A 288,358-nucleotide genomic window follows, 5' to 3' on the forward strand; every position below is an offset into this window, starting at 1 on the left:
TTGAAAGTAATAAATGAGACTACTCATACATATAAACCACAGAAATCAGATTGAAATGTATTTGCACTCAATAGCACACTTCTTTATGCACTTATCTTGCATGTAATGCATTTAAATATTCCTTATGAATTTTAGAATAACTTACGCACATAGAGATGCTTTCCATTTACATAACATTCCTAGAAGAAAGAGCATCCCCGTGGCATTTAGAATTAAAATATAAGAGTTATCATTCTTTAAAAATTAAATGGGTTCTTGAACATGAACTTAAGCCAGACTTGAAAACATGTAGTAACTCAACATGTTGGACAGGCATTTCAGGTCTGGTAAGCCTTGAGGAACGGGAAAAGAGGAAGTAGAATAGTCTCCTTCATTCAGAGATAACAGCTGCCCTCCAACTCATAACTCAGACAACTCTGTACTTTGAAGAGAAGAAATGATAAGAAAAATGAGATTTTTTGCAAGTTTATCTCTCTCAGAATTTCTTTACCATAAATATCTTCCTTTCTCCATCTAGCTCTCAGCTCTATATGAAAATTTCCCAAGGTACCTAACTCAAACCCCCTTTTATTCTCATAGAATAGTGATATTTACCATAATTTCAGGAAATTGGAGGCCACATGTTCTTACATTAACCCTAAACCTCACTCTGGTAAACCCTTCCATTTCTTTGAGGTTTATTATACTTTTTTTGTGTTCATATTGTTTTTTAATTAGATTATAAATAACAATATTCCTTGCAGGTATTTTTTAATTGGGGAAAAAGAAACTAATGGAGATAAAGAAAGAAGAAACTGTAACTCAGAAGTTTTCAGAACTCAAATACTAGCAATACTCCACAGGCCCCACCCCAAAACTAAGCAGAACTGAAATGACTAAAGAAAAGCCTTAACAAAGTTCAGCAAATATTTAGCTTATTTTAGACTAGGGCAATAGATTCCTAACTAATCATTTTGCCTCCATCTCTCTGTCCTTTCAACTCTCCACATAACTGCTCAAATGATTTTACAATCTAACCTATATTAGGCACTCAATAATCTGTTGTTCATAAGAATTTAGTAAGCATGTGTTTTCTGCAATGAAAAGCAGTGATTTAAACAACTATATCAATGTTATGCTGTAATTGAAAAGGCATGATTTGAGCAATTTAAAGATTAAGAAATTCAGCAGAAAAGGTATTGTTTTAACACATGCCAGTATAACAAAACTCTTTACAAAACTGACAATAATTGCAAACTACAGCAACTGTTCATTGCTCTCTTGCAACTGCAGCAAAATAATAATTTCATCTGTAGTTTTCTATGTACAATCTGATTATTCCTTGGTTCTTGGAATAATATTCGTCATAGAAACTAAAATTTATAAAATACTACATAGAGATTTAATCAGCTAATCCACAAGCTGTTCTCCGTGCTCTCTACATCTTGTACATCAAGATAGATAAAATACAACAGAAACCTACCAGGTTGTATTTTTTCATGAGAACCTGCTTTTGTTAACAGTGACACATTACGTGCCCGTGGACAACATCCTTTTCAAACCATCCACGGCCCAAGGAGGAATCAGCTGTAATGTTCAAGTTTAGAAGAGCTGAAAGTCCCTTATGTGAGGTGGGATGAAAGAAACCACAGGGGTCAGTGGAAACACTTAGACAAATGCTGGGCTCTGCACTAGCGCTGGGCTGCAGGGGTACAAGGCGGAAGTGGGTAGCTGGAACCTGGAGACTAAAAGAGACAGTCAGGGCTGGAGCAATAGAACAGGGGGTAGGGCATTTGCCTTGCAACGGATAACGTATCCAGGTTCAACCCCCAGCATCCCATCTGGTCCTCCAGCACTGCAAAGAGGAGTGATTCCTGATTGCAGAGCCAGGAGTAACCCCTGACAATTGCTGGGTGTGACTCCAAAAAAGCAAAAAACAAACAAACAAACAAAAAAAGACAGTCTTTTAAACATCACAAATCTAAGCCAGAGCGCTGCACACTCTCCTCACTTTCTGCTCTTCCTTCTGCACCTGACCAGATCGTGGCGTGAGGGGCCAAAGGCAGGCCAGAGAAGGAAGAACGGACCCAGACACTTACTTTCTCGGCAAACTTTCGAAACTTCATAGAGGGACCCAAGAGATGGTTACCAGGCTTAGGGAGCGTGTTTTACGTGACCTATTCCCAGCATCATGTGCTCCCTGAGCACTGATGTGACCCCGGAGAATTACTAGGTGGCTCTGGTAGTCTCTGGTGCCATAAAGCTCAAATTGGAGAATTTTCTTTGATACCCATTTGTTGACTGAAAATAACCAACAATCCTCAGGAGGGTTTGTTGTACTACTGAGTAGTACTGGGTACTACTTGGACTACTCTGAGTACTACTTGGGAGCCTCCCCTCTACCCCAAATCAAATCAAACTTCCTTAGTATCTACGTTGTCAGTATGGCCTTGCCAAACATATGCAACCTTGACAAATGAGAGATATCAAGTGCATTTTAAAAACAGCTGAATAATGTCTACTGATACTCCTCAGGCAAGGTGTTGAAATTCTATCAATGTTAATGCTCTTTATAGAAGGCAGAAAATTAGCATGGGAAGAAAAGGAAGAGCAATTTAAACTTGACTATCTAAAACTTTACCCATTTTGGCCAAATATATATATATATAATCATTTATATTATACATTACTCAATTACTCACATAATTTGTTCTCTTTTAACTAATAGAAGATATTTGTTTCAAAGATAACCTGCTTAATTATATATCTTAGAGATCCAGGAAATTTTTTTACATACTTTTACAGCTGATCCTCTAGCAGTATTATGACTTCCTTTAGTAGTACTAAGAGCCAAACCATAGCCCAGCTTGGGTTATCAACTAATTCCAGTCATGATATAAAGCAAGGAAAAGCTCGTGCCAGACCCTTTATAGCTCTTAAGTCATAGGACTCAGTATGCAGTGAACTGCCACCAGGAGGATCAGATGGGCAAGAGGTGTGCTATCTTTAGCAAATGTATCCTGATCACTAAGAGCACATTCCATTTTTGCACTTGAACTAATTCTTGATTGTAGCATAAAACTGGTAACAAACTGACCTACCCTGAAACACCAGTGATTAATGCTGTGATGTATTAGTACCACATATTTGCATTTCCAGTAATAATTCAGGACACCTATGACTGAGTTGACAAATTTTCTGTCTTAGCATAAAAAGTTTTCTCTTGCATTGTTAGATAGGCAGTAGCAGTCATTCACAAATTCCAGTTCCATCCAACTGCCAGAGTTCCTGAAAAATATGTTATTCTGCAAAGATACAATTAAGTTTTTAAATTGTGTTTAAAAAGTCGCGATTCAGCAGTGGTCCTAATACTATAATTAAAGCAGAGTCAAGGCACTATGAGCGGTGCATTTAAAGGATTAATTTACTTTAAAGAGATGCTCTCTTTGATCCCAGTGAATATTTGCCTCACTTCCGGATAAAGCTTCATATTTAGATTTAAAAGTGTGAGCATATGCAGAATTATAGTTCATGGTTCAGGGTCTTATAGAATATGAATAGCTTCAGGGATTTCATTTCTCCTTAAGGGACTCATCTTTAGGATCAGAGAACACCTGGCTATTTCTGTCTCCTCAATTCAGATTACTGGTGATTAGAAGGAGAGGTGTTATATTATGTCCTATAATCAACACATCAGCATGGTGATGTGAAAAATGGCCAACTGATATGCTTTCCCTTCACCCCTGTGTGCTCTCCAACCTTCAGACAGTTTGACACTAGTATACAGAGATGACCACTAACCCAATCACTGCAGTGTCAACAATGGTCATGGTAAATAAGTACAAAAATTAAGAGAACGTGAGGGTACTTCTAATGGTTACAACTTTCTATAATAAAGAAGTAGAGCTAACAATATCACTTGCCTCTCTTCTATTATAAACATAAATCTGAGACACTTTGCCCAATACATAGATGAGGCAGCAAGATTAAGGGAGGCAGAATAGCGATAGCATAAGGAGGAGGCCAATTTGAGACCAAGTCCGTCTAGTTTTAAAGCTCCTATCCTTGTAACTCTTCTATAAACCTTAGCAATGACTTTCAAGTCCTCTAGCTATGATTGTATTTTTCTCCATGGAGATTTCCCCATTACCTTGTACACAAAACCCCACAGCTTATCCCTGACTCTTCTCCTGCCCTCTGTTCCTTCTAAAATATGACTCAGAATAATCTCCCTGAAACAGCAAGGCATGAGATTATTGAAGCAGAAGTATTATTATGTCATTAGGGACACTGACCTCTGGGCTGAGATCAGTAGAGCACAGCCTGGAAAACAAAAATACTTTGTAGGTCGGAGTGGTTTTTTGTTTGTTTCTTTCTTTTTTAAAGATCAGTTTTAAATGTTAGAAAGTTTAATCATACAGGTGTTCTAAGAAATTTTCTAGCCAATTTTACTTTATTTCCCTCAGTTAAAAATTTATTAAAGTAGGGGCTTGAGCAATAGCACAGCAGGTAGGGTGTTGGCCTTGCACGCGGTCAACACAGGTTCGATTTCCAGCATTCCATATGGTCCCCAGGGCTAATTCCTGAGTGCAGAGCCAGGGGTAACCCCTGTGCATCACCAGGTGTGACCCAAAAAGCCAAAACAAATTATTAAAGTAACGTTCCATTATATGATTTTTGTAAGTTTCAAATATATGTCATTATAAGGTCATTCTAGGCTACCCGAAATTCACCACTTCAATTCTATGCCCATTATCACTGTTCAAAATTGACCCCCTTTCCCTGATAGCCATAGCCTTCTTCCTTGCTTTCTGGCAATCATGCACTCAGACTTCGAGTCTAAAAGTTTGCTTCTGCTTTATTTAGTTTATCGCTCCTTTACGGTGCTCTGTTGTCACATATGGCTTGGGGAGGGCAATAAGGAGTTAACGAGGTCAGGTTTCTCCTTTCCAAGGCTCACTGTGGCACTTGTGCCTTAGATCCCATCACTTCCAAATTCCTCACGAAACCTGTTACCGCATGTTTTACCTTCATCTCTAGAATCTTCTGTTTCGTCTTCATTCCACTTTTATTTATTTTTCCTTCCTTCAAACTTCACCAAAAAACGTTTAGCTGGTGCTGTCCCCTCTAGCTACTACTGCATTTCTCTTCATTTCATTGTTGAGCTTTTTAAACAAGTGATCAGTGAGTTGCATTTTTCTTTCATGCAGCCTCTCTCAAAGCCTCTGAGTCTAGCTTCCACCCCAGATCCTTTCATGGATATTCCATGGTTTTCTCTTAGCCAAAAAGTACACTGAACTTTCTTCACTCTGGGTATCTCTGTGGCATGATCTATTTTCTGCTCACTTCTTGAAATGCTGTCTTTATTCTTGCATCATTTTTTGATCTTTTATTATGTTAAGTAGCTTCATTACATATATTTCCTTTGCGTTTTTATTTTTTTCTTCTCTTTGAGAGTCTCTAAGTAGAAATGACCAAATAAATTTATGAATATTTTAAGCAGTTTTTTTGAGATATAACTCTTAAATAATAAATTCAGCATATTTACAGTGAGCAACTTGATGTTTTGATATATTTATATAAATATATATCATGTATAGGTATTTATACATATCACCCCATACAATAGATAATAACTATATTTTATACTTCCAAAAAGTTCTTATCATTACTCTGGACTCATTCCTCATGTCCTCTAACTCATCTGGCTTTATCCTTAACTAATTCGGCTTCTGACAGTATAATAGTTTAGCTTTTATATTCTAGAATTTTTATAAACAGAATTAATGATAATTGATTGTAATATGGGGGGTTGTATTGTTTTCAGTCAGCATATTTTGAATTTCTTTGCCTGTATCAAAAGTTTTCTATTTGTTTTGGGGCCACACCCGTGGTGTTCAGAACTTACTCCTGGCTCTGTGCTCAGGGATCCCTCTTTTGGGACTCAGGAGCCCACACATGGTGCTAGAAATTGAACCTTGCTTGGCTTCATGCAATATAAGCACCTTATCCACTATGCTATCTCTCTGACCTTGATAATAGTTTACTCATTTTTATTGTTCAGTTTTGTTTTATTGTATAAGTATACTAAAATATGCCCATTTATTTCACTTCTTTTTTTGATATTTGGATTATTTCCAGCTTGGTCATTTTACATAGAAAACATCTATGAACAATTGTGTGCATTATTTTCTCTAAACATATGTTTTCATTTTCATATGAGCAGAATCTTATGATAGTACATTTACCCTTGAAATAAACTAGTAACTGCTTTCTAAAATAATACACAATTTCTATTCCCATGAACACTGTAGAAGAGTTTAAGTTGCCCTAAATCCTGCCTAATATTTGCTAAGGTCACTACTTTAAGTATAATTATTCAGTAGATGTTCAGTAATAGTATTTCATTACAGTTTTAATTTGCATTTTTCTAATAACTAACATTTGTTGAGGTTCTTTTCATCTGATTACTATTGGCATATCTTCTTCGAAGTGTCTTTTCCAACATTTAGCCAATTTCTAAAATTTATGTTGTTTTCTTATATTTAGCTTGGAGCTTCTTTATTCTGGATATAAGCACTTCATCAGAGAAATTATTTTCAAGGTTTTCTTCCTAATATATAACTATTATTTAATTTTAGGAAGTCCTATCAATATTTTTTCTTTGATAGATCATCATGTTGTGGGTATTGTATCTAAATTGTTTGCCTAAACTGAGTTCACAAAATTTTTGTTCTGTCCTTAAAAATTTTAAAGTTTTACAATGTATCTAGTCAAAGTAGATAGAGTATTAACTAGAACTCATCTGCCTCACAGGAATTGGGAGGGGTGGGAGGTGGGGTTCTATTGGGGTTCACAGTTAAAAATAAGTATTGGTAAAGGGAAATGTGTTTGATACTTACATGACTGAGACCTAAACCCGAAAGCTCTGTAACTTTTCCCACAGTGATTCAATAAAGAAATAAACTATTAAAAAAAATAAAATAAAAAAAAATTTTGAGAGAAATTAAAAAAAAATTTTAAAGTTTTATATTATTTATGTTTGTAGTTTTTTAATTATATTCTATATATTTATATATAACACATAAAAAGATAATGTACACATAATAAATATGTGTATATATCATTTGTGATGAGGTATGAATCAGTATTTGATGAGATGTGATGATACATTATTTTCTGAAAATGCTATCTTCTTTCCATTTAATGGCCCATTAAACTATGTCAAAATTAGTGTCCATTTACATATGGTTTTCTTCCTATTTCATGTCATTGGTTTAGTTACTTATAATACCAATACCACTATATCTTCATTGGTAGTCATCTTGAAATCAGGTAGTTTTGTTCTTCTTACCGTTCTTTCTGAAATTCTTCATTGTGGCTACTGTGGTATGTGTATATATATATATATCACGCATCACGACCATCCTGTTATTCGTCAATTGCCTCGAGCAGGCCCTAGTAACGTCTCCTTCATCCTAGCCCTGAGATAGACTCTTTCAGGGTTAGGAGAATGAGACCCATCATTGTTACTGGTATTTGGCATATTGGGTACGCCATGGGGAGTTTGCCAGACTCTGCCATGTGGGCAGGTTACATTCGGTAGCCTGCCAGTTTGTCCAAAGTAGAAATGAGATAAGAAGATGTCGTGCAGCCGCAAATGCGGCCATGCACTACCAGGAGCTGGTTTTTATAGTCTCTGAGTCTTGGCCATTGATGGGATTACACGGCGCCAGGGGGCCAGTTGGTGGGTGTGACCCCCATCTACTGGAATTTGGAGGATCTGGGTGGAGGATGCTCGGCCCCAATCCGAGTAGGCTTGGAGATCTCGGCCCCGGAACCCGCGTGGCTTTGTTCCTCTGCCAGTACCTTCATGTGTGCGGAGAGTGGTCTCAGCATGGTGGTGGCTGGTCCTGGAGGTCTTCGGCTGCTTCACTTAGAGACATTATCTCTTTAATCTCTGAACTTTTCAGAACTTTTATTCTGACAATCTATTAGCTTCCATGCTTGATTTATCCTGCAAACCCAGAAAATGTTTTCTCTGTAGCTCACACTTCAAAATTTGACTTTCTCTGTCATTATGCCTTTAATTCAATAAATCATCATGAGTTGACCATTTGTTTTAATTCAGATTATACTGTGTACATGTTTTCTCTTCTACATTCTTATTGTTTCACTAGTATCACATTCCTAAACCTTAATGATAGTCTGAAAATAGAACTATTTCCATACCACAAGTCATTTTTTTCACAGATTTTTCTTTCTAAAGACAACATATTTTCAAGTTAAATCAGAGCTAAAAGTTTGCAGTTCTACTTTCAATTTACTGTCATTCACCATGGTTAATTTATCGAGGTCTGGCTGTATTTATATTTTATTTTTATTGCTTTTTACTCTTTATACATAAAATTAATTTTTAAGCACTTTCTCAGTAGAAGGAAATTTTGATTTATTTAAAGATGTGTAGAAAGGCTATCATATCCAGGAAACATCAGAGAATCCAATCCTCATTCTTACTATACTATTTACACTATTACTTTATTTTAACATGTTCCTTGTCCTGGAGTTATAACAAGACCTATTACCTGTTAAGAAACAAAAACAATGTGCAGGGAGGATGCTATAAATGTCTGAGACCAAAAGCAAACTACTTTGTGTGCTAGTTTTCTGCAGCTAAAAGAAAAAAAAAGGATAAATTCCAGGAATAAAGGAGACTTTTTTTTTTTAAATGACAGTTCTTATGGGCCCCTTCCTTTAACCAAAAGCTCAGCTAGTACATTTAGGAAGATAATTCAGCAGACTGGAGTTGAAGATAGTTCCACTGGTTAGATGGTCCACCAGGTTGCAAAGCATGCATACTTCACATGCAGGAGGCCATAGTTTCATCCCCAACATCCCATGGTAGTCTGAGCACTGTGTTAGAAATAGATGCTACGCAACAGAAGGCATGTCCCCAAAATAAAATACAAAAGTTCAGCAAGTATAATTAATTTACTAAATGACTAATTACTCTTTATACTGCCCAGATCAATTTGAAAGGAACATTAATTGCTCAGTGTCATTAAAACAAGTTTTAAGAGTTATTTCTCGGGGCTGGAGCAATAGCACAGCGGGTAGGGCGTTTGCCTTGCACGCGACCGACCCGGGTTCGATTCCCAGCATCCCATATGGTCCCCTGAGCACCGTCAGGGATAATTCCTGAGCGCAGAGCCAGGAGTAACCCCTGTGCATTGCCGGGTGTGACCCAAAAAGCCAAAAAAAAAAAAAAGAGTTATTTCTCATATATTATAGAAAAATATGACCTCACATTTTTTAAAAGCATATTATCATTTAAGAAATGTAATATTTAAAAATATCTTAATAATAAAAATTATTTTAAAAAATTTATGGGTACAAAGTAACATTAACTAGAAAATAAATCTTTTGGTTTTCAAGAATATAGCATTCTTAACATGGAATCTCTGCTCTTATAAAAATGCCAGAGGGAAGATCACTTATTCTCTAAGTGCAGGTTTTTATTTTTTTATTTCCCTTTAATACCTAAAAAAATAAGTTTTCATGATAACTTTATGATACATATTTAAAAGCAGAATTTAGTACTGTTCTCCAATATTGACACAGTTTAACAACTGACTTCAAAGTATCAGTAAGACTCCTTACTTGCAGGAATAAAACCCTATATAATTCTAGGTTAAAGCCTTTTTAAGAAAATGGAAGATCTTAATAAGAACAGAATATCAACTATTAAATTTATCTATAAATGTTCAAAAAATCAAAATTAAGGATAAATATACAGCAGGTTGTATATGAGGTAAATTTTTTTGGAAAAGCTCCTATATTTTCAAGAATACCCAGGTTCTGATAGATGAGATTTTATAGGGTATAAATAGAAGATAGTATTTACCACTCAGGCATCCTTTGCAGTCTCACAAAATGCAACTCTACTTGTTCCAAAGTATCAGAGAATCTGTTTCTAATATTCTCATAAATGAAGTAATAGGATCTAATTTTTCTTTTTTCCTTGATATATAGAGAATGATGGTTAAAGAAAATAGTGCCCCATTTAACCTCACATAGAAAGCTAGCCCAACCACTGTCTGACGACTCAAGTTCTATATTGCATTAACTTTCACCTGCTCAGGAAAGAACAGGAAAGTGCAATCCTTTGTTTGGATGAAAACACAAGAATTCAGGTGAGCCAAACCAAACAGCTTAGCCAAGAAGATGATTCAGCTTATTAGGGCTTGGGAAAGCAAATGAGGGAAAAAGGAAAGTTAAAATACAAAACAAAACAAACAAAAAAAGACAAGAAAAAAAATGAAAGCAAAATAATGAAACCCTGCTATTTCTCAGGAAGCCCAAACCCCCCACCCCTCAAAAAAATCAACTGGAAAGTTTAATTTTTAAAAAAAACAGATATGTGATGATGTAGGGTAAGATGAGTGAAAAGATCGCAAAAGACTTGGAAATAAAGCAAATGACATGGAATGTGATTTCCGATCATTTTAGAAACAGCACTTGAACAGACTAAAAGAAAAGACATGAGTGAATGAATTTGTCCATTTAAGTGTATTTTCCCCCCAGTCCTTACTGTTCATCTGAAAACAAGAAGTAGAGCAGGTCAGGAAAGGGGTTATGGTTAACATTGCAAGATGAAAGATAAGAAGCCAGGCAGTTAGAAGCCAAAGCATTTTATCTAGAAGAGCAGGTCTGGCCTTGTTTCCATCTTGATAAGAATTAGATTGGAGAGCTTGTTTGTCTGTAGACTAGGATGGGGTGGAGGGGCAAAAAAAAAAAAAAATGGGACGGGGGAAGCGGGGGCTTAGTTATGGAGCTGTGGCAAACCACTAATGTAGCGATAAGCCCCTCTTTTGTGTTACAGTTCTACCTGAACTTTGAAAATGTTAGACTTGTCTATTTAGATAGCATGACTGTGTTTCTTTCAAATGTGTGGATGTAAATACCCAGAAAGTTTAGATGGCCTGAGCAGGATGATTATATTAGTCTAAATAACTTACTGGTTAGGACTGTGACTCAAAACCTATTTTAATTTTGCTCCTCTTTAAATGGTATTTTTATCTTTTTTCTGAGCATAGGTATAAAATTTACTGAGTTTCTTTTTCTAAGTTGTGTTTTCATGTCCCTCATGTCCTGTTTGAAGAAAGCGACAAATACAGAAGTCTCCTCTTTTTTTTTTTTTTTTTTTTTTTTTGCTTTTTGGGTCACACCCGGCGATGCACAGGGCTTACTCCTGGTTCATGCACTCAGGAATTACTCCTGGCGGTGCTCGGGGGACCATATGGGATGCTTGGAATCAAACCTGGGTCGGCCGCGTGCAAGGCAAATGCCCTACCTGCTGTGCTATTGCTCCAGCACCTCTCTCTCTCTCTCTCTTTCTCTCTCTCTCTCTTTCTCTCTCTCTCTCTTTCTCTCCTTCCTTCCTTCCTTCCTTCCTTCCTTCCTTCCTCTCTCTCTCTCTTTCTTTCTTTCTTTCTTTCTTTCTTTCTTTCTTTCTTTCTTTCTTTCTTTCTTTCTTGTTGATGGGCTATGTTTGTTGGTGTTCAAGGCATACTCCAATCTCAGTACTCAGCAATCACTGCTGGTGGGGCTTGGGGGATCACATGTGGTACCAGGAATGTAACCTGGGTAAGCCATTTGCAAGGCAAGCACCCTACCCACCCATTATATCACTCACACTCAGGAGTTTCCATTTTTATACTGTTCTAATTTGATATAACTGTTTTGGAAATATTGACTAAATAACTTAAACTGTCAAAGCTATAAAATGATCATGGTTTATTCTGATAAGAGCCATGACTACAAAATTAGGTTTTCCTGGGACTGAATTCAATCTTAAATTTAGTATTTCAGTCAATGAATGAAATAAGGAATCATGAATTTAAGAAAAATGGTATTTTAAATTCTTTTAAAAATAGACCTTTAAAATGTTATTTTAGTGGTCAATTAAAATAATTTTAAGTGTGGCAGGTATATATGCTCCTCACACATTAATTTTGAGTTTACTTATTATAAAAGATGATTTGGACAAGAGAAAGCATTATGGGAGAGTATAAACTTGTTAGGGCTTATGATCTATATTAATTGTGAAGTAAAGCAGAAATCTCAAAAGCAAGATACTAGAATTGTTTTGTATAATAACAGCTGAAATGGAAGATGTTTAAGTAGTGTACTCTTACTTCTCTTGACTACTTCACAGAGTGTCTGGACCTTAAGGTGTAATTTTTCTGCAGTCCAAAGTCAGCCATGGAAGACAATTTATTGGGGACATTGCCCTGACTAAGAAGAATGGTGTATATCTGTACCAAGACAGCTCTAGAATGTACCATGTTTAATTTTTTTTTCTTTAACAGCTTACAGGGGTAGGGCATTTGCCTTGCATGCAGCCAACATAGCCAACCCAAGTTCAATTCCTCCGCCCCTCTCGGAGAGCCCGGCAAGCTACCGAGAGTATCTCGCCCCCACGGCAGAGCCTGGCAAGCTCCCTGTGATGTATTCAATATGCCAAACACAGTAACAACAAAGTCTCCAATGGAGATGTTACTGGGCCCGCTCGAGCAAATCGATGATCAACGGGAGGGCCTTTACCCTTACCTTGGCACTCAGTAGCATTGTGCTGGTACTGAAAATCTATGAAACTTGAATAAATTTTAAAGATAAAAACAATAGTGATTATGGCAGTTTTCATTTTCAGGAAGCCTTCCATATGGCAGGACTCTATAGAATTTTATAGATACTATTTTTCTCTGGTAATAAATATTATCTAGCTATTAGAACCTTACTGCCTTTTACAGACAAGTTTTACCAAAGAATAATTATCACTTGCTATTCAATATCCTGACCTCCAGAACTATTTTCATATTTTATAATAAAAAGAATACTTCTATTGGATGTGTAAATAGAATTGTAAAGATTAAAGAATTAAATAAAATATTCATATTCTACTCATCCAGACATAAACACTTTATAGCTTCTGGAAAATGATCATGCATGGCCAATACATATTCACCCGGGTTTATGAAAAAAAATGGAATAATTCTACTTGATTTATAATAACCTTTCTCTAACAATAACTCATTAACTGGGGGTGAGAGAGACACTGGTAGCACTTTTCTTGGCTCTCTGCCAAGGGATCACTCCTTGTGGTGCTCAGAGGTCTATATGCCAGAGATCAAAGTGGATTGGATACATGCACAACAATCATTTTGCCTGCTGTACTCTCTACTGCCCGGTAATTCATTAATCTTTTCATAACGATAAAGAAGTATATACATCTCCATTGTTAAATGTAATCAAAAGGTACTACTTGCTTCAGTGAATCTTACCATTGAAGAGTTTTTACATGTATGCATATATATTTACACATATTTATTTAATATGAGGCCACACTTAACATTTTTCCAAGCCACAGAGGCACACCTGACAGTACCAGGTACTGCCAAGATCTCCCTGGCCATATCTGGAGGCAATGAAGTACCAGGGACCCATCTGATGGTCTTGCACATGTTATGCAAGTGCCTCTACCACTTGAGCTATGCCCCAGCCACTATTTTCATTATTTTTGTCATATGGTAATAAATGTTGTACCTACTCAATCCTAATAAATTGGTATAATGATAATTAATAGTAATCCCTTGACTTTTATTGTCAATGTTTATTATTGATGATAATCCCCTTAATATTTTACAGATAAGAAAAGTCCCTGAGGGCTGGGGAGCTAGTACAGGGGTTACAGCACAGGCCTTGCATGCATCTGACCCTGGGTCCATGCCAGCACCACATGCTCACCTGCCCTGTGGAGCCCTTGAGGTCTCTAGGCATTGCCAGGTGTGACCTTAGAGGCTTGGACACCTCAGCACCTGAGAAGAACCGCAACCACAGACCCAGCATGGAGGCAAAGTGGAGACTGTCAGTGGGGGCAATCTGAGCATCTTGGAAGACTCCCCCCCACCTCCAACCTCCTTCCTCCTCGACACAAGTAAGAGACAACCTGAGGCACAGAAAGAATACGGAACTTGCCAAGAACATAGAACTGGTGAGTGGCAGATTCAACTTGGGTTGTCCAGCCCTACAAGGAGTACGTTTAACCGCAGTGATAAGGAGGCTGGAACAGAAACAATGTTGAGTGAATATTCTCATTTCTTCTTTTCTCTTAGAAAAATCCCCAGGCTGAATATGCTAACTTTTGAAATATATTAGCATCTTCAAAAGGTTGATACTTCATCCTTCCCCCAGCCCAAATCTACATTCCCAAACGTATACTATATTGCATATTTTGATTTAAAATTCAGTTTTGTGTTGCTTTAACTTGTATTTTCTCATTTAAAATCCTTTTACTCTAATGGACTTTTTTCTCCCCAGTCACTTTCCTTGAGCATTCCACAGTGTTTGGTCATCTCTGATCACTCCCTTCTCAGGCAATCCTCTCCTGCTTTCTGTGATGCTTCCTTGGGCTACTCCCCTCTTACTTGTGTTCACATTCCTTCTCTGCTTCCTTCCCTGATACTTTTCTCTGACCTCTTCTTTGTTTTTGTGTCCTTTAGAGCCCCACTTATTTCTCTTCTGACATTACAATAATCCTTGGGAAATATCATCCATTCCTGTGACTTAAGCAGTAATAATGTAAATGCTGATGTTTCACCAACCTTCCTCTCTGCCTAGACATCTCCACATCTCTTGTAAATTCTAGACTTAGAGACATAAGTTCTTTCAAACACCTTAACCAGAGACATTCTCCAGACTTTTCTGGGGGCCACACCTGGCAATGCTCAGCGCTTACTCCTTGCTCTGCACTCTTGGTAGAGTTTAGGGGACAAGATGGGATGATCCTGGGTCCTCTGCATGCAAGGAAAATGTCCTCTCTGCTGTACTATATCTTCAGCATTTGTTCTCCAGACTTTAAAAAACTGAAGGGAGTGATCATGTTTACAACAGAATTTTATATTATCTGCCTAAAACTGCTCTTCACATTCTATTTGTCAGTTGACTTTGTGTGACCATCATACAGTGAAAGTATGAGATTTATTATAAAGTTGGAATACAGACTAGGATTAATACTCAAGAAAGGAGACAGAGACAGAGAAAGAGAGAGAGAGAAGAGAGAGAGCGGGCTACAGGACTTGTCATAGAGACAGCCTGTGGGTGGTGAAAAGGAAACTGGGGACATTGGTGGTGGTGGGAAATGTACATCAGTGGAAGGATGGGTGTTGGAACATTGTATGACTGAAGCCAGATCATGAGATCACAGCTTTATAACTGTGTGACTCAATTAAAAAATATTTTTTAAATAAAAAATCATTAAAGAATACTGCTACTTAGGGGCTAGAGCGATAGCACAGTGGGTAAGGCGTTTGCCTTGCACGCGGCCAACATGGCTGACCCGGGTTCGATTCCTCCGCCCCTCTCAGAGAGCCCGGCAAGCTACCGAGAGTATCTCGCCTGCACATTAAAGCCTGGCGAGCTCCCCATGACGCATTCAATACGCCAAAAACAGTAACAACAAGTCTCACAATTTGTTGTGAGACATTACTAGTGCCCACTCGAGCAAATCGATGAATAAAGGGAGGACTGTGCTACAGTGCTACTTAGCGGATAATGCCTTAGCTTCCATATTTAAGGATTCTGAATACCATTCTAATTTGGTAACTTCACTGTAATATCTCTCCTCTCTTTGCCATTCTCACAGATAATGGATAATTATGATCCAGTCATCTCCGCATCAGTAGTTATAATTTGCTCTGACTTATTGGCCCTCATTTTTTTAAATCATAGTTAAGATAATAGGTGCTTAATAATGTTCAAATTTCTAGTATTGATGTACAAAGTTGCTGCACACCCTCTAGTCCAAAGTTCCTTCTTTCAAATGTTCCCCAGCAACACATAGACCAAATAATGTTCACCTTTGTGATTCTGTGATTTGCTCCCTCAGGCATAGCATTAAGTACAATTCAAGAAGCTTAACTGTAACTCCACTCCTTATTTTCCCATGTCTCTAAAAATATGTACTAGGATAAAAGTAAGAGTGACATTATTAAAGAGGTACCTTGAATCTGTTCCAATTTATTTTTAAGTGTTGTGCAAATTGGGGTACTATATTTTTAGTAGCAAATTGCTTGCAGCATATCTATATGCCAACAAAACCTTGGTTGAGAGCTTTGTGTTAACTAGCTTTCTTTACCAAGTCCATCACCCCACACTAATCCCATCCTCCCACTATTGTCATTTTAAAATGAGGTTGTTTTTATTGTAGGGACTTTCACTAGGGAATAAATTTAACCCCTTATAGCCTGAATACAAGACTCTCCAGAAGCTTCTTAAATTCTGTATGTCTTTCTCTTTCTATATTTCATCTTGCATGACTCTTGGAACTCAGGAAAATGATGGTATTTCCACAAGCACCCTCACTGGAGTCAGCTAGACAATTCCTCAACTGTGTTCTTCATCCTGGGTACCTAGGACCTATAAGCTGCTGAATTCACTGAATAATTTTAGAGGAGCAATAATAGACACCTCAAATAATCCCTTTCTTCCCATAGATATTCATATGTATTTTGATATTCTGCCCTAGGACTCTTTCTTACACAATTTTCTTCTTGTTTATACATTTTCTTTATATTCTAACATTCTCCTTGGCAATTTACCTCTACATTTTATGGTTTCAATTATCATCTATCTGATGTAGGGAGGTAGAAAGGGAAGGCCCCCCTCCCTAGGCAATGGCAAAAGTCAGCCCTGTAGAAAATAGAAAAAACTGGATCTAAGGCCTGATAAGACCCTCACCTATCTTCAGTAACAGACCCAGAAAAGCTCCTGCAGAAACAAAAGTACAGGAAGGAATTTCAAAGAAGACCATCATCTTTCCCAACCCCCCTGGTAAACTCCTTAGCAAGGGGTCCACCTGGGGATAGGTTGGAGAAACCCTATAAAGGAACCTTGAACAAAGGAAGGGCGCACATATGCTGCCTGAGCCCATGTGCTGCTTGTGCCCACGTGGCAGAGCACATGTGGTGCCCGACCACATGTGTCTCCCGCATCTCCCCTCTTGAGATGTGTACGTTCATGCTTTCATGTCTAATGCTAGAATGTGTGTAGGGGCTCTCTCCGACCTTGGAGAAGCCTGTGTTCTCTCTTGAGTACATTACTCTCCCCCTCCCTCCCTCTCCACAACTTAAAAATCCTCCAAATAAAATCTATTTATTTCACTGTTTGTCTACTCCTGAAATTCCTTTCTGCAAGGCGAGACAAGGACCCAGTAATCCTGGGTCCCAGATGGCAGAGGCGGTTGGGGAGAAAGTGACCGTCTTTCTCCTCCCCACTTCACATAAGTCACCCATGGGGCCCACCAACATCATGTCTACAGATGTGAACCAATCCTTTATTCTAAGCCCTACCTCCTTCCTGAAATTTAGATATTTAACTGCTTATATAGGAGTTTGTCTCGTGATTGTCTTAACATTAAGATCAACACATTTGTTTAGAAATGACATCATCATCCCTCAACCAACCTCCTTCTCATGAAAATAAATTGTACACATCCCTAAATGGCACCAAATCCCCTGTATTTTAATGACAGAAATCAAGGAGACTCTATATGACCACCGACACTCTTGTTAACCAATACATTTCACCCAGCTATCACATCTTAAATACACACAATATCTCTAAGGTCCAATATCTGTCTCCAAATAGATCACTACCAAGATGGTAACACTTGATTAACATTCTTTTTTTTCAATGTGTTCTTCACCAAACCCATCTTTTATACACACAACAAATTATTTTTTTTTCCACAGTCGAAATATGATATTATAACTCCCCCCTCCCCTTACTCCCCAATTAAAAACACTGCAAGAAGAAATGCATCCTTAACTATAAGACTTTCTGAAACCTGGATCTGGCCTCACCTGTGTGGTAGTGTATGAAAACCTGACTTGGCAAGTAGTGTTTCTTGGTAGTGTTTCTTTTAGTCTGTTTTACCTGTGTAAGATGCTTTACTTTTCTTAGTCCCTTCTTTTTTCATGAAGGCTTAATCACACTTTAGCATTTCTAATCCCTAGGAGATTTCTTCCAACTTATTGTTTTTAATATCTCAGTATTTTCCATATCAGTAGTTACACTTCTTTACTAGAAATTATCAAACAAAATGGTTTTAATGAAAGTAGGTTCAAATCAAAGAACAGGAAAAATATTATAAGCATTCATTAATCATTCATTTGAGCCTAATACTTTTATTCTTATTTATTTTATTTTATTTTATTGTGCCTAATATTTTTAAATGCAAGTCATTCACCAATTTGTAAATGGTTGGATTGTGGTTTTTAATTTGAGGATAAGTTCATAATTGAAGACACATTCAGTATTTTTTTACTATGACACACTGTATTTTATGCGTAAATTTTAGTTTCACTGTTTCTTAAAAAGTAAAATAAGGAATGATAGTTTAAAATGGAGTGAAAAACATACTTTCAAAACAATTTGCATATAGAATTTTCTGGATTATTAAATACTGTTTTGTACATATTTTCTAGTTGTCATGTCCTTTCCCAATTTTGATAGAAAAGTTTGCAATGATTCTTTTTCACTGAATTTTTCCAAAAGCCAATAACATTAGAAGAAATAAAAACAGCTTAAACTTTTCATTTTATGTTATTTCATTGAGTTATGTAAGCAATGTTTAATTATATTACATGGTTATAATAATACATCAACTGTCATAAATAGTTTGGGCATAAACACAACTGATTCTTGGTAAGCATGCAACACAGCCAATGAGGGGAAAAGTGTGTAGGATTATTGGAGCACTGCCTAGTTGCTGTGGACTTTCATAAGTTTTGAATATTAATCAATTTACTTTGTAAAGAAAATAGATAATATCGGTTAATTTACCAAGTCGGGTAAATGGAGATGTGTTATGGGCATTTTGTTGACATAGCTGTTTTTTTGGTGTCCCCTCTCCCCCCACACACACAGATGTTGACTGGATTTCTGTGAAGTTAGGAGAAGCTTGCATGTCTTAGAGGGCACTATCTCTAGTTGTTTTTTTTCTAAATTTTTATTATTGAATCACCGTGAGGTACAGTTACAGATTGAACAAACTTTTATGCTTGTGTTTCAGTCATACAATGCTCAGTACTCATCCCTCCACCAGTGCCCATTCTCCACCACCAATGATCCTAGTATCCATCCCATCCCCTCTGCCCTCTGTGGCAGGGCATTGCCTTTTGTTCTCTCTCTCCTTTTGGACGTTGTGGTTTGCAATAGAGGTATTGAGTGGCCATCGTGTTTGATCTATAGTCTACTTTCAGCACACACCCCCCATCTCGAGCAGGTCCTTCAACCACACTTTACTTGATGTTTCCTTCTCTATCTGAGCTGACTTTTCCCCCAGCATGTGAGGCTGGCTTGCAAGCCATGAAGTAAACCTCCTGGTACTTATCTCCACTATTCTTGGGTATTAGTCTCCAATTCTGTTACTTTATATTCCACAAATGAGTGCAATCTTTCTATGTCTGTCTCTCTCTTTCTGACTCATTTCACTTAGCATGATACTTTCCATGTTGATCTGCTTATATGAAAAGTTTATGACTTCATCTTTTCTAACAGTTGCATAGTATTCCATTGTGTAGATGTACCAAAGTTTCTTTACCCAGTCATCTCTTCTCGGGAACTCGGTTTTTTTTTCCAGATTCTGGCTATTGTAAATAGGAAGGCACTATCTCTACCGTGCTTCACTACTGTGTTCTAGACAGGTGAAATAATTGGCAAAGAAACAAATCATATGTAGAAGACTTACCCTCCATACTCTGTTCTTATTCTAGGTAAGTGTAACTTACTTAGTACAAACTGACTTTCCTAATTTTGCAATCTTCAAAATAAGACATACAGTCTCCTAGTTCTCCCTCTTGATTTGTTTCTAGTTTATGACCATTAAAAATTATGACCATTGTTTCTGACTTGTTTCTGACCATTTAAAAGTATTCTAATATTTGATTTGAATTATTTTCTCCATTACACATATCAATGGCAGAAAATTGTCTTTATTATGTATGTTCATGTAATACCATCTGCTATTTGTCAAAAAAACCTATTAAATACACAAAAGAACACATAGAAATAAAATAGTAAATGCCATATAAACCATATAATGTTTTTATATGGCATTTGTACAAGGTGTACAATATTGCTCCAGCTCCACCATATAATATTCTTTTTTGTCACCTCAGAGGTATTAACTGAAACCAGAAAATTAAATTTAAGTTATATCACAGAGCAAATCACTGTCACTGTCACCATCCTCCCGTCGTTCATAGATTTGCTAGAGCAGGCCCAGTAACGTCTCCATTGTGTGTTTGGCACATCGAATACATCACGGGTAGCTTGCCAGGCTCTGCCGTGTGGGCTAGATACTCTCAGTAGCTTGCCGGGCTCTCCAAGAGGGGCAAAGGAATTGAACTCGGGTTGGCCATGTTGGCTGCGTGCAAGGCAAACGCCCTACCCGCTGTGCTATCGCTCCCCCAACAGAGCAAATAATGGAGAGATAGCACATCTGTAGGGCGTTTGCCTTACAAGCGGCCAACATGGCTGACCGGAGTTTGATTCCTCCGCCCCTCTCGGAGAGCCTGGCAAGCTACCGAGACTATCTTGCTCACACGGCAGAGCCTGGCAAGCTCCCTGTGACATATTCGATATGCCAGACACAGTAACAACAAAGTCTCCAATGGAGACGTTACTGGGCCCACACGAGCAAATCGATGAACAACGGGAGGACTGTGACTGTGACTGTTGAGTCTAAAACTAAGGCATTCTTTCAATTCCATTATCTCTCCTTCAATTACCTAGTAAGATAAAATTTCTACTAGGAAGGGAACTAAGCCTACTCAATTCTTTTTACTTGCAAGCTATTTGAGAATATGAATGTTTTCCCAACATATTCACAGGCAAACAGCAGGGAGGAAGGGACGATGAAAAATGCTTAGAAATGAGGATATAAACATAAGCAGAAAGGAAGAGTATGTGGTCTGAATGAGAGGATTGTGGAGACAGAGGTGGGAAAGAGATAATATAAAGAAAGCCATACACGAGAATATAGATTTACCCTATGGCATTACTTATCTCATGGAATGAGAACATTTGTATAAATTATCATGTCATTGTTCTCTAAGGGGTATAATGTTATTTCCCATATGAGGTCTGAGAAGGCTTCCTGGAATAGATTGATTCCATGTGGTAACTTGAATGAGAAGGGCAAATTACAGCTTAGTGTTAGAAAATAGAGGTCTACACTCCAAGATGGAAGGCTAGGGTAGTGAAGGAACTGAGACAAATTTTTAAAAAACAAGAAGATCACTGACATGGATAGAGTAAATTGAAGGCAGAACCATTGCAATATTATAGTGAACAGTTGATAATCTCCACAGATTCAGGGGAAAAAAAGTCAGACTATGGTTTTTAAAATTACTTTCCTGGACCTCCAACACTCTACCACTGACCCTTGCCTTTATCTTCAAATTTGTCTATATCACACTGACCCAATTCTTTACTTCTCTAGATACCCTATTGTAAGCCTGATCTCTTGGTTCTCCAAGTGACTTCTTATTTTAATAAAATTCAGAGCTAAAATAAATTATCTAGTTTTCTAAACACTTCTACTCTGATTTTCCCTCAGTATATTTAATGAAAAAGAGACTGAAATTTTTGTATTTCACAACAAATTAGTTCTTTTTCATATAATCATATTAAAACACATTAAAGATATACTCTTATCATTCTAACCAATGGACACTTTTAACTTTATTTCACAAAGAAATATGTCACTATAGCAACTTATTTTGATACCACTGTCTCTGTTATACATCTATTATTTTACTATTTATAACTATTTCAATCCACAGCTTAGAAGGATCAGTGGTCTCTCACTTTCCAACTATCTTTAATCACTTTATCATAAACATACTTCCCCTAATATCAAATGGGCTTTTTCATACTGTAGCACCGTAGCACTGTCCTCCCGTTCATCAATTTGCTCTAGCAGGCCCAGTAACGTCTCCATTGTGACACTTGTTACTGTGTTTGGCATATTGAATACATCACGGGTAGCTTGTCAGGCTTTGCCGTGCGGGCAAAATACTCTCGGTAGTTTGCCGGGCTCTTCTAGAGGGGCGGAGGAATTGAACCCAGCTCTACCAGGCTGGCGGCTTGCAAGGCAAATGCTATGCTATTGTTCCAGTTTTTTCACAAAAATTTATAAAACAAAATCTCTAGAAATATGAAAAATCATATAGCACAGTAGGTAAGGCTTATGTGAGGCTAATATAAAATATATTTTATTAATATATTATATTTTATAAACAATATTTTATATTATTTCATACATAAGACTTGTATGAGGCCAACCTGGTTTGATTCCTGGCATCCCATATTGTCCTCCAAGCACTGCCAGGAGTAATTTCTGAGTACAAAGCCAGGAGTAACTCCTAAGCATTGTCAGGTATGGTTCAAAGGCAAAATAAATAAATAAATATCATTTCAGTATACTTTATCTTCAGATTTGAATCACTGCTCATACCATAAATTGAGGGAATGCATTAATTCTTTTTTTTTCTTTTGTTGCTCTGTCTAGAAAACTAAGTTGATAATGGTATCTACAAAATGATTGTTTTGAGGATAAAAATGAATAACATAGAAATTACTATAGTGACTTACACAAAATAAAGACTTAACAAAAGGTAACTGTGGTTATTATTATAAGAGAAGAATCTATATGTCTAATTAACTATTATGGTAGGTCATGGATAGCCTATTAAGCCCTTGAAATGTGACTAGCCTTAATTGATACTATAAATATCAATTATGTTTCAGAGACTGGAAAACAAGAAAACTGAAAGGTCTCATGAGCAAGTGTTTTTAATTCTTTTTTTGTGTGGGGAAGGGGAACACCCTGCAATCCTAAGAGGCTACTTTCATCCCTGTGCTTAGGGATTGTTCCTGGCAGTGTTCGGGGTAATGTATGATGCCTTAAATTACAAGACAAGATCCCTATCCACTATTCTATTTCTCCAGTTCAACTTTTAAATTTTTAATGTGAATAACAGAATTCATTTAAATTTAATATATAGGTTGTCTTTGTACCATATATGACATGTTTGTTGCATAGCTATAGAAAATGAATAATCAATTTATGAAGGGTTAACTCATGGCTCTGTGCTCAGGGATAACTCCCAGTAGTGCTGGAGGACCATATGTGGGCCCTGGAAAAGAATTAGAATTTGGCAGCAGGCAGTTGAAGTGCCTTACCCATGTAATATCTCTCCACCCTTATCTCTATAAATTTTGATGCTGTTTAATAACCTTTTACTCAAGATCAGATGATAACAGATGGCACATTCCAATGCTTCTCTTATATTGGCCTCCATACCATTTTATTGTGATGTAATAAATACCATGCTTTATTCTAAAGTGATTTCCTTGTCAATATAAGCACATACCTACCTATTTTACACGTCACACACCGCATTTATAAAAATAATAATAAAATAGGGGACAGAGGGAGAACACAGAGGATACGGTGTTTGCCTTGCATGTGGTCAACCTGGGTTCAATCCCTGGTGTCACCTGTGGTTACCCAAGCACCACCAGGAGCATTTCTTGAGTGCAGAGTAAGTCCTGAGCATGACAAAAACAAAAACAAAATATTACTCTTCTATATATGATGACAAGGAAAAAATACTCAAGTATGCATAAGACAAGAGATAGATAGATAGATAGATAGATAGATAGATAGATAGATAGATAGATAGATAGAGACAGGACCTGGTCTCTTTCCTAGCTGAGGTGTTTGGGGATTTATTCACTGCCCAACAATGCTCTGTGCCTAAGCAGGGTTTCATATATGTTTCTGCTTAATTTCTCTTTCTTAGACAAGTTAATATTCAAAATGACTGCAAATTGAGTTTTGTTTTCCTTAAAAATCTCCCTGAAGCATGATTTTATCCTAACATTATGTGGACTTTCTGAACACTTTCCAACAAAATTTTCAAAATTCTTCTGAAATACAAACTTTTATACGAGGCTTTCACTATTCTCCCAATATCCCACCACTGAGTCTCTATGTTATTTATTCTTTTTCTAGTTGCGTTTCTACAAGTCCTGTTCCTTCTACTAATGTGCACATTCTTGATCGAAACCTTCATAGACTCTAATTTCATAAACTTGACACTAACATTTTTAAAAAATTTTATTTTGTTAAAACATCATAATTCACTGTTATTCATAGTTCAGTTTTAGACATACAATGTTCTACCACCAACCGCACCACCAATGTTAACTTCCCTCCAGCAGTGCTCCCAAATTCCCTAGTCTATCCCTATTCCAGTTGCTAACTATTTTTTACTGTAACAATAGTACATATAGAAATTTTTATTTGCATTCAGTATGCATATATGGATATTCATTCATATACAAAATCCTGCACACATACACCCACTTTGTGGATAGTGACTTGGTTTTTCTAATTTCTTGCTATTCATATTTATTTGGATGCATTAAAAATATTTTATACTCAGTAGGTTCAGTATGTTTCTTTTCTTTCTACCTCTCAAATATGTCTCTTACCCTGTGATTCTGATGCTAATAAATGGCACTACCATGCACCTACAATTGTGACTCAGAAACTACAATATCATCCTTCATTATCCTTTTTCAACTGTCCACATTCTATTAATAGCATAGCATATTCTATCATTTAGATATCTTAGAAAGCTAACAACCATTCTCCAATTTAAAATCATTCCGATAGTGCAAGCCAACTTTTCTAGTATTTACTGTAATGGCTTCCATATACATCCTAGCATTCTTCCAATCTCATCTCATAATGAAACTCATGTAATACTGTCAATAAAATCATGTAATTCTCCACTTGGAGGGGAGCGTGTTGAGCTTTCTTCCCCGCCCCAACCAGGGCTTCGGCAGCCCAAGACCTCCAGGACCAGCCACCACCATGCTGAGACCACTCTCCGCACACCTGAAGGTACTGGCAGAGGAACAAAGGCAAGTGGGTCCCGGGGCTAAGATCTCCAAGGCTACTGGGATCGGGGCTGAGCGTCCTCCACCCAGATCCTCCAAATTCCAGTAGGCGGGGGTCACACCCACCAACTGGCCCCCTGGCGCCATGTAATCCCATCAACGGCCAAGACTCAGAGACTATAAAACCCAGCTCCCGGAACCGTGCAGCCGCATTTGCGGCCCCGCGACATTTTTTTATGACATCTTATTATCCCATTCCTACTTTGGACATACTGGCAGGCTACCGAATGTAACCTGCCCACACTGCAGAATCTGGCAAACTCCCTGTAGCGTACCCAATATGTCAAATACCAGTAACAATGATGGCTCTCATTCTCCTAAAGAGCCTTGAATATAGCACTTTCTTAAAAATCTCAGGGCTAGGATGAAGGAGACGTTACTGGGGCCTGCTCGAGGCAATCAACGAATAACAGGATGGTCGTGATTCATGAATTCTCCAGTAGAATGTTCACTAGTCTTGTTTATCTTTTATATAAATCAAAAACTTCCAGGACTCTGAAACATAAGGTGCTAATAATTTACTCTACTACTCTGTTCAATTTCATCTCTTGCTGTGGTCTTTTTCTTATTTTATCTTATAGGTTAATAAGACAAAATTATTTCTGAAGGTAACTATTTGAACTGTTTCTCTTCTGTCACTGTCCCTCTCTAATTTCCATTTGGCCTCTTAGCTTGTGTATATCTCTTGGCTTTCTCCTTCCATTTTTCTTCATCTCCCTTTCCCTTTTCTTCCTCACTCCCTTTCCCCATCACATCCATTTTCCCCCATCCATTTTTCCCTCTACAGGACTCTACAGATATCTTCCTGATTCTTAGAACCTACTTTGTGTTTTCTCTCCATTATAGCTTCTTAAGTTGAACTCTATTTAGTCCTTTCGAATTCTGCTTTGAGATAATTTCTTTATGACTGTACATCTGCACTCCAATGCTAAATTATGTTTCTCTTATATTGGCCTCCATACCATTTTATTTATATGTATATATATAGTAATAAATATCATGCTTTATTCTAAAGTTATTTTCTTGAGTACTTTGACTAATTTTTCTCAATATTATCACCTAATCACATAGGAAATACAGTGGAAATACTGAGCAAATAAATGGATACTCTATGATATTTAGTAAAGTATAATGTGATAGTTATTTTCAATTTATTTTTCAACTGTAATAGGCAGTTGAATATTTTCAATTTTGGATTATTATTTATACTAAATACTGTAACAAGAACCATTTATGCATAAAGGAAGAGACCGGATCTAAAGGAGGGGGAAAGAACTTACATTCTCAACAAACTTTACAAGTGAACTCAAATTTAATGTTGGAAACAAAATTATCTGCACATTCTATCCCCTTAACATCTTACCCTAAGGACTAATTCTGTAGATAAAATTTCTTCGTGTTCGTAAAGAAACCTTGTCAACAATCTGGGATAATTAATATTCACTGTACTAGCATTCTAGAATTAAAATGTTAATATATTTCTTCATATTTGTTTTTATTGCTTCTAGTACAATTTTCCAAGTATACATTTTAGGGGTTTAAAAAAAAACAAAAATCTTCAACTGATAATAAGCTCTTCCCTTCACCCTCACTGAATCAAGTTTAAATTTAGACTAAAAATGTTTATGTTCTTTCATAATTTTATATCATGAATTCCTGGACTCATATTACTCAGAAAAACAAGTGATATTTTTCACCACTAGAGCCATATATTGATTTGCTTTACTTATAGTAAAACATCAAAAGGCCTTGCTATGTCATGAATTAGATATTACTACATAAAAATAAGGCCTTCTTGCACATAGTGATAAATGGGGTGGGATAACTAATTTACTCTTGCTGTCATTTAGATGGCCAATGATGTAGTTGTCCTTGTTTCTCCAAATTAGTTTTATTATGGAGTTCTGCCATAATAATCTGGACAAATAGGGTGGATTCCGATCTTAGAGAACAAAACAAATTTAGAAGCTAAAACTTGTTTCTCTTCCCAAACTACTGCTTTTGTTATTTACACTGTCTCAAGAGAGTGAAAATAAGTCTTACTTAAAAACAAAGTACAAAGAGGCTTTATTTCTGAGAAATACAAGGATTATTTATAACTCAGACTTCAGAGAACTAAAGAACACATGGAAGATAAATAGAAAATATAAAGTCTACAGATTTCAAATGTAACAGCAAGTGAATAAATTATACATCTTGGACCTTAACCCGATGTTGATGTATTATAGGTGACAACCAGTGTTCAACAGCAGGCTGAAAGAATGCTACATAGACATGTGATGCTTGAATAGTCTAGGTGATCAAAAATACCTAGCATTGTCAAATGGTACTTATAAACCACGATCTGGTGACTAATAATTGCAATTGGATCATAAATTGGAAATGTGGTTTGAAAGTTGATATTATTGTGAGACATACCTTCACAGGAAGGAAAACATACCAACAACCATGTTAATAATTTCTGAGAGATCTAAGTCATTTCCTACTTCTTTGAAAAGTGGATAACTGTTTTCTGTTTGCGAAGTCAGATAAGAAATGATTAGTCTACCAACATTGTAATTTATTGTAACACACTCCTAGGAAAGCAATTATGTCATGAAACTAGTCTATACTGGTGGAAAGATAATGTTAGTAAATTTTTATATAGGTTCAAATTCACCATACCATAGAAAACACTTGAGTATTAAATTTTTCATAGATTAGAAACTATGAACCAGGTGTGAGTTCAATCCCTGGCACTACATATGGTCTCTTGAACATTTTTAGGAGTGATTCCTGAGGACAGAGCCAGGAATAAGACCTGAGTACCAGCGGATGGGCCAGAAAACTTTCCTCACTTTCTGTCCTCCAAAAAAATGAACCTATGGACATGAATACGTTTCTCTAAGAAGAATTCAAAGTATTTTAGCATAGTGAACATTTTTAAAGTTGAGAGATATATTGAACATGGTTCTAGAGTCTCAATAAAATGTTCAATAAAAGTTTTTTTAAAAAAAACAGATTAAAAAATAAATGCATAGGATATGTTTTCAGCATATCTGAACAACTAGTTCTTTATTCTTTTAGTTTTTATTAAAAATAGAAATAATATAGTGGATTTAACAGCACAAAAATTATCTTCATTTTAAAAGAATTAGACTGTGACCCACTTCAAATCTCAAAAATCCAAGAAAGCTATTGAATTCTTAGCGAATTGAGTGCTGTTGTCCCTTTACCCAGATCTGAAGAAAGGGTTTTTTTTTTGTTCCCATACTCATTATGCAATGAATGATCACCTCCTTCACTATAATCCAGACTTGTCAAAACATCAAAGAAAAAAGCAGAAGATGCTGGGCTTATACTTGTTGCTTAGAAAAGGTATCAGTGTTATGGTATAGCCAATCTGCCCTTGGATTGGATGACTAAAATGTAGTTTGGCTAAGAGTTTGGAAAATCATGAGTCATTTGCTGTCCCAGTGTTTTTCCCTTGAGTGTTGTCAAATGATAGTAATATATGCATGTTATAATCTGATGCAAATAAACAGTGAAGGGATGGGATAGCGAAGGGAGGAGAGACAAGGAATAGACTGAAAGCCAAAATACCAGGTTACATACTTACATTGTGGAAGGAAGGCAAGGAGAACCTGATGACAGAAGGAATTACAGCCACCATCACTGGAGACTGGGGAAACTTATCAAAGTCATGGAATTCCAAATGGTTGTACATGAATCATTCCTGAGGGTAGACAACATGAGGTTGGATTTTATTATGGTTATATCACTCCAGAGCAGATAGAACCAGAACATGGGGTGAGACTTGCAAGTGTCCCTATGATGCTTAATTAATAGCAGTAAAAAGATATGCTAGTTAGAAAACCTATATGTAAAGGTTTATAGTATCAAAGGAAGAAACACAATGTCCAGATTAATCACTAAATTTGGGAGATATAATAAAGGATGACTGATTCTAATACTAAGATTTGTTAAAATATCAGTACTTATTTTTCATTACTAATAAATTTGTATTACTCATAACAAGACAGCTCAAGATAGAAAGGAATCAGAAAATGAGGCATAAGACTGAAAATTGTAATTTGTCATAGGGAAAATATGTGTATGGTTATAGTGATAGAGTGGTATAGAACAAGCAAAGAGTTCCACCAATCAAAAAGAAAATTTGAAAGTAATCAATAGCATATGCTTATGTAAATCAAGTATAAATGAAAATTTTAGACGTACAATTTAGAATTCATCCATCTTTCAAAGCTTAGGTATAACATATTTGGGATGACTTTCGCCCTATTTAATGCCATATTTCTCAGATTTCTTGACCATGTCAAACCACATTTGGCATCATTCTATTTAACCACTATGTTAATTGCAATATTATTTAAAAGGTATCTGCTGAGAACCAGTTTTTGATCCTCCATTACTATGTAATATTTTGTTTTAGCTATTATGACAAATACTACAGACTGGAGAGCTTTGAACAACAGAAGTCATTTTTTTTTCTCATAGTCGAAGAGACTAGAAGTCCAAGATCAGGGTACCATTAAGGCTATGTTCTCTGAAGGCCTCTTCCCAGTCATAGCTGGCATCTTCTCTTTGTATCCTCATTTGGTGAAAGAGACTAAGGAGTTGTGTTAGTCTTTTAATAAGGGTGATAATCCCATTCATAAAGGGTCTAATCACTTTAGATCTAAGACTAATCCATTTAAATTTAAGGTATATGAAGAAGGGGAAGCCTAAATATTCAGACAATGGATTTACGTCTATATCTTTCAAATACCAAGTAGAATTCTTTAGAAAACAAAACACCAAACTAAGTCTATGAAGTTTTAGTTTTTCACTTATTTGGGATATGTATGAACAAAATCACAACCAAAGTGAATATTTCCTTTATTTTTTTATTCCATCCTTGTCTATTTTTTCTTGCTAAACTAAATCATCTACATTTCTTCCCAATTTTATTATAATCATTTGTGTTCACACCAACATTTCCTCTCTCTCCTACTATTTTAATCCATAACTTGTCCCATTTACCATCTGTTCCTCTTGACCCCGTTATAATTCTGGTTTACTAATCTTCAGGTCTCTTTCGTATGAGTAATACAACCAGAATATGGATGAGTTTTAACTATGTCACCCCTTTTAGCAAGTACTTCACAAATTAGCACAACTGTCAGTGGTTCTAATTTATTCTCCAAATTCTCACGAAAAATATAGGTTTTCCGATTTTTTTTTGACAAGGAAACAGGTTCTGATTATGATTTTGTTGTGTTGGCTTTGATTTATAGAGAAATTTCTTGCACTTTGGATACCTAGGGACATTTTACTATTAAGATAGGCATCTACTATTTCTTTCTGTTTGTATTAGTATTATAATTGTTTGCAGTCCTCCTGAGAAAGTGAATTTATTGTGATCTTATGGACTCTTTATATATGTTATACAAGCAAATGTTCTTTTGTTGCTAGAAAATTAAGGACTAAATTGAAATTAATGCTTTGTAGGCATAAAATCCTTACATATGTATTTTGTATTGTTTTCCTAGTCATCAGACTGTTTGATATGCTGCATGGTCGTATACTTTATTCTTTGTTTATATATCTAATCTTAATTTTTGACATTATTGTCATAAATTATAATGAGGATATATTAATGCTGTTGCATTATTTCTGAAAAAAAGTGTAGCATATGATCTGATATGATTTTTTTCTTAATTACATAGGTAAAAATATGATGCAATTAAAGCCTGGGGAAAAAAAGAAGATAGGCATCTACTTTTTCAGCTCTAATGGTCAATGTCCCTCTCTGTATCCCAACTTTAAAGGTTGAAGCCTAGAGATGGAAACTTCTTTGACATTCACAACAGCTATGTTGCCCACCTCTTTGGGAGGTTCAGTGATAGAGCCTGAATCAAAGCAATCCTGGCAAGGTAGGAGGGACCTGTAGTGCTACATCTGAGAGTGCTTCGGAGGTCACGTGGTCTAGGAAACGGATCTGGATTGAGCATGTGACATAGCCTCAATAGGACAGCCCCGATTTTCAGTCAAGATTTTATAACCACCAGAAATGATTCAAATTCTGTCTTTAACGTTAAAATGTAACTTACTGCTTGTTTTAATTTATCTTCCCAAGAAGGTAGATACAGCTGATCTGATCCCAATCTCTATGGACTGAGGTAAAATGAAAACATTAATGGACATGGTGTTAGTCATAGACTTATCAAAGCTCCATGGAACCCAACAAACCACAGCCCCATTCCTTACATCCTTTTAACATTTTGCTCTTCATAGAACATTGAAAAGTATTGCTCTGCTAATGTTCCATGTGGCCAGGCCCAGTTCATTTAAGTTTCTCTGTCTTCCAACTCAAAACCAATATAGGCAGTATTTGTGTTTACCCTTTTGTGAGATTTGTCCTGTGCTGGACAAAATTTCAAGTTAGAAGCAGCTGGCTGCATCCGAGATATAATCTCCAATTAAAAGCATTACGAAGGAAAAATTTTTTAAAAAAGCTGATGTTTAATTTTCTCAGAATATTTTTATTTTCTTAAATCTGATTCTATTTTACCCATTTTTACATGGATAGTGATTTAGAATAGTGATTTAGAAATCCAAATCACTTTTTCACCTACTTCTACTAACTCTTAGGTTAATTTATCTAAGCTCCTCTTTCATGTATTATGCCAGACCAGAGAAAAGCAACAACTTAAATTTTACTAGTTATTTTCTTTGTTGGTACCTCTAGTTAGAGAAATACAAAATATAATGGGAACTTTAAGTATTTCTATTGCCAAAACATGAGATTCATTTTTAAGGGCACATCTGAGAACTCTCTAAAAGCATGAGGTAGAGTTGCTAAAATAGTAGATAAACATCTTTGCTAAGTGCCCCCTACCCTAAATACAGCCATTTGACTGTAAGCATATTGATAAAAGTTTTTCAACCATAACATGATTTTAAGTATTATTTCTGATACTTCTCAAGAGAAGAATCAAGAACACATAACATATTCTAGACATATTTTACTGTTTCAATATTTTGTATCATTCTGATATGTAGTTATATTTTTGAGAAGTTAATTTTTTGGGGTGCCAGGGATTGAACTCATGGTCTCAGATATGTGAGGTTTTTGCCTACTTCTGAGTTAATCTCAAACCTTGTAGATACTACTGATCGGTATAAATGCTATTTTAAAATGTATTTTAAAATTGTTAACATCAATATTGTAGCAAGGTGTATTTGATAAACATTTAAGAATTTTTTGAATTAAAATGATGTCACTGTCACTGTCCTCCCGTTGTTCATCAATTTGCTTGAGCAGGCCCAGTAACATTATGAGACTTGTTACTGTGTTTGGCATATCGAATATGTCACAGGTAGCTTGTTAGGCTTTGCTGTGCGGGCGAGATAACTCTCGGTAGCTTGCTGGGCTCTCCAAGAGGGGCGGAGGAATCAAACTGGGGTCGGCCTGGTTGGCCGCGTGCAAGGCAAACACCCTACCCACTGTGCTATCGCTCCAGCCCTTAAAATGATGAAAAAATTAAAATGTTACTGGAACCTTTTTTTCTTTATTCTAGGTGGCATTCTAAATTAAAAATATTGGATAAGCAATAATTATCCATGAAATTCTATAAATACCAGTGAGAAAAAGTTTAGGTATCTCAAAGATAATGGGAAACTTGGCAGGGGGTGTTTGCAATGCTCCTTGATATTTCTAGCTATGAATATATTGGTAATAGAATGAACTCTTAAAGCACAAACTGCAGTTATAATACCTGAGAAGTTTTGAATTTACATAGTACTAGTACAACATGAGCAGGTCAGAAAACCAGCTTTGACCAGCGTGACTGAACAATCTCTCTAATTTACTTTTTAATTTTGGTTGGCTAAGAAATTCTTGTCCTAACTTTGTTAACTAAGGTCTTCCTTTGATGGGAGAAGGCTCTGACAAATGTACCTGTTAGATTTGATTGAAAGGGAAATAAGGCACGTGAAAATGAAGCACAACCGAATGTCATTGTTAGTACGCCAGGAATTTTTTTCCCCTCTGGCCTGGTGCACGACATACATACATGATAAGAGCTGCTCTCACACTCAGCTCTGGGCCACACAATGAGACAAGTATCCACAAAGGCAGTAACGGGAATGATTTTGATGCTACTCTAAAATTCAGTCTTCTGTGTTTGGAAGATGTGTTTGTGTGAAGAATTCTCACCAGAAAGTTTTTATAGGAAACTCTTTATGTCAGAAGTTTATTTTATTGGTAAAATATTAAATAATATACAGAATTAAAAACTGCACTTACACTTCTGAGAAGAAATAAATCTTGGACAAATTATATGCTTGTTCCTGAGATTCCCTAAATTTATTCCAGTAGCTGTGCACTCAGACAGTACAAACCTTTATAATATAATCCTTTTCACAAAGTATTACAAAGTTTCTGCAGCTTCTTTAGTTGTACACACATACATACACTCACACATGCATATACAACACTCATACACATATACACAGTACCCGCATACGTGTACAGACCAAGTATGCGTGTGTATTAAAAACAAAGAAAATACAAGTCCCACATTTTATTCTGCAGTGATAAAACTATTTAGTGGAGGTCTCAAGATCGGTGCAAATATACATGTGTGTATACAGATACACACATGTATATGTGACTTTTCATACAGCTGCAAGACTGCTTCAGTATTTCCATAGTAAACCTCATATTCTGAGGTATTATATTTGAGCTTTAAAAAAACTACATTACACTGAGCAAACCTAACATACAAGGTCTGGAACTTTAATTTTACATATATATTTATATATATATTTCATTTTTAAACAATAGTTTTTATTTCCCCAAATTATTAGATTGAAAAAAATGAGGTTTACTGGTTTGACCTTTTTTTTTTCTTTTGCTTCTAAAACTCAAAATATTCTAGAAACTGTCAAGCAATTAGTTTTAAAGTAGTCTAATTACCTTTGGTATTGTTAAAGAAATTAAATCTAAAATGACCAAGACACATACTGTACAAATGCAGCAACTGCCTTGAAAAGAAATGCCAAAGAAATGTTATATTTTAACAAAATATGTATTTACATTACAGCAGTTTTACTACAGAAACACAGGTATAAAAAAGAAAAAGAAAACCAGCATACTACATATAAATATGTTTGGTAAGAAAAATATTTTTTACTTAAATTTGCATGAAAAAGGAGTGCTCCAAATATTAAAAAACAAAACATTTTCTCTAATAGGTGATAGTTAAGTGTTTAAAATTGAACTAAGTGCTTTGCTTTTATTTTAAAGTTAATTTCCAAAGGACAAAAAGAAAATTTAAACAAATACTAAGCTCCTAATATAAAACACTGGGTAAGGATCCAAGAAGAAACTTCAGTCTTCAAAATTATTTCAACTTTAGGACACATTCCTCAGCCAAATGATTACACTTTTGACTATGGAGTGTTTTTGTCTTTGCTTCTTTTGTCTTTTAACTAACATGTCATGATTCTGAAGGGTTTCTGTTTGTCCTCAACCAAAGAAAGAATAGAATAGAAAAGAAAAAAAAACCCATAGTTTTTAAGACTTTAGGAAAGTATTGCACTTGTACAGAACAAAAAAATTCTTAAAACAATACAGTAGAAGCGATTATTCTGAGAATGCAAATAACACATGGTCTAAAAGGTCCAACTGGTAGAGAAAAAACAGATCTTAAGAGAGGCCCTTCAAACCTGGAATATTATTATAATAAAATTAAAGCATTTTCTCCCAACTGGGAAACAGTTAAGACTTTTTGCTTTAGATTTCAAATATCTTTTTTTTAATATTTGCAAACATCTATGTTTTCTTCACAAAATGCATCTTATGAGGAAACCAAATCAGAATACAAAATCCAACAACAAAGGAATGAAAATGGATTATATTAGGGATTATATAATCTCTATATAGTTATATTTTAGGTATCCAATAATTGAAAAAGTAATGCAGGGTTATAGGCCTTACTATTTTTTAACCCAACTACTTTTTAAGAAATATATAAAACTACACTTGAATATAAAAAATATCAGCAGACTATACAACCAACAAAAATCACACACAAATTAAGACTTAAGAGCCCATTGGAATAGAAATAAGAGTTGACCTAATTTTCAAACTGAGTAGGGGGATAGACAAGCAGAGACCTCCAGAGACAGGGGTGGAAGGGACAAGGAAAGGAGAACAGAGATGGAGAAGAGTTGACAAAATTTAAGAAGAGAGAACAAAATGCACACAACAGGAAGTGATTTATGTTTAAAATCGGAGAACGCTTGACAAACAAAATATTTTATCACAGTTTCAGAAATTGACCTACCAAAATAACACACACACATACAGACAACCCAAAATACCCCCCAAATCCATCCCATGTTACAGTGTATTCATTAAAAAATCCATTTCCAGTAAATTAAATAAGTAGTATCCTGATTAAGTGCATAGTAGGCGATTCAGTGACCTCCATTTGTTCAAGAAACGTTTCTTACTGTGTGTCACTTGAGGTAATTTGAAAGGCCCAATTGCTGCAAACTGGCTTATCTGTACCTACATGAAGTCATATACTATACTTTATGTGGCTTAGCAGAGGGCCTCTATATTTTATATTTTATTCACAATAAAAAGGACATCTTAGAAAACTTGCCATTCATGTACCACTCTGTATGCATTAAGATTAATTCACAACAAATCTATACAAAAAATATACAAATGCAATGTTATAAGGAAAAAAAGAGCCACAAACGGAATTAGGAACTTATTTCTAAGAGTGCATGTGGAAAGTATCCACAAACTTACACTACAAGCAATGAAAAACTAAAAAGATAAAAAAAAAAGTAACATAAAGACCATATGAAAATTCCAAAATTTTAAGTTTATGCCATAAATGTAAAAATATTAAAAGTATAATTATTTGGCCTAGCAATATACTATGATAAGAAGAAACACTAACATATCACAGCTTCTTGGTCATATGACATTTGCTTTGTATAACAAGCAGCTCATTTTTTTCTTAAAAGCTGTCATAGTCTAACATGTCCATAGCAAGTAGTATACAACCATAGTTTAGGAAACCATTGGAGATTATTCTTTGAAGAGTAGCAATGTGATATGACGGTTCAGTTTGTTTTGTTCAAGGATAATGAATTACATGCTCCTTTACAACATTTCATCAGACATGAACTAATTTGAAGAGAGGTTCAAAGACTAGCACATCACTAGTCTCTAGATAAAATTATAGAATACTGTAGGTTACTGACCCCAAATTCCTCTGACAAAGCCTTGTATGATATCAGAACTTATCTCTCCAAAAAGCAAAGCAAGAAACACATAACACAATTCACAGCTACACTATCACCTACCTCACATTGTACCTGCCTAATCTTATAATGGTATTCAAAAATTCTATCAAACCAAGAAGATATAAAAATCAGCTTCAAAGATTCCTTTTACTTTAAACAGCTGTGCTGAAAATCTTGATGCTGGGAATTCCTCTAAAAGTCTTGAGGATGAATGATATAGTACTCATATTTAAGTGGTTTTTAAAAAATACATAACAAAAGTATTGCAGAGCTACAATAGCTAAGCAACACTTTCTCAATGCATTTTTAAAAGGCACCAATACAAAGAAAGTTTTTAAGTATTAAATACATTAAATTCAGTACCTTAAGAGACCAGTTTCTGTAATATTTTAATTATTTTGCAGAAACTGGAGGTTTAAAAATACTTTAAAGATAATTTCCATGTATACAAACTTCAGACTTCACCCCACTTTTGTTTTTTTTGAGATTTGGAGAATTTCGTTTTAGAATAACATTCAACAGATAGCACTAAAATAACATACGAAATATAACTAAAGGTAACCATATTGTAAAAATCCCTTTTTTAAAATAAATGAATGCTCAAAGTTTATAAAAAATAACTTATCCATCATCTCTTATAATCTTAGTTTGCCTTAAAACTAAGGGGCATGCAGGGACTCATTTTGATTTTTATTTTTTTGGTCTACATTTTTTGCAGTCTTTTTTGTTCTTTTTCTATTTTAAGGAATCATTTTGGAGCTAGAATTAAAGAACAAGGGAAAGTAAGTAAAACATAATTTTCAGCTAAATGTCTTCACCAATGTAAATGTCGCAAATGTTTATAAAATATGGATTGTATAGTTTCTTTTAGATGCATACAATTGAGAAACAGAAACCATAAGTGAAATATTCTTGCCTTTCTCCATTTGTGAACAAGAAAGTGTATCAGTTTTATATCTTCCTGTTAAAAAGCAATTTGTGTTTCTTTCAGTTTAGCTGCTACATCAAAACAGTCTAAAGTCCTTTTTTGAAAAAAAATTTTTTTTTGTTTGTTCTGGAAGGTAGATAGTAAAGATCCAAGACTAACAGTAACAACTAGTCCTAAGCAGTAACCTCTTTAATATATTTTAATACAATCTGGTAAAATAAACCTAATAAGTTTCTTAGGTATAATCATCCAAACGCTCTATAATGTCTTGCACATCTTTTCACTCTATCTTTTCAGGAATTTTCATTAAAAGTGTGTGTACACACACATACAGTATGATGCATACATACAACTCTTTGTATGTATGTAGGAGAGATACTCCCTACATCATAGCCAAGTCTAAATCCTAGTCTCTCTTCTCATTTTGTTTCTCCAGAAAATTCTCAGCAGCATGCTTCAACAACTCAAAGTCTTTTCCAATCTGAGCATTGATCACTTGCACTTGAAAAAAAAAACAATTAGAATGGCATTTTAAAAGTTATTTACCACTAAGTAGTTGCAGCACAACTTTCCCCAGAGGAGATGGGCATAAAATTCTGGGGGAAAACATTAGGGCAAAACAATATGAACATGAAATATTTCTGAATTTTTGCCAAACTGGAAAATACCCTTTTCATGTCCCTCAAACACTCTCTGTAACAGGAAATCTCACCTAAGTTGGGCATACAATTGTTAAATAAATTTGATTTATTTGGTGCTTAATCCTTGTATTTATTTTTAGGTGCTACTGGCTTGCGTATTTCCTTCTGTGAAGAAAAGGAATGCAAATATAGCCTTCCAGTGTTCCCAGAAATCACTATGTCCACAAAAATTCTTTCTAACCTAAACATTTGAACTAATCTAGTCCCTGCCACATTTTAAACTATTTTACCTTTATGTTCTTCATATCATGAAGTCGAGAAAGCAAAAATATATATCTTTATAACATATACTCTCAGCAATAATAAATCCTTCAATAAAACATATTCCTCAAAAGCTGAAATCAGAAAAGGACAGTGTACTAGTACTGTCTTTATAGGGCCACAATTTTAGATAAACCTAAATTAATTTTCATCCAGAGAATTTATGTATATTCTCGCCCGCACGGCAGAGCCTGGCAAGCTACCCGTGACGTACTCAATGTGCCAAACACAGTAACAACAGGTCTCATGATGGAGACGTTACTGGGCCCGCTCAAGCAAATCGCTGATCAACGGGAGGGCCTTTACCTTTACCTATTGTTCACATGCTGGAGGAAAAAAATCCAGAGAATGAAGGAAGCTCACAGATGATGCCCAAAGAAATTCTATACACAGTCAAAGTAATGAACATATTGACTGCTATCCAAATGTTTCCTTAATTTGAAGTAAAACACAAAATCACTAATTTTAAATTATATACCTTCTTCCAAAAGAAAAAAAAAAGAGTTCCAATTCCTTATGAATATTTAGGGTAGGTTGGCCAGGGCGTCTCAAAGACATGCTTTACCTTTGAACATTTGTATGTTTACAATGTATTAAAGCAAGCAGAAAAAAAAAGTACAATTTAAAACCTTTTATGCATCTTTTTTGGATACACTCTCTTAGACTTAAAGGAACAGTTTGGACTCCCCTCAAATTACGAAAGAAGCTAAAGGAAGCTGAGTTATCTAGCTTTAGATGTTAGTGCTTAGATATAGGCTACCTAAATAAGCAGCTAGAAAACCAGACAGTGAGTAAAGAGGCTTGCTTTTCCATCCACAGTTCCCTAATCTGGTTTTTTCTCAAATCACTCTGTGAAAAAACAAAGTTTCGGCATCCTATCCAATAAGTGTTTTTAGAGCAGTTATCAGTTAGTTACTGCTTAATAGAATCTTAATATTTATAAATGGCTAATAGATAATTCAATCATTGTCAGGCTTGTCCTCTGAAAAACAGACAGCACTTTCTGCTTCCAAATTGTGCCCCATCCTCCATCATATATGGACTCGCTGCCATCTAGTTCTCTGTTGGATTGCAAAAAAAAAAAAAAACCCAAAACAAAACAAAACAAAAAAAAAAACAAGAACAAATGAAAAACATAGAATCCCCACATAAATGAAATTAAGACCTGAACACAAAATATGGCAACATACATATGGGTTAAAAGAAGAAAAATGTGCTAAGGGTTTGAGATTAATTTTTGGATTTACAAAATGCTGAATGTTGCTGAGATGTAAAAAGAAAGTAAAGGATCTGGTCACTTTTGCTTGGAGGTTCTGTCACAGTCTAGACTCAAAGAAGGGTCAAAGCAAACCTTATGTTTTGTTTATCTAATAGCCCAATGTACAAATTATAAAAAAAAGTTCCTTTTTCCTTATACCAACATTGGTAAATTTATTATTTAAGAAATACTAGAATAAATAACTCTAGTACTTCCATAATCTCATGGAATTCAAATTACCACACTTTCGGGAGAAATTAGCGACTGCTCCAAGGAGATTTTGAAAGAAATGCCCTATAATAAGATTTTTAAGACCTTCCACTGGAAGAGTAAAAGGTGAATGGACTATGGACAGAACATTGGGTGGTCTCAATTTGAAAACACCTGTGAAAAGAGAAATACCAGACAAAGAATTTCTAAGTGGGTTTTTCCCCCTACTGTTAGCCTAATTATATTTTTTTCTGATGAATGGTTAACACTGATTAATGCTGATAAAGTGACAATTGCAAGCATACTTTTAGACGGAACAAATATGTATACTATGCTGCCATCCACATTACAACTTCAAAAGAAAACTTCCCAATTTATGAAAAGTAGAGGTACCTTCTGGAAACTATTAACTGTTTCTTAGCCACTTTTAGACCATATGTTATTCAGAAAACTAGATAAAAATACTATTCATTAAAGGTGTTAAAAGTAAGGCTGCCAGGGTGTCTATAAAATGCCAGTCATCAAAATTATGGAAAAACAGTGCTTAAGTTTAGAAAAATAAGAATTAGAGGACCTCAGATGTATTGTAGGTGCCCTTAACTACCTGTAGTTTAAAAGTTTGCTCTATAGTACAGTGTACAACATATTATAAATTCCAGAGGGGAAGTAAACATAGAACCCACAACAACAACTCATCCGTGGAGTTGTCAATAAAAACAACAATGTGTTTGTGTTCAATGATCTCTAAAGGGAAAGAAAATTCTACATTTTGAAACAAATTCTTCTTTGAAGAGTAAAGTTACTTATACCATTTTATACTGTGAAAGTTCTACCCAGAAAACTTCCTCCCTTAAATCATCCTGAATATCAGTGGCAAATCAGAATCTCTTAGGTGAATCTATATGAATCAAGTGATTCTCCCTGCCCCCCCACCCCCAAAGCATAATACGCCTTGCATCTATGCATGGCAGAACTGCTCTTGAATTCTCACAATATTAACAAGCCAAGTTATCAAGACACACTATCCCTTGTCCCTTCTCTCTTCAGTTTCTTCCTTACTGTGATTAGGCAGAGCAAATGACACTGCGTCCACAACATAATAATTAATGACAGTAATAATATTAAAAAATAAAGATATGCCAACATTGGAGGGAAGGTGGGATTTGTAAGTGCAGTATTTCTTCATGTGCAGTTCTTTACTTCATAGGGGTCCCCTTTGGAATGGAAAGGCCTAATGGAATGTGTGCTCCCCTCGAACAATATGTGATGAAAACTCGTAACGGTCCTGGCTTCTGTAGCCACAGATGTTGCATTCCAGTGGGTCCCGGTAGCCATGACAACCCATGTGAATGGTGTACATGACATGGTCTAGGAAAAGGACTCGGCAGTGCTCACACTTGAAGGCCCTTATCTGTTCTCCTTCTCCATTGAAGACCTTGTAGATGTCCTTCAGAGAGCCCTTAGGGGCCTTGGTGGTATCCAAAGCCTTGACGTCCTCCTTCATGTAAGCTGGGCTTTGCTTCCTCTTGGGATTTAAGGCAGGGTTTCCTTGGTAGGACTGGTGGTCATCATGGCTGCTTTCGGAGTCAGTAGAATCGAGGCAGCTATTGCTGGGAGAGGCCTCTCTTTCCTGGGGTCGACTCTTTGGTCTGATGAGAGAGATAGGGCCATCCATGTTGTTTTCATGACTATCAGCGGTTTCCCTGCTAATGGGTCTTTCTATCCTATTTGGATGATAGACCTGAGAATAAGCTGAGCTTATAACTGGGGCCACCTCAGCGATTGTGCTTGGCGGGTGCTGCATCAGAGGATGAAGGGCCTCAGCTCCAAGGTAGGTGATTGCATTGTTGATGGCTTGGTCCATCATATGAGACTGCATCAGCTCAGCCTCCTTCTCATACGTTAAGTTCATATCAAAGTGAATGTCTGGGTAGCTGAATCGCATGAGCTTTTCCCCTTAAAGAAAGAGAGGAAAAAGAGTGAAAAGGAGAAAAAAAATTACAACAAAATTAGGGACTGAGTTAAAAACATTAAGAGTATGAAGTTAATTGGTCGCCTCCATTTCCATTATGATTTACTTTATTCCTTAGATCAAATATGTGTGCTTGACAATTCTGCTTAGACTCACAAATACTCTTCATCCACAAAGAGGATTAGTCATACAAATTTCACAAGCACTTGTTCTAAAGCTATTAAGAAAACACTTCTGACCTGAAAGTTATGATCAAGTGTCTTATCTTATTTTCATTCTATTAAAATTTCCATATATCTAGATTCAGTGACTATAAAGGAAAGAAAAAATAATGTAAAAATGTGTCAGAGATGATGCTTATTTTTGAAAATTTAAGTATTACTGACAAAGCTACCTGACCATAAATGTGAAAATGATCTGGTTATAATGTGTCATTTCATTCTGCTAAATTAGTTTGGTTGATTTAGCGGCAATCTTATAAAAATGTTATAGAGCTAGAATTTATCATTGTGGACGAGTAAAAAAGTCACTATTGTTATGAATTGTACTACATAAATGAGTAGCATATTATATATTATTATTAAAGCACCATGAAAAGTTATATTGCATGATAAATTGAATGAAATTTAGGGTTCTTTGGCTGATGTTAAAGAATGATAGAGTTAAATATCCAAATCTGAGAGTCAACAATGAAATCACAATACCCAACCTTTTATATCCAAACCTAAAAGTTGACTGTGAAGATGACAGTCTGGGGCTGTGGTGGGTGGGTAGAAGAAGAAAACCAGGAACACCAGTGAAGGGAAGTTGACACTGGTGTCGGGATCCATGATGGAACACTGTATGGCGAAAATCCAACTAGGAATAAACTTGTTTTTAAAATTTGTTTTAAATGGAATCACCATGAAATACACAGTTGCGGAGTTGTTCATGATTGGGTATCAGTCATAAAATGCTTCAATAGCCATCCCTTCACCAGAGTACATTTTCCATCACCAACGTCTCCAGTCAATGTCTCCTTCCCACCATTCCCCACCCCTGCCCCACTCTGCCTCTATGGCAGACACCTCTCTCTCTCTCTCTCTCTCTCTCTCTCTCTCTCTCTCTCTCTCTCTCTCTCTCTCTCTCTCTCCCCTCCACTCTTCTGTGTATTATGGTTTGCAATGTAGGGTATTGAGAGGTTATCGTGTATAGTCCTTTACCTAATTTCAGCACTTAGTTCTTATCCAGAGTGACCACTTTAAATTGTCATTGTCATAGTGATTCCTTCTTTATCCTAATGAATACATTTATAACTCAAGGTGTTTTAATAAAATAAAATTTAGGGAGGAAAAATAAAATAAAAATACAAAAAAGTGGAGTTCATGCCCAATTCAATCAGCTAATCAGTGGCTGAATAGATAGCAGTACTCCTACATAAAAACAACAACAACAACAAAAAAAAAAAAACAAGTCATTTCTGAAAGTACTCGCTTACAAACTTGGGAAATGTTACATACCAGTTTTAATTCTTGAAACAGTATTATTTTCACAGCACCCTTTTTATTCAGACATGTGTGCAACACTGATGGTATATACATCCCAGTATAGTTTATATATCTGCTTAATGAGCAAATGTTTGTAAATTTCCTTTTATGCTTATTTCATCAAATTGTATTTTATTTCTGTATTTTATTTCAATACAATAATGCATATAGGGGTTGGTGAGAGAGTACAGTGGACAAGGCACTTACTTTGAAAGTGGCTGACCCAGGTTTGATCCCTGGCACCCCGAGACCGCCAGGAGTGATAACTAAGCACAGAGCCAGAAGTAAGACCTAAGCACTGTTGGGTGTGGCAAAAAATCAATTCATCTATACTTTAAAAATAAAATGGTGGGATTGGAGCCATAGTACAGCGGGTAGGGCATTTGCCTTGCACGGGCCCAACCCGGGTTCAATTCCCAGCATCTCATATAGTCCCCTGAGCACTGCCAGGAGTAATTGTTGAGTGCATGAGCCAGGAGTAATCCTTGTACATTGCAGGGTATGACCCCAAAAGCATACTGTTAAACAAATACTGTCCTCCTGTTCTTCATCGATTTGCTCGAGCGGGCCCAGTAACGTCTCCATTTTTGAGACTAGTTGTTACTGTGTTTAACATATTAAATACGTCACGGGAAGCTTGCCAGGCTTTGCCATGCAGTACTCTTGGTAGCTTGCTGGGCTCTCAAAGAGGGGTGGAGGAATTGAACCCGGCTCGACTGGGCTGGCCGTGCACAAGGCAAACGCCCTACCGCTGTGCTATCACTCCAGCTCCGACCCAGAAAGCAAAATAAATAATAAATTAATTAATAAAATGGTGCCCAGAGAGAAAGAAAGAGAGAGAGAGAGAGAAAGAGAGAGAGAGAGAGAGAGAGAGAGAGAGAGAGAGAGAGAGAGAGAGAGAGAGAAGTGCCTGCCAAAGAGATGGGGGTTGGGGGTGGGGATGACGGGAGGGAAGCTGGGGACACTGGTGCTGGGAAATGTACACTGGTGGAGGGATAGATGCTGGAACACTGTATGACTGAAATACAATCATGAATAGCTTTGTAATGCGCTAAATAAATAAATAAATAAATAAAGATGATAGTTTATCTCACTATGCTTGGGTATTTGGCAAACGGCTATTGTTTGGGTAAGTAAACTAGTACTGGGTTCTGTGTCCAGTAGATCACAGTGGCAGAATAAAAAATTGGGATTCAAGAAAAAGAACTCAAGTAAAAAAAAAAATGATGCCCCAAACAGGAAATGTAATTTTAATCTCTCTCCTCCACATATGCCTGCACTGAATTGAAAATTTTAAAACAGAGCTCCACAGAGCCTGAGAGACAGCATGACCATTAGAGGTTAATGTGCTCAACGTGCACACTGCCAACCCCAGTTCTACCCTCCAGTACCTTATATAGTTCCCTAGGCACTTCCAGGAGCACAGAGCCAGGAGTAATTCTTGAGCACCTCTTGGGAGCAGTTCAAAAGCAAACAAAGACTACCCCCAAAACAAACAAAAACTACCCTCAAAGCAATGTGTTTTTCTTCCAGTAAATAGTTGCTTTGAAAGTTAAATCTTATATATAAATTCTTCTACAAAAATTATGTAGCCTTTTCACAAATGCTTAATATGTTGCCTTGGGTACATGCCCAACATACACTGTTGCTAGGAAATACTGGTTTACCAGACTGAATTCTATAAAAGCACTCTCAAGCAACTACTATTATTTCAGATTTGAAGAAAGGGTCACAATGTGACATCAGAGTATTTACTAGAACCATTAAAATAGGAGAAAAAGGTCATGAGAAATCTTGTCATAGTGTCTGGTTAGAGATATTGTAACATCAAGATTTTGAAAGCTGTACTAGAGAAAGTTAATCTATTTTCAAAAAAAACAAGCATAAAAGGTGAGTAAAGACTTCTTGAAAAAAGAGGTAAGAATATGAGAGCAAATTTTTGCCACTTAAAGAAAAGTGGGTTTGTGTCAGAGTGACAGTACAGCAGGTAGGGTGTTTGCCTTGCACAAGATCAACCTGTGTTTGATTCCCAGCATCTCATATGGGAGCAAAAGTAATTCCTTAGTGCAAAGCCAGAAGTAACCTCTGAGAATCACTGGGTGTGGCCCCAAAATAAACACATGACAAAACAAAACAAAACAAAACAAACAAAAATGGTAAAGCTGGTTCAGAACTGCTAGCATGAAAGCTCAGAGGCAAGTAGTCCTAGCTTGCTTGAGGGATTACTTAGCATGGAAATAGATGAGAAAGACAGTCAGAAAATACAACGCACACTGAACTGAATTTTACCTGGAGAGCATTAAGTATTAAAGGACAAGCAAGGAAATACATTGAATAGGTATTTATTTCGCAGGGCAATTTAGGATGTTGATACTGCAGAAATCATGGCATCCTAAATTTATAAAGTCAGTGGAACTGGAAAAAAAATCAATGAAATGGAGACAAATTTGGAAAATCATTTCTGACGTTGGTGATTACCCAGAGAATGAGAAAGAGAAATTAAGCATGATGCCTAGGTTTCTGGTCTGGGAAACAGATGGGAGTAAGATGATGAATTTAAGGTTTGCGAAGGCCACAAATAAAAACCTACTTTAAGTACTGACATAGTACTTAACTTCAGAAGTAACATCTGGGCTTGCTAATGTAGATACTTAGAGTCATCAGTTGTTATTTTGAAGCCATGCAAGATATCAATCTGGCAATAATAGGTCGAAAATAAACAAGAGAAGAGAAGAGAAAAACAATATCAGTATGACCAATATTGGCAATTATTACCAAGAATACTAATATTATGCCTGCCCCTAGACGAAGACAGGTGGGATTCTTGCATTGGACTCCATATTTAATGTGCTGTGAGTGTTGTTGCTCAGTAGTGAGAAATGCATAGGGTGAAAGGAATGTGTCAATCTGGAATGTACCCCCTACACTCAGATGCCCAGTCCCTCAGAATCCTTTGCTGCTCAAATGGTTCAGAGATTGTACCCAGGGTCAGCAAAATCCTCCTTAGAAAGTCTATCCTCCGGAATGCTGAACATTCTGATGATACATTTAGGTGTAAGAAATGACCAGAATGAAATGGCTATTGGGACGGGAAGGGTGCTAGTGGTGCTAAGGACCTACTCCTAGTTCTGTGCTCAGGGGACCATATGCAGTACCTGGAACTGAACCAGGGTCAGCCATGTGCTAGGCAAGTACCTCAATACTATGCCTTTGGCTTGAAACATTGTTCTATATATGCTACATGAGTGGTACAATGTGAGGAGAGCTTGTGGAAGATGAGATGGTCTCTCTATATGTGTGAGAATCATTTCAGCACCCGGAGCGATAGCACAGCGGGTACGGCGTTTGCCTGGCACACAGCCAACTGGGGTTCGATTCCTCCATCCCTCTCAGAGAGCCCTGCAAGCTACCGAGGGTATCCGCCTGCATGGCAGAGCCTGGCAAGCTCCCTGTGATATGCCAAAAACAGTAATAAGTCTCACAAGGGAGACGTTACTGGTGCCCGCTTGAGTAAATCGATGAACAAAGGGAGGACAGTGCTACAGTGCTACAACACTAGACGAGGGGATGAGAGCGGGGTGGGGCTGTAGAGCAGGGTTCGTTATGGCTATGACAGTGCTGCTGGGTCTGGTGCACTACTTTGAGGAACCAGTTTATTTAAACTCAGTTTTCCACGTTAGGAGGGCAGAACAGAACAATTTTGCAGCTTGATATGCAGTGCTAAAATATCTAAGCCTATGAGTCAAGACACCGATTGTGATTTTTTGTTCCATTTGCCCAGCTGTTAAGGGTAAAGTCTTTACGACTCGAGAAAGCGTAGAGAAGCTGAAAAACACCATCGCCAACAACAAATAAACAAAGAGTGAAGAAATGCCACGGTGACCAGAAAAATCACATTTCAGAAGAAATCAACTATTCACCGATGGCAAATGCTCTCTGCTAATTGTGACAGATAGTCTAAAAAGGGGCCCCTGAGTTTGATATTATGGAAACCGGTGATTTTATTGAGTGCAATTCCAGTGAATTCCAGGGAAGAAAGCCAGAGTCCATGAACTGAGAGATGAGTTCATAAAAATTCGGGAAAGTAATCATACAGAACTCTTTAATAATAGCATCTTTGAAGAGGAGAATGTAAGTAGTAGGTGAAAGTAGAGAGACAAGAGAATATATTGAAATGATGATAAATGTTTATTACATTAAACACTGAAAGAAAAGTGCCAATACTGGGAGTTGTAAAAAAAAAGTCAATAGTGGGAGACGTAAAAAAAAAAATCAGAAACTGGAAAATAAAAATGTAACATAATTGAGGCTTAGGAAGAGGAGTACTTCAGAGAAATTAACCTTAATTAGAAAGGTATTTTCTTTCTGACTGAAAAAAGCAGAAAAAGAGGAGTGAAATTTTGTGTATGCCCATAACCCACCAAACTAAAAATATTGTATTGAAATCACTTATACTGCCCTTCTCTCTTCTCTAAATCTCCATATAATATAATCAAGGGATAAAATAGCATGTTTGCTATAGTGAACAAAGGTTGAAAAGGTCATGATGGTGCTTAAGAGAGGTTAATCAGCAATGATTTAAAAGAGGGCCTCTAAACATATGGACAATTAATATCAGAGTTCTTTTATTTTTTTTACAGAGTGATACCAATTTAAAAAGTTTTAGGATTTTCTTCCAAATTATAGCAGCAGTAATATGGATTTGCAAAAGATAAGTTGAGTCATCTAGTTTACTGTTTTCACCAGGAAAAATGATAGAAAGATAGCAAGGCACAGGAGTTATGGAAAATGGCATGAGAGTGGTAAAAGTGATAAACCATAGTCTAATCTGGATAATAAAAAATAGAAGCACAAAAATACATATGCAGGAAGATCAGAGATCACTGACTTGGAGGAAATGTAAAGTCAAAAAACACTATTTAGCTAAGAAACAAACTTGAAATGAGTTCTCTACATGTGGATGATACCACTTTGTTTCAAGAGGTATCACAGAAGCAATTATTGCAGTGACGGTTAAATATTATGACGAGGACAGAATCCAAATAAAGAAAGAAAAAATTCTTAAAAAAAGTCTTATGCCATTAATATAGAAACAGAAGACACTTCAGAGATTTCTGTAGTTTCTAGGGAATGAAATCAGATCAAATTGAGAGTAACATAATTTTTATAGAAAAACTAGAAAATCAAAAGCAGAACAAAATCTAAAAAAAAATAACGAATTACACATTTTCCTAGAGCCTTCAATACAAAGGCATTTTCTTAATATATATAAACTTAGGTTTTACAAACAGTTGTACTTTCATTTTAAAAAGTTACTTATGGAAAGAAAGATACAAAAAATAAAAGTTGCCTAGGATTCAAGACAGGCATTTGAGAGTACTGTCAGGGAGCTTTATGGTATTCTAGTATAAACTCATCAAAGTTAAACTTTGCATTCTTTCAATAAGAACTGTCAATAAATTTCTCCATACTATTTTTAAGTTATAGTTCAGTAATTTGTCAATCCTTTTTTTTTTTTTACCTAAAGTGAAGATAAGTCTCTTAGTGTTTTCTGGAGTAAAAGAATTTCACTAACTTTATCTCCCTAAAATGAAGAAATTTTTCTACCAAACACCACTCAACCTATGTTAGGAAGTTACACAATGCTCTTTAACACTAAATTGTGAGAATCTGTTTGAATTTTTTGCTTCTTCTACATTTTAACCTTGCAAAGTCTAGTACGACTTGATATACTGCATATTTAATTTAACTTAATCTGTATATGCAACCTCTAATTTTCACATGTTCTTTTAAAAAGCATGCTTATGTACTCGTAAAGAGACAAAATGTAGCTTACAGTTTATCAAATGATGCCTGGATTGATACATTGAGCATATCAAAGAATATCTAAGGACTTGAAATTTAATGTAAAAAATATACACATATCATTTTTTAGTCTTCCCAGTTGAAAATAATAGAATTAATGATACAAGGTTCAAAATATGAACTATAGATACAAATATGAAAACTCATTGTTGTGGCATTATTTTTCTGATATATAGTTTCAAAAATATTCTCTTCATTCTAGATCAAACAGTAAGACAATATAATGTAAAGAAAACAGTTTTATGACCTGGAACTAATATGAAACTAAAAACAGAGCATTAAATTAACCAACAGGCTACATAGTTTCTCTTTAATATTATTACTATTTTTTGTTTTTTTTTTTTGTGCCACACCTGGTAATGTTCAGGACTTACTCCTGGCTCTGTGCTCAGGGAGAATTTTTGGTGCACAGGACCTTATCTGTGCCAGAAATTAAAGATACAGTTGCCATATGCAAAGCAAGTGCCTAACCTCTGTACTATCTAGCTGTCCTTTTATTATTTGATATAAATGGAAAATTTATTTATTTACTGTGTTTGGGGCCACAAATGACATTTTAAAGCTAAAAACTGGCTCTGTTCTCAGGGATGACTCCTGGCTGGGTTCAGGGGACAATATTTGATGCTGGGGATCAAACCCAGGTAAGCCCTGTGGAAGGTAGTGAGTGCCCTATCTCCTGTACTATCTCTCAGGCCCCTGGAAATTTTAGTTTAAAATGCTATTTCACTTTCAATATAATTTCTGATAGCAACTTACTATTATCAGAACTATTTTTTCTTAGGTCTTTACATTCATTCCTAAGGGCATGTGTGTGCTTGTGTGTTCAGTACGATATGCATGGAGTAGCAGAAATAACGGAGGAAAGAACTGAGCAAAGATTAAAGATATTTACTTCATGAACAGAAATACATCATAGATCCTTAATTCACAGGAATATGTTTTAACCCATTCGGATCACCTTTAAAAAAAAAAAATAAAAGCATTTGCGATGCTTACCCACAAACTTTTGTGGAGTGGAGCTTTTACGTTTTCCCATATTCCCTGTGAGCTTCTCTATGACAGCAGGTCTCTCAAAAGGCACCAGAGAAATATTGTTGTCCATAATAGGCTCTTGTTCCTTACAATCTTCCAGAGGAGGTACTATATAAAATCATAAAAAAATGCAGTGTGATAATTTCCTCAACAATTACAAGGCATAAAGCTGGATTTGCCATCTTCTATATATTTTCCAAATGTTTCCTACTGTACTTGAATAGAAGTAGAAAAAAATAAACTCCAGCATGCAAGTACACTCAAATTTTACACAAACAACTTGTTCTTATTCAAGGTTCTCTAAAATCAATGATATGAACTGTTGCCACTATTTGTGGCAAATACGTTCATCTTGTTTCTCATCTTATTCCCCGGAAAGTGTTTTTAACATTGATTAAAATCAATACTACTTTAGGATTGCACTATTCTCAAGGCTTTTGGAGTTTGTTTCTCTAAAACAATTTAACTAAGGTACCTTATTTTGAAAGAAAGCTTAAAGAGATACTCAGAATAACCACAATAAACTTGACCAGTCATTTTTCCATTCATGTGTTTTTCCTGTAATCTATTTTCTATCTGAGAAACCAAGTGAATTGTTAGTCTATTGGTAGTAGCTAAGTGCCTGCACCAGGCAGTCTTCAAGAAGGAGATCCAATTCTAAACATATAAACGGTTCTGGATTTATAATAGTTTAAAAAGAGCTCTCAAGCAGAAGAATCAAGTTCCAAAAATTTCTTTCAAAGAATCAAGTTCCAAAATGATATTTCTGCTCACTAAACTACTGTTTCAGTTAATTTTAATGTTAACTCTCCATTGCTACTCTCTACTCTACTTATCCCATTTGAATAAATTGTGGTAAGTCAATATATTTAATATATTAAAACATGTAACAATATACTGATATGAATTAACTCAGGAATTCACATTAAATAATGGTTTTCATGTATAGACAAAAAAAACCTTTAACATGGGTTTTCTTTTCTTTTCTTTTTTTTTTTGGTGGGGTTGAAGGGGTTTTGGGTCACACCCAGCTGTGCTCAGCATTTACTCCTGGCTCTGTGCTTGAGAATCGCTCCTGGTTGGGTTTGGAGGACCACATGTGTGTGCGGGGCTTGAACCTGGTCAACCTCATGTAAAACAAGCACCTTACCAGCAGGACTGTCTCTAACAATTCTTTTTGAATAAAAATAATAAAAATATTGTCAAAGGACATTTAACTAAAGTCCTGAGAATAAAATCAACTGATCCAAAGAACTGTTCATAGGAAAGATAAGAATCTTGTACTTATATGGTTTGGTTTTTTCCTATTGCACTGATACTAGTTGTTTGGACTCCCAAAGCTTTTATAACTTAAGAAATTTTCACTTGTTCAGCATATGCTATATTCATTCTTTTCTTTTCACTTGTAATGCATTGTTCCACTATATGAATTATAATGAGTTCTCATTTATAAGGCTTGATACTAAAATATAGTGAGAATGCAAGAGATACAGGTCAAAAATCTAGCTTATCTCTCATGTGACCTATTTAATAATACAGGCTGCTGATTTGGGGGAAAAAACTGACATCAGAAAGAATTAGTTTGAGGCTGGAGCAATTGTACAGCAGGTAGGGTGTTTGCCCTGCACATGGGCAACCAGGGTTCAATCCCCGGCATCCCATATGGTCCACCAAGCACCGCCAGGAGTAATTCCTGAGTGCAGAGTGAGGAGTAACCCCTGAGCATTTCCGGGTGTAACCCAAAAAGAAAAAAATTAAAAAAGAAGTAGTCTTCCAAATTTGGACATGTTTAAAGGAACTTAACCATCAGTCTAAATTTTCGGTTAACCTGGTGTAATCACACTAAACTTGATTACATAAAAACTAAGCTTTATAATTAATCTAGTAGTAGATGAAATAAACAATGGTTTACTTGTTTATTGAGTTTTGGGCAAACTGTGATTCTCATGTCCTCCTTTATCAACACCAAGAATTTTATTTATTTTTAAATTTATTTATTTATTTACTTTGATTTTTGCGTCACACCTGGTGATGCACAGGGGTGTGCTCATGCACTCAGGAATTACTCCTGACGATGCTCAGGGGACCATATGGGAGGCTGGGATTTGAACCCTGGTTGGCCACGTGCAAGGCAAACGCCCTACCCGCTGTGCTATAGATCCAGCCCTCAACACCAAGAATTTTAAAATAACTTAAAAAGTAGAGAAAGAATAATCACAGAATCAAAATAAAGCAGGATTAGAATGGCATGGATAATACGGTAATAAATATGTTACAAAGTCTAGATTATTGTGAAAATAATAAGTCTTCTTTTGTTTGGAAAATTCATAAGTATGTTATTAAAATAATTCTATAACTAAAAGCAGTTCATTAATGGACTAAAACTGAAAATATGTCATGAAACCAAAATCCAAAATGAAAGAAAATTAAAACATTACGTGTTGTAAACTTTGCTAAAACCCAGCAAAATGGTTTAATAGGGTTTGTCCCACAAATGAATATACTAATTAGTTTTGAAATGAACAGATGAAAACTTGGCAGTTTTGCTCTAAATCTCACCTTGAATTTTCATATCTGTACATGATACACTCAAAGCGAAACCTGGGTGTGGGAACTGTCCTTTACCACATCCACTTCAATACGGATGATTTGTCCTAAGTTCAATGAAGCTCATGTGAACTAAAAACAATGACTTTAGCGGAGCTCTGATATAACTTCTACTTTACAACATCTCTACACATTGAATATTGATCTTGTTTCTACGCTATCGGCAACAACAACGGACTTAAACTATGTGACTTAAGTGCTAGTATTGCTTTAATACTTTGTATTTAATAATTCATTGAATCATTTCAACAACCTCAGATGTATAGGAACAACAGTTACCATCTCCATTTTACACACGGGAACATAAAGATGTTATGATTTATCTTTAGGTAGCAGGGAATGTATGAGTTGAACCTAGAAGATCTGGCTAGAGAACCCAGACACTTCTGCACTACGTAATTATAATTAGAGCTTTGACATTTGATAAGCATGTATGATTCTTGTTTGTTTGTTTTGGGGACACATCTGGCAGTGCTCAGGGTTTACTCCTGCCTCTGCACTCAGGGATCATTCCTGATCGGCTTGGGGGCCCATATGGGATGCTGGGGATTGAACCCTGGTTGGTCATATTCAAGGCAAGCATCTTACCTGGTCTACTCCTATGATGTATTTTTAAGGCCTGTAAGTGGGATAATTATCCAAAACATTTTTTTATCGATTCCATAAATTAAATTTTTTTTATAGATCAAGTGATGGGCATCAAAATATTATGGGACAGATATATTGGCTGAATCACAAGACAAGTTTTCTAGCTGACATAATTCAGTAATCATACAGTATAATATTTAGATTAGGAATACTCAGATTAGAAATGCATTTAAATACCAAAACTGGTATACGAAATATCAATATAACCAACTTCAACAACACAGCAAATGCCGTAATCATAATCAAACATCTCCCTTCAACTTATATGTGAATTTACAAACAGGTAGAACGTATAATTTACCCACAATGCTTCAGCATTTCACTGCATTGCTAAATCATAAAGACAGAAACCTAAGAGTGCTCCCAACATAGCTATTTTTACCAAACAATCCACTTAAAATTTAATTCCAGGACTGTGTGAGGGGCTTATATTAGGTTACAGGTCTGCTCCTCTTGTCGTGAATGGATAGGACTAGACTGACAATCTGGCTATGGCTTTATTCAGTAGGAGCTGCGTCTCTCAGAGAAAATGGAAGTTCTGTTATCCAAAGGGGCAAAATAGGTAGAAAAAAGAGAAAATGACAATAGTTTCTTATTTTGTCAAGTTCTTTCCTTGTGGCAGAAGCTATTATTTTTTGTAGTTATTTTAGTTTCTTGGCTATATTGTACAATGTTGATACTTGCTTTGTTTGAAATCTTCCTTCTTTCTGTATTCCTTCCTTCCATATAACCTTATGAAATATATACAAATGACAAAAAACCCAACCAATTAACAAAAAACCCCTATAAACTCTACAGTCATGACTCCTGCATCTTATTTCCTATCCATTTTTTTTTTAGTTTGGTATCTATATATAGTCTCGTTTCCTTTGACTGCCTCTTGCAGTCATGAAGATGTGCTCAAAACAAATATTTATTTTTCTATCCAAATTCTCTTCTATTTAAGAGTATAACGAATCACACTACCACCAGCTTGGTCCTTCATTCTAGATTTCAGAGGCAAAACTTTGCTTAAAACAAGAGGCTCTTCATGAGCTGTTAATAATCTAGTTCTTCAGCCTTACTACCTTCTGGTTTTGCTTACCCTTATTCACGAATTCTGATTATACAGAGCTGCTGGTAGGTCCATGCTCTTTTAAGACTTTTATTCACTTGCATCTGCTGTTTTTTCAGAATGAAATTCCCATCACTTATTTATCTGTGCCCCCATAATGAATCATTCAATGTGCTTAAACTTGTAGTATTAGCCAATTCCTTGCAATACTTAGAATCTCTGGGTAGGGACTGGATTTTATTTGCCTTTGTCTCGAATACCTGTTATGGTATGAGACAAATATAATATTCAACGGATGTTTACTGAATTCCTTAGTGAAGGGAAAGCTATCATCCAAAGTCAAGAAGTTGATGAAACTTGCTAGAAAGTTTACAGGTTCCCAATTATTTCTTCATACTTAAAATACAGAATGCCATTTGCCTCATAGTTCAAAGCATACAATTATTTATTATCATAAAATTATATCTAATATATAATAAGCATAAAATTATATATATTTGCTTTAAACTTGGTTACCCTTTTGATTCATACTATCATTTTTTGTCTTCAGACAAGTGGGGAAAAGCTAATTATATACTCAAAGATTTTTCTTCAAGCTGAAGATACTTAAAAAATGGGCATAAAGATAACTTTCAAATAATATAATCTGCCATAAATCCCAAATAATTATCTTTAATTCCAAAACTACATGAATTTACTGTTTTTACACGAACCTCAAACAATTTCTCTCACTTTTAAATGTGTCCTCAGTGCTTCATGCTGTTTTCCTTGTCCTATTACCACCTTTCATATTCATCTTTTCTTTCCCTCATCCCTCCATTCCTCATGCCCCAGTCAGGTGTCTATTCAATATTAAACATAGGTGTCATTCTCTTCTTTGGAAGACATAACTTTGATTAAGTTAATAACATTCAAACCCATGAGCATGAACTGCATTCTATTTGCATCAAAACCTATAATTTCAGTTTCATTTTCTACTGCTTCTTGTAACTCCCTTTTCATGCCCTTCTGTATTCCAAGCATAGCATATAGGAATTTCGCTGGAATGTGGTCACTTCAAATCTGACCAATATAGGCAGTTCTTCTTGTCCTCAAACACTATACGCTTGAAGCTTTCCTTGGCTTCTTCTGACAGAGGTCAGTTCTGCAACTGTGCTAGTAAAGAACTGTGTGTACACACTAGAGGACTTGGTCACGGTCACGGTCCTCCCACTGTTCATCGATTTGCTCGAGTGGGCCCAGTAACATCTCCACTGGAGACTTTGTTGTTACTGTGTTTGGCATATCGAATACATCATGGGTAGCTTGCCAGGCTTGATTAATTTCAATTACCTTATGTAGCACCTACTAGTCTACAAATGTAAGAGCAAAAGTGTTCATTTATTTTATATCCATGTCTTATGGAAAATTCCATAAGACATTAGTACCTATCAATGTTATCATAAATGTTTCTTACCAATTACCAGGGGATGGCCCCAATTACTGCAGAGGCGGCCTCAGTTCCCCTTCACCTTCACCCCGACTGCCCGCCTGCCTATCTCAAACATTGGACCAGAAAATAAAAACATTTGCCCACTGGCCTGAGTATATATGGGAAGGGTCCCTGGTTTCTATGAGCACTATTGGGAGGTTTCTTCCCCCAACCTCCCACAAATGTTTCCTGAATGAAGGAAAAGGATGTCTCTGACTTCAGATATTTCCTCACTGGACACCTAACATGGGGAAAAGCACGCTTTGGGAAAGGGAGGCTATGAAATATAACTGTGTCTTATGTGACAACAGAAGAGTAATCAAGTTTATGTGGCTAATGTCAAATACAATGTTAGTCATTCCCACACCTGCCACTTGAAAAGAACAGAAAAAGATTACCTAAGAGATACATGTAAGAGAGGGAAAGGGATAGATATGAATTTCACTGGGGCTCCGTTTAAAAGGAGACATTGCTTGTAAATGAGACAAGGTTATCGACAAATTCTAGCAGCATCTTATTCACACTTTATGGCATTTACAAATTCCGACCTCAGAGAGTGAATTCTCCATCAAGCATGTTAACAAGAGGAAAAAGAGAATAGGATAATCTCAAGTTATCATCACTATATATCTAGGAAGAGTATACAGTGATAGACTTAAATTGCATTAGTATAAATGTAGGATTTATATTAGTATAAATTTAGTATTTAAGTTTTAGATTAGTATAAATTTATATGAAATCATACCAAATATTTAGACTATTTGGGAACATAAATTATATAAAAAACCTACAGTTTCACTCAGTCCTATTTTTCCCAGCACCAGAACATCTTTCCCCACTTCTCTACTTTTTAACCAACCTCAGAACCCTATCTAACGGTCTTTTCCTTTTGAGGTCTAATTAGGGGTTTTAATGCTACATCTCCATTTATTTATAAGTTTCTTTCTGCCACAATTACTTACTTCTTATTTTCCAATACATAATCTATAACTAGTCAAAGTTCCGAAAGGTAAGTAAATGTTCAAATAATTATTTATGTAATCCTCATTCCCTCATAACAACAGTCTTTTAGGAAAGACTTTCTTATTCAGGGCTATATGCAGGAGAATGTTTAATAAACAACTACGAATGGGACAATGAATTATTTAATAGCCCAATTTAAAGTCAAAACTACAATGAACAAAACATTTTAAGCAAATCTAGTACGTGATGGTATAATATGTATTGGGAAGGTGGGGACAACAATCCGAGGTTAAGGCACCTTAATTTGTCACCAGTTAAGTCTCCAGAACTTTATGTTCTCCTGACTCCAGAACAGTTTGGTGTAGCCTGAGAAGTTCCTGAAAACCAAAGTGGCCTTGAAGATACCCAGCTTGTAGTGACACTGCACTCTCAGGCCATGTCACTTAACCATCTGGCCCCATTGGCATAGAATCTCTGGGAGAGGTCCAGTGATGGAGGCCCAATTCCCCAAGAATTTGTCTTTGGAAAGCTTTGGAATACCCCCAAATTTTCAACAGCTCCTTAATTTCAAAGCACCTCTAAAACCACAACTTAAACAGAAACAGAATCCGGGGTAGGCAAATGGAACCTCAAATGGAACCACTAGAAAAACTCAAGTTAATGCTTGTAACTAATATAAATTTATAGAGATTGAAACCTTCACAATTTCATAATGCTTAATAACCTTAAATGTAATGTGAAAAATACTCTGTACACATCCTATCACATTTAACTCTCTCATCAAGTGACATACTCAGACACAACAGTCAGTCGACCTCTGTGATCTGGGTCTTATGCTACCCTCATAAATCCAGGGAATGGAAGCGTGCCATATCAAATTGTCTGAGACTTAAACACAGACAAGTTTTAAAAAGATGTCAGTATGGATATAAAAATAAATGAACTCAATGATTAAGGGACTTACATTTGCTTCTTTAGTTTGTTTAAACTAGCTTCAATTTTTTAAAATGCTTTAATTATTCAGGATAACAAAATAATTTTTTAAATTAAAAGCATTGATGACTTTCGGCCGGTACCGCCAGGGCCCAGTAAATTGCCAAAATGACCAACACAAAGGGAAAATGGAAGGGCACCCGCAATATGTTCTCCTGACCTTTCAGAAAACATGGAGTTGTTCCTTTGGCCACATATATGCGTATATACAAGAAAAGTGATATCGCAGACATAAAGGGAATGGGCATTGTCCAAAAAGGAATGCCCCACAAATGTTATCATGGCAAAACTGGAAGAGTCTACACTGTTACCCAGCATGCCGTTGGCATTGTTGTTAACAAACAAGTCAAGGGCAAGATTCTTGCCAAGAGAATTCACGTCCACATTGAGCATATTAAGCACTCTAAAAGTCGCGACAGCTTCCTGAAATGGGTGAAGGATAATGATCAAAAAAAGAAGGAAGTCAAAAAGAAAGGAACTTGGGTTGAACTGAAGTGCCAGTCTGCTCCACCCAGAGAAGCACACTTTGTAGGAACCAAGGGAAAGGAGCCTGAGCTGCTGGAGCCCATTCCCTATGAATTCATGGCATGAGAAGTGTTTGTTTAAAAATAAAGAGAGTCCTGGACTATCTGAAAAAAAAGCATTCATAAGTAACAATTATCACTAGTTTTAAAATAATGTACATTATTTATTTTAAAAAGAGAACAAATAATCCTTGAATCACTAAGTGCACATCTTTACTTTGGAGGTGACTATAGTATACAACTATACCATTTAATATTGATCAACTGATTTTAAGTAAAACACATAAGTGCAGTAGTAAAATTTTTCATTACGTACATATTTTTCATTATGTACATAATGTTTAATAAAATAAATCAAAATACAGTAAGTAGGAAAAGTCCGGCGTTACAAATCTACAGAACTGAAATTTATAAGCTTCTTTCATTAAAACTGATTTACTAACAATTTTTAGTAATAGAGAATTATTAATTGATCAGCCTTAGTGACTACCTTTCTGCTCCTGTATCTTATGATATCAGAATGTTTTACTTGAGGGCCTTTTTTTTCTTTTGGTGGATGAAAGTGGTGTCTAATTTTGGTTTTGTTGGCTGCCTTGCCTAGGCTGTGTCCAACTACAAAACTGACTGGAAAAATTTCCACTTATATCATAATTGCTTGCATAAGAAGATGTAGATAGATACAATGATAGATAGTTAATTCTTTTAAAACTATAGATTTATGTAAGAAGATTTCTCTGATGCAGCAAGTGAAAAAAGAGCCAATAGTCCCTTTGGCACTTTCAAGGTTGGTTCCTATTCGTATGTTAATTCAAACACAAAACAGAAAACTTGGTGGCCTATGATGAAAATTCCAGCACTCTTTTGTAAAATATTGCGAAGTTCTACTCATTACATATGTTTAAGAAGATAGTCCCTCAGAAAGTTAATACGATGGAAAATTATTGCAAACAAAAGATGTGATCTTCAAACTGAAGGGTGGACAGAACTTAAGCGGAGAGAGAGGGCCAGGCAGCAGGGGGTGGAAATGGATCTTGTGAATGCCTTGTTACCCACCATGGTGACTCATGACTTGCCCCGCAGCCTCCATGCTGACATTCTGGAGATAGTTGTGGCAGCGTTCCTTGTGCTCCTCCAATGAACTGCGCTGCTTGTAGCTTCGTCCACAGTAGTTGCACTTGTGAGGTTTACCCACTGCGAAGAGAGCTAAGATTAGTGTGCTGTCAGTCTCTCCTCCAGCGCAAAATTCACAGCTATCTTTTTGGCGGTCTGGGGAAAAGCACTTACACTTAAACTTCTTTTTTGTTTCCACACTCACATTGAGGCAAGAAAAAGATAACGGATTTTTAAAATTTTTTTTTAACCAGACAGAAAGAATAAGACAGCAGATCGTACCTAGGGCAACAGGGGAAAGACTCAATCGTATTCATGCTCTGGCTGGAGATGAGATGGAGTGTTAGATGACCAGTTCTTGAGCTTTCACACTAACATTTACGCTTACATAATTCTCTCGGCTTTGACTCATTTAAAAGACAAATCAGGAGTGTCCTAGATACAGGATGACAATTATTTTTGAAATTTATTTTGGCGGTAGCGGTGGGGGAGGCGGGGACAGGGAATTTTTACGGAACAAAACCAAAGAGCAACAACTCACACGGTCATTGTTTAATGAGAAGAAATTATTCATGGGTACCCAGAAGATGGGAACAAGAATTTGAGAGATGAGAACAAGTTCAGATAAAAGAGTTTCTCATTTCTTTCCACCTCGGTAATAGCTGTTCACACATGCAAAATTTTGCACAGCAGAGAAGGGCATTCTCTCCTATCAGCACTGTTCTTGTATTACTGAGAATCAACCAAGTAGGTGCTGGGAATCAGGAGAATTAACAATAACCACTAAAGCCCAAGTGTACTTCGTTATAAAACGACGGTAATATTTTCCAACACAGTTTATAGTCAGGAAATGAATTATTTCCTAAGAGCTAGACATATTTCCTAAGAGCCAACTATATCTCAGTTAGACCTGGCAGGAAACTGTGATGCTCAAAGAAGATTTTTTCAATTAGAATAAAATTTGCTTATGAAGAAAAGGAAAGAAAAACCATTATGGCAAGAGGTGTGTTTTAGTTTAGGACTATTAACAATGGATATAACGTAGAGCACTCTGATATTTGGTTTTGAATGGAAAGGAAAATCATACAGGACAGGTGATGGTCTGTGAGAAAGTCTTCGGCAGGGAAGCACAGTGCGTCTCACCCAAGTCCCTGCCAATCATTGTGTTTTACTCTGATAGTATGCAGACTACCTTTTCACGCTGCCAAGGATAGCACACCAAATTCTGGTCACTTTATAATTCCATGCCCTGACACATCATAAGGGGGACTAGAAAAAATCTCTCCTAAGGCAAGGCTAACTTGTGCACAAGTATCATTTTTATTTATTGTTTTTAAAATGTCATACTTGATTTGAAGTGTATACTGTAGTACTGTCCTCCCATTGTTCATTGGTTTGCTCAAGCAGACACCAGTAACATCTCCATTGTGAGAATTGGTGTTACTATTTTTGGCATATTGAATATGCCATGGGAGCTTGCCAGGCTCTGCCCTGCGGGCAGGCTACTACTGATAGCTTGCTGGGCTCTCTGAGAGGGACAGAGGAATTGAACTGGGTCAGTTGCGTGCAAGGCAAACGCCCTACCCGCTGTGCTATCGCTCCAGCCCAATTTAGTACATAAACTAAAACTAGTTATTTCATAATCGCATTTTTAAATAAAGCATTTTCAAAAACAAAAGCTCTGCTCTCTGTGGCAGAATTAGTCATCTCTAAAAATATTAGGCAAAGAAGCATTTTTTAGAAGGAAGAATTTCTGGGAAGTAGCAACCAGGTAGCTGTGCATTCTGTGAAGAATTGATATCACTGTGAGAGCATTAAAAACAAAAAATAGCGCTGGCAGGGGGTGTATAGGGATTAAGGGGCTTGCTTTGCATGTGGCTAACCAGGGTTCAATCTCCAGCACTGCTCATGGAGTGACCCCTGAGCCGAGTCAGGACCACAAAGAACTGCTAAATATGGCCCACCTCACACCCCCCTCCACACCCCTAAAAAGTATGGAAAAGGCTTTTCATTTAAAATCTTTAGCCTAAATAATATAAATATATAAATGTAATTGCTTTCAAGGCATGAAGCTATGTTATACAAGCCTTTGTTTGTTTTCATCATTGCTCAATTTTGCATTTGTTAGTGCTGTTTCTTTAAATAACGTTGCAATGAACAAGACTTTAGTCAATTAACAGCTGACAAGTGCAGAGATTTTAGTTAGTTTACCACCATAAAATAATTGTCCATTCCCTGTCTTTGCCTTTCTTAGACCTGTCGCAATCTGTTCTATGATAGCAATGTTATACTGTGAATATATCCTATACTTTCTCCCAATTTTTAAAACTTCAGTTAAGTAGGAAAAGACAGCTTTCATTTTACTTCTTTCAAAACTCATTTTTACTATCCCGATTTTAAGTTTAACATATCAGCTTTATTTCACCTTCTCTCATTTTAAAATCTGTTACTCTTTTTTTCTTAATCCAACTTTGTTCTCATTAAATTCAACAGAAATTTGAGTAGAAGTGAACTTCCAGTTACTCAAATCTCTATCTGCATCGTCGTTAAGCCCTCCTATCTAGAAAATGTTCAAATTGTGCCTGGAATAACAGCTCGTATTTGAAAATTCCTATTCAATGACATCTTTTTAAAAGAATCTTGGTGTATCCAAGGACAAGTAATGCAGCAACAGCCCATCATTTCACTACATTACTTTTGAGAATAGGACTGCATTTATTCATCACATTCTATGTATTTCTCTCCATTCAAACGATGAGTTTTCTTCTCACTACAGAAACCCAGTTTTTATTTAATTTTGAGTTGACAGTTCTTATGGGATTTATTAAATACAGATACTCAGTATGATTCTGCTGAGTAATTACACCTCAAATTCATATTTTAAATGCTTGTTAAATTTGAATTCAACATGTTTGAAATCATCTTCCTCAAAACTTCACTGTTCTTTTGCACTAGAGTTATAAAGCAGCTTTTTTGTTGGCCCCTGCATCTTTCCCTCATTAAAATAACTGCTAAATTCTATATATTATTTTTCCTTTTCATATCTACAATTGGTCCACTAGTTCAAGTATTTATCATCAGTAGATTTGGCTGACGTATGAACTTCAAATAGGTGTTCTACCTACTGACTACTCACTTCTCTCTTCAATAACCAATGGTTCCTCTTCTAACAATGTCATCCCTTGATCTTTGGCTCAATCAACATCCAAGAAAATCTGGCCGCCCCAAATTCATCTCATTTTTATGCAAGGATTCCACTGAACTTATTGAACTGTGCTTCTACCCTCTGAATTGACAGAATTATGTGAAATTCTACCTCGTTGTACTTCCAACCTTTTAAACTTTTTTCTCATACATTTTAATTCTCTGCATTCTTGCCTATAACTAAAAAAATATTTAAATTGGTAAAATGAGTATAAATTTTAAGAAAATACTTATTCTTTGATGTGAAATTATATCCCTAAAGTTATAGCTTTGTAAACCAATGTTATTAAAATAAAAATGAAAAATCAATAGGCAAGTGTCTTCAAAATTTAAAAAAAAAAAAGGTCTGGTTGTAGTTCACTTTTACAAAGGTTTTAAAAACTATCTCCAAAATATCTGTTTTCTCTCTACCCTTTTCCTTAATTTTGGGGGTGGGGGGCTCCTCCCAAATAGTGCTCTTAGTTCTGGAGGCCATTTCCAGTGATCCCTAGACCATCAGAAGTTTAATGTGTGGGCCCTGTGATACAAGAGATTACCCAGGTCACCCTGCTGGAACTCAGGAGTTATACAAGGCAAATCCCTGGGACCATGTGATGAGGTACCAGGGGTCTAAATAGGCCCAGCCAGATGCAAGGCAGGCATTTTAACCCTAGTACTATATCTCAGAATTATTTTTTTTTTTATATTGGCCTCTGTGTTGGAAGACTTCCTTAGAAGTCTGATGCCTGCATATTTCTTCATATTTACCAGTGAGGCATTAAAAATCCTGACTGGTGATTGGGAAAACATAGGTGAGGCTTCCTAACCACTGATGAACCACTGACCAGGTAATGAGCCAATCTTTGATTGCACATACCCAATTATTAGTATACATATCTTTTCTTTGGGACCTCTGAATTCCCTTAGAGATGATGTCTCCAATTTTCAGTCCCATGGGGAATATGAAACTGGTTATTAGTATTTGGGAAGTAAAACAAGGGATCAGCCAGCCATATAAATGTTCAATCCAGACATTTACATAATCTTTCCCACTTTCTTTGTTTTCATATACCTCTATTTTTCTTAGAGACCCTAAGCTAGACTCCCCCTGCACACTCCCCCCAACCAATTCAATTTCCCCAAGAACTAATTTATTCTCCTCTATGGGAAGATTAGTTGGTTGGTTCTAGTGGGAAAATGGCATTGTGGTCTCATTTCGTATGCAGATTTTGTAATTAATTTGTATTCAGTGCAGAGCTTCATCCCTGCTCCCAACAGTACTGTTTCCTCTAAATCCAGAGGCTTTTCAGAACCCTGGTACCAATTAGCTTGGTGCTTGTCCTTTTTTCCCCTTTATTGTGTCCAAAGGTTATAGTCCTTGGTTTTAGTCTGTTACCACCCTGCCCTCTATCTGTTTTCCATCTTTCTCTTGTCTGCTATTCTACCCTTTCCCAGTGATGTCCTGGGTGTATACATCTATAAATGTCTACTGTGACTTCAGTGAAGTTTTAAAGAGCAGAGACAGAGGTAGTTTTAAATTTCACTATGTTTAAGCAGAAATGGTTTTGAGAGGATGTACTGTCATTTTAGATTTTAATAAACAGGAGCATGAGAGGTTCGGATAGTTGAAGTACAAGAATTTATGTAATTCCACGTTTGTAAGACAATGGAATTTATGGAAATGGAAAATTCCTTATCTTTCTTTTTCTGCTTATGTCCATTATCATGAATATAATGATACTTATAATCAAACATATTTTGGTTTAACCACTTGAAATAGCTCTCAGTGTGAACTGTACTCTGTCCATATTAAAACTGGGACAATTGCAAGATGCACCAATTCTTGGGCACCCAGGATTTCAACCAGCTTCCCAAATCACTGCCTACACTGTGAATTTGAAAAACAATTATTCTGTAGATAATCCTGTATAATCATATTGTCTTAAATAACATTAAAGTTTCTCTTTTAAGGTTAAAATACTTTTTAAACAAAATAATATATATTATGAAAACTATTTGCTCGATGGGCTGATGGGCTGGAGCGATAGCACAGTTGGTAGGGCGTTTGCCTTGCACGCAGCCAACATGGACGACCCGAGTTCGATTCCTCTGCCCCTCTGGAGAGCCTGGCAAGCTAGCGAGAGTATCTCGCCTGCACGGCAGAGCCTGGCAAGCTCCCCGTGACGTATTCGATATGCCAGACACAGTAACAACAAAGTCTCCAATGGAGACGTTACTGGGCCCGCTCGAGCAAATCGATGAACAACGGGAGGGCCTTTACCTTTTACCTTATCAAAACTAAAAATTAACTTTGCTTTATAAAAATTTGTGGGGGGGTTTATAATTGAAAATCTCCAAGACAAAACACATCTATTGCTTTAGTTATAAGACAAAAACAATTTATTTTACTATAGGTATTTGTTGATCAGATACAATTTCAGCTAAACTTTGAATGGATTCTATTTTCACCTTACCACACAGGTCTGATTTCTAAAATTTAAAAGTTACATTAGCAGACTTTTTATTTTTAGATTGCAAGTTGTACTGTTGCTATCTTTGTTTAAAAGGTTATAAGGTGTTATTTCACATTAGGAAAAAAACGCCATGGAAATTAATCATCTCCAATAGCAAAAGATAAATGGTATGTCAGGATGTTGATTGAGGGAATCTATCTTTCCAACTTTCACATTAAGTGCCAAATGAAATATGTTGTTAGAATATACAGAACAAAGCTATTCAAACTGTAAGAACTCAACAAAGACAGGGCAATGGAAACAGTAATTTTAGTTTTAAAGTCATAAATTTCTTGATTTGTTAAAGACTTGTCTCATTCATGGAACTGTTTTATATTGCCACTTCTCGTCAACCATTTTTCCTCAAAATATCTGTTGCCTATGAATTATAATACATGCAGATTATTATTTTTTGACATCAGCCTTATTGAGGGATGGTGAAAATTAAGAAGTCTGGAAGTATACAAAGTCATATAATTAAGATATAGAACATGTCCATTACCCAAAAATATACCTTCTAGTTCCTTATGTTCTCTAAATTCCTTCCTTAGACTCAACCCATAGCAACTACTAATGTGCTTTTTTCTGCTACTACAGTTTACCTTTTTTCATATCTCCTCTAAGTAGAATAAGGCAGTAGGTTGCTTTTTGTATCAGTTTTTATTTTAAAACTTAGAACATGGTTTTGAGGTTCAGATATGCTATTGCATATGTTGGTGGCTTATAATGTTTTATTGTTGAACAGTATTTCATTGTATGACTATATTGCAGTTCATCTATTTATCCACTATTATCCATTAGTTAAGTTGCTTTTAATTTATGGTGACTAGAAATAAATATACAAACATATGCAGACAAGTCACTGTATAGATGTCTTCATTTTTCTTGGGTAAGTATCTATAAGAGGAATTGCCGGGTCATACAATTAAGTATTTATGGGGTTAACTTTGTAAGAACTGCCTTATTGTTTTAAAAAAAAAGTCATCACTGTTAATTTCTACTAACAATGTATTACTTAATATTTGCTCTAAATTCATGACAACAGAGTTTTTTTAAAAATTTTACCCATACTAGCAAGTATGTCGTGATATGTCTAGATGTTTTTGTGTGACCCCATGTCTAATGAGATAAAACTTTTCACATGCCTAGATTTTATTTAAAGTATTATTTGGCAAAGTATGTGATTTGGAGATGACTGCTGGACTAGAGCCATTACCGACTGGATTCCACAGAATGTCAAAAGATCGTGTGGCTGCCCACCTACGAGATGGTCTGACTTCTTCATCAAGACCCCGAAGGATTGTTTTGAGGCTCTTAGTGTTCCTGGAGCGAGCAGATGCCATTGGGCAACACTAGCACACAATAGGGATGAACGGAGATGTTACTGGCGCCCATTCGAGCAAATCGATGAGTAACGGGATGTCAAGTGATCAAGTGAAAGTATGCCTTTCATTCTTCACTTTGTTTCTGGAGGGGTAATACCATTGGTGCACAGGGCTTAGTCCAGGCTTAGTGCTTAAGGTTACTCTTGGTGATTCTTTGGGACAAGATGGTATCAGGAATTGAACTTGGGTCTCCTGCATGTCAAGCATGATGAGCTCAGTCTGTTGAGCTATATCTCCAATCCCAAATTCTTTCACCTATGTTTTTACTGTGTTTATTGAGTTACAAGGGTTATTTACATATCCTTAGTTAGGTTTTTCAATAAATAAATATACTGCTTTGAGTTCATGACATGTCTTTTCAAGATTTTTATCATTGAGTGTGATTTAAGATCAAAGTTTAGTTTTGATGAAGTACAATCTATCAATATTCTATTTTGTGCTTTGGTGTGTACGTGTGTACATTTTCTGTTTAAGAGATCTTGTGTGGTGCCTGAGATTGAATTTGATGGAGTTTTAGGCATTGAGATATAAGCTCTACCACTGAGCTGCATGCAGGAGATGTGGAGATCTTGGATTAACCAACTATACCGACACTTTTCTTCTTTTCTTCATCTAGAAGTTGTATTTTTAGCTCTTATAGTAAAGCTTGTGATTCATTTCAATTTAATTTTATATATGGTATAAATTAAATCCTATGCCATCTGATTCTTCTAGGATAATTGTAGAAAATATTATTCTTTCATCCTTAAATTATCATAATACTTTTGCTGAAAATCAACTGATATATGTTTGTGGGTCTATTTCTGAAATCTCTATTGCATTCTGTCAATTTTGTTTTCAATCCCTAAAAAAGTATAGCTGTATTGATGGTAGGGTTACTTTTCAGATCAGTAGTATGAGTCTATAAGTTATCCCAATGTTTTTTTAAAATTATTTTAACATCTTTTGTATTTTTAAATATTTTCAAATCATTCTGTCAATGTCTATAAAAAATAGGATTTTGACTAGACTTGCATTTTAGGTATGGTATCAATTTTAGACCTAACATTTGAATAAAAATTCATATTTTAAACCATGTTCACCTTGTATCTCTCAATTCTGGACATTTTCAATTTCTTCTGGAAGTTTCTTACACATTAATACTTTAAGGATGACTTAAGGACTTTTGCATCTATGTCTGTGAAGGATGTAATTATATAGTTTTATTGTAGTATTTTGGGTTTGTTTAGGATAATATGAACTCTTAAAATTTACTTAGACATATTTCTACTCCTTCTTCTCTCTGGAAGAATTTACTCCCTAGATTCTTTAATTCTTAAATGTTAAACAGAATTTATAAGTGAAGTCATCTGGAATGCTCTTGTAGGAAGGTTTTTAACTGTAATTTCTGTTCTTGGAATAAAATAAGCTTACCTAGTATTCTTGAGTGAACTTCAGTACTTGTTCTGTTTCAAGGAATTTACTTCATGTTCTTGAACTTACTAACACAAACTTATTTATTTCTCTGTTACTATTCCCAAGGATACAGAATGTCCTATTTTCATGTATAATGGCAGAAACTTGAGTAATCTTTGACAGAGATTTATCCAATTTGTTGATATTTTCACAGAATTACCTTTAATTTCATTGATTTTTCTCTTACTTTTGTTTACTCTTTCATCAACATCTACCTCTACCACTATTATTTTCATAGCTCACAAACTATATTTTATTTTTTTTATGATTTTTTTTATAAATAAAGCTTAATTGGTTTGAGAATTTTTTTCTCTTCTAATATAAGGCACTAAATGTTAACATTTCTCTTCAAGTGTCATACTTATGTTGATGTTTTCTTTTGCATTTTAACACATGAAAATGTATTTATAATAGCTGTTTTTATCAACCTTGCTTGCATACTCTTCCATGTATTCATACCTGGGTCTGTTTCTATTGATTAGTTTTCCTACAAATAATGGGTTAATATTTTCCATTTTCCTTACATACCTGTAATATTTTAATGGGATTCTGTAGCATTAACTTTATAGCAGTTGGGTTCTATATTTAGTACATTTCTTTCAGTGTGGTTAACTTGCTCTGACAAAACTGTTACATTACTTGTAAGCACGGTAATCTTTTTGATGTTTACATTTATGCTGTAAGGCAGATACAGAGCATGCTTTTATCCAGAGGTCAATTAAGCAGTAGCACTAAGTTAATATTATTTGGAGGACTTTGCCTGCATATTACCAAGCCCTTTCACACCAGCAGGTGAGAATGAACTTCTAGCCTTTCAGGAGCTCCAGACACTGGCATTCTGCATTTTGGTCTTTTCTTCCCAGATCCTAGGTTTCCCCAGATGCACAAGTAGATCACTATTTAGTCAAAGAGCCAAGGGCCCCCCTCTGTAGAAGTTAAGAGCCTGCTCCCTGCAGCTTCCTCTTCTCTGCTACCCTTGTACTCTCTAAGCATGCAGGTCTTCTGGATTCTGATCTCTATCTCTTCAATTCACAAGACTGCCTGGCTCTGTTTGGGTTTGCTGTCCCAAGCTGTGGCCTGGAAACTGCCTCCAGGAAGTAAACTGGGGTAATTGGTAATCGCAGGACTCACACCATTGTTTCACTTCTCTCAGGGATCACAGTCCTTCAGTGCCTGTTGTTCAAAGTCTAACTGGTACTTAGTGTTTAAATCTCATTTTTCAGGTATTCCAATAGTTCCAGGCAGGAATGTGAATGTGGATTCCTAAGACGTCCTTGTGGGTCAAGGAAAGTTCTGTTTTTGATTAGATTAGATGTCCAGAAAGCAACTCTAGCTTTGTTTTACTGTCATTGTAATTCTGGCAACTGAAATAAAGTTTCTTATAAATACAATTCCAAGAAGTGTTAAAATCCTAGGAATTCTAAGACACAGAAGACAGCAAGGTCAGTGTCCCAGCTATCTTAATAGTTAACATAGTTTCTTCTTGGATATACTGTCCCTCAGGGAAATCCTACATTAACAAAGGAAGCATTATCAGTATAATCCTCAGAGATAAAGATACAGGTTACTATCCTGAGCACTGCATTGCAACTTTGAAACAGTAAAAAAATATATAAGATGACGTAACAATGAAATATTGTAAGATACTACTGATCAATTAAAAACAAAAAGAGGAAACCCTGCAATTTGCAATAACATGAATGAACACAGAGGGTAAAATACCTAAAGGGATAATTGTAAAATAAGCACTGAATGATTTCATTCATGCTACATAGAGGAAACAAACTGATGGACTACTTAAAAACAAATTTAAATTTAGATTTGTTTTTAAAAAAGCAAATTGGATAATATTTACAATTATTCCATTAGAAGAATCACTAGAATTTATTATTTGCTCTGTCTTTTAAAGAAATTAGAAACAAGAAACACTAGCTCCTACAGTCTTAAGAATTGCGTATACCTACCCCAAAAGAGGAGGAAATCAATTAGCCATAAAGAATTTTGAAGTAGGAATGTTTACCACAAATTCATAGGTTGTTATGAAGATACATAGCACAACCAAGTCCCGCTCACTTATACTTTCTTGAAATATGTCACTTCAAGAGTTATCCTAGTGAAACCTATAAAACAAATTACAATGCACTAATATATGTGGTTAATGTTTAATTTTTATAAAGATGTATGTAAGATTCTACATATAGTAATATGCAAAGAAGCACATCTATATACAGAAAATATATTTGCCATTTGTCATGACACATACAAAATCGTCAAAAGAGCATAATGCATACAGTACATTCATTTTCCTCCCTAAAATATTTTCACATTCCTATACTTACAATGTTAAAAAATAGGAACATGATCCCTAATTTTACCTGGCATTTGCTTAAGCAATTGCAAATTAATCTGAACAAAGATGAACACTGAAATATGGTGAAATTAATATTTTTCTGGCATTAGTACTGTTAAGCTATAGTTTGAATCAGTGCTTTATTTTTGTATGAACCCTCAAGGCAAAAAAATGTTAATGAGCTCGATCTCTATTGCTAAACTGTTTCATAAAAAATGGATTTTCCAATTCATATTCAAACTACTATGAGAGTCATCTTATCACACTCTCAACAAGTACTCTCATTAAAACAATAAATTCTCCACTAATGTGCTAGCTAAACCAGTGATCCTCAAACTGTAGTAAGGCACACTGGAGTCTCTGATACAGATAAAGTTATTTGATCAAAAGCAATTTTAAGTACAGGGTAGTCAAGATTTTGAGGAAAATAACATCTCCCTTGCGTCTGATGCAAACTACCGACTCACAACTTTAATACATGACATCACATTCCTTTCAATGACATCAGATCTCTATGAAGCTAGGTTTTAGCTGTTTCTGTCACATAAAACAAGCACTATGTGAAAACTACAATGGAACAGGAAATGATAATGGCAGTGTTCTAATATAATTCTCAAGTTTGGGAAGTTGTTCATTACCTAACAAGATGTGCAATTCCACTATGCAGTGGTGCTGGAATGGAATAAAAACCTTATTTTGTCTTTTAATATCTATCTACCATCTACCATTTTCCCCCCAATGACTATCAAGTTATTAAAAGAAAAATACTTAAAGAGTTTGGAATTGTGTATAACTGAGTACTTTTAGGCCTAAATTGAAGTACTAAGGAAAAATCACCATGATACCGGGCACTGTGCAACAAGAGAGTGTGGGAACCTCTATGTTGTGCAATACAATATAATTCATATTTCTTATTATATATTTAATATATAATACACCCACGACCTGGCCCCTGGCGCCGTGTAATCCCATCAACGGCCAAGACTCAGAGACTATAAAATCCAGCTCCCGGACGAGAACAGTGCAGTCTTCTGCCCCCGCACCTGGCTGTTCCTCACCGAGGCCCCTTGGAGGGGAGCGGGTTGAGCTTTCCTCCCCACCCCGACCAGGGCTCCAGCAGCCGAAGACCTCCAGGACCAGCCACCACCATGCTGAGACCACTCTCTGCACACCTGAAGGTACTGGCAGAGGGACAAAGCCACGCGGGTTCCAGGGCTGAGATCTTCAAGCCTACTCGGACTGGAGTCGAGCATCTTCCACCCAGATCCTCCAAATCCCAGTAGGCGGGGGTCACACCCACCACCTGGCCCCTGGCGCCGTGTAATCCCATCAACGGCCAAGACTCAGAGACTATAAAATCCTGCTCCTGGAACTGCGCGGCCACATTCGCGGCCGCGCGACGTCTTATCAAGACATCTTTTTATGACATCTTATTATCTCATTCCTACTTTGGACAAACTTGCAGGCTATCGAATGTAGCCTGCCCACAGGGCAGAGTCTGGCAAACTCCCCGTGGCGTACCAAATATGCCAAATACCAGTAACAATGATGGGTCTCATTCTCCTAAAGAGCCTTGAATATAATCTCAGGGCTAGGATGAAAGAGACGTTACTGGGGCCTGCTCGAGGCAATCGACGAATAACAGGATGATGAAATGAAATGAAATGAAAATTATAAATACATAATACTTATACATTTCAAGTTATTGCCATAATGAAATTGAAAATTTATCAAAAAAGCACACATTTCTACATCTGTATGTGAAATTTCTCCATTTCTGCAGCTGTTTTCAGACTTAATTCTGGCTCTGCATTCAGGGATCACTCCTGAACGTGCTCACAGAACTACATGCAGTTCTGTGGATAGAACCTGGGTCAAGTGCATGCAAGCCAAGTGCCTCTGAGGCTGTACTATCTCAACGAGTCCTGTATACCATCCTTTCAAAAGGATCTATTCAATATATTTACTTATGATTTATATTATTATTATTTTTATAATCACTTGATTCATCTTTTAATCTAATAACGACAATAATCCTTTGACTTATCAAGCTATCTGTGCAATTATGATTGTTGGTATTTAACTACTTTAATCCTTGGGTGTTTAAACTATAACTTTTTTCTCCATGGTTTATTTTACTTTCTAAGTTTTAAAATTCTACTGGATGTTTTTTGGAGGGGAATGCACTGGGCCACACCCAATAGCAATCAGTGGCTCTGTGCTCAGGAGTGAATGCTGGTTGTGCTCAGGGTACAATGCGTGGTCCCAAGGACTGAATCAGAGTTAATGGGATGCAAATCTTAATATCTATACTATTACTCCAGGGACTGGATACGGAACTTCTGAGAACATCTTTTTTTTTTTAACCTGTCTTTAGAAGTCTTAATGATTAGACTTTTTGATAAAAATGTCTATTTTTAATGGGAAAAGAGTATTTTAAATGGGAAAAGAGTATTTTAGAAAGGAAATACCTACCTGAAAACTGAGATATTCTTTCAAGAAAATTTGTGATACTAGGTCACTTGTACTATAATTAGATTTCTGCCCAAAATTATGAAAGTAAAATAAACTCTCTGTAGGAAGAGTTTATTAATGGTAACCAAAGAGAAAAGATTAAATGTTAAAACAAGTCTATAAATTAGAAAATCTAGGTGAATTTCATAAAAATTGCAATGCACATGATCATTAGCAATAAAGAAACTTTATGATATTTAAATTTAATAGTAAAACAAGCAAACATAACCTGATTTACACAATATTTCCCCGAATTATTTTAAATACAGAATTATTTACAACTGCTAATTTCCTATTTTTTTCCCGTAGATATGTTTGAGAAACACTGCATTGCATCAAGAAAATAGGCACCAACTGCCAGTACTATGGCACTTTTCTGTACTTTGATAGGATTTTCCAAGAATGAGAAAGGTTATAAAATCTTCTTAACATTCATTTCACAGATATTTATTGGAAACAATTATGAAGCATAGATTTTGAGCAAGGCAGACAATATCTCCCTAAATTCATCAACCAACATTACTTAACCATTCAAGCCATTTAATTTATAATATTGATTTTTAAATTAAATCAAAATAACTAAAAGAATGCAAAAATAGTTCTATATGATAACAGTACTATTTGATAATAATATGTCAGAGTGTATGGAGGTGGGACTTTTTCTTTTTCTTCTTTTTTTTTTTTGGCTTTTTGGGTCACACCCAGTGATGCATACGGGCACAGGGGTTACTCTTGACTCTGCACTCAGGAATTACTCCTGGCAGTGCTTGTGGACCATATGGGATGCTGGGAATCAAACCTGGGTTGGCCACGTGCAAGGCAAATGCCTTACCTTATTGCTCCAGTCCTAGGTAGGATTTTTCAATGAAAAATACCAGATACATATTTCTTTAGCTCATGACAGGCACAACTTAAGAAAAAGAAAATTCTCTTTTTTAAATTTGATACACACAAGATTATGAAATAGGTACTTTAATAATCTCATTTATGTTATAGAAAATTTCACTAAGGGCTGGAGCAGTGGATAGAACACTTTGCCATGCACAAAAACAACCTGTGTGATCCCTGGCACCACATATGGATCCAATTCCCCCCAGGAGTGATGTCTGTATACAGAGACAGAGCCAGAAAAATGCCCCAAGCACTGCTGGGTGTGGCTACAACACACACACACACACACACACACACACACACACACACACACACATACACACACACACCCCTACCGAAATTTTGAAAAATGTTCAAGTATACAAATCAGAAATAATTGAATTTTCTACTACACTGATTACTTTTTCGAAAAGGAAAATTCTTATGTAATATTATTTTAATGGGCTGGAGTGATAGCACAGTGGTAGGGTGTTTGCCTTGCGCGCAGCCAGTCAGGCCGAGCAGGGTTCGATTCCTCCACTCCTCTCAAGAGAGCCTGGCAAGCTACTGAGAGTATCTCACCCGCATGGCAAAGCCTGGCAGGCTCCCCATGATGTATTCAATATGCCAAACACAGTAACAACAAGTCTCAAAAATGGAGACGTTACTGGGCCCGCTCAAGCAAATCGATGAACAATGGGAGGACAGTGACAGTGACAATATTATTTTAATAAGAATGTAAATGGCTAGCATCTACTTTATTATCATTTTAAGTAACAAGATTTTACCAGATTTATATAGTTAAAGGCCATACATAAGGAACTAAACAATACATACTTTGTGAAATATTTTGTTAGTGTATTGTGTTACTCAGCCTGTTTATCATATAAAATGTCCAATGTTTTTATTTCTTTAATTTTTTATAAAATAATATATATGCTAGATGTCAGAGTTCTTTCATTAACAGCATGTTTTGATTGCTTAAACTAGAGATTTTTATCAGATGTTTAAAGTATGACATATACTATCATCCTAACAGACATACTATTAAAAAGCCATTGAACTCAGAGGTACACCTGCTTCTTTCTTTGTTCATATTACATATTACTTTAAAAAAAGTGGGCTGAGAGAGAGAGAGAGAGTACAGTGGGTAAGGTACCTGTCTTGCATGAGGCCAACCAGGGTTCAATCCTGGGCATCCATATAGTCCCTCAAGCACTTTCAGGAGTGTTTCCTAAGTGCAGAGTCAGGAGTAACCCCTGATCATCACTGAGTGTGACCAAAAGAAATGTGACCAAACCAAAAGAAATACAAAAAGTAACTGACTGAGCAATGACTATCAGAAAAGAAGCCAAAGCAATAAAAGATAAAATTTTGGAGTTCAATGTTACATGGATAGAACTGGAGTGCTCACTGAAGTCAGTAAAAGGAAGGGGACAAAATCATAATGATCTTTCTCATATACAGGACAAAAGAAATACAGTAAAAAGACAAGAAATGGCCAATGGCAAGACATCCTGACATTTGAACTACAGAGCTTGGTTTATGAAGGAGTGGAAGTAAGAGACCTTGAGGCATTGGAAGGAGACACTCACACTCTGTTGGTGAGTGTGATGCTGGAATACCACATGAATGATAACATACTAATAGAGTATGGGATGACATACTAATACCATATTAATAGAGTATGGTATACCATACTCTATTGACAGTACTGAAATCAGGGTACATCAGTAAAATTTTGCAAAAGAGAACATCAAAATGATTTTGCTCGGAAATAGCCCAGATGTAAAAAATGCTAACAATTTTTTAAGGAGCTACAGAAATCATAAATTATGTAAAAAGTGATGTTTCAACTAAAAGATAATAAAGTAGAAATCTAAGACAAAAAGATGTTATTTCAGTTTTGCTCAGTTTCGTTATTAAAATATGCAAAAACATTGATATTAAGGAATAAATAGTAAATTTATTTTTATATATAAAAATATGGGCTGGAGCGATAGCACAGCGGTAGGGCGTTTGCCTTGCACGCAGCCAACATGGCCGACCCGAGTTCGATTCCTCCGCCCCTCTCAGAGAGCCCAGCAAGCTACCGAGAGTATCTCGCCCGCACGGCAGAGCCTGGCAAACTCCCCGTGACGTATTCGATATGCCAGACACAGTAACAACAAAGTCTTCAATGGAGACGTTACTGGGCCTGCTCGAGCAAATCGATGATCAACGGGAGGGCCTTTACTTTACTTACTTTACTAAATAGTAAATAGAAAGTCAGTAAGATATTTTTAGGCAGAGAAAATATAGAAAATGGAGAACTGAATCAAATAAACTTTCACTTTATTAAAAATCACTTCTTTTCTCAAAGTATTTTTTTTGTTGTTGTTGGCTTTTTCTTTTTTTTTTTTTTGTCTTTTTACTTTTTTGGGGTCACACCTGGCAATGCTTACAAGTTACTTCTCACTTTGCACTCAAGAACTTATTCCTGGCAGTGCTAGTGGATCATATGGGAAGCCAGGGATCAAACCCATGCCAGCCGCATGCAAGGCACACACCCTATCCATTAAACTATTTCTCCAGCCCCTTAAAGTATTTTCTTATCTGATTTACAATATTATATCAACTGAAATAAGTTAAGCCAGGCTTTGAATATTATAATACAAGTGAATTAGAAAATGAATATATCAAGGACATTCATTTGAATATATTCACATTTTTCAGGCATTCACATGTTAAGTATGAATATATATACATTACCTAAGATATACACTCATACACATACCTGTAATATAGCTTCATATTTTGTTTTCAACTACATTAATAATTCTTCAAACTGTGTGAACACTCATCTGAATGAGTATGTAGTTGTACCTACTCAAAACTTTATTTTTATTAGCACTAGAATACATATTTTTCAGAACAAGATATTTTTCTTGGCTGTTGTATTTCAAGTGTCTGACACACAGATACTCAAGAAACAAGTATACATGAATAAATAACATTTAATTATAAGAAGATTTTAAGGCTCCTTCACATGGTACTTAGAACTTTCACAAGGAGAAGCCATTATCCACGTCTACTTGTCCATTACCCAAGAGAGAGTGAAAGAGTCTTTTTTGAGCTATATCTAATTTCATAAGAAAAATATTTAAGTGTACATAAGTTTTATGGTCTATAAACTCTAAAATATGTATCAGATGATCCTAGGAATGAGGACAAGTCAGAACTCTTTAGAACAAGCACATCCTACCATAAGGTCCTCTTTATTCAATTAATAAGTCTTTTTCTATTACTATTATGTAGCAAGTGCCCTTCAGAGAGCTGGGGATACATTAAGACAGAAGAAGTCCATGAGCTTGCAGAACTTACATTTGAGAGGAAGGTTATGGGTATTCTCTACATGAATAAGCCCAAGAAAACAAAAATATTCTGATTCAAACTTAACAAAACTTGAAGATAGAGACAGCAAAAAGAATAGTAACTAAGAGGATGTGTTAGGTAAAGTGATTATGGAAGGACACCATCTCCAAGGAGATGGCATTTAAGCAAATATTCGAAAGATAATGAGCCAGCCATGCCAAGAACTGGGGACAGAAGTTGAGGAAGAGACTAGCATAATCATCAGAGAAAAATTACAATGGTTGGAAAAAAGAAAGAATCCTGGGGTGACAAAGCACACATAATGGGCAGAGTGATACAGTCAGACAGAAGAGGTAGGATGAACTTCCACTGACCACGGCAATTAGTTTGATTTTTCTTATAAGAGCAAAAGAAAGCTACGGAAGGATTTTACCCTGACAAATGATATGAATGAAATTGGGTTTTAAAAATAATGTTCCATCTGCTACATGGAAAATAGATTGGGAATGAGGAGTATAGTGATTAAGAACAGGGGTTCTGCCATTAGGCACTGAGGACTTTATACTCAGCCTTTTCATGTGGTTATTATAATGGTAAGATTTTTTTTTACTTATCTAGAAAATAATTTTCAATAAGTAGTTTCATAGGGATAATTTTTTAATAGACTGGCTTCCTTTTAAATTGATTTTATATGCTGTTGTCTTCATATTCTATGTCTCTGTTCTTATATGTTCATTAAAGACCATTTTGTTAATGGATATAATTCTTCGATTTTACTATATAAGTCACCAGTTTGTTTTTGTGCATGTGTTTGTGTTAAAAATCTAAGCCAGGCCAAGAGAGAGATAATAAAGAAGGTATTGTGCTTGATTTGAATGCAGCTGAACCTGGTTAAATTCTTAGTACCATATATTGTCTCTTTTTGGTCACTATCAGTAGGAATCCCTAAGCACTGATTCAGGAGTAGTCACTCAACATGATTGGGTGTGGCCTAAACTCATTTCCTCAAATAATAAAATCTAAAGGAAAAAAGTAAAATAAGACTCACCTTGCTTAAATATTTAAATAAAGGCCAGGCATAATAGTTTATTATTTATTTATTTACTTATTTTTGCTTTTTGGGTCACACTTGGTGATGCTCAGGGGTCACTCCTGACTCTGCACTCAGGAATCATTACTGACAGTGCTCAGGGGACCATATGGGATGCTGGGAATTGAACTTGGGTCGGCCACTGCAAGGCAAACGCCCTGCTCGCTGTGCTATTGCTCCAGTCCCCTGGACATAATATTTTAAACTGAAGACTATTTTAAATGTTTTTCTTTTTAAAATAATTACTTCACATTTATTTTTCTTCTAGTTTAAGCAACGTGGTTACAATGTCAACATGTTTTATTTTGATGTGAAATGCGCATCAAACAAACCACAAAGAAGCAAAGTGACAAGACATTCTAATCTTTGACTTTCCTTTACTGTAAAATGGTGCTTGTCATGAAAGAAAGTCCCATAAATAGGAATAACTTTAAGTTTTATAATAAATTTACACTTACCATCCACTAGACAATACACATAGCCAACACTGAATTCCACTAATCTGAAGAAAAGTAACTTTCTAGTTAATGTAAGACTATTCCCCTGAAAGCTTCAATGGATTCATTCATTCATCCAATACAGTATAAGGATAGAGCTACACAGAGAACTATATAAAAGATCTCTTTTGAAATACTTAATTTATGATATTTCTTCTTTATTATGTCTACTGTCATCATATTTATGTACAATTACATAAATATGAATACATTTGGAGAGATAACTTACTATGACTTGGAACATTTTCATTATATTCTAAATTTATTTCCTATGTTTATCATGACTGATAGCGGATTTTATTTCCCTCCTATGATTTTCTGTGATTCAGAAGTTTTCATACAAAATCTGGCAAGATAGCACAAGCTCTGGATGAACAGGTTTCTTTGACTCACAGATACTGGATCAAGAAAGAAAAATAAGAGGAAAGGGTGAAGATTAATTTACACACATACATCTCAAAACAAACGACAAAAAGAAGTGTGATGTGCCCTTCTGGACACTGAGTGAGTAAGACATTGGCACAGAGCCCTTTGACTTGTGCCATGGAGTTCGGAACATGCCAAGTTTGCAGACTCAGCAACGTGGAAGGGAAAGGTGAAACAACCACAAGTTCAGGCTGTCCAAACCAACATCTACATAGGCTGAAAACTCCTGATAGCGAACTTGGAAAGTGTGCAGCAAACTGCAAAGAAGGTGAAAGGAGTTCATAATTATTGGTTTTAAAACACCTGAGTACAAGAGTGAGAAAGAAGTTTCTACCACTAAAGTAATCTAATAAATGTCTCTGCAACCAAATTAAGAGCTATGTCAAGTGTATTCATTACGGAAGGAAGACTTCTCTTACAGAATTCCTCCTAGAAATGAGTTACTGAAATTTAAAGAAGCAGTAGTTACTGTTCTTTGTAAAATATGAGATTGCATATATGCTCAAATAATTTTAATTTCTCTGATAAATGACATATAAGGCAGGAAAATAATAATACTTTGTTTGGCATTAGGAAGGTCTGTTCTATTACGTAAAAGTCATATGCAATGTCCTACCAAAGGGCTGACTGAAAGTGATTTTCCTCCATCCTGTTTAAATTTTAATGGGAAGAGCCTTAAATCCTTGGTGAAGGAGAAGGGAATCAAGATTCTAAACCTGTTTCTCTTCTTTTTAACACATCCTAGAGCATGCAGAGAGGTATCAGGGGCAAGAGTATCAGTTGATGGGTGAAATTAGCAAGGCACAGTTATGCAAATCATGACTACAACTGACACTGCTTGTGTAATTAGCAGTGTAATCCACCTTTATCAACAACCTCCAGGAAGAAAAGGAGGGGTAGAGGGTGGGGAAAGTTCACACGTGGGAGATCACTCAAAAAATGGGCCAGGTGCCAGCTCTACAATCAGGTAAAAACAGTTCTTTCTCATGGGAAGCCTGCAGGACAAATACTACACTTGACGTACCATCACTGTTATGAATGAGATGCACTAGATTCAGTTTCTGCCCCAACATAATTTAACCCTATCAATCATTACATAAGGCTCTGCTTAATTTTTAAAAAATATTTCATTATTATTCTCTTTGGTTTGGGGGCCATATTTGGTGGTGCTCAGGGCTTACTCCTGACTCTGTGCTCAGGGATCACACTTGGCCACCTGGCAGTGCTCAGAGGACCATGTGGGGTAACAGGGATCAAGCCTGGGCTAGCCACAAGCTAGGTAAAGCACCTCTCCTCCTGTACTATCAGAATGGCCTATGGATTAGTTTTTAAAAATGGATCTCTCTGATAAATGTGATAGAAAATATAGTAGAAAATTCAAATATGGTGATCTGTTTTTGAAATAATGTTACTATGCAAGTAACTGGTTCTACATTTTGGCCAAGAACCTAAATTGTACATTTAAAACAAAAAAAAAACTAAATTCATTTCACAAAATAGGCAGTGCTACTGATATCCAAAGGTCTATAACCAGAAGCAATTCCATGTTGTACAAATCATTTTGTATTTTAATAAAGAGATGTACTTGTCTGTATATCTATATATACCTATATATGTATATTTATGTATTTTTTTTTCTGTCAGTCATCACAGAAATCAAGTTTGATATTGAAAATAGTGTATAGTAGAATAGAAAATAACGAATACATTTTAGGACATATACATTCAATTTAAAATATTTTTAGCTCAATCAATTAATTTCTAATCAATCAATCACTGTCAATGTCACTGTCTTCCCGTTGTTCATCGATTTGCTCGAGCGAGCACAGTAACGTCTTCACTGTGAGACTTGGTGTAGTGTGTTTGGCGTATCGAATACGCCACAGGTAGCTTGCCAGGCTTTGCCATGGGGGCGAGATACTCTCTGTAGTTTGCTGGGCTCTCCGAGAGGGATGGAGGAATTGAACCCAGGTCAGTCGGGTTGGTTGCGTGCAAGGCAAACGCCCTACTGCTGTGCTATCAATCAATAGTAAAGTAAAGTAAAAGTAAAGGCCCTCCCGTTGTTCGTCGATTTGCTCGAGCGGGCCCAGTAACGTCTCCATTGGAGACTTTGTTGTTACTGTGTCTGGCATATCGAATACTCTCGGTAGCTTGCCGGGCTCTCCATAATTTAAAGAAATAATATAGTGTGCTAATGAATTCTTCAGAATAAAAATATATACTTGAGGACATACTACTCTCATTCAAGTTACCTATCATATATGAGAAAACAAAAACTGGAAACTTTCACATTTTTTTTAAAATACTGGTCAGAGGTTATATCTAATCCAAACCAGTTATTCTGTTTAATTTTAGTTCACTCTTCTTCAAAATGTTTCAAATTAATCTCTTCTTAGTAGATTCTCAAAATAATCAATATAATTTTATTTCATGGGTAATTTTTCAAAATGAGTATTTTTTCAAAATGAGCATAATTGAATAAAAAATTAAATAAGGCCAAAATTAAAAGGCAGATTTTTAAGTGTATTTCTAGCAATTTGAGTATTTGGGGGAGGGGTCCTCTTGAGTATCATTTGGGGAACAGTATGACACAAGTGATCAAATAATCCAGTACTTTCTGCTATCTCTCTAGGACAAGCAGTATATTTTGACATATGTTTCTAAAAATCAGTATTAAGAACTAATAATAAACTTTAATTTTTCTGAATTTTTTAATGGATAAAATATAGTCCTTGAAATTACACAGTCTGAAAAATAAAAAAGACAGTCCTTACATAAAAGATCTAAAAATGTACAATGAGGAGGAAGTTGTTGTCTTAACAGATGGATATTTATATGGTACATCTGGTCCAGTTCCTTTTTATAGGACAAAATAGCTTTAAACTGACAATTAGACATAAAGAACAAACTTCTTAAGCTGAAAATTGTCAAACATAGAATAAGTTATAAAGTAGTGTTGTAAAAATCAACATTCCTAAGGTGTTTGGAAATAAATAAGAGATCTGCTTAGAATAACGTGGGCTACTAACCCTAAGTTAAAAAAATTATTTTGATACTGGAAGTTTCCTTCAATACCTATGAATCCAGAGTCATGTGATAAATCACATAATATAATTTTACAAAGTATTTAACATTAGGTGATTTATAAAATTAAGAATTATAGTAAATACCAGTTTAACTGAAAGATTTTGTATGGAATTTCATACCTGGTACTGAAAATGAATTATATTTTTAAAATAAGATAAATAAAGTGAAAAAATTACACTGATAAGTCAACCAATGATATTTACTTCACTTACATTTCTTTGAACAATACATGAGAGCTGCTGTAATATTCTCATAATCAGACTAATATTTAAGAAAGTTTTTATTTGAATATGTGACATTGAACAAATTTCCTTGGGACATTAAGGTTTTTTTAGAGCGTTTGCCTTGTGCACAACCGGCTGAGCCGGGTTTGATTCCTCCGCCCCTCTCGGAGAGCCCGGCAAGCTGCTGAGAGTATCTCATCCGGCAAGCTCCCTGTGACGTATTCAACATACCAACCACAGTAACAAGAAGTCTCATGATGGAGACGGAGACGTTACTGGGCCTGTTTGAGCAAATCGATGAATTTGGAGGATCGTGACCGTGAAATTTTCTGAATAGTCTCCATTTTTAAGTGATAATTATCAACATTTTCTGATAAAACTTTGAGTTCAGTATAATTCCACGGTTGGACATGGAATTTTTAGATATGGCATAAAAACATTAGAGAATGTGTGAGAAGCATGTTGATTTTTTTTCTCTAAGATTTACAATACCTTATGTAAGTTTCATATAATAAAAGACTTGCCCATTCTGTCCTAAATATTTAATGTGTTATAAGAGAGACATTTATAAAATAGCTTTTCTTTTCTCTTTTTTGTTAGTTGTTTAATAGTAATTTAATGATTGAGTGGCTCTTCAAGATGAGGACCCAGGTGTGTACATATCTGTCAAGGTTCATAGCACTCAGGGCTTGACCCTCAGACAAATGCGATGTGGCCACATGCTCTCCTCGAACTTGTAGACATGAGGCACAATGGTGGTCCACAAGCTTGTTCCTGGCGCATCCCACAAGTCTGAGCAACCCAGTCCTGCAATTCATAAACCAGTAGTTTATGATGGGTCCTCTCAGAGCAAAGGAATCCACATGCTTTTCCTAGGCACCCATGCACAGGCAAAGGTGTTAAGAGTAGTTTATTTTCTAACTAGCCTAAATGTTTGACTGTGATCTTCATCTGATTATCCTGTTCACAACATATTCTCATTTTTTATTTCTCTCCCTTTCCTCTTTATTTCCTCTATAATATATATAAGTTTCACATAAAAAACCTGTGTACTTCTGCTGTTGTTATTCTCATTTTGTGCTGAGATGAGGCAAAAGAAGAAAAAGGGTTATAATTGCTAGATATGCTTCAATTTATTCAACTTATTGCCATAAAGTAAAGCATTTCTAACAAAATACCAGCATCAAGACACATGGATTGGCTCTAAGTTATCCATGAGATGAAAAGTACTTTTAAAATGATTGCTATACAACCAAAATTTAGTTTGCATGATTTTTCTCACTGCCATAATCAACTGAAAAAGGGTTTAGAATTCTTTCATTATTTTATTAAGTTTAATAAAATATATGATTTTAATAAAATCTTGTTACCAAGATACTACATATTAGTATGATACTATTCTAGAGGTAATGAAATCATTCTGTTCAAAAATTCTTAGAAACAAAGCTTTTTTTTTAGCTTTTTCAACAGCAAATGATGGCAAATACTACCAAAATAATATTATTTATTGCTCTGTAAGAGGCTCTCATTGTTAGTTATTTTTAAATTTAACCTTTTTTCTTTTCTTTTTTCTATGTGGGTCACACTCAGTAGTGCTCAGGGTTTACTCCTGGCTTGCTCTGCACACTCAGGAACCACTCAGGGGACCATATAGAATGTCGGGAATGGAACCTGGGTAGGTCGTGTGCAAGGCAAATGCCCTACCCATGTACTATCACTCTGGCCCCTAATTGAACATAGGTTTAAGTTAAAAAAAAAAACTAAGACTAATCACAATCCAAAATATTCATTCAAATAAAGGTTTTCCCACATATTTTTTTTCTCTCAGTGCAAAACATTACTCATATATTAATTAGCAAACTTTTTTTACCACTTCTACTGGTCTTCAGCAAAAATTAAAAAAAAATTTTTTTCCATAAATTTTTATTTAAATTGAATGGTTTAAGCAAAGAAACTATGTCTTGGACAAGAAGGGGGAGAAGCAGAAACAGAGTTCTTAGGTTAGCAGACAATAACACAGAACTAATAGCAGGAAAGGAGACTGCTCAGAGCCCTGTAGTCCATGCTTTGCATGCAAGAGCCCTGGGTTCTGTATCGGGAACTGCATGGTCCTATAAGCATGGCCAGCTCTGACCCTTCCAAATAGAACCAAACCAAACCACAGAAAATCAGAACTAATATCAGGGACTGCAAATCAGATGACAACTTTAACTAAGGCCTATTAGGTGTCATTGTATTTTACAAGTTAAAACAAAGACTGGAGAACTAATTTAATTAGCAAATTAAATTCATGAGTTAGTTAAGGGTGGTTTGAGCATTACTCTTATTCTTCAAAGTTTGGTTATAGTATCTAATCAGAAGCAAAGTACAAGTAGAAGACAACACATTGTATTTAGCACAAAGAGATATGAAGGTCAAGTTAAGTGGCCTGATAAAGTCAACAAGTTATATTCTTAAAACTATTCCAAGAGACAGATATGCCTTAATGTATTGACTTCCAAGTAGAAGACCTTTCTTTGAGTTAATGCCCACAAAACATTCAGAAACTGAAGTGAAGTTAATGAGCATTGAAAATTATTCTAGCCAAATGTATGCCAGTTTTACTTATAATCATAATAATGCAAAGTATTCAGACACATAAACTAATAAAAGTAAATGCCAAGATAAATTTGTTTTTATAAAAATAATTTGAACACCTTAGAAAAGAAGATGCGTTGACTTTTAAAACAGTACTGAAGAACTGGGCAATGATAATTATATTAATTTTTTCTGACAAGGATATAGTATATCAAATAAGTTTGAAATTTCTGGTACAATATTCCAGCATCATCTGTGACTATCTGTGGCTATTTATGATGACAACAATGTTTTGGAAAAACATTGCCATATCAGCAATGAAATGACGGTAATCTGTACAATGCAAATGATATGTGGTCACTAAAGTAGAAGGTCACTATCACTGTCCTCCCATTGTTCATTGATTTGCTCGAGTGGGCCCAGTAATGTCTCCATTGTGAGAGTTGTTGTTACTGTGTTTGGCATATTGAATATGTCACAGGTAGCTTGCCAGTCTTTGCTGTGCGGGAGAGATACTCTCGGTAGCTTGCAGGGCTCTCTGAGAGGGGTGGAGGAATTGAACCCGGCTCAGCCAAGCTGGCTGTGCGCAAGGCAAACGGCCTCTCACTGTGCAACCAAAGTCAATATATAGAAACATTAACTATGAAGATCCCCTTACAAGATAATAAAAAATATATATATTCACTGATGGACAGAATATTTTGTTTGTTTTTGATCCACACCCAGTGGTACTCAGGACTTAGTCCAGGCTCTTACTCCAAGTATCACTCCTGGTGGACTATCAAATTTGTCTTTTTAAAGAAATCTATTGATGGTTTTAGGTGATTATTTACTGTGTCTTTATTGGAATATATTAATATAGGTTCTGACAACAGGTGTGGGGATCTCACTTAATTTCCTTTTAAAATATCTTATCAACAAAGATAATCAGAACTATTTTACCTTCACATATAGCAACAGCATACCTTCTCTATCTTACCTTAAGGCTAGGTCAATTTCCTCATGTCATCCTTAAGAAAAATCTTGTTCATCTTGATTTTTCACAAAACATCAAACTGGGACATTACTTTCTTGGCAATACTGATTGGACTTGGTGAGCAGGAAGTAATAAACACCTAAGATGTATCAGTTAGATACATTCTAGAACAGTGTTTCTCAACCTTTGTCCAACTGTGGCCCCCTGCTGATTTTTCTTACTTACTATAGCACCTCTGTCATAACTACCGGCCCCCTAGTCATATGCCATGAACCCCCATTTATACAATTTTCACCTGTAGCCCCTTTAGAAAATCCTAGGATCAAGCAGGAAGCCACATGGCATCAGCTGATAAATGCTGTTCTAGAGAATAGAGGACAATTTTAATGTAAAGTTCAGAGACTTACATCACTGGTGAAATGTTATGTGTCCAGAGTTCTGGGTCAGTTGAAATAGATTTTCAATAGAAAATGATACTTTTCTGCACCTTACAAAGTTCAGTATAATGTTGATGGGTGCATTAAATGTGGTTCTCTCTTTGGATTTTGGAGCAAGACATACCATATTTATATACACTGTTTTGATACACACATTGGGTAATCAAAGACAATGCCATTGTTGAGATAGGATGGGAGTAAAAAAAGAGTTTGAACATCATTTCTGATTCTTCTGAAAGTCACTATGTTTAAATGGAAGAGACAATCTGTACAGCAGTGCTTTTGGAAATGCCAGTAGAAGACAGAGGACAAATGGAATCTGTCAATAGAAGTACCAGGGTGCATATACTTTTGAGTAAAGACATGATTTTCTACTACATACTATTCTTGCTTAGAAAATATAGTTTCTACATTGCTACTGTATCATAGTGAAGTCTGAGCACTGGGGTATGGATCTTAAGATGAGTATCTGGGACCAAGAGATAGTAGATGGGTTGATTCACACACAGCTGACTATAAAGTTCTGTGATCACCTCCAGGAGTAATCCTGAACCCAGAATAAGGTGTCCTGATTACTGCCAGTTATGGCCCCCCCTCAAAAAAAATGTACTTGCTGTTATGTGATTCAGTGTGTAATAAAGTGAAGATTTGCTTAATAACATTTAATTGTTGAATTTAACTAGAATCATGCAGGTCTGGAAACACAACAATACCTGATGAACAAATATTTCAGGCATCACTGTTACCTGCTATTAATGCTCATGAGCTCTCTGTCAGTCTACATTATGGATCTTAGTAATGAAGTGGGCTGGAGCGATAGCACAGTGGTAGGGCATTTGCCTTGCGCGCAGCCGGCCTGGCCGAGCCAGGTTCGATTCCTCTGCCCCTCTCAGAAAGCCTGCCAAGCTACCAAGAGTATCTTGCCAGCACGACAAAGCCTGGCAAGCTACCCATGACATATTCAATATGCCAAACACAGCAACAACAAATCTCACGATGGAGACGTTACTGGGCCTGCTGGAACAAATTGATGAACAATGGGAGGACAGTGACAGTGACAGTAACCAAGCAAGAAACTATATGGACCTAATATGTAAATAGTTTGTACGGTATATGGTACCAGCTCTAACTAATGTGTTACAGATCTGCTGAGGGGTACTAAAATTGCAATTGTGAAAAGATATCTCTCCCTCAAAACCAAGATTCTCAGACTGTAAACTTTGCACGGAAGTAAAGAAAGTTGAGGCAATGTTACAGGGCTCAACCATATGGTCAATGGCGTAGAAAAACATTCCTTGGAGTTAGAGAGGTTGTAGAACAGCAGGTAAGGCACTTGCCTTACAAACAGCCAGCCCTGTTTTGATCCTCAGCACTACATATAGAGTGCCCTGTGTCCTACCAGGCGTGATCCGTGGGTGCAGAGCCAGGAATAAACCCAGAGCACCGCCAGGTATGGCCCCAAACAAATTAACAAATGAAAAAAGAACATGACAGAAAGACAGGCAGCAGAAGTCTTGGGGAAAGTTAAGTGGATATACCTTTCAGAATTGTTATAAAATATAAGAATGTGAAACCCTATGTGAATCCTTCTACAGGGCATCCACTGTCACCTTGTGAAAAAGATTCTTGGTAGTCGAGACAAGATGGTAACTCAAGCAAATCAAATCAGCTATTTTACTCTATTTTTATCAATGTCTCATTTTTTTTTTTGGCCACTCCAAGTTGTGCCCAGGGCCTACTCCTGCCTCAACTCTCAGGAATCACTCTCAGAAGTACCTTTGTGTTGCTCAGGATTCAATCAGGATTGGCTTTGTACAAGGAAAACACCTGACAGTTCTACTATCTCTCCAATCCCAAATGCCTCATTCTTTTTATTTACTTAATTTTATTGGAAATTTTTTTTGGGGGGGATCATGGTTTAGTGCTCAAGGTTTATTCCTTGTTCTGTACTGATGGCTCACTGTTGGCGGAGATCAGTGTACAATAAGTGTACACGGATTGACTATCTGTAAGACAATATAAACTGTACTATTTCTCCATCCCCCAAATCTCATTCTACATCTAACTACCCTGGTCCTCCCTGGATGCTGAAGGAGTGGAGGTGGGGACTTACAAAGTGACAAAGGAAGTCGGGATAGAGCATATGGATTCAACAACACAGACTTAACACCTATATGATTTACCTAACATCGCCGCCAAGTTGGCAATTTTTCAATGCTGAGCCCCTGATGTGGAAACAAGGAAGAACAATCAGGTGGATAATTTATAGTGGGCTCCTGCCAAATTAAAGGCAGTAGTAACTGATCCAACAGGAGTCAATAGATAACTAAAATATAGAAGCCCTCCCCCAAATAATTTCCAAAGATCTGAAAGAATGTCTGACCCTGTATCAGAGTGCTCCTTACAACATTAACCTCATCCAAGAAACTATGACAAAGGAAATAAGACAATGGGCCCATATCTCTTTCACAGGCGATGCTTCAGGCTCCTTTAGGCAAAACCAGCTGCTAAATGAAGTGATGAAATACCACCAATGGAAACATTTATGCATGTTTGTCAGTGGGGACAAGTGTAGGTAGTCTACAGGATGTGATATAGCCTAAAGTCAACTGCCCTGTAGACATCAAGGAGGTGGCCATGCCAAATAAACAGAATTTGTAAGAATTAAGGTCCTTTATCTTGTTACACGTGCAAAAAAAGTGGGTGGGGGTATCAGGGAAGATGAAATTGGTAGCAGATGAAGAAAACTATGCTGATCAACTTGAGACCAGTTAGAGAAGCATACATTTTAATGGCTATGTTTCATTTTCTATCCCTTAACAAGAACAGTAGTAATGGCTAGTATTTTAAATTGCGAAAAGACTTGAATAAAAGGAGGGAACTGATATTATCCTTTTGATATCCAGTGCTCCTTTCCCTCCTCCCACTCCCCATAGTTTTCTTCCCTATTTCATTAAGCTGTCTTTGGTTAGCCAGTTTGAGTACGCTATTTAAATACATGTGAAATTCAGGATACTACACCAAATGGTGTAATATATAGGGGACCACATCTGTTTTTTTTTTTTCCTTCTTGAGGCTTAAAGTAACAATATGTTTATTTAAAAAAAAACAGTTTTAAGGAACAGTTTTGTCCAATACACACAATTTGTGTAGTTACACATAGCCATGAAAATGATGTTAAGTGTCTGACCTGACCAAATTAGGAGAGGCCAACTATGAGGAAACCTTTTTCCCTTTATTTGGCTCAATAGCTAGGAACTCTGAACGGTTCATGATCAATATGCATTTTGAAACCTCACTGCAGCTTTCCAGCTCAAACTAAAAACAAACAAACAAACAAAAAAACCCCAAAAAACTAGGAGTTTTGACTTCTTAGATATCACCACAGTGACTGATCATTTAAAAGAGTTCCAGATGTATCACCAAACCCTGAACTTTCAAAGAGCATTTTAGAAGTAGTCCAGGTAAAGTAACTAACACTACATCATGATATTAAAAGCAACAGTGCTGTGTAAAAAATAAAATGGAATATATTTAAAGTTATATTTTTGCCTCAAAACCACATAACAGATAAGTTCAAGGAAATTTTGTTTTAGATAACCCTTATTCCACCCAATAATCCTTTAGCAAAGCAGAGTACATAGCTAGCTGAAGAAAAAATCTCGAGTCTTAATAAGTTTTGAAAAAGAATACCTTTTAAAATGAAACAATAAAGGTAAAGGTAAAGGCCCTCCCGTTGATCGTCGATTTGCTCGAGCGGGCCCAGTAACGTCTCCATTGGAGACTTTGTTGTTACTGTGTCTGGCATATCGAATACTCTCGGTAGCTTGCCGGGCTCTCCGAGAGGGGCGGAGGAATCGAACTCGGGTCGGCCATGTTGGCCGCTTGTAAGGCGAACGCCCTACCCGCTGTGCTATCGCTCCAGCCCAAAATGAAACAATACCACTTGAAAATAATAATTTTCACAGCAAAATTTCACCTTCAAATATAAAGTGTCATATTTTGTAATAAGTGAATTACTGTGGCTAGTGGCCAGTGAGGAAAATAAAAATATACACTTGAAGATTTTATTTTAATGTTTTAATTGATTTCATTTTTCTGTAACTTCACAGAATTTTAGAATTAATATCTAAAATAGTCTTACATATTTTAAAAACTAAGTACAGCATAAGGATTAAAAATAAAAATGTAAAATAACAAAGATAATACAAGACTAATCTCACAATCCACAGCACTAATACAATTTGTCCATGTTGATGAATATCTCACTTCCATCACATCTTCATATTAAAATTAAATTTTAATATGCCATTATGGACAGAAGGAGCATATAAAACTTGGTTGAGAGTATTCTATATTAATTTTCTACCTTTAATGTCTTGGTTATGGCAATTTATGCTAAAGTGAAATGAAATTCATTCAGAGATTTCTAATCATATTTTTCTTTTATGTACTATATCCTAGAACTGAAAAAAAAATTATTCCAGATTTTTAACACTATTCAGAGGGAGAGATGTTCCAGATACCATCAATAACCATAGTTTAAGTTTTCTTTTTTTTAAAGACAAGTTAGAATGAAATATAAAATATTCTTATAGTCACGTTTCCAATAAAAAATATTTTCAAGTTTAAAAATGCAAAACTTAACTTTCTATTAAAGTCCCACTCTGGATACCATATTAATCCCCCCCCCCCAAAAAAAATAACAGTTTTCATCTATTTTATGGTAAACATGTGTGATATTTTCCTAGTTTTTCAATTACCCTCAATTAATCAATAATTACTATATCAATAACAACATTTTAAAAAGTTCCATAACAGCTGTTTTCATAACTGTAAAGGCTTTAAATACAAGATTATTGAGCTGACAGGCTTTTTGCCAAATGTGTAAGTCTAAAACAGAAGGACCATATGCACTCTGCAAGATTTATCAGTTATTCAACACACACAAATAAAAACATTGTCTAGCTCCTTCCTAGCTATGTACCGAAACTGTAAGTTACTTTGGGTTATTCTATTGCAGTCTCTTGAGTTTCTCACATTTTCTTCTTCTTTAGAGTTTTGGGGACACTTACCAGAATGGGTCCTGAGATGTCCTGTGAGGGCGTCCCTTCTTCTACAGGCATAGCTACAGAAAGGGCATTTGAACGGCTTCTCTCCAGAGTGTAACTTTATGTGTCTCAGAAGGTTGCCCTTCTGAGTAAAAGAAGCTCCACACTGATTACAGTGGAAGGGACGCTCACCTGCAGAAAGAAAAAGAAGTGGGAGATATCAGGTAGGTCACGAGTTAGTGACCAATTGCTATTTGTAAGTTAACTAAAATCAGATCTCTGTGCTGGGGAGAACTGCCTGCAAAATGTATAAGTATTTCAAAGCTTATCTACTTAGATTTGTCTTATGGTACTGAAGCTTCAAGCAAGTTAAGTGTCATTCTCCCACTATCACATAAATGCTAACGAATTCCTGTCTTTGATTCAAATAACAAAAATATTCTTGTCTTTTGGTGGGACAACTAGTTGTCCTGTTGCTGACAACTTTTCAGGTCATTCCTCATAATGATATTACTAATCTGGTATTAATAGTTTCGATTTGCAAATGAAGAAGAAATTGAAATTCAAACACTAAAGTATCTAATTATAGTTACATGGCTAATGAGTACTCTAGCTAATAATTTTAATCTTGGTCAATTTAACTATAAAACCATGAACTCTTCATTGTACTCTGCTATTACTTTATAAACCACATAGATCTTGAGTTGCAAGAGAATTTTTAGCCTAACTCTCTCATTTAGCTGATAATTTATCAGGAGGTCAAGGAAGTTCAATGAACAAAGCAGGTTACAAAGCTCATCACCACAAAACCTCCAAATAGAGTTCAGGTATTCCAATTATACTTCTCCCTAATAGTAAAACCTTTGGGAAAATATTCTATAACATCATTAAAAATTCAAAGAAAATTATTCATCCTGATTTTCCCCATACAGTCTCTTTTTTGTTGTGAAAGAAACCATTTGTTTAATAAGAATCCTTTTTTCCTATTACTAATGTTAACACTCAGTGTTTAAGCGAAAATTAAAGGTTCAGTCCATTGTCTTGGACTGCCCATCAGCAAAGAGTAGAACACAAAAACATACTTAATGAAGCAGTAAAACAGATAAGGTGGATCAAATTGATAAGATCATAAAATCACAGGAAAATAGAATTACTTTAAGTTTGCCTATCTGTCAAGATAGAAAAAAATGTTTTAAGGATATAGTTCAAACATATTATATTAAATCTCAAAGTTCAGAATACAAATAAAATTAGCAAAAACTCTTTAACTTAAACTAAATACATTTTTGTATTTGAGGTTAGATGATAGCTATAATTTTAATTTTTGAAATATTTATAGTGAGTTACCATGTCGCAGCTATGTAAAACATTTATAGTAATCGTCAACAATGAACAATATTTATTTTGTCTTTTTTTTTTTTTTTTTTTTTTTTTGCTTTTTGGGTCACACCCAACAATGCACAGGGGTTATTCCTGGCTCTGCACTCAGGAATTACTCCTGGCGGCACTCAGAGGATCACATGGGGCGCTGGGAATTGAACCCGGGTAAGTTGCGTGCAAGGCAAACACGCTATCCACTGTGCTACTGCTCCAGTCCCTTATTTTGTCTTTAATACAATATAATTCCTTTTTATTAAATTAAGGAAAACCAGAAATTATGGAGAAGATAAATCTCTGGTTACTTTCTAGCAGTTGTCACTGCACATTTAATCAACATATTAAAAAAAATTTAAAGAAATTTAACAGTTGATAAACATATGTATGACGAGATTTACAGCATTTGCTCATGTGGAAATTTTGCCTTAAGAAATCTGGAAATCTTAGGATTTAAGTCTATCTAAAAAAAACCTTATACTGATGTATTAGCTTGAAAAAAGTATCCATGATGTTAAACTTACCAAAAATTTTAATTCAGAGACCTTAGATTGATGCATTTAGTAAAATGGACAAAATATATCCATGATAAGCAAAACCTAAAACTGGAATATTTTACCAAAAAGATATTATATGACATTTTATAAAAAAAATCAAAATTTGGGGAAAAAAAGTCTGGCAATCCTCTAATTTTACACACACACACAATTAGTGCTCTAAAGTTGTGTTGTTTTTTTTTTTTTTGCCAAGAGAGCATGAATCTACTTCTTTTAAAATCAGCATTTTCAAAAATCCATCCCTGACAGAAAATTAAAATTGAGAGTAAAGAAACACGAACTTAACATTTTAGACAGAAGGGAAATAATATAAAAACATCTTTCATTCCTAATATTTTACTTTCAAAATTCCAAATCAGGGCACAGGAACTTTAAAGTGAATTAAATTAGTCTGCTAAAAAGAAACATATGAAATCATGTTTGCCTTTGGAAAATACTCCAGATCATGCTTAGATTCTCTGAGCCTCCTACAATCTTTGACTGAAATATTTAAAACTCTCAAATTTAGCATGCCAAATTTGTCATTCAAAATAAAGTTATTATAATGAAGAAAAAAACAGTAACAATGGCTTCGTTCCCCCCTCCCCCATTTCCTCTAACTGAATTTTACAAGAATAATGGCAGAACAAGTTAGTTTTTACATTGATGTCTGCAGCACCATAGCACTGTCCTCCTATTGTTCATCAATTTGCTCGAGCAGGCACCAGTAAAGTCTCCGTTGTGAGACTTGTTACTGTTTTTGGCATATTGAATATGCCACGGGGAGCTTGCATTTACATTGGCTAAACACCTTATTTTTCCATATTGAAATATTTTAATATAAGAATTACTTCTAGGGCTAGAGAGATAGCACAGCAAGCAGATAGTGTGTTTGCCTTGCACAGGGTTGACATGGGTTCAATCTCCAGAATCCCATAGGGTGATTGAAAGCAACATTAGGAGTGATTCCTGATTTATAGTAATAAATCAGAGCCAGGAATAACTTCTGAGCATTGCTGGGTGTGTGATCCCAAGCCCTCCCTCACCAAAAAAAAAAAAAAAAAAAAAAAAAAGGAACGCTAATTCTGAATTTAGATGATCATCCTTAAAGAGAGGAGAAATGACAAAGACTCTAGTTACATAAAGAAATTATTTATGTGTTGCTAAGAGAATCAAAGTCTTGGTATGGAGGTCATGCATATATTCCTATGGAAGTAAATACAGACATGATAAAGCTGAGTTGCCATACTTCCTTTTGTTTTTATTTATTTATTTATTTGGTTTCATTGGGCCACACCAAGAGGTGCTCAGAGCTTACTCTTGACTGAGCTCATAAATCTACTCCTGATGGTGTTCAGGGGACCATATGCAATGCCAGAGACATAACTTAGGTTTGCTGCATGCATGCAATGCAGCACCTTATCCCTGTACTAGCTCCTGATTAGATGGAAAAGTGGCAAAAATAACATATGTTGATTTTAATCAGATGAGGCTTTCAGAAATACTGACACAGATCTTTAGGCTATTTTTGTTTGTTTGTTTTTACATTTGTCTAATATGGCTCATGGTTTTCCTTATCTGGGTCTTAAATATGCAGAACTCTTTTTGTCTTGTTTATATTCAGTGATAATTCTTTGATAATCCTCTGAGTTTTTTGGATGTGATCCACATGAAATTAGTTGTAATTACAATGAAAATTCTCAAATAACAGACACTTGTGGGACAAAAGAATAAACTGAATTTAACTTATGAGATATTTTAAAAGTGTTAATTATTATATTCTAGGAACAATAATGTAAGAGTCATAAACAAATATGATTAATAATGAATCAAAAATGAACTGATTTTTTTTAAAAGCCATCCTGTCAAATGTCAACAATCATTTTATCAAATGTTGAGGGATTTTTCTTAGCCAAGGAATTAAGGCTACACATGTAAAATCATCTGACAATTAAATGAAAGGGTCAGCTAACTCCCCATATTGTCTATGTAACTCGAAATGATTTTTTAAATCATTTTATTTTTCATTAATGGGTATAATACACTCATATTTTTAGAGTTTATTTAGACCTTATCTAGAAGAATATGTTAATCATGTTTGTCAGATTGAAATACAGGTAACTTTCAGAGAAACCTCATACCTGTATTAAAAATGTATTAAAAAATGCTAACAACTTCAATAAAGCAATGGAATTATTAAAAGTGAGTAGATTACTGTACCTGTGATAACTAATTGTGTGAGCAGGAGGGCCCACCTAAGTCTATATAGAAGAGTAATTAATATTTACTCATGCTATCCTTCATTTCCATTTCATGGTTTTTTTCTCTTAAAACAATCTACTGAACTTGTTGAGGGCCATTTGAGTTATTCACTGGATCAAGGTGAATCTTACCATACAATAACTGTATTTCAATACTTTCTATAGTTCAGTGAAACACATTTTTAATCTATTCTTAAATACTTAGTTGAAATCAAGTATCTATGCATCAGTTTGATTTGTTATATCAAAGGCAGAAAGTGTTTCAATGTTCGACAGACCAGCTGTCTAACTATGAAAAAATCTAAGATATTTGAAGACAGGGTCCTGGAGCAAGAGAATGACTCCATAAAACTGCTCTGTCCATAATATGGCATGCAAAACTATAAGTTACAAAGGTGACAGTATTCTACCCAAAGAGGAGAAAAATAAAGGATATCCTATATTTATAAATTTTACATCAATTCGTGCTTATACATGAGTTGATTTATTATTCCTATTTATTTTCTTCTCTTTGTATTCCCAGTGAAGAATGCCTGGAGTGTCCGATGACAATATTACCCGATGATCTACTAAAGCAGCAACACCAAAGAAATAACACCAAACCATTAATAAGACACTGGAATTGGCACTTTAGTAATTTAGAAAGAGAATGGAGAAGTGAATTAGATCTGATACTCCATGTCATTTTTAAGTTACATATAAGATCACTTTATTCCTGAATCTTCTCAATTGTTTCTTCTTTTTACTTGCCCTTTTCCTTTCCTACTGGGACAGATGGAAATTTGTGTAAAAGGGCCATTTTTTGCACTCTCTGCCTTGTTTTAGTCTAGAGATAACCACCATGGTGGTGTGTATGCCACACAGCAGATGCGAGATTCACCTTCTCCCAATGGACTCACACAGTGTCCAATGCATATATCTTCCTGTAAACCTGGAATACTTTCCTGATTGAGTGGCATTTGGAGTGGCTTTATACAACCCAAGTTCATCATCCTTTTGATGAGCATGGATCATTTGCTGTGCTTCTATCTTAGCTCTGTGGAAAGAGGGGAAAGCATAATCTTTCTGCAAATATACGGAGGTATACTGAAATGCCTTTCATGTTCTTGTTCTGGATAGAGGTCACAAAGGGAACGAACTTCCCGTTGGCCAGGACTACATCAGTGACAGACACAAAAAGGAAGAGTCACGTCATTTCAACGAATTGGTTGGTTGTGTATCTCTTTTCACTATTAATTTGATTTTAGATATTCTAAGAGTAAAAAAAAAAACATATGTCTCTCAGAGGTTTTATAAGGATTTGAAACAGTGACTCCTTTTATGCTAACTATATAAATATCTGATTCTAAAACAAAGACAGTGGTTCATGGCATTAAGGAGTAAACATTTGGTTAATGAGTAGGTTATGACTACATTTCTTTGTCTATCTAATTTAACAAACAAACACCAATAGACTTTGCATCTAATATAGGACTGAAGAGTAGTTGAGTATATCATGACCCACCCAGATAGGCAGAAATTTTGGGTTATTAGAAAGAAATGAAATTAGCTAACTTAAAGAATTACTCTATGGCTCTGAATATATTAATAAAATATCCTTGAAAGATGAAGAAAGTATAATGATTTTCATATTACAGTACTAATTCATCAATTAAAAAAAGTACCTTAATGTTTGTTTAATCCATTGCCTTTCTTTTAATGATCAAATTAATCCCATAGTTATAGGATTTGTGGAACTCTGTATAAGCACATAGATATATGTAATATATCAATTTTAAAAATCAAAACAGTCCTACTCTACCTATAGTAGTCAATCAACTATGGAGTAGGCATGTACTTATTGTGCTTACATAGCCACAATTCTCATGAAATTCATTGCAGGCTACAGTGACATATAAATTAATATATATATTTTTTTCAAGAGAGCAAAATTAGGTTCTTTGAACTCTTTTAATGTAAAACACAAAAAAGGTTTATTAAGACTTTTATGAAACTGTACTTAGTATATGTTTCTGTCTTAAGACAAATTATTTGCTATTCAATTGAAAGACACTAAACTAATTTTTCTATCTGTTGTTAGATGGGAGAAGTTATACATCTAAGTATTATCTTTCTAAATATAGTAACTCTGGTATAATGAAGACACTATAACTCTGTTACTCTCCTGTTAGACCTTAAAGTTTTATTAGCCTAGAAGAAAAGTAGACTATTTTTAGTCTTTTCCTTTTATTTTCTTATTAAATGTAATAGCAAGGTTGATTTAAACCTTTCCATGAAATATTTTTTAATTACTGAAAGATATCACAATAATAAATAAAGGAACTGCCAAAACTTGGTGCTCAAAACTCAAAGAAACTCAAAACTAAACAAAAAGCAAACCTAACTGATTATTTTGTGATAATAAAAGTTCTACAGCTGATGATTTTAACTGGGAATACTAATTTTATTTATCTATATATTTGGGAGGGGATCTCTTGGAGGGTCAATCCTGGGGATTCTAGGCCAATCAGGGTGCTACTTGGGAAACCATGGCTAAAAGCAAGGCATATGACTTCCCTATTATCTCTCTGGCCCAAGAATATTTGTGCTAATTTGCAATTTCTGACTATGATTTAAAAATACTAAGCTTTAGAGTCATAAAATGGTATAGTTATTTTACCAGGGCTGGATATATCAGGAAAAAACTTAGGGACACTGGGAAACCTTGGCTGTAAATCTCACAGTGCAGGGATATGTAAGGGATAATGGACAATTCACTTGGTTGTTTGGGGTGTTAGTTTCTTCCTGTGTAAATGAAAGATCTGGGATTAAAAAGACTTTAATAAAGCACATGTCACTCATGTTTTAAAACATCGATACTTATTAAATTGGATTACCTAGAAATCAGTCTTTAAAATCAACTCAATTACTGTGATTTATTTTTTCAAAAGAGTAAATTTTAAAACTTATAAATTAATGATATCATTAACTTGGCTATATAGTAGTACTTTGAAATACAGTTCAAGCTATCTGCATCTTTAAATCAATTTTCATATAAGCTGAAACTTTTCCATAATACTCAATGATATGCTTCTCTTACCGCAATCTCATTGCTGGTTTATACATTTTGCTCTTCAATTTTGCTGAAGGATTTGAAAAGATTTCAATAAGGCCCTCTGCTCACTGGATTGGCCTTTTAAATTACTTAACTGTCTTAAAGTATATATTAAATCAATCTGAGGTCTCTATCTTCAGCCTATTCCACAGTTACATAATCCTACCCGCAGATCTACCACCTTTACTATGTTCCACCCTGTAAATCTCCTTGCAGGATTTATCATAAAAAAAAATTACAGTAAGATGGTAACATCCTTGGACTAGGTAAAGTATCTGCTTACTGCTGCGACCCAAAGTCAGCAATGATTGATTTGGAAATTGTATTCCACAAAGTTAACCAGATAAGGTTAAAATGATCCACCCCTATATAAATGCATGAGGACCATTTTATTATATAAACTCTGAGCTAGTAAACTATATTTCCTGCCCGTGGGTATGGTAAAGTATGTATAGAAATACAAAAAGATTAAGTTACACAATGAAATTCTCCTCTACCTTTTGAACCCTTATCATATTATTGCTATATTAAGAACTGTGGAAACTGAATCCCAAACTTCTTTTCTGATATGCTATTCAGATTTGAAGGCAGGAAGTCAAGACCCAGGCTACTCTCTGCTTTTCAGCAATCCAATACTAGCAGAATTCTGAAAAGGTAGTTTCACCATTGCCACCCCTGAATAAAAAGGAAAGAGAATAGATGTCAGGTAATATCAACATCAGATGTCACAGGCAGTCATCAGGTTATTCTTTCAGCTGCTTACCAGTGTGACTCCTTTTATGTACCATAAGCACATTGGGCCCAATGCAAACCATGCCACAGACGTCACATTTCAGTTTACCATTCGGAAGCCGGATTCCTCCCTCGCCTTGAAGCTCCTGGACTTTCCTGTTGTCGGCCACCTCGCTGCTCTCAATTAGGGGTTCTTCTAGGCTGCTCCCCTCATCATGGCCCCTGATATCGTCTTCACGGCTCAGGGGTTTCCTGTCACACTCTTCATCACTCTGCATTTCTAGTTTTACTGAATTTGCTGCAATTAAAAAGAAGAAAAATTCAAATGAGTGTTGTCCCCTCCACCTCCTCTGTACACATGGACGTCCAATGAACATGGTTGCAAATAATAGTTTTGAGTTATAATATGCTCCATTACAGTGCTACTATATACTGTGCTTCACCTATTACATTTGAGTGTGTGAAGCTTCAGCATTAAAGCTAGATGGCTCCGATTATTCCGGGCACAGATAATGATACTTTACTTTTACGTGTGCTTATTCAATTTAGCTACATATATTTAAAGCAAATATTTCAGTAATTCTGGTGTCAACTTTTTAGTTAATTGCTGAGTCTATTGAGCCTGAATTAGTATTATGTAAAAAGGGAAGATTCTACTTGAATTTAAATAAGGAGGTGACGTGCCTGATAAGTAGACTTCACTTCCTTCAAATTTGATGTCATCAAGCATGTCACCTCCCTATTTAAACATACACATATATGTGTATATACATATTTATATATAGTACTATCATATCAGAGTACTTATATAAACCTGCTTCTTAAATGACCAGGAGAAATAACTTGGGATCTTGGTATAGTGGCACACTACCAAGGCAAAAAGCTCTAAAGTCAGAATGAACACTTAAAATAATTTAAAAACTAAACAGAAATAAACAAAAGCACACAAAAGCCCCACATCATATGCTGTCAGGCTATTTAATTTTTTTTTGTATATAAAAAATCTCTGGAACATATTAGTCTGCAAATCAAAAATATTTTAAAATGAATGTATGTACTCCAAAATGCAGTGAATGATAAGAACATGCTTGATGATGGTAATGAAGTATAATGCCTGTTGTTTAGTGTTTTAAACATCCTGTGGAAGAGCTGATATCTGTTAGCACAGTCTTCATTCTGAATTCCTTAGAGAGTCTTTTCCCAAAGTAGGAGGGAAATTTAAGTGAACACCAGGTTTTTTTTTCCAGTGGTCTTCAAAATCTTTTAAAGAAATCCCATCTATGTTACTGAACAGAAATCATTTGGTTCTACTTGAATAGAACAAACACTTGAATAAAAGAAAGTAAGTTAATTTTACTGAGATTTCTTTCTGAGAGAAATTATACCTTCCGTGATTTGCCACTAATACATTCACCCATGTATATTAATTATCCTATCAGAATGGCTCACACCCTATTCCTCTCCTTGAAACCCCTTGTTAAGTGAAGCAGGCTGGTAGAATGGGATCATTGGATTTAGTTGGGAAATGACAGCCCTAATATGGGTTTTGACATTTACCAGAAATATAATCTTGAACTAATTGCTTAACCTCTGAATTGGCTATTTTTCAACTGCTGAGTTGAAATGAATTCAAATCAAAGCTTCAGCAGAATAATTTAGTTATTAAGGATGGGGATCCTGTAAGCAGAAATTCCAGATTTGATTAACAGCTCTGACCCTCTCTTTAAACAGCATCACCAAAAAACATTCAACACCAATCTCACCATCAGTGTAACTTAAATTTATTTAATGTAATAAAATTGTGTATCTTTTCTACTTTTAATTGTTGAGGTATTTTAGAACTATGAAAATTCTTTGCCAATTCTTCTAGTATAACCAGTATTTCTCACTGAATTTAAGTGTTTTAGAAATTTAAGAAATTATCCATTAGGGATCACTGGCATTATTCGGTAAATTTATATGTGTGTGTGTGTGCATATATAATATGTGTGCATATGTATAATATATATAATGCATTCAATTTTACATGCATTGTGTGGATATATAAGGGTAAACAATATAAAAACAAAAATCCCACTCTAATTCTTAACCCATTTCATTAAAATTTTGTTAAAATATTTTTAACCTAGTAAAAAAATGGCAGTAAAGAAGCTTCCGAATTCTAACTGTTAAATAAAATATTTTACTTACTTAAAAAATATAAAATACTTGCATAATTTATTTTTCACTCTTTAAATGTTTCTTCATATTATAGATCATCTAATGATTTGATCTATTAGTAGTTAAATCCAAACCTTTACTAAGCTAGACTCTAAACTATAGCTTATATTCTACAATAGAGATACTATTTGCAGCAAAATATATATTATAGCGCTCAATCATTGTATAATATATTCAAAACATGTTTGTTATGATCTCCGAAAATAAGTTTTTATATTAATTATTTAGAAGACATTCCATAAGTAAAATAATTTCTATGAAGAGGAGGAAAACTTGCAGTATGAGTGAAATTAAATTCCATTATTATAATTCTCAATGTCAAGAATTATTTTCAAGTTTATTTCATGATATGAGGAGTATAAAATTCAGGTACATTTCTGGAAATTTACAGCATAACATACTTAATATAAGTAACAACTAAACACAATGTTTATGGACAGTTCTATAGCACAGTAAAAGAACGTGTGCTTTTCAATGCCAAGTACCCCCCAAATAAATCAACTTAAAACATATTATCTGCACTGCTTTATTTTTTGGAGGGGTGTGGTAATACCCAGCGATCATCAGGGGTTACTCCTGGCTCTTGCTCAGGAATTACTCCTAGCAGTATTTGACGGACCATATGGGATATCGGGGAATGAACCCAGGTTAGCATCGTGCAAGGCAAATGTCCTATCTGTTGTACTATCTCTCCAGCTCCTGAACAAGCTATTAATAATAAGAATGGCACTGAAAATTGACTTTTATGTGTTATTCAATTCATAGTCAAAAAATAATATCAGTATGTGAATAATTTTAATTGACAAAATAAAGATATTTTGCATTTCTATTTTCCCCCTAAATTATATGATTTAAAACATTAATGTTCAATAAAACCCAATTGTTCACTGTTATAATGATATTTTTTTGTATATTGGGAAGTGAAGAATTTACATATATGCTAATTTTATATTAAGGATGATAATATTGACTGAAAAATTTTATGATCAAATAAAATTCCATGATCCAATTTTACATAGAAAAGATATTGAATATATTTCAGAATATAAAGTTCCACATACATATTTCCAAAAAGTATTGCTTTTATAATGGGAGACATTTTAATGCATTTAAATTTCACCCTAATTTTATAATTTCAACAAAAATCTTTCCTTTCTTTGAGGTCCACTAAGATTGCTAGGGGCTCCTTCAGTTCAGTGCTCAGGGTGGGTCTTAGAGGTGCTCAGGGATCATGTACTGTAAAGTAATAAACCTGGGCTTCATGCAAACCATGTGCTCCAATCCTTTGACTATTGTCTTCTGCCAGCAAAATACTATTGTTCAGCATGATTGCCACTCAATGCCTTTTTTGCAAACCACAGCACCCAAAAGGAGAGAGAGAACAAAAGGGAATGCCCTGCCACAGAGGCAGGGGGGGATGAGGGATCCCTGGTGGTGGAAAATGGGTACTGGTGGAAGGATGGGTACTTGATCATTATATAATTGAAACCCAAGCACAAAAATCTGTTAAGTCTACAACTGTACCTCATGGCGTTTCACTAATAAAAAAAAAAACTATTGTTCACCATTAGAATATAGCTACAGATGCTATATTCACATACATATTTAATCACCTCAATTTAAAATGACTATACCAATATGAATTAAAGAGATGACAGAAAAAAAGAGATTATGACAGAAGTTGTTATTATAAGTGATCCCAGGCAAAATAATTATCAATTATAAACACTTATACTAGGTAAACAAAGCCTTTGCAATTATCATTGTTTCAAGATACAAAGCAGAACAGGAAGAAAATTACACTAGACTTGCAAACCACACACCCAAGTTGAGAGAAAATATTTTTTGTGAAGGTATTAAAATAAATTTTAACTCATTACAAGCCATGAGAATTTCATTTGCAAGTATTATATTTTAAAATAAAAGTTATCATTTAAAACCTTAAGTTGTTTAAAAATAAAAGGGAAGATAAAATGAATTGTGATATTACAAATACTTAGGAGACCTCAAACTTATAAAACTTTTCTACCCCCAGAAGTAAGAAACAAGACCAAAATCGACTTTGCCTTGAAAAATCACTGGGCCAGCAAATATTTATTATATACCTATAGCTTGGAAAATACTTTATTAACATGTAGGCTTAAGTCTAAAAACTGAAGGTATTATTAACTTAATTAAGAAACTCATGCTAACAGGTTAGTACATATTTAAAACTATCATTGGAAAGACTTCACTAATAAGAGTTCAGAATATATTTTACTAAAATATAAATTTGATTTCTATAATGAATTTACTTACTTACATAAAAAGTATGCGTAAAAAGGATCTCCCTTAGAAATTGAATACTATTTTTACTCTAACAGTTTGTGAAGTTCTTTGCCTATGCAAGGTAAAGGTAAAGGTAAAGGCCCTCCCGTTGATCGTCGATTTGCTCGAGCGGGCCCAGTAACGTCTCCATTGGAGACTTTGTTGTTACTGTGTCTGGCATATCAAATACTCTCGGTAGCTTGCCCGGCTCTCCGAGAGGGGCGGAGGAATCGAACTCGGGTCGGCCATGTTGGCCGCTTGTAAGGCGAACGCCCTACCCGCTGTGCTATCTCTCCAGCCTATGCAAGATACTATATAATTTGTGATTTCTGGAAAACACACACTTCATATACTCTAATAATATAAAATTCTCAGTTTTTAAAATTTTTGTAGGGAAAGGTCATTTTTGCATGCACAAAGAAATATTTAATTTTCATTTACCAAATTCAAGAAATAAATTCTACCTACACTCTTAAAATTTGTTTTTTATAGATAACCCTAACATTTTGAACACTAAATTTTGGCAATATCATAGTAAAACTAACAAAAGAACCTCAAATACAATCGTTAGATTTGTGTTTGTTTGTTTTGGGGGCGATGTGTGGCAGTGCTCAGGGCTTACTTCAGGCTCTGTGTTCAGGGATTACTCTGGTGGTGCTCAGGGAACCATGTGGGGTGCTGGGAATTGAACCCGGGTTGACAGATTGCAAGGCAAGCTCCCTGGTTGCTATACCATCTCTCTGGATAGCATTTAAATATCTTTAATATATAAACTAAACGTCCTATAAAACAAACGAGCACTGTCTTCCCATTGTTCATCAATTTGCTAGAGCAGGACCAGGAACATCTCCATTGTGAGACTTATTGTTACTGTGTTTAGCAGATCGAATACGTCACAGGTAGCTTGCCAGGCTTTGCCATGAGGACGAGATACTCTGGGTAGCTTGCCGGGGTCTCTTGAGAGGGGTAGAGGAATCGAACCCGGCTCAGCCGAGCTGGCTGCGAGCAAGGCAAACGCCCTACCGCTGTGCTGTCGCTCCAGCCCAAACTTCCTCTAAAATAGAACATTATTACATATAACATACACATACATGAATATATTAAGTAAGTAAGTAAAGTAAAGTAAAGGCCCTCCCGTTGATCATCGATTTGCTCGAGCGGGCCCAGTAACGTCTCCATTGGAGACTTTGTTGTTACTGTGTCTGGCATATCGAATACTCTCGGTAGCTTGCCGGGCTCTCCGAGAGGGGCAGAGGAATCGAACTCGGGTCGGCCATGTTGGCTGCATGCAAGGTAGATGCCCTACCCGCTGTGCTATTCCAGAAAATAATTAGAAAGTATTAATGATACATTTTTCAGATTTAAAATGAGAAAATAAAAAGTATTTGTTGATCTTCTAGATATAAAACAGATCTTCTAGATTAATTAATAACAGATTAATAATTTAGATTCTGAGCAATGTTTTAAAAACTTTACTATTTAAAGGAAACAAATGCTATGGAGTTAAATATTGCAGTGTGTTTATGCAAAAATAGTAAAATGCCATTCTTCAACTTAACAAACTGTGTTAGGTGGATGGAAATCTGTGAGGTGTGAGGTGTAAGTAGAGTTTTCTATGGTTGCTTTTGTTGTGTTACAATCCAAGAGAACTCTTAGAGGGTATTATAACTTAAAAGCATCAATTTCTCAAGTCTAGGACAAATACCTGAATTGGTGTTACAGACACTAACTGAATCAATATGTCTATCTAATAATTTGCTGGAAGTTTCTTCAGAGCTCATATTACTCTCATTAAAAGTTACAAAATAGAAACAAACGTGATTAAATCCATGTTAACAGCCTAGCAGCTGTTTAAATAATGTGTTAGAAAAACAAGCTGCCTTCAAAACTCTGTTGTGAGGCACAATTACATACCGAGAAAACTTACACAGTCTAAACAAAGTAAAATTATCACAACAGCTATTATTTTAAGGTATTTATAACATATTTTTAAATTTCCTCAATAAAATGTGCTTAAATATAAAAACTTTTTTGTTGTTGTTTGTTTCTGTTTCATTTGCTGTTTCCTGCTTCTATGAATGGTGAATGGGTACAACTTGAACCACAGAACTTCCACAACATTATTCAAGCTGTCATTTATAAGTGCTTGGACATGTCCAGACACTAGTGCCACTGAAATGCAGAGTGGAGCTATTTCTGAGTATACTAAAGCTGATATACTAAAGCTATCCATCATACTACCTCTAGACTCACTCCTCTCTCTTATATGCATTTCTTCTTATTAGTGGCAGGAGCGAGTGCCCATCAATGCTCGGGGCTTACTCCTGGCAAAAGGCACTCCTGAACTCCTGGTAATGTAGTGGGATCATACAGCATGCCAGGAATCGAACCCGGGTCGTGCCAGGAATCAAACCCGGGTCAGCAGTATGCAAGAAAAGTGACCCACCTACTACCTTATCTGTCCAGACACAGATCATACATTTATTGAAGAGTCTAGAGTAACTATACAAAAACTGCTAACTTTGAAAAAAAATCTCATATAATAGCCTTGTAGAAAGTTACTCTGTTCCTAAACGCAAAAAACAGGGATTTCACTTTTCATTCTGCCACTAACAGTGGGGTCTAAGGACACATTTATTTGGACTGAGTCAAGTTTATTATCTGAAATATGAAAAGAGAATACTTGATGTTCTTGAGAAGAGTGGAATAGATAAATTACTTTCTTTATACTAAGGATTTAGGATAATAATAATAATAATGATAATAATAATAATAGGGAAATTTGCTGTATTTTCCTTACAGTTTAAATGTATGTAGTTTTCCCCATTTGTACTAAGAAGAGGGGGTCACTATAGCAAAGAAACAGACATGACTATTAATAACTTTCCCCAAGGATACTAAATTAGTTAATGTGAGTTTACTATCAACTCACTATCTGGTATTAGCCACAGTTAAGTGTTTTGTGAAATATAGTTGCTTTCTGATTTAACAAGTTACTAATATTCATATTACATTTAGGTCAAAACTCAAATTTAGACAAGTAGATTATATAAAACTATACTCAATCAACTGAAGTGAGTATGAGTGCACAATAGTCAAAAAAGATAGATACTTTTAGTTTCTATAAGCTGAGCTACCAAATTAATATTTTCCATTAAGCCTGGCTTGTATTCACTCACTTGTAATAAGCACCTACTAATTTTAAATTCTTCACAGATCCTACAGCAGAAGTCCTTGACACTTTAAGTAGTTCCAGAAGAATCTGTCACTAGTCAATCCTCTCCCCACCTCCTCTTTTGTCTATATCCCTCATCATGGGTTAATTTCTCATGGGTGGGTAACAACAACCATTTGGAGAATAAGTCAATATTATCAATTTTAATCTCTCTACCAACAGTTCATGGAAGATGGCATTGTGTGCCTTCCTTTGTGGTCAAGTTGTGACAATCTTATGTCAACTACTGGTATAAAAATAACCATACTATGAGCAGCTCATGCAACATTTCATTCAGATTTAAAGAGATCGCACAGGAAAATAAAGATAAAAGCAGTGTCCTAAGCCCATTTGAAAAGGAAAGGATGGAAAGTCACCCAATTCCAGGATGGTGTCCCACCTTGCACGAGATCTTATATATATGCCCATTTTCAAAGCACACCCCTTTTTTTTGCCCCACCAGTGGCACTATTGTTGCCGAAAGATGAACTTAACAATTTTTTGGCAGACAACTAGTTCATGAGAAATTGACAATGTGGAGAAAATAAGCCAAGTTTAAATAAAAGTGCCACAGGCAAACAAGAGACTCTCCTTTGACCCATTCTTTAAATAATGTTTTCACTTGCCAAGTGTTAAGGTAAAAGGTAAAGGCCCTCCCGTTGATCGTCGATTTGCTCGAGCGGGCCCAGTAACGTCTCCATTGGAGACTTTGTTGTTACTGTGTCTGGCATATCGAATACTCTCGGTAGCTTGCCGGGCTCTCCGAGAGGGGCGGAGGAATCGAACTCGGGTCGGCCATGTTGGCCGCTTGTAAGGCGAACGCCCTACCGCTGTGCTATCGCTCCAGCCCAAGTGTTAAAGATTTAATATCTGCCATGTCTTGCACATCTAAGTCCTTTTTTGTATTTTCACAGGAAACACAGAACTCAATATTCCCCATGACCTCTCACCTGGAACAATTTCAACAGCTTTATAACTGGCCTCTTCAGTCTTTTGCTGCACGCTAGTCTCCCAATTCATCCTATATTCAGTTCTTAAATTAATCTTTCTAAAGCAGGGCTCATATTACTCTGCTAAAACATCTTCAGTGACTGCCTTCTGCCTACAAATTAAATACTAAGGCACTGCAGTGAATTTCAGAGTAACCACAGGAAAGTTTCATTACATTCCTTGGATATTAGTCCCTTAGTTATTCACAACATTTCCAATCAAACCATTCTTATTCTTCCTGGCACCCACCCCATATATTTCTACTTAGTCCCCTGTCCTGTCAACATGCAATATTATTTTCTGGAATTCTTACCCTATTTGCATCAATATTAGCATACTCTAAAGTTCACTTATCTGCTACCTTTTCTTTAAAGAAGTGTTTCCTCAACACAGATACACATTATAATAATTTTATTAGTCTGTCTTAACTTCACACTACCTAGAGTGTAAGTATAGTGTAAGGTTCCTGAAAGGAAATGCCATATTTACTCAATGTTGTAAAATCATCCTACCCAATGAACCTCTTTTGAATATCACTGCTGATTTACCTGTTTATGCTTTTATTTTTATTTTTTTCTTTTTAAACAATAGAGACAAGACTTAGGTTGAACACAGCTGACAAATACAGCAATACCAGGCTTTCAACACAAAACATCAAAATCACCATAATGTTAAAGAACCACTTAGGAAAGCAAAGATTTTAGGCACATTATTTCTGTTATTTAATCACACTATTCAATTTAATCTTAAGTACATAATATCATTTGTATTTTACAAATGAAGAACCTGAAGCACAAAATGGGCAAAGTAATATGTTCAAGTCACACATGTACTCATAGTCACATCTGAAGAGGAACCCAGGACAGATAGCTGGATACTTGTTCATTTCTCTGCGCAACCAAAAGCAAAGTGATCACTAGCTACCAAGAAAGAAAGGAAGGAAGGAAGGAAGGAAGGAAGGAAGGAAGGAAGGAAGGAAGGAAGGAAGGAAGGAAGGAAGGAAGGAAGACAGAGGATGCCATCATCTTAACGAATAAGATCTGATTCAATGTGTGCCATCTGACATGCTTCTTAAAACTGCCGGTCTAACACAGGTGTAGTTCTCTGCCAGCTTTGAGTACAGAGAAATTTGTCTGCAAGCCTGTTCTGGAAGAAGACCAGCTCACACTGCCAGATTTTCTGAGCATGGATTTTATTTCATATAAGAGCAATCTACTTTGAACTGGTGTTTGGCAACCATCTGCTTAACATAACTGTGGGAGGCTTGTGAAGCAAATTACATTGTGAAATTATCTTTTTAATAAGGGGAGTAGAGCAATTTTAGCCCAACTTCTGTATAAAGCAAAATCATTACTATAAAATCCAACCTAGTGGGCGTATTCCCAAAGGGACCCACACGTTGGGTTGCCAGAGGTCACTAAGGACGCCTAAACCAGGTCAGAAGGCAGTGCAGCAGGCGTGCTAGAGAAAAAGAGATAAGAAATGGAGCAGGGTTTCTATTACCGGACAACAGCGACGGAGGGAGGAAGCAGAGCCATGCAGCGCACTTGGGGCAGCTTTATTGAGTCTGAGGTGAAGTGCCCTAGGAAGCAAGGCTTTGCGAAACCAGACTACAAATATTCCTGACCTACAACGTCTTTGTTATAGGACTGACATGAGGCCACCTAGGTTCTTTCCCTTGAACTCTTCCATAAACAGCCTCAGGGGTTGAGTGAAATAAATAAGCACTTGTTATCATGCCCCTAGATGTATAAATGGTTAATTCAAAATTTGGAACCCACGAAACATACCAAATAGTAACAAAGAAGAGGAGGTTTCCAGTGAAGTTTAAGAAAAGTGAATCGGGGTAAACATCTAAGAAATGGTAACAGATGAATGTCAGATACTGATTTTTGCATGATAAAGCAACTGCAAACCTTTTTTTTTCTAACAACACGCAAAACTTGTGTTCTACCCTAAGAATAGATACTTCAGAATCATGTAAGTTATGTTTTAAAAAAAAATTAAACCCATGATGTCTAATAAAAATTAAAAAAAATTAAAGCAATGGAAAAGGCAATAGGTGAAAAAATGGATGTATGAATGAATATAAAAATAGTAACTGATTCCTGCTGCACAAAGTGGTAAAAATACCCTCCACACAAATAGCATTAGATTAGGAAAACTCTAAGTATTTAGAGAAGAAGTGTACTCTGTTAAAAGCATGAGATCTAGATTCAGTATTCTGGTGTGTAAGGTTAAGTTTTTCATTTGTTAGATATGTGACCTTAAAGAACCCTCTGTGTAGCTGAATTTTCTCATCCATAAAGTAAAAAAATAGCTCTACCTGCCTTTCAGGATGGTTCTGAAAATTAAATACAATTATATACATGACACCCTTAGAGCTATTTTACTTTTGATTTGTCAATCAAAAAAGAAAGTATATCATGAAATTCAGAACATCTAACAAATATAACTTTAGAGGTATGTTTACTACATCCAAGTACTGGGAAGATACAGAAGGTTTCGTGAATGAAGTGGCACCTAAGATGGTACTTACAGGTTGGCTAAGCTTTATATAATAGAGAAACTAGATAGTCCTTAAGATTGGAGTAGCATGAAGTATCCCCCCATCCCGTACCCCTCAAAAACGGCAGGAGTAAATGTTGGCTTTGAGTCATTGCATTTTAGATGGTATTCACATATTCAAAGAGTAACACAGAAAATACTCTAAAATCCAAGGCACGCTAAAATGAAATAAGACATAAGAGAATTAACACTTGTAGGACAGGGATTTCAAAGGCAAGTACTTTGTTCTATTAACAGGTTTATAGTGTAAGCACCATTGTATGAAGGAGGATACTCCAAAGAATTTATTCATTCATCCTAAAGTTCTCACTTGGAATGACAGCACAGTGGGTAGGGCGTTTGCCTTGCATGTGGCCAACCCGGGTTCGATTTCCAGCATCCCCTATGGTCCCCTGAGCACTGCCAGGAGTAATTCCTGAGTGCAGAACCAGGAGTAACCCCTGTGTATCGCCGGGTGTGACGCAAAAAGCAAAAAAAATTAAATAAATAAAAATACTAAAAAAATTAAAGTTCTGACTTAGTCCCTGCTTCTTCCCTGGAAGCTCAGTGCAGTAGAAAGTAATACACAAATGGATCGTGCTTTAACGCAACTATGTTGTATATTATGAATTATTCTCTAAGCTTCCTAAAAACTCAATTTTAAATACCTATGCATATTTATTTTTTGTTTTGTATACTGTGTCAGAAATATGATTCATAAGCCCTCCCTGCAGAGCATGCTACTACTATAAAATCTCAATGAAAAATGTAGTACATAAAAAAAAAAAACAAAAATACTCAGTAAGAATACTACTTCAAAAGATAGCTTCTTCTGAGTTGTAATTTCTTAAAGCAAGCCTTCTATTTTTGAACTTTATTTGGTAAATAAAGTTTCTTTCTTCATTTCTAGAATACTCCTAGCCATCTCTCTAAAACACATAACTAAACTCTACAAAACTCTACAGCATAGTTCTATATATCATAGAAAGCACATTCAGCTTTCTATGATATGTAAAATGCAGTTAAGGAGTGAATAAATATTTTATCAAAACTTATAAAGGTATGTCATTACACATAACAGATATCAAAGTGTTCTTTATTTAATTTTTTCTTTTAAAATACACAAATACTTGAATTTTTCTTATAAGATCAAAAGCAAACTTAAAATTGTGTATAAACTGAGCTTTATGCATATTTTCATTAACAATGATATGATGCTAGTATTTCATTGAAGGCTACATTATAAAAGTCTTAGCTTCCTTATCTATGAGATAAAAATAAAGCTAACTATATAAACAGTTAAAATAATTAATTCCTACTAGCATGAGTCCAAAGCCCAGAAGTCCTTTTAGCCTTTGTTATATGTGATCAAAGGATATAATCCAAACTAATGTAAAGAAAAATTTATATAAACAATAACAATAGTTTTCTACTTTAGTATCAAAATATAGATTTCTTTGCATACTAAAAAGATTAATGTCAAGGAGTTTAACTCCTGTGTTTTCATCTAAGGGTTCACAGTTCCATTTCTTAAATTTAAGCCACTAATTCATTCAGAGTTGATTTATTTTACATATAGTTTCAGGTAGCTACACAATTTCATTTATTTATGTGGCTGTACAGTTTTTCTGTGGCATTAACTGAAAAAAGGGTGTCTATCTTCTATTGTGTATTCTTGATTCCTTTGTTATAAGTTAATTGAAAATATAGAAAAGGGTTCATTTCTAAACTCTCTAATTTGTTCCATTCATGCCTATTTTTATGCCAAATACTATACTCTTACTATCGCTTTGTAATACAGTTTGAAACTAGTATGTATTATGAACCTAGTATGTGTTATTTCTGAAATATTTGTTTGGCTACTTAGTGTAGTTCACTAATTTTAGGATTGCTTCTCTATTTTATGGATAAAAGGTCATCAGAATACAAATTATTAAATTTAGTCCAAGAACACTGAATTTTTTATTTTTGTCTTCTTCATTATTTTATGGTTTTCAGTGTTTAGATCTTTCACCTTTGTGGTTAAACTGATACCTTTGTATTGTACTCCATTTAATACAATGCAAATATATTATTTTTTAGGTTCTCTTCCTGCTAGTTCAATGTTAATGTATAAAAACAACACATTTTATGTACTGATTTATATCTTACGACTATTGATATACGTATTATTTATTCTAATATGATTTTGTAGAGTTTTTAAAATATAGTTTTATTTCCAAATATGATATAATTTTATATCTTCCTTTGTATTTCATGATTTTAATTTTTTTCATGAAAAAATCACGGTAGCACTGTAGCACTGTCCTCCTGTTGTTCATCAATTTGCTCGATGGGCACCAGTAATATCTCCATTGTAAGACTCGTTGTTACTCTTTTTCGTATATCAAATACACCACAGGGAGCTTGCCAGGCTCAGTAGCTTGCCAGGCTCTCTGAGAGGGACAGAGGAATTGAACCCAGGTAGTCCGCATGCAAGGTTGTGCTATCGCTTTTTATTTCTCGAAAAATCATTAAGCTATGAAAATAACCGTGAACAGATAAAGAATAGATAAAATACACACACACACACACACACACACATACACACATACACACACATACACGATAATATTATGACTCTCCCAAAAGAAGGAAATTCTGTTTGTAACATGAGTGGATCTTGAAATCATTTTGATGATTAAAAAAGTCATAAAAAAAACAAATACTCAAGGATATCACATATATATGAGGAAGCTAAAATTTTTTTTTCACAGAAACAGAGTAGGAAAGTAGTTGTCGGGGGCTTGAGAGTTTGGGTAACTGAAGAGGACAGAAAACTTAATCTTTAAGATAAATATGATCTAACAGTCTGAGGATCTAATGTGTAACTTAGTGACTTTAGAGAATAGCATCATACTGTGTAATTTAAGTTTGCTAAGAGAGCAAATTCAACAACAACAAAAAAATATTCACATACACACACATTAAGTACAGAGGTGATGAGTGTGTTAACTAGATGGAAAAGAATCCTTTCACAATTTAAGATATTTCTTACTTTAAAATATCTTACTATTTTGTTAACTATACTTCAATAATGCTGAAAATACAGGAAGAATTTAGACTAATAAACAAGTGGACTTATTTATACAAAAATCATCCTATATAGCAGGTTCAAATAAGAATCAAAATTTTAGATGACGCATTAAAACCCTCTTATGAATGCTTGAAAAATAAACCTCGCAATCTTGCATTTATATCCTAATGTCGTTCTCAAGTTATAAATAGGTAAGAGAGTGTTTAAATGTGCATGAACATTTACACATACACATAGCATATATGCTGGGAACCAAGAGGGGTACCTAAGTCAGGTGTCATTAATGAAGCAAAATGAAGCAGTGCATGCTAGCGACTTGAGCAAAAATCAGTGCAGAACGAACAATGTGCCATTCTCCTGTGTTTTATTTCTTTTTAGGAGGATATTGGCTGGCTTGGGACGGGGCGGGGGAGTGGGGTGAAGGGGGGCAGGAAACAAAGAAGCATCTGCAAACCTTCAAAACAAATAAAACTGCTACAACGTTCACAAGAAAGAAATCATGACGTTCTTGACTCAAATGATTTTATGAAGACACTTCTGAATTTTTCTCTTTTTCTATTTTGTCCTGGCCAGGATGTGAACCCTGCCATTATGTATGGCTTGCGGCTGTTTGCAAGTTTCCTCCCCATCTGGGACTAAGAGGCAAATTGCAGGTTTCCAGGGAGGGGGAATGCTGTTAGGGTAGGGACTGCCTCAGCGCTTCACATGGTCCGTGCCAAGCCTGCTGATACCAGCCACCTTGCTCCCTGCAACCAGCTGGACACCAAGTTTTGTATTTTAGCTTATTGGGGTGGGGGTGGGGTGGGGAGGTGGGTCTGGGGGCGGGGGAGGGAACGACAGACAAACTAGGCTTGCATTTCATACACCAAGACGGTCATTCTTTGCTTAGACAGCACAAACACATGAAAAGTTATTCTACTTCTTTTCTGCCTCAAAATGAGTGGCATTCCTTCTGGTCCCAAGAAAGCCCCAAATTGACATTCTGTCACATCCAAACGCCCAAAACTCACTGTCCTCTTCCATGATCTTGGGTGCTGCCTTTATTCAAGGCAGCACACACTTGCTAAAAGCACCTAATTCCATGGAAGCTGTCAGCAATTACTGCAATGAACTTTAAATCTTCTTCCTCTAACTACTGCAGAATTCTAGAAATAATGACACAACTTCTCTCTGCTTGAAAATGTCAAGCTGACCACTCAGAAGTCCCAGCTTGGTGTCTCGAGGAAAGTCCAAATGATCAAACATTTTCTAAAGCCCTCCATTTTATCTCCAGTTGCACTACTACACTGCCTAACACCTTCACAGTGTAGCAACACCTTCTGGACAAGCTGAAGCTAAAACAAACCACTAAAGCTGTCACCTGAACAGAGTTAACAATGTGTGCCAGGCAAGAGGGAGATCTTTTTTTTCCCTCTCTCTCTTTCCTCGATCTGACAGTATCATTTGAATTAATTTCATTTTCTTCCTCATAGTATTTCTAAGCAGTTTAAATCCGTTGCATGGCTAATTTACTTAATGGCAAGGTAACCTTTAATTGTGCAATAATGTTGAAAAATATACAGATTCAGTACACACCGGTATTTTTATGTATATCTGGATTAAATTTATTTTTAAAATCCTTGGTTCGACTTTCACACTTAGATTTAAAGAAGTCTCAAAATTGGAACTTTCTTAAATTCATGAAGGCTGAAACTCTAAGATAACACCCAAACCACAGATTTACAAGGTTAACAGGAAACCAATAAAATCTTCATATAGTTTTTAAATAGCCTAGACAGCACATGGCATACTGTTAATGATGCTCAATTATGGAACAGAAAAATGTACTTTTATGAAAGAGGCATAGAAATAAGTAAGACTTAAATGGCATACCTTTAAAAGGCCTTCAAATAGTGTTTAAATGACATATAACAAAGGAAATTAGTTTTTCCAGAGAGAAACTTCATTTTTTTAAAACATAGTAACAAAAGAGTTGAACATCTCTTGAAAATGCTTACATTTAATAAGTGTGTTTGAGAAAGCAGTGTTGTACCCCAAGATCTGAAAATTCACTGGCTTTCGTGATGAGACAACCCCTTCACATAATCCCTTTCACACAAAAATATAAATTAAATAAGAAAATTTAGGGCTGTAGAAATAGTAGGGGATAGCGTGCTTGCCTTGCATGTGGCTAGCCTGGGTTCAATCCCTGGCTCCCTATATGGTCCCTGAGCCCTGCACAGTGCCAGAAGGAAGTCTGAGCACAGATGTGTGTGGCCTCCAAACAAATTATAATAAAAAATAAAAAGAAAAGAAATTAAAGAGAAAATCCATTCATTCAGCATTGACATATTCATGAAGTAAAGATCATACGTAAGTACTTGAAATATGAGGGCAAACAGTCAAATATGCCTTGTTTGACTAAAGATGGAGACCATCCCAACAATGTTAAATGTTAGCAGTTCTTTGAATGACGAATATCTGTCTGTCTGTCTGTCTGTCTGTCTATCTATCTATCTATCTATCTATCTATCTATCTATCAGTCTGTCTGTCTGTCTGTCTTATATATACATAGTTTGAGAGGAAGAAGAAAGGAAGAAAGAGCAAATGATGATGTCCAGGGCTCTTGAAACTGTATTACTAAAAAAGAAAATTAAAAATCTTAAAGGTTACATAAAGGGCTGATGGGATCACAGGAATCCATTCTTCATGTGAATCTGACAGAAATGGCTAGCAATGGAAGGAATAAATGAAAAACAGATGCAAGAACTAATATTTGGTGAAGGCTCGTTTAGTTTAGAGTTCTTATACCTCAGTCAGGTACTTCCTAGACCAATATTTCTGGTACGTATTAGTTACCAAAAAATTATGAATTGTTGTTGTTACTGTGTTTGGCATATCGAATATGTCACGGGCAGCTTGCCAGGCTTTGCCATGCAGGCGAGATACTCTTGGTAGCTTGCCAGGCTCTCCGAGAGGGGCAGAGGAATCGAACCCAGCTCGGCCAGGCTGGATGCACGCAAGGCAAATGCCCTACCACTGTGCTATCGTTCCAGCCCTAGCTTACATAATAACACTGAATTATACTATGCCGATAACAGTAGCTGTCATATACTCTCACACTGTATATTAATGACTACAACAGAAACCAAGTATGGTGGAGTCAAGAACTCATATTCTACCAATTGCAGACTTGATTTATTTTATAAATAGTGCCATTTCAAGATATTCCTATTTTATTAAGTATCTCAAATACTTATTTGTAATTTATCTCAGAATCACTGTCATGCCATTGTTCATCGATTTCCTCGAGCAGGCACCAGTAACGTCTCTTTCGTCCTACCCCTGAGATTTTAGAAAGTGCACATTCGAGACTCTTTCAGAATATTAAAGAACAAGTAAAGACATAACAATATTTAATCAAATACAAATCACTAACATGCAACTAATGGAAGGTCATCTTAATAAACACGTATGTGCAGAGTATTTTCAGAGAAAAATAGCTAAATACAACCAAACAGTGGCAAGAACAGGTCTTTTCTACCTGGTTCTAAGAGAGAGCAAAAGCTAAATGTTCATTCATACCACAAATGCTTGGGGTACACCATTTTTGGTATCACTGTATCATTCATAGTATCTCATTGGCAAGAAAAAAACATACAGTGTTTGTCTTCTTATTTTACTCCTAACTTTGGCATAACGTCTTGGACATAAAAATCCTGAAAACATAAAAAATCTATTGTGCAGAGGGAAAAGTTAAGTAACAAGGCAAAAATTGTCTAGGAAGGTTCAGAGTGTGTATTACCATACCTGGAACAAAAGATTTGAAGCCCTCCAATACTGAGCCTTATCAGAAATAATTTCATGTCAGTACTGTTGTGAAATTTTGCTTTTCGTGTATGAACAATTAACAAAGTATTGGTATTCACTGCTAAAAGTATACATGTAAATCTCAGCAAGAAGTTGTCACTAAACAGATTATCTCCAGCACAAGCATGAACAAAACTATCTAGTTGCCCTTTGTCATCAGGAAAGTAGTTCCACAATGAGAGCAAATACTTTTTCAAAACTTCACTGAAACATAAGTGGAAAAAGCTGAGTGAAAATCTAATATAAAATCTCTCCAACCCATTATGTTCACCATCATTAGATAGGTTGCTCTGACAGGTGGTCAGAAAAGCAATAGCTTGGTCAAAATTTGAATGTGCTGCTAATAGTCACAAGCTTTCACTATGCTGCCATATTATTGGTCTTAATGAAATTCACTTGTCAGTTCCACTTTGAAAGAGAGGGTTCTAGCCTTGCATGACAAGGGAAAAATTAAAATATCTTTTCTTTTCCTAATCTAATCAGCTGACGATGATGAAGAAGAAAGCAAGCAAGCAAAAACTTCTGTCACTAATTGACCAGAAAGCATTAGTTTTCAGATTCCTTTTCTAGGCAATTTTTCCCCGTTTTACCAGAATTCTCAAATATCATGTCAGCGGTTTCTGTTCTTTATACTCTGTCTTCGGGATGCATATCATAGTAAAGTAGCCAAAACTACAATCCATTTTCCTTACAATGGTTAAGCAATAATACAGTAGAGTGTTCAGAATTTATTTCCACTTCAGTTGCAAATTTTATTATCATTATCATATATTGGGTAGTGAGCACATTCTGTATGTAGAACATCACCAAGCAGCTAATTCAAAAATAGGGAAGGCAGAGGCACGTGTCTAAAGAAGTTGGTTAAATTATAAACTTCTGGAAGTCTTGGTAAACCTCAACATTTGTGAATTAAGGCTGATAGAGGGTCATGTTTATTACTTGTTTTTTATCCTATGTATACGTTGATTTTCAAAAGTATGTTACATATATTAGACTTTAAGCTTTTGCTGAGAAATATTAAAAATAGCACATTAAAAATTAAGGATGGCTTAGAATATATGAAAATTCAACTGGACACACAAATTCAGTAAGGGATAGAGTAACAAAACACATTCTATTGAGGCCTGAATTTGTTTTATGCTATAAATTTTATTCTACTTAACACTATATTCTCAAAATAATGTTTTGCATTTTATTCATTTATTAATTTGAAACCTATTAGAAAAACAAATATTAGAATATTGAGCATGCAGTACAAATACAATACTTTCCTAGGTGTAACAGAGCAAAAAATGTAAAGTAATAAACTCATTTCCTTAAAATCTAAACAATATCTAAAATTCCTAAACAATAACACGTCGTAAGTCCTTATTCTTCATTATTTAGGAGGAAAAGTCAACAGAAAATCTTTTCTTTGAGAAGCATCACAAATAAAAATGGATAGAAGAAACTAATGTGGTTGATGTTGTAGGAAGAAATTATTTACAAAAACTAACTACAAAATTAGAAGATGCCTAGGCTCTACTGCTGCTTAATGATGAGTTTTAGTGAGTAAAAATGGAAGTGAAATTACATCTATTTGTCAATGAGTAAGAAGAAAACAAAAAATCGCATGTACCACAGAAGAACTTTTTCAAAAGTTTAATGAAAACATTTCTAGGGAAGTATTATAGAAATTTTGCCTCATAAGCACACGCAAAAAAATAGTCAACCAATTAATTATTCAACGCCTGATGGCAATTGATATACTGCATGTAAAGTCTTGAAGGAAGTACTTCTTATACCTTGAGAAAAGAAGATGGGGGGAATCTACATATGCATTTTATTTGGTCTTTGGGCCACAACCAGCAGTGCTCAGGACTTATTCCTCATTCTGTGTTCAGGGACAACTACTGGCAAGGTTTGGGGGTCCATATATGATGGCAGGGATTCAACTTGGGTTGGTCGTGAGCAATGCAAGCATCCTACCTGGTGTACTATCACTCTTGTCCACAAACTTGTTACTTAACAACACACAGCTCATACGAAGGATATATAATCTGTATCAATGAAGTGAAACAACATTTCATGTCTAATGACTCAGAAGTCCAATAAATTTACATTGAATGCAAATTAATATAATTCAAAATGACATAAAGAAATTTTTATGAAACAAAATCTAGACATTGGGAAAAGGTGAATACCAATCTAATTGGAATTATATAAATGTCATAAAGGATATGTGGAATGAATTTTACTCATAATAGAGATTTTGCGCTATAATTCAGTATTGACTAAGTTGTGCTAGAGTAAAAGCATAGCAAATTTTATAATATTTATATCAAATATTCCAATTAGGAAAAAACTCTCTCTTTAAATATTGTGTTAAATTTCACTGTTCAAGTTTTGAGTATGTTAAGACATTGATATAGAATACTATTACAATTAATTCAAAGTCTCACTAAAGGTAAACCTGACTTACCCAGGCTAGAGAGATAGACAATGGAGACTGATAATAAAAAGCAACTTATTTTACTCGAAATTTTTGTGATTTAATTTTTGAAGTATGACTAAACATCTCTAGGAAACAATTCTAAAATAGCTTGCAAATTCATTGCTTTAAATTCATGGCTAAGAAACACAATGATACCTGTTTATTAAAATTTATTATAGACAATTTCATCTAAGAGAAATGCTAAAGTGCTACTGACTTACTTTATTCAGTTAATGTCTACTTTTTTCCTATAGGCTAAATCATGCCTTGTCATTATTTGAATATGCTTATTTGCATGCATTAATAGTAAATATAAAGAAGTAAATCTCACTGGGAAAAAATTTTTAAAATTATGACATGGTGATTGAAAGAATTAGATATGCTGTCTTTATGTTCATCAGCAAAGTAATAATTTTAATACTTAAAATTTTCATAGCAACAAAAATATTTAATATTAACCCAAAACAGGTAAAAGAACAAGAATGTTAAGTTTGCACTCAATAAGATAAATATACAGATACACACAGATATACCTATGCACATATGCTCTCTGTGAATTGAAATGTAGATGTTACAATTAATTTCATGAGAATTATTTTAAAAGTGACTCCTAGTTTCTCTTTTGAGAATTGTACTACAAACTAGTCTAGATGTCACTTAAATACATATTTATCCAATCTCTTTTGAGTATTGTACTACAAACACTGCATCTGTGGGATAATATAAAAACTGTCTTTAAAATTAAGTTACAGACAGTGGTGGATATATATTGGCACTCTGGCAACTGGAATGGTTGGCAGCATTATATACCTAAATCATACAAACAAACTCCTCAAAAACCAATCTCACATCAATAATAGAATTCATTAAAAGAAAACTTGTATCCTCAATTGAAAAAATCTAAACTTTCATTAATTCAATATATCAACATCATAAGCATTATCTACTTTCAGCACTCTTTTTAAATCATTCTCTCTTGGATAAAAAATTCAGATACAATATTTTCATGTGACTTCTAACTTGGTATAATTCAAGCTCTGATACACAGACTGAAAAATATGGATAGACTTATTATCTTTCTTTACCTTGAATAAAAATTTCCAGGGAAAACGGGCATAAAATATTCACACGAATGTACCAAGAATACACCAAGCATTGAGCTTTATCTACTCAAGTGAACGGTACAGCAAGAACAGAGCAGATGTGAAATAACAGATTTTTAAAACAAAAGGTCACTCATGATCAGGGAAATACAAAACAAAAGAATAATAAGGTATCACTTTACCTCAATAATAATGGGTTTCATCAAAAATGGCAGAAACTACCTGAGCTACCAAGGATGTAGAGAAAAGGGAATCTTCAGTCATGTTGGTGGACTGAAAACTGATTTAGCTCCTAGATAAAACAGTTTGGAGACTTCTCAAGAAAATGGAAAACAAAACTATCATCAGATGCAGTAATTCTATTCCTTGATATCTATGCCAAGAGCACAAAAACACTGATTCAAAAAAGACATTTGTAAAACTACATGCACTGAAGTGCTATTTACAAGAAGCAAGATTTGGAAATAACCCAGGCACTCAAAATCATCTGAGAGCATAAGGAAATTGGGGTATATATCCACAATACTCAGCTACCAGGAACGATAAAGTCCTTCATCTGGAGAGAAGAAAGATCCTGGTGAAAGTTATATTAACCATGTTAATCACATTAGATTAGCCATGTTAACCAAAGTAACTCAAAAAGAGAAATACAGATGCTAGATGATCTTATTCATATGTGGTACATAAAGAGACAAAGGGCTGGAGCGATAGCACAGCGGTAGGGCGTTTGCCTTGCACGCAGCCAACATGGCCGACCCGAGTTCGATTCCTCCGCCCCTCTTGGAGAGCCTGGCAAGCTACCGAGAGTATCTCGCCCGCACGGCAGAGCTTGGCAAGGCCCCCGTGACGTATTCGATATGCCAGACACAGTAACAACAAAATCTCCAATGGAGACGTTACTGGGCCCGCTCGAGCAAATCGACGAACAACTGGAAGGCCTTTACCTTTACCTTTTTTAAAGAGACAAAACAAGTGAATCTACAATATTTAAAGGAAACAAAGTCTGAGACTTTGACAAGAGCACTGGGCTTAACCAGGAGCAGGAAATGGGTGGCAGGAGGTGGAGAGGAAAGGTGGGAGTGCATGAGAAGTGGCGGAGGGTATTGGCACTTGTTATGAAGGATGTGGCACAGTGACACTGTATGCCTAAAGTATAAGTACTACCTCTGCTACAACATACAGCTTCAACAAAACAAACATTAAACTGAAAAATAAAAACCTACACTGACTAAAATTTTTTTTAAGATTATTTACCATTTGTAAAAAGCAATTTTTTCCAACTACTTTTTACATTTGAAATCGTGTAAAATTAGAATTTGGTGTTCATAAACAAATGAAAACTTAAGTTTCCTAAAACTCCACTATAAAGCTTAAAATTTTTTCATGAATGTAGTGATCACACAGACTGTCAAATAACATTACACTTATCTGAAAAAGATTGATTCCATTTGCTTCAATACATTAAAATAGGAAAGGATTTCTAGTATGTAAAGACATCTATAAATTAATAATGATAAAAATGAAAACAATATAAAAGATTTGTATATGTCACAACTTTTGAAGGCAAGCTGTGTAACAGACACTATTAACATGAGAATTAAATATGATAAGTTCATAACATAATTATATTGACATTACTATATGTTTACCTAATAAGCACATGTTCTTTTCCTTTATCTAAATGATGATTGATGAACAGTGCTTTTTAAATCTAAAGACAAATGCATTCTTTAACTTTGATTCTATAGTAGTTTTTAACTGAATATTTAATATATAAATAAAAAAATGAGATACTTTTGGTTATCTTTATACAATACTATGAGATAAATGGTTATTTTAAATTGTATGAAAATCTTTATCTGTTTTATTATAAATTGTAAAAAAACTCAGAGATGTCCTACTTCTATATCCAAATTCTGATTTCTCATTTTTAAAAAAGCATATTTACTTAGACTATAAAGAGGCATATAAGTAAAGTAAAAACAATTTCAAGAAAAATTATTACTTTACATTAAGAGAAACTGGTACAAATTTTAAAAGAATTGTGGAATATCTTTATATGGGTGCTTAAGAATTGCAGACATATCTCTTAAATGTATAAAATTCATCAAAACTGTACAAAAGAAAGTTACTTACTTTATGAACTTTTGAACAATTCTCTACCTACAGAATTCCAATGGAAAATTAGAATTCTTTGTAATGATCATGTAGATTGTTTGGACAGCTAGTAAGGTTGAAGATTCTTAGCTTAGATTTTAGTTGATTTTATTTTGTTATGTTTTTCATTTCTCTGTTTTACATCAAAATACTGTATTTTCTTCATTTGAGTAGTGAGGTCAGTTAACAAATTTTCCATTTCAGTGAAACAAAGTGATGGGCTACCTTGATTTTTATGAATGCATTTATTTATATATTGGTTTGGGGGCCACACCCTGCAGTACTCAGGGCTTACTCCCAGTTTGTAATCCTGGTGGTTCTTGAGAGACCATATGTAGTGCAAGGGGTCCATCACATCTGCTGCACACAAGGCAAGCACCACTGTTCATGCCCTAGCTCAAGCCCTAGCTGCCTTACTTTGACCATTAAGTTCTCAATCAGGTGCTTCATAAGTATGGACTAGATGGACAACCCACACCGCAAAATGGAACTGATACAATTTATTCTTCTCTCCATGCCAAAATCACAGGCAAACTATATCCTCTAAGTTTTTCTGTTTCCAGATCTATGAAGGATGGTATTCATGTGGCACTAATATCTAATAGAGCAGATTGATCTAAAAGATTGATATACTACTCAATCTCTGTGAAACTGATTCTACTGGGAGAAAAAATGAAACTTCAAGTACTGCATTTATTGATTTCCTTAATCTTGAGTCTCCATCCAGAAATGACCAACATCAAATTCTTGTATATTACAGTGTTGATGCTCAAATTGTCCTAGTATTCTAGAATATTGGACAGAAAATGTTTGCAATTACAAAGAAACGGTGTCAAGTGTGAATAAATTGAAAGTCTGTGGCCTCCTAACATTGCTTTGCAACTACATTCATTTTTCCCACAAAGTCAGCATCCACAAGGATTTAAATTATTGCCGTATGTCATTTCACCTTCCATTTATACAACTAATTTTTTCCTTAAAAAAAATCTGATGGCAAACCTCTAGCAAAAAAATCTTGAGTAACATTTAAAAACATTAAAACTACATACAGGAATTCCACTACTATAACTTACAAAAAAAGTTTAAAGTTACTAATTAAAAACACTTTTAAGAAAAACAAGATAAACATTAAGTTTGAGCTTTAATGGAGCCATAGCACAGCGGCAGGGCATTTGCCTCACATGCGGCTGACACGGGTTCTTCTGTCGCCCCTCTCCGAGAGCCCAGCAAGCTACTGAGAGTATCTCACCCGCACGGCAGAGCCTGGCAAGCTACCCGTGACGTATTCGATATGCCAAACACAGTAACAACAAGTCTCACAATGGAGATGTTACTGGGCCCACTTGAGCAAATCGATGAACAACGGGAGGACAGTGCTACAGTGTAATGTTACATATTTCTCATAAACAGATATCTCACAATTTATTATATATACATATTTCTCATAAAAGATATTTCCATACACACTTTATATATTTTTTAATGTATCTACTCTAGGTTGGTATGGTAACAGAAAAGGGAAAATCTTTTTCGCTTACCTAGCTTTTAAAAATACTGTTTTAATAAACTCCCAAAGAAATTGGAGATCTTCTTTAAAATAATTTGTGAGGGAAAAGTGGTTTTTGTTATTGCTAGAGAAAAAAATAAATGTGAATCAATAAATATTGAATTTGCATGAGGAATAGAGAATGGTTCATTAAACATCTAATTTTGGTACTCAATTCTTAGTAAGAGATGAAAAAAAAGTGAGATAACATTTCTATTGATCAATTAATCAATTCAAAAATAATAATTATTAAAATGTAGCAAGTTTAATCAAAAGAAGCCCTGGAAGTGATGGAATATAAAATATGATAAAAAATACAACCTTTAACAATGAATTTAAAAATAGACATTTTTAATATGAAGAAAATATGTTTTAAATGTGTAGGGCTGGAGCAATAGCACAGGGGGTAGGGGATTTGCCTTGCACGTGGCTGACCCAGGTTTGAATCCCAGCATCCCATATGGTCCCCTGAGCACCGCTCAAGTAATTCCTGAGTGCAGAGCCAGGAGTAACCCCTGAGCATTGCCAGGTGTGACCCAAAAAGCAAAAAAAAAAAAAAAAATTTAATATGTAACATATCAAAGCCAACCCTTTGATTAGATAGATCATAAACACCACCGTAAAGAAATTAAAGGAGCAAATCCTCATTAAAAAAAAAAAACAGGGCAACTTGGAGCGGAGTGGGTTGAGTTTCCCTCCCCACCCAACAGAGCCCTGGCAGTTGAAAACTTCAGAAAACTCAATTGCCGCTATGCTCATAGTTGCTCTCCACAGACTCAGATGAGCCTTCTCAGCAGGAAAACCCAGGCATGAGGGACCTGTAACTGAAATCTCCATGCTTGCTCGGAGCAGGAATGGACCACCTTTCCCATCTCCCTAGTTTACCAGTAGCTTGGCAGTCACACTCATAAACTGGTCCTGGCTCCATATAATCTCATAACGGCCATGATCCAGAGACTCAGAAATAAAATTCCCAAAAGAGTGCAACACAGGTCTCACCCATGAGTGAATCTGCTCTATAATCGTATCGTAAATTTTAGAATTCCTTTCATACTCTACACCACTGATGTACCAAGATTTGGGATTGGGGTGGAAACATTTGAAATACAGTGGTGGGAAGGTGCAATGGTGGTAGAATTGGTATTTGAATATTAAATGTAATGAATTGTTGTGAACAACTTTATAAAAATAAAATTAAAAAATAGACATGGATAAAAATATAAGTTTATGTGTAAAATAAGTGTAAAATTAAATGTTTGAAAAACATTTTCATGTGTTTCTTAAAAACAGTAAATTTTCTAAGACTAATGAATAGATTTTTTAAACTACATTTATTTATAAGCTTACGTGACAAATTTACAATGAAGTATCTAGATTAATCAAAGGAAGAAAAGAAATTGATGTAATTTAATCAATCTGTGATATCAAATATATCTATAACTCAAAATCTAAAATTAATCCTAATAATGCCTAAACATATTGGAAAAGACCACTTAGTAAATTCTCTCTACAGTGCACTTAATAAGGGATGGCAAGTTTGGCACATTATTGACACATTTTTAAATAAATTCTAATGATTAAAATTTCCTTTACTTTATTATTATTTTTAAATTATAATCTACAAAACATGATTATGATGTTTATGTATTATTGTTATATATTATCTATTATATATTGTTATATAAAATTATGTATTAATGTTTATGGTATTGATATACTACACTCTTACAAGACCAAAATACCCTCCTCCACCTCTGTTCAATACTAAGTCACCTGTCTGGTCTGATTTTTCTTTCCTACTCTGTCCTCCCAAACACACACACACACACACACACACACACACACTACTTAGCGATTCATTTTGTAGTCCAATATCAAGGGTTTGTCACTGTCCAAACTATTTCCCTTTAAATCCTTTTTGACAAATTAATGAAGGAAACTAAAGGGTTAAGGGAAGAAGGATAAAAAAACTTTTCCAAAAAGAATTTTTTAGTGTTTTGATACTTTGAGAAAAAAAAATTTATCTGATAAAGTGATTGAGACTTTTTATTAGTCAACATTAAGTTAGGCAGTATGATAAGTCAGAGGTTAGTCAGATATATTAGTCAGAAGCATTGTCCGTGAAAGTCGAGAAGAGCAGACTTAACAGGTCTGGAGAGAGCACACGCAGTAGGTCAGGAAAACTCTCAGTAATATAGAGAGCTGGTCAGAGGTTAGCCTGGCAATCAACTTAGTGACACATAGCCCCAAGTACAATTACATTAGGATAAAAACACAGGAGGGAAGTATAAAAGAAGAGATGGTGTCAGATCAAGGTTGAGTGGGATATGGAATCACTCTCAAAGATTATGAATAAACTACATCTTGAAACATTGAGAAGGTTCGAAAATAAAGCTGGCTGGGAAGAAATCCAAGCAACTACACAACTACAGGTAAAGATGAAAAACTGACGCGTGTTTTTGTGTTTCCTGAGTTCCTGGAAACAGATCACTGGATAAAGAGACTGGTACATCTACATAATGGAATACTACGCAGCCACCAGGAAAAATGAATCATGAAATCTGCTTATAAATGGATGGACATGGAGAGTATCACACTGAGTGAAATGAGACAATAGGAGAGGGACAATCATAGACTGACGGCACTCATTTGAGGAACATTAAAAAAAAAATAGTATGAGACTAATACCCAAGGAATGCAGAAACAAGGACCAGAAGAACTGGTCCACAGTTGGAAGCTTTCCACAACTAGAGGGGGCCAGTCAGGACAGAGAAGGGACCACTAAGACAATGATTATTGGAAATGATCACTCTGGACAAGAACTGAATGCACAGAGTGGGTAAAGGGATAAATATGACAACCTTTCAGAACCTGTATTGCAAACTATAATGCCCAGAAAGCAGGGGAGGGGGGTTGTAGGAAGGGAGAGAGAGAGACAAGAGACAGAGACAGAGGTTAGTTGGTGGGGGGGGGGGGGGTCGGAGGGAGGTGAACTGAGGACATGAGTGATGGGAAATGTACACTGGTGAAGGGAGGCGTGTTCAAACATTATATGATTGAAACTCAAACATGAACAACTTTGTAACTTTGTATCTAATGGTGATTCAATAAAAGGGAAAAAAACCAATAAAATCTGTTAAGTAGGAAAATTCATAAACAAAAACCCAAACCAAAACAAACGAAAAACTGGAGTACAAACAGAAGCGGGGAGAAAGTGGGATTTATTAGCAAGACACTGAAAACTCTGGGAGAAAAACCTCAAAACTTAAGTCTTCTGAGGAGCTAAGAGTATCAGGATCAGACCAGACTACCATACAATATAATTCCCTACTCAACTAGGCACTATACAACCACTAATGTCCTCTCTACTTAGCTCTGAATCTACAAGGATATTTTGTTATTAAGGTCAGTGTTGGGCTGGAGCAATAGCACAGCAGGTAGGGTGTTTGCCCTGCATGCGGCCAACCCGGGTTTGATTTCTCCACCACTCTTGGAGAGCCCAGCAAGCTACAAAGAGTATCCTGCCCGCATGGCAAAGCCTGGCAAGCTACCTGTGACGTACTCGATATGCCAAAAAACAGTAGCAACATTCTCACAATGGAGATGTTACTGGTGCCTGCTTGAGCAAATCGATGAACAATGGAAGGACAGTGCTACAGTGCTAAGGTCAGTGTTCAGGCTGCAAAGGCAGGAGGATAATTGAATATATTTTAATGAGAACTAAACTTCAGCCCTAAAAAAGGGGCTAAAAGAACTAGAGTACAAGATGATCAGGTCAAAGAAAAATAAATCTGACTATACATGACTCAATCACTTGTATCATTTGTCATCCTGTTATTCATCGATTTGCTGGAGCAGGTGCCAGTAATGTCTCCATTCGTCCATGTAGCGTGCTAGTGTAGCCCAACGGCATCTCATCTGCTTGCTCCAGGAACATGAAGAGCCTCAAACCGTTTGTTCAGGGTTTTGACGAAGAAAATGACTCAATATTATAATAAATAGAAGATCGGAGGAAACATCCAATGGGAATTCATTTTGTTCTTCTCAACACTGAGCAATGATTGTTGAAACAATTTACCTTTAAATTTAGCAACAAGAAATATAAAATAAAGGCTGTTTTATAAAAAATATCTTTGGGAGCTGGAGCAATGGTATAGTGAGTAAAGCACTTGTCTTACATGAAGCTGACTTGGGTTCGATCCCCAACATCCCATATGGTCCTCCGAGCTTCTTGCCAGGAGTGATTCCTGAGTGCAGAGCCTGGAGTAACAACTGAGCATTGCCAGGTATGGTTCTCAAGTACTCTCTCATCTCTCTCTCTTTCTCGCTCTCTCTCTCTCTATATATATATATTCTTATACTAACAGACGTATATACTGAAGCTGGAGCAATAGTACGGTGTGAAAGGCACTTGCCTTGAATTTGCCAACTTGGGTTTGACCCCTGGCACCCCATGTGGTACCCCAAGCCCACCAGAAATGATTCTTGATTGGAAAGCCTGATGTAAGCCCTGGGCAATGTAAGGTGTGGCTCCCAAACAAAAAATATCTTTTATTAACTTTGGGGAATAATAAAAATAATAAAGAATGAATTTAAACTCCAGTCATAGGGGGGCCAGAGAGGTAGCACAACAGGCTGGAGTGCATACTTGCCATGCCAGAGGTCCAAGTTCAATTTCTGGTAATGCATGGTCCCCTGAGCATCGCTAAGAGCAATCCTGAGCGCTAAGCCAGGAGTTGCCCCCGAGCGCTACCTAGTGTGACCAAGAAAAGATATATGACCTACTGCTGGGAGAAGTCCCCACAACAGTATTTTTCAAAATAAAAAAAGAAAAGAGACAAAGAAGAAGAAGAAAAAGAATCTCAGAACCAAATTAAGGAAATAAAACACCTTACCTAAATATATAAACAAATAAAAGAATCAGATAAGTGTCTTATTTACCAATGCATCATTTTCACTAGATTATTCTGAGCTGTTACATCTATGAAATAAGTGATGTGATTTATATTAATATTAACAATAAAAGGAAAAGCCCATTATGATCAATATCAGTGGTAGCAGTGAAACAAATAATGAATTTTAACACTCTAAAACATTTGTATGTAAGTATTTTTGTCAATATATGGGAAATCAAAAGAAACTTTTGACACCTGATCTTACCAATTTTGAAGAGACTGAACAACTTTCAAAATTTGATGAGTAAAGGGGCCAGAGAGACAGTATAGTGGTTAGAGTGTTTGCTTTTATGAAGTTGACCCAGGTTAAAACCTCAGCATTACATATGGTCATCCAAGCCCCACCAGCATTAATCCATGAGCACAAAGTCAGAAGTAATCCCTTAGCACTACCAGATGTGGCCCAAATACAAAGCAAACCAAACCAAACCAAAATTTGATGAGTTATATGATTAAAAAAAAAAACTGCTGTCAACTATACCAATAGCAAAAGGGTACAAATTTTAGAGACAATAGTTTTAGATATTTTTCAGCTAAATTGAGTTAATTTAGGTAGTGATCAGAAAATTATCATATTATATCCATAAAAACTGAAGAAATTTTCACTACCTTTGGTTTGCTAATTTTTTTTATTCTTTTCAATCTTAAATCTTTGCAAAATGCAACTTCGAAGAAGCTTTGCTTGCAGTTATTAACAATCCATTTTAAGTTCCAGAAAATAATTCTATATTTACCTTCAGATCTATGCTTATATGATGGTGATTTTATACCTTTGATACAACTCATTAATTTGCAAGCCATCAGTTAAAATGAAGCATGGTGTGAAAAATTATTAATGACAAGGGCATAAAAACCAAGAAATATTTAAACTAAGCAATAAAAACACTCAGATTTTTATAATGTTGAAGGTTAAGTAACCTGAAAAAGTTCTAAGTTCTAAAAGAACAAAGTTTGAAGTAAGTTACATCTTCGTATAAATACCCAAGTGAACACTCGTCTCTGACTACTTAGTCAAGCAGTTCTGTTCAAGGGAAAACCTGCTGTGGAATTAGGGGGCTCCTAATTTCAAACCCCCAAACTGCTGCTTACCAGCTAAGTTGCAAAAGGTAAGTCTGTTGGCCAGTCTCCCTCTCCTCCAATGTTTATAGGGTTTTAAAGTAATGAAATAAAAATAATATTACCAGCGACACTTTAAAGTATATGAAATCACCTAGCTCATGGTGGTACTCAATAAATTTTTGTTCTGTTCTTTCTCCTCTCCACATGAGTCTCCTAAATTATAGCTGGTTCATACTATATTAGTTTAGTTTCTGGAGTTAATGTCAGAGTCATCATGTCTAATACAAAGGCACCTGAGGAAAGTCATGATGGTCATCTAACTTAAAGTCCTTTGATGAAAGATACACTGCTTATGTCAGTCAGCCCATGTGATACTAAATCTGAGGAGAATATTTAGTATGTGGATAGGCAATTAATGCTGCATGTATCAGGGAACAATGAACAAATGTGCAAATGGCATAATTCCTGCTCCATATGAAAAATTAAGAGGCTCAAAATCTTAACAGAGTTTTATTACTTAGAAAAAAAATTACTCAGCGATTTAATATTTTCCAATTTGTTACCAAATTCCAAGAGCTTATTGAGAAATGTGCTATTTGAATCCTTTTTAGATGTGTATAATTTTTCTAAACTATCATGACTTCTTCAATCTGAAAAATATATCAATAAAACTAACCTCTGTTGAAATTTCCTTTTGCAACTTTTGCAATTCTTCTCTATTTTCCCACCAAACAGTGGTCTAATAGTCTTTGCTCATGTAATGTCCCTTTTCCTTTGATGCCTTTGATTGTCCTCATTTTCCTGCTTTCATCATTCCAGGTCCAATTTTATTTCCCGAGAGAATATCCCTTTCTGACCAATTTTGGCAAAATTAATGACAGCTATCAGAGTGGTGTACCTACACTTCAAATACAAGGGGAATGATATAATTTAACTTTTTCTTTTATTATATTGTATACTTTGACCTGAGGAAAATCTTATGCATCTCTGTATTCTAGACACTTAACTAGACACTGGCACATAAAATATTCAGAAAATGTTTATTGGACCAAATTGAATCCTTTCCCAAGTCATCATTCTCATTTATAAGAAAAACACTTAGTGGTTGTGTTTGAAGCAATATTTGCCAGCACTTTTAAAATAAAAAGATGAGCTTTCATTAAAAGGTGCTAAAAGAACAAATAAATATTTTCCAGATAATGTGTTAAGATTCTGTATCAAAACTCAAGAAGAATGAGTTTTATACACATTTCATGTTAACTCACAGGATTAGCAAGTAAGATAAATTGTTATCTTCGAAGATGTTAAAGACATGTATATGAACTTATAAAAATCAGATATTAACATATTTCCATGTGACTAGTTAAATGGGTTTCTAAAGGAAAATCTCATTTAAACCTTCATTCATTCCACGCTGGTTTCAAAGCTATTTTTGAAGCTCATTTACAAAAGCTAGCAAAACCAGTGTTTATTCCTCAACCCCTGGGAGTCAGCATGCTGGTTTCACTGTGGTGTAATGAAAGAATGAGAGAGTGGATATCTATTCAGCAGAGGTGTTGCAGCATTAATGATAGGGAAACTGACCTGAGAAAAACATCCGAAACCCAAAACATAATCTGTAGAATGAAGAAGAATTGGTGGTGGGCAAGCCTTCCCTCCATACAGTGCAATCTCAAAATCATCATATCCTGATTCACAGCCTCTCTCCGTTTTTCTATGTATACAGAATAGCAGATCTCTGTTCTCAATTATCCTTAAGGAGGTTACAGCCTTGCTAATGATAGGTGTCAAGATCTCCAAAAGAGATGGACTTCACTCACTGGAAAATGCTGAGACTTTCCGGGATCACTCTGGCCAAGTTCTTAAACTTGAGAACATGGTGATTAAAAGTTAGCAAGTGACTCTGTAGTGGGGAGATGTGGCACATAGAGTAATTACTAACCCCAAATGCAGACGACACTAAATATTAAGTTCACTAAGTTCCAGAATTCAAAATTTCTTAATATAGAAATCATCACCCTGCAAAGAGAAGGCATTACTTGGGCTTAGAAAGGTAGGACTTTTTTTTACCCAAATATGATCTTAATGATTAATATTCTTCAATATACTGTACTACTTAGTATATCAACATAATACTAAAAGAAACTGTTGGGACAGGCAGTCTGCCAGGTATGAACTGGGGGTAGGGCTGTTAATGCAACCTGCAACCTGAAGGCATTGCCAAGGTTCCTAAACCCACCACAAGGATGAGAAATAGGGAAACTGCCCAGAAACAAAGCACCCTGAGGTGTGGCATCACAAGTCTAAGAATACCGAACACACACACACACACACACACACACACACACACACACACACACACACACACCACAGATTCTTACAGTTAATGCTTTTTGGTGTGCAGAGGGGCTGACTGCTCTACTTGGCCTTTGGTTCTCAAGAGACAAGACTACCTACCTAAAATGAAGTCTCCCCACCCAGGAGGCAATGGCACAGTAAGTATTAGAAGAACAGCAACTACTGGAAAAATTTAGGGAACACTTGATAATGGGAACACAGGAAATTAGTCAGGTAAACAGCCACAGAGCATTTGGTTATGCTACCCACTTGTTGGGCCAGCCCTCTCCAAACATCAGCAGAAGTTTCCAATTTTCCTCTCCCTACTTTTCCTAAGTAAAATCTGCCTGCCTGGGGTCTTCTGCAGGAACCCTCCTCTCTCAGGGAGACAGGGATGGAGACAACACAAAGCAGTCACAACTCCTGGTAGCATAAGCATGTCGAATTCAAGGAAAGAATCCCTGGAATGTTGCAACTGTTTAAATAGTTTCTGTCCTGCAAATACCTGCATCCACAAAGAAAAAAAAAAGCTGGAAGAAAACTGCAAAGTTTACTCATTGACCAACACAAAATTCCCTGGAAATATAATTTTTATGATACATAATAATTGGCATGAGTACCGTTCAGAAAAAAATAAAAAAATAAAATCAACTAGCTCTCCATTACTATGTGAAAGAATGTGAGTTGCAGCAGCAATAGGGCAGAACTCATCCCTGGAATGGTCTGATGTGTGTTCAGGTGAGCTACGGGGGTATGGCTGCTTTTTTTTTACACAAAAATACTAACCACAGTGGGGGCAGCTCGCGCATCTTTCGTAACAGTATAGGTGCTGGGAGATTTCAGAACTTCCTTTGTAGGGATACAGGGACTAAACTCTCAGAGAATCAGCCTCCACCCCTGCCCCGTATACAATGAGGCACCAGTCCAGCAGCAAGGAATTTTAGGAATGGGGAAAGGAATGGCATATTCCCTAGAGAGGTTAGCCTGGAATGGAGGTGGAGGGAGGAGGAAAAGAAAGTACTCTTCACATCCCTGTCTGTCAACTATTATTAACTATTATGCTGATGGAATGGAATCTAACCTTATTCTAGCCATGCTTGGCTTTCTTCCAGGTTCAACAAGATTGTCAGAGAAGAGACTGTGTTTTTATTAAGTGATCTAGCCTTTGCTCCTTAAAGATCTCCTCTGTGAACACAGTAGCAAGATCCCAACATATTACACCCCGGTCTACATTTACAGTGTTCTGAAAAAAAAAAAAAGAACACAACACAAAGCCAACAATTTCCATTACAACACTGGTACACCTAGAGAAATCTTAGGTTTTAAAACAAAGAGGAAAGAAGTCAAATCAATGGAAAACCTGAGTAAATTAAAGATCTAGATATAAGATGAATGCAAAGATAAAACCTAATTCATTCAGCTGGGTATATGTGTGATCTACCTATTCTATTGTTGCACTTTTACTCATTATTTCTGTGGCAATTTTGATTTGCATAAATGTACGGTAGATTTTATTTGACAGCACATACTCATTCACAACACTAATCATATTTAAAAACAAAAAAAACCATATGGGTCAACTAATACAATTCAAAATAATGATTTCTAACACTTTGTAGTTCTATAAGGAGCCCAAATACAACTCCTTAAAGTGAGAAAAAAAATTATAATTTAATCATTGATAGGTAAAATATTTTTGTTTTTAATTTATAATCATTAACATTCTCAAATATTTTAAATACTATTTGTCATCAAAAACTAATTCCAATCCATTAGAACCCTCTGATTCAGTAAAAACCTCCATTTGCCCATCTGATGGCAATGAATTTTAATCTTTTCCTTTTAGAAACCGCTCTTCACCTCAAACCCTAAACTCATGCTCTCTGCATTCTTCCCCACATCAGTAAATGGCATCACTATTCACTGGGCTGATTTGGCCAAAAGTTAACAGATTCCTGACACCTCTTTTTTTCCCCTCGCATGCCACTTCTAATTTATCAGCGAGTCGAATCATCAGTAAGTCAATTCTACTTACAGAAAAAGTCTGACTACTTCTTACCATTTTACTGCACTAACTTTAGCTGGATGTATTACAATCTTTCAAGCAGATCACCCTCACATAATCTTCCTTCAGAGCACTTTGCTTGGGCAAAAGTTCCTCTGGATTGCACTCCACAGTGTATTTAGAGTTAACTTTTCAAAATACATTATCACCCCTAATGTTATTTTCATTCAAAGCACTAAACACACCAGACTCTCTGATTATGAAATACATCAACTATGCAACGTTTTACAATCACAAGAATTATCATAATACATATTATTCAGCCTGGCCAAGCCAGGTTTGATTCCTCCGCCCCTCTTGGAGAGCCTGGCAAGCTACCAAGAGTATTCAATATGCCAAAACACAGTAACAAGAAGTCTCACAATGGAGACGTTACTGGGCCCGCTCGAACAAATCGATATTATTCAGCAATTATAATGCCTTATCCTACGGAACATTTTTGGTGGCATTTATATGGCCCTAAAATCAATCGCCACACTAAAGCCCTAATTTTACATATAACCATCCATGTATTTGACAACTATGATTCTATAAAAAGGAAAGTTAGTGGAAACTGCACCTGGAGTAACAGGTATAGCGGAGAAAGTTTAGCTTGCTCACCATGGAATTCCTTGCTGAGGTTAAGTACTTATAGTAAAGGATTATGGAGCAAGACATGATGAAATTAATTCATGTAAAATCAAGCTTTACAAAAGAGATTATGGCTAGACACCAGCCAAGATGCATCTCCTGGTGTTTGGTCCATAAGAAGAATTTAAGGGCAAGATGACAAGATATGCTAGAATTACTGAGAGAGTTCCCACACACACGCACATACACACAAAAATTTCAAAAGTCAGTTCTTTCCAACTTGATTTGTGCTCTGACTTTTTCTTTCTAGGTAATAACACGAAAGGGTCTTTGTCAGTGAATTTCTAGAGCTGAGGATGTGGACATTTGAGAGCTAGATGAGGAACTGCAGGCTGTATGTGGTCATCACAGCAGAAACATTTCCAGATATGTGAGATGATGGCTGACGCTAGAAGAACCAGAAACAACAAAGAAGGCCAACTTCCATGAATCAAGCCAGTGGTACCAGTATCAGGGAACCCAAGCTCCCTTTTACCTACTCTCCCCAATTAGACAGAAGGTAGATGCTGATGAGTTACATGATCATAAATGAAGTCCAATTTTTTCTTTTTATTCATTTGGTGCCAGAGCACACCCCATAGTACTCAAATATCTCCTGTCTGCAGTCCGTGGGCTCTAAGGCAAGCATCTTAGCTGATGTACTCTCTCATTCTGATCCCTAGTTTCTTTATTCTAAACTTCCAAATAAAAACTAAAAAAGGTCTTTTATGTCACTAGCTTTACTTTTATTGGGTTCTCTGCCTATACACAGAACCCAACAAAGCAGTTTTTATACCACATTGCGTTTTCACTGAGAATTAAATTTCAAAAATGAGAGCTTCTTAACAACTGGAGATGTAGTTAGTTAAGATGAATGACCAATGTAGTTAATTTTAAAAATGGGAGATGTGAATACAAATAAACAGAGAAAATATTTTGTTGGGGAGGAAGAAGTTCACTAAGTAGCGTTCAGGTGGCCCTAAGGTCATACCCAGTAATATTTTAGCCAAGCAGGCAGGTGGTTCAATGTGCGGGTCCTAGGATGAAATACTAGTTGGGCTCTGCGATACCTATGATTACCCTGAAGGTCACCAAGTTCTACTACCACATGGGTACTTAGTAGTACTTGGTGGGCCGTAAAAGTCAAACCCTGCAACAGGTTTACTCAGGGCTATACTCAATGGGACTGGAAGATGATGTGGTATTGTGAAAACCAGGATTGGTGGCTTGCTTACCCTAGTATTAGCATTCCAGCCTGAAAATGGTACTTGAAGGTGAAGGCAAAGGTGAAGGTTACTTTATTTGCATGACAAGAAATACCAAGAGTGGCCAGCAAACCACCCCACAGAAAGCTGAAAGGCATTAAAGAGATTCTCTTTCTCAACTTTCAGAGGAAACCAACACTATCTCAGAACTGTAGTTTCCAGATCTATGAAACAATTTTTTATTGCTGGCATCATTAGAATATGGAACCTTGTTACAGCAATCTCAGGAAATTAATACAATCTCAGATGAAATAAACTCTGCAACCTCAGAGATTCAGAAATGATCAAGAAACTATTGAGGCACTGGTAGAGGGATGAGTCCTAGAACATTGTATAAATGAAAGGTAATCACGAAAGTGTGTAAGTCCGTAAAGTTTGTAACAGTGTTTCATTAAAAAAATTTTTTAAAAAATAAACTATTGGAATAACCTTCTTTGAAATACTACAGAAAAGATGTCGGAACACCAGAAATGGGTTAATATCCTTAATTTTACAACCAGAAAGGTGAACATCTAAAACAAGAGTGCAAGTAACCTATTTAAAGTAGTAATCAAATGTTTGCATAATAACTTTTTAAAAGTAACAATAACGACTTCACTGAGAAAAATATTTTTACTATTGATTCCACATGGTTCTGGTGGTTCTGAAGCTTTCTATATGCAAAGCATGTTCTCCAGTCCTCTGAATGATTCCCCCAGCCAAATCAGGAAATCAGGGTTAAGGAAAGACATACGAAACCTCAAGATTAGATTTATGAAAGACTATAGGATCAGCATATTACTTTGGGAAAGACAGTAAATCTTAAAAGAAAAACTAGTTTACCTTTCTGTACCACTATCACTTTAGCTCTAATATTCTATTTTGTTGCGGGTTTCCTCATGTCTACTAGTTGCCCAGTTTGTTCCCTTGCATTTTCCAATCCATTTTCTGAAAAACAAGTTAAGTCATCTTTTATGAATGTAACCATAATGACCTGCTCTAGCATTTTAAGATACAATTATGGTCATATTTAAGATTTTCCTGAAATTGTAACTATCTAGAGTACTCTCTTGCTTTGGAAGCACAGTCTACAGATCAATCTACAAGAAGCAGTGGTACACTGAACATCTATTTCAGAACCTACTGGTCTTTTATCAACCATCCATGATGGTCTCATCTATCTTTAATTCCTAGTACCATCCTCAATTCCTGTCAAACCAGTGGTTCTTGATGGCCCCATTTTTACTTGGTGCACTAAGTCATATAAATTCTATGGCTTTCTTACCATCATTAACAGCTGTTTTATTCTCAAACTGCTATACCGACATCTGCCCTCATTTGTAGCATAGCTTCATGAGCACAAAAGTTCTAAGTACTAGTACTGAACTTTGGTTCTGTAGGAGTAATTTTTATGAGAATAGAGATATCCCTGTGTTCTCCATTACAGAGTATAAGTTAAATAAACATTAGAAAATATTTCATTAAATAATAAAAACAATAATAACCATACATGTACACAATAAGACCACTATCTTTAAGTCTTATCAAAATATTCTCAATGTACAGGAAAGATTTGGTAGAAAGAATTATTAAGAAAGAAACATCAATTATACAAATTCCAACTTCCTAGTTATGGGAGTAATACTTTATAACTTTATAAAATGCCATTCACTTACTTGTAAATATATATGAAATAAATATATAAACAAAAATATACCATATTATAATATATATTATAATGAAATATATGCATCTATATTGCTATAATATGGTTTCTAAGACAAAAGTTATCATCTGAGAAGTTAGCAAAAGTTTCAAGAATTATATGAGATAGAAGTCACTTTGAACTTAGAAGAAATATTTCAGTTAGAATGGCATAAGAACACATGGAAATGAAAAAGGGAGTAATAAAGTGGGAAAAGAGAACATTTTATGTGAGAATATCAATCTAACTTTAGGACAAGCATACAGTAACAGGTTAAGCAGAACTGGTAATATTAGTGGATAAAAGTTTTAAGTAAATTCTAATTTCTTTCTCAGTCTGAAAAGTGAAGAAATTACTGAGGTTCAGCTGTTTTTCTAAGAGATGAATGTCTTATGAATGCTTTTAAGACCAAAGTAGCCATGTACATAGGGTAAGAAGCTATTAATCTAGCATAATAATTATGCAGCTTTAAGAAGAACAGGAGTGATATTCTACATATGTAAAAATTACAGAAATTGGTATGCTTTCAGAGATGCTCTATTTTTCACATGCAACAGTTAGAAAATTTGATTAAATATCAAAAACTGAGATACTAAACTTTGTTTTCTCTACTAAATACACATAAAGAGACTGATAAAATACCTTCTAATATGATTTATTATGCTAATGAATACAATTGTGGAATCATTTTAGCTATTCAACTAAGTTCTAAAAATATGAATAGATGCAGAGAATCAGGCTTGATGTAAACTGATACAATATTTTTTAAATGTTCCAGTAATGAATAACCACATCTAAGAATTAACAAAAAATATGTTAGAATGACCAAATACATGTGAAAAATTTGAACTGCACAATTTGTATAATATCAATTTTCTTTCACAGAACTTTTTTGTTTTCTACTATGTTTACTTTCGCTGGCATACAATGTTTAATTTTCAGGGTTAATTCCTGATTTAATTTTAATTTACAATGAGTTACTTAGGTGACTTTTAGGGTCAATTATATCCATGAGATTCCATTACTTAATCAAGTATAATTAATTTTAATTAATAAGATCTAAGTTATGATTTTTTTCATGTAGAGTAGAAAGAGTTATTCTTATAAGCTATTGCATTACAGAACCTGGCACATAGCAAAAGAGAGATTTATTGAACATTACTTTAATTTTACTCACTCCTCTCCTTTCCACCTTTCTTTTTTTATCATTACACTATATATCACATACCCTTCTACCAGCATACATTATAGTCAATCATTCTGAACCTTGTTCAATTGTGATTCAGAATTAAGAAAGGTTAAAGAAACAGTACAGATATCTAAACCACATCCTAAAAAATTTGAATATACTGGTCTGGTGTGGAGTATTTAACCACCCCATACAATTATGATGTGTAGTCAGGTATGGGTTCCACTAGTCAACTATATGTCAAAGAGAAATAAGTTACAGAGGAAAAAATAAGTTATAGAATTTACAAAGGAATCTGGTGAATAAGCTAGAACTAGAATCCAAGTCTCCATTTTCCTAGAAATAGTGAAAAATTCATTATAAGAAACTCTTACTCTAGAATTAAATAGGATTTGAATGTCTATTATTGAATAACCTGGACACACTTAAACAATTGAAGAGTACAACATACTTTATATTGAGTCTTACACAAAATGCTCCTAAGTCAACAAAAACACCATGACTAGTTTCTCAAATAGTCTTTCCATCATGATACTTAATTTCTAAAATAATAATTACACCTTATTTCAAAAAAGGTGAAATATCAGCCTAACTTTAAAAACAGTGATGAAATTTCCCATAAAAAAATCACATTAATTCTCCTATTCTACACAAAATGAACAGGCAGCAGCAAAATGTATGAACAGAATTACTGCCGTAGGTGATGGGCAAAGTCTCCACAGCAAAGCTCTCTCGCTCTGTCCTGGTTAAAACCTGTTTGTCTGGGGATTGGCGCAGCTTCTCCAGTTCCAGCTTTCCAGCCTTCCAAGGTGCTGACGTGACCTCAGTTGTCTCTTTGCTGGAGCTGGATCCAACTAACAAAATCCAACACATGCAGGCACTTGTTTCTCCATTTTCTAGTGCCTTCAAGGGCAGCAGAGAACCAGGAATCAATCACCTTCTGGCATTTCCCTTCACAGTTTTTTATCTTCAATCTCTAAAGAATGTCCAAAGGTTATCAGGCAATGCTGATATTGATGTGTCAAAGTAGATCAATCACTGGTGATAATAATTCATAGTAAAGAGAACAAAGGACAAGCCCAACTAAAAAATTAGCTAGCTGAAACTCAAAGAAGCAAAGCATCTCAAATCATTTTAAAGAAATAAAACATCTAGTTGACTCATTAAGTTCTACTCATCTACTGGTGAAGAGCCAAAAGTACATTTAGTTGGTGACGCTAAATGAGGCAAGTGGCCTTTCTCCACTCCCTTCCCTCTTTTTTATTTACAAAGATGAAGAAAAATACATTTACTGAACAGCTTGATGGAGAAAACTATCTTAAATATTAATTTGTTATATGCAAATATATGAAGTGCTCTTCAGAGTTGAGTAACCATGCCCACAAGAAGAGCAGGTTGTCATTTAAAATTCACATCTCATTTCCTTTGGGGGAAGAAGCACTTTATCTTAGGAACACTACGAACTATAACTTGAACATATTAACCTTAAAATTCTGAATTTATCATTAATTGACAATTACAGACTCTGAGTCAAAATCAATATGCACAATGAAGCATTATTTTACTCCAATTTACCAACTTGGTAAATTGGTAAACACTTTTTCCATCTATTACTTCTAAGTAGTTCCTGACTTTAGAACACTGACACTGTCATTGTCACTGACCTGTTGTTTATCGATTTGCTCAAGCGTCCCAGTAACGTTTCCATTGTGACACTTGTTACTGTGTTTGGCATTTTGAATATGTCATGGGTAGCGTGCCAGGCTTTGCCGTGTGGGCAAGATACTCTCAGTAGCACCGACATAAAAATATTAAAGAATAACATAATCTTTTTTCTTTTATTAAAAAAAGAAAGTCCTAAAATTTCTGGAATTTAAAGCTAGAAAATGCCATCTCCTAAGCTACTTTTAACTTCTTTTAACATCTCTGTCCTCATCCTCTGCTAAAGAAACACATAAAACTACATAATTCTGTGAGCTGTACAGAAATCTCTGAGTTATGCTTCTGTCTTGTGTACAATATTTAAGTTAAATGATACCAACTCCATTGATGACTCTGATGATTTAAACTGGTACATATCAAATAGCCTGTGAAGAAGGAATACAATTACATCCTAATTTTTTCCAATTTGCATGATATGGGCTGGAGCAATAGCACAGTGGGTAGGACGTAACAAAAATGAGACTTGAAATATAATTCCCCAACTTTTGATAGTCTCCAAATTTTTAGAAAAGTTTTACTCAACTTTGACATGTCTTTCATAGTCAGCTACTAGTGAACACATCTCTGTACACAGAACATTAAATAGAACAGTTTTGGAAATTGTATGAGAAATGAAAACTCCTTCCATGAACTCAGTTAAAATTCAATATCAATAGAAACAATACAATAGGCAGTATAGACCCATTCACACAACTACTACCTTAGAAAGCTATTGAACAAGAGTACTAGATTTCAACTTAATATTAGGTTCAACTTAATAATAGGAATCAATACAGAATAGTAACTTTTCAGAATAGTAACTGAAGAAACAATAGAAATCGACCAACAAAACCAATATCATGGGGTCGTATTAGAGTTGCTTATATAAACCTAACTATATGCTAAAATATATTAATCTAACTATATCTTAGAATAACTATTTTTAAAAACTTTAAGAGAATTTGTAGCTATTTCAGGTACTATTGCTTGTTTGTTCGGGGGCCACACTCAGCAATGCTCAGGGGTTACTACTCCTGGCTTTGCACTCAGGAATTAATTCTGGCAGTGCCCGACACACCATATGGGATGCTGAGAATTAAACCCAGTTCAGCCACATGCAAAGCAACTGTACTATCCTCTTACGATCTCTCCAACCCTAACAAGAAGGGTTTTGTGTTTTTTTTAATAAAACAATCCTTATCTGTACAAATTTAAAGACACATACTAGCAACATGAAACCAATAGAATAGATATTTTATTTTCGTAGATTATATGTTTATTATTTATGCATCTCCTTTTAGGGCTGCAACACAAGCTGTCACGAGTTTTAGCACGTATGCAAATAACAATATTGGCACTACCTACAGAGAAGAAAGAAAACAGTAAGAGAAAAAGCATTTCTGTGTTTATAATCCAAAAGCCTGACTTATAGGTAAATCTCTCTCAATCTTTCAGCTTGCCTTAAAAATATCTCAAAAGCTATGAAATGTTTTCACTGGGAATTTAAAATACTGTTTAGCTATACTGCAAAGCATAATGCCCAAAAGGTGAGAAAAAGAAGAAAAGCGCCTGCCATAAAGGCAGACTGGGGAGAGAGGTAAAACGAGGAAAACTGGAGACATTGGTGGTGGGAAATGCACACTGGTGAAGGGATGGGTGTTGGAACACTGTATGATCAAAACCCAATCATGAACAAATTTGTAACTATGTATCTCATGGTGGTTTAATAAAATTTAAAAAATCAATAAAATACTTTTTAGTGGTTGAAACTGGACAGGAAGGTAAGAGGTACTGTCAATCCAGCATTACTTATAACTTTCAGAATTATTCTTTCTTTCACATGTCAAACAAAAGTTTCCATACTTAATGTATTCTGGAAAAAGCACCAGAGTTACAATGGAATTGACTCCAGCAAGCCTACGAATGCCCTAAAAATGCCGAAGAATGACTCCAATATGCCTTGACTTCAGTATGCCTAACAATGGCCTAAGAAAAGGATTTTAGGTCAATTTTCTTCACAGTGTGATAGACATTACCTCTTATGAAGTAGATTATGAGACTGAAAAAACAAATTAATTTCAAATGGAAAAATACTTTTCCATAAATCCAAATTAAATTTATATTTAGCTCCTATAGGCAATAACTAAAAAAAAGTTGAATATCTACAAATAAAAATAAAGCATTCTGAACCCCACATATAACACCACAATGAGCACCAAATGAATAAAGTAGTGGTTTTCATTTGTTTCTTCATCCCATCACTCCTGAAATTATACCATGTTTTAGTTCAATCTATTAACAATAGTGTATCCATTGCAATAAATCAGTAGCATAATTCTACTCCACATTCTCACCTAAAGTGAGTTAAAGAAACTTAACAATATATTCACATGTTACCTGTGTCTAAAAAGACCAGAATTAATATAATTCTTTCTCTACCAAATAAATATGCCTTTTCAGATCACTGATTAATATCCAATGACTAATATTCAAAACTAGTCATTAAAAAACCAGTATCACTATGCAAATCAACTAAAAGTGGTTGCCAGCCTCTAGATCTCAACATCTTGCATGTGTATACACATATGTATACATATGTGTATACATATATACACATATATATGTATGTAAAATATTTACCTTTTTGGTAAAAGTTTAAGAGAGACATATTAATACACATTTTAACAATATAAATTTTAATTTATTATTTATATTTTAACTGAAATTTGTGAGTGGTATCCTTCACATAAGAAATATTTATAATACCATAAATAATTGATGGTTTTCTGCACCCAAGAAAGCCAAGGTGTGGTACTGTTAACAGTTGTCAAGGTATCTGTTTGCCCAACTTTCATCCAGTCAGAGCAAAGTTAATAAACTCTTGAAGCAGATAGAGAAAATGGGAAAGGACAGAAGTACAATTAGTATGCATAGGGCAACACAATACTGACCATTAATTGCAGTATAAAGGAAAACAAACCAGTGGATTTCACAACGTACTAAAGCAAACCTGGAAAATTACTTTTGTACCTTTTCTCTCTTCTGACATACAAGAAAACTATATTTTTTCAAAAGAAAAATGACATCAATATCTAAGAATTTCAGTAACTGTATCAGAAACTAATAGAGAGCATTTTTAAAAAGCCCACAGCGTAAAGTAAAATGAAACTTAAGGAGACCGTGATAATTAATGATGCTATACCTTAACTTATTATGATTTAACTTACAATGAAATATCTACTCTATCAAACTCCCAGTTATACCTGATAAAGACTCTGTGAGGAGTTTCCTATGTACTGATCTGATACTCTACAATAGTATAAGTGACGGCATCAAGATGAACACCCATATGAACACAGGACAGCTGAAAGAATCTTTTTGACTCTAAAATACTATTGGATAGTCAGTAATGAAAATATAAGGTAAGATGGTTCAGCGGCAAGGGAAAGTTGGAGGCTCAAGTCTATATAAAACAAGTCACAATAAACCAACAGTAAGGAACTGAGCAACTATGATGTTCAAAATAATACAAAGGGGTTTAAACACACAACTTATCTAATTCAAACAATCTAGACAACTCTAAGTACTGTTATTTCCCTGTGTTTATAGCTATATCACCTGATGATCAGAGACACTGCTTCACAGAGGGTCATCTTTTGAGTAAGAAATGAGAGATTCTGATGGTTTATGGGACGCTGATCTGTCCTCGTCACTGCCTGCCACAACACATGGATTTCATCCCAGGACTAATGTCTGTAAAGCGGACGAACAACTTACTTAGTTCTTACTTCTATGAAAATTAACAGAAGACTAACAAAAAATATTTCATGCATCATGTATAAAAGAGAACCTGATTTATCAAAAGTAAAAATTAAAAATAAAAACCTGAATTTTAGAAAGGAACTTAATAAATGTACATACATTAAATGAAAAATGAATTCACAACTACAAGATGACAAAGGATAGTCTTTTCTAAAGGCAAGGATAAAAAAAAAAATCTGTAATTTCTTTTTTTCTTCTCCCTACCTCCATTCCTTGAAAATAAAGCATATTCTGACAGTAAAATTATACCCTAACCGTCAATAGTGTCTATTTTATAAACTTTGGATAATAGAAATTAAGAATATAGTATAATATCTAAATACAATTTAAGCTATTTTCAGGTGCATATAGACTTTTAAAAGATATTAATGTAATATATTTAAAAGCAATGCTAATTATACTATATATAGTATATATGGTGCATACCTATTTTCTAATAGAATTAATTACGCTTTGTTTCCTTTATTTTAATACACATACATCTCAGATTCTGTTTGCAATATACATAAAATGGAAAGAGAAAATGAGACTTAACCATTCCTTGCCCAGAATTACTGCAACGAAGCAGGGAGGGAAAATGCAGTAAAGATAAAACAGGACCAGTTAATTTGTACTAGGGCATCTACCACACAAGAGTTTTAGATTCGGTTTAGTTGAGGTTTGACGCTTATTGTAATCTGTCTACCACTAGGTCCAAGGAATAAAACACCAAGAGTTAAAACTCAAATTCAACAGTAAACCACAGGGCAGAGACAGGGCTTTCTCAGCCCCATTCCTTAACAAACTTCTTGCCAGTCCTGTCTGCACCATCCCCAATCCTATGTTTCTCTGGCCTTGAGCCAAGAGTATCATTTTACTGAGTGAAGAAAAAGAGTTTCATTCTTCCAATCTTGTACTACTTTCACCCCGACCTTGTAATCTTGTTTTTCCACATTTTCTAACTACTCAAACAAAATCTTTTCCCCTGAAACGTTCATAAAGGAAAAGGGGTGTGTGTGTGTGTGTGGGGGGGGGGGGGGGGGAGAAAGGCAAGGAGGCATTCTCTTTATAGACGGGACTCTTAGTACCCTGCACTGTTTTAAAGTGACCAGGATTAGCACAGAAGCAGGGAGGGCTGCTTGCACCCAATGAATTCAGGGAAGGATCCATTGTTCCACCTTGCTATGGTCTTGTGGCAGGAACCTTAACTAGAACAAGCTTGCCCTGCATTTTCCTCTGCATTTAGATGCCAACTTTGATAAGGTCACACCTTAAGAGATCCACAGAGCAAGCCACACAGAGATAGCAATAGAGCCTTCAGCCATTCCCATACTGGATAAGCGAGTAAAAAAGAAGAGGAAATCAGAACTTGACTTCAAGCAGGTTTATGCAGCTAACCTATTTGCAACTAGAGCTATCTGTTAGGTCCCTCACACTAGGGACCTAAGTGGAAAACGAACAACAAAAGTAAAGGAGATTCCGTGCTCTTCCCCTCTCTGTTTCTATCCCAAGATTTTCTCAAGAGGAGCTCACTGGCTTCCCTTACTGGTCTCCTTCGAGAAATACCCCCAAAGAATTCCTTCATTTCAAGGTTTCTTTCTATCACAGTGACTCCCTTAAAAGCCAATTCCTGACCCCTTTTTCCCCTGAACCTCCCCAAAGAGTTGACTCCTCTCCTTCAGCAAAGCTCTCCCATGAGCTACCCATAGAAACCAACTCCCCAGACTGTCTTCCCTCCCAATCATTCCCCAAAGATCCAATCCTCTTCTCCCCTGCTGTTTTCCCTTCCAACTGCTCCCAAAAGAACCTGACATCACTATTAGTAAAAATACACAAGAGGTTTGGGAAGGAGCAGGGAGAATACCGCTGTAGCACAGGAAAACACCATGTGTACACTTATTTATACACAAGATGAAGGAATGATATTTTCATTCCTGAACTGTTTTTTTTTCTCATCTGAAACTTTTGTTTATGAACAATTCACCGTCCTGCCACTGGGATGGTGAATTTTATTAAATTTTTACCAAATCACTTGATACAATTATTTTATCTAAAGCATATAAGGAAGCACACACCATGTATACATTCTTTGCCATCTTTCATTCTTAAAAGCTTTAAAGCTGAACAAATCCTGAAAGTAGTTATTATTTCTTATTTGGCAAGTCTATCTTCCTTATATTTATTTCAAGAAAAAAGTTGATGATTATAAGGGCTTCTGAGTTTGAGCTCATTATGTATACATGTACATATAAGTGTGTTTTCCTAACAAAAACAATTTACAAAAAATTCAAATTTTTCTGTAATATGAAGTTGCAATTCAAATCTAAAGAATGAATGTAAAGATTATTTTTATTATCAAAAACTGCAAACAAAAATTCTAAAAAAATATTTATTCAGTCCCAGTTACTGACAGACTTGTACCATGTTCAAAATTTGTATAGTGATAATGTTTAGTTTAAACAAGCATTTCTATCAGAAAAAAAAACTTACACAAATGTTTGCATTAAGATTTAAATATTCTGAAACCATTTTTTTTTTCATTTACTTTTGTAGCTGCTGTGTTGGCTGGGGTAAAGTACTGGGCATATGATGCGGGAACTGGGATCTCATACTAATGGCAACTCACTTAAACCCTATCCCAAACAATGAAACATCACTAGGGCAAAATATAAATGCATAATTTGCTAAAGAATATATTTTTCTATCTATAGGTTATCACCATAAATATACTAATAAGGGGACTAGAGAGATAGTGAAGTGAATAAGGTGCTTGTCATGCAGGTGATAGACCCATAAGGTTCCCCAGGACAAGCCAGGACTGATCCTTGAGCACAGAATCAGGAGTAAACCCTGAGCACTACCGGGTATAGCCTAAACACCAAAATTCATGCACACACAAACATATATCTTAATATAATTTTATATGTCACACAATAAATTTATATTTATACATTATATGATATATTAACAAACACATATTTGATCTACTTATATAACTATTATGCTACAAAAATTCATATACATATGTATATATATATACACACTGATAAGAATTAAGTGATGTTATATTCCCTTCTAAAAAGTTGAGTTTGCCTCAATGTTGCTTTTTAGTTAAACTGTTAATCCTCAGAAGCCTGGGAAACAGCCCAAGTGGTAGAATACAAGTCTTTCATCTGCAAAGCCTGAGATAGATCGTAGCAGCCTACTGCCTCCCCAGCACCATAGAGCACCAAAGAGCTGCCAAAGAGGAGCTTTTGAAGGAGGAAATTATTTGAACCTCAGATAAATTATTATGTTTAAACGTATTGCATAAATGCATTTTTCCTTTTTTTCCTTTAGAACTCAAAATTGTAATTGCAGATCATAGAAGTATCTTCAAATGTTTCTGTCACTACAAAAACAGTAGCTAGCTATAGTCATCCGTAGTGAGAATCTAAGTACAACTTAAGAGATATAAATTGTGGTTTCAAATCAGTGCTGCTACAAATATAATATTTCATGTACCAAATTTTCAAAGTTAATTTCATTAACGCATAGCAAGCTATCTATAGCTAGGTAGCTAGAACGATTAATAAATATTCACAAGCAAATATCTTTCTCAATAATATTAAGAAAGGGAAAGAAACACAAATTACACAAATATACTTCTACATTCCTTAAAGAACAATTGTAAAAAATCTTAGCCATTTCTTGACAATATTTTAAAGAATGTTCAATAGCAGCTGGAATACAGTATAGCACAATACATGCTAGTTATAGCTCTAGACAGTGATAGGTTCACTAAGTTTTCAGTGTCTGTTTTCATATCCCTTAAGAAAGGGGATTGAATGACCTCAAAAGTCGTGCGTGATTAAATGAAGTAAAAAACAAAACCCATAAGGTATGATCCTAAATTATGCAAAAGAGAAAGACCACAAAACAACAGAAATTAAATTTTCAGAAGGAAGTAATAAATGCAAATATGAGAAAAAAATGATTCAAATTACAAACTAGAAGTTCACAACGAATCCTTCTCAGTATTTAAATAATTATTCCCCAAACTATTCACAATGGGTATTATGTCTGGTGAAAACTGGAATATTAACAATTGGCAAGGAATGAAACAATGAATACTACATAAAACATAGATTTACCTCATTGCAAAGCAGGGAATTTGCTTTCAATTGATTAACTATGGCAGTACATAAAACATTGCTTTTTCACTGCGTCTATTATTTACAGTGCACAAAGTAACTTCATTTACACCAGCACACTGTGTCATGCTTATCATCCCCAGTGGTCTGGGGTCTTTACTTGGTCACCATATGCATAGTCACATGCATGGAAAGACTTAAAGAGATCACCTTTTAAAAATCCCTTAGAGTAGCCCACAATTTCCGAGAGTTGAGCTCCATGCTGAGCTACTGAACTGATGTGACCTGAGATCTGATCCCACAGCAAGAAGCCATCAGGCTACAGTGGTAGTGTTACTTTACCAAAATAAACCCCTCCTCAAGACAAAAACGTGCCAAGGAAGCTTCCAGGTGCCAAGTTCTACTCTTCTGGAATAAGATTCCCGTAGAGAAGTTAATATAGCCTTGAAGTGCCTCTCTTGAGAAGGAAGTTCGTATACTTAGGTTCAACTCAATCTATTTAAAATCTACATCTAAAAATACACTCTATGTATAAAACATTAATACATGCTCAATGAGGAAAATAGAACAAAAATAAAATTTCCAACACTTAATGGTCACTAATATTTGATGTATGCTCTTTCTATATTTGCTTTATGAAGTATGCATACACTGGTATATAATAGATTTTCTTTATAGATTTGAAAATCTAATATGCACATCATTCTACATCAGTATTTTGAAAAGTCCCTTTAGGGCCCATAGTTTTAAGAGCTGCATATCTATCCATATAGATGTATCGTTTCAACCATTAAAATGTTTTAAATCATTTAAATCTCATTGATAAATCTTCACATTGGTATTTTTGAGGGAGAGCACCATACTAACTGTGCTCAGGAATTACTCCTGGATCACTCCTGGCAGTGCTCAAGGGAACATATGTGGTGCTGGGGATCAAACCTGGGTTAGTCGCATGAAAGGCAAGTACCTTATCTGCCATACTATTTCTCTAACCCTAATAATTCTCCATATTAAATATTCAATTAAGATTATTAAAAAAGTGATTTTAACAGCTGAACCCATTACACTCTCAGCAAACATAAAATGCACACGCAAAAATTTACAGTTGTAAAAAAAATCTTAATACATCCTCCATCACTTTATTCAAACAAATCAAACATTACAGGCAGTGATAATTTGTATTACTGACTTGTTCACATACACCTTCAAATTTTAAGGCTTCATTTCATGTTTAATGTAACAACAGGAATAATTAATTGTTGTATTAAGTATATGTTATGTTTAGTGCTTTTCCCTCAGGAGCTGCAGGGATGGTTGGATGACTGATCTATCTGCCCCAGAAATATGGCCTGAGTTTTATTCCTCATTGTCCTCCATTTATGCAAAACTGGTGATTCTGGTGCTTGCAAGCCCCAGCTCCACAGCAGAGAGTATATGTCTGGGTTAGTGAAGTCAGATGGGTATAAGTACTACAACTCATGTGAGTAAACTGAGGCAAACTGCACATTCAAAACCCTTGGCAAGGACTACACACCCAACCCACCATGAGCCTCCCATCTGCTTTGAATTCTACAACCAGAACATGTACCAACACCACAACTGAAGAGTGTGACTCCTGGTGAGTACACTGGCTCATTAAGAATCACACCAAGGGGTTGGAGCAATAGAAAAGAGGGTAGGGTGTTTGCCTTGCACGCGGCTGACCCGGGCTTGATTCCCAGCATCCCATACAGTCCCCCCTGAGCAAGTCCAGGAGTAATTCCTGAGTGCATGAGCCAGGAGTAACTCCTGTGTATCACCAGGTGTGACCCAAAAAGCAAAAAAAAAAAAAAAAAAAAAAAATCACATCAAATCACAACCAAGTAGTTCTGTGTGCAAGCTCCATCAACTCAATACAACAATGAAAACAAGGATGGAAGAAGGGGGAGAAGACCCTGAATCTAGGTTGATCATAATCCTAATCAGGAAAATCAGGTATCTTTTCAACTAGCTAAAAAACTAACTTTCTATAAGGTCAAATTCATATCGCAAATATAAAGGATCCAACCAAAACTTAAGATGTAATTCATGGACCTCATATTAAACAAGTTTCATGCTCTCATTTATAAAGATGTAGTGTAACTGTATATTTGCTAATTGTAGTTCAACACTGATGAAATAACAAATCCCACCATTACCACTATCACTCTTTTTATGTTATAGCATGACAATTTGACAATGTGAGATTTCAAGGAGACCACAATATTTTAGTCACTACCAAAACTATACACAGAGATATTTAAAAACCATTGTAGTTTTCAGAGTTGCATGTTGTATGAAAATGTCTGAAAATTTTAAGATGAATTCTAGCCCTAATACGTTCATTCTGTAACTTTTTTATATGTGTCACTTATATTTTTGGAGTAATAATCACTGATTAGCAATGAAGTATAACAAACCAAGATACACGACACACTAAATTTATCAAATATGTACAATAAATAAAATAATCATCACATGATCTGATCCTGAGGAACTTGAAACAAAAACTGAGTGTGGGAATAGATAGTACTGAACAATGACTAACCCTTGGCATTGGAGTAGAAAACTAATAAACAAACAGCGGGGAAAGGAAGTGCGGAAAAGGATAATGGGAGGGGGTCACAGGAACTTTGGGGATAGAAGAGTGTATAGCAATTTGTACATCAATACCACAAACTTTACAACTATTTTTAACTACCTAAGCTATGATAAAAATAATTAAAATTTTGAGATGCTGACATTTTTAATACTATTCCATAAGGGAAAAAAAATACATCTTCAGAGAAATAACAGTGACTAGTTTGGTTCGTTTATTATAATTAATGCTTATCTTCCCTTCTCTTTTTTACATAAATACATCTGCAGAGTGCAAAAACATTTCCAGCTACATAGCAAAAAGATGCACTCTAGTAAAAGCATACAGTGCAAATGGAGAGATATCCCAGTGGATTGGAGTGTATGCTTTGTTATCATAAGACTCAGGTTCTGTTTCTGGAACCAGATGGTACCCTGAGCACTGCCCAGAGTGAACCCTGCCAGAGTACAGAGCTGGGAGTAGCTATTGAGCACCACTGAATATTGCCCTCATCCCCAGATAAAAAAAAAAAAACAAAGAAAATATAAGTATGCGGTAAAATATCTTTCTCGCATCTGGTTCCCTATCTGCTAAGCTCTTCACACTACCTACTGACCTCCAAAACCAGTAACCCTATAACTTTTTTAATATTTTAATGTAAGTGTTAGGTATTTTTCTCTCTTTTACTCAAATAGCCCTTCCCTTATCCCCTGCCTTTCTATATAAAAAAATCTTTATAAATTCATAGTTTTTCTTATTTTTGCATACTTGCATAAGATTCAATTATTGATATACCTAATCAGCATTCTATTCATCTGAAAATTGTTTCCCATGGAGCGATAGCACAGCGGTAGGGCGTTTGCCTTGCACGCAGCCAACATGGCCCACCCAAGTTCGATTCCTCCGCCTCTCTCGGAGAGCCCAGCAAAGCTACCGAGAGTATCTCGCTCGCACGGCAGAGCCTGGCAAGCTCCCCGTGACGTATTCGATATGCCAGACACAGTAACATCAAAGTCTCCAATGGAGACGTTACTGGGCCCGCTCGAGCAAATCGATGAACAACAGGAGGGCCTTTACCTTTACCTTACCATTATTTTTTAAATACAAAGCTGTAGGGACCAGAAAGATAGCATAGGACTTTGGAAAGAGAAATAGTACAGTGGATAGGGCACTTGCTCTACATGTGGCTGGCCCTGGTTCAATCCCATACAGATCCCTGAATCCACCAAGAGTGATCCCTAAGTGCAGAGCAGGAGTAAGCCCTGAGCACTGCTAGGTGTGGTCCACCCCAAACTGATAGTACTGGGGTTAAGGCTACTCCCTTGGACACTGCTGATCTAGTTTGATCCATAGCACTGCATATGATCCCCAAATACAGTCAGGAGTAGTCCTTGAGCATCACCAGATGTGCTCCAACTCCTTCCCACCACTGCCTCTCAGATGCCGCCCCCCCAAAAAAAAAACTAATGCTGAAGGTAGAAGAGGTTTCATGCACAAGTTTTGTATGCTGGATGATCAAATATTATGTCTGTTATTAAATGGTTCCTCCCCAACACTGCTGGTAGTTTTAGAATTAATCATGAATCTTCTTAGTGTAATGTGATATGTATGTATATATATATATATATATATATATATATAAAATTCCTACTATTGAATCATTCTTAAATTTTTAAAATAAGCCCCACTCATTGACAATATATTGCTGTTTCAATCAAATCTAGATGATCAATGGACATTTTAAGATTGGGTACTTATTTTGGACTATATTACGTATTTGCTTTAAGACTCGAAGTTTGGGGGAGGGAGGAATAATACAGTAGGTAATACACATTCCTTGAAAAAGGCCAACCTGGGTTTGATCCCTGGCACCACATATGGTCCCCCAAGTACAGCCAGGAGTGATCCTGAATGCAAAGCCAGAAAAAATAAATAAATAAAACCCTGAGCACCACTGGGTGCAACCAAAAAAGAAAAGAAAGAAATGAAGAGTCTACATCTTAAACTAATGAAAAACTGCCAACTTTAAAGATCTGGAGGCTTCAGAGTTTAGTTATAGACTAGATAAAAATGAATTTATGTTGCTGGGCTCTTAACAGAGCCCATTAGTTGAAAACTGTGACACAACCACTTGCAGTACAATTCCACAGAGATTAACTGCATACAAATCTTACAGCTGACACTTTGTGTAGGTATTTTTACATAATAATACATTAGTTCAAGTTAGTACAGATTTACTAATTACTAATATTTGCAAGTCATTGAGCAATCTACAGTGCAGTTCACAGACTTGCAAAAGTTTATTGACTGATTCAAAATTTGAAAAAACAAAAAGACATTGTTATGACTCATACATGGGTAAATGAACTTTTAAGGCTTTTATTTGTACTCAAGTTATCATCTGTAAAATAAAGAAACATAGGGTTTCTGCTTCATAGGGTTTATGAAGGTTAAATTAGTGCTGACAAGTTATTAGCATATTTTAATAACATATTTAACTGGCATAATAAAATATTTCTCTATTATTTATTTTTAATAAAATATTTCTTTTGGTCCAACTACCATTGCAAAAAATAAAACAAAACAGCATAATACCATCCTTAAAATAAAACCCAAGCACAAAAATTTGTAAGTCTACAACTGTATCTCATGGTGTCTCACTAATAAAAATAAACAAATAAGCATTAAAAATGTAAATTTTCTGAGCTCCAGATAAAATACAAGGGATAAAGACGTGCTCTGCATGCAGCAGCCCTGGTTCAATCTCCAGTACCACATATGATCATCTGAGCACTGTAAGGAGTGATCCCTGAACAAAGAGCCAGAAATAAGTTCTGTGCACTGGCAGGAGTAGTCTGAAAACCAAATAAATCACACACACACACACACACACACACATATGTATGTATATATATATATATATATATATGCATATAAGCATTTCTTACAAGCTACTAAAAATAACTATATATATACACACATATATATGTGTGTGTGTATGTATATATATACACACACACACATATATATGTCCAGTATATATATACTGGACTGGAGCCATAGCACAGCGGGTAGGGCGTTTTCCTTGCATGTGGCCCACCCGGGTTCGATTCCTCCACCCCTCTCAGAGAACCCAGCAAGCTACCGAGAGTATCCGGCCACACAGCAGAGCCTGGCAAGCTCCCTGTGGTGTATTCAATATGCCCAAAACAGTAACAAGTCTCACAATTGAGATGATTCTGGTGCCCACTTGTGCAAATCAATGAACAACTGGACAGTGCTACAGTGCATATATACACTATATATACATAAATGTGTGTATATGTATTTCCTACCAGCTATTAAAAATAATTATAAGCACACCAATACTATCTAAGCATCTGATTGCATTTTTTCTTCCAAGATCTTAAAGATGATAAAAAAGTATTTTCTGAACTATATAAATATGAAGGTTTCCCTTTTATTCTTCCTGTATATAGTGAGGCACATGGGTACTCTTAAGGTTTTATGAAGCCAATAAGCATGCTAAAAAATTAAAATTTATCAGCATAGTATAAGGAAGTCATCATATATTATCATTCTTAATTACATATTTTTTCACAATTCCACAGTACAAAAATATATCTGGTATATGTAGTCTTATGCTCCAGATTTTCAAATCTGTGAATTTGCTAAAGAAACACTGTTACGTTTCTTATAGCTATTTATGAAAATCTTCTGACTTACTGCCTATCTTAGTTCTTCCTTCTTCTAGAAGGAGTACTGAGAGAGGTAACAACATATTCAATACAATTACATGTATATCATAAGAATATACCTGGGCTGCAGTGATAGCACCGTGAGTAGGATGTTTGCCTTGCATGCAGCCGACCCGGGTTCAATTCCTCCGCCCCTCTCGGAGAGCCCGGCAAGCTACTTAAGAGTATCCCGCCCACATGGCACAGCCTGGCAAGCCCCCCGTGGCATATTCGATATGCCAAAAACAGTAACAACAAGTTTCACAATGGAGATGTTACTGGTGCCTGCTCAAGTAAATCGATGAACAATGGGAGGACAGTGCTACAGTGCTACAGTGCATATCATAAGAAGCCAAGTTCCTGGAATCCCTGAGTTCTGTATCTTTTACCCAGAACCCTGAACAGAACAGTTGGTAGCACTAATAGAGTTGCTATGAGCAAATATCCTCTGAGGCGCTAGAAAGAAAATTCCTTCTCCACGTTCACTGGAGAATGCTTAGCAAATTAAGAGTGGAATAAAAATAGGTATGGGTATGAAAGGATATCCAGTGATCATTCTCACAATAATAAAATATTAGCTTTTCTTTTTGCTTTGCTTTTTGGGTCACACCCGGCGATGCACAGGGGTTACTCCTGCTCTGCTCCCAGGAACTACTCCTGGCAGTGCTCAGGGGGCCATATGGGATGCTGGGAATAGAACCCGGGTGGGCCGCGTGCAAGGCAAATGCCCTACCTGCTGTGCTATTGGTCCAGCCCCAGCAATTTTCTTTTTCCACAGGACTAATGTCATTCCATGTGAGCTCTCAGTATACCTTTAGCATGAGTCTACATGACATACGCACACCTACAGCATGGGTCTATCATGGCACCACTCAAACAGTCAGCAATGGCAGGAACGAGAAACCTAATATTTATTGAATTTAGGTATACAAACATTTAAAATTTAGCTGAGGATTCTTCACCAAACCTGTGTTTTCCTTTAAACACCTACTTCCTCTCTCTCTCTCTATCTCTCTCCCCCTCCTCCTCTCATGTCTTTCTAAGTTTTTTTTTCAATAAAAACTATTGTGCTTCACCAAAATAAATAAATGAATTAATTCAGTTTAACTGGGAAAAGGGTAATCGTATTTCCTCATTAATGCCAAGTATTCCAGAGCCTCCCCAAAGTGAACTTTGGAACTAATGAAGTATGACTACTTATTAAAATTAATCTCAGTGCCTCATAAACTTGCTGGAATCTATCACTAGACTATCAAATCTACCAAATATCGAATAGTATTTATATTTAGGCTTTGCCTGGCAAAAATGCTCAATTAATTTCTACTATATCTGAAGGAATTCCTAACTATGCATAGGTCTGATTCTCCAAATTCACGTTTGAAGTCAGTTTTTGTTTTTCTATTCATTCTCACTCTCTTGTCTTCCTTGTCGCCACACCCACATTGTTTCAAATTGTGCCCAACTCACATATGGTACATTTTTTAATCTAATCGTCATAGAAGGATAAAGTACCAGTTTCCTTTAGTTTTGGCATGTTCCTACAACTGACAGGGTTATATTGCTAAAACTGGAAACTATTTAGCAAGGACAGACAGCACACACAAATTTACATAAATAAAGATAAGTGAATCATTACACATTTATTACGAGAATGGCACATGCTAGTAGGCTGGCAGAACACCTAGCTTCCCCTGAACCTGAGCCATCACCCCCTTGTTACCTATCTCTAACTGGTACCAACTTTAAAGATCTATTCAAGCCTTGTTTCCTACCTTTTAATACCTTTGTGACTAGCCCTAACATTAATACTCAATTCTAAATTTTAGAATTTGGTTAAATTATTAAATTTTGTCAATGTATTTTCAATGCTCATATTTGTTAACAAGACAAAAATATTTCTTAAAAAATATGTAAGAAATTAATGTTTAAAAATAAATTAAATTAAAATTAAAAATATTTAAGAAATTAAAATATTTCTTAAAAAAACTTCTTTAGAGAAACTAAAATTTTAAAAACTTATCTAAAATAAAAATATGTATGTATCAGTGTCTGTGTTCATGTTCATGTGTATAGTGTTGGGACAGAGAGTCATTTATGATACTGTGATAAAGTACTCTGCTGCTGATATCTTAATAAATCTTAATCTAAAAAAGTCTAAAAGAATAGTTATTTAAAATAGTAAGAATGACATTTTTGCCTTCCATGTTTTACCCACTGATTTTGTGAGGTGTGAAAAAACAATAATAATCAGCACTCATATATTAACTATGAGATGTATGACAATGTTGCCATCAAAGTATATTCCTCTGCAAAATAAAAGTGATAAAATGATTATATGAGATTCCTATAAAGGTAAAAATAGCAATCCTTTCACAGTATCTGATGAATAGGACTTTCATTAAAACATAACCTCTTAACAAAAGACATTAACTTATTCAAGAGAGAAAGAACAGTAAAATAAAATCAAATGCATATTAACTCTTAAAGGTTGCAAAAATACATTTTTAAGAAGGCAATATTACAAATACCTAAGAAATTCTGGGACAAAGTAGCTGTGAAAAAGCTAGGTAAGGAATAACATGTAGCAATTCATATTTCTTGTGGCTATATTGGACTGAATCTCTTGTTATTTACTCAGTATTCAGTAAGATTATTGATCTTTTAATTTTTTTTCCGAGACACCTGATAAAGATAACTAGATTTCAAGTAATTTTAAATGGGGGAGGTGGTAACTCCAAAACTGTATGCGGGAGATTCAAGTGCCCCAACAGCCTCAGCCAGTGGCTCAAAGCAAGGACAAGAGGATACTGTGGTTCCCGGCCTTGTATTGCTGGTGATACTCTGGCCACACTAGTGTGCTGGACTCTTTAGAGCTGCACACTGCGATGCTCAAGGAACCATAGAGTTCTGAGAACTGAACTCCGGTAGGGCACATGTTTGTGCCATAATTGCTGTACTGGCTCCCTGGCCCCAAATAATATATTTTATGTATGATATATGTTTCGGGCTTTGGGGGTGGGGGGGGGAGAGGAGGAAGGGGCTCACTCCAGCATTGCTCAGGACTTACTCCTCACTCTGTGCTCAGGGATCATACCCAGTGGTGCTCAGGGAACCATACGGGTGCCAGGATTTGATCCTATGTCGTTCAAAATGTAAGGCAAGAGCCCTGCTGGTTGCATTAGCTCTCTGGCCCTTGGATTTTAATCCTGGCTAATTTGAATTAGAGGAAGGGGAACAGTAGCTGGAAAGGAAAATAAGACCCGTAGCTCCTTTTTTGAATAAACATGTCATTCTATTAGTTCCACAGAAACCTACAGGCTTGCAAAACAGTAAAGAATCAAACCTTAGATGAAGTGTTCCCTTCTGTTTCTCTCTCACCCTGGGAAAATGCCTTTTCATAGCGAGGTCTCTCCGTGCGACAGCAGAGACAGCTCAGGAATGGGTACAGGTTCGTGAGATAATGGAAGCTCGCCTGGCTAACCAGGCAGCCTGCCCATCAACTTCAGATCCACATATCTCCCGAGACTGGTGTTCACACCCTGAAACCAAGCCGTCACTCTCATCTCTAGTCTTCAAAATAAATTAAAGGGACAGGTGACTCCAACTATGTGGACCTCAACAAATATGTCCATTTGCTACCATGAAATAGATACAACTGGAACTAAGCCAAGACTGAGCCACCGAAAACTACAGGTAATAGAAATGTCACATGACAAATGTCAGTACACCAAAAGAATCTAATTTTTTGGATGGCACAATGTTTAGATTTCATTTTACTTTCAAACATGTTCTGGACATAACTCTTTCAGAATCACATTGCTCGGGTATATATTAGCAAAATACTAGTTGTGCAACACCAGATCTGTCTTACTTTGTTAGAGTGGGTACACAAACACAAGATAACTCACTTACAAACAGCAAAGCACTGGCTGAATCTCATTTAATATGAAATAATAATGGGTGTACTTTATTGACTTTCTGTTAGGAGATTTATAGAAGAAACAGATCTTAAGCTCTCCCTTGGCTATAAGAGCACAAAAATTATGAACTATCAGAAGGTTCATTAGCACGAAATAAAATACTCCACAGTTGTCAAAAATCATAGTGCATATGTGTGCTTAGTAAGATGGAAAATATTCATAATGTGTAATATTAAGGGGAAATAATCATAAACAGTGTTTAACCTGTGATCCCAAATAGCCCAATGCTTATATGGACATAGAAAATAACACAGATAGAGCTAAATGCAAAGCACTTAGTACAGTGCCTTGCCTGATATATAGTAAATAGTATAAAACAATGTCTGCTGTTACTTTGTATAGTAATAGTTCTCTATTATGAGGTTTCAAAACCTTTGTCATATGATACCTTATGTATTTCTAATTAATATGCATTGTTTCTATCAAATTGCTTAATAAAATATATATCATTAAATATTATTTTATATCATTTCCACACATAATAATCACAATCCAGGACCACTGACCATATTATACATATGTACTCACATTAACTGCTGCACCTAATAATTTTTACTCAATGGCATTTGGGATAAAATTTAATGGGAAAGAAATCTTAAAGGTATACAGGAAAAACAGAAAAAAACATCAAGATTTGATTTTTGACTTCTTGTGAATCCCTTAGCACCTCTGGGAGAGACCCCAAGCACAGAGTCAAAAGTAGCAGCCCAGAACACGACTGGAATGCCCCATTCAAAAAAAATTTTTTTTAAAAAGTATAAATTTTAGACATCTGAGTGACTGTGTGTAGCACTGTAACACTGTCCTCCCATTGTTCATCTATTTGCGCCAGGGGGCACTAGTCACGCCTCACAACAAATTGTGAGACTTGTTGTTACTGTTTTTTGGCACATTGAATATGTCCGGGGGAGCTTGCCAGGCTTTGCCATGTAGGCAAGATACTCTCCGTAGCTTGCCGGGCTCTCCGAGAAGGGCAGAGGAATCGAACTCAGGTCGGCTGTGTGCAAGGCAAACGCCCTACCGCTGTGCCATCGCTGTGTGTAGTATTAAAAAATAAATTCACTTAGTTAAAACTCTTGATCCAAATAAATAATCTAATAGTTTAGTGAGCCTTTGTCATTTAACATTGCTTCTCAAATCAGAATGCCACAGAAGTTTCAAACATTCACCTAACACTGTTCAATAACAGCAACTTCCATTTCTACAGTCACCTCTCAAACTTAGCTAATAGCTTTAAAATCTTTGCCTCTTATTCTGCTTTATAAGAGAAGTGTTCTTCACAATCTTTAGGGCAGAGAGAGGTACAGCAGAGAGCTTCAATAGCTTATTCATGGCTACCCATCATACAACGGAGTCAGGATTAGAAATCTAGGCCCCCGCTGCTAACCATTGGTTATACATCAGTGACTTCAGGCAAAAATGGAACTGGTGATTGCCCAATAGTCAAGAACCCTGGCCAGCTAAGGCTAAGGTCTCTAACAATTATTCTCACTCTAACCTTTTGCAAAGCTCAACCAAGTCCCAACTCTAAGATCACAGTCACTCTAATTGCATTTATCAACACTTAAAAATTCTAATAGTTAGAACTCTCTTCCACTCCTAACTGTACAAAGAAGCAAAAATTCAGCCCTAAAGTTCTTTGTGATTTTAAATACCCTGCCACATGAATGATTCATTTGCATAATACCATTATCCACCACATGTCACATTTATCTTTTGATTGGTTATTTTGAAATTTAACCATTTACCAAGGTTTCAAATGAAAAATTATTGCAAAGGAAAACTGAACTTACCTTTCTTCCTTTTAGAGTCCAGTTAATGCATACCTGCTGTTAACTAGATTCTAAAAGGGGAGGGGGAAATTTTAATTACATAATAATTAGGACCATAATCAAGATATAAAATAAATACACATCCTTCATTTTAAAGAGAAATTATAGACATATGTGTAGGCTATCCCTAATATATTAAAAATGTCTTTGCTTCCTCCCTAGGACAAATGAATTATATAGCACACTTTACATACTTTTGAAAAAATATTTTATCCTTACACCTGTGGCCTTTTAATCTGTATGGATACTTAGAAACCATAGTTTTATGGGAGCTTCATCAAACAGTTAAAATTCTGTTTCATGGCAGAGGGTGAAAAGAGTAAAGTGTTCAATGAGCACACCTTCTCCATATTACTCATGACCATGCATTATTTATCTATAAAAGGGTTAGGAAGAGTTCTCCAGTCTGAGATTATCACTTGTGCATTCATTCGATGTGCAAAGACACTTGTAAATGTGTTCTGTATGAGTAAAATTATGATTTCCTTGTATTAAAGTTAAAGCACACACTGGCAACTCCAGCATACTAAAAACGGTAGTTTCAAAATCCATGAATAGCTCAAGCTCTTATATGGATTTATAAATGCCATCCAAGACCTTTGCCCTTCTTTCTAAATTATTTTTCCCAGGGTCAAAGACTTGTCAAAACGTTGCTTCCAAATCCTAATATTCCTAACACTTTTAACCACAATGTTCATTAAAGTAGTGATTTCCTGTTCAAATGAGAATTTTAAAAAATGCAGTCATTCCTTAAAGCTGAAAAAAGTCACATTACTGTAATCAATTTTGTAAGAAAACAGCAATTACAATTTAAAAAAAACAAATATCCATAACCCAAACTTCTCAGAGGGCCCAAGCTCATCTTCCATGAACTTGTGAGTAAAATTCTCATTATTAGAAACTTATAACAATGACAAAAGACTGAATTTCTAGCAAAATTTCTATTAAAGAACTTATGCTAACCTAACATTGCAATTATCTAACAGACTGTCACTCTACAACCTCAACACTGACTCTCTTAAATTGTTCTTATTATAACAGGGCAGAAATTGAGAAGAGTCTCTTCTGCACATAGGTTTTGATATTTTATGGGGGTTGCCTCCTAAGTGCTGCTTGGGGTGCCACTGAGATCACATCCAGGGATGCTGGTGTACCAGCTGGTGCCAGGGATCAGCGCCACCTGGTCTACCAGGTGTGAATCTATTGTCAGGCCCATCAAGACATCTGTCTTAACACCTCTACTATTTCTTGGGCTCTCAGGTTTTGATTTGGGTGAGGAGTGATTGTAGAGACATACCAGAATCTTGAAGAGAAGGCAGGACAGAACGGGACAGATAAACAGCCAAAAAATTACCACACGGGAAGTGGATTTTAAAGAGAGTGCTTAGAAAGAAGAAAGAATAGCACGAGGGGTTCAAAGATGATTTAGAGACTTCACTAAAGCTGGCCTTATCTGCATAACCTCTGTTGGGACAGTGGTAATATGCCCCTTCCTGCGTGCGTTCTTAGTACTCATCCCACCACAACCTTTTATTTTTTTTTTTTTAATGAATTAGGTCAGCTCAGCAGAGGGCAAATGACTGAGCTGAAGCAAATTTCCCTAGGTTTAGCCAGAAGAAGTTTCATTAGAAGTCAAAAGCCATGAGCCAGCACAAACAGGACAGATGAAAGTGTGGGAGAGAAGAAATACGAGAAGGACAAAGAAGAAAGGGTGTACCACTGTTATTATTCTGTTACAGATGACACATATCAGGAAGTTCATAGGAATTTTGCTTATTAATACTCCAGCCTAGTATACAGATATCTATCTTGGCCAGCTCTATATTACAAGAATTAACAGAAGCCAGGCCTAAATAATAGGCAAAGCGATGAGTGTAAGATACCAGTACACATCTGGGATGGACTTCCCCACTGCATGTGGATCCCTATTGCATCCTGTTCACACAGGGACAACTGAGATCTGACCCAAATTGGCCTTTCCTACTTGATCTTTTGATCTCTCTTTCTCTCTCCCTCCCTCTCTCTCTGGTCTCTCTCTCTTTCCTCCCCTCAACTCTCTCTTCTTCTTCTCTCCTTTCTTTCTCCCTCTCTCCACCTCTCCTCCCAACCCCCTCTCTCTCCTCTCCCCAGCCTCAGCTCAATGAATCATCTCCATCTCACTTTGGAGTCCCCACTCCCAACCACTTCCTGAAAACCCATTCACTCTCCCTTAGCTATGTGTCCATGTGTCCATAAAACAGTAAGGAGGGCGGAGTCGACTCTGGATCTCAAGGTCTAAAATGAGAAACACAGGGGCCAGAGTGATAGTACAGTGGGTAAGGTGCTTCTCGTGCACGCAGTTGGCCCTGGTCCTATATCCAGCACCCCAGATGGTCTCCTGAGTCCTGCCAGGAGTGATCCCTGAAGGTGTACCCAGCAGCAAGTCCTGAGCAACACTGATATGGCTACAGGAATATGCATATACCTTTATTATTTATATATGTGTATTTAGGGCTGGAGTGATAGCACAGCGGTAGGGCGTTTGCCTTGCACGCAGCCAACATGGCCGACCCGAGTTCGATTCCTCCGCCCCTCTCGGGGAGCCCAGCAAGCTACCGAGAGTATCTCGCCCGCACGGCAGAGTCTGGCAAGCTACCCGTGATGTATTCGATATGCCAAACACAGTAACAACAAAGTCTCCAATGGAGACATTACTGGGCCCGCTCGAGCAAATTGATGAACAACAGGAGGACCGTGACCGTGACCATATGTGTATTTACAGGGAAAATAGTGTTAGGATCGGAGAGAGTACAGAGTGAAGGTGGTTAGAAGTTGTGGGTCTTTCCATGAGTGGGGGAGGAAGACTAGAGATGTATTAAATATTACATAGTTTTATTGCTGTATGCAAAGAGTATTTAGTCTTTTTTTTTCCTACCTGATTCAATGCTTTTGCACTTATCTGGGTCCCCTGAGCACAGAACCAAGGCATCATTGCCCCAAAGCATTGTTGGGTGTGGCCCAAAAGCCTCCAAAATTTTCAACTGATACTTCATTTTTTAAGAAGTTTACTTATGAACTCTTTTTGCTAAATTTCATTCTTTTTATAGGAAGAATGCACTCACTCTTCTTCTCTCTGGTACACAGTATTTTTTCCATAAGTCAATCAATAGGACATTCCATAGGATCTATGTCAGCCCTTCCATGCTTTCAGAATCTATCTCCAGGGGCTGAAATGATAGAACAGCGGGTGGGGTGTTTGCCTTGCACACTGCCGACCCAGGTTCCATTCCCAGCATCCCATATGGTCCCCTGAGCTACCGCTAAAAATAATTCCTGGGTGTGGAACCAGTAGTAACCCCTGTGCCTTGCCAGGTATGTATGACCCAGAAAGCCAAAAAGCCAAAAAAAAAAAAAAAAAAAAAAAAAAAAAAGAATCTATCTCCAATTATTCTCTAGTCAGTTCTCTCACTCTTTTTTCTAGCCTATTTCTACAGACTCCTGGAGAAATATGAGGTCAACCAGGTAAGTGTTTGCACAAGTGCATTTAAGATGTGCATCTTCTCTTTCCTTTTGGCTCTAGCTCCTGGGGATACGGCTCCCTATCTCGGGCAAATCTGGACCTGGGTGCCACTCTGATACCATTAGCTGTATGCTTTCATTCAATAGCAACTTGGTGTGCAAGCTGGAACCCCCATGACAGTATTTAGCAGATCATATAGATTATTTCTGGGACGTCAACAGTATTGTTTCTAACATTAATAAAGATGCTTAGAAATGAAAGGACACTAGTGAAATATTTGTATTTACTCTTGGACTGCAAACTCTGGCAAACTGGCAGCAACATGATTTGACTTCTTATCCAGAGGTCTTTGATAGTCACAGCATTATTTTGAAACGGTCATTAACATACTTTTGTACAGAAAACTAAGCAGAGTGATATCTATTACCATTCTTTAGAGTTCCTTCTCAGTTCGGTTAGAACCGAGGGCTAATCAGCTGTTGAAATCTAAACTGATTATTTCTGAAGTGTCAACAGATGCACAAGCTGCCTAGCTGAAATAGGAACATGTGCCTATTTTTTGTAAACGGGCTGAGAGAATACAACTGAGAGAAATGGAGAGAGAAAATGCCAGTCTCATAAAAAATAGTGTGAGGGGTCAGAGTCGCAGGACTGTGGGTAGGAAGCTTGCCTCGCATGCAGCTGACCCAGTTTAGATTCCCAGCACCCATATGGTCCAGGAGTAAACCCCGGAGCAAACAAACAAAACAGTGTGAAAATCTGCACATGATCTTATAAAATGTTCCAAATAAAATAATCTGGAAGTTTAAGAAAAGGGGAAAAGACTAAATGCATACAGCATTAAAACCACATAACCACTAAAACGTAACATCTTACATTTGTAGTGTGCTTTTTGTTTTTGTATTTTGTGTGGAAGGAGCAATTTACTTCCATATTTTCCTCACTTCGTGACATACAGTAAAACACAGCTTGGGTGTATTTTTATACCATCATTAAAAAGCAAGGAACTCATTATTTAGTATTTGATGGAGCATGCCATAATTCCCTCACTCCTTGGAGCAGCCCTTGCCTCCTTTCCCAATGCAGTCCCTTTTCATTACCTGCATAGACACAATTTTATAGTATAGACTAAATTTGACTGCCCATCAGGATGCCGGAGACTCAGGTTCCTTCCTTAAAGGCTCTGTGATTCAGTACACCTACGCTGAGGTATGAGACGCATCTTACAAGCATCCCAGATAGGATTATCAATCAAGTCTGGGAAGGAGTACTTTATGACATGCTTATTTTAACAATAAGTTGGCTGTAAAGATTATTCTTTCCCCGAGAAGTTTATAATCCCCCTTGCCATAGGGGAAAAGACTATGGTATTATGTGAACTTGCTGAAGGACCCTAACCAAATTTGCTGTGATATAATTAAATGGACTATGACAGCTTTAACTGTATATTTAATCATTTTCAGCTGGTAACTCCCTAATTAGATCATACTCCAAACTATAGCAAAGGCATATGGGACAAAAATCTAGCTTAGCTTGTCAGGAGAGATTTGCACACTGCTTCCGTACAGTTAGGTTTTGCCCGAGGTAACCTAGAACACTGGAATCGCTCTATGCTAGGGTCAGCTCCTCCCCCAAATGTTCACACAAAGAGAAAGTCAGCTAATTTCCCTGTTAAATGTGAGTGAGTCACCGTCCTAACGATTTAGATTGTGAAGCTGCACATACTGAAATATATGCTTCCCAGCACAATTCCAGATCCAATTACAATAGTAAATCCAATAAAGGCACAGTAAAACTGCCACTCAGGCAAGGGAGAAATATGAAGTCATAAGGCAATTCAAATATTGCTAATGCCCTCAGAGGAACAAACGCAGATGCCAAGACAGCCTCTGTCTGGGGACTACACACTATCTTCTTCACCTAGGAATATTTCCTAAGAAATTTCAGCTGGAAATTTTAGGTAAATTTCCACATCCCAGATAAAATGAATCCCTGACAGGTGATCTCATTTCCTTTAAATGGGTTTTGCAACGTCTCTCGATATAACTCTTCAATTTTGAGTCCCATTTTGAGGTCTCCAAGCACCAAGTTTTAGGGTAACATAGTAGTACTAAAACATCCATGTTCAAAGTCAGAACTGTGCACGCCACTTGAAATGTTAACATAACCAATGGGTTTCATGCTTCAAAATGAACAATTTTGGACAAAAATAAAATTTTAGTTAAAATTTGGATACTTTTAAATTATTTACAGGGAAGAGTGTTAAAATAATTTGACAAGATGCCAAATATTGAAAATAAAATCAGAGATTTTGTTTTCTTTTGCTCTGTGTTTCTGTTCTTTTTCATTGTTGATTTGTTGTTGTTTTGTTGTTTGTTTTAGAGCCACACCCAGTAGTGCTGAGGACTTAACTCCTGGCTCTGTGCTCAGGGACCACTTCCACCTCAAGGATAGAACCCAAGTAGGCCATGGTGTGCAAGGAAAATGCTGTACCCCTTGTACTCACTCTGGCCCATGAGTTTCTGTTCTTTGACCATATATAGATAGCGGATTTGTAGCAAATCTGAGCAAAGCTGGAAACATGCAGAACATATCTGCTGAGCCTTATACAGATGTCATTACTTCTCAAAAAAAAAAAAAAAGAAAAACAAGGACTGTCTTTGAAATAAATTCATAATTTGTGCAACGTTAATTATTATTGCAATAATTAATGTAGTATTCTAAAAACCTATATTTAAGAAGCAAAATCTACAAGTACTGCTAGGGAATAAGGTACCTCAAATGCCTGCTAAATATTTAGTCTTTTGCTTAGTAAAAAAGGAATCAATATTAGAAACCACTTTCTAAGAACCAGTGCGAATCAACAATACTTTAATGAATCCCTTTTTTCAGCACTACAAGAAATCAAGCAAAGTTTCAAAGACCACCTGTCATGCGTGGTGCCAAGGTTATTTCTGCTTTTTTTAAGGAAGTCATTCTAAATGACCTCTGAGGTCACTCCCAAGTGTTATTTTCAGCTATAAGATAAATAGTTGTGTATACGCACGTGCGCGTGCGCGCACACACACACACACACACACACACACACACACATACACACAGATACACAGATACACAGAGTTGACATCCCAGGAGATAATTTTGGAGGCCTGATGTCATAAATCAGACTAAATGTGATTTTATAAACAAAAAGCAAAATTTTGTTTTTTGTTTTCTTTTTGGGTCACACTTAGCAATCTCGGGGGTTACTCCTGGCTCTGCACTCAGAAATTACTCCTGGCAATGAGGGGGACCATATGGGATGCTGGGAATCGAACTTGGGTTGGGTGCGTGCAAGACACACGCTTTACCTGCTGTACTATCGCTCCAGCCCCACAAAAAGCAAAATATTAACCACCATTCTTGGAAAGAGAGAAAGTGAGAGAGGTACAAGCTTTTTTTCTGCTTTGTAATTCTCTTTGAGACAAAGAACAAGCCCAGGTCCTTGGGGACCTCTAATATTCTTCATTTCTGGCCCCAATCTCATTCTTTTTGAGGCAGTGCTGGAATGCTGGTGCCTCCAGACCTTCAAAGCACATGGTCTACTACTGAGTTATACAACCCATTCCCAGCAATCACATTTTTAAGATAGTATGAAAGTTACAAACTACACAGCACATTTGAGTGCATAACTGCTCATGTAAAACACGTATGTCATAAAAGAAAACTTCTGTGCTCTCAAGATTATTTGAGTCTCCCATTTGAGAAAATTACAGGGTGAGAGGAAACCAAAAGTTTTCCTGACAGAAGAGTTCAAGAAAACAAACCAAGTGAGTATGGACTTTAGCTTTTCTCAAGAACAGGTTTCTCTGAGATTCGAGACAATTCAACCTGCTTATCAAACATCAGGTTCAAAGATCCACCAGGCTTAAAATAAAAAATGCAAAAGAGAAGCGATATGCAGGCTTCTCCCTTAGTCCCTTAAATATAAGGGATACTTTATATCTCACTTCACCTTAAATGGAAGCAGGCAAGTATGTCTTAAGGACAACTTTATGGCTCTTATGTATTATTTGCTTGATATTCTACTTTTTAGACACTCTTTCCTTCTAAAATGATTGTCATTACAAAATAAATGGATCACGAGAGTTTATGATTTAATAATTAAAAATTTTGTAATCTCCAAACTTTTTGGAAGTACTATTCTAAATACCTTGGGATGGGCTGATTATGTTATTTTCCAAAACAAAACCAAAATAGTGACGTAAAAGAAGATAGAGGAATAAAAGTAATATCCCTCTCATAGTATTTTTATTGCTGTTGTTTTGGGTTTGTTTTGGGGTCATACCTAGCGGTGTTTAGGGTTTACCTCCTAGCTTTGTGGTCAGGGATCACTTCTGGCAGGGCTGAAGTATATGAGATGCTGGGAATTGAACTCAAGTCATCATGTGCAAGGAAAGAACCCTACCTACTATACTATCTCTCCAGCCATTATGGTATTTAACATTTGTAATCTTTTGCATAAATTCAAATTATTTGTATCCTCTCCTCAAAATTTGCTTCAAAACCCAAAACCCCAAAACACACAACTTGTTTCTCCTACTGTCCTCCCGTTGTTCATCGATTTGCTCAAGCAGGCCCAGTAACGTCTCCATCGTGAGACTTGTTACCATGTTTGGCATATCGAATATGACACGGGTAGTTTGTCAGGCTCTGCTGTGCGGGCGAAATACTCTCGGTAGATTGCCGGGCTCTCCAAGAGGAGCAGAGGAATTGAACTCAGGCGTGGACCGCATGCAAAGCAAACACCCTACCCACTGTGTTATCGCTCTAGCCCGTTTCTCCTACATCTTAGTAAATTTTGTTACATTTTCATTTTCTGAATGCTGAAGCAGAATTATTCTTCAGGGACAAATATTAAACAGAAATATTCCCACTAAAAGCATACAAAGTAGTGTTTTGGTGGCTACAATTTTAAAACAACAAATATCCTTCCTTACTCTTTGCCCCTATCAGATTTATTGATAAAACTGAGTGTTGCTAATGGTGACAAAACTAGGACTCAGAAATGACTCGAGGGTACAGGTAACCTTTTCAAAGGGCAATCTAACCACATGCTAGCCACTGAATGTCTCTTCACTGCACAGACATAACACAGCAAATCTAAAACCAAGTCAGGCTAAGGATGTATCCAAGGTAAACAGACGGCAAGGACTATACTGTCTATACAACAACAAAAACCTAGGAACAAACGACACGCTCCACAATAAAATCACAGTGTAGCCTCAGTGGCTGATGGAATTACAAGCCACCAAAAAACAAAGTATTGAGAAGAGAAAGGAAATTTCTAAGTGGAAAATCCTGATGGATGTCAGCACACAAAGGAAACCCTGGTGGTGTTAAATCTGGCGATAATACGACTGGTAGGATCTGCATGCGGCTGATCTGAGTTCAAACCACAACAGATGGTCCCCTGAGCACCACCAGGAGTGATCCTTGAGCACACAGCTAGGAGGAAGCCCAGAGCAATGCCGGGTGTTGGCTCCCACCAAAAATAAACCAATGAAAAAGCAGATATATAGATGGGTTAGCGTCCAACCTAGCAGAATTATCACCATATAGAACATGACAGAATATACTAAAAAATTTAAAAAAAACAAATAAGAAAGAATAAGAAGAATAAGAAAGAAATCGTTGATAGCAGAAATCAAACACTTGAGATGACCAGAGCAGCTGCACTTTCATTATTTATGTCACGACTCTCTCCACTTTTTAAACTTTATCCTCTCTTCCTATATCACTGTTATTTAGCATCTTTATTTAGACTATTCTTCAGGCCTAAACATGGCAGAGTTTTGCAACACTGGCCACATCCCCCGGGGATGTAACACACTACCCACACGCCCAGCCCTCCTCAGCGCTCTCCTGCCACAAGGCCAAAGCTCCAGCTGGGAAGTGATGTGATGGCTGGTTTCAGAGCCGACATTTCCCTGAGCACTTTGCTTCTTCCTTCACATCCTTAGGTATCTATGCTGACTCCTGTGTCTTTCTCTAAACTACACACTGTTCCCACAGCAGTCAACGTTGTCTCGGTCTCTGCGTCCTCCACTCGCACCTAGCTTAGGAGGTTAACAATAACAAGTGCTGTACTTGCTTTTGGAAAAAAAAAAATGTTTTAAAGAAAATGCCAACCACTATCCTCCTCGTGTCATTTTGGGAATAAATCATCTCTAGATTTCAAACTGGAGGGGCGGGGGAGGGGGAAGGGATAAGGAAGCATTTTTATTTATTTATTTATTATTTATTTATTTTGTCCGTTGACCATGCCTCAGGTCTTATTCCTGAGGGTACTGAGGGGGAACCATATGAAGTGCCAGTGTCAGGAACTGAAGCAGAGTCGGCCCTGAGCACGGAAAGTACCTGATCTCTTATATATCTCCCCAGCCCAAGACTGAGGTATTTTAAACTTACTGTTGCCTAGTTGCAACTATGCAACTAAGTGGGAAAAAAAAAACTTGAAAAAAAAGGGCAGAAATATTAAAAGTGGTCTAAATAAAATTTTAATGTTAATAAAACCCATTGTCTTTCATTAGGTATGACAGGGGCAAGGAAACACAGGAAAAGAAAAAAGGTAGATGATAGAAGTGAAAATGACATAATATTCCCCGCATTTCCAATAGTGTCAGCTACAATTAAAAAAGAAAAGCAAAGCCTTTGGTTTCAGCTCTGTGTACACATTTATAACTGTGACTAGGAACTACACATCAGAATGGAATGATTATTGATTTCTTAATGGATTACTGCTGCACAAATTTACACTCACCAAAATATCATCAATCTTTGGGTAATAATTATAAACCTATCACAGTATATACAGGATTCTGACTGAACTGAAACTTACGGCTATCTGCCGGGAAATGACCAATTTTCGACTGCTCCAGCTCCAACCGCAATCTAGAATGGTGAGCGACTACTTACATCAAATGCTATTATAGGACTTAGTTTCTAACAGCCACAGAATGCACAATCAGTAAATTGCTATTAGAGAGATAAACAATCAAGTCCTGGTGGACTTTTTCTAATTATTCATTAGCTATGAAAACTGTAAATAAAATGCTCATAAGACCTTGTCAAAGACCTATCATTCCTGGCAGGTTGTGGAGAAGGGGGTCAAGAGCAAGCAGTACATTAGCTGAAGTCATGCTGTTCTGACTTTCTATCATAAATTCAACCTCTCCCCAAGCCTGTCTCAGAAGCACCAAACCACTAAAGAGGTTAGGTCTCCTAAAACCAGAAGGTGTTCTCAGTGGTAATGGTTCTCGGTATTTTACTAAACAACAAGTGGACCACCATTGCAATTAAGATATTACTTACCATAAAGGAAACCCCATTATGTCAGTTTTACCTAAGAGTCTTTAATCACTGGGTAATGATGTTCTCCAGTATTAATCAATTAAGTCTGTAATTCTTATATTCTGCATCTGGAGGGCTTCGATAACACTACTTTCTTCCACACAGTTAATCCCATTCTGATTAACTTATTGATCTATTTTATGTGCATATAATAGCAAAGTGAAGATAGTTATTCCTACTCCACAAAGTAATTTGCAGTCAATGGTAAACTTTTCATTTTCTCTTTAGATATTAATCTGTCATCATAATTTTTAATTAGATACATCAATTTTCTTTTCTGGAAAATTGTAAGACATATTTTCCATTCAATTAAATAACTTAAATTGTCTATCTATATATATAATAATTATATCTATATATATTTTATAACTATTATAGTTATGTCTATATAACTATAAAATAATATACATATTGCCAAAGCATCATAGGAATTAAATTGGTGGGATTTTATTGTTTTGTAAGCTATTGCTTTCTATATTTACTAAGACATTACTAAATTACCATGAAAATAAGTCATGATAAAATACTATTAAGATAATGTAAAATCAAAGAGAAAAGCTAAATAAAATTGTATTAGAACACATATTTAGGAAAAGTTGACTACTAAAGAGTTGTGAAATAGTGGGATATGCAGATAATACACTTGTTTTCTGTTTATTTAATGGAAAACAATATTCCAAGTATTACACAATCAAGTTAAAGATAAATGTAAAAGGTAAAGGTAAAGGCCCTCCCGTTGATCGTCGATTTGCTCGAGCGGGCCCAGTAACATCTCCATTGGAGACTTTGTTGTTACTGTGTCTGGCATATCGAATACTCTCGGTAGCTTACCGGGCTCTCCGAGAGGGGCGGAGGAATCGAACTCGGGTCGGCCATGTTGGCCGCTTGTAAGGAGAACGCCCTACCTGCTGTGCTATCGCTCCAGTACATTTCTAAATGTACTCTAGAAAAAACAAGGGATAACAGATAAAATTGATTGATATTAATTACATTTCAGGTAATGTCTTAGGAACCACATTACCAAGTACAAAATCACATGAAAATATTTAAAATCTAAAATCTACAAAGAGGATCAGTTTTGGCCCAGAAAACGAGCTCAGTGCTTATGCAGTTATTGCATTTATTTCATAAAACTTTACAATGGGCATTTATTTATATCTGAGGGAACTTAAACATAAAATCCAAGGAATACAAGCAACACGCAGAGTCATTAGTGGTTGAAAAACAACCAACTATAATCAAAAACCTAAGTTTAAACCATAACATAAGAAAAGTAAAGATCTGAACTTAAATCTGTATAATTTGAATGTCCTCTTCTGAGCCGGATCCAAAACACAAAAGCAGATCCCTTGAGCAGTCACCTACCCAGTATTCCCTGAAAATGTATCGAATGAATGAAAAGGAAGGGAAGAAACATCAGGCCAAGAACATAAAGACAAGATACAAAGTAATTGTTCTACTACCCTTTCTGAAGTGACACTGACAACACTGACAATACAGCATTAGAACACTGTAGCACTATCCTCCCATTGTTCATGGATATGCTCCAGCGGGCCCACTAACACTCTCCATTGTTAGACTTGTTGTTACTGTGTTTGGCATATGGGATACATCATGGGGAGCTTGCCAGGCTTTGCCAGCATCCAGATACTCTCAGTAGCTTGCCCGGGCTCTCGGAGAAGGGTGGAGAAATTGAACCCGGCTCAGCCAGGCTGGCTACACACAAGGCAAACATCCTACCGCTGCGCTATCGCTCCAATGATTATCCATCCTCTACAGATATCTGAAGTATACACTTTGGGATAGATATTACAGTTATAAAATACTACTTTCAATGCAGGTGCATGCAAATACAAGCAGAGAATTCTATGTACAGTTGGGAAGTCAGCAACTGAGCTCACATATACCATCTTTTAATACATTGTTGACCATATTCCGGACATAATGTAGGTGTCAGAGTTATGTCAGTGACCAAGACAAGTCTCTCAAGTGCGTTTTAGAAAATGAGAAAAAAAAATTTTGTTATCTAATTTTAGATACTAGTAAACAGAATAAAGAAAATAAAATAGGGTAATGTCAAAGAATGTCTGAGACGGATTTGTTTACCCAGGGTACTCAGAAGAGCCTCTCCAAGGAGGCAACAGTTAAGTTGAGATAAGAAAAGAAGGAGGCATTCATGCAAAGTTATGAAGGAAGAATGTTCCAAACAGAAGGAACAGTAAGTACAAAGACACTCAGATGGGCATGGAATTGCCATGTTGAAAGAAAGGAAACATGGAAGGTATTTGGAGACGTCAATGAATAAGAATAATGATGGAAGGGCAAGTCAGAGATGGAGACAGGAGCCACATATTTTAGGATCCTGTAGACTTTGTAAAGTTCCAGTTTCACCAAAAAGTTGCTGTACTTAAAACAATGGACTCGTACTTTGATGCACATTTTAGGAAGTCAAGGTCTGCCTATTGGACAGATTTGAAAAAAAAAAACTCAGAGGAGAAAGAATGGAGACAGAAAGATCTCTCTATCAGAACTTACTCTAACAGAATAAGTTGTAAGTTTTTGCAATGTTTAGGCTCTAGGTGCCAAAAAATAATGGTAGATCAAACTAAAGTTATAGAGTTGAACATGATGAGACATGTAAATTTGGGGTATATCTTAAAAGTGGAGTAAATGGTTTTAGATGGACTAAATTTTGGAGTGAGAGAAAGAAACAACAGCAACAGGTACCAAGAGCCATCATGTTTCATCCATAGCCTACTTTCAGCATGCATCTCCCATCCCAAGCAAGCCCTCCAACCATCATTTACTTAGTGGTCCCTTCTCCATCCCAGCTGTATTGCAAACCATAACACCCAAAAGGAGAGAGAGTAAGAGGGAATGTGCTTGCAACAGAGGTGGGATGAGAGACGGAGTGGAGGATAGGATGGGGGTGGCGGGAGGGATACTGAGAACATTAGTGGTGGAGAATGGGCATTGGATCATTGTATGGCTGAAATGTAATCATGAAAGTGTAAATCTGTAACTGCATCTCATGGTGATTCATTAAAATAAAAAATATCAAGAAAGAAGGAAAGAAAGAAAGAAAGAAAGAAAGAAAGAAAGAAAGAAAGAAAGAAAGAAAGAGAAAGAAAGAAAGAAAAGCAAAATACACTTGAAAGCAAAAGTATTAGAGGTATCTGGAAATTTAAACCAAATGAAGAGAAAAGGCATGCAGATGGAGACATAAGTGCTACTGAAAGATGAAGGTGAAGAGCAGTTGTTTTCTCTTCACTGAATAATTTCAGCCACCCATTATGACACTTGGGGAAACCACAACCTTCTCTATGTCTTTCTGGTAGATGGGTGCAGTAGTTACATTTCACATAACTAGGAAAAGATTCTAACTTTCTGGTTTCAACTAACTGGATCCTTTCCTCAAATTTTCCTTGAAAATAAAAAATACACATAAAAATGCCGCTGTCACTGTCACTGTCCTCCCATTGTTCATCGATTTGCTCGAGCGGGCCCAGTAACGTCTCCATTGGAGACTTTGTTGTTACTGTGTTTGGCATATCGAATACATCACGTAAAAATGTGAACTGAAAAATAAATATTATTACCCAGCCCATGGTATATTACAGATAGAAAAGTGAAGACGCTGAATGCAAAGCATGAATGTAGTTTAGAAGAAAATAAAATGCCTAATTAGAAATATGATTAATAAGAATTAATCACCCTGGCACAAGTTCCTGAAATTATATTAAAAATGTGAAAGACCTATGTTTCCACAGTTGAAAAGCAAGCACTTTGCTGGGGTCCTGAAGTTCCCCACCATCCTGAGCCACCCAAGTATGTAACAATACACTTTTACTGATTAGAAACAATCTTGCTAGCATCTTTTTTTTTAAGTGCTTTAGAGCAATTTAATTCTAACCACTTACACAATAAAGAAAAAAAGGTGAAAGTAAATTACAGATTGATTACAAGAGCAGGTTCTCTTCAGCATGAAAATTCAGGTTACCAGTTATCATTAAATTGCTGCTCTACAGATACAAGCATTGTCCGTCCAGTTAGGATAAAGTATACTACCTGCTTGCATCTGCTGGTGAAACTTTATGGGTTTAATTTACAATACCTTATGCAAAGGGAACTACCATTTATGAGTTGCCAAATGAAAGACAATTTTGCTGTAACGTTTTTTTTAAAAGGAAGACCAGAGACATAGAAACATAAATATATTACTTCTTAAAGAGATGACCTATTGCCCTGTAAACAATGAAGACTTGGTATTTTCCAATCTATTATATATACTTGTTTCTTGAAATTATGGGAATCGGGGCTGGAGCGATAGCACAGCGCGTAGGGCATTTGCCTTGCATGCGGCTGACCTAGGTTCGATTCCCAGCAACCCTATAGTCCCCCGCCCACCCATCCTGAGCAATGCAGAGCCAGGAGTAACCCCTGAGCATTGCCGGGTGTGACCAAAAAAGAAAAAAAAAAGAAAAAGAAATTATAGGAATCGTTTGCTCAGTGGCCAGGGAGGCATGCCTTAAACACACAAGGATCCTATTTGATCTGTAGCACTGCAGGCCCTCGGGTGCTCTAACACTATCGGAGTTGCCTCATCATCCCCAAGCATCCCCAGATACGAAAAGAGACAGCATCAATACTTTCTGTTGAACCATCCGGTCTAGTTGTTTGAGTAGACAGACAACCAGGAGTCTGTGCACACCAGACTCCCAAAGCAGTCCTTGGTAGCACCCTCTACCCACACATGTACAAATCTGCTATCTAAAATTATTTATACATGTTCAAACAATATTTAAAGATACGTTTCAACTAGTACCTTGGGGTAAAAGTCTCATAAAGGCTGAATGTTTGATTCTAGATGTGGCAAACTGAGGCATGGCCTCACCATCAAGCACGAACTGAATTATATACCAGTTTGAAGGACCATTTTCATGAGAAGCCATTTAATTCATCAGTGTTACATGATCTTTGAGATTAAGATTAAGCTATTGTATAAGAGTTGACTGAAATTAGTAACAGTATTAACATCCCATTATGTGTGTCAGTGGCCAATGGCCAATTCAGAGTTTGTGAGATCTTGAAATGTTCAGGTCAGAAAACTTATTAGAATACACTAATAGTAGAATAATCACTTTTAAAGTAGCAATTTTCTCAGCAACACCTTTTACCGACAAATTGCCAAAATATCTTAGGACACATGTAAACCTTCTTAACTGATTAAATCCTACACATCTTTAAACTCTTCTGTAAAATCTACTCTTATATTCTAGCGAGATAGTACCCTGTTTGATGAATTTCATGAAGCCACAAAGCTATTCATTAAGCAGGACCCTTCTTGAATGAATGTGGGAAAGGAAGTACCTATGTTCACACCAACTTCATACCATCAATTTTGTTTTGGTTTGGTTAGGTTGCTTTGGGTTTGGAAACTCCAACTGAGCGGTACTCAGAACTTACTCCTGGCTCTAAACTCATGGATCACACCTGGTGGTATTCAGCAAATCTTTTATGGTGCCACAGATCAAACCCAGGTGAGGTCTGTGCAAGATGTCTCCTGTCCCTAGACCATTTATTTTGTAAGCTCCTTGTGAATCAAAAAACTAGATAGGTGACTTGATCTCTACACACAGTACTAAAGTGACCAAAACTATAAGGTTAATCTATGTAGTAATTTATAGGACTGAGATATGCTGCTAATATGGATGGTTAGATAACTGACACATACTAATGAATAGTATGCTTAAAATTAATAGGCACTTTCTAAATTAGGCAACTACTCTATATAAAGCAATGTGCTGATGATTAGTTCCCGTGTGGAAGAGAAACTAATCCTATTTGGGGGTGTTTCTGAAATACACAAAACACTGTGATAGAAGCTCGACTGTTTATTTCATGAATTCTCACAACAGCCTCAAGAGACAAGCAGTAACATTCCCGGGTTTTACAAAAGACATAGTGAAGACTAATAAACAGCACGGATGGGACGGAAAGCTAAGTCCGTCCAGCTCTAAAGCCTAGCCTCAGATTACAGGGCTCTACCTCCTACCCTCAGATTACAACATTATATTCCTGGCACTTGAGAAGACACCAGGAAAGAAGGTGGCCAGGAAAAGATGTGCACCAGTACTGGTAAATCAGATAGGAAATCATAAAGGCCGACACAAGTGTCTGAAAAAGGAACTACTCCCAGATTAAAAAGATCACTTGGTTTTCAGAATTCATTCACTGCACTGTGACAGCGTTAAGAATAGTAACTCTGACCCAAGGAGAGTTAAACTACAGACATAACAAAAGCAAAGTAAGATTTTGTAAATGATCCCATTTGGACTTAAAAATTTGGCACTTTTACGGACAGGACCTCTCTGAGTAATCTGTTTACATGCCCTCTATTATAAAATTTTCTAGCCAGAAACTCCACTTTTCTTCTTCGTTCTTCCATAGTTAAAAAGAAAGCAAAAGAACATTACTAGGACAATGCTGAGAAACAATACTGAGAGTTCTGGATCGTCAAGAGAGAAGTGAGAGAAATGTGTTAAATCGTTAAACGCACAGGAGTAAGGAAATGCACGGTATTCTAGAAGTGTACTGGGAATTCACACACCAACACAACTAGTAAACCAGGGAAACAAGACCATGCTAAAAGTTCACCCTAGGTAAAGGCAGGGATGGAGTGCAGTCAAGTCTGGCCACCAAATTCTCTCCTGAACTACCATCTGCAAATGAAATGAGTTCTTACTGCACAATTCCATTTCAATTATGTGTCACAAACAGAGCAGGTTTGTTTGTGATTCACTTTAATTAGGTAATTTTAGTTTCATTTCTTTAGTAATTGATTTGAATACAACAGAATTAATAATTGCCTCATATCTGCAAACACATTTCTTTTCAAACAAGGACTTTTAATCTATCTCACGAACACTGATAAAGGAAGAATCTGAATCCCCAGCTACCCATATCCCCAGGTATTTTCTATTTTAGGGCAACAATGCAGCATTAATGGTTGTTGCTTAGAAAGCAGCTAAAAGCATGGCCTTAAAAAACTACTTTATACATGATTGTGGAAACTTTATTATTTTATTCCGTACTTTTTCCTCTTTATTTTTAATATTTTTCCCTAACAATAAAATACTAACATTCTGGTTAACCTAAATACATGCCAAACACCATTCTAGAGACTTTATATATTAATTCTTCTCAGTGTTCTGATCAGGCAACTCTTAATATTCTAGTTTACACACTGAAGCACCAGAAAATGAAATAACTACTTAGAGCCACACATTATATCATAGCTCACTTTTCTTACACTAAGAGGGAGGGAAAGGGGAGATTTTTTATGATTCTGTGATTTTAAAAATCATACATAGTTTTAGCAACAAAATATTTATAGAGTGCCAATATGAATAGATTCCTCCAAGACTGTGTAAATAAATACTAAGCTCAAGTTTTAATGAACGCATTGTATGTTAGATGTGAAAACATTTCAATTAGTACAAAGTATCTTACAAATTAAATGTTACTTCTATTAAACATATAAATGTTTTTTCTTAAACAAATATATACCATGACCCTCTTCATATGATTTATGGACTTCACAAACATTTCCTTCAGCAATAATACATGTGCAAACTTCACCTCATGTCAGATAAATTTCTAGTGTAATACTAACACAAGGTTAATTTTGGAAGTGTTCAGTGGGTAAAAGAACTTGGGGATTCTAAATCTCTAGCTGCGCTATAATCTCAAGAAAGATTTTTGAAACATTTATTCCTTGTCATCTTTATAAGTTCAAAGGAAACTGGAAAAAACAACACATCAAAGAATAAAATCTAAATGTAAAAGTCTATCTCATCTGCTCACTACCAGGCTTCTTCTTCATTGTCAGAAGAGAGGAGAAAGAGAAAGCAAGAAAAGAGAGAAATGGGGTTAGAGGGCAGGGGAGGAGAGGATTCTTGTTCTTACTGTTTGGACCAGGTTTATGAACTCCTTAACTTCCCATTGCCTTTTCCCTTGAAGTGAAGTAAAAAACCAGTTGAGAGGCATGACGAAATCGATTGCATCAGTGACATTTGAAGAATACAACCAGTAAGGCTATCTCTCACATGCAATATAAGTTACAAATCAATTTTGCAAGATATAAAAGCTATAAATTAGTCCAAGGTGGCCATCACTGCCACAACTAGATTCTGGCAGTAAACAATCTAGTGTAAGAACTAAGTACTACCCATGCTCCAACTGCTTCATTTCAACCATCTTCCTAGGCTGAAATCTTTAGAAGCAGAGGTAACTAATTCCACTAACAATCTACTCCATTCTACTAACTAGATTTCAGACATCTGAAGAATTATGATTCTTTCAATTAAATCTCATTATCTATCATTTATTTTCTGCAAGAAGCCAATTTAGCTTTCCTTCCAATTCCTCATAATTCAAGCACATAGCTTATGATTAACTTACAAATTCAGATTTTTCTTTGTTTATACTTTCTGAAAGAAAAAAATGAAAGAAAGATTTTCTTTTCATTTGCCCCAGTAGATATTCTCTCAAGTAGACTTACTCGTTACTGATTTCAGTGATTGTTCCTCTTTACTGTATTCATACTTACATTTTCTCTTTCTTGAACTAACTCTTCTATGTACTGAACATACCTCTATTTTTTCCTATCATCTGCTTTAAGATACCAATAGCAGTCTTGCTAAAAAATAGTTTATTGTTAAAATAGTATCATAACCTCAGTAGCATGTTTACACACATATTACTTTATAGCATGTTATGCTATGAGTAAATGTCACTCATAAAAAATCAGAGGATAAAATTTTTGAAACATCACTATTAAAAAAGTAAATTTTCCATGCCAAATATAAAATAGTATTCAATAGATTTGCATACATATTTATATATAATACCCCTCTACTACTATCAATGATAATAGTACATTTCACAAGTCTATAATATTGAAGTTTCAACTTGAAAGCTATATAATCAAAGTGATTATCAGCTCTTGCAAGTCCGTATTTATTTCTTCCACAAAACAGTTGAATGAATTATTTTTTTTATTATGTAAGTGAACATTTTAGTATACAATTAAAATACTCTATAGGAATTTAGGGGGGAAAAAACAAAATATTCTCGCATACTTTAACAGTTTAATGCTTCCTTCTCATCCTTATTTCATTTTCACACACAAATATGAGCACTCACACAAATGATTATATCATATAAAAATATAACTGTACTTTCATGTACAGTTATATGAAATCAGATTGCATGGTTACATGAAATCACTTGTATAAATCAGTTACCTACAGTTTCTCTTATTTTCTAAAAAAAAAATTCTTTCAAATTTGTTACTGGTTATTGTATTTAAACTGTAAGATCAACTAGAACTACTCAAATTTATTCCAAAAACGATGTAAAAAAATTTTATGAGAGAGTACAGCAGGTAAGGTATTTGCCTGGCACAAGGCTGATGTGGGTTTAATCTGACATACCCCATATTGTCCCCCAGCACAGAGCCAGGAGCAAAAAATAGTTTATTGTTAAAATAGTATAGCTCTGAATATAGCTGGGGATAGCCCAAAACTAAATAATAATAAATTTATTTTAAGGGCTGGAGCGATAGCACAGCGGTAGGGTGTTTGCCTTGCACGCAGCCAACATGGCCGACCTGAGTTCGATTCCTCCGCCCCTCTCGGAGAGCCCGGCAAGCTACCGAGAGTATCTCGCCCGCACGGCAGAGCCTGGCAAGCTCCCCGTGACGTATTCGATATGCCAGACACAGTAACAGCAAAGTCTCCAATGGAGACATTACTGGGCCCGCTCGAGCAAATCGATGAACAACGGGAGGGCCTTTACCTTTACCTTATTGGGGATCAGCGGCTGCTTTTTGTTTCCAAAAAAAAAAACTGAATTCAAAAATTGTCACTAGGTTATTTTTTTGTCATAGTTTAGATAGATGTTGGTATATAATTCATTAAAAAAGCAGTATCATGGAAATTATGACATTTTTTCTATTTCTTAAGTTATATACAAAATAAAATCTATAACTTTAAAATATTTTGTAGACATTCATCAGTGGATATAATACAATTCATTCTATATCTTAGAATTGGTGTTTTTAAAGTGTTTATTATTATAAAGTAGCACCTACAAATAATTATGTGCTGCTTACTTATTTTCAGTACCTAAGAGTCTTAAACAGAACAATTCCAAACTAAAGATGCTATACATACATATTCTAAGCAACCATTTTATAGAAATAAATATACTTATTTTAGCGAGAAATTACACTAATATACTTAGCCCTTTCAGTACAAAAAAAGCGTAATGAAAATCAACTAACCAATATCAGATCAACAACAAAAGTATTAACATGATATGATTTAAAAGTTCATAAGAAATATGAATGAAATATACTCCATAAATATGAATTATTATTAAAATGTATGTGCTTGAGATACTAAAATCAAAACGAAGTCTCATGTAAATGACCATAACAGAAAATGGTTTATATAGTTGTAAAAGTGACCAGAATTTCTTAGGTATCTAATGGAAACAGCAAAGTATTATCCTAGCTCTTCAAAATATGACCAAGCCCTGCATACTGATGTCTTGGTAAAAAGTAGATAGAGTTGATATAATCAAGTGACAGAGAACTACAGCTTCCATAATAATAAGAGAGCAATGACAAAAATGTCAAAGGTGTAGACACCCAGAATGTTAATTTATTAGAACGTGACTTTACGCTGATTAATTATATGCTCCTCAAAATATCTGGAGTGCATAAGAAAAGTTAATTGAAGCATTCCATTTAGTACATGCTACTAAAATCAGTTTTAAATAAGCAATAGAGAACAGGTTTAGAAATTACAAGTATATGGAATTCAATCTATAAACGTTAAAAGTCATATATGAAGATATTAGTAATGAGTATAGTGACTATAAAATAATTATGGTACATGTATTAACTTATTTTCCACTGAACATGACTTCATAGAATAAAAAATTTGAGTTGTTTAGAATCTTAAGAGATCTTTTGTGAGCCAATCTAAAGATAGTAAAAATTCTTTTTGAGGTAAAAGATGATTGAAAGAAATACATAACTAGAGAAAATATTCACAAATAAATTAGGATTTCAGAACAAGATCAATATCTATATAAAACAGGCCAAAATCACACTGCTTTAGAAATCTGTATATGCAAAATACTTATCACAAGTATTTCCTTAATTCAACAAATAACCCTGGGCTCCTGAAATGTCCCAGTTGAAAATCGTATGCAGGGAATGAAGAACTAGATAAAGTATGTACATTTTCATGGAAAATTCACATCTGAATATCTTTAAGTTTCTTGATAATTGATATGCAGTGCTAAAATAAAGTTACATGCTTTATAAATATTCTTCAATCCAAAATCAGTAATAGAGTTCTCCTAATTTACTGATGTAAAATACTATTATTGTCTAGAAAATAAACTACTTTAGAAAATTTAGGCTTTAATTATTTCATGAAACTGGTAGGGTATTTTTTTCCTCCTGACCTATATACTTAAGGCTTTCCTGGATCCCTTAGCTAACTTGAGGTGCCTTTCTTAGGTAGTAGTACAATACTCCATCTTTATCAAAAATATATATTAAGAACTCCTTTTATGGCTTTGCTTTGGTACCACACACAACTCAAAAGTTATTCCTGGCTCTGTGCTCAGGGACGACTCCTGGTGATGCCCAGGGACCTGTATGAGGTGCCAGGGATAAAGACAGGGTCAGCCTTATGCAAGATAAACACTCTACCTGCTGTACTATCTCTCTGATCAGATATTAAGACCTCTTGCACTGCTGATTGCATTATCCATCAACATATCAGTGAATGGCAATTTGAGTTTATTGTAATAATAGGAAATTCTGGACAAGCATTAACAAATTGCTTTCATTGAGTTAAGCTATAAAAGCAGTATTTTTTAAATTGGGTTACTAATACTATATAACAATGCTAGTTAACAATACTATATAAATTCAAGAATATAGCTTCACATCTGTATACGCATATAGGACTCCCCACAGTTAGAAAAGGAATGATCCCAGATCTATGGATAAGAACCACCAACACAGTTCCAGTGGCATCCCTCTATCAAAAAGAATCCTTTACCTTTTCCTTTATTTACCCCCTCACAGCCACAGGAGTTGAATCTAGGAATTAGCTGTGTTGGATTTTGCTGCTCACTGAACTCAGTTATTTACATCCCACAATAGTAAAACTGTCTAGTGACTATCATTTATTCCTTTACTGATTTCACTTAGTATAATCACTTCAAGTTCCATCCATTTTGACCCAAGAGGCAGAATCAACATTTAACAAATTTAAAGAAGATATATAAATTACACTAGAGAAAAATGAAGTGATCCTAGGCCAGCAAGAATTGTTTTTATATTGATTTATAAGTATTAATATAAGCTAATGACTGAAGGCCAGGAAATATACCGCAAAGGGCTAATTCTCTGCATGTGGGAACCCTGGATTTGTTCCCTGCATCACATGTTTCCCTCAGTACCACCAAGAGAAATCCAATAAGTAGCCTCTAAACACTGTGGAACGTTGCCCAGATCTCTCCATACATTTATGTTTAAAAACAAACAAACAAAAAAAACCCTTAAAGACCGAATCTGAGAAATTTAATGAAGAAACTAGAAAAAACAATCAGAAATATTTGGGTTACAACCTGTCCTAGGTTATCTAAGCTATGCCCAAGTGTGGAAGAAGGATTTAGACAAAAGTCTTCAACTATAATGATACAAATGACTGTGTTATATATACTATAATATGTACTTGGCTCTCTTGGTCTGATCCATTCATATTGATTATATAATTATCCCCCTTTGTTCAGATCCCTTACTTACTACTGATTACCCACATACGGTAATTCATAAAAATTAAGAATTTTGTGAGCTGCTCTTGATCTGATCAAGAGTGAGCCAGGGGCTGGAGAGAGAGTAGAGCGGGTAATTGTGCATAGTCAACCTGGGTTCAATCACTGGCACCACATAATGGTGCCCTGAGCCCACCAGAAGTGACCCATGAGCAGAAAGCCAGGAATAAAGCATGACCCCCGAAAACCAGCTACGAAAATGGGGGCAGGAAGGAAGATCCTACATTAGTTGGCTGAGAACTGAGATTCATTTGTATCCAGGTATACATATAACTTGGCATTCTAATTTTAAGTATCATTTTTTTAAACCTGCTTACGTTTAGTCAATCCTGAGGTAGAGATCTACCTAAGAGTGCTGTCTAGCATGCTTCAGAATTGGAAGGCTGAGACGCAAATCTTGCATTATAAACAATTTCTTAAGGAAATACCACCTGGTGGAAACCTATCTAAGAAAACGATTTTATCATTATGCACTTTTAAATTTTTATACCTCTGAAGAATTCAAAGGCATCAAAACAAAGGATAAAATTCATTAATCTATAGGTAATATAAATCATAACTGTAGAGTATTTAAATGCAAGAAAATTAACAATATCTCAAAAACTACGAATCCATTTATAACCTGAACGTTAATATCCTTCTTTATAGAAAGCCTTAACATACTTTTTGGTGCCCGAACACCAGCAGTATATCAACCAAAGTAAGTGCTTAATAAATGTTTGTTAGATCAATGACTGAAAGATGAAAAATATCTCTCTAGGGAGTTCTGAATCTCTACACAGAAGAAATTTCAGATGAAGCATTTCCATCATTATCACTTATTTTGAATGCTTTTATTCCCCTAGTAATAAGAAGTCACATTTTAAAGATGGTGTTCTACAGAAAACATCTTGAAGCAATAAATATGGTAATTAAAATATATTCTATGCATTTATCACTAAGTACTTATACCCAATGGAGCCATATAATAAACTTTAATTTTAAAATTATATATCAGAACAATTTCAAAAACAATATGCATGTATGTGCATATATGTATATTTATATACATATATACTACTCATATATTTTAAATATACATATGTATTTATAAAGAGAAATATTTCAGGATAAAGGAAAATCACTACAGTACAGGCACATATACCAAACATTAGCTGTTGCATTATAAAATACTTGTAACCATAAAAGTTATGACTTATACCAAAAAATTTTAAGAAAGAAGCTTAGCGTATTTTATTAAAAATCAGTGAGTCAATCACATTAATAAATCTAACTTCGGAGACTAGCATAAAAGGACTCCATTAAAGCAAGAATAGTTCATTAAAATGCGTTATCATACATTTCAATATAGAATTTTCCTGTAATGGAGCAACAGGGGAAATTGATCGACTGTGAGAATTACTTAAGGAAGAACTTTTTAAGAGATACTAACCTATTGTCAAAGTAATACTGGGGCAAAGTAACCAAACCACAGGCTACATATTAGATTTCACTAATGAGGAAAATTCACACTTTAGTCTCATCTATTCATCTACTTATTCTTACCCTCACACAAATTCCAAAAATGTTTCAAACTCTAGAAGCCAAAATTAAATTAAACTAAATCTTTTCCTGGAAATATGCATCAGTATTTATTATTTTTCTTGGTGGAACCTCCGCCATTTACACAATAATTCAGTGACCCTCTCCTTAACCCTGCAGTCCAAATCTTGCTTATTAAAACCCTTACCTATTCTTCTAATCTTTTTCTTTCTTTGTCTTCCCATTCTCACTAGTCTCAGAATTCTTAACCTTTGCTAAAGCCTCTAAAAAATCATTCTGACTCTGGACTGGTCCTTGTCCAGCATCTTTTTCCAGAGTGATTTATGTCAATCAAAATAGTGGGCATCTACATTGTCAAACTCTTGGCCACTTTGAAAATGAAGTCTAAATTTCCTCTTCTAAAAAGGCATTCCATCGGCTTGCCCTGATTAATTCTCCAGAGTAATCACAAGCCTCAAATTCCTAGACTTCAAATTTATAGAAGAAATATCAATCTACTTATATTTCCCAGAACACAGCATGTTATTTTTTCAGTTCCCATTTTTAATTCATTTACTGAAAAAGCCTCCACTTGTCTACAAAGTTTTATTTATTTAATAAGTCTCAGTTCAAGAAGTCTCTCTCTAAGAAATCTCCCTGAACTCCTACCACTCTTCATTGCTTGTAAAAATCAGAAGAGCAAGCATATTAGTATATTGTCCTGTTTAGGTGTTTCTTTAAGAGATGAGGTGTGAGCTCTGAACGAGATAGTGTACTGTTCATTTTGAATTCATCTTACAATTTTCTAGCATAGAAGTAGCCTGGATATATGAGGCTGAAGCGATAGCACAGCAGGTAGGGCACTGCCTTGCACACAGCCAACCCGGGTTTGATCCCCAGCATCCCATATGGTCCCCTAAGCACTGCCAGGAATAATTCCTGAGTGCAGAGTCAGGAGTGCGAGAATCTCCAGTGCATCGCCAGGTGTAACCCAAAAAGCAAAAAAAAAAAAAAAAAAAAGAAGCCTAGAAATATTAGCTGAATCAATCACTTAGGATGATAAAGATAAGAAAAACAGAATTAGTAATTATATTTTATACTTCTTTCAAATTTTTAAAAATCTTTGTACCCTCAAAATGCACATCTGGTATCAATCAGACCTTCAATTTAATTAGGTATCATCAAATGAAAATGTATGGTACTAATAAAAGTAAAAATTTATATAAGATTTTTATATAAAATTTTAGATATCAGCATTTGAAGAACAATTAATTCAAGAAATAGATAGGGTGTCCAACTAAGAGGATTTTTGGAGCAAACAAATAGCTCAAAATACCAATGTGCATGCTTCACTTTGCATGCTGGAAGTCTGGGTTCAATCTCAGCAGCAAAATCCTGGAGCACTACCAGAGAGTAACCCCACAATTACTAAGCCAGGAAGCCCCTGCCCTCAGCAACCTTCAATATGTTCAAGAGGCAAAAGTAAAAAAATAAAATAAATTACATATTTTTTAATTTTTTTTTTTTTTGCTTTTTGGGTCACACCCAGCGATGCTTAGGGGTTACTCCTGGTTCATGTACTCAGGAATTACTCCTGGCAGTGCTCGGGGGGACCATATGGAATGCTGGGAATCGAACCTGGGTTGGCCATGTTGGCTGCGTGCAAGGCAAACGCTCTACCTGCTGTGCTATCACTCCAGCCCCATTTTTTAAATTCTTAATGACCAATATCTTAGGAACACCAATAATATGCAATAAATTTCCTGATGCACAGCCAAAACCATAAGAAACCACTCAAGAAAAAAAATTCTAACATATGGATAGGTCAACCCAACTTCTTTCTTAACCAAAATCTTACAGAATCTTTGAATAAAAATCAGATTTCTATTTATTTAGATACTACCCTAAATCATTTTTTTAAAATCCAGTATCTGTTCCATCAGTATATGTAGTAAAAAGAGAACAAGAAAATTCTAAATTTTAAACATATCTGGATTAGAACAAAAACCTTTTCTTAAAAATGAGTCATGGGTAGACATAGTGACTTGACTACACTGAGCGAAAGCAACAATGCTTATTTACTGGATACTAGCATGTGCCAGGAACTGTGCTAAGCATTTTTGCATATATTGCCCCATTTGAACCTCACAACTGTCCACTGAGGTAGGAATTACTAACCCTATTCTACAGATAAGCTCAGAGACATGAAGTAACATGCTTAAGGGCACATAGCAAGTTAGTGGCAAACCAAGTATTCTAACATAGGCCTCTATAACTTAGAGTCCATATACAGGCACTTACAATCTATTGCTTCTAAGTCTTCATTTTATTGAGTATATTATGAAATGGAACATCCAACAGCTTCACAGGGTTGTTTAGAACCCGTGAAATAAAAAATATAGATGCATCTGGCATCGTGCTGGATAGCTTATGAATCTTCAACAAATAATGCCCCTTTCTTCTCTCCCTCCAGTGGTGATCACATTAATAGTAAGTGAAATGATTCCACCATAATCTTCCACCTATCTCAAAGCAGAGAGTTTCTGTCTTGATTAATTCACAAAAGGAAATCACTACCAGATCAGCAGATATATTTGATATATACGGATATTTGGGGCAGGGGAGGGAAGCAAAGGAAAGCAACCTGATTTTAGGAGTACGATCCTGCCAAACTACTGATGAGAGCACAGATCCAAATATTACGATCTTACTATACTCTCAAAATTAGGAAAGAAGAGCACTGGACACAGCATTTTCATTTTATTACAGCTGGAAAGAAGACTCACAGAACCTAACCAAACATTAGACGTAAAAAAAATGCACTTTAATGTCTTGTTTGCTTGTTTGGGGAACACACCGGCTGTGCTCAAGGCTTACTCGTGGCTTTGCACTTAGGGATGACTCCAGCCAGCTCAGGGGAGCTATATGTGGTATCAAGGATCGAACCCAGATCTTTTACATGCAAGCACCTTACTAGTTGTATGATAGCCACAGCTCTAAAAATGTATTTCCAGTAAGAATAACCAATTTAGCAGAGGCAATAAAGATAACACTTCTAGAGTAAATTGTTTTGTTTCTCAGAACAGACCTTTGTCCTTATTATGAATTAACCTAAAAAGAGAAATTAGATGCAAGGAAAAAAATAAAGCATTTTTGCTGTGAATTCCTGACACGTTCACCTTCCCTTTCGCTCCATATATTTTGTTCCAACATTATCATAATACTTTGATAGTTATAAAGAAATCAAATCAACCATTATTTTTCCTTTTAAATTTCCTACCAAGTATAAGCTAAACATAAGGTATGTTGGATATATACACAAATGAAAGTGCTATAAATCAAAAGAGTGTTTTTATATCAAACCCATCTGGTGTTAGATAAGGGTGTGTCTCATGGAAAACCAACCAAGGATGACTGCCAGGCTAAGCTATAGATGACAACTTGACAACACAAAAAGCTGGAGAGTCCCATAATAAGCGATATTTTAAAAACTGCATGAAGGTATCAGTCTAACAAGATTCTCTGATATCACTCCACCCTGACAGCAGCCCTTTCTAAATCTGAAATACTCTTGAGTGGGTCAGGACTGGATATGGATATGGAAGTTATCCTAAGATAATGACATTAAAAAGTTCCATCAGTTAGGTGATCTAACTAATCCACAAGGTAATAACACAGTTTTATTCTCCAATCATGACAATTTCATCCTTCTTCTAAGGGACTTAAGGGGCTAACTGATTTCTTCAGAGCTTCACTTCCACACAGGAAAAATGTAAATCATAACATACTTCATCTTTACTGGGTTCTAAAATTGGAAACAGGCTAAGGGAAAAAAATGAATGTGAAGCACTCTGAAAGGAATAAACTAGATTCCCTGACCTGATTATTGGTCAGAGTCTTGTAAAACTAGAATTACTACTTCTTCCAATTCCATACATGCCACCTGGCTATCAAACTGACTGATAAATAGAACTGACTATGAAAGTTATCCATGTAAAGGTTTAAAAGTAATAGAAACGAAACTTATATCACAATAGTCAAATTTAGAGATCTTCAGAGAAAGACACTTGTGTGTGTGTGTGTGTGTGTGTGTGTGTGTGTGTGTGTGTGTGTTTATTAAAAGCATTTTGAAAACAAAATAGAAAAGTCAAATTAACTACCATTTTGGGGATTCAAAATGTTTTCAAAACATCAGCAGCTATAGCCCTGTTAAAAACTGAGGCTGAAGCCACTAAACAAGAAGTGGAAATGAGCTAACCCAGAAACAGATGAAATCACAAAGTAAGTCACATCGATGGGCCGAAATACAATATGGATTATTTTTATATTGTTCTGTCTGAGTTGTCTGTCTCAGATTCTTAACTTCCAGATTCTATTTTTAAAATCACTTAACACTGTGTATTTCCAGTAGCCATCAAGAAATATACTGTCATTCCTGACACCGAAGATTGTCAGCAGACTCAATATGTACACTAATGATCTCAGGCAACAATGCCCATCTTCTTATCAAAGAGATCCTTATTACAGAAGAAAAAAAGGTCTAAAACTTTCCAAGAAAATTCATTTGAACACATCATAATCATTATAAAATGGTAAGATCATGAATACTTCTTTCTTCTTTTAAAGATTATCTTACATGCTCAATTGTAAAACCAAAAGTTGTCAGGCATTATAACATTTTCAATTCTCTCCTAAATCATCAATGTATCCTTTCAGCACTGTCAGACAACGATAGCAGGAGTCATTATTTTTTATAGGATAGCTGGCAGCATCTTGTACAGATACCCTTCATCTTAGAATAGTTATCAAATGAACTAAACAAATGACTAGGACCTTAGATTGAAACTGACCACTTTCCAATAGCCAAAAAAAAAAAAAAAAAATGGGTTAACACATCTTCATTGCCTCTACGTTGGTTATCTTAGATAAATCTTCATTGCCTCTGTGTTGGTTATCTTAGATAAATCAACAACCTTCACTGGTATTTTCTAGCCTTTTTAAAAATAACTTTACTTCCCTTACACACAAATTCCTGTCCTCTCCGTATTACTTTTGAACACAAACTTATTCTATCAAAGGTTTTCACATCAACTTTTAGGTTCAACACTTTTTATCAAAATTGCAGCTCTGTCTTTGGAAGCTACTCCTCTTCAGGAGTACATCTGAAGATATAAAATAATGTAGAAAATAAGGTATTTCCACTGAGAAGGCCAACAATAAATGTAAAGGGATTTGGGAAAACCAGTCATTTCTGAGCCAAATGACTTGACACATCTCTCTCTCTCTCTCTCTCTCTCTCTCTCTCTCTCTCTCTCTCTCTCTCTCTCTCACACACACACACACACACATGCACGCACACACACACGCACACACACAAAGAAATTATTCCAAGTCACAGAAAATATCTGAGCAACATCTTCTAGGTGTCCAGTATTGGCTTTGACTATCTGAAATGCTGGTCTTCTCCTAGATCTAACAAGAGGAAAAATGGGTATCTTCTGCATCTAACACCTAAGTGGGTAACCTAGATACTGTAAATAGAGGCTACATAAAGGATGCAAAAGACAGCCCTGAAGTAAGAGCCAAAATATTTAACCTGAAATTCTTTGAAAAAGAATATACAAATATGCACAGCTTAACGAAAACTTTACCAACACGGAATTGTCATTGGCTAGTAAATTGAAAAAAAAGTGACACTTATACTAAACATAATTTATTTGCTATTGCGTAGGGACAACAAAAAACTCAACTGTTTTTGCAAACTTCTTACTTGTCTACATTGATCATGATTTCTTTCTGAAAATTTTATTTAGAATAAATGGGTGGCTATCTTTTTGCAACAGCAAGTACTTGTAAAACCAAACCAAATTTACTGAAAAAGGGAATCAAGGAATCAATTTAACAGCATTTTCTTGCTATTTTAGTGGTAGTTAAGGAATGATAGTAAAGTCTATGATTAGCTGCAGTTATTTACTCCATATTGTCAATTTTCTAAAGCCAATAGTTAAAACAGTATTATTCTAGCTCCACTCTCTGAATTTATAAGAAAATTATCAGAGTAATAAAAATTCAGTTTACCACGGAACCAGAAACATTAAAGTGTAAAATCTCATGTTTCTTATATAGTAGTAGCAGCATAACTTTTATCAAGTCTGTCGCCAAGTAGAAAAAAACAAAAAAAGCAATAAAATCCATTATAAAAGATTAGCACTATACTTTCATATATATCCACTATTTTTTCTCTAAATGATGAAAAAATTTCAAAGAAAGCTTCTTAAAATAAATCTTCCTAAGTGCTTCCCATTAATACAAAAGGAAAAAGAAAAACCTTTCAGATAAGTGAATTTATACTGGTCAATAAAAAAATTTAAGTAGCTAGAATCACTTGTTAATGAATTGCAAAATATGTTCAATACTTTTATAAACCTGTGCTTATAATTTAAATAAGTCTTCACTAGAAAGAAAGCTAGTAAGTTTATAATAACCCTAAGTTTTGCAGAACTAGAGAAGCAAAGTAGAAAAGAAAATGTGCTCTCTACATATATCAACTCAAGACCATGTTCATAACTCAGTAGATGATTCAGCTTTTGGTGTTTTCAGTTATCTAAAAATTTTTAAAAAGAAAGAAATGGTTTTCCTTTACCTATCACCCCAACAGAAAACTTTTAAATTAAATCACATGTACACAAATGTCATTTCCATATAAAAAAGAGTACATACCAAAACTACAAGGTGAACACAAGATTCCAAGTTATGTTTTAGGTAAGAATGAGTTTGGACGCTGAGTCTAAAACTGACAATATAATTATAAGGAATGAAATGATATTGTTAATAAAGTATTTTGTCTTCTTTAGTGACTATAATTAAACTGTTCTTTCTTTTCACAAAAAAAAAACATTCTTAACTATGTCAACAAATGACCCTTTATCATATCACAAATAGAAACAACTGTCTATTTCCACAAATGCAAAACATCCCTCCACGTTGATATACTTTCTAAAACAGAATACTTTTATTTTGCTAAAGAAAGAACAATAAAATGAGGTTCACAAATTTTCAATGATACTTTCCCCTCCAATGCCTTGGTAGTGAAAATTTGACAAGTCAAAAATAAATAAATAAATAAATAAATAAACAAGCAAGCAAGAAAAACTACAATCCAACCACTGCTGAGTTAGCTTTGAAACCAGGCAATATTAATTTTTAAAATTGGGCTTTTTTTTCATTGAAAATCCTTTAGAAGTGATGCGTTTCCATAAATAAATATATATATTTGTGAAATAAATATATATATATATATCCAACGATATCTACCCAACAACATAACTAGTCATAAACCTGGCAAGTAAAAACGATAACCAGCAAAGCCTCACATTTCTTACCTGAAACAGGTAAGCACCAGCTCCCAAATGCCACCTTGGGATAGTTCAGACTAGTGAGCAGGCTCATGCTTTATGGTACTAGAATGAACAGGAATAAAATCTGTGGCGTTCTTTCTTTAGCAAAATCTATAGCAGCAGCTACACCACAATGCAAGAGGACCCCACAGACCTAACAAATTCAAGTCGGTCACTAGAGATATTGGTGGGGGAGTGCGGGGGGGGGGGGGGGGGGAGAGTAACAATGAAGACTTACTGCTTGTCATGTGACTCGGTGAGACATGCTGTCCATTGGGTGTGCTTGAGGTAAGGTCAATGGCCACACTGGCGTGCTCCCTTTCAGGTGAAAGCTCATTGTCACCTGCTTTCACAAAATAAAATCTTTTGGTTCTCTGCTCATTGTCACATGAAATCTAATTACCAACTTTGCTTCCTACATGCAGTGACATGCAGTGTTGAAATTTTAATGTAATACATTTTCCCTTAAAGGAAATGATAAGGAAATATCATTTAGAAATAGATAGTAATTGAATGAAATGAAGAAAAGACACAAAGCAGTCCAGGTAATAAAAAAAAATAATAATTACAAAGTTTCATTATTGCAATAATCTTAACTGTAAAATAAAAGGAACTGTCTCAAAAGAGTCTTTTTGTTGAAGAAGTAAGTTTTCTCTAGCAGTTAAGCATATAGTATCTATAACCAGCATTCTCCAAAGGGCTTATTATCATAAATTGGAGATTTAAAGGAGAACCGGCTACAAAAGTCAACTTACAAAACTAATTCTTTCACAAAAGTGTTCAAAATATACAGTTACAGAGTGCTAAGTATTTAGCAAACACCATTAAGTCACGTAACTTTACCTATGCTCAACTTTAAAGTAAATCTTTAAAAAAAAATTAGTAGGAAAGTGTTGATTTGTTAAGCTATAATTGAATTAAAAATCCTTCATCTAGTGCTCAGGATATAAGTTATAGACAGCTAGATTCTTATTTCACTTTTGTGCTGTCACTTACTTAAAAACATATAAAGGTAAAATTGTGAACAAACAGAAATTAAAACAATTCTCAATTAAACCTTATATCTCAGATCTTAACACAGAGTTCTTCTGTAATTTTATTACCAAGAACAAATGAAGGAAGAAAAAAAAATACTTACATGTTATATAGCCATCAATAGCCTCTGTTTCCATAGTCAAAGTGCAGTGCTGCAATATAAAAGATTGTACACCCTTAGCCCAAAGATTCTTTTAAGTATCTGACATTAAATGCTTAACTTATTTGAAGCTCCAAGCAGTTAGCCCATGTTGCTGCTGCTGCAAACTTGTGCCCAAGAAACATACTATGGTGTACTGTATGTGCTCATTTGCAAGTCACTGAACTCTTTCTGCAAATGATCTGATTCCTCCTGGAGATAGGATAGGAAAGATAAGTGTGCTGTGAGATGGGCTGTAGCAAGATAGGAATGAGTCTCTTCATCAGAATTTACTGGGCTTAGAGGTTAAAAAAAAGAAGAAGAAGAAAGGAGCGAGGGGGTTTCTGCCTCCAGTGTGCCAGCTTTTACTGGGATTTAAGTATTTTACTATTCACTACTTCCCACAATCACACTGCAGTTTGAGCACTTCCCTAGTGTACAGATAGCTCTATTCACAATTGTTGCAAGTTGGTTCATCATGTTCTAATAGGGACGGGGGGGAAAGAACAAACTAACATTAAGAAAACAAAACAAAACACAAAAAAACGTAGTGCCCCAGTGTGCCCCGAACATTTCTCCAGCAGTTATCCAACTCCTGGATTGGTCCTGACATTTCAGCCTACCCCAAGCACTGTGTAAAGCACCTGTTCGATGTAGCCTTAGTCTCCTGCCAGACCATGATGGGAAACAAAATGCCAAAACTACTCGTACATTTTGATTTTTGCAAATTTTATCAACTTGTGGCTGTCTGGAAAGGAATCACTCTTTTTTTTTTTTAACCTTAAAGTTGAGGGAATTATTTTCATGGACCAATGAGACAAAAGCGGAACTTAATTCTCAGAAATAAAAGTAAATTGTATGAGATGACACCCCCTAGCTTTGATTTCACATAATGAAAAGATCGATAAAGCCAACTGTATTCTTTGAAGGAAAGAAGTTTAAGAATCGACATGTCCTGAGAAGATTTTTTTTTACTAATTTTTTTTCCCTTTGGCCCTGGTCCTTTTTGCCTTTAGTTTCAAAACTCTCACTGCACCAGCAGCTAAATTATTCACAATGAGCCATTTCTGTATTGATCGCCAAGTATATTTAGCCCTGGCTCCTGGAATTTCTCCATTACTTACTGGAAAACAGGCAGCTTCACTTCTTGTCTCCAAAACCACTTCCCTTCTCCCCCCTCCCCTCCCCTTCTTCACTACCACCCTACACACACACACACACACACACACACACACACACACACACAAACTTTTCTTTTTTCTTATGGATAATCAGATCAAATTCCCAACTCAGTCTCTACACATAGGACTTACATTTCAACCTGCTGTACTGTTATCAAATTCTTTCAATTTATGGTTACATAAGGCTTTCAAGAAAGGCATCTGTAAAGTTTAAAAGGGGAACAGTCTCTTCGGATATTTTGCAAATGAGTTTATCTTTTTCAAAAATGTCCACATTTAACACACACACATTTAAAAAAAGAAAGAAACGTCAGGGAGAACCGAAAGGCGTCTCTGTCCCATCAATGAAATGGTTATTAACCCTCAGAGAAGGAAAGAAAGGAAAAAGAAACGGAGATCGAGAAACGAAATGTACATACAAAAGAAATTGTCCTTTGATTAAAAAAGATTCATCACCATTTCCAGCTCTGTCGGGAGATCTCAGCTTCTTCTAACCCCTCAAAGAGGAGGTGACAATGTCGGGCTGAAGATAAACGGAGAGAGAAAGAAAGAAGTTTTTTGTGTTTTGCCCCTTCTCTCTTTCCCTCCCTGGCCCCTTTCACGCCAAGCCCCCTGCACAGTTCAAGGCGAGGAGGAAGGAAAAGCACTTTACAGGTGGGTCATTCCGAGCCCAAACCCAGCAAACAGATCGGCTGATAAACAAAACCAAGAAATGAGAGAGAAGGAACACCCCCCTTCTCCTCCTCCTCCTCCTCCTCCTCCTCCTCCTCCTCCTCTCCTCCTCTCCTCCTCCTCCTCCTCTCCTCCTCCTCCTCCTCCTCCTCCTCCTCCTCCTGCTGCCCCTCCCCCTCGTCCCTTTGGGATGGTCTAGTAGGAAAAGTCACTCAGGAATGGCACCACGTACTTTCAGGAAAGAGGAAAAAAGAGAGAGAAAGAGAGAGAGGTCAGTCATTGCTACAGCAATGCGATTAACAAGAAGAGAAAAAACTTGATCCACCGGTTCCTTAAGAATCGACCAAAAGCTAAGACAAGAAAACTGAAAGAAAAGGGGGGGGGGGGGTAACAGGGGAGGGACAGTCAGGCAGAATCCAGCAAGGAACCAAGGCCAACTTCACAGGACTGTTTTCTGGCCGTTGGCAAAAAAAAAGGGGGGGTGGAGGGACAGATCTTAATTCCATCCCTTTCGCCCATACTAGAACCTGTCAAAGTGATTTAACTGCTGCCTTTTTACATGTGTCATACCAGGTTGGATTTTTTTCCTCCTTAATTCTAGCAGGATCTTTCCGATCTGGACAGCTGCAATTTATGCCAGGCTACCCAATCTTTCTTGGAATTCAAGTTAAAACAAAGCAAAACAAGTCTCAATCCATGACAGCTACAGAGCTACAGAGATGAGAACTGATTCATCAATTACCACCATCCGAGAAACAGATAACCAAGAGGGGACGATAAATTAAGGCACAGGACAGCATCTTCACCCCAATACCCTGAGCGTCCTTTACAGAAATCATTACCCTAATCATTCACCGCAATCCATCCCTCCGAGGGGGGGGGGAGAAATGTTACATATATATATATATATATAGATGTATCTCTATTATCATTATGGGTTAACAGCAACAAGTCATTTTGATCACATCACAGTGCAAAAACGAGAGGCTAGATCATCACACTTAACTTTGAAAGCCCTCCCCTCCACCACACACACACACACACACACACACACACCCCTTTGCAAATAAGAGACACATATTTATAGATCATCTAGGAATCAGAAGACATCCTAAAACAAGAGCTGCTCTTCGCCACGCCAAAGCCAAGCGGAGATTTACCTCAGCCGTGCATGCAGTAAAATAATCCCATCACCCTTTTGTTTGTGTTTACTGTTTAGTGTAGCCTCTTTCTCTCTCTCTTGCTTTCTTTCCTTTTTTTTTTTTTTTTCCCTGTGCCTAACGTGTGTTTGTGCACTGCAGTGGGTGGTGGAAACTAAGGCAGTGGAGCTGGAGCCACGGGTAATCCTGTTTTTACTTCCTCCATCTTCAGCGAGGAGCAGGGTTAGCCCGGGACAGCTGGTCAAACCCCGAGAAACCGATCCGCCGCCGCCGCCGCCGCCGCCGCGGGAGCCCGAGCACATCTCCCCCTCGGGCCGGGCTCGCGCAGACGCCCGCGGGCGGAGGGCGGGCGGCGGCGGCGGCTGTGGCGGCCGGCGGGCAGCAGGGCCCGGGGCGCCGGCGGCCGGGCGTGCGCGCGCGCGCGCGCGTCTGTTTGTGTGTGCGCGCGCGTGTGTCCTGTGTCTATCTACATATATATATATATACACACACATACATATATATATGTGTGTGTGTGTGTGTGTGCGCGCGGGACGGGGGGTGGAAAAATGGACCAGGGACGCGAGGACGCGCGTGATATGTGCGTGTGTGTGTGTCTGTGTGTGTGTGAGTGTGAAGACGCGCGCGGGCACGCGGAGGCGCGGGCGCGCGTGGCTGCGCGCGGGGCCCGCTCGGCGCGCTCGGCAATCGATTACAGGACAAGTGCGGCCCCGGCGGCTCCGCGACGCGCGCACTCTTCTCCCCCCCCGCGACCACCCGCGCGCCCGGCTCCGCGCTGCGTCCCACCCCCTCCATCAGTCCCCGCCTCCTCACACCTCCACCCCCACCCCCAACCCTCTCCAACACACCCCCACCCCCTCCCCCCCGCCCCCGGGACGGCAGGCGGACCCCGCCCTCCCGAAAGGGGAACCAGGTAACCCGCTTCCGAGAGTTGCAACCCCCCACTCTCTGCCAGCGCCACTCCCGCCCACCAATGTCTTTTTTTTTTTTCTTTTTCCCCCGAGCGCCGTCCCAATAAAGCTCACGTTTTCTGCAGGCTGGGGTGCTGGAAGGATGGCAACGGCGAGGGGCGGTGCATGGCGGCGCCGCTGAAGTTTAAGTCTTTGCAACTGGAAGCTGCGGGGGAGGCCGGGAGCCCCGGGAGGAGCGGGACGGCGGCGAGGCGAGGCGGGCGGGCGGGCGGGCGGCCGCCAGCCACGGCGCTCCCGGGCTCGGCGTTCAGGCCGGAGTCGGGGTGTGTGCGCGCGGACCCACCCACTCGGGCTTTGCAATAAAAAAAAAAAAAATGTTTCCCCGAGCGGCACCCCCCCTCCCCCTGCTCGATCCGGACTGGAATCAGGACACCCGAGTCTTCGGGAGCAGGCTGGCGCTTGGAGATTCGGGCGCTCGGGGGAAGCGCCACTCTTCCTGATTTTGAAAGTGCTTCCCAGTGCAAGTTGCAAAGGAGAGAGTTGCTTTGGCTTTTTTTTTTTTCTCCCCTAAATCCCCCGAGCCGGTGCCACCTCCCTCCCTCCCGAGGGCTAGGAATGTGGAAGGGGGGGGGGGGGTGATACGCAGGGGAAGGGGGGGACGGTTCCAAAAAGTTAGTCGGACCACGGTGCCCCTTGATAGGATCGAGGAGTCCCCGCAGAAGATTTTTTGAATATGTGAATCACTTGTGTATGGATCGTCGTGAGAAAAATAACTGAGCGTGCTTTCCAGAAATAGTAGCAGTTAGCATCTTTCTTGACCACATTTGCAGAAAAGGGGAATTGAGAAGTCTATAATTAAAGGGAAAAGGAAAATGAAAGGAGCGGAAAAGACTGCACTGGGTAGTCTGGATGGCTGAAGTTTGAAAACACATGAAATTATCGGGACAGCCAAACATCCTTGCTGAGAAACTATCACAGACCGTGGAAAAAAAATATATATATATATATCAAGGTTTAAAGATTAGGAGCGGGTACTATGTCCCTCATTTTAAGAATCCTCTATATAGTTGCCTTGGGGTTTGAGGATGATTTTGTGTTGCCTTTTTTTTTTTAAAAGCCTCCCCGCTGAGAAAAGATACATTTGAAATAAAAACAGCCCTATCTTAAGCACCATTCTGGGAAACTTTGGATAAAGTCCCCAGAATCTTCTGTGGGCAGGAATTCATTGATAAATACACACTGAATAATACAGAACTAAAAATTTGATGATGTATTTTGAATTGTTTACATACACTAACTTTATTACACGAACGTCATATCAATAGGCGCATCTAAAACTAATTTTTCAGAAATGCTATTTGGGAAATACTGATCATAGAACTTAATAAAACCATTCTTATCCCATTGGCTGGCAAGATTATCATCATAAGTTTTTAGAAAATTGGATGTTCGTTATCTGGAAATATCCAGGATACTGCTGCTTTAAATTGCCACAGCCCCCCTGAAAGCTTTGCCTAATTGTGTAAAATTGTTCCAGTCTTTGAAAAGATTAATTAAAAGCATTTTCAAAATTAGCATGTATAGTTAAAGCAATTGGATTCTTCAATAGAGGAGGATCCGCCTTAAGGAAGCCTTAAGGATTCACCCTCAATTCCCCTCCCGCCCCCCAGAACTTCCTCTTGAGGTAGTCCTTGCCTGCGGGCTGGTTCTAGGTCTATTTAATCTATCCCTGTAACTTTCATTAGCTCTTTAGCCACCAGAGGCACATTCTCTCCCTCTAGTGGCCAAAGGTTCAGACACTGCATTCCTGTGACTTTGTCTCCCCAATAGTGGGGGAAACACGGGGCAGGCGACAATGAGTGGATATCACACTTGTCAAACAGCTCATGATCAGTTGTGTTCGTTAAACCACTTAGGGAAATTTTTCCCTCGTTTTAGCGTTCTATTTTTCTTTGCCCCTTTCTCATTTGCAGATCATGATATGTCCAATTCAAAGAAAGATTGCTCACGTACTAAAATTAAGCATTCTCTTTTATCCTCTGCTGTGGAGTATTCCTGCTGTGAAATTCAATGAATTCTACTTAGGGGAAGGAGAGTGTTTAAATTGTAGGGATTTGCTTTTGTCACAATCTCTCTCTCTCTCTCTCTCTCTCTCTCTCTCTCTCTCTCTCAAAAGATACACTGTCTTTCATCTTTGGTCATAACTACATTCTATGCACAATTTTAAAGTACATATACAGCTAGATTATGCATTTAAAAATATACTGCCTGAGAAGTACAGTGACTTAACTGCATCAAGATGGGAAAATTTTCATTTTGGTGAAGACACATACCCACCTTTACCATTTTTCATGTGTTCTTCTTTCATGTGTTCTTCATCCTTTCTGTCCCATCCTGTCAAAATTCTTCCTTTCTTGTACCAGCCCTCCTATAACACCTTTTACATAGTTTAATTATACAATTTGAATTTTTAAAATTCATTCAGTGTTTTCAAAGAAAAAATGTTTTCTCCACTAGAATAGCATTTTTTTTTTGAAAGGGGGTCCGCACCTGGTGATGCTCTGCTCAGGGGTTACTCCTGGCCCTGCACTCAGGAATTACTTGTGGCTGTGATTGGGGGACCATACGGTTTGGCTGACCAAACCCTTCCGCCTCATATGAGGCAAGCACCCTCCCCACTGCACTATTTCTTCAACCCCCAATGTCATATTTTTTAAGGGCAAGGATGATATGTGAACTGTGAACCACTGTATTTTGTTGTGTTTTTCAGAAGTAGCAATGCTTGACATGATTTGATTCTCAGTAAACATTTACTGAATGGATAAATGTGGAACTTATAGCACCATAGCACTGTCCTCCCGTTGTTCATCGATTTGCTCAAGCAGGCATCAGTAACGTTTCCATTGTGAGACTCATTGTTACTGTTTTTGGCATATAGAATGTGCCACAGGGAGCTTGCCAGTCTCTGCCCTGTGAGCAGGAAACTCTAGGTAGCTTGCCAGGCTCTCTGAGAGGGACGGAGGAATTGAACCCGGATCAGGCAAGAGCAAGGCAAATGCCCTATCCCCCGCTGTGGTATCACTCCAGCCCATGGAGCTAATAACATACTTAATTTCCATGTGTTATGCTCTGTTTTGATGGAGTAAAATGTAAGAGTTAAAAGTACTTTCTAATTGCACATAGAACTTGGTTAAATACTAGTTTGTCAATTACAAATACGATAGGTTAGATGTGGCTTATGGTTCATTTTAAAAATGTTGATCTTTCACTAGATACTACGAATTTTGCAATCCTAATTAATAAAACTGATGAAAACTATCAAAATGTAATTTGAAAGCTCATTGATGTGATTTCACTGTTCATAAACTAATCGTTGCATATTTATTTGCTTTGGGTTGGAGGAGGGAGATCCACTCTTGATACTAAGCACAGGGATCATTCATGGTGGTGCTCAAGGGGCTGTATGTGATGCCAGGATTTTTACCTGTAACATACTTGATAATTAATGAATCAATTTGGCTATCAAGGAATGAATTCAACAAATTAAATTATATAGCCATTAAATGGAATTAGCAAAAGAAAAAATCTGAAAGCAGTGCAACTAAAAGCAATCCTGAATATTGCTTTTACTTTCTTTGGGTGATTCATTTGGGGCAATGGTTTATCTGTTTTTGATTTTTAATCACAAGATTCCCTTTAAAAGGAATTTGAATGAAACTGGATTTCTGTTCAAAGAAATAAATTCATATCAACTGGAGAAATTGCTTTTAGCAGAGAATAGAAGAGGACAATTTAAACATGGGCAAGCTTTCCTAGTATCAAAAAAGAGAACATAATCCCTAGACTGGTTGCCCTAAAATAACTTGAATCTCAGGAAAAAAGTGCAGAGTAACAAGCACACTTTGCCAAATGTGTGAAAACTGATCATTTGTCTTATTTTTGTCCAGTGGTAGTGATCTCTTTGAAGTCCTGTTCTCTTTTTTTAGTGAGGAATGGGACAATGGTCTCCCTTTCTCCGAACGACCTAGATTGGCACTAAGCAGGAGCAAGAAGGCCAGAAAATGGAACCATAGTTTCAAAGAAAACACTAGAAGATATCAAATCCAGTTCAGAAGTAATGCATATTAATACCTTCCAATTTTGCCTGCCTGCCTATCTTGACAGTCTGGGGTCTGTCCAGCGAGTATATAAGTCCCATATAGTAAGGGTCATCCCATTCCATCCACGCTGAACAATAGTTTCTTTTAATAATTACTAAGATTGTCACTCTGCAAATTAGAGATAGGGTCGTATATGAATATCTGTGTCCCTAAAACAGGTACCATTATGGCTTAAATTCACAGAATATCAGATTGCTTTTAGAGAGCACATTTTGATATGAGCAGATGATAAACGATCTCTATCCCGCAAGAGAATTTAAAAGTGGGAGTTAGACTAAGAGAGTGGGAAGTACTGGAGTTGGCGAATAAAGATGAAAGTACGCATTTTTAAAGATGTCATTAGGATCTGTCATAGTTACTTTAAAATTCAGTTAGCGCTCACCATTTGAGCAAATGAGTTCCATTAAAACATAACTGTAGGAACTTTGAGTTGGGTTCTATGTACATACTTGATGCCCAAAAAAAAGAAAATGGCACTGGGAATAAGATTCTTCTAAGAAGCCCGAACAATGTTAAGCACAAAACGTGCAATTAGGTTATTAGACCTCACAATAATGTGTTAGTAAAAAAAATATGATTTGAATATTTGAAAACCCAACAGAACAACTAGAAGATAACAGTAAAATGAGAATATCTCTAGGTATAGAAGGAAAAAAATGATTATTTGACTTGAAAATGGGAGGTGATAATAGTACAGCCAAACCTAACGGTCCTCAATACCAATCAAAGGTTAATTTCTACTAGAGAGATTTGTTGTCCGAAGTAAGGTGGTAACAGGTAGCATCCAAGGAAATATTAATTAAATCTGAGCCAAGAGGAATAGGAACCTGCTTTTTTTATATAATGCTGTGAGAAGTTCATAGACTTACATGTTGTAGTATATAAGAAGCTTCAGTTCTTTGTCTTTGTACTCCAAAATTCTTTCACAGCACAGCATAGCCTAATAGTCTATGTTTAAACAATTCTATGTATCTAGGTTAAGGAAAAGTTAAAAAAAATGTGTCTTCAACAGAAAGTGAAGGAAAGAATCCAGGGCTTAACCTGCCCTCTTTTTATAGCCTGGTGGTAGCACCCTAGGGAACTAGAAGCCTTACAGGGATAGAAATGGGGAGTCATTTTTCTGTCTTATAACGGTGAAAGAGGTGTATGCCATAGAACAGAGAGATGAATCAAAGAAAGGTCACCTGCAGGTAGTGAAGTCAAATGTCATCTCCCCCAATTCTTATGACTTGTGGTTTAGAGAAAGGTTATCTTAATATAAAGATTAGTGTGGCATTCTGAACTATCTCAAGGCCTGACGTATGAAGACAAGAATAATACCATCAGAATCTCTCCCCCTGACAGTTTCGTACATGCTTCAAAGGGTACTTAAAAGTCGGTAGCATAGCGTGGCACATCTGGAAAAGTTCCACATTACAGACTAAGGATATTTTAACAGATTCTATAAACTATATTCTGAAACTGTCATTCCAAGATGGTTTTTTTAAGTACACCATTAAAAATACACAAATCCTTGGAGCAGAGAAAATACAGCAGATTGTTCACCTGCTTTACACATAATTGACCTGGATTTAATTCCTAGCACACATATGGTCCCCAAGCAATACCTGGAGTAAGACCTGAGCCCATCCCCCAACCCCCAGTTCCTTAGTTATAAGCCCTCCAAGCCATGCAACCCCAATTGTGTAAACATAAAATGACTGTAGAGGTCTATCTCTCCTACCACCCTGTTGGGTAACCTCACGCCGCTTCCCCCACCCTGGGGAGGTTGATGGCGATGGGCAGGTGAAGGAAGGAAACGAGGGCCAGGCTGCTTGGTGTCAGTTGCAGTTTATTCCATTCCCATCTTCATTCTCCTCTGATTCTTCTGCTTCTTCCTCCCCCATGCTACTTCATTCTCCTCCTCGATCCCCCTTCATTCTCCTTCTAGCTCTGGAATCTGGATCTGGACCACCTAGCTCAATCTTAGTGCCTGGTTAAATCCCCCCACATCAGGGGTTGGGGCTTACACATAGGTGTGGTCACAATCAATAAGGCTAATGTTCTTTCTCTTGGGGAAAGCTACTTCTAGGACAGATTCTCATTTAGCTGCTCTACCCACCATAGAACAGAATTCCATGGGTGTGTTTCTTCTCTCCTTGTCCAAAAAACATAATCATTCATAATATTAATCATTTTGAATGGACACAGTAAGAAATACATTAAGCTTATAGAATTGTTCTCCTAGGGCCATCTTGATCTCAGACTACCTTGCTCAGGCCAGATAATCTTTCCTCTCCCTAGGAGGGTCCTTGTCTCATCGTTACTTTTGGATCATGACAGCATTTGTCTATGATCAAACTCTTAACTTATAGTTAACAATCGTGGCACTTTGGCCTGGCCCATTTTGATGCCAGGGTAGCTCACAGCTTGCCCTGGGTCCGTTCAGTCCCTCGTCGGGATCCTGCTTTTAGGGTACTAGGAACTAAGGGCAACTGAGGCTTAGGTTGAGAAAGCAGATGTCTGGGAGTGAATAATATTCAAAGACAATTAAATCCTAAGTTACAAAGCATAATGTTAACTGTCTTCCTGTATCTATACAAAAAGGACATTGTTTTAAAGTAAACTAATCATAAGACATATGAAGAGGAGAAAGGTAATACACTTATAATACAAGTTCAGTGTCCTAGAAGGATCTGACCTTACAAATTAACAGATTCTGATTAGGGAGAAAATCTGATTAACTGGTTGGGGAAGAGAATTTAGAGAAGTGGTTATGGATAAACAAAGGAATGGGAGTGACTCGGGAGCACTGTGATGGGTGTAACCTGATAAATCTAAGCTCCTTGTGGCAAGGAAGAAAGGGCAAACCAAATGTTATCCTACACCCAATATAAATTCTTATGTAGAATCCATAGAACTACATATTGATGCTATAATTGACTTCGAAAAGGTTGCCTTATCAGTGAGATTGGGAAACCAAATACATATATTATTTTCGTTATATATTTATTTTGTGCCAGACATCATTGTAAACACTTTTTTTGCAAGTACACATTCAACCCCCATAGTGTTTTTTAAAAGTAATGTTAGTCCCATTTTTCACAGGAAAATAATTGAACCTTAGAAATATTATCTTCTCCAGGATCTCTGAGTGTCAGTACTGAATTCATAAGTTCTCGAAAGCCTGTAGTAATGATTACCATCCTGTACTGGCTCCCAAATATCATTGTTTCAGTTATTTTACTCTGTTACTATAGTTTTGTCCGGCTCTTTTGGTAATATGTGATGGAATATGATATGAACATGTAACTGCCATATCAGATACAATCTGTGTGTAAACATTATCTATTTGACCTCTAATATTTTAATGTCAGATATTCATCTGTTACTACCTTGATTTTTTCTGAACAAGTGAATAAAATTAAGGAACCACTAAGAATGGATTAACTCATAACCGGAATATAAGACACTGAGTAATAGTTATTTATGACAAGGAAATATAAATAAGAACTAAACTTCAGATTCTGACTTACCAAGCATATTTTGTGTTTTGATTCAAAGAGTGTCAATTATGGTTAATTTTTCCCAGAAACATACCTCATACTATTTTCTTTAGATTTACTTTGCCTAAATGTCCAAGGAATGACTGACTTATGGAATGAGCTTTTTAACTTTAAATGATTTTGGTATTCCTTTTTTTTTTCTTTTTGGGTCATACCCAGCAATGCACAGGGGTTACTCCTGGCTCTGCACTCAGGAATTACTCCTGGTGGTGCTGCTCAAGGGACCATATGGGATGCTGGGAATGGATACCGAGTTGGCCGTGTGCAAGGCAAACACACTACCCGTTGTGCTATCGCTTCAACCCCGATTTTGGTATTCTTAAGCAATACTTTGGGTTTAGAAAACAAACCACTAAGGAAGTTTTTCTACCGAAGTTCTTGGTTTATTTTCTACAGAAACTCTTGATTTATAACAAAGTTATATAGTACATAGTATAGTATAATGAAGGTAAACTTAAACATCTTGCTAGGTTCCATTAAATAAAGCTGAGGTTAAGATTTTTCTCTCATGTTTAATTTATATGTATACTTAATTTTTCTGTAGAGAAATAAAATTATAGTATTTTAAATAGTGTATTTCTGTCCCAGTTAAAAGTTTGGGTAATTATAGAAGTTGCATATTCGCTCTTAGTTGATATTTCTCTGAAACAAATTTTTTAACAGAGATTATTATTTATGAAGGAAGTTGGCTGTTGGCTTTGAGGGAACTTTGCTTTAGGTCATTTTTAATAACCTACTTTAATTCAGAAAAGTTTACCAGAAATAAGGAAATAGCTAACAAATAAATTGAATGTGAGGTTTGATATATTCATAATATAGTCTTTAAAATAATATTTTCTATATAAGCTAGAGAATGTTAGCCAAAAAAGTAGTTATGTATTTTAAAATGAATGTTTTCACAATCTAATATAAATAAGAGAGGAATACCCCTCTCCCAATTCTTTAGAAATTTAGAGATCTCTTCTGTGGAAAGAGACAACGCAAGCTAAAAGGCCTGGTTCCATTAGACAGAATCATATATGGAATCCCTTCATTGGTTCCAAACTCAGCATTGTATTTTCACTTCCCATCTCATTTTACTCTGCACAGATGTTAAAACCTTAAAAATGAATTTAAGCAGCATGGTTCACTTGCAGATTTTTTTTCTCTATCCACAAGTTTCACATCTACACACTCAATCAACCACAATGTCTGTGAATCCACGAATATGAAACTAGACTCTAAGTTATAAACAGATTTTTCAACTGACTGGGAGTTAGCACCTCCTCACCTAATCTTATCATTGTCCACAAGTCAGTGGTATTTAAAAATTGGGTGGGGGGATTTTTAAATAAATGATGCTTCTGGACTATGTGCACCCATTTTATGAGTTTAGGTATTTTTTTTAGTTGTCTTTTGTAAGAACAATAGTGCACCAGTTTTGAACTTGAGCTCACAAAGCTAATGAGCACACCCTAGGCAGAGAAGTCCACTAAGGTCATGTCATCCTGCACATGACTCTTGTCATCTAACAAGACTCTCTCTAACCCTCAACAATATCATGCACTGTTTTTCGCTTTAGACCTTCTTAAAAATTATCAGCATCAACCAAGCCAGCCTACTTAAGGAGATGAACAAATAACAGCAGTAATTTTAAGTAAGGCTGTTTAAATGGAACCATTCAGAGGTATGAGTACAAGACTAAAAAATACTAAAGTTGGTAGGGTGACTGTCTTGCTTGCAGTCAACCTTAGTTCAATCCCCGGCATCCCATATGGTCCCCCAAGCCCTGCTAGGATTGAGCTCTGAGCAGAAAGTCAAGAGTCATACTCTGATCACCAAAAACAAAAACAAAAAAGAGAAAACTAGAAAATGTAGAAAGGAGAAAGATTATAGAAACAAATGGCACTTGTAGTGGTGCAGCAGAAGAAATCTGAGCAGAAGAGAATAAGAAGTAAGTGAGCAAGGGTTGTAGTGTAGACCAGAGATTTCCAAACTTCTTGGTCTACTGCCACCCTTACAAAATGACTCATTGCCCCCTGGAAATCTACATTCTTTAAATAGTAATCAGAATGCACCCTTCACTTGCACATACGCTATTACTGCCCTCCTGAATTGTTCCACAGAGTGGCGTGGGTAGCACAGTCACCTACTTTGGGAAACAGTGATGATACAGACAAAGATTTGAGTGAGTTTAACTATAAAAGGAAAGTCAGAATAGTAGCTGGGGAGGAGATGGAGAGGAAGATTTTGACTGTAGGTAGACTTCACCATGGCTCAGCTCTAATGAGAATGTATCAATCGCAATGAATAGATTAAATATAGAAGAAAATGAATAAAATGCAGTCTGTGAGGATGAGAGGAAAACCTTTAGCCAAGTGAAGGAATAGTTTCAAATTAAAAGAGAAAAGATCAATTTGTATTTGAGAGAAGCAAAAAAAAAAAATAGCTACCAATGCTGGTAAGTCTGTTAGTTGACATGATGGGAAGTTGAGGGTTTGAGGAAGTGATATTTACTGAGAGTAAAGGGAAAGTAGTTAGGTTGAAATCTTAAGAGTGGTTTTGTTTGATATAGTCATGAAGAATGTGAAAGAGGTTAACAAATATGTCAAAACTGATGGACGGAATAGAGGAACCTGTTGAAGATGGTGACCACAAAAAAGTCATATGCTCAGTAATATATCTACAGCTGAGCTCACAGTCCAGATATGCCCCTGAGGGGGGGAAAAAGAACCACAAGATTAATCCTGTGCAGAAATTTTAGCAGGTGGGGACCTGGAAGTTACTGAAACAAAGGCATTGAATTGAGTTTAAAAAACAAAGTAATGACATTGACTGATGCTGCATAGAGGAGGATATTAGCAGATTGAGTACTAGGTGATGAGAAAAAGGAATCTAGAGAACATGGATCCCAGTGAAGTTCAAGAATTTGTATAAGATAGATGTTGGAAGACCCAAATGTGCAGAAATCTGTGAGTGTAAATTTGATACTTCCAAATGAATAGCAAGATGTAAGATGCAAAATGAAAGTTAGAAAGTCATGTTCCCGGAACCAGACCGATTAAATACTACAAAGAGTTACAGTGATTACTCCTATATAGTCAACCCCAGTTTGAATCCCTGGTAGTACAAATGGTCTCATGGCCATTAAGAATGACCATTAAAAGTCACTCTTGAACAGCGAGGAATAACCCCAGTGCACCACAAGGTATAGCCCAAAACGAAACAAACAAGAAAGTGCTGTTCTTTAGGGGTTGAATAATCAGAAAAGTAATGGGATCAATAGCAAAGTATCTTGAGTCTCAAATTATGGAGAAATACATCCAAAATAGCTACTAAAGTCTAAAGAATGAATCCAGGAGAAACTGATACAAAACAGCAAGGAGAAAGGGTAGCCAAGATATAAAAGGATAGAAGAGCATCAGAGCTAGAGTTTCACAAGGTGTAAATATTCTGGTGTGTGGGGAATGAATGGCCTTGAATTCTATAGAAAATACTGACGTCATGATCAAAATGACCTTCATTTGAGAAGACTATAGGTGACTGTTATCTAGTCTGCGGATCACTGTCACTGTCACTGTCCTCCCATTGTTCACCAATTTGCTCGAACAGACCCAGTAATGTCTTCATTGTGACACTTGTTACTGTGTTTGTTATATTGAATACATCAGGGGGTGCTTGCCAGGCTTTGCTGTGTGGAGGCAAGATATTCTAGGTAGCTTGTCAGGCTCTCTGAATGTTTTTAGCAGACTGTCACTGGCGGACCCAGGTTTGATTCCTCCACCCCTCTCAGATGGCAGAGGAATCGAACCTGGGTCGGCCAGTGACAGTCTGCTAATAACATTTCCAATTTACACACTTGAACCTATATAATTATTAATAATGCCTACTTTTACCTTCAAAGTTCCTGAGTTCAATTTCAGATGGAATAATTACCTCAACGGAGAGATCATGTATTTAGAAAAAAAATACAAGTGAAAGAATCAATAAGATGAATCTTCTTTATTGTTTTGCTTGGAAGGAAAATTCAAGGCATAGTAAGAAAGATTTGGTAAAGAATGTTGAATTGGAAGAGATAGCAAGAAATGCTGAAAATAGAGTGGAAAATAGTTTCCTTCAGTTGGAGCTACCATCTTCCATTTCAATATCCATATCAAACTTTAAACTCTTTCTTCTGAATCTGGATGAAACAGCAAGACCTTCATACTCTCTGAGGTTGAATATGCCTATTATTATATTATTGCATTATATCCAGAGATGAAAACAGCAAAAACTGCATGTTTGAGACCTTAAGAATCCATGTTCTTGCAGATCCTAATAGATAATTTCCTAAAGCTTGCTTCCCCTGGTACATATATTTTAAAAATTCGTCTGAGCTTTGTCAGAATCCATTCATCTTTGTCAACTCAACACTATTATTTCCTTCAAAACCAGAATATGAAAATAAGGCAGTGGTAAAAAACTGCATAATAAGAACAGTTCATTCATAGAAACCCCTAGATTTTTCCAAGCTTCATACACTCATACACTGACAGCTATTAACAAATTGATTCAAGTACTTAAGTCAAGCAACAATGTCAAAGAGCAAATAGAAATCAAGACTTTTGCTTAAAAAGGGTTAGGGGCAGCATATCCTAGCCATGGCTATAGACTGCATGCATCTGCAAAGAACAATAAAATATGTAAGCATATTGGAATTGATTTTTGTTGTTGTTAAATCTAAATCATCTATGAGGTACAAAAGTCTTCATAAAAACATTTTTTGTAGAAGACCGAAAGTCAATGAGTTTATTTCTATTTCACTGTAATTAATATTATAGTACAAGCTATTTCCTTGAACTAAGGCCATTCTTCAACTTTCCTGACAAATAAACTTATGTTTAAAAATATGAATTTTATTCAGTTTCTAAGAGTATTTTTTCCAACTAGACTCTCCATAGAAATTCCTAAAGAAATCATGCTGCAGTTGATAATATAAATCATTCATCTCAAAATCTATGCACAAGTTCCTTATAATTTCCCAATGATTATAGTCTCAATGGCCCAAACCATGGTTCACAAACATTTTTTCTGTACCTAAATATTTCTATATGTGTCATACATTTATATTTAGGCTATATCTTCCATTGACTGGAAAAAAAATCCTAAGCTAGATGCACCTTCTAATTCTGGCTTCCCACTCAATCCTAGAAAATTCCAGAGTATTGAAATTTTTTTACTTCTAAAAGTATTCCCTAGAACAGCGTTGTTCTAGTTTTTTAATTTTTTATTTGGGGGCCTCTTAACAATTCCTGTGACTTCAAAAAATGTGACTTAAAAAATCTATATAATAGGTCACAGTATAATATGTATTTTTGCCTTCTATATATTTCACTCACAACATCTATAAATTTTGTGAATGTATAAAAATAGACTTTTTGGTGAATTTTGTGAATCTATAGATTTCATTCATTCATTCATTCACAAAAATGAATGAGTCAGAGTTCTGCAGATAATTTTATTGTATAGCTTTAATGAAATACTATATAGCAGTTATAAACTACTACATATAACAACAGAGGTATATCCAAAATTGTATGTGTGTGAAATAAGCCAACAGTAAAAAGAGCTCTTACATTCATTCTAAAACCAGTGAAAAGTGTCTGTCATTACATTTATACGTATAGTAACGATAAATAATAAAGATGTCATTTTAAGAATAGCAGTTACCTCTGGAATGAGAGGTAAGGAAGGAATTTACATGCAATGTTTGATTTCTTAGTAAAACATCAGAAGATAGAAGGTGCTTGTATTGTTTTATTCTTATTGATTCACTTCACTTCTCTGATCCTTGTTTTTTCATATTTCAATAAAGAGGTGATAGAAAGAAGTTGAAATCCCTTACTGGAAGGAGAGGTAATTATGGAATGACGATATGTTTTTAATCATTCATACTGGTCCATGGGAATTAGGTAATTTCTCCATATTAGTCTATTAGAACTCAGATCAGCAGAGGGATGTCATCTAGACTCACAATCTTTTATTCCCAATTCTGTCTTTGATAAGAAATAAAAAGGAATGATATAATTTTATATAGGATGATAAAGTCAAGAGTTCACTATTAAGTTCATCTAAACTATATAAAGTGAGACTAGTAATAAATGTTTTTTCTAGTGTTACTGAAGGAAAAAATGGATTTTTAGAAAAAAACATTTAATAAAATGTGAGCTTTTTTTGTTAAGTATTGAATGAAGTTAAGATCAATGGCTTCATGCAACACTATAAATTAGCTTCACCATAACTACTCTTAAATGATTAGTAGATAGTAGCCATATATGTATTCTTCCAGTCCTTTGAGTTATAAACTGAAAACAGAAAGGAGTTCTAATCAAGACTAATTTCAATTTAGAAGGATATCATTGATTGAGAGCCCGATATTTCCAAAAATGATTTCAACTCATTGTAAATTCAGAAAATTGTGAAGCGAAAACTTAGAACATAAAAGAAATTGAGACACAAGGGGAAAGAAAATGTCAAAAGTCGCAGTTATAAAAAGTCACAGTTAAGCAAAAACTTAATTCTGAACTCATGGCAACCAGGCAAAAGAGGAAAAGTGCTCTATGTAATTTACATAGCTGTAATTGTCTAGGAAAGTATGAAATCATCAAGACAACACATACACAACATTTTCCAACTTTGTCCTCTTAAGAGAAATTTGATCCAGATGATACTGAAAAAATGCTATTGGTGGTACTGAGATGTAGAGCTCTCAATTCACAGGTTTAGAATAATCCCAGCTCTGCCATTTACTAAATTACTTAACAGTTGGTCAGGTTTCTTAATCTCTCCATTTCCTCCACTATAAAAAGAGGATAGTAATAATAGACTTTACCTCATAAGGGTTTTTTTGGTTAACTAGGGATTAAATGAATGAATATTTGTAACTGATCAAATCCAGGCTAAGAATAGCTGTAAACCCTAGTGAGGATTAGATCATGTTTCTTTAACAAATTAAGCAAGCCAGTATTCTAAATAGTTTTGCAAAGGACATTCTTAAACTAATTGCATCTAGTATACTTAAATATTGTAGTGGTAAAATAGCTGACTGTTGTCTCATTATTTTTCTGCTGATTTCCTGCCCAATATTTTATCTTTTGTATCCAACTAATCATTAAAATAAGTATATTCTCTGCCACATGGATAAGAATACCTATTTCTAATGCTTGCTCTTGAAATTTAATCATTCTAATGAACCATGTCAGATTCAGGGTTTTTTATATAGACCTCGCCAACTGTAAATTAGAGCATCTGTGTCATTGCCTAAGAAAACCTCACATAGCAACAAACAGCTAAATTAATCTATGCTCATGCAGGTTGAGCAAGATTTACAAGATTTGCAAACTAAATTATATTCCCCCTCAAAATAAAACAATTATTATATCCAATTTTTCCTTATTTTCACTTGTTGGGATTTTACTGAAGTGGAAAGATTTTACATAAGCTTTTACATTTTACATAAGATTTTACATTTTATTAAAAGCAAAGATCTTTTTGAAAACACTGTAGACAAAATATTGTTGTAAATAAGATAATATATTCTATTACCTTTTATGTATAAGAAACATTCATTTTAAAGAATCATAATGCCACATTTTGTATCTGCCCTTCACCTGTATTTCTACCTTTTGTTACAAATGCATACATTGTAAATCTTTTTAAATTAACTAATTAAACATCTATCTACATATTACAAATTTAGCTCAAAATGAGTAATTTTTTTCTGCCTGTATATCACCAATTCCTTACTATACTGTAAGAAATTTAAAGAGTGATTGGGTCATCATCTTTGTAATGTATTTATTTCTTAATCATTGATTTACATCTATTTGGTACTATCTTTGTTAATAAAAATATTGAATTTTTCACCAATAAAAGTTTTAAAACAGATCAAAGCTGTCTAGTTATTCATTCATTGAAAGTATATTGCAATTTATTTTTATTATATTCAAATACATATTACATTTTAAAAAGTAGGGCTTTACAAGCTAAATCAAGCTTCTATTGCTTTTAGTCTTTCTTATACAAATATCTCTTTGACTTTTCCTAAAACTTTTCAAGGTATGTAAAAAGTCTCTTAAGTGTTCTTAATCTTCTTTTGAGAAGTTATAGTGTTTCAATTCTCACTATACAGTGTGTTGAGAATTCTGTATTCATAGTATGTACTTTCTAAAAAGTGAGCTTATTTCTTAAAATAGTATATGACTTCAACATGATCACAGAACTGAAACTAGGACTAAAGACTAGCTTTCCTAAACACCTGTTACTTATTCTCAGTGTCTTTTGACTCACACAAGAGAACATAGTGAACTTTTCCTCATTACTGTGTTTTCTTTTATATAGCCTTAGAAATTTTCATTTCTAAATGAGACTGAAAATTTTATTTTTTTATTAATTAAAATTTTAAAATTAATTTGGACATTACACATAAAATAAAATGTATATGAAACAATTGTAATACAGAATTATTCAGAAGTGGGATTTTGTCATCCCAGGCTGTACTCATGGGGTATTTCTGTCTCTGTGCTCAGGGATTACTCAGTATGGCTCTAAGTACCACATGTGCTGCTGAGAAATGAACCTGCATCAGCTTAATACAAGTATCTTATCCACTGCACTATTTCTCAAGCCCTTAACCCATAGATTTTTATTTCTAATAGAGATATGTATTTGCTTTTTGGTTGCACCCGGCGATGCACAGAGGTTACTCCTGGCTCTGCACTCAGTAGTCACCCCTGGCGGTGCTCAGGGGACCATATGGGATGCTGGGAATCGAACCTGGGTCAGCTGCGTGCAAGGCAAACTCTCTACCCACTGTGCTATCTCTCCAGCCCCAAGAAATATATTTCTTTAGAGAAATATATTTAGGAATTTTCAAGTATTGAAAATTCTTTCTGCTCATATATACATATATATTTTACTTTGCTATTAAGAAATTAAAAAATTTTATTGGTGAATTCAGACTGCAGGTTGGATGTTTTTTATGGCTACATAGTGAAAAGTTTATTATAATTAATTTTTTATTATTTAAACCCGATTAAATCCAAGAAATATTGGATTTGACTATGAAAGATATTTGCAAACCTGAAGAATTAATTCAGAAGTATATCAGTGACCATCAAGATACAGGGTTACATTAAAAGTGATGTAATAAAAGCACTGTAATATATTTTGACACAATCCATTCATTTGATATACTGTTTATATTATCTATGTATTTCAGGAGCTCAGAGTCATAAACTTTGAATATCCTTTCTAAAAATCTGTAATAATTGAAGTGAAATTAATTGTCATATGAAATACTAAAATTGTAAAAAAATTTACACTAGCTTGCAGATTATTAATTGCTGCTGAGCTTTGAGTCTTTACTGAAGTTGATATGTTATTACCCATCTCTAAGGAAAGAATAATGTGTGTTTTAGAAAGATTATCCAATGTATTTTATAATAAAAGCCAAAAGATCTTTTCAATGGAATTAATAAATTATTGCTTAGATTTATTTTTAACAAAGCAATTTTATCTAGACTTATCTAGCAAAGTACAATAACAACAATAGGGGAAAATCAGAATCGCTCTCATTACCTGCTTCTATAATTGTGCATGCATAAAGTATGCTTGAAGCCTTTGAAAGGAGACTGTGCAACCTGAATACTAATTTTCTGAGTACTGTAATTTCACGTCTGCTCTCCATGTTCAAGCTGGTCGTGCTTTGAGGAGCAGCTGAGGCTTTATGGAAAACTTTGTGAAACATTCTATTTAGAAGCAATTCTTTTTCTTTGGTTTATGTGCTCTGAGTATTTTTCCCTTTGTGTTTTATTTTGAGAACATTTGTATGAAAACAAGATCTTTGTTTCTTATAAGCACATCTGCTCTTGCTGCTTATAGACTACGAGAAGTCATCATCCTCTGTGACATCATAGTAATTGTCATGGCAACCAGTTCCTACTTTAAAAAATATGATAAAATTTATAGAATACTAGTAACAACAAAATGCATATTTGAACACAGCCACTTAATAGTGTTTCAGGGTTCTCAATATACTGCCTGTATATACTCAATATACTGACCCATTCATTTCAAAGCACCAAAATGTTGGACTATTGTGCTCAGTTCCCTTAAAGTCCTGGAGAATATCAATTTATATTAACCAAGTTTGGAGAGAAGTGGAACACACGAGGAAACAAATTCTCATTGATCAATTAATTCAGTGGGCCTTTTCAGTTGACTTGGCTGGTGTTGGTTCAGCAAGCAATAAAATGTACAAGATTTGGGGTTTTTGTGTTCTGTTGTAAATAACTTAGATTTTATTTACAGCTGGAAGGATCTTAAAGTCTTTTACTGAGGATGGAGATAGCACAGTGGGTAGGGCATTTGCCTTGCACGCAGCCAACCCGGGTTTGATTCCCAGCAACCCATATGGTCCCCTGAGCATTGCCAGGAGCAATTCCTGAGTGCAGAGCCAGGAGTAACCCCTGTGTATCACCAGATGTGGCCCAAAAAGAGAAAAAAAACCTCTTTTACTCTCAAATGATTTTTTTTATCAGGTACTACAGTCACTCTTATAATATACGGGATACTTCCGACCATTGCTATTTGGAGAGTGAGTCAAGGTTTGCTATAAAGGTCTAGCACTGGGAACGGACATTTTTCTATACTCTAATACATCAATAGTTGTAAAAATATTGAAATTTTATCACAATAATATAAGTAGTGTTTCAAGAAATAATGAGGGCTTTCTATGTGCATAGCACTATGTTGTGAATTTTGTAGACATAAAGTAGTATACAATACCTGAAATCCCAAATCTTTCTCAGGGATTAATGTCCAATAATTTGCATGACTTTTTTTAGTACTGCTCATTTTTTTTAATTAAACCCATTTCATGAGTTTTAAATTGCATGTGTTTGATACACCACCCAGATCCTCCATATTCCAGCAAGCAGGGGTCACACCCACCAACTGGCCCCCTGGCGCCATGTAATCCCATCAACGGCCAAGACCCAGAGACTATAAAACCCAGCTCCCGGAAGAGAACAGCACAGAGCCTCCTGCCCCTGCGCCTGGCTGTCCTCGCCGGGGCCCCTTGAGGGGAGCGGGTTGAGTTTCCCTCCCTGCCCTGACCAGGGCTTCAGCAGCCGAAGACCTCCAGATCCAGCCACCACCATGCTGAGACCACTCTCCACACACATGAAGGTACTGGCAGAGGAACACAGGCATGCGGGTCCCAGGGCTGAGATCTCCAAGTCTGCTCAGATCGGGCTGAGCATCCTCCACCCAGATCCTCCAAATTCCAGTAGGCAGGGGTCACACCCACCAACTGGCCCCCTGGCACCATGTAATCCCATCAATGGCAAAGACCCAGAGACTATAAAACCCAGCTCCTGGAAGTGCGTGGCCGCATTTGCGGCTGCGCAACATCTTCTTATCTCATTCCTACTTTGGACAAACTGGCAGGCTACCGAATGTAACCTGCCCACACGGCAGAGTCTGGCAAACTCCCCGTGGTGTACCCAATATGCCAAATACCAGTAACAATGATGGGTCTCATTCTCCTAACCCTGAAAGAGCCTATCTCAGGGCTAGGATGAAGAAGACGTTACTAAGGGCCTGCTCGAGGCAATCGACGAACAACAGGATGGCCGTGATCGTGATTGTGATTGTCGTGTTTGATATGAACTAGTTTCGCTAGGATAGATGGTGAACCAAAACCAAATAAATGGTTAGATGGTGAATAGTAAGGAAATATGGAGCATATTCAGAGGCATCAAGACATATTCAGATTCAAAATGGCAACAAGACATATGATCCTGAGCCTGGTATAAAGTAAGTGTCATTTATATCAGTAGCAAACACACAACAATGGGTCTGAAGATAAAACAAGAAAGGAGGTGATCAATACAAGAATAAAAAGCAAACAAATCAATGAAATAAGTCCTAAAGTGATCTAAGAATTGGTGGGGCAGGTTATGGACAAAGGTCAAAATTGCCGGCAAATGGTAATGGTGTAAGCAATGGGAAAATCAATGTAGAGCTCCAACTGAAAAAAAAAATCAGGAGTACAGGCAACAAGTATTGAGCTGAGGTAAAGGACTGCCTGCCCTGCTCACAGAGATCTGGAACCAAGGGAAGAGAATTAAACTATTGTACCAGAGGAGTTCAGCAGTAAAGGGAGCATTAGCCTTGCAGGAATGAATCCTTGGCTCTGGCTGAGGCACCCATACACCTCTGGACCTCTGGTAGAGGCTAACCTAGCACCTCAGACCCCAGCACTTCCAGGAGTAATCCCTGAGCACAAAGAAGTAGAAGTTAAACACTTCCAGGTGTGACAACCACCCCCCAAATTCCTCATGTTTATCTTTTTTTGTCAACCCCCTTTGTTAATAAGTCCTTGAGTTACAAATTGCTTATAACGAGAGCAGAATTTTCTATTCAGAAGAGGAAAACATTGCTAAGAAGTGATCCAAATTATTAGTACCAACAAATTTTAATTTTTCTGAACAAAATGGTGATTCAAGGCAGTTTTAAACTTGGACAGTCTTTCACAGGGGACTAGGATTCTCAGTTTCTTCCAGTAGACAGGAAAATTAAAAAGTCATAGGATTTTATGGGCACTTTCTATGGCCCAGACATAGAGCTTCTGTATGTTCCTTCTGTCCACATCCTAGCAGGACAGAGCTCAGTCATGTGGTTCATTTAACTTCAGGTGGGCTGTAGTATCTGATTTAGTTGTGTGCTCTGAAGGAAACATTAAGTAGATCTTGATGATTATCATAGTCTATGTTTTTAGTCACCAAAATTCCATCTCAATTTGGCCCACACAAATTTACCTGTCCAAGAGAGATCATTCTATCCATGCTCCATCTAGTCACAGAATTTATTTCTTAATTTTGAAACATTAAAATTATTCCCAACTGTGTAGCTTTTTTTTTTATTGTTGAAAATAGATAAAGACACTGTCCAGGCATGTCCGTAGCAACAGTGCTAGTCACTGAATAGGGTCTACATCACTTCACTTGATCACTCGACTTCCCGTTAATCTTCGATTTGCTAGAGCGGGCGCCATAACGTCTCCATTTGTCCTTGTCGCGTGCTAGTGTAGCCCAATGGCGTCTGTTCATTCTAGGAACACGAAGAGCCTCAAACCGATCGTTCAGAATCTAGGGAACTCTGAAACCTTGGACTCCAGGCTCAACAGACCTGGGGACAGTGATTCGCTGCTTGCTCTCACCAACCACAGGTGAGGAAGGGATTAAAATCAGGAGCCCCACCCTACCCTGCCCTGTCTGCTTCCACCAACCGCCAGAGACCCAGGGATTGGATTGCGCACAGAAGATCCACCCTACCCCTACCGGTACCAGATAAATACCTCAGCGGCAGACCTCCACTACCTCCACTACCTCCACTACCTCCACTACCCAGCCACTGCCACGTTCAGGACACATTCTGGACTGTGCAGCCACATCATAAGACACTTAATACCCATCTTCCAGGATTGCCGCACCATATTTGATAGGGTTCAAATATGGTTTGAACCATGGGAAAACCTACAAAGGCGATTAGAGGCTGCCTCAAAAGCCTCTATCCCTCTCGGAGAGCCTGGCACGCTACCGAGAGTATTCCGCCCACATGGCAGAGCCTTGCAAGCTATCCGTTGTGTATTCAATATGCCAAAACCAGTTCCCCTGACCCTGAAGGTGTCACAATATGGCAGCGTTGAGAAGGATGAGGAAGGAGAGGCTGATAAAATCTCAAGACCGAACTAGGCTGCCAAAACGAAGGAAGACAAAAATGATTGTACTTTCAATGCATGTATGCTAGGGTCTACATATCTAGTTAAATTTGGGTCATCTGGAATTATTTTCTGAATGTGTGACTTGCACGATGACACTTGTTTCTTCACTCAATGGATCCTCTGAAACTAGGTATTCTGCAAGCACTGACAAATTGTTAATAATTGTATCTTTGAACTTGTGTTTGCAAGATCTGATGAGGTAATGAAGCATGGAAATTCTCTTATATATGTGCAATCTGTGTCCTCGTGCCTTGGTACCACAATTACATATAATGTTTGTGTTGCCCTGTGAGTGCAAAATCCCAGAAACCCTATGGTGTTTGGAAATATCACAAGACCAGGTATGAATATCAAATAAATCTGTTCCATTGGCTCTAAGAAATCTTGGTATCAACAGACAGACCACACTCTATTGGAACGCAAAATTTACTTTAGCCACAAACAGAAGGCAATGGAATTTTAAGAAACACAGACATTCAGGGAATCCACTGTATCCTTTTATGGTGCTATTCTTCTTTATGTTAGTCAACTGCTTATACACACACACATGTCATAGGAAGATAGGACATGATCAAGGAAAGGAAATGTAGTTCCGTCTTTCATTCTTTCCTTATCCATGAGTAAGTCAAAAGGAAACAGTAATGAAAAATATGCATACATCAAGACGCAAAATGAAAACAGTCATGCATTTTGTTTGCATCATTTCCACTGCTCTGGCAAGAACAAAATACATTATGCATGCATGTGACACAAATCAAGAATTGGGTAGTTTCAGTAAGTTTGTATTGGAATTAAATGTTCTTTATTTGCAATTAGAACTGGCATTGTAGAATATAAAGATTAATAATAAAATTATATACTTTATCTATTTAGAATGAATTTAGTAGCAAATACAATACACCATGATGTCAAAAACACACTGTCAAAGGAATGATGAGGAGCCAGAGAGGTAGTATAGTTTGCTTGCACGTGGTTGACCTGGGTTCTATCCCAGCATCCCATTTGGTCCCCATGCACTGCCAGGAGCGACCCCTCAGTACAGAGCCAGAATTCAGCACAAAAGTGTGGTCCCTAAACCTAAATAAATAAATAAACAAACAAACAAACAAACAATGAGGCTTTATAATTTAGTAACCTTAGTGTATCTTTGCTAGTTGAATAGGAACTACAATGTTTTCCTTTTGCACTGTGCCTAGAAAATTACATGGCCTTTGAGGGGTTCATTGATGCTCATTCTCTCCCCTGCACACTTCACTACTACAGGTTTCCAATTGGCAAAAGGGAGAGAAGGATACACCTGTCAATTACCCACAGAAGTTATGAAATCTCTCTGAGAATGCTCTGTGCAGGATGACAGCAAAGGGTATGGGGTAGCTTTGTTTTCTGTTCATAATTCTTCCTTCTGTGGAAATTGCCGGCCTCCTTTCTGAGAATTTCTTTCTTAAAAAAAATTAATCTTTACAAAGTAAAGGAAAGTATAAGGGTAAGGTGCTTTCTTGCATAGGGCCAACCCAGGCCCACTTGTAGGTTCCCTGAGCACACCAGAACTGATCCCTGAACACAGCCAGTAATAAGTTTCGAGAACTGCCTGGTGTGGACTGAAACATACCCAACTCTACCAAAAAAAAAAAAATGGGATGGTTGTTGAGGAATATTCATTCCTTCTGGACAGTGCAATTTTCTTTTTTCTTGCATAGGGATCATTATTTGAGACACCTTTCAGTCCCTGTTCATAGTTTCTCTGGTGCTGCAATTTTCCTTTAAAAATCAGTAACTTTCTGAAAAATGCTTCCAGTTAGCTTCCTATCCCAAGGTTTTGTCTCATTTTAAAAAAATGATTAAGTGTGCATGGTCTGCATGTGTTTCCTTAAAGGAGATAATTTGGGGCAATATGAAATGATCTGCTCTGTGAAGAACACCAATAGAAGTGAATATTTAGCAAGACTGACTTTTCTGAGAAATCTCACTGGTCATTTGTCTTTAAGTGCCATTTTTCACAACAATTTCAGTTCCCCCAAGTTATTTTCAACTATGAAAAGTCCTGATGCATTAAATTTCTACTCTTGCCATTCTCTGTTGGAAGATCAAACCAAACTCAATGGAGTGCAGGTCTTTCTGGCTTCAATAGGAGCCAACCCTATTGTCAGCCAACCAACACTGACAGTTGCGGTTACTCCAGGCTTAGTAGATTTGTGGTCTTCTGTCCAAATTTTTCTCTGATTATGACAACTTTTCTGATTTTAGTATATGTGCTGCCGAAGCGAGCACCTGACAACTTTTCTGAAAACTTGCTGAGGCATAGAGAAACTCTATAGTCATCTGGCCTATTGTATTATACACTAGTCTTCAGTTTGGGAGTGACTAATCCAACAATTTTTCTTATGATAGCAGAAAAGTACCATGTTGTTACTTAACAAGTTAAGAGAGATTTGGTGATTAAAGTAAAACCTCAGTGCCTTAGTTTATAAAGTTTATTTTTGTTCACATAGCATACTTATGTGAATTTATGATGAATGAAATATCAATCCGAGATTAAGCAAAATGTGCTCCTTCATCTAAAACTCTTTTGTTTTGTACTACCAAAGCAGGGCTGGAGTAATAGCACAATGGTAGGGCAATTGCCTTCCGCGCAGCCAGCCTGGCCAAGCCGGGTTCGATTCCTCCGCCCCTCTCAGAGAACCCAGCAAGCTACCAAGAGTATCTCACCCGCACACCAAAGCCTGGCAAGCTACCCATTACGTATTCGATATGCCAAACACAGTAACAACAAGTTTCATGATGGAGACATTACTAGCCCCGCTCAAGCAAATCAATGAACAATGGGAGCACAGTGACAGTGACAGTGACAGTGACTACTAAAGCATATTTGAAAACATTGGCTTAAGAATTTTTGATGAAATAATTAAAAGGTCTGTTTAGAAATTCAGTTTTTTTTATGTCTTCCATTTAAAGATCACCACAGCTAACCAATAATCACCATAACTAAACAATAGCAGTGGTGGAAACAAATAGAAGAAATGTGTATTTTGCTCCACTAAGATGTATTGTGTTACTCAATTTCCTACACTGTCTACAAATTTACACTTTGACTTTGTGTTAATCTTACAAGTTAAATTTTCATGATCCTTGATATCAATTAGTAAAGAACTATTAAAGAACTACCTATTTTGCTTTTGACAAATGCTCTTCAAATTCACTGAAATTTTTTAAGCATGTAAGGAATTTTGGCTTTTGAAATTTTCTAGGTATCAGAATATCACTGTATCACTGTCATCCTATTGTTCATCAATTTCCTCGAGCAGGCACCAGTAGCAACTCCATTCATCCTAGCCCTGAGATTTTAGCAAGTGCCATATTGGAGGCTCTTTCAGGGTAAGGGGCATGAGACCCATCATTTTTACTGGGTTTTAGCATATCAAATAGGCCATGGGGAGCTTGCCAGACTCTGCTGTGTGGGCAGGATACTGGTGGTAGCCTGCTGGGTTCTCCGAGAGCGAGAACTAGACAATAAGCTTGAACTAGATAAGCTTTCAGGAACTTGGTTTTATAGTGTCTGGATCTTGGCCATTGATCGGATTACACGGCACCGGGGGCAGATTATATGAGAGATATTTTTTAAATAACAGAGTTACTTCTACTACGTCAGTTACAAAAACAGAAGCCATTACAAATATCTCTTTTCAAAATCTGTTCCCAAAGTGTTATTATTTTTGTTATTATTATTCCACTTATTATCAAAATATTGCCTATACTATAATGATATATATTACTAATATTTTTGCCTGTGTCTATTAGGCAGTATAGCCACTGATGATCACAGATAAAAAGAGTTACCAACCAGATGTCAAGAGCCAAGGAAGTTCTTGTATAGTTCCTGAGATCAGTTTCCCAGGGCCTAGAGAAGAGTGAAAAGAGTTGAAGAAGAGATCTTGAGGAACTAATGAAAGAAATCTGACACATCTCTAAAATCATGAACCATGTAAAAATGAACTATAGAGCAGTAAGAAAAATGGTTGAGTCAATTCAGTACAAACTCTCTAGTTGAAGACCTCCTACACGTTACTTAAAAATATACTATGAATGAGAATAGCTAAGGACTTCTTGGTTTGTCCTAAGACTATAAATAAACTAATAATACATACACAAATAAATAAAACAATGTATTATCAAATGTGATACAAGATCATTGAGCTCTCTAAATAGACCTTTATACAAACTGAGTAGTGAAATGATATGTTGCATATAAAAGATAAATTCTCATTTTCTTTCTTAAAAATCCAGTATAGAGAATATAGCTTAATTGTAGTTAAATTGGTCAGTTAATGGGATGCTAGGACATTCAGATTTGCTCAGGCATTGCTAAGCTGGGACAAGCCTCCCTCAAATGAAAGACTACTCAGGTCAGATTGCTAGCATTGGGTTAGAGGAATGGAGAGACCAAGGATTTAACTAGAAAAGTCCCTTCTAATAGATGTAAGATATAATTCAGCTTTATTCCTATGTAATGAAGGTTATTTATAAGCAGATATACTGAGAATACCAGGATTCATCCCTGTTAAATATAAAAAAAATTATTTCAAAATAAAAAACACACAAGTGCATTGTAGTATTCTTTTCCCTTTAACCCCAGAAGATTTTCCTGCAAAATCCTTAGGGCACACTAACACAAATTTCGAAATTACTGGACTTAGCAGTATACTGTTGGTAAATTTAACCCCAACTTGGTACCTGGCTACACTGTTTAACCAAAAGCAGGGAAAAATTCCTACCATATGCTTAGCTGGCCTCTAACATTTTATTGGCTTCTATTCAAAGGTATCAGAATCTGGTTTGGCCCAAGTCCCACTCCCAGCCAAGCTTCAGACCCATCTTCCACTAAACACTTACTCCAGTTCTTCCTAGGTAGCTCAGCGCTAATCTGTCACAGCTGCTCTGGCTCTCAGCTGAGTGCATTGACGTTATGTCAGCCGTGTGATCATATATGAAGGATAAAACATTATGTCAGCGCCCTAAGGTCTTTTGTTTACTTGATATGAAGGTTAGAATGATTATTATTTTTTATCTGCAAGACTCTGAAAATAAAGTAAGAGAATGTAAGGGAAAAAAGATAATTCTATAGAGCAGTTATATTTGTTGTATTTGATAAATAGGATGATTGGACATAATTAGGGTGTTCTTATCCCATTGCTTACAGTAAGATTTGAAGTAACAGAAAGGTCAGAATGAAGAGACATTACATCAATTTTCTTTCTTTTTTTTTTACATCAATTTTTTTGTCGGTTGGTGAACATGTGATGATATGGGAAGGATGATGATTCTCAAGAAAGCATTCAGGCTTTGTTGTCTCCACCAGACTTTGTTTTTATGAACATCATCCTATACCTGTTACAAAGCTTAATCTTTTGCAACTAATGAGCAAGTAGTCTTCCTGAGTTCTGTGATTTATCCTGGCAAATTTAAATATGAAGATTATATCCTGACACTCTTTGTCCCACAGTTATCACAGGTATCATCACTAACCTAGACTTGTAGGGAACACTTATTTCAGAGAAACTGAGCCCTTTACCTATGGAATATGATGCTATCCCTCATATTTAGTAGCTGAATGGAGCTGAATAAATTCTCAGACACCTTGCTCATAGCAGAACTGCTCCACATGAGGTAGCAGATATGACTTCCTTCAGGTTCTGTGGACAGCCAGTAAGACTAATAGTACATTGACCACCAGTTGTTTCCAGTGTTGCACCTCTTTGTTTTCCAGTTCATGTAGTAGCATCAACAACCTCCAAGTTGAGGCATCTATACCAACAATAACCCCACCCTACCCTCACCCCCTACAGACACCTGGCCTTACTTGTATTCTTCAAACCCCCTTGCTGATTGCCTATGCCTTTTGCAAATTTGGGTTTGTGGAACTAACCAACTGGAGAGTACATGTAACTAGGGACCAATCTGAGGTCTTGTTTCTCCAACCCTTCCTTCCTCATTACACATATACTGTAGCACTGTAGCACTGTCCTCCAGTTGTTCGTCGATTTGCTCGAGTGGGCCCAGTAACATCTTCATTGTGAGACTTGTCATTACTGTGTTTGGAATATTGAATACATCATGTGTAGCTTGCCAGGCTTTGCTGTGCGGGCAAGATGCTCTTGGTAGCTTGCCGGGCTCTCTGAGAGGGGCAGAGGAATCAAACCTGGCTTAGCCCGGCCGGCCGCATGTAAGGAAAATACCCTACCACTGTGCTACCACTCCTTATTTAAAATTAAGCTTCAGGATACCTATTTTTTCAGCACTTTAATTTTAAACCTGTGCATTTTGCAGGAAAAAAAAATGAATGGGCAAAGAGCTTTTCTTATTGAAACCAAGATTATCTGAATTATGATCTGTACTGTATAGTTAAGCGCTGGAGCTATAGCAAAGTGGATAGGGGATTTGCCTTGCACGTAGCCGACCGGGGTTTGATCCCTCCGGCCCTCTTGGAGAGCCCAGCAAGCTACTGAGAGTATCCCTCCTGCATGGCAGAAACGGGCAAGTTCCCCATGGTGTATTCAATATACCAAAAACAGTAAAAACAAATCTTACAATGGAGACATTACTGGTGCCCGCTTGAGCAAATTGATGAATAACAGGAGGACAGTGCTACAGTGCAGTGCAACTGAATAGTTAAGAATGAAATATAGACTTTTCAGTTATTTGCTGACCACACTCGGGGATATCAGTGAGAAATAATCTGCAAGAAGGATTCTTATTATCTAGGATGGCTTTCACAACTACTTGTAGTAGGGGTTAGGATTTGGTAACTATTTTTTAAATATGCTTCTTAGTGGAAAATTCTCATTGTTTTGAATTATGTGGTGTTAGACTTTGGCAAGTCACCTGTTGATACAATATATGCATTTATATAATTATTTCATTCTTTGGAATCAGATATACCAGTGGGGAGTATTTTTCTTTCTTTCTTTTTTTTTTATGTAGGAGTACTGCTATTTATTTAGTCACTGATTAGGCTGATTGAATTGCGCATGAACTCCACCTTACTTTTTTATTTTTTTCATATTTTATAATTTTATTTATTGAATCACCATGAAAGCAGTTACGAAGCTTTTGGGTTTAAGTCTCGGTCATACAATGAAACACCCGTACCTTCACCAGTGCCCATTCTCCACCACCAAAACCCCCAGTATACCCTCATCCCACACCCTCCTCCTACCAGTGGGGCAGATGATTTCCAAATTACTCTCTCTTTACTTAGATTACATTCAAGAATTTGACACTGGATCCACCATTATTATTTGGGATTTTACCCCAACACTCAGATCTGTTGAAAAGGCAACCGTAAACAATTTGTTTTCTATTCCTGGTTATGAATAACATATGATGTCACGCAGCTGCAGTAGTGGTTGCACAATTTTGAATTTCCGAAATTTTAACAATTAAATCTGGAGGGATTTCTGCCAACACCTTCTAGGTTCGAGATTTATTCCTGATTCTCTGGGATCATGGTCATTAAGCAGCTTGATCAGGAACCAGAGATGCCATTCATGGGGTCTTGTTGGGGTCTCGGGGTCTTGTTCTGAGGGGGAGAAAGGGGCGGCTCCACCCCCATCCCGTGAGTCCCTGTGTGTCTTGTCACTGAGGGCGCAAACCTGACTATCCAATGGCCTCTGGAGGATGGTGGCCACCAAACCGTCAAGGGACAGCAGCGGAGGGACAGCACCTTTTTCCCCTGGGGTGGCCTGGCAACAGTAACCTACTGCGGGGTCCGGACAGATTTCTGCCAAAATCTGCTGGTTCCGAAATTTATTTCTGAGTCTCTGGGATCATGACCATTAAGCGACTTGATCAGGAATCAGAGTTCGTTCATTGGTGGTGACTTGGGGTCTCGTTGGAGTGGGGAGGAAAGGGCCGGCTCCACTCCTATCCGGTGAGGCCCCATGTGTCTCGTGACTGTGGGCCCAAACCTGACTGTCCAGTGACCTCTGGAAGACAGGCCAAGGCACTAAACCTATTCCCACCTGGCATGGCCTAGCGCCGGTAACCGTCGGCAGGGACTGGATGCATTTCTGCCAAAAGCAGTTGGGTTCTGAGATTTGTTTCTGAGTCTCTGGGATCATGGCCATTAAGCGGCTTGATCAGGAGCCAGAGAGGCCTTTCATTGGTGGCAACTCAGGGTCTCGTTGGGGTGGGGAGGAAAGGGCTGGCTCCACCCCCATCCCATGAGGCCCTGTGTCTCTTGACACTGCTGGCCCAAACCTGACTGTCCAGTGGCCTCTGGAGGATGGCGGCTACCAGGCCGCCAGGGGGAACAGGCCAAGGCACGAAACCTATTCCCACCTGGGGTGACCCATCTCCGTTAACCTACTGCAGGGAACAGACATATTTCTGCCAAAAGCTGTTGGGTATCAAGATTTTTTTCTGAGTTTCTGGGATCATGGCCACTAAGCAGTTCAATAAAGAACAAAAGAGGCATGCCTCCAATTATATAGCTGATCTGGAAGTGATTTGTTGGTGTGTCTCCCACATACCTAACTTTTGGCCATTTACTTTCTTGGTAAACTTTGCCCCAAGTTTTTGGGGTCTAGCCAATGGCACAGCAGCAATTTTGGGGTATCTGGAAGTCTGAAGATGCCATCAGGCTGCTGATGTACTCGCCTCACAGGTACAGATTGATCTCCTGGAGGCACCATATCCCCTTTATTTTTCTTTCTAGTAGCTATATAGCTATAAATAATTACCCCTAAAAGTAATAGGTCCGAGCTTTATATTATGTATGTTTGATAATGGTAATATTCAATAAATTCTTGAGCACTTACTAAATTATCATGAGTAATGCATTTGTATTACTAAATGCAAAACACTTTGTAATAATCCTTAAATCTATCCGATGGCACTGGTAATATTATAATCTCTGACTAAAGGACAAGAAATTACATTTTAAAGAAAGTTAAGAACTGTCCACCTTCATGTTTTGAATAAACTTGAATTCAAACACAGATTTTGTTGATTCTAGAGTATCCAAATGATTACCAAGTTATACATATACAAAGCTTAATAAAATTTATGCATGACATCTTATTTTTATTATTTTATTATTTTGTCTCTGAACAATATAGTGTAAACAAAATATGGTACAGCTAATATGGAAAGAGAACTTTCCATTTGGGATTTGTCTACTTATTTTATCCTTCATTACTTGACTCAACAGTTCTGTACTATGTCCTTATGAATTTAGTACTATGTAGATAATACAAAGAAACATGACAAAAGACTGCACTTAAGAGACTACATTTTTTTGAGAATAAGGACTTTTACTTTTACTTGAACAAATTGAATTATTATAAAATCTATACATCAATTTACAAGTGAATTGCACAGTCTAATATTGTACGAGTTCAGAAGGAGGGGACCCTTGTGTACTTGAGTGGAAAAGGGAATTCTTGGAAATGTAGAATTTGATTTATTCCTTAGAGAGCAAGGAGGACTTTGGTAAATAAAGAACTAGGGATAACCTATTTCTATACCTACATCTACCCAGAGGAGAAAAATAAGCAAAACTTAGAAGAAAAAGAATTGGTGATGCTCAATGGAATAGTAATTAAGACAATTCAACTATATTGTATCATTTGTAATGGGGTACAGTGAGAGAAAGACTGAAAATTAAAAATGAGTAAAGAAAATTTGAAAAAGTCATTAAAATTTTAACTTTGTAGAATAGAAGAATTAATGGGTTACTGATACTCAATTCCCCCATTCACTATATGTGAAACACTAGACAAGTCTTCAAAGTTTTCCTTATAAGTTATGATTTCCTCATATATGTCATTATTGCCATAATTATTACTAATATATCATTTACCTTATCACTAATATAATCACCAATATGTAATATACACCCAGCATGCAACTCACTAATTGCAAAATTAATAGCTGCTAGTATCATTTTAGGTAGTGGAAAATTTCTTGAGTTTTGATGAGCAAAATATTACATCAAGTAGTATTAACCATTGAAGAATTTTCATTTATTATTGTAATGGTGATATGGTTTATATAAATATTTTAATAATGGGGACAGTGTTTCTGTACCACATTCAGTTTGTTTTCACTGGACACTGTCCATTCTCTTGCCTTGTTTCTTCATATACTATATATGTGTAAGATCATCTGGCTTTTTTCTTTCTCCAGGTGACTTTTTTTCACTTAATGTGACACCCTCTACTATCACCTAAGTTTTAGCAAAAGACAAGATCTCACTCATCTTTGCTTATAACTGAGGAGTATTCATTGTATACATAGACAACAACTTCTCCACTCATTTCTCCTTGGGCATTTGGGTTGATTCTATATTTTGATATTATAATTAATGCTTCAATGAATATAGGTGCATATTTATTTATTTATTTTAATTTATTTATTGAATCACCATGAGAACAGTTACAAAGCTTTCAGGTTTAAGTCTCGGTCATACAATGATCAAACACCCATCCCCTCACCAGTGCATATTTTCCACCACCAAGAACCCTCATATACCCCCCATGCCACCCCTCCCTGTGCCTGTGAGGCAGATGATTTCCACTTAACCCCTTCTCTACTTTGATTACATTCATTATTTCGACAAAAGATGCACCATTATTATTTGGAATTTTCCCCCAACAATCAAACCTGCTGAAAAGGCATCATGAAATAATTTGTTTTCTATTGCTGATTATTAAGAGCATATGATTTTGAATTTTTGATATTTTACTAATTAAGGTAAAGGTAAAAGGTAAAGGCCCTCCTGTTGATCGTCGATTTTCTCGAGCGGGCCCAGTAACGTCTCCATTGGAGACTTTGTTGTTACTGTGTTTGGCATATCGAATACTCTCGGTAGCTTGCTGGGCTCTCTGAGAGGGGCGGAGGAATCGAACTCGGGTTGGCCATGTTGGCCGCTTGTAAGGCGAACGCCCTACCGCTGTGCTTAAGTCTGGAGGAATTTCTGCCAAAAGCCGAATAGTTCCAAGATTGGTTTGTGTGCCTCTGGGGCCGTGGCTGTGCCGGAGACCTGTTTGTGGGGAACAACTCGTAGTCTCGGCGGGGCAAGAAGGACATGCCAGTTCCATGCCCCACACCATGAGGCTGCAGTTGCCCTGTCACCACCGGCTCATACCTGGCTGCACAATAAGCTTTGAGGCAGCAGCCACCATGCCGCCAGGGGGCTGTGTGTGTGGGGAAATGGCGGAAGAGACAGATACCCTTTCCCTCCTTGGGGGGCGGGGGGCTTGGCGCATAGCTTAATGCATAGTCCTTTCATATTTCTGTCAGAAGCCACTTGGTTCTGAATTAGGCCCATGTGCCTCTAGGGCCATGGCTGTGCCAAAGAGCCACTCCTGGGAGGCTGCACATTTATTTTTAATTAATGATTTTGTTCTTGGGATCTAAGTCAAGAAGCAACTATTCTTTGTACACTGCCTTTGTTTTGTAGAAGTTCCATGTTTTTAGAGAATCACATTAGACTAAATGCTTCTAAAGAACATTAGTTAGCTACTACCCATTCATATAGCCTCCATTGGTTCTCTTAAACAAATACTGGTTGTTCAGGAATAAAGGTCTAAGTCATCTTAGTATCTCAGATTCCCTGATCAAAGATTTTGGTCAAGGATAAATGTAAGAGTAAGTCTAAGATTTGTGTTGGTGTGTTAAATAAGAAACTTAGTTAATTACTCTCTCCATTTTTATCTCTTGTTCTCTATTGTTTTATGTTTTTAAGTCCCTCGATAATCTTATTGTGGTAATTTATAACCATAACCATTTTGTGACTGTTAGTTTAAATGAACTTAGAGTTATTTTCTATATGAGAAAGAAAACTGAAAAATGAAGAAAATTGCTCCTTGATAAACATCACTGAGTTGCTGGATCAAGCCTTACCTCAAGTCTGCTACTAGTGATATTCTGAGATTGTGAGTCAATAAATTTTGCTATCAGTACTATATTGATATCATGATGGAAAAAAACTTTCTGTATTATATTTCTACTAATTGACTAAATTTTTTTATTTTCCCATTTACTTGAATCTCAACACATGTTCCCTTTCACTAAATTTGTTTACCTATTTTTCTTATCTTTTCACAAAGATTTTGCACTCCTTGAGGGCAAGGAGAGTAATTTACACATTTGCATGTTCTGTTGGCTTTTTGAATACTATTTTTCATATCATAGTACTTAAGTATTTGTGAAATAAATCAAACTTGTGAATTTGTGCATTTAAACTCATTACTGTCACACTATAGCTAACACATATTATTATTTTAGAACTGCTTCACACACTGAGTATGAAGTCCTCATTATTCCATCTTTAGTTGTTTGTTATTTGCTTTTTCCTCTTTACTCTAAGACATTGTGTAAAAGGTATTTCTAGTTTTTGTTTTTCTTCAAGGGACCACAGAAAAAAATTTTAAACTTCGTGAAGGTTAATCTAAAACTATAATGACTAGCAAGAAATAATCAGTGTTATAAGTTTGGCTTATGTAATTTAATCCAAAAGTCGTATATCTTGATGTTTCAGTTTGCTGAAACACCCTTATCTGGACTTTACAGATTAGTGTTGGTTCAAGATATTTGAGCCCTTCAGAATTGTTTCTTCTGAACTCAACTTTCCTTACCTATAAAAATGAAGCTAAATATTGTAAAACTGGGGTAGCAAATGAGACAATAAAAGCAAAACAATTCATTTTAGATATAACCAACAATTGATAAGTCCTATATTTCCCCCGCCTCCTCTTCTTTCTTAATTGCATTTCATCTCTTATTGTTATTTCCATCAAATTCAAATATAATTATAGTCTTATTTATCTTTTTTTGGTTTTTGGACAACACCCAGCAGTGCTCAGGGCTTTCTCCTGACTTTATGCTCAGGGATCGCTTCTGGCAGAGCTCCATTTGGCATGGCAGAGATTGAACCCTAGCTGGCTCCATGAAACAGATACTCCCTACCCATTGTACTATGTCTTAACCACATTTATAGTTTTCCTATGTGAAAAGTATTTCCTCTAGTTTTAAGTGTAATAAAATGTTGTACTTATTGCTTAACAATATTGTCTCATATAATTGCTATTGATAACTTATGGCTGGATGTTTTCAGTCACTTGTCCATGCAACAAGTAGGTATGCATAGAAAAATTAACAAATGGCATGTGCTCTAGAAGAAAGTACCAAAGATAAAATGACAGTGATATAAATATAATTTTAAATAGGTAAACACAGTAGCCTCTAAAATAATTTAATATGGATGTTTTAGATCATACACAATGCATATATTAAATACTGATTTTAATTTTACTTCAATGTTTAATACTTAAATTAAACTTATACAATTATTTAAATTAAAATATTCATTGTGATATTCATAGACACATGCAGTTGTAAAAAATAACACAGAAAGATTTCTTATATAATCATATAATTTACTTACCATCTCCCAATTAAAATATTTTGTAAATATGAAGAAAACAGTCTCATTATTAACATTTATATAATCTAGTATTCTTATTTATATTGCAAATTCTACTCATAATCATATATTAGTGTGTGAGTTACATAGTTTTCCTTGTTAATTCTTGTACCCACCGTATCAGTCAATATAATAAATGATTCTCCATGATGTCTCCCTCATGGATACCATTGATGCCATGCCCAAATCCCCATTCATGGAAGATTAGCCAACCCTACACAACCCATATCCCTCAGTCCTCAGTTTTTGGCTAGCTGGTGAGAAGATGCAAAAGGCAGGTCCTCCTGCTTCAAAAATGGGATTAACTCAAAGATGTGATTTGTGTTCCATATCTCTACATGGTAAATGGATGAAGTTAGATCCAACTGAGACAGCATTCTAGCTTAGCTTTCATTCCTAACTTCCCTATCCACCTTTTCCTGAAATACTCCCTTAATAAAATGTTTTTCACAAAATCTGATCGCAGGCACTAATTCTAAGGAATCTAACCTAATCAGTCTCTACAAAAGAAACATGAATACTTGTGTGAAGCTCTAAGTTCAATCCCTGACAACATAAATTAAAACAAAATAATAAATAACTAAAAAAAATAAAAAATAAATGGTTCTCATACCATACCCACCTCAGTGAAAAAGTAAGATGAACAAAGCAGTCAAGCTTTATGAGTCAAACTTCCCAACATGTTAGTTCCATTACAAAAGTTACACAGGACCCAGTTCATTTGCAAATGATCCTGACTCTGAGTTAAAAATAAAGGATATGTTCATTACTATTAAGATTAAACCAGTTGAAGTTGGAGGCGTAGTACAGGGGTAAGGTTTTGAGCAAAGCTTATTTTCGTTCTTTAGATGGTGCCACACATGTTCCCTTGAACAAAGTCAGGAGTGACCTCTCAGCACAGAGCCAGGAGTAACACCTGACTCCAGCTGGGTGTGGCCCCAAACCAAAATTAATTAACTAAGTAATTAAACCAGTAATTTTGTCATCCAACTTAATTATACAATGCTCTGTTTTACCTTTTGTTTATAATGTGTTATTCATATATATCAGGTATGCACAAACAAAATGAAACCAATTTATATAAAATTTTAAAATAGAAATACATGCTTTGTTTTTGTATTTTAAACAGAGAAGTTAAACATATATCAATATAAAATACAAAACTAAGAACTATGCCTAGATGATTGTATCCTCTAAAACTGTGGCCATAAATGCAACATATATTTGCAGCAAGCAAATATATTAAGGTGTGACAAATTATAAAAACGTTAAGTTTAAGGTAGGAAAAAGTAAAACTAGCAAAATGAACTCAGAATGTATGCTGCAAATCTTTGGAAATTTTCAGTGCAAAGAAAGTAGGCATTTGAAAACTACTTTGGAGAATACTTGCCTCCTAGGTTCCCTTCCTAGTCATTGGTTCTGTCAGCTAAGAAGATCTCTGGAGGTTTTCTCACCAGGAAATGGAAATAAGCCCATTATTTGTAAGAGATTAAATATTGATCACAATTTGATATTTATTTCATATTAAAATCTATATGGAAGTGCTCCATCATTGAGGTCAGTTTTTCTCTGATTGTTCAGTTCCAAAAGCCACACAGCAGAATCTGCTTATATTGCCAACATACAAAAATGAATACCACATGATAAGCAATTGTAGAGATGATCTTCTTGGTCATTTTGTGAGGTTGAAAGCATGAAATTTAGCTCCCACCTAAAAAAATAAATGAAATGAATGAGGAAATAACGGAAGCAAAATAACTGAGAAGATGAGTTCTTGGCACGCTGAGCAAGCAAGACATTCGGAACCTCTGAAACTCTGTTTCTCCACTTGTAATTTGGCAATATAGTTAAGTCTACTCCATAGAGCTGTTGTGCAGGTTAAATTGGTTGATGCATCTATAGTATCTGGAAGATTTCTAAGATATGTAATTGCTCAATAAATAATAGACTTACTAAACTCATTTTGTTCCTATTTATATTAAATCAAAATGTGGTACAAAAAATAATATTTGCAGTTGATAAGGAGTAAACTCATAGATTTTCGGCAATGATTTAATATTAGTATCCAGAGGGATAAAGCATGAGAGCCTTGCATGAAGATTGCATCAACCATGATGATTTTGGTTCCATCTCCAGCACCACATGGTCCCCAGATCACTCTCAGGTATAGGCCTGGAGTTTCTTAAGCTCCACCACAATGCACACTTCAGAGCCTCTGACATAGTATTAATCATTCTTGGCCCAGCAGGTCAAGAATTTCAGGAAAGGGCCATAAGGACTCCTGAGTACTTACTGGGAACACCCCAAAAAAGGGAGCCACCCTTTGTGGTACTTGGGGGCTACTCTAGCACAGTGCTCTGGGGCCTTTCCTGGTGATGCTTGGAGGGCAATGCCATGCTTGGATTGAGGTCAGGGTTCTGACAGGCATAGATTGTCCTCTGGGCCTTTGAGCAATTTCCTTGACCTAGAATTTTGACTTTTTTTTCCTGTTTTGGGTCACACGCAGCAATGCTCAGAGGTTATTCCTGGCTCTGCACTCAGGAATCACTACTGGCAGTGCTCAAGGGACCATATGGGATGCTGGGAATTGAACCCGGCTTGGCCATGTGCAAGGCTAATGCCCTACTCACTTTGCTATCGCTCGAGCCCCGAATTTTGACTTTTTTTTTTTTCATCCTGAGCTATGGCTCAGAAGAAGAGAACTTGCATTTGAGGTGGCAATCCCTGGTACTGCAAAACAATAGTAATTAGTAATGACAATTGTGACTTGTTATATTACAAAAGGATTGCAGTGAAGCATGTATAAAAGTTTGCTAACTTCCTTCAAGACACACAGATTTTGATAAGGAACAATATCCAGCATTGTGAAACTGATACAAAGTTTTGCAAATAAATGGTGAGTGAGTGAGAAGATTGAGGTAGAATAGGTATAACAGGCTGTTAGCCTTGATATGATATTTCATTTCCCTTTCTTTTATTTCCTCTGTCATCATTTCTCAACTCACCATTTCCCAGCACCTTGCTATCTGTTATTGCTTATTTATCATATACCATATTTAATTCCAAGCATGACACTGTATTGATCAACCCATTATGTCTTTCCAGCTTGTCCATCTACTCTGTTCTGATGGTGTTACACATTAGCTCTTTTGAGTGATGGTGTAATTTGATTCAGAGTCTCCTGGTACATACTACTTCTCGAGAATATATTAGGCACTTCAGTAAGCTACTTTAGTTCTTTCTGGGCAAACAACAGTAGTTTTTTTCTTTACCCGATAACCATTTCTTTATCCAATAACCATTCTTGTTTGCTTTCCAAGCTTTTCGTCCTCTGCCTGACTCTTACATATTTGCTTCTATTGTAGATTCTCTCAACTTCTAATCTTCATGATATGCTGGAAGATCACTTCTTCAATAGATTTAATTATAATATTTATGTAGAGAACTCTAACTCCCAGGCTAAACCTTTCTGTCACTAGCCTTATGATAACTCCATGTGAATGTGCTACAAACATCTATTGCCACAACTCTATTCCAAATTGCCAACACCTCTTTTTTTCCTTTCTTTTTTTGGGTCACACCCGGCGATGCACAAGGGTTACTCCTGACTCATGCACTCAGCAATTACTACTGGCAGTGCGCAGGGATCCATATGGGATGCTGGGAATCAAACCCGGGTCGGCAACGTGTAGGGCAACCGCCCTACCCACAGTGCTACTTCTCCAGCCCAACACCTCTTGATAACATTATACAAATATTCCTATGTGGTTTGGTTCCATTGAAAGAATTCTCCAGAACACTATCACAGCAAGATTTCTTAAGTTCAAATACAATCAGTCACACTTCCATTGATAATATTTCAATCAATTGTTTTTAGATAGAACTGAAACACCATTTTGATTCCTTAGACCTCTCATAATCTGGCACGATTCACAATCCAGCATTAGGTTAGTGACAAAACATCAAAGCACAAATTTTGCTATGGCCCAAGAATTAGCACAAAGATTAAGGGGTTTGTCTTGAATGTGGCAAACTTGGTTTCAGCACGTCATCTGGTCTCCTCAGCACCTTTGAACATAGAGCCAGAATGTGGCCCTGGAGCACTGAGCCAGAATGTAACCCAATTCCTCCTGTCAAAAGGGAAAAAAGCATGCCCTTTGAGATCACATGGCTTGATTTGTCACACTATTCATTCTTCATTCATTGCTTTCATTAATCTAGCGATCCATCCACCCATGCATCCATTATGGATAAACAACTGTGTGCCTGGCAGAGTTCTTGCCTCTGGGAATACCAGAGAGGAACACAGACAAAGTCTACCCTCCTGGAGTCTTTTCTCTCAGCTAAGATCATCCTGAGGCTCAATGGAAAATTTCAAATTGATTTTATATTTTAACTTTATGTTTATTTTATAATTAACTTTACATTTTGTTTTATAGTTTAAATTTTATTTTGTATCTAAGAGAATCTCGAAGTGTTATATGGAGAAGAGACCATGTGGGAAAAAAATTGAAAGCAAGGAAACAACTCAAAGGTTATTTTCAACTGTCTGAAAAAAATAAAACAAACACTGTCCTCCCGTTGTTCATCAATTTGCTCGAGCAGGCCCAGTAATGTCTCCACTTTGAGACTTGTTGTTACTGTGTTTCGGCATATTGAATACATCACAGGTAGCTTGCCAGGCTTTGCCGTGCTGGCGAGATACTCTCGGTAGCTTGCCGGGCTCTCCGAGAGGGGCGAAGGAATCGAACCCAGCTCGGCCAGGCTGGCTGCACGCAAGGCAAACGCCCTACCGCTGTGCTATCACTCCAGCCAGTTAATTGTCTGAAAGATGGAAAAAAATGAAAGTAAGTAGTGATGGTGGTATTAGCAAGGAGTGGTCTGACTCTGAACAGATTTTGAAAGTAGAGCTCACAGAACTTACTTTTAGACTGGATTTACAGATAAAAAAAAAAAGACACCAATGAAGGCTTGAAAGTTTTGACTTGAGTAACAGTGGGTGGTGGGGCCTTTGATGGAGGCAGAAAAGAAAGAAGAAAGTCTCATTTAAATCCCAGGGGAAGTACAATGTTTTGTCTTCAATGCCTGGTATATGTCACAGTGGAGATATTGAATGACTTAAGGGAATAATTTGGAGTAGATTGTAACCACAACTCTCTTCTGTACTTAATAGTTTTAAAGTCATGGATCTGAATGAGGATACTGGGAAACGACTAGTGCACATAGAGTATGCTAATAAAAAATTTCTTCATAAAAGGTATATTAAACATGTTTGCTTTTATTTTTTATTTTAAACAAATTGAATGGTTTATTTTTGGTTTAGGGGACACACCCAATGGTGCTCAGGGCTTACTCCTGGTTTTACACTCAAAGATCATTCCTGGTGGAGCTTGTGGAACCATATGGAGTGCAGAGGATCAAACCCAATTTGGTTGTGTGCAAGGTAAATGCCCTATCTGCTGTACTATCACTCTAGTCCCATTATATACTTGTTTTTATACATTATGTATATATGGGTATGTGTGTATGTGTTTGTACTCTCTCTCTCTCTCTCTCTCTCTCTCTCTCTCACACACACACACACACACACACACACACACACACACACTGGTCTACCTGAATTCATCTGCCTTTTTGATAGATTCTAGTTTCTCCAACTTGTCTCAGTCTCTTCTACATATAAAATTTCATCCATATACTTACATGGGCCTTATTCACTGATGGATATTACCCGTCTGATCCTTTTGACACTGGTATTTGTTAAATAGTGGTAGTCTTTCTATCTGGATCACTTTCATTTTGTTTGTTTAATTGACTTGTTATTTATTTCAAATGTCACATTGCTGCTGAAATCATTTGTCATTAGTTACAACATCTTAAATGCAGACCTACTTTTTTTTTTTTGAGGAAGAGAAAGGACAGGCTAGAAATTATCTACTAGTTCTAAGTAGGATCTTCAATTAATTCCATGTTTTTTTTTCATCAACTTGAGATGTTTACATTTTTGTTGAACTGAGAAATAGAACACTGTATCTAGTTGCTGGGTGTGGGTAGTTTATGAGTTGTACTTTCAAGAAAAATGATCAGGTCAGCTTGAATAATTGTATTAATGTTTTCAGTTTCTTCTAGGAGAGAACAATATTGGTATCTAAGGAATAGCAACCCATTAGCTTTGATCAATGCTCAAAATGGAAAACAACAGGTGGAAAGAGATTTTTAAAAAATTCTTTTAAAAGAATTTCAAAGAAGACTCATTTTACCTTAAATTTTGAAAAGCAATGATTACTAATGTAACAAAAAGAGTAACAAGTGTAATTTATTATGAAAATTATCCTAGTGAAGAAAGTTGACATTCAGAATATCAATGAACTAGATTTATCAGTAGGTGAATGTAAGGATCACAGGGTTATAAGTGGACACTAAACACTGAATTAATTGCCCTCTCACTGAGAGAATAAACTTAGCTCTCAGTCCTATGCCATAATTTTTAAGTGATTGTTTTTCTTCTCTGGAGGATGTATGAAGCAAAGCTAAAAAGCAATGGGAGATATTTTACATTAACCAAAATCATTACCTGATAGTCATGCAGTCATAATTTTCTATTTTTCAATTTTTATCTCTCTCCATTCTCTTTGTTCTTGGTCTCTGCTTCAGTTGTCTTTCATTTCATGGGTCTTTATATCTTGTGATATTTTCCTTTTTCCTGTAGAGCATAGCTATAATTTCCTGAGTGGCACTCAAAACCTCCAAGACCTAGAATGCTCCTTGAGAGGTATAGTACTATTTTGAGGTAGGATATAGCACAAAACTGCATTAGTTACCTCATTTGTGAAAATTATACCAAATTCCCAGATATGTGGTAAGCAGTTGCTGGTAAAAACACAATTCATAATTGATGTTTTCAAAACCAGAAATAATTCTGACCATGTTGCATCCCCCTTTTAGGACTTCAGCGGTGATAAAGGATTCTTTGTTTTATGAGGTTTAGTAGCATTATAATTAGATGTTTTACTGCCGTGTCTCTGTAGCAGAAAGAAGATTTAAAAAGTTTTCCTTATGTTGTTTTGTGAAGCACTAATTGACCATATACATATTTTCTTCTTTCAGGAATAGAACACCAATGAACAATTGTGACAGATTATTAACAAGCTCTATAAGCATTTTATAGCTAATACTTTACAATACCTTCAAAATAATATTGCATCTTATTTACTTTATTAAAGTAACTTAAATTATGAACTTTTCAGGAGCCACAGACAACAGTGTTGGGGGGGTGTCAAAGGTTTCTCTAAGAAGTGTTTAGGAGTCACTAGAGCTTCAATCAATAATTCTCGAGAGACCATGCTGTGCTGGGGATCAAATGCAAGGCATGTACTCTGCCATGTGAACCGCATCCCTAGAACTAACTATTCGAAAGTACCGAGAGTTCAATAAAAGTGTTCTCAATTAATTTTTAAAGTTACTTTGTCCCATGTAAGCACAACTTTTTGGAATTAAACCTTTTTGCACTGTCAGTGGTTTACACAATAATTGTAAAGTGCTTGTCCTTAATCAATTTTTTTTCCTCTGTTCTACTCATCCAAATTCATACTTAACGCTTAAATAACTTAAGGAACATGATCTTACTCATGCAAAGGTTTCATTGATTTTTACTGGAGCCAGTGAAATTTTGTCAGACATCCAGAATCTAAGTTATTGCTGCACTCCAGAATACGACTGCAAACAAGAGACTGGTGAGTTTTGTGCTACAGAGCAGGTTAATGTTCTTTGAATACTTTTCTTGATCTGGATGTGATTTTTTTTGATAAATATGTAACATTTACAATGACATTAGATTCCACGTAGATAAGTATTAATTTGTAATATATCCATAAACTTAATGTTTTTACATAAATTATTAACTTTACCATATATTATCATTGTTGTCTTTCCTTAATGTTAGTTTTTAGATGCCTTAGGTAAACACAATCTGTGTACATGAACAGTGAATTCTTGATTATTCCTAAAATAGGCAAGTTTTTCTGCTGACCATTTGGGATGCCAGGATTAAAACCTGGTCAGCCTCATGCAAGGCAAGCCCCCTACCTGCTGTAATATCTTTCTGGCCCCAAATAGGCATAGCTTTACTGATAATATTGGGTAGCTAAAAAACCTTCCTTGAATAAATTTTTTTTGGATGAATCAAAAAGAATGTAGCAATTCCAGAATAATGGGCACTTATGCCATATATTCTACCTCTGATTTTTTTAGAAGTATTTCTTCAATCAAATTAGACCAATCACATTGGTGAAAGCAGAATTGAATTGGGTGAAAGGGAGAGGTAGGCTTTAGAAATGATGCAAAATACAGAACATAAACATTAGAGAATTTCTTCCAAATAGATTTCAGTTAAGAACAAATTAACTTAAGATGATAAGAGCATCTTACTGTTTTGTGGGAAGTGGACGAAATTCTGGCAAGTCTTACTAAACCTGGAACACAAAAGATAGGTTGCTGTAGGTCAGGCCTTGGACCCTCTTTCCCTCCACTGTTCAACAATATTCCAAGGCCCTCGTATGTAAACTGAGCATTTTTGGTATGTAAGATGGTCACCGAGATCCTCCTCACTCTGACCCTGATCAAACTTTTTTTAGTTGTGTGATGTCCTTCAGGGGAAGGATGGGATCTCCCTCACAGAAAGGATTGGACCAGGCACTTCAGATCTCAGACCACAAAGCTAGAGAAGAAAGTAGAGCCCATAAAGTAAATAATTAAAAATAGAGAAAAGGACACAAAACACAAAAAATGAAACTAAGATGACAAAAATAAGTCTTTCTCTGTGGCCAGTCCACTCAGCTTCCTAGCAAGTTCACAGATTATAGGTATGTGCTCCTGTGAATGGCTGGAGCGATAGCACAGTGGGTAGGGTGTTTGCCTTGTACGTGGCTGACCGGGATTTAATTCCTCTGTCCATCTCTGAGAGCCCGGCAAGCTACAGAGAGTATCACGCCCGCATGTCAGAGCTGGGAAAGCTCCCCGTGGCGAATTCGATATGCCAAACACAGTAACAAGAAGTCTCACAATGGAGACTTTACTGGTGCCTGCTTGAGCAAATCAATGAACAACAGGATGACAGTGCTACAGTGCTACTATGAACATTTCTTAACCTTTGTGTCCCCGTCTCCTCACTTGTCTTTAAGGTATTAACTTACATGCAAGGCTTACATGATCATACAGAAGGGTGTTATGGCAGCACAGCACACATAGACGTGTTCTCTAATGGCTATTTGGTTCCATTAAATATTTAATACATTTAGTGCAAATTATTAAACTAATAATGCTATTATTAAGTTTAAATGGAAACGGGCTTAAACAACTCATTTCTTTAAAAGATGTACCTCCAAAGTAGGTTGGAAAATTAGCCTTTGAGGGTGTAAAAGAGAGACAAATGAAACAATGACTCAAAAGTGAAAATAGTAGGAATGTGTGGTAAAATAGATAACCACTGTGGCCTGTTCCCACTCACTCCTTATAACATTACCTCAACCACTTGTTAAAAGTCGGATTTTCATCCCTTGACTGATGGCCTCTCCTGGCCCTGACTCTCCTGGCTGAAAAAATAGTTCTTTAGAGAGGCTGGAGCGAAAGTACAGAGGGTATGGCTCCTGCCTTGCATGCTACCGATCTGGGTTCGATTCCCAGCATCCCTTATAGTTCCCTGAGCACTGCCAGGAGTAATTCCTGATTGTAAAGCCAGGAGTAACCCCTGTTCATCGCTGAAAAAGTCTTTAGAGAGACTTCAATTCATCTTAAAAGTTTTTTATTATCTTTTATATTTTAGTCATTCTGGGGGTTGGGGAAAGAGGCAGGGGCTTGAACCACACCCAGCTGTGCTCAGGGCTTATTCCTGGCTCTGAGCTCAGGGGTCACTCCTGCAGCTGCTGGCAAAGAAATAAATGCAGTGCTGGGGACAGAACTAAGGTCACTGTGTGCAAGGCAAATGTCACTAAGGCAACCTCTCAAGGTTTCCAGATTTAGTATATACATATATTTTTTTAACTTACATTGAGGGCTGGAGTGATAACACAGTGGATAGGGCATTTGCCTTGCACGTGGCCGACCTAGGTTCTATTCCTGCGTCCTTCTCAGGGAGTCTGGCAATCTACCAAGAGTATCCCGCCCTCAGAGCAGAGTCCGGCAAGCTCCCTGTGATGTATTTGATATGCCAAAAACTGTAACAAGTCTGGGGCTGGAGCGATAGCACAGTGGGTAGGGCGTTTGCCTTGCACGCAGCCAACATGGCTGACACAGGTTTGATTCCCAGCATCCCATATGGTCCCCCGAGCACCGCCAGGAGTGATTCCTGAGTGCATGAGCCAGGAGTAACCCCTGAGCATCGCCGGGTGTGACCCAAAAAGCAAAAAAAAAAATTAAAAACTGTAATAAGTCTCACAATGGAGACGTTACCGGTGCCCGCTTGAGTAAATTGATGAGCAATGGAATGACAATGATACAGTGATACACTGAGGGAGTAAAATAAGTGACCTGAATGTGTATTTCAGAAGCGAATTGGTGATACCTCTAGTCTCATATTATGAGTCCAGTATGAAAAGAATTGTCTTGAGTTTAGGGTGGGCTTTCCACAGGGAAGGACAGGAGCAGTTTCTAGGGATGAGCAGTTTCTCCTTGCTGCAGAAAGTGGTCGCTAACCCTGTTTCCTTCTCTGAGACAAGTTAAGTGACAATAGCAGCATTCTTGACTGAACTGTGTTTCTTCCACCAGGGCTGCAGTCCTGACAGGGAATATTGTTATCCTGGAGAGTGGGAGAGCTGGGGATAATGGGCACCCTGGTTCTTCAGTGCCACCTAGGATGAGTCTTCCCTTTAAAACTCCATCCTGTGACCAAATCTAGCAATGCAGCCCTGCTTTGGGAAATAAGCAAAAGCAGATTAAGGAAGAAAGGCCCTTTACTGTGAGTGCTAACTGATGTTTCCCTTCTGGGCCCTAAGGCTTAAGCCTTTATTTCTAGAAGAATGGGGAGAGGAGGAGCTCCTCCCATTTGTCGCTAAGCAACCAAAGCTTTCAGGCCTCCTTCTCAGGTCGTGTTAGCAGCTTTTGAGAATCAGTGACAAGGTGGTTGTAGAGATGCGGGCAGAAGCCTCCGATTTAAGATTTTGGATTCCGTACTTGGACGATGGAGTTTTCAAAAAATGAAATTGATCAGAAGCTTAGCAGAAGTCTTCAGAAATGCTATTTTGAGAGAGAAACTAGGCCTGAGAAGGAGGGATATGTTTCAGACTAAACTGACACAGCAGGGCGTTTATCTTCCTATGCAAAGTCCAGACCCCCTTCCTAAGGAGACTGGGAACAAACTTATCAAGAAATAGATGCAACCTGTATAAACGAAAAGCACAAACCAGCCAATGAAATAAACATATGAAAGGCCAGCAGAGTGGATAGAGAGGCAATGTGTCTCCTTGCTGAGGAGAGATTGAAAAGGGGTGAATTTTTTTTATTTACCTATAAATATAGCAGAGAAATCCCCTCTTTTTACATGAAGCTCTAACCCTCCTTTATTTAATAGCTTAAATACATAAAAATATCTAAAAAGCAATAAGGACTCATTGAAAAAGAGTGAGTAGAAGTTTACCAAAGAAAATAAGCCAAATCATTAAGGTGTGATGATTGATCTTATTGATGCATTATAACACTGTTATACATGCAAACTAATGGAAGAGATCAAAGGGTATAAAAAGACACAAATAAGTATTCCTTGGGAGTTCAGCAAACATTACAGATGACATTTCAAATCAGAATATTGAAGATAATTTCGAAAGAAAAAATGTTGGAACAAATGGCTTAAATTTGAAAATGAAAGTTGCGATCCTACCGCCCATTTACACCAAAATAATTCCAACTTTATCTTGAGTTATTAAATTAGCGATTTAAATTTAAAAAATCACTAAAGCATAAGAAGAAAAATTTTATGATTACTATTATCAACTTAAAGATATATATACATATATATATATATATAGGGGCTGGAGCGGTAGTAGAGCGGTTAGGGCATTTGACTTACATGTCCAGGTTCAATTCCCAGCATTCCGTATGATCCACTGAGCACCGACAGGGGTAATTCCTGAGTGCAGAGCCAGGGGTGACCCCTGTGCATCGCTGGGTATGACCCAAGAAGCAAAAAATAAATAAATAAATAAAATAAAATAAAAGACATATATTACTTTCTTCTGGTTGTAATCACAAAATGCATTAGGTTGGTTGGGTTAAACAACAGAAATCATTTCTCAAAGGTCTGGGATTGGAAGTGCAGGATCAAGGTAGGCAAGGTTGGTTTGCTCTGAGGTGTCTTTGTTTTTCTTATTCTTTTTTTTTCTTTTTCTTAATTAAATCATTGTGAGATAGACCCTTACAAAGCTGTTCATGATTATAGTATTTCAGTCATACAGTATTTCATCACCCATCCCTCTAGCAGTGTACATTTCCCAGCACCAGTGTCCTCAGGTTCTCTCCCATCACCCCCCACCCCACACCCTTGCCTGCCTCTATGCTCTATGGCTGCCACTTCTCTTCTCTCTCTCTCTCTCTCTCTCTCTCTCTCTCTCTCTCTCTCTCTCTCTCTCCTCTCTCCCTCTCTCCTTTTGGGCACTGTGGTTTGCAATATTGATACTGAAAGGTTATCAAGAATATCCACCCCTGTACCTACTTTTAACACTCAGATCTTGTGTGATCCCAGCTATTAATATCATACTGGTCTCTTCTCTATCTTACTTATCCTCTGCCTCCCACACACTTGTGCATCTTTCTTTGTTTTATCTTTTCATTGTTTTCATACTGTTCTTACAACTCACATACTGATTAGATAATGAGGCTTTATTTGGACACAAGATTCTAAAGAGGTGTTTACGGTAGTGATGTCACTAGGATATGGCTCTAATGCAATATTAAGATTAAAGAAAAGTTTGCTACCATATGATTCAGCAATTCCCTTCTGGAATACATTTGTGAAAAAATTAGAAAAGAATTTCAAAGGAATGTCAATATTCTTAGAAGTGGAAGAGACTCTAATGCCTCAGCCCAGTGAAAAGGTCATGTGAGGAAATTATGAAACAGTTTCTATTTTACCTCAAAAGCAGGAGTCATTAATTTCATAAGACATAAGCCATATTCGAAGAAGATGATACAAGGATAAATTTTCTGATAAAATTTTTATAATTGTTCAGTTGACATGAATATAAGTACTCTTCATCTTGTTGCAGGAACAGTAGACTGATGAAAACATTGTGGAAGACAACTTGGCAATTAGAAAAATATTTTAAGAAGTGGTATTTCTCTCCATTTCCTTGATTATATTCCAAATAAATAGGAAAATGAGTGAGCAAAATTTCTATGCCCAAGAATATAAGGGAACTTCAGGTAAAAATCTTTTTATAAATATTCAAAGAATTATAAGTAATGAAATTGTTTAGATAGTATGAATTGTTTACATTGAATATCTTCACAGTCACAGTCACAGTCCTCCCGTTGTTCATCGATTTGCTCGAGCGGGCCCAGTAACATCTTCATCGTGAGACTTATTGTTACTGCATATTGAATACATCACGGGTAGCTTGCCAGACTCTGCCATGCGGGCGAGATACTCTCAGTAGCTTGCCGGACTCTCCGAGAGGGGTGGAGGAATCGAACTCGAGTCAGCCATGTTGGTTGAGTGCAAGGCAAACGCCATACTGCTGTGCTATCAAAAAATTAATTTATTTTCACTGAAGTCGGGATTTCCAAGCATTGATCCTGGTCTCAGAAACCACCATTAATGATGCTTAGCTAACTGTACCAGACGGTTTGGTACTTGGGCCAATTGTGCTTGTGGTCATTATGGTTACACCCAGCAAAGGTGATCATGCAGTGCCTAGGACTGAACCTGGTACATTATGCATAGAAGCCCGACATATGCACTAGTCCTTTGAGCTATCTTCTCTACCCACCAAAGCATATCTCTATGATTATTATTATTGTTATTTTTATATTTATTTATTGAATCACCGTGAGAAAAGTTACAAAGCTTTCTTTCAGGTTTAAGTCTCAGTCATACAATGATCAAACACCCATCCCTTCATCAATGCATATTTTTCACCACCAAGAATCCCAATATATCCCCCCTTCCCACCCCTCCCAATGCCTGTGAGGCATATGATTTATACTTAAATCTCTCTCTACTTTGATTACATTTATTATTTCGACAAAAGATGCACCATTATTATATGGAATTCCGCCCCCCCCCAACAATCAGAATTGCTGAAAAGGCATTGTGAAATAATTTGTTTTCTATTGCTGGTCATGAAGATCCTATGATTTTGGATTTCTTATATTTTACTAATGAAGTCTGGAGGGATTTCTGCCAAGAACCAGATAATTATGAGATTGATTTGTATGCCTCTGGAGCCATGGCCATGACAGAGAGCTGCTCATGGGGGGCTACTCGTGTCCTTGGTAGGGCATGAAGGACGTACTGGTTCTGCTCCCCATCCCATGAGGCTGCAGTTACCCTGTCACCGCCAGTTCATACCTGGCTGTCCAAAAAACTATGAGGCTGCAGCCACATTGCTGCCGGGGGTGGAGGGGTGGGAAGGCAACAGAAGAGACAGACACTCTTTCCATCCAGTGTGCGTATGGGGGGGGGGGGGCACAGCGCCGTAGATTCACATTTCTGCCGCCAGCTGCTGGGTTCTGAATTAGGTTCATGTGCATCTGGGGCCATGGCCATGCTGGAGAGCCACTCTGGGTGGGGGGGGGGGGCAACTCGTGGCCTCGGTAGGGCATGAAGGCCAAAGCATATCTCCCTTTTTAAATTTTTATTTATTTATTTATTTATTTATTTATTTTTTATGTAGGAGTACTGCTATTTATTCAGCCATGATTAGGCTGATTGAATTGTGCGTGAACTCCACCTTACTTTCCCCCCGCCCCCCCCTTTTTTTTTAAAATAATTTTATTTATTGAATTACCATGGAAGCAGTTACAAAGCTTTCGGGCTTAAGTCACAGTCATACAATGAAACACCCATACCTTCACCAGTGACCATTCTCCACCACCAAAAAACCCCAGTACACCCTCATCCTACACCCTCCCCTTCCCTGTGGGCAGATGATTTCCAAATTACTCTCCCTCTATTTTGATTACATTCAATATTTTGAATGGAGCTGGAGCGATAGCACAGCAGGTAGGGCGTTTGCCTTGCATGCAGCCAACATGGCCGACCCGAGTTCGATTCCTCCACCCCTCTTGGAGAGCCAAGCAAGCTACTGAGAGTATCTCGCCTGCACGGCAAAGCCTGGCAAGCTACCCGTGTTGTATTTGATATGCCAAACACAGTAACAAGTCTCACGATGGAGACATTACTGGCCCCGCTTGAGAAAATAGATGAACAATAGGAGGACCGTGACTGTGACCGTCAATATTTTGACAACAGAACCACCATTATTATTTGGGATTTTACCCTAACACTCAGATCTGCTCAAAAGGCAACAGTAGACAATTTGTTTTCTATTGCTGGTTATGAATAACATATGTCGTGCGACTGCAGTAGTGGTCACGTGATTTTGAAATTCCAAAATTTTAACACTTAAATCTGGAGGGATTTCTTGCCAAAACCTGCTGGGTTCGAGATTCGTTCTTGAGTCTTTGGGATCATGGTTGTTAAGCAGTTCGATCAGGAACCAGAGCGGCTACACCTCCAATTGGGTGTATCTCCCACATACCTAACTTTTGGTTGTTTACTTTCTTGGTAAACTTTGCTCCAAGTTTTGGGGTCTGGCCAAAGGCACAGCAGTAATTTTGGGGTATCTGGAAGTCTGAAGTCCCCATCAGGCTGCTGATGCACTCGCCTCACAGGTACAGATTGACCTGCTGGCGGCACCATACCCCCCAAAGCATCTCTTAAAGGAAAGGTTTTCTTCAAGATGAAGAAATGTGCAGCAGATTTTCGAAATTGATAACACGAGTTATTAAGATTAAAGAAAGGTTTCAGCAATTCCTTCCTGAATACATTTGTGAAGAAGTTGAAATCAGCATTTCAAAGGAATATCTACAGACTCAACATCATTGTTGCATGATTTATAAAAATCAGGATGTGAAGAGGCCAGAGAAGGAATACAGGGCTAAAGCATGGAGCTCATAGCTCCATTTGATCCTTGACACTACATATGATCCCAAAGCACCACCAGAGGTCAATTCTAAACACAGAGGCCGGAATAACTCCTTAGTACCATAGGGTATGGGAATTCCTTTTCCATAGATAGGTAAATTCCTTTTAAAAACCAAGATAAGTAAGCAACATTGTTTATCAGTGGATGAATGGGTAAATAAAAATATGATTTGTGCATACATTCAGACATTAGAAAGAAGGATATCCTGCCATTTGCAACATAGATGAAGCTTTGGAAGCATTATGCTGAGTGAGATATCAGAGAATGATGTATGCTACTACCTATGTGGAATCTGAAAAAAGCTTGTCACAACAGAGGGTAGAATGGAATGGCAATTATTGGGGACCAGAGGGGGGATAGGAAAGATGTTATCTAAGGGCAGGGACACAGACAATGGATAGATAAATAAGCAATAGCTTAGCGGGTAGGGTGTTTGCCTTGCTCGCGGCCGACCCGGGTTTGATTCCTCCACCCCTCTCGGAGAGCCCGGCACGCTACTGAGAGTATTCCCCCCACACAGCAAAGACTGGGAAGCTCCCCGTGGCATATTCAATATGCCAAAACAGGAACAACAAGTCTCACAATTTGTTGTGAGACATTACTGGTGCCCCCTTGAACAAATCGATGAACAACGGGCGAACAGTGCTACAGTGCTACAGTGCTATAGCATAGTGACTATAGTCAATACTGTTTTGTTATAGTCATCAAAGATCGCCAGAGATTAAATTTTAATTGTTGTTCACATTAATGACAAATTATAGATGTGTGGTACTGCCTAATAGTGGTATCAGTTTACATATTGTGGCAATCATATTGCATCTTAAGAATGTGTCAAACAAACATGCTGTATGCCTTAAATTTACACAATGTTGCATGTCATTTATATCTCAATAAAAAAGGAAATAATCAAGTGATTTCTCTCTTCCTTACTGAAGTATTGGTTGCTTACTTCTTGAAGAATTGCTCACTAAACTTTTGAGTTGTTCATTTTTCTAAAGGAGTATATTTGATTTTAAAAGATGAAACATGTCCATATTATACACAGAATGGAAAGTTATTTGTTGGCAATCTGTATTACACCTTATATGACTTTTATCAATTCTATTTTAATTTTTTTCTTTGCTTCCTAACAAGTAAAAAGTATATTTAAAAATATGCAAAGTTCACTTTTACGGACTCAATACACAGTCTGTTGTGTTGATCCCACAACATATCCACGATGCTAAAAATTCCATGCTGGCATTTCATATGGGAGTGAAACAGCATATTGAACTACTTTTAACAAGCCTAGTGTCAAATGATGAAAAAAATGTTTTTTTAAAAAATTATCAGAGGTTTAAGTAAGAACATGTAGGGCTTTTACCTCAACTAAAAGCTATTTAAGTACAAACTTAGTCATTTAAGTATGAAATTAAGCCATTTAATTATGAACATGTATGTTTTTTACATAGATTAATAAACATAAAAATCATTCTAGAAAGTTTGATTACTAGGTTTTTATAGCACAACATATCTCTCCGCCACCCAATCTTTGGGTTTTGTTTTGTTTTGTTTTGTTTTAAAAATAGGAATGCGAGGATGAGTAGCTACATCCTCAAAGTTTGCTTTTATCTCTCTGTTGGAAGATGTGTTTTGGCAAAGAGGATGCAGCAAGAAAGGGCAGAACAATGTATAATGCAGGGAACAAATCAGGCAGAATGAAGTATATAGAGGTGTGTTATGAACTAGCAAAGGTATTATGGAAGCAAAAATGTAAGTCTAGGAATTCTGAAGATAAAATGACAACAAAGGTTGAAGAATGAGCACTGGTAAGTGCCAGGAAAATTGAATATTCGGAAGCTTCTTAACTCCGCTTATTATCTCTCTTTCCATTGGCACATATACAACACATATATAAGTGCTTTGCTTTTTTTTAAAGATCATTATTTTAATTTATGACATTTTGAGTAAAGTACTCTGCTAAAAAGTTTTATCATGAGCATAATGCTTTCAAGAATAATAACATAGTTCTGCAAAGAGATTATAGATTTCCTAACTTATAGGGATTCCATAGAGAGATCACAGCAATGTTGATTGCTGAAGATTTTGCCATTTTAAAAGAATCAAAGACATAAGAGCAAATTAAGCATTGAAATATAAAATTTAATTTATGGAAAGTGTACAGTTATATAAAATTATAATTAAAGAAAATTGTAAGTGAAATATTATGAGAAATTTCTGGATGTTTTAAATAGTTGTTTAGCCAACAAATACATGTCAAAAAACTCCACAGGATCACTCCTTGATGTATCTCAAGTTTATTTCAATGTGTAACCAAATATTATCCCAATAAATTAATTATATTTCTTTAACCTATTACAATAATAAATTTTTATTAAAGCAAGCATGTATTCATATATTGTTGTGAAACTATTTTTTTTTAAATTTTATTGAATCACTATGAGATAGTTACAAGCTTTCATGTTTGGGTTACAATCACACAATGATCAAACACCCATCCCTCCACCAGTGCACATTCCCCACCACCAATATCCCTGGTATATTCCCATTTTCCACCTTCCCCCTGCCTCCGTGGCAGACAATATTACCCATACTCTCTCTCTTCTTTTGGGCACTATGATTTGCAATACAGAAACTGAGAGGTTATCATATTTGGTCCATTATCTACTTTCAGCACACATCTCCCGCCCCGACCGAGTCCTCCAGCCATCATTTTCTTTGTGATTCCTTCTCTGTTCTAACTGTCTTCTTCCCTCCGCTCATGGGCAGGCTTCCAGCTATGGAGAAATCTTCCTGACCTATGTATCTACTGTCCATAGGTGTCAGCCTCATGTTATGTTATTTTATACTCCATAAATGAGTGCAGTCCTTCTACATCTGTCTCTTTCTTTCTGATTCATTTCACTTAGCATCATGCACTCTCTGTCTATCCATTCATAAGCAAATTTCATGACTTCATCTCTCCTAACAGTTGCATAGTATTCCATTGTGTAGATGTACCAAAGTTATGAAACTATTCTTCGGCTTCAGCAAAACAGAATAGCCTCTATTAATCAGTTTGATATATTTGTTAACATTAAAACTTTTCTTTTTAAATATTTTTAAATTCATTATTATTATTTTGGTCCTGGGCCTACACACAGCAGTGCTCAGGGTGAAGGTTGCGAGACAAGTGCCCTTCTCTCTGTACTACAACTCCAGCTCCCAAAACTCCCAAAACTTGTATTTTTAATTAAATGTTTTAATTATCACAGTCTATTCATTTAATCTACTTTTTTACAGGTAAAAATCCTTCTATTTCATACGCTGTGGTATAAATATTATAAATTTTAGACATTTATAATAACTTTTTATTATACTCATTTAGTATATATAACTTGTTATTTAGAATGCATATTTGCCCTTTAAAAGTCTTTCCATATGAATATAGATATCAAGTTTTCAGACTGTAAAATCTATGACATATCTTCCTGTTAAATTTTTAAAATATGGTTATTGAAGTAACATTAGTTTATAAAATTGCCTCTTCTTCATGTATATAGCATTATGTGTCAAAAAATGCATATACCAGTTATATGTGCAACACCAACAGTCTACTAAATTCTTTTGAGGTAATTTAAAAAACTGCTTTATTTAAAAAATTAATATAAGATTTAAGCAAGAAAAGTTTCTTAACTTGAAAATGTCACAAAATATAAAGATTAGGTATAAATGGCTGTGATTATGGATTATGAGCACAATTTGAAGTAACAATGAAGAAATTCCAAATAAAACGTTTACCCATCTACATTTATCCCCAAGAATCAAAGAGTTTTAATCTAAATTTGCCAAATACATTTTAAAAAATATGTTTTGTCAGCTATTCTCGGCAAAGCTCTGTACCCAGGGATCATTCTTGGTGGTACTGAGGTGATCATATAAGGTGCCAGGAATTGAACCTGGACATGTAAGTCAAGTTCCTTAACCCTGGTACTATCTCTGGTCCTAATGGCATTTTTTTGTTTGGTTGTGTTTGATTTAAGTACTCAACAGTACACAGGTTATGTGCTCGATTCTAAGGGCACCATATGTAGCATTCAGTGGAAGACAGCCACATGCAAGGCAAGTGCCTTAATCCATGTTCTCTCTCTCTCTCTCTCTCTCTCTCTCTCTCTCTCTCTCTCTCTCTCTCTCTCTCTCTCTCTCTCTCGACCTATACATTTGTTTTTCTTTTAACTTAGGCAGCAACACTTTCACACTGATCATTTGGAAATATAACATTATACTTTTGATTCTCAGTTTTTAGTTGTATGACTGTGAGTGGAATACAAAGAGCTCTTAAATTTATCTACCATGCAATTGTAATATTAACTTCATCTTTCAGTGTGGAAACAAAGTTACTCACTATCTGAACCATCACATATTAACTGGCATTAATATTCCACTCACCATGCTAGAATCTGGAAATACAAAAATAACTGGAAATCATCCTTGATTCCAAAGGATAGCGATATTTATGGAATGTTCTGGGAATATGTAGGACAAGAAAACTGGATCAAGAATGACTTTATATATATTTTACTATTATTTAGGAGAGGAGAAATCCTCTCCTAAACAGTGCTCAGGATTCCCAAACAGCCCCTCCTGGAGAGTCTCAGACAATCAAGGCAGTATTTCATCATGAGGAAGGAAAGGGCCGAGGATGCAGCTCACTGAATTACCTGGGCTACGCTAGGTGGCTTGGGTCTCTAGACCCATACGGAAGTGGTGCTCAGGTGACATGTGATACCTAGATTGGCTAGGGTCAGCCACCAGCAAGGTCTGTGCCTTAAGCACTGTACTATCTCTCTGGCTCAAGAAAGATATCTGAGACCCCAGGCCAGATATGATGCCCCAAGCACTGCCAGGACTGAAACCCTAGCACACAACTGAAGTAGCTTTATTCAGTGAAAGACAGCCACATGTAAGGCAAGTGCCTTAATCCATGTACTCTCTCTAGCCCTGTACATTTGCTTTTCTTTAATTTAAGCAGCAACACATTTTTTTTTTTTTGCTGGAGACTGGGAGTGGGGGAGGGGGGAGGGAGAGATGTTTGATTGTTCCTCATGAATTTCTTTCCATGAAAAATGCTAGCTTCAAAATTCTGTTGAAAGATTTGATTTTTGTTTAAGGATTTTGTAAGGTCTTGCCCCTATACCATTTTTCTTGAATTTTTTTTTGTATGTACTAACCACACAAAAAGTAGAGGCTTTCAGCTAACTGCCCTGTTAAATATTCTGAATTTTCTGGAGCAACATCTTCAAACTCCGTAATACTTACATCCTAGTAGTAGCACACCAGATTGGATGGGACTGTAACACAGAAGTCAACCAATCTTGACTAACAGACACATAACACAGAAGGCTTAACATGCAACAACAGCTTAGTAAACCCTCAGACAAGGACTTCATGTCCCCATACTGAGATACAACAATTTTCACAGTTTTTTTTTCCTACAGAAAAAAAAGATTATTCTGTTAGCCATTTAATGGTATCAAGGAATATAAAATAAATTATTGTGAGCTTGCTACAGCCACCACCATGCTGAGACCACTCTCCGCACACCTGAAGGTACCGGCAGAGGAACAAAGGCAAGCGGGTCCCAGGGCTGAGATCTCCAAGCCTACTCGGATCGGGCTGAGCATCTTCCACCCAGATCCTCCGAATTCCAGTAGGCGGGAGTCACATCTACCAACTGGCCCCCTGGCGCCGTGTAATCCCATCAACGGCCAAGACTCAGAGACTATAAAAACCAGCTCCCGGAACCGCGTGGCCGGGTGACATCTTCTTACCTCATTCCTACTTTGGACAAACTGGCAGGCTACCGAATGTAACCTGCCCACACGGCAGAGTCTGGCAAACTCCCCGTGTCATACCCAATATGCCAAATACCAGTGACAATGATGGGTCTCATTCTCCTAAAGAGCCTTGAATATAGCACTTTCTTAAAAATCTCAGGGCTAGGATGAAGGAGACGTTACTGGGGCCTGCTCGAGACAATCGATGAATAACAGGATGGTCGTAATTCGTGATTCGTGAGCTTGCTACAGGGCAAGCTTGAGGGGTGATTGGGAAAATGGAGACAGTGGTGGAGGGAAACTGATAGTGATGGTGTGATTTGAGTTGAAATACTGAATGTCTGTAACAAATCATCATAGGCAACTTACAAACACTGTGTTTAAATAAACTGAGAAAGGTAAAGTAGAGGTTTAGGTATATGTGTTTTACTTGGGGAAAAAATAGGAGAAGAACAAGGGAAACAAAGAAAGAGAAAAATAGCTATGGCTGTCTGCTTGTTAAGTCTTATATTGGTATTTCAGAAGCCACATGAAATGCCTATCAGGTTAGTTTATTTTGGAGAGAAAGATTGACCAGTTCTTATTCTCTTTGGTCAAAATTTCACCTGATGAGGTGTGGACACCCAGTGCTTCCCTGGAATCAAGTTCTTACAGACAATGGAGAATTTCTGGGATGGAAGTAAGAGATTCCTCACTGACACCTAAGGTATCAGGCTAATTCCTTGTATCTGGGAGAGTCTGGTGTAGAAAAAAAGACAAGTAAAATTGAGAGGACCTAAAGAAGTGCTTAACAGGAATACAATACTACAGTTATAAATAAAGTTATCAGATAAGCAGTGAAGACAATATAAATTTCCATTGGTGAAATCAATGTAAATTTTGCTAAATAAATTGTGATCTGTTCATCCAGTGAAACAGAGTCCCCAAAATGCAATAATAGGATATAATTGTATTTTAAAGGTTCAAAATAAGGAGCTGGAGCAATAGCACAGTGGGTAGGGTATTTGCCTTGCACGCGGCCGACCTGGGTTCAATTCCCAACATCCCATATGGTCCCCCAAGCACCGCCAGGAGTAATTCCTGAGTGCAGAGCCAGGAGTAACCCCTGAGCACCGCTGGGTGTGACCCAAAAAGCAAAAAAAAAAAAAAATTAAATAGGAAATTGCTTATTTTGACAATGCGCCTAGTTTTATAAAGCTAATTTTGTTATGTGTAAATCAATGCTTTCCTTATTCTTGGGAATTTTTCAGGCTTATAAACTTTTAGAGTTTCTTTCCCTTCTTCAGGTGTTATGATCAATAGCTAGTGGTGCTCAGGCGTTATTCCTGACTCTGTGTTCTGGGGTTCATGCCAGGCCTCTTGCATGTAAATCATGTGCCTTAACCCCTGAGCTATCTCTCCAGTTTTTTTTTAATAGATTCTTTCCTCCTAAATATCTTGCTCTATCTTCTTGAGATTTCACACAAGTAGATCTTTACTTCCTTGCTTTAAGCCACTATTAATTATTACCAGTAGGAACCATAATGATAAAAACACTGCAATATGGTATTATTTGATTAATAAAATAAAATATTATTTACATTCTGCTTGATCTTGTTTGTATATACATATATATTATATCATCAGAATAGAAAATAATGAATGTCATCTTAGGTAAGTCTTCATTTTTTAAAATTAAATTTTCTTACCAATTATCTTGCTTATTGTACTAACTTTGATTGCTAAAACAAAAAATACCAGAGAGTAGATGGCTTAAGAATATAAATTCATGTCTCACAGGAAGTTTAGTCCTTCTTGATGTCCATGTCTATGAATAGAGACAGAGAAGGAGAGAGAAAGAGAGAGAGAGAGAGAGAGAGAGAGAGAGACAGAGAGACAGAGAGACAGAGAGACAGAGACAGAGAAAGACAGAGAAAGAGTCTCTTTTTATGAGGACACAGCGGGTAAGGCGTTTGCCTTGCATGCAGCCAACCCAGGTTCTATTCCTCCCCACCTCTTGTAGAGCTTGGCAAGCTGCCAAGAGTATCCCATCCGCTTGGCAGAGCCTGCCAAGCTCCCTGTGGCATATTCAACATGCCAAAAACAGTAACAAAAAGTCTCACAATGGAAACGTTACTAGTGCCTGATGAACCATGGGAGGACAGTGCCACCATGCTAATCTCATTATGAAGGTTCCACTCTTCACGATCTCATCTAAATTAATTACTTCCCGAAGGCCCCACCTCCAGATACTATCACCCTGCCAATGTGGTATTTTGGTTATAACTTCTGTGTAAAAAATTGGAGGGACACAATCCAGTCCTTAGCACTTACTTTAATTGATATTATAGAGTTCTTATGAAATTTAGTGGACATTTGATTCAACCCTTTATACATATGTGGGAATCCTAAATAAAAGGATACTTAAGAAAGAATGGAGCCTTTATATTTTAGTGATAGAAAGTTTACTAGCCCAGAAAAATCTTTTCAAATGGTGTATTTCTCTCAAAGAATGAGAGCAATTTTGAGGAATAAGCAGTTTTAAAATCTTAATAACAATTATATTGCTCTTAAAATATGCCAGACATAATTCCAATGGGCAGGAGTGATAGCACAGTGGGTAGGGCATTTGCCTTGCATGCGGCCGAAGAGGCCGACCTGACTTCGATTCCTCTGCCCCCCTCGGAGAGCCCAGCAAGCTACCAAGAGTATCTTGCCCGCACAGCAAAGCCTGGCAAGCTATCTGTGACATATTCGATATGCTAAACACAGTAACAACAAGTCTTACAATGTTATAGGGCCTGCTCGAGCAAATCGATGAACAACAGGAGGACAGTGACAGTGACAATTCCAATAACTTTTAAAGCATTAACACGTTTGATCCTCACTATAGTCCTGTAAGTACTATTAGTATCATCGTTTTACAGACAAAGAAACTGAGGCACAGTGTTTAAATAATGTGACCAAGGCCACATGATTAATAAGTGATGGGAGTTATTCCAAGTGTTTGAAATCTAGCCATCTGGCTGGATCCAGAGTCTGTACTCTTAAACTTACAAAAAAGAAAATAATTTCCAGAGCTTCCACTTTTATTTCCTTCTTTCTCATTTGCCATTGCTCCTTTATTTTTGTTAAGGTTTCTGTGATCTCTAGGCCAAATGAGATTCCAAAAATAACAATTTTAATTTTCAAATTGAGGGCATGATTTCTAAATGGACCAAGTTATTTTTGTGAACCCTACATAAAATTCAGGAACAGAACTTTGGGAAGGAACTTCCAGATGGCAGTAAATCTTCACAGTTCAGTAATTAAGCCTTTTGAGAATGTTACTCGGCTAGGGAGCCACCGCCTGATTAACTGTACAATATCAATTATATCAAACAGCACAACTTTAATTCTGTCAAAATTTAGAGAAATCTGACATGCTGACACAAGACTCTGTGAAGTGTGATAATGAGCTGCCAAGTGTCATACAGTGCTCTGGGAGGGGGAATACCCTTCCTTTCCACGAACAGTGCTTTTTCTTTCTTTCTTTCTTCACATTTGAGTGTGTTTTATTAAACACCACGAACATTCAGATACATACATTTGTCCTTTGTGAAATGAACAGCCTAATCTTTTTCCGTTTTTCCATGAATGAAGTTTAAGTGATTAAACATGTCTGGAAAAAATGGCTATCGTGCTTATTTTTCATTGAGAAAGATTATGTTTCTACATTAGGTTCCCATATCTTTTGTCCCCCATGTTCCTGTGAAAAATAGTTCCCAGAAAGTTAAAAAGTTAAAAGTTTAAGTTGTCCAATTTTCTAGTGACAGACATTTGTCCGATCATTAAGACCAAATCTAGACTGTTTAAATTAGCAAAGCTAGAATTATTAAGTGACAGGCTCTTTCAACAAAGTTTGCATTTCTTGAAAAGATAGCTATTCCTTTTTATAAAACTATAGAAGTAACTTTAATGAAAATACATTATTTCCTACAAAATGTCATGAACTAACTTTTTATCAATGAAATAAGAGTAATTAAAAGACACAGATTAATCTGTTTTAACTTTTTCATAATTATGCTAGTGCAATATTTAAATGCTCTAATTTTCTGTTTCTGTCCTGAAGTAGATAAGGAACCTCAGATGATGACTTAAAATGCTGGATGGATTTCCTTAATGAGCTCCCTACTATGGAAAATCCATTAGTATTTTATATTGGACAATCTCTCTTTCTGAAAAGCTACCATATCTCTCTTATTTGACATCATTTCACTTTTTTCATGTCTTTCTGGCTATTTTCAGAATATTTACATTTGAAAATACCAATACTAAAATGTCTAACAGAAACCTATCCATTTTTCCTGCCTCTTCCCAACGATATTCTCTTTCTCCTCCTGTTTTTCCTTTACCAATTAGAATAGTTTTTTTCCAACTTTCCCAAAGTTGAGACCCTAAATCATTCTATTTCATCTTTTGTTCATCCACTTTCAACATTCTGCACATTTCTAACATTCATTAAAATTATTTGGACATAAATGCACACAACCAAAGTGTTTTTATTGGGTCCAGGAAGAAAGTATACGAGTTAAGTGTCATGTGCTGCATGTGATTCTATATGCAGCAGAACATGATTACCTGAACATCTTCTGGCACATCCATGAAGCCCGCATCCCCCTCATCACAGTCCTGGAGACCATCCTGAGTGCCATTTGGAAGCTTTTTCGCACCATAAAAGCAATGATCACTTGATATTCCATTACTAATTGATTTGCTCAAGAGGGCACCAGTAATGTCTCCATTCATCCCTGTCACATGCTAGTATAGCCCAATGGCATCTGCTCACTAGAGGAACATGAAGAGCCTCAAAACGTTTGTTCAGGGTCTTGATGAAGAAGTCAGACTATCTCATTGCTGTGCAGACACGCGTTCTTTTGATGTCCGGTAGAATCTAGTCAGTAACAGCTCTAGTCCAGCGGTCATCTTCAAATTGCATTATGTGTCCAGCTCATCTGATTTTCGATGCCTTGGCAAATGAGATAGTGTCCCTGATACTTGATTGTCAACAGAGATCGAAAATCCGGATTCCTTCTCTCACTTTAGTGAAGTGTGATACTCTAAGCATAGCTCTTTTGATTCCTCTTTGGGTGACCCGAATAGCGTTCTCATTCTGTTTTTGTAGAGCCCAGGTCTCTGAGGTGTATGTTAGTGCAGGGAAAATGATGGAGTCGAAGAGATGTGCCTGGAGCCAGAGGTTCTTCTTTCTCTTAGCTATTTCTTCGATGCTCTTGAAGGCATTCCACACTGCTCTCTTCCTCCTGCACAGCTCAGGTGTAGGGTCATTTGACATGTTGAATTCTCAACCTAGGTACACATAACTGTTGCATTCAGAGATGTTCATTCGATTGAGAGCAAAAGGAACATCAGGAACAAGTCCGTTTTTCATAAACACTATCTTTGTGAGATTCAGCTGCAGTTCGACCTTTCCACACTCACAAAGTCAGCCAGATTTTGTGCCGCTTGGCTAATGTTTGGTGTTATTAGAATGATGCCATCAGTGAAGCAGAGATGTTGTAGTTGCCGACTGTCTATCTTCACTCCCATTCCTTCTCATTCCAGTCATTGCATGACATTCTCGAGGGTGGCACTGAAGAGTTTCAGTGAAATGGTATCACCCTGCTGAAATCCTCTCTTGACATTGTTGATCACTTCCTCAAAGAATGGTGAGATCGTGGTGGTGAATCCATAATACAGCTTACAGAGGATCCTGATGTACGGTTTGAACGCCCTGTTTGGCTAGGGCTTTGATGACCACTTCAGTCTCAATAGAATCAAAGGCCTTCTTTAAATCAATGAATGTTAGACAGAACAGCATCTTGAACTCCAGAGAAATCTCAATGAGCTTGGTGACTGTGTAGATATGGTAGATCATGTTGAATCCTTTGCAGAACCCAGCTTGCTCGCATGATTGTCCTTCATCTAATGTTCTGCCAATCCTATTCAGGATCACTCGAGTGAACAGCTTGTAGACAATGGACAGCAGACAGATCAGGCGGTAGTTGCCAATGTCATGGATGTCTCCCTTCTTGTATAGTAGAAAAGTACTTCTTGTTTTCCACTGGGATGGAACCTTGCATTCAGACCAGTAGCATGAAGAGCTGAGCCAGTGTATTGAAGAGTACTGACGGCAGATTCTTCAGGTGTTCAGGTCTGACCTTGTATGGGCCGGTGCTGTTCGCTTCTTTACCGACGAAATGACATGTTGGATTTAGGAAGGGAGAAAGTTGGGAACGACATATCTATCCTGTGCAATTTGGTATGTGGGCAGTTGGACATGGCTATCAAAGAGATCTGAGTAGAAGTCATGGATAATCTTCTTCATTGCCCTTCTGGAAGATGTGATAGATCCATCAGGATGTCGGAGAGCAGTCATCTTGATCTTGTAGTTGGCAAAAGACAGGCAGGCATTGCAAATGCTTTCCCTGGCTTTTGCCACATCGACGGGCACTGCTGCTCTTCTCTCTTTGAGGTCTTCCTTTATTGCTTCCCTGCACTGCTTTGTGAGCTGGAATGTTAGCTTGTGGTTGCCTGAGGCTCACACAAAACCACGTTGGCTAATGAGCTTGAGAGTTTTCAAAGACAGGCACCTTTTTGTGGCTTTTTTTCTCTCAGTATTCCTTGCACGATCGTGGAGGTGCTAAACCAGTGGATCATATTCCTCGTCAATGTTGTCAACAATGGCTTCTTCCCACGTTGCTGCAATAGTGCCAAAGAGCTCCCAGTTGGTGCTCGTTCTAGGAGTTCTCTTCTTAAACTTTGCAGCCTTTTCTCCCCACTCCGTGAAGTAGAATTTTGCATGGAGGAGATGGTGGTCTGATCCCATTTGGAATTTTGGGACAACAGCGATATCGGTCAGGTAAAACTGTCAATTGAATATGACATAGTCAATTTCATTGTGGAACTGTCCACCAGGAGACTCCCATGTCCAATGTTTAGATTTGGCCTTCTGGAACTGCAAGTGACCATGGATGGTTTTGGTTGACAAGATGAACTCAGTCTCTCACCCTGTTTGTTCCATTCTAGGCCACGGGTTCTGATGTGGAATTCTTTGTGTCTTTTGATCTTTTCAGTCTTATGTCCTATCTGGGCATTAAAATCACCCACAATGATCTTGTAGAAGGTGTGGTCTTCTTTATAGAACTTCTCCAACTTCATGTAGAATTTCTTAATTTCTTCTTCATCCTAGATGGATGTTGGTATGTAGACGACGAAGATAGAATTTGTTGGCAGTGAGCCACAACAATTCAAGCATAATCGTCTGATTCAGGATGTTAGGCATGCGAATAAATCAATGGTCATGGCCAAGTTTGTGTTGACAAGGACACTGACACCACCAACGCCTCTTTTGTCACATGTTCCGAGCAATAGGTGTTTTTTTTTTCTTCAATCACTGCTCCCAATTATTATTTTTTCCCCCAGTGGATTGCAGGAATGCAGTCCCCCACTACCAGAAATTACGCAGCTGGGTTTCCTACATTTGGGGAAATTGCAGGGGTCAGCACATCTGCAGTTCAATGGATAAGCCTTTCCCCTGGAAAACCACCTTTTTCATCATGGTATCTCCCTTGCCAGTTAAGTATCATTGCTCTCAATTAATGGTCAAATATTTACAATTTCTTGATGACATTTGGAGAGGTTATAGTCTCCTGGAACTCCCTTTACCAATATAGGTTAGGTTTCTTCTTTTCTGAAGCTCTTCAGCTCCTGCTATTCTCTTTATGTGCTACTCCCTGCTCATCTTCCCCACACCTGGCCTGTCTTCTCTTCTTAGGCACCATAAATATGGAGCAAACTTTCCATTTTGTTTCCGGGCCCAGAGGATGTTTAGGCATCATTACAGTGATAAATGGTAGAGAAACTAGTTAAAATACTAGCTTCATGCATTTATCCTGCAATGATTTTCCAATTCCATTTTTCTTGACTCTGGTAGGTTCAAGGAAGAGCAATAAATTCACTGACTTAAGTATCTTTCACTCTCCACTTTTAGCAGACACTTGTAACTTTTTGGTGAATGATTTATCTGGATTTTGTGTTATTGAGGTCTTTGGGTGGGAAAACACCTGTCTTATCTTAAAAACAATATCATTTTCTCCTGTATTTTCTGTTTCTTAGACAGAATATTTCTGATCTCCAATGTCAATCACTATGACCAGATTCTGAAATTTTTTCTTTCTGGGTCATAACCAGCAATGCTCAGGAGTTACTCCTGACTCTGCACAGGAATTTCCTGGCAGTGCTTGGGGGACCATATGGGATGTCAGAGATCGAATCTGGGTTGACTGCACGCAAGGCAAATGCCCTACCCACTGTACTATCACTCTGGCCCCAGATTCTGAAATTTTTTAACTACTATTTTTATTTATAAGATTTGCTTTACACACCATTGCACAAAACATAAACTTAAAACAGATTAAAAACACATAAAAAATAAAAGAAATAATACAAGATAATTACTGAAAATAATCTACATAGGTGTTTTAATAATTTGATAACTTAGACAGTAAATAAAATATTAGGGAACAGAAAGAATTATAAAACACAGGTTAATGAAATAAAATACAAACATCATAGAATTTTAACAAAATAAAAAGTATTTGAAATGGACAGAATTTGTGAAGAAATGAAGCTACAAAGAATCAGCATTTGGTACTAAAATAGAAAATAACTAGAATAAATCAATGATGTGAATATTGTTGGAAACTAGGAGAGCAGATTGAAAAATAATTCTGTCCTATACAAAATTCTCCTATGCCTATGCTTTATTTGGATTATGCTTATTTTATTTATTCTGTCAGATTATTTTGAAATGCACTAGCAAATCAATTCCTCTTGCCAAACTATTACAGAGGATTTTTTTGACTCATGCATTAGTTTGTTCCAAGGTAATACACTATATTATTTAATAGGTAATGAACTACATAATACACTACACTACATTATAATGTAGTGTATTACTTAGGAACAACTGTGAAGATAATGAATACTTTGTAAATGTGAAGGAGATCCTATTAAAAACTTGGAATATATATATATATATAATCTTCCATATCTTTCAGTATTATAAAGTTAGTCCATTGATGGTTATTTTCAGAAGACTTATCTCAAAAATTCTGAGAACTTATAAAAAATTCACAATGGAGAAAGATATAATAAAGCAAGTTCATACCCCACTTTTCTTTCGTAAATAACAACTATTTGGATCTATAGTCTAAAATAAAGAAAAATTACTGTATTTGATAAAATTATAGGTTCCAAACATTGAAATGTGAAAAACATTTTTGTTGTTGTTGGCACTGCTTTTATTTTATTTATTTTCGTTTTTTAATTGAACCACAGTGAGATACACAGTTACAAAGTAGTTCATGATTAGATTTCAGTTATATATATAGTTCCAACACCTGTCTCTTCACCAATTACATTTGCCACCACCTGTGTTCCCAGGTTCCCTTCCACTGCCTTCCCAATCCCTGGGAAAACTTTTTTAAATATATGGGATTTTAAGTACTCAGAAAACCCATGAAAATTGTTTAAGTTTTAGACAGGCCTTAAAAACCCACAGTGTGAAATTATATGCTGTGTTTCCAATTCTCACTAGTCTAGGTTTTTTGATTTACATATTTCTCCTTGCAAGTAGCTGGAATGAATGAGTACAAATCTATCTTCACAAGGAACAAAAGTATAGTCCATATTCGAAATTAAGAACAACTTATTTAGAATGACATTTTTATTGGCTCATTCAGAAAAAGGAAAAACCAGAACCAGTTTGGGCAAGTCCATGTGTGAAGTGAGTCATCTATAGCTACAATGTTAATCTTTTTGTAAAATAACTGGTTGTTTTCCATTCAGGTTTGTTCCAGGGTCAAATAGAGTGTTCACATTCCAAGAACAGGGATGGAATCACATCCTTGTAGAACATTTTGTTCTCATGTCACAAATACTAATGCCTATATTCAAACAACTGCCATGTTTTTTCTTTTCTTTCATTTTTTCTCTCTTTCTCTCTTTCTTTAAAATATTAAAAGAATCATTGCTCCCAATTAATTTATTTTTTCCCCACTGGATTGAATTGGATTAAAATATTAAAAGAATTGTGTCCCTGACTCTTGATCATCGATGGAGGTCAGAACTCCAGATTATTTCTCTCACTTGAGTGATACTCAAAGCATAGACAATAGATTTTGGATGCTGGGGCTGGGGCTCTTGGGGCAAGGAGGGGGTCTCACCCACCTTCCTCTGGGACATCCCGAGTAAAACAGCCTGGTGCAGGGTTTGGCAACATGGTTATGGTGAGTGTCATGTTATGCTCCCTCTGGGAGACAAAGACATGTGATCTCCCCAACTGTTTCTTGTCAAGAATTTTTCAAGACTAAATTTTCTACTTACATTCTACGTGAAGGAAAGTTGTGCTTTAAAAATATTTTTTTAAATATATTTATTCTTTCAGACAAGTTTTATATCCTATCATTTTGTAAACTTAAGATAAAGAGCCAGAAAATATAACTAATTTTTTATTCAGTTGAATATTCTATCAAAAATTTCATTAGAAGTCTAAGATCACTTGATCACTTGACTTCCTGTTAATCATTGATTTGCTCAAGCAGGCATCAGTAATGTCTCCATTCGTCCCTGTCACATGGTAGTGTAGCCCAATGGCATCTGTTCATTCTAGGAACACAAAGAGCCTCAAATGAATCGTTCAGGGTCTTGATGAAGAAGTCTGATCATCTTGTAGGTGGGCGACCATGTGGTCTTTTGACATCCTGTGGAATCCAGTGAGTAATGGCTCTAGTCCAGCGATTGTCTCCAAATCTAATTATGTGTCCAGCCCATCTGATTTTCGATGCCTTGGCAAATGAGACAGCATCCCCTATTCTTTTTTTTTTCTTTTTTTTTTCCCTTTATTTTATTTTATTTTTTTTAAAGTTGTAGATTTACAATTTTTTGTGCTTTGGTTTCAATTATACAATGATCAGATACCCATCCCTCCACCAGTGCCCATTTTCCACCACCATGGATAATATCCCTCTCACCCCCATCCCCCCATCCCCCCATCCCCCCTGTCTCTGTGGCAGGGCAATCCCCTGTGTTCTCTCTCTCCGTTTGGGTGTTGTGGTCTGCAAAAGAGGCATTGAGTGGCAAACATGTTCAGTCCATAGTCTACTTTCGACATGCATCTCCCCTCCTGGGAGGATCCTCCAAACATCCTTTATTTGGTGCTCCCTTCTCTATCTGAACAGCCCTTTCCTCTAGGATACCCGGCTGGCCTCTAAGTTATGGAGTAATCCTCCTGGTGCTGATCTCAGCTATTCTTGGGTATTAATCTCATACTTTGTTACTTTATATCCCCCAGATGAATGCAATCTTTCTATGTCTATCCCTCTCTTTCTGACTCATTTCGCTTAGCATGATACTTTCCATATTGTACCACTTGTATGTAAATTTCATGACTTCATCTTTTCTAAGAGCTACATAGTACTCCATTGTGTAGATGTACCAAAGTTTCTTTAACCAGTCATCTGTTCTTGGGCATTCAGGTTTCTTCCAGTTTCTGGCTATTGTAAAGAGGGCTGCAATGAACAAACAAGTGCAGATGTCACTTCGACTATACATTTTTGCCTCTCTGTGATATATTCCCAGGAGTGGTATTGCTGGGTCAAATGGGAGCTCAATTTCTAATTTTTTGAGAATCGTCCATACTGTTTTCCAGAAGGGCTGAACCAGTGGACATTCCCACCAACAGTGAAGGAGTGTCCCTTTCTCGCCACATCCACGCCAGCATCGGTTGCTTTTGTTCTTTTGAATGTGGGCCAGTCTCTGAGGTGTGAGATGGTATCTCATTGTGGTTTTGATCTGCATCTCCCTGATGATTAATGATGTAGAGCATTTTCTCATGTGCTTTTTTGCCATTCGGATTTCTTCTTTGAGAAAGTTTCTGTTCATTTCATTGCCCCATTTTTGGATGGGGTTGGATGTTTTCTTCTTGTGGAGTTTAACCAGTATTTTGTATATCCTGGATATCAACCCCTTGTCAGATGTGTATTCGGTGAATATCCTTTCCCATTCTGTAGACTGTCTTTGTATTTTGGTCACTGTTTCTTTGGAGGTGCAGAAGCTTCTTAGTTTAAGATAGTCCCATTTATCTATCTCTGTTTTCACTTGCTCGGCCAGTGGCGTGGCATCTTTGAAGATACCATTAGCTTCAATGTCATGGAGGGTTTTGCCAACTTTATCTTCAATGTACCTTATGGTTTCTGGTCTGATGTTGAGGTCTTTAATCCATTTTGATCTTACTTTTGTACATGGTGTTAGGCAGAGTTCTGAGCCTATTTTTTTGCATGTAGCCGTCCAGTGATGCCAACACAATTTATTAAAGAGGCTTTCCTTACTCCACTTCACATTACTTGCACCTTTATCAAAGATTAGATGAGCATATGATTGAGGAGAAATGTCAGTGTATTCAACCCTGTTCCATTGGTCTGCAGTTCTGCCTTTGTTCCAGTACCATGCTGTTTTAATTATTACTGCTTTGTAGTACAGTTTGAAGTTCGGGAGGTTGATTCCTCCCATTTTCTTTTTCCCAAGAATTGCTTTAGCTATTCGTGGGGGCTTATTGTTCCATATAAATTTCAAGAGTGTTTGCTCCATTTCTTTGAAGAATGTCATGGGTATCCTTATAGGGATTGCATTGAATTTATACAATGCTTTCGGTAGTATTGCCATTTTGACAATGTTAAGTCTCCCGACCCATGAGCAGGGGATATCTTTCCATTTCCTCATGTCCTCTTTTATTTCCTGAAGTAGCGTTTTGTAGTTTTCTTTGTACAGGTCCTTTACTTCCTTAGTTAAGCTGATTCCTAGGTACTTGATTTTCTGGGGCACAATTGTGAATGGGATTGTTTTTTTCATGTTGCTTTCTTCTCTCTCACTGTTTGCGTATAGGAAAGCCATGGACTTTTGGGTATTGATTTTATAACCTGCAACTTTACTATACGAGTCTATTGTTTCTAGGAGTTTTTTGGTGGAAGTTATTGGGTTCTCTAAGTAGAGTATCATATCATCTGCGAATAGTGAGAGCTTGAGCATCCCCTATTCTTAATTGTCGATGGAGGTTGGAACTTCGGATTCTTTCTCTCATTTGAGTGAAATGTGATACTCAAAGCATAGCTCGTTTGATTCCTCTTTGGGAGACATGAATAGTTTTCTCATCCTGTTTTTGTAGGGCCCAGGACTCTTGGGTGTATGTTAATGCAGAAAGAACAGTGGAATCGAAGAGATGTGTCCAGAGCCGGAGGTTCTTCATCCTCTTAGCTATTTCTTCAACGTTCTTGCAGGTGTTCCAAGCTGATTGCTTCCTCCTGTGCAACTCAGGTTCCAGGTCATTTGTCATGTTGACTTCTCGACCTAGGTACAAATAACTTTGCATTCGGAGATGATTGTTCCGTTGAGAGCTAATGGAATGTCGGGAACGAGACTGTTTCTCATAAACATTGTCTTCATGAGATTCAGTTGTAGTCCGACATTTCCACACTCATGGTCAAAGTCAGCAGCATTTGTTCCTCTTGGCTAATGTCTGGTGTTATTAGAATGATGTCATCAGCAAAGTGGAGGTGTTGTAGTTGTCGAACGTCTACCTTCACTCCCATTCCTTCCCAGTACAGACTTTGCATGACATTATCGAGGGTGGCATGAAGAGTTTCAGTGAAATGGTATCACCCTGCCAAACCTCTCTCTTGACATCGATGATCACTTCTTTGTAGAATGGTGAGATCCTGGTAGTAAATCCATAATACAGCTCATGGAGGATCCTGATGTATTGAGTATGAATGCCCTGTTTGGCTAGGGCTTCAATGACTGCTTCCAGGTACCTAGGTCGAAAACTCAACATGACAAGTACCTGGCACCTGAACTGCGCAGGAGGAAGAGTGTGGCGTGGAAAGCCTTCAAGAGTGTCGAAGAAGTGGTTAAAAGGATGAAGAACCTCTGGCTCCATGCACATCTTTTTGACTCCACCGTTCTTCCTACACTAACATACACCTCAGAGACCTGGGCCCTATGAAAACAGGATGAGAACACTATCCGGTTATCCCAAAGTGGAATTGAAAGAGCTAAGCTTGGAGTATCACGTTTCACTCAAGTGAGAGAAGAAATTTAGAGTCCCCACCTCCATTGATGATCAAGAATCAGGGACATTGTGTCCTTTGCTGAGGCATTGGAAGTCAGATGGGCCAAACACGTAATGCATTTTAGAGATGAATGCTGGACGAGAGCTTTTACCAACTGGATTCCACGAGACGTCAAAAGAATGCCTAGCCACCCACCTACGAGATGGTCAGAATTCTTTGTCAAAACCCTGAACAAACGGTTTGAGACTCTTTGTGTTCCTGGAGTGAGCAGACACCATTGGGCTACACTAGCATGCAACAGGGTCGAATGGAGACATTACTGATGCCCGCTTGAGCAAACTGGTGATCAATGGGATGCTAAGTGATACAATGAATTATCAGGATGTGTTATCAGCCTTGTAATATGTATAGACTTAATGTGCATTAACAGTAATAGTACAAAAGGTGGAGAGAAAATAACCAACAGAGGAAAAGTGTTTCCACATTGCATTACAACAAAGTAGGACAGATATGAAGTAAGTTCGTTTTGATTTTAGTTTGGGGGTGGGGGACTCATTCAGAAATGCTCAGGAGTTTCCCTGGAAGCAGACCATATAGAACTCTACAGCTCAACCTGATGGAACCAATCTTATTACACAAAGACTGAAGGACTCTGTACCTACGGGTAATAAAATCTTGAAAAAAGCAGATCTTGATGGAGATCAACTGAAAAAAGACTCTGATACAAGCAACACTGCAGAATAGTGAGTCATTTAGTATAGTCAGAAGCAAGGAAAGAGAGAGCTGAGAAAAACCCTCCTAAGCTACAAAACAGCTCCCAAAGTGAGAAATACTGTACACTTAATCTTGGTTGTGAATGTTCTAGCAAACCCAATATTAATTGCCTGGGACAGACTACTTATTTCTTAATTTCTTTGTTTACTCCTTTCTTTCTTCCATTTTGTCCAGTTTTGAAGAGAAATGTTTATAGCTCTTATCCTTTACCTGCTAACCAGAGTATTGTGGGGTAGATAATTAGTTTTCTAACATAGGTCTGGAGGTAGAGAAATTTGTCACCCTTCCCCAAAAAGGCTCATATCCAGCAACTTATTTTATTTTACTTACATGATGAGATTCACATTTGGTGGATGAAATTTGGGACTTTTAGGTGGGGGTTGGGAGGAGCGAGGAATTGGTAGATTGCATCTCTCAAGAGGTGCTCAGAAGGCCTGGGTGTCACTACCAGAGATTCTTAGTCATCCAGGCCAGTGCTTTAATACTGTCTCAAGGATGTTTTGGTGCTAAGCACAATAGTGCCAGAGATTAGTCATGACACCTCACAGGTGCTCAGGGCCCTCAGAGCTGTATTGGGCAATGCTCAGGAGAACATATGGGGTTGAGACTTGAGCCAGAATTAGTCACATGCAAGGTATGCACTTTAATCCCTATTACATTTATCTAGTCCTAGAAATTTGGGTCTTTTGAGCTAGAGATATTTAGATGGATGTAGTTTTGTCAATAAGTTTGTAATAATTTGTTCCAGCATCTAACATGTGAAGAATGTAGGAAATTACCTAAGGCAATTTAATTGCATATTTCCCTTCTTTCTTCTCTTGACTGAATTAGAAAAGAATTGTATCACCTAATATGAATATAAATATATTGTTAAGCCTATAACACAGAGAAATGTAATATGTTTGACAATGACAGAATAGAGGACTGGAGTGTGAACAAAACCATACTGCAGTCATAAAATGACACGAGCAGACATTTGTCAGGAAAAAGAGAGAATCAAGAAGAAAAATAACAATACTAAAATAATACACTATAATTACATAGTAAGTCTTCTTTCTTCTCTAAGCTTCTTTAAAATATATAATGTATTTAAAATGATAATTATTAGGAATGTATTATCAAGTTTTCTAATGTGTATACTCATAATGTGCATTGACAATAATAGCACAAAAATGTGGAGAGAAAATAACCAACATAGGAGAAATGTTTCTATATTTCGTTACAATGAAGTAAGACAGATATAAAGAAGGTTCTTTTTGTTTTTAGGTTTTGGGGCCTCATCCAGAAATGCTCAGTAGCTACACCGCACTCTCTGTTTGGAGGGCCTGAAATGTAACCCCCATCCTCTCTCTGGCTCTGAAAAAACGAAAACAGCAATAAAATCAATAACTAAAATAATTTAAATTTTACACTAATGAGCATCCACATAATATAAAATAAGGCAATAAAGACTGTTGGCACAACAAAGGACCATGAGGAGAGAAAAGAAAAACAAATAACAGATGCAAACCATATCTATAATAATATAATATGCAAATGTACTAAACATTCCAATTTTATCATATATATAGTAGAAGTGTATTTAAGAACAGAACAAAATCCAAACTATATGCTGTCACAGAACAAATACTTTAGATTTAATGGCAAAACTTGGTTGAAGAATATTGCTAGAAACAACTCTCAAGTACCTAGCAGGGTAACCACTGAACACCTCCAATGAATCGCCCAAAAACATAAACAAAGAAAATATGATGATAGGATTAAATCTATCAGGGCGCCGAAGTGGCAGTACAGTGGGTAGGGTGTTTGCTTTGCACCGGCAACCCAGAGTTCAATCCCAGGCATCCCTTATGGTCCCCCAAGCACCACCAGGAGTAATTCCTGAGTGCAGAGTCAGGAGTAATCTCTGAGCATCTGGGTGTGACCCAAAGAGAAAAAAAAGGATTAAATTCATCAGGAAAATATAGCAGTTAAAAGCTTATATGCATCTAATTATATAATTTAAAAATACATGTAGTAAGAAAAACCTGAAAGAAATGAGAAGGAAATATAAAATTCAATAATGATAGATATTTAATATTCTATTAATACAGGGTAGAACAACTAAATAGAAAATATTAACAATAGAATGTTATTCAACCATACAAATAAATAATTTAAGTATTAATCATGGCACTAATTGGAAAAAAACACAGGAACTTCATATTCTAAGAAAAAGTAGCTAGATACAAAATTTGATATATAATAACACTCCAAATTTAGGAAGGTTGAGGGGTGGAATGAAGCTGACTACTAATGGATGTATTTGGAAGTAATGAAAAGGTTCTAAAATTAGGTTATGAAAACTGGATAGTTTGAAATATAATAATAAAAAGCACTGATAGAGCACCTGAAATGGGTGATTTGTGTAATAGATGAAAATGCTCTTTTGAAAAATAAAAATAGTACAGAAACTGACAAACCCAAGCTCATAGACTTTTGTATATTTTTGTACAGGTTGTTGGTTAAGAATATTTTTATACTTATTAAAGGTTGAAACAAAAGTTGAAAGAATTGTAGTACTTCATGATGTTCAAGTTAAATAAGATTTGAATGTAAAACCTGTTGCCAGTTTTTACTGGAACATACACACAAGGTAAAAATGCTAAGGTTAATTAAATAGTAAGTAGTAGAGTTGAATTCAAAGTCAATTAGACTGAATTTAGAGCTCTCTAATTTAGTTACACTGAAAGTTGTTTAGTCCAGTTACAGAAAAGAGACTCAGTCTACAGATATTCTCAGATTTACAAAGATCAACTATCATTGCTAAAATAAGTGTTGAGAAAAGGAGATGGCAAACTGGACTTTGGCTGGCAGAGTTTGTGGGGAGGAGGATGCAGGGTGTTTTGATGGCTTTATAGTCTATAAGAAATTGTTAGACTGAAGAGTGAACTAGTAAAGGCTGTAACTCCAATATGCATTGACCCCATGAATATACAGAATCAAAATATCCTCTGTTATGGAAGGCTGCTATGCAACTATGTCTAACACTCACTTTTAATATCACTCCATAATAGGAATATTTCCAAATATATGAACAATTACGTGCCATAGAAAACCATTTTTTGGTAAATATGTGAACAATTATATAGCAAATATAACTATTTGATTGCTTAAATAGTGATTTATATATGAGAATTAAGTCTCCAAATATAAAGGTCAGAGCAACAGTATAGCAGGTAGGGCACTTGCTTTGCATGTGGCTGATTTGGGTTTTATCCCTGGCATCCCATACAGTCCCCCAAGAATCCTGAGTACGGAGCCATTGTGGTCCTTGAGCACTGCCAGTGTGGTCCTAAACAAACAAACAAACAAAAATATATGTGTATATATGAACCAGCTCTCACAAAATCTAAGTGTAAACAAAAATGGCTTCAAACCAAGTAATCTGTCCACAGAACCTGAATTACTATAATATGCTACATAACTTCTCCCAGCTTCACAAAAGAATTTAATATTTGAAGTCTTCTATTAAACGAACATAGAAGTTTTCTTGCTGAATAAGTTTTATCTACATATTTATGTAGCACTTCTCTTATGATCATAAATAAAGTAGCACTGTACTGTAGCACTGTCCTCCCATTGTTCATTGATTTGCTCGAGCCGGCCCAGTAGTGTCTCTATTGTGAGACTTGTTACTGTTTTTGGCATGTCGAATATACCACAGGTAGCTTGCCAGGCTTTGCCGTACATAGGTAAAGTATACTAAGCTATTTTGGCATCTTTAAGACATCCACTACTCTTTCTATAAGGGCTAATATTTGTGTTTGAAAACCAAATTTATCTAGAATTTGGACCTTACAAGAGATTTCTATAAGATCCTAGCAAGTAGAAGATATGTACCTGGAAGGTCAGGTCAGGACAGTTATGGATCAGACAGAGCCATTGTATGTATGATATGTACTCTTCCTTTCATGTTTAACTATAGACCCTTCTGTTTTAATATGGTCATATGACATAATGCCTTCAATTCATTGTCTCCGCACAGCTATGTTAAAGGTCTTTATAGTAATTTGCTAGATCTTGTAGGACTTTAAGGAGAACCTAGTATAGTTTCTCATATCTCTCTTCTGGGATGTTAAGGTAGTAGCTTGGCAAGGATATTTACACAATGAAGATTTTAGGACTCTGTGAAACTAACAAGTACACCATTGGTTTGAGACAATGAGCTGTAAAATGCATTGCTTTCATTTCAAGGAACCTTATATGGGATATAAGAAGAAGAATAGAAAGAGCTATGCTTGGAATATCACGTTTCACTCAAATGAGAGAAAGAATCCAGAGTTCCAACATCCATCGACGATCAAGAATCAGGGACGCTGTCTCATTTGCCAAGGTGTCAAAAATCAGATGGGCTGGTCACGTAATGAGATTTAAAGACGACCGCTGGACTAGAGCTGTTGAGCTGTTGCTGACTGGATTCCACGGGATGTTAAAAGACCGCATGGCTGCCCACCTACCAGATGGTCAGACTTCTTTGTCAAGATCATGAACGATCGGTATGAGTCTCTCCATGTTCCCAGAGAGAACAGATGCCATTGGGCTACACTAGCACGTGACAGGGACAAATGGAGACGTTACTGGCACCCGTTCGAGCAAATCGACGACTAACGGAAAGTTAAGTGATTAAGTGATCATATGGGATACAACATCTTTCTTGCGAAGTTTGCTGCTTTGCCATTTGGGGTGAGAAGGTGATCGGTGCTGCTACTACAGCCTTCTTATTACATTATGAAGGTGGGTGGAAACTGGGCTTTGATGCGTTCAATGGACAAATTCTATTATTTGCTGGTTGTCAGGTAATGCATATATAGTTGGTTGGAGATTCTAACTTGAGAAGCACTATCACTATCGATTTTTGTTTATATGCAGATAAATAAAGTTCTGATCATCTTTGGATATTCAGCGCACTAAAAACTATGCTTAACCAGAAGGCATTCATATTCATGTTTTTAAAACACCAAAATGACATCATCTGGCCTCATTATGGTGTGGAACTGAGTAGAGAGAATTGCAATATTCACCCATAAACAATTTTCTCCTGTCAGCAGCTGATACTTCTTAGGTTACATAGCAAAGAAAGAAAGGACAAGAAAATCTTCACGAAGGAAAAATACAGGCATCAGTTTAAAAAATGTAAGTAATTATCAGTTGGACAGTGGAGGAGAGTAACTTCGTATGTTATCATAACTTGCTCAGCTCTTTTCACTTTCACTTTCACCCCGAATCTTTTACTTTGCCATGTATGCAGTGTGCTTTATCTATTAAGTTGCCAGGATTGTGTCTTTTCATTGGAGGGAGGGTTGGTTTCAGGCTGCTCAAACTTACTTTATTCCACTTTGTTAGTAGTACCTGTGTTTCTATCTCACCAGAAGCAGTACTTAATGACTGAGAAGTACAGTGTTATAAAGAATCCAGCTACTTTGCCTTTGTCAGAATGAACCTGAAGGTGACCATTATCTTCAGACATCCTTACTGCAGAAGAGTCAAATTTACCTTCCATGACACTGTGCTTGATAATACATTCTTGCTTAGTCCCCTTATTCTTGCCAATTCCATTTCCAGTTTTAAATTTTTACTAGTTTTTTTTTTCTAGAGAAATATTCAATTAACCAGATTAACTGTCACTGTCAACTGTCCTCCCATTGTTCATTCCTAGAGCGGGCCCAGTAACATTGTGAGACTTGTTACTGTGTTTGGCATATCAAATACGTTACGGGTAGCTTGCCAGGCTTTGACATGTGAGCGAGATACTCTTGGTATCTTGCCAGGCTCTCCGAGAGGGGTGGAGGAATCGAACTCTGGTGGGCCATGTTGGCTGCATGCAAGGCAAACGACCTACCCGCTGTGCTATCGCTCCAGCCTAAGGAGGGGTGAACCGGCCCAGGTCAGAAACGGAGCAGGTCAAAACTCCCGTGCTGATCAGAACCAGGTTAACAATAATCCTTATTTCAAAGTCTGTTTCCAGGCAAATCCTCCTGACCCCAGTCAAATCAGAGATAGAAAAACTTTTAATTTTTCAGAAAATAGTGAAAGAATAAAGGATGATCATTCATTTGCTTTATCTTTCTTAGCTTAGACTTTCTACATCCACCCATGTCTCAAGTAAACCAGATATGCCTAAGAAAATCACCTCATTTTTGATACCCAGTGTCATTTGTAAGTTGGCAATATATGTCTGCTCTTCAGAAAAGTAGTCAGACCCTGATATGTATTAAATTAAAACAAGCTAGATTGTCAACTTATAATGTATGAGTTATGCTGATTTACTTTTCTATGAACTACTCGTCCATTCTCCCCTAATTTTAAAATTCAGTACAGCTGTGAGTTTCATTAAATGTTTATGATCCTATTATAGGATATATTTTTAGGCTTAATAAAAGGAAGTTGATAAAGCTTCATTATCTGTCATTTCAGAGGAAGAATTAAAAAAAATCTAACATCTACCAAGTGAGTCCATAATATGTCATCATAAATCTTCTATTTCCCAAGTCTTTGTCGCTCTCTGACATCAAAGATAAATGACTATTACTAGAATTAATATCTATTAAATATATCATGATTCTTCAACATTATTAGCCAAAAGGGTGTTATGAAAACTTCACTAAAATAGAATTTGATTTTCTTTCTATGAACTGTAAGGGTGACTATGATTTTTTAGTACCTGTACTGAAAATGTATTCCATATTAATTCAGCAGGTTTTCTTAGAGGAATGCAATGATTATATGTGTGAGAAAGGAAATTACACAATACAGTGGCAAATTATTCTGGTTTTTATTTTCTGAAAACCGCAATCATTTAAATCTCTTAGCTAGAAGAGGTTACTATCACTTCCAGGCTCTGCTTCTTGCTTTAAAATGCATGAACAAGGTAGCAAAATAATACAATTTAATTGACCTAGGGAGAGCTCTTAAGAAACACCCTCAAGATAGTTAAAGTACTTCTATTTCTCCTACCAGATGCAAAGATAATTTTAGTGTAAGTTTCTTTGTACTATTGTGAGTTACAAACATAATTTCTCCAGAAATGTGTGTCCATGTAAAAGCTTCTGTAACAGTTGCTATGGAACTAGTTTCTAAAGCCAACATTATTAAGGCTGATTTTGGATGGGAAGAAAATACATCTCTAAGACATTAAAAACTGTTTCAATAATTTGGGACCAAGAAGTAAAATATTGCAGTGTGGCAGAAAAGGAGGGACAAAGCATTTGCAAGTATTTAGTTACGTATGAAGATTTAACATGTTTGGTGGTAATCAATGGTCATATAGGATTATTTCCTCTGTAAGCATTTTTTTATAATGATTGGTGTTAAAATTTTAAATGTTTTGGAAACATAATCAAAATTAAACAATTCCAGTTGACCTAAGTTTTAGAAATTTCCTCCTATCTCTTCTGGTATCTATCTGGGAAAACAAAACTGGACAATAATAAAAGAAATTACCTACTACATACCCCTTAGGAGTTTAACATACCCCTTAGGAGTTTAAATGTACTTATGCTTTATCTCTTCTTTCACATTATGTAAAGTTGCTGTTTCTGTATGCAAAGACAGGTATATTAATTCCCCTAAGAGTTCCCAAGGGCCAAGAGATAGTATAGGGGTTGAGGTGCTTGTGGTCAACTCAGGCACAGGTCCTGGAGTATCACCAGAAATAAGCTTTTAACACTACTGGGTATGACCTAACACACCCCACCCCCTCAAAGAGTCATTGCTAAAAAGCTTACATCCATGATCTGGAGAGATAGTTCAGCACAGAGGGTGAACATATGCTTCTGTAGTTTTAAAGTAATGGGTCTTAAACATTATATACTTTTAGTCCATCACTAATTTGCTCCTTCCTGAGGATAAGAGCCACATGAAACAGGAGATAGGATGTGAAGCCCATCACAATAGGAAGTGACATTTACTCCAGTGGTTGACTACCATTAACCAGAAATTCAGAAAATTCTGAAAAGAAACAAAGTCTTTTATGTTAAGATAGTCACTTTTCCATTAGATCATTGTCAAGTCAACATGCAGCCCCCTGTTTGCATACTTTTATTTGCATAAGCGAAACGTGATAAACAATGTAAATTTGCTTCCATATTGTCTAAGAGTTTTATTTTTAAATATGAGTTAGGTTGTAATTAAAACTACCACATTTGAAACTTCAGAGTTTTTACAATTAAAATTTCTTTTTTCTCAGGCTTCCTGGAAAGTGATTTAGTGATGCCGGTTTTTCTATTATCAATTAAATATTTTGATACAGTTTATTATCGTTTTATTTTATTAAAAAAACAGTCCTTTTGTTAAAATCAATTTTTTTCTTGTGCCAGCATGGAAACTTAATGTATTAAACATCCATAGGTACCTGATTACCAAATACAATATTATTCAAATAAGAGAAGAAATATCTTAAGGTAAATATCTTAAGGTAAATATCTTAAGGTAAGTCAGAAAAGAAAATTAATAGAAACAAGGGTGATAGCTTGTTTTTTCATTGACTAGGTATTTCTGTTGTATGAGACTGCCATTTGTAGGATAACACTGTTTTGGCCTTCCTGAATAGCCTCAGGTAGTTTAGGTATATTGGGTTGCTCCCATAACAGTGCTCCCATAACAGTGCTCCCATTCCTCTGTGTTTATTTGCAGCTTCTTTCTTTGTGCTCTGTTGACTTGTAAATATTGTTTTTCTCTTCTCCCTAAGTCCCTTGCATAGTTTATTCAGAGTGCTGTCCTTTTTGTATGAAAGACAATATGCTTTTGTTATATGACTCTCAGTGATATTTTCCTTCTGGGCATCTGTTCTCTCTCCTAAGCCTCATCTGCCCTTTCTTCCTAACACCCCCAAAAGCAGGGTCCCAACTGAGGGACTGAATGGAACCAGGGCAAGCGGTAAGCTATGTGCTACCCTGGCATCAAGATGGGCCTGGCCAAAGTGCCATAATGCTTAACTATAAGTTAAGAGCTTGGTCATGGACAAATGTCATGATTCAAAAAGTAATAACTAGATTTGGGCCCTGCTAGGATTAGGAAAGATTAATTTGGACTGAGCACTGTAGTCTGAGTCTGTGGCAAGATGTTCCCAGGAGAGCTGCTCTACAAGCCTCAATGTTATCTCTTACTGTGTCCATACAAAAATAACTAGTATTGAGATGTTGATAGAGTTATTGGACTGTGGAAAGGAGAAAAACACCTTTGGAGGTATTTTACCTTTGGGCAGTCAGGAAGGGCTTTGGAATACCTTTTAGGTGGTGTTCTCTTTGAATTTGGTGGGCCCTCCAGAAGGACTTTCTTACGTTGATTTTGCTACCTGACTGGATGCAGTGTCAGTCCAGAGTGCTGGAAAGTTGGAGAGACAAGAGAGATGAGAGAGAGAGAGAGCAGGGCAGCAAGATGGTCTGCGGAGAGGCTAGCAAGGGGAACAGAGAGAAGAATGTAGAAGAAGAATACAGGAGCAAGCACGTGGAGAGAAAGAGAGAGCCCTGGCTGCAAGATGGAGCGCAGAGATGAGTGGGAGACAGGAGGACACGGGAATGAGGGAGTGTGAGAATAGAATGGGAGGCTCAGAGAGACTGGGGCAGGCGTGTGGGGAGAATGAAATAAACGGCATCTGATCAACCAACCGCCTTGGCCCTCGTTTCATCCACTGTCTGCCCCATGGCCCAGGCCTCCCTGGCTGGGTGAGCAGCCCGGGCCCCTCAGAACCTGGGCGGTCAGGGGAAGTGTCATCAGGGCCACCCTCTGACCGCCCTTGGAGTTTTTTACAGCCATTCAAATCAATGTTTTATTTTTATTCTTATGTGCTTTTTACATTCAGCATTTAAAAACATCCTCATCAGAAGTGTCCTATTGGGGAAGAGGATGAGGCATATGTACACTTTGCACCTGAGAGAACTGATTTTGATCCCAGCTCCAAATGGTCACCTGGGCACAACCACCAGTAACCCTGAAACACAGAACCAGGAATATTCCTTGAATGCCACTAGTGTTGTCAAATAAAAAAGAAGTGCTTTTGTTTTTATGTATAATGCTTTTCTATATAATTTCCAGAATATTTGCTACCTATCTAACGTACTTTACTATTATTCATTCTGAATGTTGTATAATCTGAATATATTAAGTCTGAATTTATAGAATCGAAACACTATTCCTTTAGAATTCAAACTACAAAATGATAAAATGTACATTTTGAACTCAACAGTTATAAATCGAGGGAAAAGATGTTAGAGATTGGTAATCACTATAAGGAAATTTTGAAATAATTCTCTTAATTATCGCTTATGGTAAACATTGTGTTGGAAAAAGCCATTTCAAAATCTAGCTGTTTTAGCTATAGTCAGGTGATTTTAAATGTCAAAGCATCTGTTTTTAAAATAATTTGAGGTTTGAATTAGATGTGTTCCAAAGTCTCTTCCAACTCTACTCTGACAAGTGATCCTCCTTTTAGTGTTTCTGGATAAAACACATCTAGAATAAGCAGCAAGAATATAGGGCTATTCTTTTTTCTATTTGTCGAAACCAAGTATACTTTGGGGGTAGATTCATCCTATTGATCTGGTGAGAATTTCCAGTTTCAATTTTTTTCTGTATATAATATAGGTGTTAAAAATTGATTCATGGGGCTGGAGAGATAGCACAGTGGGTAGGGTGTTGGCCTTGCACGCGGCTGACCTGGGTTTGATTCCCAACATCCCATATGGTCCACTCAGCACTACCAGGAGTAACTCCTGAGTGCAGAGCCAGAAGTAACCTCTGTGCATCGCCAGGTGTGACCCAAAGAAGCAATAAATAAATAAATAAATAAATAAATAAAATCAACCTTGTCTTTCAATCCTTGGTGTGTCTCACTTAAAAAAAAAAAACTTGATTCGTGAAAAACTAAGTGAAATTGAAGTTGTGGCATAAAGAAGAGTAAAAGGCACCTGAGAAGTAAGTAAGGAGGACTTTCACTTCTAGAATACATGAGGGCAAAATGTGGCCAAACATAGCACAAAAGAAACACAACAGTTGTTAAGAAATGTAGATGAGAGCAATGTTTGAAAAAGGTACTTCCCTTCATAAAAAAGCTCTAGAATTCTGGAGAACACTTGAGCGAAGACAAAAGGATGGCAGAAACTAAATTAGGCAGTATAAAACAGAGGTTCCCTTGCTGAACTTTGAAGTTGGATTTCCTGGACTCCTCTATCAAATATAACAGAGCTGGGGGACCTTAGGACATTTATTTTATCTCTCTGTGCTTCAAATCCATCAGCTGTAAAATGTGGATGATAGTAACACCTACTTTATAGGGTTGTGGGGAGAAGTAAATAAGCTTAAATATAAATTTCCTGGCATAATGGAAATGTTCAATAAATATTAACTATTATTATCATGTAGGACTGTACTAGCAAGGATCTGCCAAAAGAAAGTGAACAGATTAAATTTACCCAGTGTAAATGACAAGACTAGACTTCAGGTACACATTCAATTGAAAATCTCATTTTTACAAAGCAGAAAACTTGATCAATTCTTGTCTTATCTCACTGATAGTTTCATCCAGTAAAAGGTAATGAAAGTTATCAGGAAATTGGTACTAGAAACTTATGCATCTGCATATAGGGAGCTTGGAAAATAGAACAAAAAATATTGAAATAAACCAGTGTAATATTCCAGGAAATTACTAACAGAATCTGATTTTAAATTTTAAAGTACAAAAGGAAGGTCAGTGCCTAAGTAAGGTGATATTAACTGTCAGGATCATGTCAGAGATGCTGAAGTCTAAAATGAATTGTTGTGTGAACAATGTTAAGTTTAACCAATTTTTTAATTTGTAAGATGCGTTTTTAGAGGAGGACAATTAGTATATATACTGGTGTACATTCTTGGGAAAAACGTTTATTCAGTGAACAAAGATTGAAGCCTGCTAGGTTGGAGGTGATTTTGATAGACAAGAGGTCAAGACCTGACCCTCTTTCACCTGAGATTCAAAGTGATTGTCATTTATTGAGATGTGCTAATGTAACTTTCACTCAGTTCTTAAATCAATAGAAAAGCAAGTTCTTCTTAAAATAATGTAAGTATTGGGCTAAGGAAAACATGGAATTTTGGGGCTGACAGTTATACCAGTTTAGGTAAGTGAATTAGAATGATGAATCTGAATTGGAGGCAATGAAATCCATGTTTGTTTGTTTTTTAATTTAACCCAATAAGTAGGAACAATGGCAACCAAGGTTAAGGGTAGCACTGCACTGCACAGCACTGCCTTCCTGTTGTTCATTGATTTGCTCGACTGGACAAGAGTAACGTCTCCATTGTGAGACTTGTTGTTTCTGTTTTTGGCATATTGAATACGCCACGGGGTGCTTGCCAGGCTCTGTAGTGCAGATGGGATAATCTTGATAGCCTACCGGGCTCTTCGAGAGGGGCAGAGGAATCGAACCTGGGTCGGCTGTGAGCAAGACTAATGCCCTACCTACCCACTGTGCTATCACTCCAGCCCAGGTTAAGGGTAACAATGAGAAAAAGGTTGACAGTCAAAATTTCAGAATTCCTTGTTGGACAGACATGAATCCTCTGCAGCTCTGGTAAAGTTTCAGAGGGCAAGGGGGAAATGTTGTAGCACTAGCCATTGGGAAGTAACTGAAAGCATTCTTTCTACTGGCCAGATTTCACTTTGGGTTGTGACCCTACAAGCAAAGAGGACTGAGTTCTAGTGCTGTTGTCATCAAGATTTGACTGTAATTTCTCCTAGTCCAAGAGGTCAGATATGAGCCCTGTACTGGCAGTTGAGATAATAACATCATCTGATCCTTGGAGTGTAAAATAATTATAGAGGGATCCCACCGGGAAAGAAGATTATTGAACTTCAACTTTCTAGTAATCAAGGAGGGTGAGCTCTGAAGCAGTCCATCTGAAACTAACTTGAAAAACTTTATTTTCTACTCCATTGTGAACAGATACTTTAAAAATCATAATGAATAACATGAGAAATGTGAAAGTGATTTATCCACTTCTACACCAAACTGAAACCCTCAAAATATATTTTCTTGAACTGCCCCCTTGGGGCATATGATACACACTGAAAATGACAATATAAACACAGTTTTGTGGAAATAGATGAGACTACTGAGGTCATCAGAGGCTTTAGCTGATTATTCCAGGGCTGACACAAGCATGGATAAGAAGAAAGTTGAGCTTATGTAACCAGGTAAAAAGGTACTGACAGGGGACAGATAGTTTAAAGAATTTTACATGGGAGGGCTAGGCTGGATCGGAGGAACTGCATAATTTTCTGAGAACTATCAAAAAAGGACAACTGAGAACAGAGTCAAGAGTAGATCCTCAGTATTGCTAGGTATACTCACCATCCCCTAAGGATTTTTAAAAAATGAATATACTGAAAGAAAGTATTGCTTGAAAACATCATGCTCAGTATGACAAAGTGTATCTCATTGTAAGTCTTACTCACAAATATTTCATCCTCTGTGATCAATTCATTGCAAATGATGTTGTATCCTTTGAAACAAATCTTGTTTTGTACAATATGAGGGGACAGAATGTTGGATTAGTTGGCAGATATAGAAACTTTCATAAGGAAGCAGCACTTATACTAAGACTAAGATACAGACTCACAGCTCAGCCAGAAGCCTGAATTTCAGTGTTGAAATTCTTTCATTATGTTTAAAATACACTCTTTTTAATATATTACCCTTCACATTGGAAAGAGTTCACACTAAATTTTATTTATGCACAATTTTTATTTTCCATTTAATTTAATGTAGAGCATCAAATTTTATGGTCACTGTTTTTCCATTTTTAAGACTCAAAGGACATTGGTAATATGCTGACTTGACACAGGAGCGCCGGCAGCCAATAGTGTCCTCAGGTGTGGAATGGCGGCACATTATCATTCCAGAGCAAAGGCAATAAGAAATCATGATCTTCCTTCAACTTCTCCCATGACTCAGATGAGATGCTATCTATTCTTATGACAAAATAAAACCTCACGGTTTTAAAATTCTGGGGATGAATCAAGAAAGACAATTAATAGAAGCCATCTGTGGAGTAGTGTTGGGAATAAGATACAAGGCCCAGAGAGAAACATCAGCCCATATACTTTGGGATCTGAATGATCGGGCTGTGAGTGCTGGATTCAAGTTTTAACTTTGGTTTTTTCTGTTTGCTTTTTTTTTGGGGGGGGGGACCAGCCTCATAGGGGACTACTACTGGCTGTGTGCTGGGGGAGAGAGGGGTGATGTCTCAGCAGTGCTCTAAAGCCACATGGTCCCACAGATTAAGTCTCAGCTTCATGCATGAAAGCATGTTCATATCCTTGGACCTAACTCTGTGCCCCATTTAATTACCTTTTTGTTTTGCTTCATTTTCAATGAAACTGCCTTTAACAGTAACTTGCAACTTTGCATTTAATTTTTGGTTTTGGAGTAACACCCAGCACCCAACAGTGATCAGTGCTTACTCTAGTTCTGTACTCAAGGATCACTCCTGGAAGTCCTTGGGGGACCATAAAGGGTACCCGACATTGACCCACTTGCAAGGCCAGCACTCTACCCATTGTACTATCCCCCTGGCCCCATTGATGGCTTCTTTGCTCGTGCATCACTCTGGGAATTAAATAAATGACTATACTTAGAGAACAAATCCTGGGCATGAGTAAGGCTTCGCTGATTTTAGGAGTTTAGCAACTCCAAACTAATGCAGGCCTAATTAAACTGTGGAGAAAATCACTCTGATCTCATTTTAGGTTGTGCATACAGTTGTGAGGCTCTGTGATCAGTCAGTGGCTCTTCAGTGATTGAGTGTCTGCCCTTTACTGATAGACGAGTTTTCCACCCTGAAACTAGGGCATGCACCAACGTCCCAGAATGTCTTAGCCTTTCTGAAGCAGCAGTGTCTGATACTTACTGAGCTCTAAACAGTATAGTTTGTGAAGAACTGTGTGCTGGCATGTGCTTCTGTCTTTTGTGACTTCCTAAAACAATGCTGTGAGGTGGGAATGATCAGGTATTTAAGGAAAAGGAAATGGTAGCAAATTTACTATTTTTTTTTTCATTAACCAAAAGTTCTTGCTGGGTCTAGATCTGGACCTCCTACATTTTCACTGCACTCCATTGACTGTTTCCTAAGGGGAGAGGAAATCTTGTTCTTCTTTCTTCCAATCTTGTTCTTTCTGGACTATTGCTCTGCAGTTTCCCCTTTAATTCTTTCAGGACATTGATCAGATATAATGGAGAATGATGGCTTGATGGAGATGAATGTTGGCCATTGTCTATCCTCATACACATGTGAGAGAAGAGCATATTAAACAAGAGATTCCTAAGAGGCAATGGAGGGGTTATGAGATAGTACAGCAGTGTATCAATTAGAGTATATGGTAAACATTGACTTCAACCTGGAGCACCACAACCTGAGCAGAGTTGGGTGAAGACCTAGAGGACCCCTGAGAACTCTTGGGGTGGCCCCAGTAATCCCAGGTACCACCTGAGCGGCACAGCATCCTCCATCATGGGAGGGGACTCCCCCAGCCACCGGATGAATCTCTTTTTTTAAAATACATTATTTTTTTTTATTTATTTTTAAATATTTATTAGTGAAACACCATAGCACAGCGGTAGGGCGTTTGCCTTGCACGCAGCCAACATGGCCGACCTGAGTTCAATTCCTCCACCCCTCTCAGAGAGCCCGGCAAACTACCGAGAGTATCTTGCCCGCACGGCAGGGCCTGGCAAGCTCCCCGTGATGTATTTGATATGCCAAACACAGTAACAGTTTGTAGACTTACAAATTTTTGAGGTTGGGTTTCAGTTATACAATGATCCAGTACCCATCCCTCCACCAGTGCTCATTCTCCATCATTTACATTTTTAAAAAAATTTTTGTTAGTGAAACACCATGAGGTACAGTTGTAGATTTACAAATTTTTGTGCTTGGGTTTCAATTGTACAATGATCAAACACCCATTCCTCCACCAGTGCCCATTTTCCACAACCACAGGTCCCAGTATCTTTCCCACCCTCCATCCCCCCATTCCACCTGGACATGTTCTGATCAATACCTTGAAAGAATTAGAAGCAAATTCCAACTCAGAGACAGTTCAAGTATCAACTTCCATTATCCTCAGGAATGCATCTGAAGAACTCAAGTTTTCATTTGATAAACCATAGTACCTTTGTGTCCTTCTTATAAACTGGGAATAATGATCTATATAATCTTGTAGATTATCATGACTGTAAAGAAAAATAATGTTTTATAAGTACTTAGCTGCATGCCTGGAACATGAGTGGCTCTTGCCATTGCTGACCTTGAAGGTAACTAACTCCTTAGACTTAGGGAAGCAACAAAGCAGTGGCCCGGAAGGAGAAAAACAAGATTGGGAGCCATGAATGGGTGAGAGAGGAAGATTTCAGACACACATACTTGGGTCTCTGTCATACAGAGTTTTATGTGGTTCTAAGGTTACACAAATTCTTTCCTGCTACTCTCTTTGCTAAAAACTGTGTCCTCTTAAAGCATATGGGTAAGTATCATATTGTGTGTGAAAATCAAAGAGGCACTAGTCTAAAAATATATAACCTGGATTCTATTCCTGGCCTAGCTACAGACTCCTGTTAACTTATTAATATATGTATGGCTTAATTATATATACATATATAA

At 36.6% G+C, this 288,358-nt stretch overlaps 1 protein-coding gene, 1 non-coding gene and 1 pseudogene across 2 annotated transcripts; 1 reads left to right on the plus strand and 2 right to left on the minus strand.

Moving 5' to 3' along the window:
- Nucleotides 1-40,705: 40,705 nt before the first annotated feature.
- IKZF2 (IKAROS family zinc finger 2) lies at nt 40,706-198,887 on the minus strand. The gene is made up of 9 exons (XM_056111863.1): nt 198,849-198,887; nt 197,436-197,539; nt 195,800-195,848; nt 194,900-195,004; nt 99,531-99,797; nt 91,527-91,694; nt 59,457-59,594; nt 50,108-50,251; nt 40,706-41,704 (listed from the first exon to the last, which is right to left on the minus strand). The coding sequence occupies exons 3-9, from the start codon at nt 195,831-195,833 to the stop codon at nt 40,980-40,982; spliced, it is 1,581 nt and encodes a 526-aa protein (XP_055967838.1). The 5' UTR covers nt 195,834-195,848; nt 197,436-197,539; nt 198,849-198,887; the 3' UTR covers nt 40,706-40,979.
- On the plus strand, nt 57,988-58,470 carry LOC130021083 (60S ribosomal protein L21-like; annotated as a pseudogene).
- A 65,316-nt stretch (nt 198,888-264,203) lies between the features above and the next one.
- Nucleotides 264,204-264,367, minus strand: LOC130021210 (U1 spliceosomal RNA). The gene has a single exon (XR_008792109.1). It is a non-coding gene; the product is annotated as a U1 spliceosomal RNA (small nuclear RNA).
- Between the last annotated feature and the right edge of the window lie 23,991 nt (nt 264,368-288,358).

Source organism: Sorex fumeus, unplaced genomic scaffold, assembly GCF_029834395.1.
Source record: "Sorex fumeus unplaced genomic scaffold, SorFum_2.1 ptg000014l, whole genome shotgun sequence".
In the NCBI taxonomy this organism is placed as follows: domain Eukaryota; kingdom Metazoa; phylum Chordata; class Mammalia; order Eulipotyphla; family Soricidae; genus Sorex; species Sorex fumeus.

Bases quoted from the DNA above. Each gene is read 5' to 3' on its own strand.
- IKZF2 (XM_056111863.1), bottom strand. From the start codon at position 195,833: ATGGAAACAGAGGCTATTGATGGCTATATAACAT. The intron at 99,798-194,899 runs GTAAGTCTTCAT...TTTTAATTGCAG, and splicing joins ACCGAGTCACATGACAAGCA to CAAATTCAGTAAAACTAGAA. The intron at 50,252-59,456 runs GTGGGTAACAAG...GATTTTATATAG, and splicing joins GCAAGTCATGAGTCACCATG to TACCTCCTCTGGAAGATTGT.